The 279,258-nt window shown below is 38.2% G+C and overlaps 7 protein-coding genes across 7 annotated transcripts; all 7 read left to right on the forward strand.

Annotated features, from left to right (window-relative positions):
• Nucleotides 1–18,303: 18,303 nt before the first annotated feature.
• LOC139732466 (monocarboxylate transporter 7-like) lies at nt 18,304–25,654 on the forward strand. Its single transcript, XM_071643332.1, has 6 exons — nt 18,304–18,469; nt 19,635–19,931; nt 21,083–21,756; nt 22,481–22,709; nt 23,941–24,084; nt 25,215–25,654. The coding sequence occupies exons 1-6, from the start codon at nt 18,304–18,306 to the stop codon at nt 25,514–25,516; spliced, it is 1,812 nt and encodes a 603-aa protein (XP_071499433.1). The 3' UTR covers nt 25,517–25,654.
• Nucleotides 25,655–55,953: 30,299 nt separating this feature from the next.
• On the forward strand, nt 55,954–61,851 carry LOC139732477 (uncharacterized). Its single transcript, XM_071643343.1, has 6 exons — nt 55,954–56,119; nt 56,910–57,206; nt 57,750–58,423; nt 59,174–59,402; nt 60,659–60,802; nt 61,565–61,851. The coding sequence occupies exons 1-6, from the start codon at nt 55,954–55,956 to the stop codon at nt 61,849–61,851; spliced, it is 1,797 nt and encodes a 598-aa protein (XP_071499444.1).
• Nucleotides 61,852–77,087: 15,236 nt separating this feature from the next.
• LOC139732488 (ecotropic viral integration site 5 protein homolog) lies at nt 77,088–194,382 on the forward strand. Its single transcript, XM_071643354.1, has 18 exons — nt 77,088–77,568; nt 93,226–93,508; nt 94,862–95,086; nt 96,944–97,018; nt 99,355–99,480; nt 100,076–100,219; nt 101,574–101,663; nt 103,395–103,492; nt 105,736–105,796; nt 106,362–106,586; nt 127,459–127,512; nt 162,038–162,187; nt 163,981–164,127; nt 166,129–166,287; nt 166,926–167,072; nt 177,930–178,025; nt 178,571–178,666; nt 194,065–194,382. Exons 1-18 carry the CDS (start codon nt 77,108–77,110, stop codon nt 194,380–194,382), a joined length of 2,955 nt encoding a protein of 984 aa, XP_071499455.1. The 5' UTR covers nt 77,088–77,107.
• An 18,168-nt stretch (nt 194,383–212,550) lies between these two features.
• On the forward strand, nt 212,551–227,777 carry LOC139732987 (major yolk protein-like). The gene is made up of 22 exons (XM_071643828.1): nt 212,551–212,697; nt 213,566–213,733; nt 214,430–214,718; nt 215,168–215,288; nt 215,874–216,105; nt 216,461–216,643; nt 217,058–217,233; nt 217,598–217,891; nt 218,209–218,370; nt 219,068–219,226; nt 219,781–219,892; nt 220,328–220,493; nt 221,082–221,276; nt 221,854–222,003; nt 222,547–222,715; nt 223,211–223,357; nt 223,712–224,006; nt 224,720–224,920; nt 225,347–225,530; nt 225,856–226,082; nt 226,681–226,786; nt 227,491–227,777. The coding sequence occupies exons 1-22, from the start codon at nt 212,652–212,654 to the stop codon at nt 227,723–227,725; spliced, it is 4,017 nt and encodes a 1,338-aa protein (XP_071499929.1). The 5' UTR covers nt 212,551–212,651; the 3' UTR covers nt 227,726–227,777.
• Nucleotides 227,778–230,961: 3,184 nt separating this feature from the next.
• On the forward strand, nt 230,962–233,788 carry LOC139732499 (putative nuclease HARBI1). The gene is made up of 3 exons (XM_071643364.1): nt 230,962–231,471; nt 232,832–233,100; nt 233,566–233,788. The coding sequence occupies exons 1-3, from the start codon at nt 230,962–230,964 to the stop codon at nt 233,786–233,788; spliced, it is 1,002 nt and encodes a 333-aa protein (XP_071499465.1).
• A 9,568-nt stretch (nt 233,789–243,356) lies between these two features.
• LOC139732512 (uncharacterized) lies at nt 243,357–243,839 on the forward strand. The gene has a single exon (XM_071643372.1). The coding sequence runs from the start codon at nt 243,357–243,359 to the stop codon at nt 243,837–243,839; it is 483 nt and encodes a 160-aa protein (XP_071499473.1).
• Nucleotides 243,840–260,404: 16,565 nt separating this feature from the next.
• On the forward strand, nt 260,405–272,697 carry LOC139732997 (uncharacterized). The gene is made up of 4 exons (XM_071643838.1): nt 260,405–260,674; nt 268,947–269,164; nt 269,684–269,818; nt 271,203–272,697. Exons 1-4 carry the CDS (start codon nt 260,668–260,670, stop codon nt 271,431–271,433), a joined length of 591 nt encoding a protein of 196 aa, XP_071499939.1. The 5' UTR covers nt 260,405–260,667; the 3' UTR covers nt 271,434–272,697.
• Nucleotides 272,698–279,258: the final 6,561 nt, after the last annotated feature.

A 279,258-nucleotide genomic window follows, 5' to 3' on the forward strand; every position in this document is an offset into this window, starting at 1 on the left:
GTTTGTTTGTCACATTGTCATTTTATACTAGTCATACTATTGTCACATTTTATGTATGCATATTTTATTAAGTGAAAATAAATGAAATGATAAAATAAAATCATTTAGAGAGCAAAATCGCGGATATGATAAGGGTGCAAACTACGCGATATATTTTTAAGGGTTGATTTTTTTTCCTTTTTTTTTCATGGATTCATGCACGGTAAAGCCTAAGGGTAAAATGCATGCACATGAAAAATGTAAGCATATGTTTCCATGTGCTTGCAAACACCACATTTTAGAATGAATAAAGACTAGCTGTGATAGTGGAATTTCTCATGAATAAATGATAAAGCATTCACACCCTGGCCATTGTTCAACACCATTGTCAGGGTGTTAACCACATACTCCCATACACACCCATTGACCCCTGTGCAAAGTGAAAGTTTTGTACAGAGGGTTGGAAATAGAGCAAAATCTGTAACCTAACTGTGAAATTAATCATGGATTTCATGAAACTGATTTATGTTTTAAACCACCTCCAACAAAATTGTGCACTATACAACTATCACCCATATCAATGACAGTGTTATCTGATATATAGTTACTGAATTATTAAGAATCAAAAGTGGAAAATGTTTTTTTTTTTAAACGCCTATTAATCCATAGAATACATTCGATGCAAAATAATGACATGGATGTTTCCTTAAGTGTCAATTCACGGACCCAGTCGTTTGGTCACCTGTTGTGGGCATGTTCATTCTTTTCTTGAACATGATTTATGAATTCAATGAATTGTTGAGTCGTGCGAACTTATGTGCACATAAGTTGACTCCCAGATGGCTCATTGTACAGCTCGTGCATGCGTAGGTGAGCTGAGCATCTAGCTCAAATTCCATTTCCACAGCAGATCAGCTCTTCTGAGGCTTTTCGTAACGGCTTACTGCAACTCTGACTTCAACATTATTTTGTCCACTTCATAATATCAAGACCCCGTAGATTCTTACTACGTGGAAAATGGTGAGTTCAAACATCATCGTAAAGCATGATTTTAAATATCCACAATGTTCTCGACCAAGGCCTTACTCTCGATATTACCCTTCATCAAATATCTTGTATCTGTTATGTTTTTGGTTGAATAGCCATGTCTTATAATGTAGGCTTGTAGGCAGTAATATTGAAATGTTCATTTTAGAGTTCTGTTAAAATTGGCTAGTTTTATGCGTGCTGTTTCTGTTTTATTTTGTTTTTCGTAACCATTCTGTGGAATTATATCAGCTTTAACGATAAAATGTCTTGCTAAAGACGTCATGGCATTCCGATTTCCGATTTCAGATTTCAGATTCATTTATTGTTCATTTAGGAAATTCTTTTTGTTGGCATATGGGCGTGCACACAGGAATCTCTACGTACATGCATAAACTTACATATATTATTCATGTACATGAACACATTATAAATGATACAATTTTCACTGCATACACAATCATACAAGCATAATTTATACTCACAATACAGTGAACACATACATCATCACAAATTTCAAATAATTCTTTACATTTACCGATCAACAACAAAACAAAATAGTTAAGAAAACGTGGAATCGGATATTCCTATAGGAAGTGTATCCTTTACATAACCTTTACGCCCCCCCACACACACACACACACATCCCCAAGGATAATACATCGCGTCGTGCCATACCACATTTGATTAATAACGAATAAAAGGAACTGAAGTTGATGAGTAATTGTTGATATACTTATGGATAAATAGACCAGTGCACTAACTAACCTTATAATGGCAAACATTGCACGCTTATTTTAATGCTGGGATAATTCTCTATAGTCAGGTACAGTAGTGTTAGTGGTGGACTTAATTACACCCTGTATGCAGCAAGGCAGTGCATAAAAATTGAACTATACATTAAGCTGCCATGGAGAGAGTTATGTAGTCACATTTACATAAGTCAGCTCTTCTGCAAAATTATTACACACGCATGAAAAGTGGCCTTGAACTCATGACACTTGATTTTTTTTTTTTCCTTTTCAGGTATTCAAGCAAGATACAGTATGATGAAGTTGCGCGCATTCTCCTGATCACGTAAACTTATATGCAATTCTGAAGGACAGAGTGATTCCTCAAAAGAATATGTAAGTTTAATTAATGGATTAATCCGTAATATATGTATTTTCAGGTTATTGATTCATCTAGATTTTCAGCATGTGATATCCGTGAAGTATATTATATTAAAGCTTATTATTACACATGAACGCAGTTTTATCTGTTTATCAGTTACTATAACGTAGCCACCGTTTAGTGGGTTGTGGAAAATTTGATAAGAATATAGTGCAATTTTTGATACCATCTATAATTGAGAGTTATGTTACTCAAGTGGACCATTGCGATCATTTATTCTTGCCTTTTGCGTTCTATGTCTTCTCTGTTTTTTGGATTTTTTCCTGAAAACTCCATGATGGATTGTAACTCATATACAGGCAGCATCTCTCTCTCTCTCTCTTTTTTTTTTTTTTTTTTTTTTTTGGGTGGGGGGTAATCTTCTTTTCTGTTACCAGTATTATTAAAGTAAATCAAGTCAATGTTATGAATAAGTAGAGAGGGCTATATTTTCACTTTTTTGCGTGTGTGGTAACAGGATTAGAGGTGTCAACCATAATGGGCATCATTACATCCACTGCCATGGCCAGCACCCGGACCATCATCTGTGGCAAGCTCAGCAACGGCTGAATGGCTGAGTCTTACTCCTTTCCTAACTGTGTAAAATATACAGCAAACTGATGTTAAATTGGCATGTAATATGATGCTGTCTTACTTTGTTATTTTATGTTATGAAGACTTTGAGTTGGTTAGGAAAAATGTGGGATTATTTGAATATGCCCTATGTCATAAATGTATGCAGGCCTACATAAAAGGTGTGTGTTTTCATCTCAGTCCAAATTCGCCACATTTGTTTTCAACATGACTTTACTCAGGCTATTCCACATCTATTCTTTTTCTTTTTCAGCTCTAACTTAGTGATGTTTGCATGCTGTCTCCTAATTTCCCGTCTGCTTGGAGACGACATGCTGTATGTCTGTGACAAAGTAAGTGCTGCATTTTTTTTTTTTTTTTTGTGGGAGACGGGAATTCCATCTGCTTTGTGACTAGAACTATACGAGGGATATTTCTTTGCAACATTATCATGTTTTACTTATATGACAACGAGCTGAAATAAATCTATCCGACCGGATTTGTTTGTAACCAATATCAAAGCTTAGAGGGATGGTATAGTATTGGCGGAGGCGAGGATTTGGGCTTTTAACTTTTTGTGATATACCAAGAACCTACTTATGAAATAATAGAGAGTATGCCATTCTAAGAGGAATTCTATTTTTTATTTAATGAAAATTGGTTTTGAAATGGATGAGGCATCCAAAAACAAAGTAAAACGCAGCGATCGTGATAAAAAGTGGGTCCTACTTATTATTGCTCTGTTTTGGATATCGCAGCTATTTCAAAACCATTTCTCATTATCTCAGCAAAAAATGTTAGAAACCTGAAGTAGATCTCAACAAAAACTATACAATCAATTTAATTTTCCATTTTCTGGTCAATGGTCTTAGTTGCAACCTGTTAGTTTATGTAAGCAACAAAATTGCGTAGTGTAAACGACCTATTTCCTTCGAAATTTTATTCAGTCATTATTTATTCATGCCAAAATCTCTTTCAGAACCTGGCAGGACTAAATCCCACAATCTCCACTGTGAATGCTGCGCACTAGTGACATCACTATTTGGCTGGATGGTTGTGAAATCTGCCCGAATTCCTGTATACAATCGTGTCTTCCTTCGCTACAATGTTTGCGGCCTTCTGTGCTCTGTGGCTTTGAGTATCCCAAACAAGGAAGAAACACTCGATGCATTCTTCAGCAGTACATTGCAAGCCTTGATCTGAACAGGCAACTATCACGAAAAAAAAAAAAAAAAACCTACGGCATTTCATTAACAATATTGTTCAATAATTGTCTTGATATAGTTTACCAGCCTAAAGTTTTCATGGTGTAAACTTTTACAAGGAATTGTCACCAGAGAAATGATGTTGTTCAGGTTGTCCCTCCGTTCGTACATCTGTCTGTAATCGATTATGGCAACGTTGAATCACGAAGGAAAATGAAACGAAAAGTACAAGTGGACAAGTTAATGCAGGGAGATTACTTTAGCAGTTTAACACATCGTGACAAATTGAGGAATATCGGAAAATCCGTTGAAGAGCTATATATACATATATATTTAGAGTTTCAGTGCCGCCATTTCGAGATGAGAAAGCTACATCTTTGACGTCAACCATGGATAATTGTATAAAGAAATGTAAAGAAAATAGGCATAGTTTCACGTTTCTAGCATTACAAAAGGAGCACTTGATTTACTTCTTCCAGAAGGGGGGGGGGGGGGGTAATATTACCCATAACATTGTGGCAACGACAAATAAGTCGAGGCAATTTGTACTTTTCATACAGAATCAAATTTTATGGAATTCCCTTGATATTTTCTTCATGTACGTTTCCATACATGAAAGTGACACTGAAACGTTGAAAAATGCATAACTTCCACTGGATCATACGATTTTCCATGTTCACTTATGTGTTCTTATGATATTGCTCCAATCCACGGGTACATTTGGATTTCATTCCCCTTTTATACTATTTGAGGTATCCAAATTAAACTTTGCATATGTATGTACGATTGGACGAAGTTACTTCTACCACCTTGTGGGTGCCAGCGTTCAAGGTCAAATATTGTAGGTCATTGTCAAATTCTACAATGTCATTTCGTGCTCTTTCTTTGTATCTCACCTGGTAAGCACTGCCCACATAGTATTGTGGTGTTCTTTTAATAACTTTCAACACTTTAGAGCTATATGACCACCAAAGTCACTCCTCAGATCATCTAAAGATGGATGTCAAGTGTTTATATTGGGGAAGTCCGACTCCGTCAACAGTCAAAAAGTGAATGTCAATGAGCTTACATTTGAAAATCAGTGTAATCACAAATTCGATATGTGGGCAAGACATCACTTCGCTTTTACCATGTTAGATGGTGAATATTAACATTTTGTGAAGCTTCCGTTTCTAATTCATACAGCATCAGCATACCTCATGTCTGAGAATAGTGGTAAAGAAGATTAGAGACTTTGGCAACAGCGTGTAAAATTCGCAAAATTTTATTTTGTGCCTTATATTTGCTGAACAAACGTCGTAGGAGTACTACAATCTGTTAAGCAATAAAGCGGAACAATAACTCTATTATTAGCGTTATAGAATAAAAATGACAATGATGTAGTTCTGAAGCATACTTTTCATTAGATACTTTTGCAATGACTCCATGTATACTTTTAATCGAACTAGGTATATAATCACCAATGACTTGTACTTGAATAACGACAGAATGATTCGGTGAGGAAAGTTTTCTGTCACGTCATTAGGAAGAAGGGAACGTGTCAATATTATGCTATTTGTTCCGTAGTTATTTCTGAAGTGGTTAAATGTATTTTCCTAAAACATTTTTCATTTTATATATACCTACGTTGCATCCAGATGCCTATTCGTTGAAAAATGTGGGCAGTGTATTCAAAGGTCAAAGATCATACGTATGGGCCTAGGGTATACAACATTTCACTAGTTGTTGTTGTTGTTGTTGTTGTTTGGTGTTTTTTTTTTTGGGGGGGGGGGGGACACGGTTCAAAGTGTCCTGAAACCTTGTATAATACATGCATTTAGTTATGTATGATGCCAAACTGTTGCCGCTCATACAAATGCAGCCGTTTCAAGGAAATAACATAAGATTATTCTTATTCTCCATGATTTGGTAATGCTAATGTGGTTCATAAGAGTCCAGTGAAACTGTGTATAGAACAAAAAATGGATTTGACAATGGTATACGATATCCGCAATTTACTCTTTGACGGGGTCTATCATCCGATTAATATGTATAAGCACGGTAGTCCCCTATTCGGAAACTACAAGTTAAGATAAGCTGCATTCATTTTGCACGCGACCATGGCGTTATAGCCAAAGGTGATCTGCAAATCACTGTGTGCCTACAGAGGATTGGAAAATGTAACAAATTTCTGTGTATGGAACAAAAAAACAGAAACTGGTGCATGTATAATTGTCAGTCACTTTGTTAGTCGTTATGATGATTTGCTCATTGCAGTTCCGGAATCTCAGCTCGAGGGACTCGAATTGATCCCAAATCAGTCGGAATACGTGTATCACCCAAGACAAAATCTGAATACATAACTGCGATTCTGCCTAGTCTCCATTGGTAGCCCATAAGAGCTGGTATCAAGTTTGATTTTCATATTATAATCATACCTTGTATTTAGATGTTTTCATCGAAATGCCCGTATACCTGTATACGGTACACTATGCGGATGTCAATTAAGTATCTAAACGATGATAAATTGTAGTCGTAATCTAAGTGCCAAGAATCTCATGATTTAAATAAGTGTGAACCCCAAGACATGTCGTGATAAGGACTTTAAGACAATTGGCATCGTCATTATAAAACAAACTCCTAATTGTAAGACATGTAGATTCATATCTATGCTGGAAACATATCTTTTTGATGATTCATGATGACGTCACTGCTACATGAATACTGTACGCATGGAAATATGTAGGCCTATTCGTTTAAATGCATACAAACAACTTGTTAAATCCTCTTAACATCTTTTTTTTTTATAGATATGGTGCATACTTTAGAAATGTAAGTAGCATGCTCTTGTTTTTGAGGCTTTGTGTACTGGTAAGAAGCATATCTTATTCATATAGATTATGTGAATAAGTACGTATTCAAGTACGTTTTGAATAAAACGTATCCAGACAAATGTATATCATATTTTTACCTCTTCCTTCATGCAGATGTATACTCTTGCCTAGAGGGTTTGTTTGATAGATAGTGATAGTGCTCACCTTATTGGAAAGGTAATTGGGTAAATATTTGGTTTTAGTATGTCATTCAAACACAACTCTAAGTTAACTTCTATATTAACATTTCAGAACTCACAAATTCCACATACACATTTCATGATTCAAAGGATCCAAATTACACCAATCCTATTTACTGTGCAGAGTGCAACAACAGCATAAGTTTGATATACTGAGCAAACAGGCTTGCATTAGTTCGCACTATTCAAGGTTTAAAGTAGTTAAGTAACCAAATTGTACCCGGTTATGTGATGCTAAATATTTACCTTATAGGTATAATGTTGCAAATATGTGGTGCTTATTTCATCCATAACTGCTGCAAAATTGCTTCTTTAAAGGAGCCAATCAGTGTCACTGCCTGTTCCTCTAGAGACGCAATATTGCCCAGTAATCTCAAGGTGCACTTGAGGTTACTGGGCAACATTGCGCCTCTAAAGGCGTAGACAGTGACACTGACTGGCTCCTTTAAAGAAGCAATTTTGCAGCAGTCATGGATCAAATAAGCACCACAAAGGTGCAACATTATACCTATATATATGGCACAAAATCGCACCCTCAAGAGAGGCTACAATCTTGGAACTTTGGGTGCTTCTTTGCACCCTCACGAAAGGTATAAAGTTGCACCAAAAGTAGAGGCAAGAAAGGGTGCAAAGTTGCGCCGAAAATTAAAGGGGGAAAGATCACACCCTCAAGAAAGGTGCAACTCAGCACCAATTAGTGTGGGTGGAAAGATGCACCCTCAAGAAAAGGGTGAAACTTAGCAACACTTAGTGTGGGTGGAAGTATGCACCCAAGGGAAGAACTTCGCACCCTCAATAAAGGGTGCAATGTTGCAAAGGTGCGCCCACAGGGTGCACAATTATACCATTGCACCATGGTGCAACTTTTGCACCAATTTCTTGAGGGTGCAAGATAACACCCATAGGGAGCCACCAGTGTGACATCACTTTGCACCCTTAAAAGGTGCAAGAGTGAACCATTTTTTCTTAGTGTGTAGACATACATTTCCGAGATATGAAGAAAAGTGAAATTTGATCATTTTCACTCGACTTCGCACCCAAGAGCACATGGTCTAATTTTTCCTATACAGTGTATAGAGAATCCTTATCTGATAGAACGATTTACAGAAATACTCTAGATTCATCAGAATACCTTCAGGTATTGCAGAGGACGGGGGAGCGCGTGCGCCCCCAAGCTAGGCGCAGCTTCGTCCACTCAGTGGCGGATCCAGAGCTGGGGGGGGGGGGGGGTGGGGGCGCAACCGGCGCAAGCCCCCCTTTATTTTTCGTTAAAAACAAAAGAAATAAAAAGACAAAAAATGAAATGAAACCCGGAAGTGGTACCAGAAATATTAGTTGCGCCCCCCCCCCTCCTTTTACAGAATTCCTGGATCCGCCCCTGGTCCACTCATATACATTTCAAATATGCCAAGTTTCAGTTGGATTTACCTCAAATTGTTCTTAAGGTGTCCACAAAATTGATAACGGACCCATAGGGACGGACAGATGGACGGATAGACGGACAACCCGAAAACATAATATGCCTCCAGGACAGCAGGAACTAACCGAGGCGGAGGCATTTATAGAAAAAAGAAAAGCAGATTGTCAATGAAAATACCAACCCCGACGCGCAGTGTTATTCCACCATTTGAAAAAAGTCAAACTTATTTGTCAAAGGAAGTGACCCTTTATTACCAGATATTTCCCCTGAAACAATACGTTCCCCCTGGCAATGGGTTTGAACTGGTATATTGGATTATGCCTTACATTAAGACAACATAAAAAAATGCCTTACATTAAGACAACATAAAAAAAAATTAAGACAACATAAAAAAAACCCCGAAAGGCGCCTCTTTTTTTTTTGTTATGTTTTTTATCTCAGTCAGCCGATTGTAGTGGCACTAGAAAATTGCGCTGAAGCCTTTTTTTTTCTTATTTATTTGTTTATTTATTTTTATTTTACTTTTCTCTTTTATTCATTCATTTATTCATTTATTATTTTCATTTTACTTTTCTCTTTTATTCATTCATTTATCTATTTATTTATTTTTATTTCATTTTTCTTTTTTCTTTTTGCTAGTCACCCGCCGATGAAAACTAGAAGTGACACTAGAAACGAAAGAAATTGCACGGGAGCCTTTTTTTTTTGTCAGCTAATTAACCCCAGAAGTGGCACCAGAAATATCCCCCCCCCCCACGGAATTCCCGAATCCGCCTCTGTACAATGCACGCAATTGAAATGCTAATTATGAATAGTTGATCCTAAATTATTTTGAATAGGTACAGGGTCACTGCGGCATACATGACTCTGAGATGTGGACAAAGAAGGAAAACGTAATGTTTCCATAATAAAAATGGTTGGAATATACATGTGACATTGTGAACATATTTATCAAGAACATAATTTCACTAAAAAATTACAAAGACAATGGGAAGAAGCAAAATCTCCCCTCCCCCCCCCCCCAAAAAAAATGCATATGATTAAAAACAAACAAACTGTGATAAAGACTTTTAATTATCCTTACAGTGCACAATGCACACAGTGGGAATGGGGACATTTCCTTGAATCACGATTTATTCAAGTCTATATTGAATGAGTATTCGATGTGCCCAAAATGAGCAGGAAACAAAGATTCATTTCTTCGATAAATGTCCAAATTATACAATGTATGAAGAGTATACTATTAGCAGAAACCGATGACATTGATGTCCATCATACTTTACCGTTTGTGGGAGCTAGTTACCCAAACCATAAATTATCAAAGCCCTTTAGTTCAATGTGTTCAAAGGACAAATGTATTCATCTTGAGTGTTAAACTCATTAGTGAACACTGATATTGAATCAAGTAATCCGCACAATGCACATATTATAGCCTTGATGTCTGCTCAATCAGCTAAAATTGTTATTACCTAATGTAGTTTCATGGTATTAAAATACGCGATATGGCCTGTCATGTGTTTGTTTGTACGTGAACTCTCACAAGCTCACCACTGAGGGCGGTAATCATCAAAATAGGAAGAAATACATTGGAAATATGGTAAAAACCACAGGTTTTCCTTATAATTTCCCCATCCCAAGTATGTATGCCTCTTTTTACACCAATTACTTTCATATTCGCCACAAAAGAAAAGTTTGTCAAATTTCATCGTGTTACGGTTTAAAGACATCACATGTTATGGGGGCGCTATTCATTACAATATAAAAAAGTATATGACACCTACTGTATGATGTGTTGTTTCGGATAGGTACATATATCACATTTCATATCTGCATCAATTTGGATTTTTTTTTTTGCAGATTGGTTATATCATAAAAAACTATGATTAGGGACAAAACTTGTGTGAAAGATTCAGAGTGACATAAAATTAAAGGGTAATCTTTGAAAAAAATTTTTTAATAAGTTCGGATATTTGATTAATCATTTATCTCTTACTGTTAGATTCAAATAACATTGTACTCAGTCAGTTTGCTCAATCAATTTTGTATTACATCCATGTATGAAAAGAAATTCAGAAATAAATTCAGTCACTCACGATACTTTTTTCAAATTATCTGCCTATTACATTTATTGTTTGTTATCGCACGAAAAATAAGGTAAGTAATAAGAAGACAATCTCAGTGCCATTCAGAACTATGATTACTTCCTATTTTGGTCGTTCAGCATAGTATCATATTATCAACTGAAATTGGAACAGAAAAAAAAAACTCGTTTAGGGTTGCCATGGCAACCAGCAATATCGGACATAGCCAAAGTATTATCATCATCAAAATGTTGTCAATAAAATTTCAGGAAAAGTCACCAATAATGTGCACCCTCCCCGTCCCCTTACGTTTTATAGGGTTAAATATTGAGAAATGTTGTCAACTTTAAGAGTGCACTGATCGAGACTATGAAACGGGACCATGTGGGGATGGAGGGAGTTTACTGTAGGGGACTATTAAAATTGAACAAATTTTCTGTCAAAAAGTGCTATTCGATGAAAATCGACTTTCTTCACTTTTGTGAAAGCATATCTTTATAAATGCAAAGGATATTGTACAGATAGCCAACGATCTTCATTGACTGATCACTACTTTCGCGATAGTAAATGGTTATTTTGAAGCACTTTCAATATTTAAGGTACAAAGATTTTAAGAGGACAATGAACAGATGAGTAATACTTTCTATGCAGAAAAATATGTACCATTTTCTTAGTAAATATAATGTCCCGTTAGTGGCGTATCTAGGGAAAACGGCGCCCGGGGCAAGCGTGAAAATTGCGCCCCTAATTTCTGAAAAAGACGTTCAACCCCAACGCCATCCGTGTCGTCCACATAATATGCTTTTTCAAGCACTTAAAAGGGGTCTTTTGAGGGTGATTTAGATGTGATAAATTTTGATAAATTTTGGCGAGCGAGCGCAGCGAGCGAGCCGAAAATGTTTGTATTTCAGCTTACAAAACATGGAATTCTTGTCATTTTTTGCTTATTAAATCTTACAATTCTAATCAAGATATGACGGCCTTACAGATAACGATTTGTACCAACAAGCTGAGAACTTGAAAAAACACTCAAAATCAGTACGAGAGAGTGAGCCGCAAATTTGTATATTTCCGCGTCATCTTCACGTTTGCTTCTTATCTTGTTTGATTTGGGGGTTTTTTTGCGCCCCATCCCCCCCCCCCCCGTATGTTCGAAACCTTTGGCGTCCTCTTTTGATCCAATCGGCAATCGCTTCAGAACGAAAGAAATTGCAGCCGCTGCTCCGTGTATCATTTTACCTGCTAAATATAAAATGACATGTGTGAACACCATAGATATCGTCATTTGTCCGCGTCATCATCACGTTTTGTTTTTATTTTTTTTTTGTTGATAAATTTTGGCGAGAGAGGGCAGCGAGTGAGTGAGCCGAAAATTTGTGTACTATTTTTTTCAGCTTACAAAACATATAATTCTTGTCATTTTTTGCTTATTAAATCTTACAATTCTAATCAAGATATAACGACGGCCTTTTAGGTAACGATTTATACCAGAAACCTGAGGACTTGAAAAAATACTCGAAATAGGTTACGCGCGAGTGAGCCGAAATTTGTATATTTCCGCAGATCATTACGTTTTGTTCATACATTTTTTGGGGATAAATTTGGGGAGTTTTTTGATAAACTTTGACGAGTGAGCGCAACGAGCGAGCCGAAAATTGTTATATTAACTTCAACGTACAAAACATGGAATTCTTGTCATTTTTTACTTATTAGGTCTTACAATTCTAATCAAGATAGACTTTATAGTGACTGCCTTATAGATAACGATTTACACTAACAAACTGAGAACTTGAAAAAATACTCTAAATTAGTACGAGCGAGTGAGCCGAAATTTGTATATTTCAGCGCCATCATTACGTTTCGGTCTTATCTTGTTTGATTTGGTTTTTTTTTGCGCCCCCCCCCTCCCCATCTTCGAAATCGTTGGCCGTAATATATAAGTGGCTATTAGCAATGGAAGTGGAATATATAAAAATTAATGCTTACACACGCAGTTAAACGGAAGTACTGTTCAAATTACTGAGACCATTTATACAAAAACCATAATAACCGGGGGGCCAAAAGCTAAAAACAGAGGTCGAGTTCCACTCTCTCTCCAAACTAAGTAGACCATGCTTATATTCAAGTTTTTATTGTAACAAACAACATTCCACTGGTCTACCTCAAAAAATTGGTTGCAAAAGCCTCCAAATCCAAGATGGCGTCCAAGATGGCCGCCATATTTACTAAATTTGTTATTTGAAGGATAGACTTTGATAGAAACATCAGATTTCAAAAAATGTGATGTCATATGAAAGAGAATAATTTTTTTTACAAGTTGATACCATTTTTGTGGATTATTGTGATAACTGGATTGAGATTTTAAGGAAAATGCACTCATTTTTTGATATTTTTTCTCAAAAAAGGAAAAAATGAAAATGCTTGATTCAGCATAAATCAGAGAAAAACCAAAGTATTATCTTGAAACGTTTTAAGAATTTTATTTGACATATAGTTAACATTTGGAGAAAATTAGGGGTCAGTTTCATTTTCGGTTCAGGAGTTATAATGTCTCAAACTTGAAAGCTCACTATGCAAAAATGGCCACTTTAATTGTGACAAGACCTTGTTGGTCGTAAACAGAGTCTGCGCGCGCCCAGACTACTACACGCACAACTGGCACTGGCGCTTGTAGAGGCTGCAGTGCCAGTGGTGCGTGTAGTAGTCTTAGCAAACGCAGACTTTTCTTTGACAAACAAGGGTTTGTGCCTGCAAACTAACTTTTCATACCAAGTGGTAGCTCACAGGTGACGCTGATCGCTATTACTTCAAAGTAGATTGTTCTGAAGCAGATGAGATGAAGCAAAAATCATTTTTCAAACAGAGGTAGTAGCTTGAAACTTGGCACCAATCTTGTTATAGATAGTTTAACAGAATTTACATCAACCACTCAAAAAAAAAATCATCAAGATGACAGCCATCAAACTTGACATAGTGTATTGCGCCCAATTAAATGTATTATTTCGATTTTGATACAATTTGGTCTGTTGTGCTATCTATTCACATGTTTTTATATATTTTGAACATTGTAATGCTATTTTAAACCGTCTTAGGTTTTTATGGAGACATTTTTTTAAAACCAGTGATATTCTGCTCTGAAAAAGAAAAAATAAATCGAGTGGAAGTTTTCACTTTTGAAGGAGTGAATAACAGAAAACAGTGAATTTAGAGTGAAATTGGAGTGAATTTTGAGTGAAAATGTTCATTTTCACTCATTTTAAAGTGACCTTAGGGATCACTTGTCACTCTTCGAGTGATCCCTGAGGTCACTCTAAAAATGAATGAAAATGAACATTTTCACTCTCGAGTGATCCTGATATCTAACATGGGAAAGCATCTACCAATGGCATAAGTTCAGATCAATTGTGACACTATAACCCACATGAAATCAGCCTAACAATGTAAGAAAAATCTAATGACAGTAAATACAGTTTCAGCTTGCTGTTTTGTAAATGTGAATATACAGCACGAATAATCAATTTGGACAGTTTTATTCGAACAATATACTGAAAAGTAATTTCGCACAACACATTTAAGAGCAAATTTGAGAAATTGCCGCCATGTCGGATTTTTCGGGAGGGTTCTCGGATCAGAAGGGCTTTCAAGGACATCCACGGATCAGACATTATTACACATATACCATCATCATTCACGTTTCTACAACAGCACAGTAACATACAAGTAAAAAAAAAACACCATATCTTTGATACAGAAGCATTTTTTTTTTTTAAATCAAAGATCGGGCGTTACCCAAACACTGGAATGAGCTCCACCACCCCCCCCCCCAAAAAAAAAAAGAAAAGAAGAAAGACCCTCAATATGGTTTACACTAGTACAATATCGTTCGGATGTATAGAAATATATAATAGACAGCAATATAAGAAGATTAAAAAAATATATCAAATTATAAGTTGAGATTTAACTTTGACGCAACACACTAAAGGTATTGTCTACCATTGGGAGAGATGTCACATTCGATTTATATGTGCAGGTTAGTGCTATCACAAAACATTCTACTATGTAAAAAAATTATAATAAAGCCTAAAACTACGGAGATATCACCAATTCCTTTCAAAAAACTATAACCATGATAACTGTTGACTGCTTTTATAGTATAAAAAACATTCTTATCACATCTATTTGGTATATCTAACAATATTTAGCATCAAACATACTGATTCAAGTTTGTACATTAGTTGTTCTATCCCTAACTCACAGTTTAGAAATAGTTTGAGGAATTAACTAAAGCTGGGTTTTTGTTTTACGTGCACCAATGGTAAATAATGCCTTGAACGACAACCTCGATTAATAACCGCCATCTTGAATTTTGTGTGGATACTATTTTTGTCGCTAAATATGACATCTTGGCAAAATTTGTGCCAAATTCCAAGCTCCTATCTCTTTTTGGAAAATACTTTCTGTTCAATCTTATCTGCCTCAGAACAATCTACTATGAAGCGCTACAGCAATAGCGACCAGCGTCACCTACCACTCAAATACTAAATCATGCATTTTTACATTTCTTCCTTTTTTCAAAGCATTATAAAAATATGGATTTCCTCCCCTCCCCACCAAAAAAAAGAGAAGCAAACAACCCGCCCCCCCCCCCCCATTTATCACAATACTCAGCTAAAGTGTTATCAACTTGTAGGAAGTTTTACTCTCCTTCGTATGACATCAAATTTGTTGCAATCCAATATCTCTATCAAATTTTATATTTGAAATGTTAAATTCAATAAAAATAGCGTCCCTATTAGACCGCATTTGTACTTTGGGGGTTTTTGCAACAAATCTACTGAGGTGTACTTACCGAACATTGCTTAGTATGTTTGATATAATGTATGGTCTTGTTTATAGAGAGAGTGGAACTCGAAAAGTAAGCACGAGCTTGGATTTGACCCTCTGTGACATCTTTGGGAACAGATGCGTGTTAATATATGATAGTATGTAAAATGGGATTTCAAGTTTGAGACATTATATCTCCTGAACCAAATACAATACTGACCTCTAATTTTCTCCAAATATTGATTATATGGGAAAGATGTTAATTTCTACATGGTTTTCATAAACATTTTTGAATCTATTTTTTTTTAACCTTTTAGAGAAATATTCATGGTGCATTCTGAAAAATGTCTCCATAAAAACCTTAGATGGTTTGAAATAGCATTACAATGTTCAGAATACATAAAAACCATATAAATAGACAGCAAAACAGACAAAATTTTATCAAAATCGAAATACTAGTAATACATTTACTTTGGCGCAATACACTATGTCAGCTTTGATGGCCTGCAATCTTGAATTTTTTGAGTGATTGATCCAAATTTTTTGTTTTAAACTTTCTATAGCACGGTTGTTTCAAGCTTCTACCACTATTTGAAAAATATTTTTTGCTTCACCTCATCTGCTTCAGAACAATCTACTTTGAAATAATAGCGATCAGCGTCACCTGAGCAACCACTTATGAAAAGTTAGTTTGCAGGCACAAACCCTTGTTTGTCAAAGAAAAGTCTGCGTTTGCTAAGACTACTACACGCACCACTGGCACTGCAGCCTCTACAAGAGTTGTGCGTGTAGTAGTCTGGGCGCGCGCAGACTCTTACAACCAACAAGGTCTGGTCACAACTAAAGTGGCCATTTTTACATAGCGAGTTTTCAAGTTTGAGACATTATAACTCCTAAACCAAAAATGGTACTGACATCTAATTTTCTCCAAATATTAATTGTATGTCAAACGAAATTCTTGAAATGTTTCAAGATTATCCTTCATTCTTTCTTTTATTTATGCCGAATCAAACATTTTCATGATTTTCCTTTTTTGAGAAAAATATCAAAAAATGAGTATATTTTCATTAAAATCTCAATCCAGTTATTACAATAACCCACAAAAATGGTATCAACTTGTAGAAAATTTAATTTTCTTTCATATGACATCACATTTGTTGAAATCTGATGTTTCTATCAAATTCTATCTTTCAAATAACAAATTCAGTAAATATGGCGGCCATCTTGGACGCCATCTTGGATTTGGAGGCTTTCGCAACAAATTTTTTGAGGTAGACCAGTGGAATGTTGTTTGTTACAATAAAAACTTGAAAATAAGCATGGTCTACTTAGTTTGTAGAGAGAGTGGAACTCACTCGTTAAGTAAGCGAGTTTTTGGGGTTTGGCCCTCCGGTTTCAAAACAATATTATCATTTACCAACAATTTAGGTACATACCTATAGTTTATAGTATGTTTATAGATTAAGTTTAAAATTTTCCCCATGAGTTTTAACCCGTTGAGGACGAGTCCCGAGCAAACTCGGGCAAGCATCTATGGGAAATGCGTGTTGTAGCAAAATCAAACCGTCCTCAACGGGAAGATAAAACAGTGGAATTCGCTACACAGGTTTCAATTCGTTCCTGTGACAGTTATGATAGGTAATTCGAGGGGTCTGATATCGATTGCTGATAGTCGTCGTCTTTGGACCTTGGGAATCCCTAATAAAAGAGTCCTATTATTTAATATCCTTGGAATGGCGAATGTGTATCGGTAATGCATGCGCACATTTATTGCACAACGTAATCCTCGGACACGCTCGGGTTGCCGGTGAGAATGTTTAGCCATATCAAGTACCTCAACCGTATCGTCTGTCTGCACGTAACTGTACACAAGACTCACAAGATCATAACAAGGAGCTAGTAAACATACACAGTACAGTACACCAGAAGCTCATATACCGCATGAACTGGTATCTCCATAATACTCAGACCGTGATAACCCCAGCTAGCAGCGTGGCCAGTGATAGTCCGGGGAAGGTTGGCCCGTAAACAAATTGAAGGGAGCTGGCTGTGAGGTGAGCAGCATTGCGTTTTTATTTTTGGCTAGGTGTAATAACCCACTCGTATGTATGTATAGATAGTCAATTTCATCCCAAGTTGAAGTTGAACTTGCAACGGGTTCTTAACCCTTCAAAACTGGGAACAGTCCCGTTGTTGGTTTCAATAGGGAAAATGGTTTATTGGTCAAAAAAATACCAATAGAAAATGTCTTGTTCGGCCGATACAAATCCAACAGAAATCCAACAAACACCAATAGAAAGTCCTATAATAGGGTTAATAGAATACCAATTTTTTTTTGTTGGTCCAAAGGAATACTTTTTGTTGGACGAATAGAAAACCAACAGGCATCAATTGAAAGTTCTGCTAGGAATCTAGTGGGACCTATACAAATTATTTGAAAGTCTTGATAAGCATCTTCTTTTTTAATGCAGTTACATTAGCTAATTCTTTCCTTCACATAGACTTCTAAATTGCACATGACACATCCTCACTAGCTATAACTTATTGCTATACGGACTAATACAATACCTGATATCTAGTTCGTTATGATATTGCCGAGTATAGTTGTTGAGGTTTTAGGGTTGGTTACTAACTAGATCACACATTCGATATCATGAAAATACCACTTATTAACTAACATAAGTTAAAATTCTGAATATTATAACAATAACAATAATGTTTAGTTAGTGGCGGATGCAGATGGGGCGCACAGGGCGTGCCCTTCTTTAATTTTTTGTTAAAACAAAAGAACTAAAAAAGAAAAATTTGGGCGCGTCCGTCCCCCTTTAATTTTGTAAAAGCACCTCGATCCCCCTTTACGGAATTCCTGGATCCGCCCCTAAATATGCTTTACAAATACAATTAAATCTCTAATAAAGTTCAAAGTTAAATTTTGACTTCAAATACCGATAATAACCCAGTTGTCGTGCGGTATCTTGCAGACGGGACACCATGGTTTGCTTGGCCAGCTTGAGGACTGTTGTTCATGCCAAGTGGAGATGGGTGGTGGTCATTGCCTCTTCCACGCTCTGCGGCGTCGTCTACGGCTGTCTGTATTCCTTTGGTCTCCTCATGGTCGCCCTCATCGACGACTTCGACAGCGGAGTCAGTAAAACGGGTACATGACGTTTTATCTTGTACGTAACGATCACCATCGCTGATCGGCGAGCTCGTCTTTTTTTTCAGCTTTAGTAGAATAATAAATTGAAGATGGGAAGCTATAGGGCAAGGGTGCATCCCATTTTCATCAGCATTATACAGCATCTACTCTCTGGAGTGTGTCGTAAATATGACTCTTAATGAGATACGAAGAAGTTTGGTTGTGGTTTTTTTTTTCTTTTAAGATTCGATGCCTAAAAATTGCCAAACTCTTCCGAACAATTTGTAATAATTGGTATAGAACATTTTGAAAAGGATTTTGATCTAGGAATTTTGAAAAGCCAAAGCATTTGCAATCACTTATGTGTTTGTCATCGTTTTTCTTTTAATGTTAATGTGCTGTGCTTTGACGGACAGCACGATGGACATTATAAAATGATTGTTTAGGGATTGTATTGTTTTGTCGAGACCTAACTTCAAGTTTGTAACATCTTTTGGTGAGACAATAAGAAACCTCTTATGAAACGTGAAAGAGCATTTGATTCCAAGAGGAATTCATCGTTTATTTGATGAAAATTGGTTTTGAAATGGCTGAGATATCCAAAACAGAGTGATCTTCATAAAGATGGGATCCACCTTTTATTGCAGTCGCTTTGTTTTGCTTTGTTTTTGGATGCCTCAGCCATTCCCAAATATGTTTTCTTCAAATAAACTTTGAATTCCTCTTCAACCCGCTCTATTCTGTTTCATAAGTGGTTTGTTGGTATCTCGCAAAAAGTTCAAAACCCAATCAACATCTCCACCAATACTATACCATCCCTTTAAGTCAAAAAAGAGCTCGCAAAGGGAGCAAAACATAAAATTTCACCGTATATACAGACCGAACCTTCGACGTTCCCTTACAATCATCATAATGGATATGATCAAGGCGTCCTTTTAATTTCATCCGATTGCGTAGACTCTTTATACACTGTACTTTGTAATGTTCAGTGATGAAAAATAGATAATGTTGGTTTGTTTTATATTGAATGCATCGTCGTGAGGACATCAATATCTAACTGCCTGATGATGCTGACAAGTGGATTTCACGCAGCCGGCAAATAGCTGATAAGTACAAACATGATAAAAGTTGTAAGAGATCATGTTTATTGTTGCCAGTTGTATACGTTGTGATATCTTTCCAGGCTATATTGGAACATCTTCGTATGGGGTATCACTGGCGGCGTGTCTCCTCACATCACCGCTGACCACGAAACTGGGATACCGCCTTGCCGGCTGTCTGGGCGTCACCTTCTGTGTCGTTGCCTCGATTACGACTTCTTTCGCTCCCGGTATCTCCGTAATGTTCTTTTCCTACAGCTGTCTCTACGGAGTAGGATGCAGTTTCATTTTGTGCTGTGCGTTCAACTGTCCAATCGGCTACTTCCCCAATAAACATCGATCATTTGCACTGGGAACGGTGTCAGCTGGTGTTAATATCGGTAAAATCAAATGTAGACTGTAAGAAGAAAAAAAAAAGGTGTATGCATGCGTAATATATACATGTACATATATATATATATATATATATATATATGTAATATATACATGTATATATATATATATATATATATATCTACTATGTTTGCATTCTTTGTTTTGAATAATGAAACTCGTCAATATCAAAAGGAACTTATTGCATCAGTCAACTGACCCATTACACACGTTGCTCTGGTGTAAGAACTATTACAAATTTTCATGAGGGCTTGCTATAGGCTCTCCTTGGTACAGTTCGAGCTTAGGAGCCGCAGAAGTCACAACTCGTAGTGGTAACACGAGGCTTTCAAAAATTACGATTTAAGGGTTATTTGGGACTGGAGACAAAATTTCGTTTCCACTCTAATCTACATTAGTCTTTTATCTGTTTCTCTATTAAAGGACAAGTTCACCTTCATATACATAAGGATTGAGAGAATGAAACAATATTAGTAGAACACATCAGTGAAAGTTTGAGGAAAATTGGACAATCCGTTCAAAAGTTACGAATATTTTAAGTATCTGCGCAGTCACTGCTGGAAGAGAAGACTACTATAGTGTATGATGTCACATGCGTACAACTACATAAAGAAAATAAAAAGAGAATTTCACAAAACTTTACTTTTTGAATAAAGTGCACATTTTTTCGACTTGCTACTGACGTATGTTAAGGGTAATATTATTCCCCCTGCCTTCTGAAAGAGAGAAGTCGAGTGTTCTTTTGTTATGCGAGAAAAATGGAAATATGTTGAACTTTCTTTATTCTTTCTTTATATCGTTGTACTAATGTGACATCACAAGCTATAGTAGTCTTTTCATCCAGCCGTGACTGAGCAGAAACTTCAAAAATTAATAACTTTTTAACGGATTGTCCGATTTTGCTCAAACTCTCACTGATGTGTTCTACTAATATTGCTGCATTCACTCAACCCACATGTCTATGAAGGTGAACTTGTCCTTTAAGTAAACTATTTACACTCAGGGATTAGAACATGTATTCAATGCAGACGAAGAAATGAATAACTCATAATGTCGGCCTAATTTCGTATTTTACTCTCATAGTGAAAGTTTGTTTGTTGAGCTTAAAGCGATCTATTTTCGTTGGATTCTTTATTAGGTGTGTTGATATTCAATCCGGTCGTTTACGCCCTCATCAACCGGTTCGGTTGGCGTGGAATGATGAGGATCACGTCGGGAATCATTGCCATGGTCGGATGCTTCTGTATCCCAACGTTCACTTCTGCCCCAAGTGAGCCACGTCGGCGTTCTCCTCCGGAGGCAGATGGTCATGAAGATGGTCGCGTACTCAAGGACAAGGAATCTGAGCGAGAACAGTTCTTGGAGGACAGCGGTTGTGACCACGTAGTTCCTATTAGAACTAAGCCGAATGTGCAATCAGGTACCGTCAGTGATCATTGTGTTTCTAGAGACAAACTGGACAGCCGTAAAGCGAGGACGTTTATCGAAAATGATACAACGGCAGAGAAGTCGCTCCCGAAATTGCATCAAAACTGGAGCTCCAAAGATAGCCCTGAATATAGACTCCAGGGCAATGGTTCTGTCCACGAAGATGTTGATAAAACGCGTCATTTTGATCGTACCCCAGAAGGACTTCACGAAGCTAGAGAACCTTCGTCAGCAGACTCGCTGAAGGGTAAAGCTCACGGACAGACTGGCTCATCCTGCTCTTGGCTCCATGGACTCGAGATCCTGAAAATGCCAGAATTGTGGCTGATCCAGCTGGGCTTTGTAACGGCGGCTGTGGCTGTCTCATTTGCCTACTTCAGCACGGTACCAAATTTCGACCGATAGGCAGTTTTGCATCGTTTCAGTGAAGCAAACTATACCATGCATCGCTGCTTGTTCAAAGGTCTCTCTTTTTTTTTGTTCGTTCCAGTAGGGACACCGTGTTTTTGGTAAACTGACCTTCAGCGTGAAAGTGACGAAGAACTCCATTTGACACCATTTTCTGTTCAGGAATAGAATTTTGATCAATGAAAGAGTTAGAGGTTCAACCTGTTCGAAGAAACATATCGAAGTTAACGAAATTCAATACAGATTTACATGTTTTGAAATAATGGTAACTGGCGGCATACCTTTGATAAAGCAGTGTCATGTCAAAATAGGCTGCATCAATAATACTCTCCCGTAGGGCACATCAATATCAACACGGGAGTATCTTTACCACTTTCAGGAAATGAAATGTGAAGAATATGCCAGGTAATCAGTCCTTTGGTTGGGTTAAAGGCACATGAACAAACTTTGGAGACGTACACCACACGTGACGTCGTCGTCGCATTTACTAATAATATTCGTTTATTAAAGTGAGTGTCACGTTCATGAACAAGTGTGAACAGTTATACATTTAATTTACCGTTTTTCATGGGGGTCTCGGGTCTCCTATTCATAATCAATGCCACTCATGTTTATTTTTTTTTTCTAGCTCTATCTTTATCGTTAACATGAATACGTTGCGGAATTTTTCTTTAATGGTTTGAAACTGTTGACGTCACAGGTCAACATGACCATTTCGTCGGGATTCTCGAAGAAGACGGCAGCTCTGGTCATGGCGACGATGGGTGCTACGGAGGTCGTCGGAAAGATTGTCCTGGGCGTGATAACCGATCGTCTGCCGATCCCAAAGATCTTCATTGCCATGGTGGCCAATTGCACTGGCGCCCTGTTCATGTTCTTGATGACACAGATTACGCCATCGAAGCCGTACATTTTCTTTCAGGCAACAGGTACAGACTCCAGCAGACCGAAGCTACGTTCAGACGGTGATCCCTATCAAACCTCGAGGATAGCTCTCTTCGAGGATAGGCTCGTAGTTAGGCACCGTGTTGGTGCACTCATTGGTAGCTATCTAGAAGCTAATTCGAAGATAGCTATCAACGAGATCAGGGTTAGCGCTCTATCAACGAGCCGGGGTGGGGGGGGGGGGGGGAGGGGTTCCACTCGTAGTTCAGCTTCATGTGGACAGAACTTGATAGGGGTTTGTAGATAAGCGTGGTTACGGTGACAGTTAGCCTATCCTCCAGTATAGCTAATTTCAAGAATAAGCTTCGTCGTGTGAACGCCCGCCAGAGCTTATCCTCCAAGATAGCTGTTTTCGAGGTTAGGGATCACCGTCTGAACGTAACTTAATGTCATTTGCGAAATTAGCAAGTGCTGATGTAGTGGCTCTTATTTCGTCCTTTGTCTCGTTTGTGATGACTTTCTGTTAAAGGGCTGTTGATAGAAGATTCGCAGCCTACCGCGTAATCTTGTAATAGGGTTGTAAGTACTCGCAGTCCTGGGCCCTTTTGCATAAAAGTTATGATCAAACGCAAGTCAAGAAAATCATACGCAACTTGATATTCAACCAATCAGAATGGAGCATTTGGGACTTGCGTGTGATCGTAACTTTTATGCAACGGGGCCCAGATCATACGGGACTTGCGTAATCACAACTTGATTCATCCAGTTCCTTTTCAGGTCTGTGCTTGATACTCATATTAGGCGTATAATTATTGGAGTATTATTGGAGTCAGTATCTCCAAGTATCTTTTTGTAGCACCGAGACAATGACCATGTTCACTTGTATGTATGCCCTGCGTGTAATTCAAATGATGAATAAAGAGAGTCATGTTTTATTCAGCACTCAATTTCCAGCCAACACAACTTGTTTCTGAAATCGATGTTTCTGAAACCGTAGTAAGAGAGGACTTTTTTGTTGTTGTTGCTAAAATATCATGAGTTTTTGGGGCTGTCGCCATATCATAATTGTAGGAAGATGTTTTGATTATTGTGGCATTACATGCAAATCTGTGAAAGAGTTGTGCAATATTCTTTTTAATTCATTTTTACTGATTTAAATGAATGAATCTATCAATCTATCTATCTATAGTATCTGTCTACGTAGTATTTATCTATCTATCTACTTAGTACCTACCTGTTTGTCACTATCACAATCACTTTTTATTTGTTCAACAGTGCAGGGGTTATTCGTACTGGCTTCTCTCGACTCCCTACCACATTCCATTAGTGAGCAGATCTTCAGGCACGAGTACCGGCTCCAGATGTGGGCAGGAATGTCAATATCCTTCGGCTTGGGTGGAACACTTGGAGCGGTATTCGGTAAGCGGCGATTAGCGTGGTAGAAAAATAAACCCTTTTTTGTGTCAGAAATTTTTGGCAGAATTCTATGAGGTTTCCAGTGCCAATTTCACATGATTATTTCTTTGTACATTCTGTTGAAAAAAAAAGTGGAAATAAAGTTTGAATCGATTTATTGGCTCTCAAAGTACACTCAGAGATAATGGAAGCTGAAACATGTGACGAGAAGCTATAGGCGGCTTTTGAAACTCACGAATGTGCCTTTTTAGGACGGGAACACTAGAATGCAAGAAGGGGTCGCCAGAAATCAAGAAGGCAACTTGTTTAGACTCGCCTGTTAAAGGGACTATACAGTACTGGTTGAGGTGAGGATTCAGGTTTATAACATTCCTAAGTGAGATAATGAGAAACCTCTTATGAAATATGAAAGAGCATGTAATTTTAAGAAGAATTCAACATTTATATGATGAAAATTGGTTTTCAAATGGCTGACATATCCAAAAAAGTGATAACAATTAATAAAAGGCGACATGCCACGTCTTTTATTAGGATCTCTTTGTTTCACCTTGTTTCAGGATATCTCAGCCATTTCAAAACCGATTTTAATCGAATAAACTTTTGATTCCCCTTAGAATTGCATGCTCTTTGACATCTCATAGAGTGGTTTCTGAATATCTCGCATAACGTTAAAAGCTAAATCCTCACCTCAACCAGAACTGTACAGTCCCTTTATGTTCAGGAAGAGCAGAAGACAATCATAAGGTGCCTTGACGAATTACAAAGATTCCCTTTCTCTCCCCTGCTTATCCTAACCAACACGGCGTGGTAAGTTTCAGGAAGTCGCTTTCTCAACGCATGTTTAGCCACCTGAAACGGTCCAAGAAAAATTGTGCAATGCAATATTCTGAGCAGTTCTTGCCAGTCAAATTATGCTACATGTATTATGGTAGTCAAATATACAAAGAGTTACTTGAGGTTATATGGCTAAAATAATTATGGTCAAATCTTGTGAGGTGAACAGCCATGTATACGATAATTGTGTTTTATAATTTCATTACAGTTAAGATTTTATGTTCTATATTCAAGTCTTTTCATGGAAATTGATTTGTATACTCCTGTTCTTACTTTTGTCCGTTTTCTAAATATTTCAGGTGAGAGTGTTGATAAGACGGGCTCCTACCAAATGGCGTATTATGGGAATGTTGGAATCTTTCTTGCCTCCACGACACTCTTTGGTCTTGCCATTGTGTACCAGAGACTCTTTGCAAGGGACCGATTCATCTTGTTCCAAAGAGTTGGTCGCCGATATTCCGCGATTGATCAGAAGACTATTGAGAAATCTTCCAAGCCAGATCGTACCGATGGTCTTCATGATGACGTATCTTGGCGGAAAAGTGGCAACGAGTCTGGTGAATGGAATTACCTCGTAACAGAGAGAATCACCAGCGTGTAGAATATCAACTTTGAGTTTTCTGCTCGCGACGCCATACTACGAGCTTATATTCATAGAAGGCAAAATATAGAATTACTGAAACTGCATCTTCTCTATACACTTTACACTGATAATACGTATACTTAAAAAGACAAGCAAGCAAGATACAAAATATAGCATACAGTGGACCTTGACTTGAAAGTGTGTCTGCGTACGATATCTATACATAGGTACATGTGAAAGACTATACGCTCAATCAGATGTGAAATACATGTATGATGGAAAGGTAATAACCACGGGTTCCAGGAACAAATACCAATGTGAATACGTTTCGCAATGGAGATAGGACACAGAATACTGATGATGCATAGACATATGAAAGCTGAAATAGCAAGCTACAAAGGGCACAAGAAGTTATCAAAGGAAAAAAGAAAGAAGGAAAAAGAGAGACAGGAGAAAAAGAATTAGAACTGTAGAGTGAAATTGACATACAATAAATGTTGTATTATAAGCACATAATATTATACGAGCATATCCAACAAGTTCGTATACAAATTCAAGGTATAAGAACTATATAGTGTAATGATCATTATTTGATGGGAGCACATGTATAAACGTTGAAACCAGAAGTAAAGCAAGGGTACACTTCAAAATGACCCGCATGCATTAGGAAAGGATCACGTGAAATGAAGCAGGTTGAAAGATTCTAGTCGGGCAAATTGTAATCATCACGTAGCATTGATTTAAGTTTTTCTTTTAAAATAAACAGAGAAGATGTACAGTGTATGTCGTTCCGCCCCTTCGTGAAGCAGCTGATCACATTAGATCTCACAGTCAAAACGGTTCTGGATCATTTTACCTTTCGCCTTCAAGATCAAGTTCAGTTCATAGCATTAACGTCGTCAGCCGAAAACTCGCTTAATGTCCAGAGTTAGTACTACCAAGGTCTACTGGAGGTCCCGCGTTGTTATTTATACTGTCAAAAATACATTTTACATCATCATTTTATGTGGCTACAAAATGGCAGATACTGATACAATGTTGATTAGAGCATTAATGAGAAATGCACTGTATGTCGACATTTCTAAGCTCATATCAATCGAAAGGAAAACACGACGCAAACAGCAAATTTGTTGAAACACAGCATTCTAAAATTTTGATTTGATTTGATTTGATTTCTTAAGGACATAAATTTTATTTACAACAAAGTCAATTATGTTTATATATTACAAGTCACAATAATCTTATTACATGTATTATCATGTCGTATCACAGTATGCATAGGGTTATTTTTTTTCCTCAATTGACAAAATCAGTGCATGGCCTCAGAAATGTCAGATGAAGTAATTTGTTTCCCAACTCTGCTCACTCGTCAAAATCGAATTATTTGGCAAGGAATTGGAAAGAATTATTTGAAAAATGTCTAAATCTTAAGTCTTTGCAATGTCGCCCATTAGTGAGACTAGTTATCATGTAACAAGCTTGTCCTGTATGTGATGGTTGAAGGTTATGAACACTTTGATATCACTATATTATTTACCTTCTGTTCGAATTTCAAAGGAGATATTTGGGGATATATGCGACTAAATTTCCGGTGCTGATGTGTGTGTGTGTGTGTGTGTGTGTGTGTGTTAAATGTAATGTATTGCTATTCTGTTTCAGTGAGCATACCACGTATCACGCGAATGCGTGCAGTCCATACATGTTTGACTGCATTATTTGCTTAAAACTTATACACGATACTTTGCCACAATAGCGGATTGATGCAAACAAATAGTATCCCCTATACACTGACATGAAAGCATCGTATAATCAAGTCTTTGCCAGACCTTCCAGAACGGATTATTATCAGTGGTATTTTGCTATTGGTTGAAAACGTATCTTCTTTAAACTGGGACTCTGTCTCTCTATATATATCTATATTATAAACTTCCTTACGAAATATAGATATTTTTACCAATTAGCCTAACGTCCAGTTTTCTCGACCATAGTTATTATATCTTTATCTTCGATTCTCCATATATTTCAACCCTGCGTGTGGTTACTGAACCGATCCTATATATATATATATATATATATATATATATATATATATATATATCATATAAGTGTGTGTGTGTGTGCAAACGCAATTAGGACTGTTAACAAGGTGTGATTTTTTTTTCACACATTAATAGATAAAGCAGTTCAGTTACTGCAAAGTCGGTAGAAATCATTTATTTTTTATTAATCTCGGATGAGAATTCGATTTGATGACCAAGAGATCTAATATACCCCTATATTTTTGATATGCGTGCAGCCTAAATAGAGATGTAGGCGATAATTTGTAACATATAGGTAGAATCATTTAAAAAAAAAAAGTGCAAGTGCTTTTACTTTTGCTAACCTTATTAAATCAGGACAAAGTGAAGAGTGATATCAAAAATTAAAAACATGTTCTATTTGCTTTAAAAAAAATTATAATGGTGCCATTCCTAGACTTATTGGATAATTTAAAATGTAGGCCCTACACACACACACATAGGCCATATATATATATATATATATATATATATATATAACATTATGGTGAAAAATCAGATTTCATAAGTCAGATATATTGAAAGAAATCAGAAATTATAACATATTGCACTTATTACATCATGGCACATTATGTCATTGTTGCATCTTGTTGCGTGTTTTTGATACGCAATGTACATTATAATCATGGTCCTTCGCACTAATTTTTTCCGCATTCCCTAGAAATTTGCTTTTAGATGCTCTATAAACGCGATTTTTGTACTTTGTTTTTACAAAAAGTTTCAATCAACCGTGGTACCCCCTCTCGGTCGCTTCGCTCCCCCGCTGAGGATTTCACACCATCACATAATGTGCCCTCGTCGAGATCCCCCCCCCCCCCAACCAACCAAAAGTGTTCCAGCGCGCTTGATTGCACAACATACTCCTTGGACACGCTCGGGTTACCGGTGAGAATGTATATCTAGTAGGAGTACTTCCTTAACCACATTACCGTCTATCGTAATGTATAACTAGTACACAGCAATCGCATACCAAGGAGCTAGAGAGCATTATAAGCTCGACTGTACACAGAAACTCTTACCATGGATCTGGTAGCTCCATATTCATATCGTGATAATCCCAGCTAGCAGCGTGGCGATGATAGTCAGGGCAAGGTAGGAACCAATTGAAGGGAGGTGAGCTGCATTGCGTTTTTATCTTTGGCTCCTTACATGAACCCACAGAGTACTGTATGTTTGTATGTTTGTATATTATGTATGTGTACATCTAGGCGATTTCACCCCAGGTCGAACTTGCAACATGTTTAACCCTTCAAAACTAACAGTCCCGTTGTTGGTTTCAATAGGGGAAATAGTTTATTGGTCAAAAAGAATACCAACAGAAAATGTCTTGTCGGACTGACACAAATCAAACAGAAATCCAACAAACACCAATAAAGGTCCTATAGGGTCAATAGAAAACCAATAAACAATTTGTTGTTGGTCAGAAAGAATACGTTTTGTTGGTCCAATAGAAAACCAACAGGCTTCAACGATATTAAAAGTTCCGTTGGGGATTTATCGGGACCTATACAAGTTATTTTAAAGTCTTCGAGAAAGCTTCTTTTTGTGTGTGTGTGTGTTGTATTGATTTTCAAAAACAAATCATACATAAAATTAAAGCAATCAAAGCAAAAAACCAAAACAAAACAAAACAAACAAACCAAAATAAAACAAAACAAAACAAAACAAAAAAAAGCAGCCATACCAAGCATTTCACAAATAGGAGTTGTCACCCATTTTCACAAATCATCTTAAGCAAAATAATGTAGGATTACGAGAGATGTCCCAAGCAAACCGCCGACAAGCCCGCGAACATGCCAGCCGGACCACCGCTCACTCCACCAGCACCAATTCAGGCCGCTGGCAGACTCCATTCTTTATTCGAGTGTTACATTTTTAGTTAAACATGACAAATCATCCACCCACAGTTACGATACTCTTTACTCAACCCTTCTTTCTTCATACACTTACGCAAACATGCATACACACACACAATAATCAATATACAAAATGGAATCTGCCCACAGAGCCGATCGGGTTAGGCCGGAATAGAGAGAGCAGCAAACCCACCCAGCAGGCACACAAGGCCGCCAACGGAAAGCCGGAATCATTCCCGAAACCTGCTGGCAGTATAAACTGTATGTGACTCGCTGGAATGGATGACAACCTAAAAACAGTACATGTAAACAAATTTTGCATAATACTCATACAAAACCAAAATAAGTACATGTATGTACTATTGTACATAACATTCTTTCAGGTTTAACAAATAAAGCTTCTTCTTTTTTGATGAAGTCAATAACTTATTCTTTCCTTCACAGAAAGTTCTAAATTGCACATGACACATCCTTACTAGCTATAACTTCTTGCTGTACGGACTAATACCCGATATCTAAACGCATAAATCATTCAGTGACTTCCTAGGTGCGTCAAACCCCAATTCAATATTCTTTGTATGAACTCATAGAGAAGAAGTTTTCCAATTTATGGATCTTCATGATAAAAGTTCTGATTTTGATGGTATTAATAACCGTTTACGGAAAAATATTATTGTTTATGTCGTTGAACCCCTTGTCCCACATTCTTGATTCATCTGTCTCGACTGGTGTTGTACCCGACAATATGAAAATAGCTAAGGTTCTCCCAGTGTTTAAAAAGGGGGATGAAAGTGATGTTAATAATTACAGGCCTATCTGATTATCAAGTATGTCAAAGGTTTTAGAAAGAATTGTATATGTTAGAACATCTAGATTTTGCCAAGCAAATCATAATGTTCACAATTTGGTTTTCGGGAAGACCATTGCACATCACACGCTCTACTTTCATTTGTAGAAAAAGCGACACAAGCACTAGATATGTTTTGTCACATAATTATTTCTATGGTTAGTATTTTCCTGGACTTCTCCAAGGCCTTCGACACTATCAATCATGAAATACTACTCAGCAAATTATATCATTATGGAATTCGTGGGAAGGCCTTGGAGTGGTTCAGGAGCTACCTATCTAACAGAAAACAATTTGTGACTTTCAACAATATAAACTCTCAGATGTTGGATATAAATTGTGGTGTTCCACAAGGTAGTCTATTCTACCCACTCCTCTTTATAATTCATATTAATGATTTTCAAAAATCTTCGAAATTATTATCGTTTATACTGTTTGTAGATGATTTCATTTTTTTTTGCCCACCCTGATCCTCATACTCTTCTTCATACCCTGAATTCAGAATTGATAGAAGTTTCATATTGGATCAAGGCTAATAAACTTTCCCTCAATATTGCTCGATCTAAGTTTATGATTTTCAGTAATTCAATAGAAATATTGCCTGGGGACATATTAATCGACAATATTCTTCTTGAACAAGTCAATAGTATAAGAATTCTTGGTATTTGTGTTGACAAACTTGGAGAGATCATGTCAATTGATTTCTGTAAAACAATTTCACGAAATATAATAAAAAATATAAATATAATAAATAGACTGAAATATTTTCTATCAACTTCTTCATTAACTATGCTTCACTCCAGTTTTATTTTACTGTATTTGAATTGTGGGATTTAAGAGTGGGGCAACAGGCATCAATTCAGTTTGGGAAAAAAAATCATTAAAAAAAAAGGCGTTAAGAGTAATCTCACATCTAAATCCGTGTGCTCATACTGATGATTTGTTTTTGTGACAATAAATTATTAAGCATAAATGATTTATATTTATTTCAGTTGGGTCGATTTATGTTCAAATATAATAATAAAAGTTTACCACAAATATTTGATCAAATCTTTCGTCGCAAAGATGCTGTACACAACTACTCGACGTTCCAGTGAATATCATTTACCATTTACTACGTACAATCCTCGCCCAAAATACATTTGTTTTCACTGGCCCGAGGTTCTGGAACAGCCTTGATAATACTCTATATAGGACCCCGTTTACAGTAAGTAAAAAGACCGGGCTCGGCCGCGGCCGAGTCCAGCCTTCATTTCACTGTACATAAACGTGCAAAAGACCATTTAATGCGGTACCAAAATCGGCAGCGCATTTGGCCAAGTTTTGGAGGTAATCTCGGCCACGGCTTGGCCGCGACCGAGCCCGGCCTTTTCTCACTCTAAACGCAAACTGGGCCAATAATGTGGTAGCAAATTAAGTCTGGCTTCTAGACCCTTACCTCTGCCCGTGCTATTTCGCTATTCAGGATATTAACGCCCTCAGTGTCGAAAACTAGTGTAGTCTAAGGTGGTTTTGTCCTGCAGAGGTCTTTGCCTTCGGCAAAGGCGGCGAATACGTCACCGCGGAGTCCAGTTTGCAAAGAGTCTGGAAACCAGACTATACCACATTGCGACCAGCGGCGCCCTCCCAATAATAGTGTTTGTTTACAAGCAGAGCACCACTACGACAAAATATTGAAAGGTTTGAATCAAAAGCCGGGCCGCGCCTGGCACTGTAAACGGACAGAATTGTGGGGCTCGGCCCCGCAATTGAGGCTGGGCTCTGCCGCGGCTCAGCCCAGCCCCGCCTGTGGGGTCTAAAAGATGCTCAGACTTTTCCTTCTTTTAAATAAAAGCTAAAAAAAAAATCTTTTGTCATCCTCGCGTAATCAAACAAATAGATAATTTCTTTTTCATAAAATAAATGAATAAATTAATGATTAGTATTTTTTAGATAATTAAGAGTTTGTGTTTTAAGCCAAATTTGTATAGAATTTTAAGTTCTTCCTCATGCCTTGGTGACCTTTCGAGTTATTGAATGTAGACATGTCTTGGTTTGTTTCCCTCCCTTTCTTTTTCATGCCTATCTTTAGTTTTATTTTCTCTCTGTTCCGTCCCTGCTTTTGTTATTGTCCTTGTCATAGTCTTTTTTTATTTTCTAATTATTTCGCCTGACATCAGGATATCAAAATTTTAAACATGGAGTCGTTGACGGATCTTGAGATGCCATCACCTCCTAGAATAATTAACAAATTTTACAAGCTATGCTTTTCTTGTAAATTCCTCTTTTCCATGTAAAGTTTTTTCAATTAAGATTTTATTGCTTACTTGTTTATTCATCGAAACCAGAGTTGATATCATCAAAATAATATATTCATGGTTTGTTGAAAATTACGTGATTCAAAGTTCCTTTTGAGATTATGTACTCGTGTAAGAGTTATAATACTCTGTATTACTTTATATGGAAATAAAATAATATTGGATTGAATTGAATTGAATTTAGTTCGTTATAGTTTTGCCGAGTAGTTGTTGAGGTTTTAGGGGTGGTTACTAACTAGATCACACATTCATTATCAAAATATAAAAATACCACTTATTAACTAAAAACATAAGTTAAAAATGGGAATATCATAACAATGTTTAATTAGTGGCGGACCCAGAGGGGGCGCACAGGGTGCACCCCTCTTAGTTTTGTTTTGTTTTTTGTTAAAAGAAAAGGAATAAAAAGAGGCGCGCTCCTCTTTATGTTTTGTTAAAACAAAAGAAATTTGAAGAAAAATGGAGGCGCGTCCGTCCCCCTGTACGGAATTTCTGGCTCCGCCCTTAAATATGCATTGCAAATACAATTAGATTCCTAATAAAGTTCAAAGTTGAATTTTGACTTCAAATACCGGTAATAACCAAGTTGTGCGGGATCTGGCAGACGGAACACCATGGTGTGCTTGGCCAGCTTGAGGACTGTTGTTCAGGCCAAGTGGAGATGGGTGGTGGTCATTGCCTCTTCCACGCTCTGCGGCGTCGTATACGGCTGTCTGTATTCCTTTGGTCTCCTCATGGTCGCCCTCATCGACGACTTCGACAGCGGAGTCAGTAAAACGGGTACATGACGTTTTATCTTGTAGGTAACGATCACCATCGCTGATCGGCGAGCTTGTCATTTTTTTCCATCTTTAATAGAATAATAAATTGAAGATGGGGAAGCTAGGGCAAGGGTGAATTCGAGTCGGGTAAAAATTCCAGAGTTATAGCCTTTTATCATTTCTAACTTCTCACTGCCGCAGCATCCAGCAAACGTCTATCCCATTTTCATCAGGATTTTGAAAAGCCAAAACATTTGCAATCACTCATCATTGTGTTTGTCACAGTTTTTCTTTTGATTTTAATGTGCTGTGCTTTGAGGGATAGCGCGGTGGACATTGTAAAATAATTGTTTAAAGGGATTGTATAGCTCTGTCGAGACCTAATTTCAAGTTTGTAATATCTTTTTGTGAGATAATGAGAAACCCCTTATGAAATGTGAAGGAGCATGTAATATTCCAAAAGGAATTCATAGTTTATTTGTTTAAAATTGGTTTTTGAAATGGCTGAGATATCCAAAACAGAGTGATCTTAATGAAAGGTAGGACCCACCTTTTATTACAGTCGCTTTGTTTTACTTTGTTTTTTTGGATATCTCAGCCATTCCTTAACCGATTGTCATCAAATAAACTCTGAATTCCTCTTGGAATGGTAAATATGCTGTACTATTTCGTAAGTAGTTTCTTGGTGTCTCGCAAAAAAAGTTAAAAACCAAATCCTCATTTCTACCAATACTGTCAAAAAGAGCTCGCAAAGGGAGCAAAACATAAAGTTTCACCGTATATACAGACCGAACCTTCGACGTTCCCTTACAATCATCATAATGAATATGATCAAGGCATCCTTTTAATTTTATCCGATTGCGTAGACTCTTTATACTGTGCAATGTTCAATGATGAAATAAAGATAATGTTGGTTTGTTTTATATTGAATGCATCGTCGTGAGGTCATCAATATCTAATTGCCTGATGATGCTGACAAGTGGATTTCACGCAACCGCCAAATAGATGATAACTACAAACATGATAAAAGTTGTACTTGATCATGTTTATTGTTGCCAGTTGTATACGTTGTGATATCTTTTCAGGCTATATTGGAACATCTTCGTATGGGGTATCACTGGCGGCGTGTCTCCTCACATCACCGCTGACCACGAAACTGGGATACCGCCTTGCCGGCTGTCTGGGCGTCACCTTCTGTGTCGTTGCCTCGATTACGACTTCTTTCGCTCCCGGTATCTCCGTAATGTTCTTTTCCTACAGCTGTCTCTTCGGAGTAGGATGCAGTTTCATTTTGTGCTGTGCGTTCAACTGTCCAATCGGCTACTTCCCCAATAAACATCGATCATTTGCAGTGGGAACGGTGTCAGCTGGTGTTAATATCGGTAAAATCAAATGTAGACTGTAAGAAGAAAAAAAAAGGTGTATGCATGCGTAATATATACATGTACATATATATATATATATATATGTAATATATACATATATATATATATCTACTATGTTTGCATTCTTTGTTTTGAATAATGAAACTCGTCAATATCAAAAGGAACTTATTGCATCAGTCAACTGACCCATTACACACGTTGCTCTGGTGTAAGAACTATTACAAATTTTCATGAGGGCTTGCAATAAGCTCTCCTTGGTACAGTTCGAGCTTAGGAGCCGCAGAAGTCACAACTCGTAGTGGTAACACGAGGCTTTCAAAAATTACGATTTATGGGTTATTTGGGACTGGAGACAAAATTTCGTTTCCACTCTAATCTACATTAGTCTTTTATCTGTTTCTCTATTAAGTAAACTATTTACACTCAGGGATTAGAACATGTATTCAATGCAGACGAAGAAATGAATAACTCATAATGTCGGCCTAATTTCGTATTTTACTCTCATAGTGAAAGTTTATTTGTTGAGCTTAAAGCGATCTATTTTCGTTGGATTCTTTATTAGGTGTGTTGATATTCAATCCGGTCGTTTACGCCCTCATCAACCGGTTCGGTTGGCGTGGAATGATGAGGATCACGTCGGGAATCATTGCCATGGTCGGATGCTTCTGTATCCCAACGTTCACTTCTGCCCCAAGTGAGCCACGTCGGCGTTCTCCTCCGGAGGCAGATGGTCATGAAGATGGTCGCGTACTCAAGGACAAGGAATCTGAGCGAGAACAGTTCTTGGAGGACAGCAGTTGTGACCACGTAGTTCCTATTAGAACTTAGCCGAATGTGCAATCAGGTACCGTCAGTAATCATTGTGTTTCTAGAGACAAACTGGACAGCCGTAAAGCGAGGACCATCGAAAATGATACAACGGCAGAGAAGTCGCTCCCGAAATTGCATCAAAACTGGAGCTCCAAAGATAGCCCTGAATATAGACTCCAGGGCAATGGTTCTGTCCACGAAGATGTTGATAAAACGAGTCATTTTGATCGTACCCCAGAAGGACTTCACGAAGCTAGAGAACCTTCGTCAGCAGACTCTCTGAAGGGTAAAGCTCACGGACAGACTGGCTCATCCTGCTCTTGGCTCCATGGACTCGAGATCCTGAAAATGCCAAAAATGTGGCTGATCCAGCTGGGCTTTGTAACGGCGGCTGTGGCTGTCTCATTTGCCTACTTCAGCACGGTACCAAATGTCGACCGATAGGCAATTTTGCATCGTTTCATTGAAGCAAATTATACCATGTATCGCTGCTTGTTCAAAGGTCTCTCTTTTTTTTTTGTTCGTTCCAGTAGGGACACCGTGTTTTTGGTAAACTGACCTTCAGCGTGAAAGTGACGAAGAACTCCATTTGACGTCATTTTCTGTTCAGGAATAGAATTTTGATCAATGAAAGAGTTAGAGGTTCAACCAGATCGAAGAAACATATCGAAGTTAACGAAATTCAATATAGATTTACATGTTTTGAAATAATGGTAACTGGCGGCATACCTTTGATAAAGCAGTGTCATGTCAAAATAGGCTGCATCAATGATACTCTCCCGTAGGGCACATCAATATCAACACGGGAGTATCTTTACCACTTTAAGGAAATGAAATGTGAAGAATATGCCAGGTAATCAGTCCTTTGGTTGGGTTAAAGGCACATGAACAAACTTTGGAGACGTACACCACACGTGACATCGTCGTCGCATTTACTAATAATATTCGTTTATTAAAGTGAGTGTCACGTTCATGAACAAGTGTGAACCGTTATACATTTAATTTGCCGTTTTTCATGGGGGTCTCGGGTCTCCTATTCATAATTAATGCCACTCTCATGTTTATTTTTTTTTTCTAGCTCTATCTTTATCGTTAACATGAATACGTTGCGGAATTTTTCTTTAATGGTTTGAAACTGTTGACGTCACAGGTCAACATGACCATTTCGTCGGGATTCTCGAAGAAGACGGCAACTCTGGTCATGGCGACGATGGGTGCTACGGAGGTCGTCGGAAAGATTGTCCTGGGCGTGATAACCGATCGTCTGCCGATCCCAAAGATCTTCATTGCCATGGTGGCCAATTGCACTGGCGCCCTGTTCATGTTCTTGATGACACAGATTACGCCATCGAAGCCGTACATTTTCTTTCAGGCACCAGGTACAGACTCCAGCAGACCGAAGCTACGTTCAGACGGTGATCCCTAACCTCGAGGATAGCTCTCTTCGAGGATAGGCTCGTAGTTAGGCACCGTGTTGGTGCACTCATTGGTAGCTATCTAGAAGCTAATTCGAAGATAGCTATCAACGAGATCAGGGTTAGCGCTCTATCAACGAGCCGGGGGGGGGGGGGGTTCCACTCGTAGTTGAGCTTCATGTGGACAGAACTTGATAGGGGTTTGTAGATAAGCGTGGTTACGGGGACAGTTAGCCTATCCTCCAGTATAGCTAATTTCAAGAATAAGCTTCGTCGTGTGAACGCCCGCCAGAGCTTATCCTCCAAGATAGCTGTTTTCGAGGTTAGGGATCACCGTCTGAACGTAACTTAATGTCATTTGCGAAATTAGCAAGTGCTGATGTAGTGGCTCTTATTTCGTCCTTTGTCTCGTATGTGATGACTTTCTGTTAAAGGGCTGTTGATAGAAGATTCGCAGCCTACCGCGTAATCTGGTCATAGGGTTGTAAGTACTCGCAGTCCTGGGCCCTTTTGCATAAAAGTAATGATCAAACGCAAGTCAAGAAAATCATACGCAACTTGATATTCAACCAATCAGAATGGAGCATTTGGGACTTGCGTGTGATCGTAACTTTTATGCAACGGGGCCCAGATCATACGGGACTTGCGTAATCACAACTTGATTCATCCAGTTCCTTTTCAGGTCTGTGCTTGATACTCATATTAGGCGTATAATTATTGGAGTATTATTGGAGTCAGTATCTCCAAGTATCTTTTTGTAGCACCGAGACAATGACCATGTTCACTTGTATGTATGCCCTGCGTGTAATTCAAATGATGAATAAAGAGAGTCATGTTTTATTCAGCACTCAATTTCCAGCCAACACAACTTGTTTCTGAAATCGATGTTTCTGAAACCGTAGTAAGAGAGCACTTTTTTTTTTGTTGTTGCTAAAATATCATGAGTTTTTGGGGCTGTCGCCATATCATAATTGTAGGAAGATGTTTTGATTATTGTGGCATTACATGCAAATCTGTGAAAGAGTTGTGCAATATTCTTTTTAATTCATTTTTACTGATTTAAATGAATGAATCTATCAATCTATCTATCTATAGTATCTGTCTACGTAGTATTTATCTATCTATCTACTTAGTACCTACCTGTTTGTCACTATCACAATCACTTTTTATTTGTTCAACAGTGCAGGGGTTATTCGTACTGGCTTCTCTCGACTCCCTATCACATTTCCTTAGTGAGCAGATTTTCAGGCACGAGTACCGGCTCCAGATGTGGGCAGGAATGTCAATATCCTTCGGCTTGGGTGGAACACTTGGAGCGGTATTCGGTAAGCGGCGATTAGCGTGGTAGAAAAATAAACCCTTTTTTTGTGTCAGAAATTTTTGGCAGAATTCTATGAGGTTTCCAGTGCCAATTTCGCATGATTATTTCTTTGTACATTCTGTTGAAAAAAAAAGTGGAAATAAAGTTTGAATCGATTTATTGGCTCTCAAAGTACACTCAGAGATAATGGAAGCTGAAATATGTGACGAGAAGCTATAGGCGGCTTTTGAAACTCACGAATGTGCCTTTTTAGGACAGGAACACTAGAATGCAAGAAGGGGTCGCCAGAAATCAAGAAGGCAACTTGTTTAGACTCGCCTGTTAAAAGGACTATACAGTACTGGTTGAGGTGAGGATTCAGGTTTATAACATTCCTATAAGTGAGATAATGAGAAACCTCTTATGAAATATGAAAGAGCATTCTAAGAAGAATTCAACATTTTTATGATGAAAATTGGTTTTCAAATGGCTGACATATCCAAAAAAGTGATAACAATTAATAAAAGGCGACATGCCACGTCTTTTATTAGGATCTCTTTGTTTCACCTTGTTTTTGGATATCTCAGCCATTTCAAAACCAATTTTCATCGAATAAACTTTTGATTCCCCTTAGAATTGCATGCTCTTTGACATCTCATATAAAGTGGTTTCTGAATATCTCGCATAACGTTAAAAGCTAAATCCTCACCTCAACCAGAACTGTACAGTCCCTTTATGTTCAGGAAGAGCAGAAGACAATCATAAGGTGTCTTGACGAATTACAAAGATTCCCTTTCTCTCCCCCGCTTATCCTAACCAACACGGCGTGGTAAGTTTCAGGAAGTTGCTTTCTCAACGCATGTTTAGGCACCTGAAACGGTCCAAGAAAAATTGTGCAATGCCATATTCTGAGTAGTTCTTGCCAGTCAAATTATGCTACATGTAGTATGGTAGTCAAATATACAAAGAGTTACTTGAGGTTGTATGGCTAAAATAATTATGGTCAAATCTTGTGAGGTGAACAGCCATGTATACGATAATTGTGTTTTATAATTTCATTACAGTTAAGATTTTATGTTCTATATTCAAGTCTTTTCATGGAAATTGATTTGTATACTCCTGTTCTTACTTTTGTCCATTTTCTAAATATTTCAGGTGAGAGTGTTGATAATACGGGCTCCTACCAGATGGCGTATTATGGGAATGTTGGAATATTTCTTGCCTCCACGACACTCTTTGGTCTTGCCATTGTGTACCAGAGACTCTTTGCAAGGGACCGATTCATCTTGTTCCAAAGAGTTGGTCGCCGATATTCCGCGATTGATCAGAAGACTATTGAGAAATCTTCCAAGCCAGATCGTACCGATGGTCTTCATGATGACGTATCTTGGAGGAAAAGTGGCAACGAGTCTGGTGAATGGAATTACCTCGTAACAGAGAGAATCACCAGCGTGTAGAATATCAACTTTGAGTTTTCTGCTCGCGACGCCATACTACGAGCTTATATTCATAGAAGGCAAAACATAGAATTACTGAAACTGCATCTTCTCTACACACTTGACACTGATAATACGTATACTTAAAAAGACAAGCAAGCAAGATACAAAATATAGCATACAGTGGACCTTGACTCGAAAGTGTGTCTGCGTACGATATCTATACATAGGTACATGTGAAAGACTATACGCTCAATAAGATGTGAAATACATGTATGATGGAAAGGTAATAACCACGGGTTCCAGGAACAAATACCAATGTGAATACGTTTCGCAATGGAGATAGGACTCAGAATACTGATGATGCATAGACATTTGAAAGCTGAAATAGCAAGGTACAAAGGGCAAAAGAAGTTATTAAATGAAAAAAGAAAGAAGGAAAAAGAGAGACAGGAGAAAATGAATTAGAACTGTAGAGTGAAATTGACATATGTTGTATTATAAGCACATAATATTATACGAGCATATCCAACAAGTTCGTATACGAATTCAAGGTATAAGAACTATATAGTGTAATGATCATAATTTGATGGGAGCACATGTATAAACGTTGAAACCAGAGGTAAAGCAAGGGTACACTTCAAAATGACCCGCATGCATTAGGAAAGGACCATGTAAAATGAAGCAGGTTGAAAGATTCTAGTCGGGCAAATTGTAATCATCACGTAGCATTGATTTGAGTTTTTCTTTTAAAATAAACAGAGAAGAAGTATGTCGTTCCGCCCCTTCATGAAGCAGCTGATCACGATAGATCTCACAGTCAAAACGGTTCTGGATCATTTTACCTTTTGCCTTCAAGATCAAGTTCAGTTCATAGCATGAACGTCGTCGACCGAAAATTCGCTTAATGTCCAGAGTTAGTACTACCAAGGTCTACTGGAGGTCCCGCGTTGTTATTTATGCTGTCAAAAATACATTTTACATCATCATTTTATGTGGCTACAAAATGGCAGATACTGATACAATGTTGATTAGAACATTAATGAGAAATGCACTGTATGTCGACATTTCTAAGCTCATATCAATCGAAAGGAAAACACGACACAAACAACAGCAAATTTGTTGAAACACAGCATTCTAAAATTTTGATTTGATTTGATTTGATTTCTTAAGGACATATAAATTTTATTTACAACAAAGTCAATTATGTTTATATATTACTAGTCACAATAATCTTATTACATGTATTATCATGTCGTATCACAGTAGGGTTATTTTTTTTTCCTCAATTGACAAAATCAGTGCATGGCCTCAGAAATGTCAGATGAAGTAATTTGTTTCCCAACTCTGCTCACTCGTCAAAATCGAATTATTTGGCAAGGAATTGGAAAGAATTATTTAAAAAATGTCTAAATCTTAAGTCTTTGCAATGTCGCCCATTAGTGAGACTAGTTATCATGTAACAAGCTTGTCCTGTATTTGATGGTTGAAAGCAATCAACTAATGTTCAGGCGGCTTATTAACAGTGATATTGTGGGTACAGACTCACAATCGGTTTTCACATCAGTACAATAATGATCACTAGAAACAAATATAAGTCAGTAATGGAATCACGTACATGTATTGCAGGCACATAAATCATAAAATCCCTACAGTTCCCTGGTAGTGTCCAAATACGATGCTTGATGCACAGGTGAATGATCCGCGATGCACCGATGAATGATTCCTTCGACGTAAATCCAGAGGCAGAGGTTACAATAGTCCGCGTTATAAATCCAGGGTATATGTCCACAATAGATCCACGGTATAATGTTCACAGCGAAATGTGCAGAATCCAACGACCACGTCCAGTCGATGCGTTGAATGATGATTCGCTCAATAATGTTCAGCTAGGAATCCAGCCCGTCACAGCTTTTCCGTAGCAATGTCCATTGACACAAAAATGGAGTCTATCTCCAATGCAGGCAAATTAATTATCTGCAGGCAAAATGTCTCCCAGGCCTTATCTCCACAAACATAACAGGTCAGTAGGTAACACAGGACTGACTATAAAGTCGCTTCAGAGCCAGAAGTGACGTAACTCTCAGAGCAGAGGTGTTGGGTACTCTGCCTAATGCAGAATTTCTCTGGCTTATATACAATCCATTCACCCCCTTCTAGCACATTCTGTAACTCTCTCCAACCTGGGGCCACCCACCTGAACATACTAGCAAGTCCTAGTTCCAGGAATCCTGGATGACTCACTGCATAACATCATTGCCAAAATTAACTACCAATCACATTGGGCTACAGGGACAGTGCCTCACTCAGCCAAACATGTAAGCACTTCCTTGAACATTCTGGAAAGGGTGAAATCATTCTAGATTGAGTGAGCTATAATGTTTTCCTGTTGCATGCATGTACTGTATAGCTACATTGTATACCACCTAGAAATAGTCCGGGAGCCAGCGGGGGTCAGCCTAGCTGAAAAGGTTACCAATTTTTATGTGTATAGCAATTTAGTACATATGCCCCTGAGTATGGAAATGCACGTCTGGCTGGTCATCGGTGGTGGGTGTGGCCAGGAGGGCCACAAAAAGGACCCCCAAAATTAGGCTAGCCTAGCTGGAAAAGTAACCCCATGAAAACAACTGGAACTTGTTCGTTACACTTACAGGATAAATGAATGACCATTGCCAGACGTTTTAAGTGGTGGGGAGTAGCCGCCAGACGCTCTTAAAGGCCCAACTCCAGCTAGGCTAGCCTAGCTGAAAAAGTAACCTCATGAAAACCACTGGAACTTGTTCGTTACACTTACAGGATAAATGAATGACCATTGCCAGACGTTTTAAGTGGTGGGGGGTAGCCGCCAGACGCCCTTAAAGGCCCAAATTTTTCCAGCTAGGCTAGCCTAGCTGAAAAAGTAACCTCATGAAACCAACTGGAACTTGTTCGTTACACTTACAGGATAAATGAATGACCATTGCCAGACGTTTTAAGTGGTGGGGGGTAGCCGCCAGACGCCCTTAAAGACCCAAATTTTTCCAGCTAGGCTAGCCTAGCTGAAAAAGTAACCTAATGTAACCCACTGGAACTTGTTCGTTACACTTACAGGATAAATGAATGACCATTGCCAGACGTTTTAAGTGGTGGGGGGTGGCCGCCAGACGCCCTCAAAGACCCAACGTTTTCCAGCTAGGCTTGCCTAGCTGATCAAGTAACCTTGTGAAACCCACTGGAACGATACACTTACAGGATATATGCATGACCGTTGCCAGACGTTTTAAATGGTGGTGAGGGGGGGGGGGGGGGGTAGCCGCCAGACGCCCTCAAAGACCCAATTTTACCAGCTATAGACTAGCCTATATATAGCTGGAAAAATAACCTCCTGAAACCCACTGGAACTTGTTCTTGTGATACACTCAAAGGATAATTGAATGATTGTTGCCAGACAATAGCCGCCAGACGCCCCAAAGACCAAACTCTTACCAGCTAGGCTAGCCTAGCTGAAAATTAGGAAAGTAACCCCATGAAACCCACTGGAACTTGTTCTTACACTTACAGAATAAATGCATGACCGTTGCCAGACGCTTTAAGTGGTGGGGCGTAGCCCCCAGACGCTCTCAAATACACAATTTTACCAGCTATAAGGTTCACATATTTCAGAAATGATAGCAGTGTAATTCCATAACAATAGCGCTTGCTTGCGAGTTCACCTGTCTATAATCTGGTTCCATGACATTTGCTCCTGCGACAATTGCTCCCATGAAATATTTGTACACTAAGCCAAACATAAATTGTAGCCACAGACATAACCCTGTCCATAATCCTAATCCTCACGTCAAACTAAACTTAAAACCCTATCACAACTCTAACCCTAACCTATAAGTCTTTGGAGAATATAAGACCGGAGCAATTGTCGCAGGAGCAAATGTCGTGTCACCCTATAATCTATGCATGCCTTATTCTTTTGTTCTGCTTCCTTGAGCCCCCAACTCATGCATTCTTATGGTGACTCTCCCATGTCATCATCCTTTTTCATTGCAATTTGTTCTATTTTTTGAAAATATTCTTATTCTTCATCCCAATTATCACAAATTCTGAAACTCTGTCCTCAGTATAACTAATTCATAGTTGTACAAATGTAAAAATCTGAGAATCATCCGGAGGTCTCCTTTAATGGGGGAGTTTCTTGAGCGCACAGGGAAACATGCTTTGAAATATCAATAGGGCAAGTGTTGAGACGAAATACTGTAGAAATATGAGAATATACAGTGCTGTGGTTTGGGTAGAAGAAATAGGGTATCTGTATTTGTCCTCAGTGATAACCAAAAAACTTATTTGGAAAAAATGATAGACATCAAAAAAGAATTGCCCCAATCAAACATGTCGGGATTTTTCTCAAACATCAGTGTTCTCATTTTCTTTGCAGTGTAAAACAAAAAAAAAAAAAAAAAAAAAAAAAAAAAAAAAAAAAAAAAAAAGGGCCGGATACAGTATCCGGATGGAAATTGGTGGGATGGGCGTAAACCCGCGGCTATTATAACATACTGACGTGGAAAAAAAACAAGACCAAAAACTACTTTCTTTCTGTGCCCTGGGGAGAAATATTAATCAAATGCATTTTGGAAATGTTGAAAATCACAACTTTTGATGAAATTGTCAGTATCTCTTCTTATATGAAGGCTTTTTTTATAATTAAGTTTCTTTCCTCTATGACCATGATAAAACAAACCCCTGATGATTAAAACAAAAGACAATTAAAACTTGGCAAATGAACTCTTTGGACATTAGCAAAAGGGAATACATTAACAGTTTTTGCAAACACTTTATACAATTGTCTAGTACTCCATCAAGCTCATAAAAAATACAATTCTACTGCAACAAGAAATCCATTCAGTAAGACTCGTCCTCGGTGTACATAGCTTAAAATGCCAACCTTTTGAAAATAATTCCCCAGCTCTTACATTTACTTTAAAAAGGGGAAGTAAAGCTCAACACCTTTGGCCTATGACTTTTTAGGTACCGTATCACCTTACGGTTGAGGAGATTGGTAAAGAAAAATTATTAACGAAATAAAACGTATAGGAACATGCTTCACATGACCTCACCGTTTTCTTCTCTTAAGAAAGAAACGAAATCTGAAAATTGTTTAAGAGTGTTTTTGAACATAGTACATTGCAAAAGCAGAAAAAAAATCAGTGTTTTTAAGAAACATAACTCACAACAACAAGGAATTCCTGTCGTATCTAGTATTGCACGTTTTGGGTTTGGAGGGTTTTGGATGCTAATATTTCAAGACAAGTTTATGCTCCGGCACTTCAATTAACTTAAATGTAAAGTAATGATCAACCTCTCTTGCCAATAAACTCAACATTTGCTGTTCTTCAGTAAAGCATATGACAGAAACATATGAGAAACATGTCTAAAATTCATATGAATAAGCTCACAGCAACAACAAAAATATTATGTTATCTATAAACTAATACTGCATGTACTTAATTTCGAGGGATTAAGATGCAAAATGTTATGACAAAAGCCCCTACGTGGCTACCAGGAATTAAACATCCTTCAACTTCTTTAGCAAATGAGCTCATGTGTATCATCTTCTTGTTGAGAAGAAGAAGATGAGTATTGATAAAATAACCAAACTATCAACTTTCCTTAATATGTTTCACATGAAATCATTATTGCCTTCTCGCAACGAAATTAAAAAAAACAGAACATCTGAAATTGTTCAAAATCGCTTCTTGATAACGATGAAAGCAAAGGAAACTTAGTGTTTGTAACCACTATGACACGTGTCTATACAGACACCATGCTCATAAGAAACGTAACTCACAGGAATATAATCTTATACAGTAAGTACTTGGTTTGGAGGACATTTAGATGCCAACTTTTCAAGAATAATACACCAGCACTGACATTAACTGATGACAAAAAAAGGAATGCTCAGCTTCTTTATCCAATTAGCTCATAGGTAATTCCTTGTAGTTGAAAAAAACGAGTACACATAAAAATATAGACTTCCGGTAACATGTATCACAGGTCATGATCTCCACATTTGCTCCTCTTAACTTAAAAGAAATAAATATATATTTAAATTTGTTTTAAATGACCTTTAAATAATATGAAGAAAAAAATCTGTGTCTGCAAAGGCTTGACACGTGTCTAATGCTGGGTCACGCTCATATTAAACGTAGCTCACAGGAACAAGGAAATCACGTGTGCATAAAATAATACTGCAGAGAGGGTGCAAAGTTGAACCCTTTATTGAGGGTGCGAAAATGTTCCCTTGGGTACATCTTTCCACCCACACTAAGTGGTGCTAGATTGCACCTCTTCTTGAGGGTGCATCTTTCCACCCACACTAAGTGGTGCTAAGTTGCACCTTTCTTGAGGGTGCGATCTTGCACCCTTTACCTTTCGGCGCACCTTTGCACCCCGTGTAGCCTTTACATTTGTGCAACTTTACATCCTTTCGTGAGGGTGCAAGGAAACACCCAAAGTTCCAAGATTGTGCCTTGTTTTGAGGGTGCAATCTTGGAACTTTGGGTGCTACTTTGTGCCCGCAAGAAAGGGTGAATGTTACACCCTCGGGAGCAACTTTGCCCCCTTGAAAAAGGCGCAACCTCGTACCTTTAGGTGCAACTTTACGCCCGAAGGATGCAAGAATGTACCCTCTCTTGAGGGTGCATTCTTGTGCCTTATTGGTATGATGTTGCACCTATGTGGTGCTTATTTGCTCCATGACTGCTGCAAAATTGCTCCTTTAAAGGAGCAAGTCAGTGTCAATGCCTGCTCCTTTATAGGGACAATATTGCCCATCATCTCAAGGTGCAACTTAGCATCACATAATCGGGTACGATTTAGTTCCTTAACTACTCTAAACCTTGAATAGTGCGAACTGATGGAAGCCTATTTGCTCAGTATATAACTTATGTTGTTGTTGCACTCTGCAAAGTAAATAGGATTAGTGTGACTTGGATCTTGTGAATCATGAAATGTGTGTGCGTGTGGAATTTGTGAGTTGTGAAAATGTTAATGTAAAAGTTAACTTAGTTGTGTTTGAATATTATACTGAAACCAAAAATTTACCCAATTACCTTTTCAATAAGGTGAGCACTATATCTATCAAACAGTTAACCTTCTCGGCAAGAGTATACATCTGCATGAAGGAAGAGGTGTTATTATGATATGCAGTTGTCTGGATACGTTTTATTCAAAACGTTCTTGAATGCGTACTTATTCACATAGAATAACATATGCTTCTTACCAGTACTCAAAGCCTCTAAAACAAGAGCATGCTTCTTACACTTCTAAAGTATACACCATATCTTAAAAACAAAATGTAAGAGGATTTAAGAAGCTGTTTGTATGCATTCAAACGAATCCATATTTCTATCTAAAATCTAAAACGTGTCTTGTAAAATGGGAATTCGTTTTATAATGACGATGCCAATTGTCTTAAAGTCCTTATCACGACATGTCTTGGAGTTCACGCTTATTGAAAACATGAGATTCTTTGCACGTAGATTACAACTATGGTTTAAAGAGTTAACTGAGACACGCATACCGTATACGGGCATTTCGATGAAAACATTTAAATACAAGTTACTGTAAATAATATGAAAATCAAACTTGATACCAGCCCTTATCGGCAACCAATACAGACTATGGAGGACTGCAGTTACAATTGTGTTCAGATATTGTTTTGGGTGATACACGCATGCCGACTGATTTGGGATCAATTCGAGTCCCTCGAGCTGAGATTCCGGAACTGCAATGAGCAAACCATCATTGTGTATAACAGAGTGACTGAGAATAACGCATGCACCAGTTTCTGTTTCGTTGTTCTATACACAGAAAGTTGTTTCGTTTTCCAATCCTGTGCAGGCACACAGAGATTTACAGAATTCAATCATCTTTGGCTATAACGCCATGGTCGCGTGCAAAATGAATGCAGCTTATCTAACTTAACCTGTAGTTACTGAATAGGGGACTACTGTATATTCAATTTATACACTATTAATCGGATGATAGATTCTGTCAAAGAGTAAATTGCGGATATCATATACCATTGTCAAATTCACTTTCTGTTCTATACATAGTATCAATGGAATGTTATGAACCACTTCAGCATTACCAATCATCATAATTATTTCCCTGAAACGGCTGCATTTGTATGAGCGGGAAGAGTTTGGCATCATACATAGCAAGAGTCGTGACTACAAAACTAAATAGGGCCTACATGTATTATACAAGGTTTTAGGACACTTTGAATCATGCCCCCCCCCCAAAAAAAAAACAAAACAAACCCAACAACTTAGTGAAATGTTGTACAATGTATGCCCTACTTCCATTAACCTATGATCTTTGACCTTTGAATACATGGCCCGCATTTTTTCAATAGGCATTTGGATGCAACGTAGATATCATATAAAAGAAAAAAATGTTTTAGGAAAATACATTTAACCACTTCAGAAATAATTATGAAACAAATAGCAAAATATTGACACGTTTACTTCTTCCGTTAATGACATGACAGAAAACTTTCCTCACCGAATCGTTCTGCCGTAATTCATGAGCAAGTCATGGATATATACTTAGTTCGATTAAAAGTATACATTGAGTCATTGCAAAAGCATTTAATGAAAAGTATGCTTCAGAACTACATCATTGTCATTTATTCTATAACACTAATAATATAGAGCTATTGGTCCGCCATATTACCTAACAGGTCGTTGTCCTCCTACCACATTTGTTTAGCAAATAAGGCACAGAATTTAATTTTGCACTTGTTGCCAAAGACTCTAATCTTCTTTACCGCTATTCTCAGACATGACTGTATGCTGGTGCTGTATGAATTAGAAACGGAAGCTTACAAATATTCACCATCTAACAAGGCAAAAGCGAAGTGATGTCTCGTCCACGTATCGACTTTGTGATTACAGAGATTTTCAAATGGCATAGGCCTAGTTCATTGACTTTTTGACTGTTGTCGTTGTCGGACTTCACCAATATTAACACTTGACAGCAATTAAATCATTAGATGATCTGAGGAGTGAATTTGGTGGTCATATGGCTCAAAAGTGTGGAAAGTTATTGAAAGAACACCAGAATACTATGTCGACAGTGTTTATTAGGTGAGATACAAACATAGAACAAGTTCCAGTGGGTTTCAGGAGGTTACTTGTCCAGCCAGGGCTATAGTCCAGCTGGTAAAATTGGGTCTTTGAGGGCATCTGGCGGCTACCCCCCCCCCACTTCTTAAAACGTCTGGCAACGGCCATGCATTGCAATCCTGTAAGTGTAAATAACAAGTTCCAGTGGGTTTCATTAGGTTATATTTTCAGCTAGGCTAGCCTAGCTGGAAAAAGTTGGGTCTTTAAGGGCGTCTGGCGGCTACCCCCACCACTTAAAACGTCTGGCAATGGTCATTCATTTATCCTGTAAGTGTAACGAACAAGTTCCAGTGGGTTTCATTAGGTTACTTTTTCAGCTAGGCTAGCCTAGCTGGAAAAAGTTGGGTCTTTGAGGGCGTCTGGCGGCTACCCCCCACCACCTAAAACGTCTGGCAATGGTCATTCATTTATCCTGTAAGTGTAACGAACAAGTTCCAGTTGGTTTCATGAGGTTACTTTTTCAGCTAGGCTAGCCTAGCTGGAAAAATTTGGGTCTTTAAGGGCGTCTGGCGGCTACCCCCCACCACTTAAAACGTCTGGCAATGGTCATTCATTTATCCTGTAAGTGTAACGAACAAGTTCCAGTGGTTTTCATGAGGTTACTTTTTCAGCTAGGCTAGCCAAGCTGGAGTTGGGCCTTTAAGAGCGTCTGGCGGCTACCCCCCACCACTTAAAACGTCTGGCAATGGTCATTCATTTATCCTGTAAGTGTAACGAACAAGTTCCAATTGTTTTCATGGGGTTACTTTTCCAGCTAGGCTAGCCTAATTTTGAGGGGTCCTTTGTTTGGCCCTCCTGGCCACACCCACCACCGATGACCAGCCAGACGTGCATTTCCATACTTAGGGGCATATGTACTAAATTGCTGTATACATAAAAATTGGTAACCTTTTCAGCTAGGCTGACCCCCGCTGGCTCCCGGACTAAAAATTCTCCACTGATCTGGTCAGCCTGTATGTACTATATCTATACCACATAGAATGTTCTCCATTAATCTGGTCAACCTGTGTACATACACATTAAAATAGCCATGCATACAGTACATCATACATGTACATGACTACTAGTGTGTACATTTGTGACAATATATATATATATATATATATATATATATATATATATATATATATATATATATATATGTGTGTGTGTGTGTGTGTGTGCAAACGCAATTAGGACTGTTAACAAAGTGTGATTGTTTTCACACATTAATAGATAAAGCAGTTCAGTTACTGCAAAGTCGGTAGAAATCATTTATTTTTTATCAATCTCGGATGAGAATTCGATTTGATGACCAAGAGATTTAATATTCCCCTATATTTTTGATATACGTGCAGCCTAAATAGAGATATAGGCGATAATTTGTAACATATAGGTAGAATCATTAAAAAAAATAAAGTGCAAGTACTTTTACTTTTGCTAACCTTATTAAATCAGGACAAAGTGAAGAGTGCTATGAAAAATTAAAGACATGTTCTATTTGCTTTAAAAAGATTGTAATGGTGCCATTCCTAGACTTATTGGATAATTTAAAATGTAGGCCCTACACACACATAGGCCCTATATATATATATATATATATATATATATATATATATAACATTATGGTGAAAGAAATCAGATTTCATAAGTCAGATATATAATGAAAGAAATCAGAAATTATAACACATTGCACTTATTACATCATGGCACATTTTGTCATTGTTGCATCTTGTTGCGTGTTTTTGATACGCACTGTATATTATAATCATGGTCCTTCGCACTAATTTTTTTCCGCATTCCCTTGAAATTTGCTTTTAGATGCTCTATAAACGCGATTTTTGTACTTTGTTTTTACAAAAAGTTTCAATCAACCGTGATACCCCCTCTCGGTCGCTTCGCTCCCTCGCTGAGGATTTCACACCGTCACAATGTGCCCCCGTCGAGATCCCCCCCCCCCCCCCCAACCAACCAAAAGTGTTCCAGCGCGCTTGATTGCACAACATACTCCTTGGACATGCTCGGGTTACCGGTGAGAATGTATATCTAGTAGGAGTACTTCCATAACCACATTACCGTCTATCGTAATGCATAACTAGTACACAGCAATCGCATACCAAGGAGCTAGAAAGCATTATAGGCTCGGCTGTACACAGAAACTCTTACCATGGATCTGGTAGCTCCATATTCATATCGTGATAACCCCAGCTAGCAGCGTGGCGATGATAGTCAGGGCAAGGTAGGAACCGATTGAAGGGAGGTGAGCTGCATTGCGTTTTTATCTTTGGCTCCTTACATATACCCACAGAGTACTGTATGTTTGTATGTTTGTATATTATGTATGTGTACAGCTAGGCGATTTCATCCCAGGTCGAACTTGCAACATGTTTAACCCTTCAAAACTAACAGTCCCGTTGTTGGTTTCAATAGGGAAAACAGTTTATTGGTCAAAAAGAATACCAACAGAAAATGTCTTGTCGGACTGACAAAATCAAACAGAAATCCAACAAACACCAATAAAGGTCCTATAGGGTCAATAGAAAACCAATAAACAATTTGTTGTTGGTCAAAAAGAATACGTTTTGTTGGTCCAATAGAAAACCAACAGGCTTCAATTAAAAGTTCCGTTGGGGATTTATCGGGACCTATACAAGTTATCTTAAAGTCTTCGAGAAAGCTTCTTTGTGTGTGTGTGTGTGTGTGTGTGTGTGTGTGTGTGTGTGTGTGTGTTTTATTGATTTTCAAAAACAAATCATACATAGAATTAAAGCAATCAAAGCAAAAAACAAAACAAAACAAAACAAAACAAAAAGCAGCCATACCAAGTATTTCACAAATAGGAGTTGTCACCCATTTTCACAAATCATCTTAAGCAAAATAATGTAGGATTACGAGAGATGTCCCAAGCAAACCGCAGACAAGCCCGCGAACACGCCAGCCGGACCGCCGCTCACTCCACCAGCACCAGTTCAGGCCGCTGGCAGACTCCATTCTTTATTCGAGTGTTACATTTTTAGTTAAACATGACAAATCATCCACCCACAGTTACGATACTCTTTACTCAACCCTTCTTTCTTCATACACTTACGCAAACATGCATACACACACACACAATAATCAATATACAAAATGGAATCTGCCCACATAGCCGATCGGGTTAGGCCGGAATAGAGAGAGCAGCAAACCCACCCAGCAGGCACACAAGGCCGCCAACGGAAAGCCGGAATCATTCCCGAAACCTGCTGGCAGTATAAACTGTATGTGACTCGCTGGAATGGATGACAACCTAAAAACAGTACATGTAAACAAATTTTGCATAATACTCATACAAAACCAAAATAAGTACATGTATGTACTATTGTACATAACATTCTTTCAGGTTTAACAAATAATAAAGCTTCTTTTTTGATGAAGTCATATTAGCTTATTCTTTCCTGCACAGAAAGTTCTAAATTGCACATGACACATCCTTACTAGCTATAACTTCTTGCTGTACGGACTAATACCCGATATCTAAACGCATAAAACATTCAATGACTTCCTAGGTTCGTCTAACCCCAATTCAATATTCTTTGTATCAACTCATAGAGAAGAAGTTTTCCAAATTGTGGATCTTCATGATGAGAAAAGTTCTGATTTTGATGGTATTAATAACCGTTCACTGAAAAATATTATTGTTTATGTCGTTGAACCCCTTGTCCCACATTCTTGATTCATCTGTTTCGACTGGTGTTGTACCCGACAATATGAAAATAGCTAAGGTTCTCCCAGTGTTTAAAAAGGGGGATGAAAGTGATGTCAATAATTACAGGCCTATCTGATTATCAAGTATGTCAAAGGTTTTAGAAAGAATTGCATATGTTAGAACATCTAGATTTTGCCAAGCAAATCATAATGTTCACAATTTGGTTTTCGTGAAGACCATTGCACATCACATGCTCTACCTTCATTTGTAGAAAAAGCGACACAAGCACAAGATATGTTTTGTCACATAATTATTTCTATGGTTAGTATTTTCCTGGACTTCTCCAAGGCCTTCGACACTATCAATCATGAAATACTACTCAGCAAGTTATATCATTATGGAATTCGTGGGAAGGCCTTGGAGTGGTTTAGGAGCTACTAACAGAAAACAATTTGTGACTTTCAACAATATAAACTCTCAGATGTTAGATATAAATTGTGGTGTTCCACAAAGTAGTGTATTTTACCCACTCCTCTTTATAATTCATATTAATGATTTTCAAAAATCTTCGAAATTATTATCGTTTATACTGTTTGTAGATGATTTCATTTTTTTTTTTTGCCCACCCTGATCCTCATACTCTTCTTCATATACCCTGAATTCAGAATTGATAGAAGTTTCATATTGGATCAAGGCTGATAAGCTTTCCCTCAATATTGCTCGATCTAAGTTTATGATTTTCAGTAATTCAATAGAAATATTGCCTGGGGACATATCAATCGACAATATTCTTCTTGAACAAGTCAATAGTATAAGATTTCTTGGTATTTGTGATGACAAACTTGGAGAGATCATGTCAATGATTTCTGTAAAACAATTTCACGAAATAAAAATATAATAAATATACTGAAATATTTTCTATCAACTTCTTTATTAACTATGCTTCACTCCAGTTTTATTTTACCGTATTTGAATTGTGGGATTTAAGAGTAGGGCAACAGGCATCAATTCATAAAAAAAAATATCATTTACCATTTACTACGTACAATCTTCGCCCAAAATACATTTGTTTTCACTGGCCCGAGGTTCTGGAACAGCCTTGATAATACTCTATATAGGACCCCGTTTACAGTAAGTGAAAAGACCGGGCTCGGCCGCGGCCGAGTCCAGCCTTCATTTCACTGTACATAAACGCGCAAAAGACCATTTAAAGGGATAGTACAGTATTGGTGGAGATGAGAATTGGGCTTTTAAATTTTTGCGAGATATCAAGAAAACACTTATTATGTAGTACAGAGCATACCATTTTAAGATGAATTCAAAGTTTATTTGATGAAAATCGGGTTTGGAATGACTGAAACATCCAAAAACAAAGTAAAACAAAGCGATCGTGATAAAGTGTGGGTCCCACACTTTAGTAGAATCGCTCTTTTTTGACATCTCAGACATTTCAAAACCAATTTTCATCGAATAAACGTTGAATTCCTCATAGAATTACATGCTCTTTCATATTTCATAAGAGTTTTCTGATTATCTCACCAAAAAATGTTAGAAACCTGAAATTAGGTCTCAACCAAAAATATACGATCCCTTTAATGCGGTACTATATCGGCAGCGCATTTGGCCAAGTTCTGGAGGTAATCTCGGCCACGGCTTGGCCGCGACCGAGCCCGGCCTTTTCTCACTCTAAACGCAAACTGGGCCAATAATGTGGTAGCAAATTAAGTCTGGCATCTAGTCCCTTACCTCTGCCCGTATTATTTCGCTATTCAGGATATTAACGCCCTCAGTGTCGAAAACTAGTGTAGTCAAAGGTGGTTTTGTCCTGCAGAGGTCTTTGCCTTCGGCAAAGGCGGCGAATACGTCACCGCGGAGTCCAGTTTGCAAAGAGCCTGGAAACCAGACTATACCACATTGCGACCAGCGGCGCCCTTCCAATAATAGTGCTTATTTACAAGCAGAGCACCACTACGACAAAATATTGCAGGGCTGCCAACTCTCACGCATTGAGCGTGAGACTACGCATTTTGGTCCTTTCTCACTCTAAAACTTTATTTCATTTGCATGCATTTCTATTGATCTCACTCATTTTGACTCCTAAATATAGCATTGGCCTATGGGAGTCTCACCCTCAATTAGTTTCCAGTGTTGGCAGCCCTGATATTGAAAGGTTTGAATTAAAAGCCGGGCCGCGCCTGGCACTGTAAACGGACAGAATTGTGGGGCTCGGCCCCGCAATTGAGGCTGGGCTCTGCCGCGGCTCAGCCCAGCCCCGCCTGTGGGGTCTAAAAGATACTCTGACTTTTCCTTCTTTTAAATAAAAGCTAAAAAAAAATCTTTTGTCATCCTCGCGTAATCAAACAAATAGATGATTTCTTTTTCATAAGATAAATGAATAAATTGATGATTAGTATTTTGTAGATAATTAAGAGTTTGTGTTTTAAGCCAAATTTGTATAGAATTTTAAGTTCTTCCTCATGCCTTGGTGACCTTTCGAGTTATTGAATGTAGACATTGTCTTGGTTTGTTTCCCTCCCTTTCTTTTTCATGCCTATCTTTAGTTTTATTTTCTTTCTGTTCCGTCCCTGCTTTTGGTATTCATATTGTCCTTGTCATAGTCTTTTTTTATTTTCTAATTATTTCGCCTGACATCAGGATATCAAAATTTTAAACATGGAGTCGTTGACGGATCTTGAGATGCCATCACCTCCTAGAATAATTAACAAATTTTACAAGCTATGCTTTTCTTGTAAATTCCTCTTTTCCATGTAAAGTTTTCAATTAAGATTGTATTGTTTACTTGTTTATTCATCCAAACCAGAGTTGATATTATCAAAATAATATATTCATGGTTTGTTGAAAATTACGTGATTCAAAGTTCCTTCTGAGATTATGTACTCGTGTAAGAGTTATAACACTCTGTATTACTTTATATGGAAATAAAATAATATTGGATTGAATTGAATTGAATTTAGTTCGTTATAGTTTTGCCGAATAGTTGTTGAGATTTTAGGGGTGGTTACTAACTAGATCACACATTCAATATCAAAATATAAAAATACCACTTATTAACTAAAAACATAAGTTAAAAATGGGAATATCATAACAATAATGTTTAATTAGTGGCGGATCCAGGGGGGGGGGGGCGCACAGGGTGCACCCCTCTTAGTTTTGTTTTATTTTTGTTAAAAGAAAACAAATAAAAAGAGGCGCGCTCGTCTTTATGTTTTGTTAAAACAAAAGAAATAAGAAGAAAAATGGAGGCGCGTCCGTCCCCCTTTCATTTTGTAAAAGCACCTCGATCCCCCTGTACGGAATTCCTGGCTCCGCCCTTAAATATGCATTGCAAATACAATTAGATTCCTAATAAAGTTCGAAGTTGAATTTTGATTTCAAATACCGGTAATAACCAAGTTGTGCGGGATCTGGCAGACGGGACACCATGGTGTGCTTGGCCAGCTTGAGGACTGTTGTTCAGGCCAAGTGGAGATGGGTGGTGGTCATTGCCTCTTCCACGCTCTGCGGCGTCGTCTACGGCTGTCTGTATTCCTTTGGTCTCCTCATGGTCGCCCTCATCGACGACTTCGACAGCGGAGTCAGTAAAACGGGTACATGACGTTTTATCTTGTACGTAGCGATCACCATCGCTGATCGGCGAGCTTGTCTTTTTTTTTCCATCTTTAAAGGGATCATATAGTTTGGGTTGAGACGTAATTTCAGGTTTCTAACCCCTTATGAAATGTGAAGGAGCATGTAATATTCTAAAAGGAATTCATAGTTTATTTGTTTAAAATTGGTTTTTGAAATGGCTGAGATATCCAAAACAGAGTGATCTTAATGAAAGGTAGGACCCACCTTTTATTACAGTCGCTTTGTTTTACTTTGTTTTTTGGATATCTCAGCCATTCCTTAACCGAATTTCATCAAATAAACTCTGAATTCCTCTTGGAATGGTAAATATGCTGTACTATTTCATAAGTAGTTTCTTGGTGTCTCGCAAAAAAAAGTTAAAAACCCAATCCTCATTTCCACCAATACTGTCAAAAAGAGCTCGCAAAGGGAGCAAAACATAAAGTTTCACCGTATATACAGACCGAACCTTCGACGTTCCCTTACAATCATCATAATGAATATGATCAAGGCGTCCTTTTAATTTTATCCGATTGCGTAGACTCTTTATACTGTGTAATGTTCAATGATGAAATAAAGATAATGTTGGTTTGTTTTATATTGAATGCATCGTCGTGAGGACATCAATATCTAACTGCCTGATGATGCTGACAAGTGGATTTCACGCAGCCGCCAAATAGATGATAACTACAAACATGATATAATTGTACAAGTTGTACTTGATCATGTTTATTGTTGCCAGTTGTATACGTTGTGATATCTTTTCAGGCTATATTGGAACATCTTCGTACGGGGTGTCACTGGCGGCGTGTCTGCTCACATCACCGCTGACCACGAAACTGGGATACCGCCTTGCCGGCTGTCTGGGCGTCACCTTCTGTGTCGTTGCCTCGATTGCGACTTCTTTCGCTCCCGGTATCTCCGTTATGTTCTTTTCCTACAGCTGCCTCTACGGAGTAGGATGCAGTTTCATTTTGTGCTGTGCGTTCAACTGTCCAATCGGCTACTTCCCCAATAAACATCGATCATTTGCAGTGGGAACGGTGTCAGCTGGTTTTAATATCGGTAAGGTCAAATGTAGACTGTAAGAAGAAAAAAAGGTGTATGCATGCGTAATTATATACATGTATGTATGCATATATATATATGTATATACTCTGATTTTGTGTTCTTTGTTATGAATAATGAAACTCGTCAATATCAGTAGGAACTTATTGCATCAGTCAACTGACCCATTACACACGTTGCTCTGGTGTGAGAACTATTACAAATTTTCATGAGGGCTTGCTAGGCTCTCTTTGGTACAGTTCGAGCTTAGGAGCCGCAGAAGTCACAACTCGCAGTGGTAACACGAGGCTTTCAAAATTACGAATTAAGGGTTATTTTGGACTGGAGACAAAATTTCGTTTCCACTCTAATTTACATTAGTCTTTTATCTGTTTCTCTATTTGTAAACTATTTACACTCAGGGATTACAACATGATTGTATTCAATGCAGACGAAGAAATGAATAACTCATAATGTAGGCCTAATTTCGTATTTTACTTTTATGATGCAAGTTTGTTTGTTGAGCTTAAAGCGATCTATTTTTGTTGGATTCTTTGTTAGGTGTGTTGATCTTCAATCCGGTCGTTTACGCCCTCATCAACCGGTTCGGTTGGCGTGGAATGATGAGGATCACGTCGGGAATCATTGGCGTGGTCGGATGCTTCTGTGTCCCAACGTTCACTTCTGCCCCAAGTGAGCCATGTCGGCGTTCCCCTCCGGAGGCAGATGGTCTTGAAGATGGTCGCGTACTCAAGGACAAGGAATCTGAGCGAGAACAGTTCTTGGAGGACAGCGGTTGTGACCACGTAGTTCCTATTAGAACTAAGCCGAATGTGCAATCAGGTACCATCAAAGATCAAAGTGTTTCTAGAGACAAACTGGACAGCCGTAAAGCGAGGACCTTTATCGAAAATGATACAACGGCAGAGAAGTCGCTCCCGAAATTGCATCAAAACGGGAGCTCCAAAGATAGCCCTGAATATAGACTCCAGGGCAATGGTTCTGTCGACGAAGATGTTGATAAAACGCGTCATTTTGATCGTACCCCAGAAGGACTTCACGAAGCTAGAGAACCTTCGTCAGCAGACTCTCTGACGGGTAAAGCTCACGGACAGACTGGCTCATCCTGCTCTTGGCTCCATGGACTCGAGATCCTGAAAATGCCAGAAATGTGGCTGATCCAGCTGGGATTTGTAACGGCGGCTGTGGCTGTCTCATTTGCCTACTTCAGCACGGTACCAAATTTCGACCGATAGGCAGTTTTGTATCGTATTGTAAAGCAAACTATAATCATGTATCACTGCTTTTTCAAAGGTCTCATTTTTGTCTCTTGTTTATTTCAGTAGGGACACCGTCTTTTTGGTACTCTGAACTTCAGCATGAATTTGAAAACGAACTCCATTTGACGCCATTTTCTGTTCAGGAATAGAATTTTGATCAATGAAAGAGTTAGAGTTTCAACCAGTTCGAAGAAATATATCGAAGTTATCGAATTTCAATACAGATTAATGTTTTGAAATGATGGTAACTTGCGGCATACCTGTGATGATGCAATGTCATGTCACAATAGCTAGACTGCATCAATAATACTCATTAATAATAGGCCTACACATTAATATTAACACGGGGTATATTATACGTATATTTACCTCTTTAGGATAATGAAATGGGAAGAATATACCAGGTAATCAGTATTTGGTTAGATCAGGTTGAAAAGGGAAATGTGGCACATGAATAAACTTTGGAGACGTGCACCACACGAGGTGATATCGCCGTCGCATTTATTCATTTTAATAAAGTGAGCGTTGCAATTTCATATGTGCATGAACAAGTGTGAAGCGCTATATACATTTAACTTGTCGTTTTTCACGGAGATCTCGGGTCTTCTATTCATGATTACTGCCACTCTCTTTATTTTTTTTTCTAGCTCTATCTTTATCCTTGCGGAATTTTTCTTTCATGGTTTGCAACTGTTGACATTACAGGTCAACATGACGATTTCGTCGGGATTCTCGAAGAAGACGGCAGCTCTGGTCATGGCGACGATGGGCGCTACGGAGGTCGTCGGAAAGATCGTCCTGGGCGTGATCACCGATCGTCTGCCGATCCCAAAGATCTTCATTGTCATGGTGGCCAATTGCACTGGCGCCCTGTTCATGTTCGTAATGACACAGATTACGCCATCAAAGCCGTACATTTTCTTTCAGGCAACAGGTACAGACTCCAGCAGACCGAAGTTACGTTCAGACCGTGATCCCTATAAGCCTCGAGAATAGCTATCTTCTAGGAGAGGTTCGGTGTTAGACACCTTGTTACAGACACACTCGCTGATACCTATCTTGAAGTTAACTCGAAGATAGCTATCCACGAGATATCGCAGGGTTAGCGCTCTATCAACGAGCCGCGGGGGTTCCACTCGTAGTTACGCTTCATGTGGACAGAACTTGTTGATAGGAGCTATTGTAGATAAGCGTGGTTACGGGGGACAGTTAGCCTATCATCGAGGATAGCTACCTTCAAGGATAAGCTTCGTCGTGTGAACGCCCGTCGTATAGTTAGGGGGCCAGAGCTTATCCCCCAAGATAGCTATTCTCGAGGTTAGCTGGGATCACCGTCTGAACGTAACGTAATGACATTTGCGGAATTAGCGAGTGTTGATGCAGTGGCTCTTATTTTGTCCTTTGTCTCGTTTGTGATGACTTTCTGTAAAAGGGATGTTGATAGAAGATTCGCAGCCTACCGCATAATCTGGTCATAGGGTTGTAAGTACTCACAGTCCTGGGCCCTTTTGCATAAAAGTTATGATCAAACGCAAGTCAAGAAAATCATACACAACTTGATTTTCAACCAGTCAGAATGGAACATTTGGGACTTACGTTTGATCTTCTTGACCTGCGTTTGATCGTAACTCTTATGCAACGAGGTCCAGATCATACAGGACTTGGGTAATCCAAACTTGATTCATCCAGTTTCTTTCCAGGTCATGTGCTTGATACTCATATTAGGCTCATATTTGATAAGCACAGTCAGTAACTCCAGTATCTTTTGGTGTATAGCAACGAGACAATGGTCATGTTCACTTGTATGTATGCCCTGCGTGTAATTTAAATGATAACATGTTTTATTCAGCTCTCGATTTCCAGCCAACACAACTTGTTTCTGAAATCGATGCTTCTGAAACCTTAGTAAGAGGGGACTTTTTTTGTTGTTGCTAAAATAACATGAGTTTTTGGGGCTATCGCCATATCATAATCGTAGGAAGATGTTTTAATTATTGTGGCATTACATGCAAATCTGTGAAAGAGTTGTGCAATACTAGTATTCTTTTTAATTCATTTTTACTGATTTAAATGAATGAATCTATCAATTTATCTATCTATAGTATCTATCTATCTATAGTCTTTATCTATCTATCTAATTAGTACCTACCTGTTTGTCACTATCACAATCACCTTTTATTTCCTCAACAGTGCAGGGGTTATTCGTACTGGCTTCTCTCGACTCCCTATCACATTCCCTTAGTGAGCAGATCTTCAGGGTCGAGTACCGGCTCCAGATGTGGGCAGGAATGTCAATATCCTTCGGCTTGGGTGGAACACTTGGAGCGGTATTAGGTAAGCGGCGATTAGCGTGGTAGAGAAATAAACCCTTTTTTGTGTCAGAAATTTTTGGCAGAATTCTATGAGGTTTCCAGTGCCAATTTCACATGATTATTTCTTTGTACATTGTGTTAAAAAAAAAGGGAAAATAAAGTTTGAATCAATTTATTGGCTCTCAAAGTATACACTCAGAGATAATGGAAGCTGAAAAATGTGACGAGAAGCTATAGGCGGCTTTTGAAACTCACGCCGAATGTGCCTTTTTAGGACGGGAACATTAGAATTCAAGAAGGGGTCGCCAGAAATCAAGAAGGGAACTTGTTTAGACTCGCCCGTCAAGTGTACGTTCAGGAAGAGCAGAAGACAATCATAAGGTGCCTTGACGAATTACAACGATTCCCTTTCTCTCCCCTGCTTATCTTATATATAACCAACACGGCGTGGTAAATTTCAGCAAGTCGCTTTCTCAACGCATGTTTAGCCACCTGAAACGGTTTAAGAAAAATTGTGCAATGCAATATTCTGAGTAGTTCTTGCCAGTAAAATTATGCTACATGTAATATGGTAGTCAAATATACAAAGAGTTACTTGAGGTTATATGGCTTAAATAATTATGGTCAAATCAGTCCGAGTCGTGAGGCGAACAGCCATGTATGTACGATAATTGTGTTTTATAATTTCATTACAGTTAAGATTCTATGTTCTATATTCAAGTCTTTTTATGGTAACATTAGTGAATTCCCGTTCTTAATTTTGTCCATTTTCTAAATATTTCAGGTGAGAGTGTTGATAACACAGGCTCCTACCAGATGGCGTATTATGGGAATGTTGGAATCTTTCTTGCCTCCACGACACTCTTTGGTCTTGCCATTGTGTACCAGAGACTCTTTGCAAGGGACCGATTCATCTTGTTCCAAAGAGTTGGTCGCCGATATTCCGCGATTGATCAGAAGACTATTGAGAAATCTTCTAAGCCAGATCGTACCGATGGTCTTCATGATGACGTATCTTGGCGGAAAAGTGGATGGAATTACCTCGTAACAGAGAGAATCACCAGCGTGTAGAATAGATCAACTTTAAATTTTTATGCTCGCGACGCCATACTACGAGCTTATACTCATAGAAGGCAAAATATTGAATTACTGAAACTGCACCTTCTCTATACACTTGACGCTGATAATACGTATACTTAAAAAGTCAAGCAATCAAGATACAAAATATAGCATACAGTGGACCTTGACTCGAAAGTGTGTCTGCGTACGATATCTATACATAGGTACATGTGAAAGACTATACGCTCAATAAGATGTGAAATACATGTATGATGGAAAGGTAATAACCACGGGTTCCAGGAACAAATACCAATGTGAATACGTTTCGCAATGGAGATAGGACACAGAATACTGATGATGCATAGACATATGAAAGCTGAAATAGCAAGGTACAAAGGGCAAAAGAAGTTATTAAAGAAAAAAGAAAGAAGGAAAAAGAGAGACAGGAGAAAAAGAATTAGAACTGTAGAGTGAAATTGACATATTGTAAGCACATATTATACAAGCATAGCATATATCTACCAACAAGTTCGTATACAAATTCAAGGTATAAGAACTATAGTGTAATGATCATAAATGGGAGCACATGTATAAACGTTGAAACCAGAGGTAAAGCAAGGGTACACTTCAAAATGACCCGCATGCATTAGGAAAGGATCATGTAAAATGAAGCAGGTTGAAAGATTCTAGTCGGGCAAATTGTAATCATCACGTAGCATTGATTTAAGTTTTTCTTTTAAAATAAACAGAGAAGAAGTATGTCGTTCCGCCCCTTCATGAAGCAGCTGATCACATTAGATCTCACAGTCAAAACGGTTCTGGGTCATTTTATCTTTCGCCTTCAAGATCAAGTTCAGTTCATGGCATTATCGTCGTCGGCCGAAAACTCGCTTAATATATCCAAAGTTAGTACTACGTAAGGTCTACTGGAGGTCCCGCGTTGGTACTTATAATGCTCAAAATACTTTCTACCTCATTATTGCATGTGGCTACAAATTGTCAATGTCAATACAATTTTAATTACAACATTAATGAGATATGCACTGTATGTCGACATTTTCTAAGCTCATATTAATCGAAAGGAAAACACGACACAAACAACAGCAAATTTGTTGAAACACAGCATTCTAAAATTTTGATTTGATTTCTTAAAGACATATAGATTTTACTTGCAACTAAGTCAATGATGTTTATAATTACAAGTCGCAATAAACTTATTATCAACATGTTGTGTCACAGTGTTTCTGAACTGAGAAAATCTGTGAATGGTCTCAGATAATGTCAGATGAAGTAATTTGTTTCGCAACTCTGCTTACTTGTCAAAATCGAATTGTTTGGCAAGGTATTGGAAAGAATTATTTCAAAAATGTCTAAATCTTATGTCTTTACAATGTCGCCCATTATTGTGAGACTATAGTTATCACGTAACAAACATGTCCTGTATATATAATTGTGATGGTTGAAAATGATTAGTTTGATATCATATCATTTACATTCTCTAGGAATTTCAAAGGATATATTTTGGGATATACTAATGTGCGATTATATATTTCCGGTGCTGACGTGTGTCATGTGTGTGTGTGTGTGTGTGTGTGTGTGTGTGTGTTTTAAATGTATTGCTATTCTGTTTCAGTGAGCATACCGCGTGTCATGCGAGTGCGTGCAGTCCACTACATGTTTGACTGCATTATTATATGTTTTGCTTAAAACTTATACACTATACTTTGCCACAATAGCGGATTGATGCAAATAAATATTGTCCCCTAACACTGATATGAAAGCATCGTATATCATAGCAAGTCTTTGTCAGAGCTTCCAGACCGGATTGTGATCAGTTGTATTTTGCTATTGGTTGAAAACGTATCTTCTTTTTTTCGGACTGGGACTCGATCTCTCTAATTATATCTATGTTCAAAACTTCCTCACAAAATATAGACATTTTTATCAATTAACGCCTTGTTTTCTCAAGCATATAGTTATTATTTCCTTATCTTCGATTCTCCACATATTTCAACCTTGCGTGTGGTTACTGAACCGATGCTGTAATGAACACCATATTAATATATATATATATATATATATATATATATATATATATATATAAATGTTTATATATATATATATATATATATATATATATATATATAAATGTTTATATATATATATATATATACTCCTAGATGGGTCATTTGGAAGACATTTCCATTTGTTTTATATACAAATTTTAAAATACATGTTAAATGGCAATTTACGCAATGGAGACACGAAAATTGTCTCCTTAATGACCAGTTGTCTCCCTAATGAAGACACTTCCCCCAATATGTCTCCCTAAGGTGCCAACTAGGGTTATATATATATATATATATATATATATATATATGTACACTCAACCAAAAAAGTAAGTTCCCCCGAGCATTTTTGGATATATCTCAAAAAGTATTTTACCGATTTTCATAATTCAAACGGGAATGGATAGGTAATTTTATTACTCATAACTTGAATGGCATATCATTGCCACCAGATGTTATTTATGTGAAAAAATGCATTTTATGTCAAAATGCATGGGAAAAAAAGTGGCACTTAAGGGTATATGAAGCATACTGTGTACATTTCCCATTCAAGTTAGCAAATGGCCTTTTTGAATTGTTAAGTAATTCTCAGGTATTTCTAGTCTGGTACAATGTGCTTCTCTGTTAAACAGATGCTATGCATGGCCTTTTCAATATGAAAATGTTGCTTTTTAATTCCAATTGGGTTGATCACAATAATGTGCTTATGAATATTTTGCATCATGCTGCATCTGCAAAGTTTTGAAAGAGGGAGAGCTACAGCTTTCCTTGAAGACGGGGTTCCGTTTAAGGAGGTGGCCAGGAGATCCAGGAGTTTCTCCCAATGCCATAAGGAAACTTACAGCAAAGGTTCAGGAAACTGGAGTGGTTGTTTGATTATTTGTGTGAAAGTCAATGCAAATCACTAAACTGCAACTTTATGATTATATACATACAGTTGAACCTCTCTTATCCGGCCTCCCTTTGTCCGGATCTCTCTGTTATACGGACGCAATCTCGCCGTGATTTTTTTTTTAATAATTACGGGAGGAAAGGGGGATTCCCAACTCCTTGAGAACTCCTACACAAACACACATGAATTACACATTACTTCCAACATGATTAATATACATTACATCAAATTTTCTTCCAAATTGCTACCTTCAGACATTTTAACATCCCCAAAAATCCTCAAATCATCGCAAGAACATGGACAGATTATGGGCTCGAGTCCTCTCATGTCGCATTGCCACATAGGTCCATACACAGCCGTCGATATGATTAGATAGGCATGTATTGTTTCGAGTCATTGGCTGAGCAACGAATGATATTGAACACTCAAAAATTGTTCACACACAGTACACACACAAAGAGAGAGAGAGGGAGACCATCTAACAATGGCGACCTACAGTCGATTTTCCCGAGCCGTGATTATCGAATTTTGAAGCGTAGTTTCGTCGACTCGTACTGTTTATTTTCAAGATCTACTTGATGCATTTCTTAATAATTATTTAGGTAAATCATCCCAAGAATTTATTTAAAAAAATGATTTCATTCTTGCAAACACGAACCTCTATTTTGGGGTCTGTTACTGAGTGTAACAATGGAAAGGTTGCAGTATACACATTACTACATGTGGTACTACAATGGGCTACATCAGTACGTGTACATGTGTATGTATATTATGTACATGTATAAAGCATTGAGTCTCCCGTATCCGGCCAAATCCCTTACCCGGATGAGCCCCGGTCCCGACTTGTCTGGATAAGAGAGGTTCAACTATATATATATATATATATATATATATATATATATATATACATACATATATATACAATTATATATATATGTAATATATATATATATATATGTATAGTATTACATATATCCCGATATAGTTCGTTTCTGCTCACATAGAGAACAAAGAACAAAGAACTGGGGATAATAGGGGTTGGTAGGATATCATAACCTTATCGGTCAGGGGAATATTTGGGGCAAGATGATTTGTTACTTATTACTTCTTTGGCATCATCAATTAAAACAAGGCAAGTGCCATAATGTGTCTCGCTCATTCGCGTACAAGAAATTGTACGCGAATGGGATATAACAGATGAAAAGAGATTAAAAAGGGTAAAAGTTTATGGCAAAAAAAAACCGTGCCATAAAAACTTAACATTGGGCCCTTAAAGTTCGTTGACCCCTGCCTGTGACCATTGACCTTGCGGTGACCATCCACTCCCGAAGGGACATCTACCACCCAAGTTTGGTCACAAATGGAGTTATGGATCAAAAGTTATGACCCATGATAGAAATGCGCCATAAAAACTTAACATTGGGCTCTAAAAGTTCGTTGACCCCTGCTTGTGGCCTTTGACCTTGTGGTGATCATCCACTCCCCAAGAGACATCTACCAACCAAGTTTAGTCACAAACGGACCTATGGATCAAAAGTTATGACCCATAATAGAAACGCGCCATAAAAACGTAACATTGGGCTCTAAAAGTTCGTTGACCCATGCTTGTGACCATTGACCTTGCGGTGACCATCCACTCCCGAAGGGACATCTACCACCCAAGTTTGGTCACAAATGGAGTTATGGATCAAAAGTTATGACCAATAATAGAAATGCGCCATAAAAACTTAACATTGGGCTCTAAAGGTTTGTTGACCTCTGCTTGTGACCATTGACCTTGTGGTGACCATCCACTCCCCAAGGGACATCTACCATCCAAGTTTAGTCACAAACGGACCTATGGATCAAAAGTTATGACCCATAATAGAAACACGCCATAAAAACTTGGGCTCTAAAATGTCGTTGACCCATGCTTGTGACCATTGACCTTGAGGTGACCATCCACTCCCCAAGGGACATCTACCTTCCAAGTTTGGTCACAAATGGAGTTATGGATCAAAAGTTATGACCCATAATAAAAACACGCCATAAAAACTTAACATTGGGCCCTAAAGTTCATTGACCCCTGCCTGTGAGCTTTGACCTTGTGGTGACCTTCATAATGGCAAAATGTGGATCTTTGTATGACCCCTCTTCCCTCGAAGTTTGATTGCAATTGAAGCCCAGAGTAAAGAGTTACTGAAGTTTTTGTAGCGTTACGGACAGACGGCGGACGGACGGACGGACGACGGACGGACAGACGGAGAGACGCCGCAGGCGATCCCTTAGGGTGGGATTTCACGGAGCACGCGAACGATTTGCGAAGGACGCGAATGGCAAAATCCAGCATTCGTATTTTAGTCTGCAAAAGATCGCCAAACGAACGTGAGGGTTCGGAAGCGTCGTCAATTGTTCGCGAATGTCGTTTTTACTTCGGCGAGAATTTCAAAAAAGTTTGAAATTTTTTGCGAACCTTTTCCGCACACTTGGTCGTGATTTGCTCGTGAATTGTTCTCGAAAGTGTCTTTAAAGCCTCGTCATAATACATTCTTATGCGCAAGACCTTCGCAAGACACGCGCGATGTTCGCAAAATGTTCGTGAAACCCCAAACAGACTCCGAAACTTTTGAGAATGTCTCGCGTATGTTGCGCGAAATCTGCGAAGTTTTTCCGATCATTTTACGACGTAATCGCAAACTGTTCGCGTACCTTTTGAGACATTCTCGCGAACGTTTAGCGCACGTTTGGGGGATGTATGACTTATACGTTTTCTACAAATAAAAATCGTAGCATACATCTAAACATCAAACAATTATTAACAACTATAGTAACAAAAGAAATTAAAGACTAGCAAAGAGAAACTTTAGTTGGTCAAGACAAACATATCCGTTCTCCGAGTAGAATTATATGCCTATGAACTCGGGAACCTACAGTTTTACAAGCTTTAAAGCTTTTATGTAGGCCCCATCATATTTCTTATACTTACTAGTGACATTTTCACACGATATGACCATGCACATTGTGTCAAGTACATTTTCTTTTTCTTTTTCTCCTACAATCAAAAGACATGATTGTATATATTTTGTATTCTTGTTTTGTGGTCAATAATTTTGTAATTTCATCATTGAGAAAATGGAAATATGAAATAAATTTGAACTGAACTGAACTGAACAGAAACAAATGTTAGATACAAAAAAAAAATCGCAGAATACGCTTAAAATTTATCTAAAGTATGTAAAATTTCATTTGAATTATAGACATTATGTGTTGGAGGAACTGCAAAAAAAAAAAATCAAATGCTTTACTAGTGGAGATAGGTCCTAGGAAAAAATGTAGGCAAGCACACGATAGAGAAATGAGAGAAAAAGAAAGGAGAAATAGAGGAAAGAAAAAAATCAACTCAAGACAGCTTCCACCTCTCCTTGGGTACATTTTCTCTCATGATTATTCAAAAATTTTCGTTGTTCGCATTTCTGTCGCGTGTTCTTCGTGTACGTAACATGCTGTACTTTAGCAACGATACACACGACATTCGCACATACGTCGTGGAAACTTCGCACAAAGTGCGCAAGAATAGTTTTCGAACGGCTTCATTGTCGGAAAACATTCGGAGAAAAAACTTTTCCGAATGTTGGATTTTGTCATTCGCGTCCTTCGCAAATCGTTCGCGTGCTCGAGTACGCGAACGATTTGCGAAGGACGCGAATGGGTGGGATTTCACGGAGCACGCGAACGATTTGCGAAGGACGCGAATGGCAAAATCCAGCATTCGTATTTTAGTCTGCAAAAGATCGCCAAACGAACGTGAGGGTTCGGAAGCGTCGTCAATTGTTTGCGAATGTCGTTTTTACTTCGGCGAGAATTTCAAAAAAGTTTGAAATTTTTTGCGAACCTTTTCCGCACACTTGGCATTTCTTGGTCGTGATTTGCTCGTGAATTGTTCTCGAAAGCGTCTTTAAAGCCTCCTCATATGCGCCAGACCTTCGCAAGACACGCGCGATGTTCGCAAAATGTTCGTGAAACCCCAAACAGACTCAGAAACTTTGGAGAATGTCTCGCGTATGTTACGCGAAATCTGCAAAGTTTTTCCGATCATTTTACGACGTAATCGCAAACTGTTCGCGTACCTTTTGAGACATTCTCGCGAACGTTTAGCGCACGTTTGGGGGATGTATGACCTTTACGTTTTCTACAAATCAAATCGTAGCATACATCTGAACATCATTATTAAGAACTATATAGTAAGAAAGAAAGTAAAGACTCGCAAAAAGAAAGAGAAATGTTTGATGTAAAAAAAAAAAATCGCAGAATACAATCAAAATGAATCCAAAGTATGCCAAAATTACAATTGAAACGAAAGATCATTAAACGTTGGTGGAGAAACTGCCAAAAAAAAAAAAATCAAATTCTATACTAGTGAAGATAGGTCCTAAGAAAAAAAACTCTAGGCACGCACACAATGGAGAAATTAGAGAAAAAGAAATGAGAAATACAGGAAAAAAAAATCAACTCAAGACAGCTCCCACCTCTCCTCGTCTACATTTTCTCCTATGATTATTGGAAAATTTGTGTTCGCATTTCCGTTGCGTGTTCTTCGTGTACGTAACATGCTGTACTTTAGGATTGATACACACGACATTCGCACATACGTCGTGAGAACTTCACACAAACTGGGCAAGAATGGTACAGCTTCATGGTCGGAACACATTCGGAGAAAAACTTTTACGAATGTGAAGGCCGTGTCACACCATAACGCGGGCTTGTGGCGAGGAGGTAGTTTCCAGCACGTAGAAGATTTTCAGCGGGCGAACAAGAATGTTTGCAATTTTCATTCATGCCTTGTCATACCGTACGGGGGAACTTCTGCGGCTTGACTTGCGGGGAAACAAATTTACTCCAAGGAGCTCTCCGCAGTTGGTCCGCACCTGACAGTATCTAGCGCGTAGTTGCCCGGAGGTGCTCACGCAAGTCCGATTTAACCGCAGCCAAGTTTTGAGCATGACCAAATTTTTTTCCGGGTGAGTCGCGGGAATGCCCGTAGAGGTCCACGCAGAACGCCAGTAGGAGACCCTTAGCGGCAGTACTTCCCAGGCAGTTCCCACGCAGGTACTTCGCAGTCCCGTATGCAGCCAAGATAATGAAATTCTGCGAGATTTCAGCCATTCCATTAGAGGAATTCCTTCACTAAGTTGTCAGCCCCCACCCACGCGACTGGTACAAAGGTCACACAGTATACTCGCAAGTATAACGCGTCCAGCAAGTAAGACACATGCGCTGACTCGCACAAATCCTTTTCCACCCTCAGGAATGTCCGGTATGCTAGAAAATCCCTACACGTAACAAGCCCGAGTATAGCTTGCCCGGAAAGGTGTGACAGGGCCTAAACACGGTTGCGGGTAAAAAAATATGCGTGCGCACCTCCGGGCGACTAGTTTTGAGATACATGCTAGGTGCTGTCATGTGCGGATATCTACGGGGACCTCCGGGTAGTCAAAATTGTTCTTTGCAAGTCGCACGCAAGGCTGGTGTGACACGGCCTTTAGATTTTTCCATTCGTGTCTTTCGGCGCAAATCGTTCGCGTGCTTCGTGAAATCACACGGAACACGCGAACGATTTGCGAAGAACGCGAATGGCAAAATACACAGCATTCGTATTTTAGTCTGCAAAAGATCGCCAAACGAACGTGAGGGTTCGGAAGCATCGTCAATTGTTCGCGAATGTCGTTTTTACTTCGGCGACAATTTCAAAAAAAAAAAAAAAATTGAAAAAATTGATTTGTTCTCGAAAGTGTCTTTAAAGCCTCGTCATATGCGCAAGACCTTCGCAAGACACGCGCAATGTTCGCAAAGTATTCGTGAAACCCCAAACAGACTCCGAAACTTTGGAGAGTGTCTCGCGTGTTATTTTTCGCGAAATCTGCGAAGTTTTTCCGATCATTTTACGACGTAACCGCAAACTGTTCGCGTACCTTTTGAGACTTTCTGACGAACGTTTAGCGCATGTTTGTGGGATGTATGACCTACGTTTTCTCCAAATCAAACTCGTAACATACATCTAAACATCAAACAATTATTAACAACTATATAGTAAAAAAAGAAATTAAACACCAGCAAAGAGAAAGAAATGTTTGATGTAAGAAAATTGCAGAATCTAAAGTATGCCAAAATTACATTTGAAACTAGAGATTATGTGTTGGAGAAACTGAAAAAATGAAAAAAAAAAAATCAAATGCTACACTAGTGGAGTTAGGTCCTAAGAAAAAACTCTAAGCACGCACATAATAGAGAAATGAGAGAATTACAGGAAAGAAAAAAAAAAACCCGCTTAAACTCAAGACAGGTCCCATCCACCTCTCCTTGGGTATATTTTCTCCCATGATTATTAAAAAAAAAAATGAGTTGTTCGCATTTCTGTCGCATGTTCTTCGTTGTGTAAGATGATGTATTTTAGCAATGATACACGACATTCGCACATACGTCGTGAGAACTTCGCACAAATTGCGCAAGAATGGTTTTCAGCTTCATTGCTCGGAACACATTCGGAGAAAAAACTTTTCCGAATATTGGATTTTTCCATTCGCGTCCTTCGCAAATCGTTCGTGCTCCGTGAAATCACATCTTTTAGAATAGTCTCCCCTCACCTCCGGTGGGCTCGACAAAAAATTAGCATGTTTGACTGTAACAATACGTGGGTTTTTCCTTAAGTATCAAAATTTTCATTTAAAAAAAATATCGTGTTAAAAAATCTGGTTTAGTGAAACTTTTTTATACGCAATACTTGGATAAGAACATTTCCACACGGAGTATTTTCATGATATCTATAATGGGATGCATGAGAAGGCCTACATTTACACTCACTTTTCTCCTTCTAAAGATTTCTCCTTCTGAGGGTCATCTTGCTTTATGTTTTGTTTTCGTATATTGTAGACAAGGCCAAGACACGATATTCGGGCCTATATAGAGGCTTTATATGTACAATTCTCCTTTCTGCTGATTTAATGGGTCCCTGTACAACATCAGTACCAGGTAATTAAACTCAAATTATAATGTTCTTTCATCATGGCTATATTTTAAATATCGTTCATATTTTCGTTGACTCCGAGTATGTTTTTGTTGAATTCAGATTTGGAGTTATCCATTTGTAGCATCATTATTTTTACAACTTCCGTAACATGACCTTGGTCTCATTAGACTCGATAATGACAAAATAAACTTCATTTCTGGTCAGATCTATAAGGACAACTACTAGTATTGCAAATCTTGCCACAATTAAGGCGCCTGATAAAATTCATTGTTCATCGCTTCAATTTAGACAAGATATTTTGTGCTTACCACAATCAATCGAACATGCAGACTGATGGCAAATAGTGTGTGTGTGTGTGGGGGGGGGGGGGGGGTGCTATTCTTCATTCAGTATTGTGGAGATGGCTAGAGACACACTCAACAATGAATAAACCTGTACACAATGCTATAGTTTACAACCAAAAGCAAGGATTCAACATACCCACTTTTAAGCGTGTGGGACGACAAGGACGAAAAAAAAAAAAGTAATTGAATGGTAGTTGAAGGTTTGATGGAAGATCATAAACCTTACTGAACTTACACGAGCAATAATCACAGATGTTGATAGATATGTATTATCGTAAATTTTATGAGAGAGCCATATTTTAGCAGTATGCATTGACTATATTAGCCAGTAGCAGAAGTCAACAAAAAGGCGGAAGCTGTCCACAGCGCGTACACATTATTCCTGCACTAATGAATGGAGCGCATTCGTGGCACGTCTCGTACGTACTTGTGTACGTTTTGACGATTGGACCAGGGAGGTGGAAGAATGATTGGACTTCTATGGTACATATACGTGGAACGTTACTGTGTCCTGCCGGCAGAGCCGAATTCGTATTTTTACATGCGTTAAAAACTCGCATTTTGTCGCTGTTACATTCACCCGACTTACATGTAGTACCTATACTACGGGGGCATCAAGAGTCAACAAACGAGAAATCGGTAAGACACCATGACATGCGCTTAAGCATACAACATGAGGAAAGTTCAATGACTGGAATTGGAATAGTCTAGACCCGGTGTTATGGGTGCACCGCCGACGGTGAAGTCTTGCCGTACAGTTGTTCGATTAGACCCCTGCTGCATTTGCTTGCTAACTGCAGACGGGTGTGTATCTAGAGCCCCTACGCATAATACGGTACGTGTGTCGACGGTAGATCCTATACTATAGATATAACTGTTAGGCCCTAACATCCAGGTATTTTCAGTGTCTAAACACACATGCCTTTCATTGGCACGGTAGGGGCGTATCAAAACTCACATTAAATCTATGTGGCCATGCACCATCCATGATAAAGTTCTAGACCCTTCAATCATGCTACAACAACTCTTGTTTTTTTTATATATAGATTTAGCCTTTTTTTTTTTTTTTTTTTTTTTTTTTTTTTTTTTTTTTTACTAACCACGGGCACGGAGCCGAGTTGCAGTTGTAACTTGTTTCTAAGATCCATGACCAGTGATGATGACCTTTAAAGGGATGGTACAGTATTGGTGGAGATGAGAATTGGGCTTTTAACTTTTTGTGAGATACCAAGAAAACACTTATGAAATAGTACAGAGCATACCATTTCAAGAGGAATTCAAAGTTTATTTGATGAAAATCGGGTTTAGAGTGACTGAAACATTCAGAAACAAAGCGATCGTAATAAAATGTGGGTCCCACACTTTACTAATACTAAGTACTAGAATCGCTCTGTTTTTAATAGATATCTCAGCCATTTCAAAACCAATTTTCATCAAATAAACATTAATTCCGCATGGAATTACATGCTCTTAAATCATATTTCATAAGAGGTTTCTCATTATCTCACAAAAAAAATTTTAAAAACCTGAAATTAGGTCTCAACCAAACAAAACTATACAAACATTACAATCCCTTTAATTAGTCAGCCCGACCAGACGCAGTGCACTAAGCAATAGCACAACGACTATAATTTAATACACTTGTGTATAGTTACCATTTAGTAAATTATTACACAATACACTATTACTGTAGACTCAAGGGTGTATCCAGGTTTTTTTTCGGGGGGGGGGGGGGGGGGGGGGTCGTAACCACAATTTTTGGACCTTTACCTTTGCGAGGGAGCGGAGCGACCGAGGGGGGGGGGAGGGTGTGGGAAGGGGGGTGTCCCCCCCTGCGCGCGTCCCCCCCTCCCACGGTAGGGAGTTTTTGAATTTTAAAGTGGGGCCATTTGGTGCATACCAAAGTGACTTTTTTTCCTGTTGTATGTAGGGTAAAAAGCCCTCAAAAATGTCTTTTACAAGAAGTGGACCTTTTGAAAATTGGGGGGGGGGGGGGGGTCGTATGACCCTCCCGACCCCCCCCCCCCCTTGCATACACCCATGCGACTGTAATGTAGAAATCTACACTCTACTTCTACCCCTATGCCTAGCACTAGGCACTGCAACTGCAAGTGCTGTATAACGTTACACCTCTACAACAACTAAAGAAATGTTAATATTGGACTCTCGGCAAAGTAGGATCTAGAATCTAACGTTAGAAGTTTAGTCTCCAGGGGGTGTTTCAAGAAGAATTACGTCGAACTTTAGATTTAAGTCTTAAGATTGACTTAAGAGTAATGGTATGCTGTGTGTGTTTTCAATGTTTGTCAACTTTCTAATGAAAATGAAGATTTTGGAGACTTTTTTCATGTAGGCCTCTAGTCATTGATAATAAGCAAATAATCAATGCTGTTATTGTAACACAGAAATAATATATGTATTGATTTTTTTTATTGATTGATCACTGGTAATATTTGATATTTTATGTGTGATATGGGTTGCAATAATGTAAACTCTAATTTTGATGTTTTGTACCCCCCACGTACGTGTCTAAACCTGCCATTCGTTTTGAATGAAACGGTGGACCCGTTTTTTTTTTGTATTCTCACACTTTCTTGAACTCGAATAAAGTCATGATTAAACAAAACATAACTATAAGCTGATTATTTGCTTTATATTCCACATCTAGGGTCCTAGTAGCCCGATCAGACGCTGTTAGTACGTTGTGCGAATACAGCGTCTGACAAACGAGGCATGCTCCATAACACGACTACAAAGCAAAGCGTTTCTTATGAAAATGTATACGTTACTCACGTTAAGCGCATGCTTGTATTACAGAAGGTTCATAAGTCCATAGAGAGCCCTCCACGATAAGTCCATTGAACAAAAAATGGTACTTTCTATCACTGTAGAACAACACAGGAGTCCCCGACCGTCGGGTTCATCGTTGCAGAATTTAAAAATGGCGAGTTGACTTTGACTTACAATGTACGTACCTTGAGTATCTATAAGTATATACCGATTCGGATTTGTTGAGGGCAGCAAACAAGTTGTGGTTACGGGGCGCAGCCATTAGCTGTAGCTGCAGTGTCCCTGCCTATGTACTAAATTGCGCAATTAATCATATCAAAATGAAAAAGTTCTCTCCTGTGGCGTTGGAGGGAGAGACCCCCTCCTGCACCCCCCCCCCCCCCCCCAATCATTTCACATTCTTGCAGAGCTACAGTAGTTAATCCTACCCAGTTTGGAAACTTGGCATCCCTGCTGTGTGAGACATACAGATTCTTTGTTTTCAGTCAAAAATGGGGTATTTATTACCATACATGATGTACTACAATGTACTCCATTCAAGTGATATCCTACTAGTGTTGGTAAAATGTACATCTGAACTGGAGCTCTGTAATTCAAGCCTCATTTTCAAATAACCCCATGATAAAAGTTTCAATCGTGGCTCATGCATTGTGTTATTATTCGAGAATGGAGGCTTGAATTTAGAATTTGAACAATAGTACAACACGAGTACAGTGGTAGGTAATCTTACCGTCATCACAGTCTCGTGTACATTTTGTACATTGTGGTAGTCATAGTGGTAGTAAATACCACATTGCATAATGTAGATTGAAATCCCTACACAGCAATCAAATTTTGAGAAAATATTGCTAAGATTTGGATTGTACTTCAATGCCTCATGATAGATTTTTTTCCCTCTTTTTTTATTGGGGGGGGGGGGGGACATCATCTTGGAAGTAAAATTTGAAACTTCAAATGGAATGGGTCCAACTTATCTCATCGAATGGACATTTTTACAAATATGTCTGTGATATATTTAAAATGTTGCAAGCATACATGTGTGCCCATCTATCTTTATTTTCTCAACAGTGAATGGTCCATTCTCTTGTGCAAGGAAGCATGTGCCTTTGTAATTTATTACAATTCTCCCTGCCAATGAATACACTTGAACTTCATCTGTGATGTGGTATTGTCAATTGCTGCACTTTAATATCAAAGCAGTATGATGTTAACCCTAACTAGGCTGGGGGGGGGGGGGGGGGGGGGGGGCTCCAAGGCCCCCCCTCAACGTTTTGCGCGATGTATCGCAATTGCAAAAAGCTATTGCTGCGACGTTTCATGACTTTTTTCTTTCGAGTCTCCCGCATCTTTTGACACCAAATTTGCGACGCCCGAGCGCACGGTTCTGAAGTTACGCAAAAATATGTACATGCATGTCAGACCAAAAATTGCTCAAAAACGTGAATTCATGTACAATTTCAATGCAAACTTTGCTTACAGGCAAATTTCATAAAAGCATGAGTATTTGGGGGTTTTATTGATTAAAATCGATGAATAACATATTTTCTTGTTCAGAGCGATGTCCCGGACAAATTTCATCGAAAAAACAATGAAAAAAAAATTAAGTCGAAAAAACAAAGAAATACATAAGAAATTAAAAAAAAAACAATAAAATACTGAATTTTTTTCTGATATCACAATTTTTTTTATTACGCTTGCTAAGGACACTAAAAATAATATTCACACAAAAAAATGTGCCTGTTTTGAGCTTTATTTTGTGATTTATACCAAATAGTCTGATTTCATGCATCATTATGCAAGAATTAGCATAGTTTAGCATAAATGATAATTTTTTGAAAAATTAACTTCAAGGTATTTTAGATTACATCATAGGCAATGTGTGTGCCAATTTTCGTCGTGATTGCGCGGTTGACGGCCAAGATCTGAGGGGGGGGGGGGCCTGGGAGGCCCCCCCCCCCCTACTACAGTGTACCTAAATAGCCCGTGGTTAAAAGTCATAGTCATGTAATGATTTGCATTGAATTTGTCCTATTGACAAATTAATTTCTTTCTTTCTGTAGATCTGTGTGCTGACCCAGAAGCTGACATTTGATTCAAGGTAGATGTAGCAGTGAGCTGACAAATCTTTGAGACAGAGAGAGAGAGATAGAGGAGTGGTTGGAGGAAGACCATGGCATCCAGTGATGTCGACAGGACCTCGCCTCCCGATATCTCGGTGACAGTTCCCAGTCCTGAAGAGCCAGCTCCAGGAACCAGAGACCTACAGAGAGCAGTCTCGAGTGATGGCGGGCCCAACGGGAATGCGTCCGTTTCCAGCTCCCATGGTAGGCAGGATTCGACCCACTCGGTGGAGTCTGGCATCCATGGCTTGGACTCTGATGGCGGTGGAGGCGACACGGCCAGTTTGGAGGACGGGAGTGGTACCCTCAAGGCTAACCCCAAGCAGAGGGGCCGCCAGAGCATGGACTCTCTTGGGGCAACCAGCCAGGGCAGCGGTGATTGGGACACAAGTAGCCTGGCCAGCGAGGGCAGTAGCCCGGGAGGGGTCGCTCTGGGCAAGAGTGGAAAGATAGAGGTCATGAGGGCAAGCACAGAAGAGGAGCTTTTAGCGTTAATGGAAGAACAGAACAGGTATGTATGTAATGTAGTGTAACTGGCGAGCTACACGTGTATAGGGCTTACACTCGAGGTCTTATAAATTACGACCTCCTCTCATAAACAGATTTATCTTTTGCCTGTAAATAAGACTTTAGAATAAAGAGAAAGATAATTACAAACAAAACGACTGCTTTTCTCCACCTTCTAACACTAGTTATAATTTGATAACTATACTTATAGTTTGCTAATTTATTATACTAAATTTGAAACAACTTTCATAGAACTATTTTGGTGTTGTAGGTGCCCACTGATATCATGCCCGGGTGATTTTATCAAATGAGCGTGCCAAGATGGCTGCTTCAGAATTGAGTGCATGCAAATACATCCCAAGTGGTTGGCTCAAGTTCTCAGGTTTGCCTCTCCAACATGCATGTACATGTACATGTATCCCATGTATATTAAAGTGTAAGTATCGAATCATGATATTGGAGCACTATTGTTTTTGCCATAGTTCATTGTACATTTTTGATTGACAGGCATGAAATATGTGTCTGTTCCCAAGTCCTTGTGATGGGTTGCATTCAATCTTTGTAATTGTAGGGTTGCATCTCGGACACTTGAGGCTGAATTAGCACTTGAATAAGTGAATAAAGATACTTGTAAGTCGTAGAGAATATAAACAGGATTATCTCAAATGGATCTTTGAGACAAACCTGAAAAATAATTGGAGAACTTCATCTCAGTAAGGAGAAAACTTACTTGGGTACATTTACCTGTTTTACTTCTGAGAGATTTCCTTGGGTTGTCTACATGTAGTCTTTTATTTGTGTCAGATTCTAGTACTAGCAACCAATGTGTCACTGCTTAAAGGTATTGTTTACCATTGGGAACAGTGATTTCAAAAATATTGATTTTAATTTCTCATTTGATGTATGTTATATTAACAAAAACAATACATTAAAAGGGTAACTTAACTGGCCAACAACATTACCGCAAGAGGCTAAAATTTGTAATACTGCGAGCTTACAAAAAAAAAAAATAAATAAAAACACCCATAACTGCTAAAATATCATTCAGTGCATTGAACAGCCTGTAAATATCTCGTGAGGTAAAAAGATGCACTCTGTAGCAACAAGTATTAAAACCTGTGACTTCCTCTTTCTGCAGTTTTAATTTACTGGAATATGAATCACATAGATTTAACATAAGTACATTTACATGTAGATAGTTATAAATAATACACTTTTTACTTTAATATACATGTAGGTACTTTAATAGATAATTGCTTTTCAAAAAACAAGGATATAGTAAAAAAAAAGAATGTAGGTAACCGAAAATAAGATAAAATAAGTAATACGACTTCAACATGGAGCACAGTATTTCATTTAACCCTAAAGCCAACAGTAAACTGACAACCATGTTAGTCAGATTTTGCATGATTTTCTGTTCCAATTTCAGTTAACAATATAATAATGGACGAAATGGGGTTTTCTTGGTTGTAATTTGCTGAAGGACCAAAATGTGAAGTAATTATGGTTGTGAATTACCCTAAAATGGTGTTCTCATTATTTCCTTTATTTTTCATATGACACAGGCATCAAACAATCTAGATATAATAGAAATAATCGAAAATACAGCATTTTTCAAAGACTACCCTTTTATTTTGTGTTATCAGCATGCACCAGAACTTATTTGCCCCAACCGTATAACAGCAGACACATAGCGCGCATAAAAATAATTGTAAAAAGTTATGTTTTATTAATTATATGTAAAATAATCATATTTGAATGACGCTCCTCAAATACAAAAACAACAAAAACAACAACAACGTTATCTTCACACAAGCTTTGCCTGTACATGTAATATAATTTTTTATCATATTATCAATCTGCAAAATCAAAAGTTCAATATTTTGGAAATATGAAATGTGACACCAATTAGTACCCATTCCAAGCAATACATCATAGGTTTCATATATTTCTTTAGTGTAATGAATAGTGCCCCCACATGTTGACCTTGAGAAATTTCAACCGTAACAAATAGTGATGGTTGACTTGCTTTTCCTTTGTAGTAAATATGAAAATGATCGATATAAAATAAGAACATGGGATACTGGGGATAAAGTAATAAAAAGAAAAAACATGATTTTAGCGTATTTCCTGTGTATTCCTTTATATTTTGGTAAATAGCGCCCTCAGTGGATGACCTTGAGAAATTTCAAATATTGGGTCATGTAGAGCATGAGTTGCTCTACCCATGTGCCAAATATGACGGTCATACAACATATAATAAAGAAGTTATATGGGGGGGGGGGGCAATCCCCCCCCCCTCCCCCCTTGGGCCTGGAAGGGGTCAAAATAGCTTGGGCTTTATAGGGTTAAACCTGCTCAGTACCATCATGGTAAAATGCTGACATTTAAGATGTACTGTAGCCATCACTGGTGATAGAGTTGATCTACCATGAGTTGATCTACCATGTAGACTGAATATATACTGTGTGAATATCATTGGGTACCTTCACTAGAATGTGGCAAATTAAGTCAACACATGCCTGATCAGGAAATGCAATATGAGGAAGACAGTGTTGTAGCTGTGCATTCTTTTAACACCAGATGTGACATACTACCTTAGTGTCTGAAATATATTGTACTCTTATTGTACCCTTAAAATAACAAGAGACCTTTGATTATGTGATGGAAATACCAGATTTCAGCTGATCCCCCTTCACATATACTGTAGTCCACAGCTTAGAGTTCAGGCTCTTTCACACACCCACACACACTTGAAATTAAAGTTTTTTCAAACATTGATTTTATACATGAAGCAGGGCTCGACGCTAACTTTTATTTTTGGTGGCCTGATCGGGCCACCAAAATCATGGATTTGTATTTTTTGGTGGCCCGAAAGTAATATCTGGTGGCCCGAAAAAAAAATCAAGAAAACTAAATCGGTCCTACTAAACATAGAAACATAAATAATAAGCATTAATGAAGTAATACAGGTACCCATGTCCAAAACAAATGAATAGAAAATTCAATCATCTTACCGTTATTCTGAGTTCTAAGATTTAGCAAAGAGGCTTTAGACCCATATATTTAGATTTTATGCTATTTTCGTGGTCAAAACTTCCGTTTGAAATGAGAAAGTGGGAGCATTTACAGACATTTGTAAACATCCGACATTTGTCTTAGCATTGCAAAGAGCCGAAAGTTACCGTTATTCGTTTCTGATTGTAAAAGCAATCATCCAACACTTACTAGTATTTTAGCACCTTACGGAGCCGATTGTTACCGTTAATCATTTTTAAATGTAAAAGAAAACAACCAACATTCATTTTAGCATCTTACGGAGCTGAATGTTATCCCTATTCATTTCCGAACGTGAAAGCAAACATGCGCTATTCATTTTTAGCATCTAACTGAACTGATTGAAGCCGTTAATCATTTCCAAATGTAAAAGCAACAATCTATATATCCAAATTTAAAAGCAAACATCCGGCATTTTATCATCGTACGGAGCCGAATGTTACTGCTGTCCACTTCCGAAAGTGAAATGAATCATCTGACAATTATTTTAGCATCATACGGAGCTGAATGTTACTGTTTTTCATTTTTGAACGTCAAGGCAGACATCAGACATTTATTTTACCATCAAACGCAGCTGAATGTTACTGCTATTCATTTCGAAATGTAAAAGCAAATATCCGACATTTATTTTAGCATCGTATGGAGCAGAGCATTACTGGTATTCACTTCCAAACGTAAAAGCAACAATCTGACATTTATTTTGCTATATTCTGGAGCCGAATGTTATTCCTATTTACTTTCAAAAGTAAGAGCAAACATCCGACATTATTTTATTTAATCATCATACGGAGTTGAATATTATTGTTATTCATTTCCGAATGTCAAAGGGATCATTCGACGTTTATTTTACAGAAGCGGATCTAGAGGGGGGGTTGGGGGGGTTGCAACCCCCCACCAAAAAAAAATCCGGGGACCATTTTTTTTTTATCTTATCTTTTTTTTTAACTTGTAATTTTATTTTTTTCTATTTATGTATTTATTTTATTTGTTATTATTATTATTATTATTTCTTTTTTTTTGGTAAAAATAGCGTTTTAGATGCAAGAAAACGCCATTTTCACACACAGATTTTCAAAAACTCTCCCTACTGTGGGAGGGGGGACACCCCCCTCCCACACCCTACCCCGCCCCCTCGCTCGCTCCGCTCGCTCGGGCTTGGTCGCTACGCTCCCTCGCATACCGCCCCCAACCACCCCCTTTATAAAAAACTAGATCCGCCCCTGTTTTAGCATCTTATGCAGATGAATATTATTATTCACTTCCGAATGTCAAAGCAAACATTCGACATTCATTCCAGCCGCGGAGCCGAATGTTATTCCTATTCATTTCCGAAAGCAAAATCAAATATCTGACATTAATTTTAGCACCGTATAGAGCTGACTGTTACCGTTATTCATTTCCAAAAGTATAAGCAAACATCCGACATTTATTTTAGTATCATACGGAGTCGAATATTACCGTTATTCATTTCTAAAATAAAAAGCAAACATTGACATTGATTTTAGCATCTTACGGAGCCAATTGTTACCGCCGTTCTTCCAAAATCAAAGGCAAACATCCGACTTTTTATTGGTGGCCCAGTCGGGCCACCAAAATCTTCATTTCTGATATTTTGGTGGCCCGATGTGCGTTTTTGGTGGCCCTGGGCCACCGGGCCACCGTTAGTGTCGAGCCCTGTGAAGTATCTACGAAAACCGATAATTCGCATTATATGTATGGACACACATAAAGCAATAACTTTCATTGCATTTGCAAAAATCATTTCTTCTTTTTTTTTTCTTTTTGAAGGAAACCTTCGTAATGTTTTGCTGCACCCTGTGAGTGGGAACAGCACACTAAAATACCCTTGTTTTTTATGGATGCAACTTGTCACACTACTCTACAGATGTAGAGTGTACATTGTTTGTATTTCTTGTATTAACCCGTTGAGGACGAGTCCCGAGTATACTCGGGCAGGTGTCTATGGGAAATGCGTGTTCAACATACAAGTAGCAAAATCAGTCCGTCCTCAACGGGTTAAGGTGCCCAGGTTTTAACTGGGTCATTGTTTGGGGATTTTAAGTGCAGGTATTTCAACTGCTTCACTTGCTGCTGAATGAGTTTTGTTGGCTATGTGTGAATAAAATCATGTATTTATTTATTTATTTATTTATTCATTTATTTGATATTTATTTATTCATTTATTTATCTATTTTTTTTCTTTTGCTTTGTGAACTAAAAACTGAGAACTCTTGTGTATGAACGGGCCTTGAGAAAAGGTATCTAGGATAGCGAGTGGATACATGTTTGCACTGTGGCTCATAGGGTTTTTGATGTTTTTGCTGTACAGTTCTTAAAGTTGGCAAAATGACATTAGGTTGATCAATAAGTATGATGATTAAACCTAGTGATTTGATCCCATTGGCATTGTACACTGTACAGCCCTGCTTACCAGTCAACATTACATGTACTACCAACTGAACTGAAGCCAGTTCAGTGACACAACAGTGACATGAGGAGTGTAGAAGTAGTATAAAAATATCTGTTATCTTTTTTTCAGATTTTCTTATTTTGGTCTAATTGAAAATATGAAATCATTCCAGGAGTGCATGTTATTTGGCATCATTTGATCGGAGGCAATGTAGGTACATTGTAAACAAACATTTGTATGAATACATGATGTAGACTTTTTTGTTCGGTTTTGTATTGTTTTGTTTTGTGTTTTGTTGTGTGTTTTGTTTTCTGCTGCAGCCCTACATTGTAGCTTTCATGCAGTAAAGTCATACACAGACCATGGAGCTACAGTTGTTCACGCTGGTGTGTTGCAGCTCCTTGTCGACTGTTAACCCGTTGAGGATGCGTCCTGAGTATACTCGGGCAGGTGTCTATGGGAAATGCGTGTTGTAGCAAAATCAAAACGTCCTCAACGGGTTAAACCATGGAGCTACATGCGTTGTACAACACAGATTAGCTCCATAATTTTACACTCTGCAGTAGGTACACTGTACACTTTTGTACATATATATTCACTTACAAGTTTTCATCGAATTTCAACAATCACATGAAGCTGTACACGTAAAGCCTGGCTTTCAATTGTGCTTTCAAGTGTAAAGTACTCACCCAATTTCTTTTGCAAGCTTTCAATGGTGCATTAAACGGCAGTGCATTCAATCTTGCTTGTTTATGTACATGTACGTGTCTTTTGTAGCATGCCACATGTACAGTACATTATAATGTTACTGATCTCATACTAATCCACTTCAAGATTGAGCACAGATTTGATAGTGTTTGCTTAAAAGCCAGAGACCTATTGGAGGGACTTCCGTTAAGAAATAAAAGAAAAAGAAAAAAAAAAGTGGGCAAGCTACAATGTCTCATACTGCGTGACTCACAATACAGCCTTCTTTGAATACAGGTACTCATCATATCAAGTGATCGTGGTATGTACACTTACACTGTGTACACTACAAATGTATGTACTAGGCAGTCTCCATTGAGACATACCCATGGTATTATGTACATGTATTCTACAGTGTTGTACAAATAATTTGTACATTATAACATCTAGGTATGAAATGTACTGTATTCTCTCATCGACAAAGTTGGGCAAGTCCAAGATAATGCGCACGTTACGTATGGGACATTCAGAGACTTTTATGACCTGAAAAATAGTGTTAATGGCCTTTGATCATATTGAACTTCATCATGGTGATTGATATCTAGAAGAAGTATAATCATGTAAAAAATTGAGAAAAATGACCTTGACAATTATATTCTAGAAGAGAAAATATGTGCCGTTACATATGGGACCAGAAAAATTTTGTTTTTTTGAACATTTTTTTCAACCTCAAAACTCTCTGAAAGTATATCATTCTACAACTTGTAACTCACTGTGATGAAAGTCACAACACTCAAGATTATCACAGGTAAGTTTCATGTCATTAGGCAAAAAGCTCTAATTACAGCTTCTAATTAAAGACAGACATGACGTGTTACGTATGGGACAGTTTGTCCCCCATTCATTTAGTGTGTGAAGAACCATGTTTATGGGTATTTTGCACAATTATTGAAGTAAAATCAGTTGAAACTACTCAAATACTGATCCAGATTGTCAAGGAAACAATATTCCCCAAATATTCACTATCATAATCATATTCAATCATATTTTTATATTTTTATGACCAACCTGGGTATGCATGCCCTTTGTCCCCCATTCGTTTTGTGTGTGGAGAACCATGTTTATAGGTATTTTGCAAAATAATTTGCAAAATACCCATTTAAACACATTTTTGCATAATTATTGAGGTGGAATCAGTTGAAATTACTCAAATACTGATCCAGATTGACAAGAGAACAATATTCCCCAGATACAATGTATTTACCATCATAATCATATTCAATCATATTCTATATTTTTTATGACCAACCGGAGTATAATGCCCTATTTTTATCAGGATAGTTACTACTGAAACACTGAATAGTTTAAAGTGTTTACTTGCATTGATGAAGGGCAGTTTGCCATTTAGTTTCAATAAAAAACAACTTGACACAAGAAATATTAAGTTTAATAAGTAAGCAATACCTGCTGCGTGAAACCCCAGTGATCGAGTAGATATATGATGTCTGTCTGGCAGTCAGCAACGTCATTGAATCGAGTCACACCTCAGTATGCATACCCATGAATTTTTTGTTGTGGCTACTACTGAAAACTGAATAAGGACAATTTGTGTATCACTTGCAATGAAAAAAAAAAATCATTTTACTTTTTATTTTTTCCTATATATATCACAACCATTTCAAATTGGATCTCCATCACATAAACTTTGAATTCCTCTAGTCTTAGGATTTTATGCTCTTAAGTAATTCATATAAATTGGTTTCCAATCATCTCTTTAAATGTTGAAAACTGAATCCCCATTTTTACAAAGAACTAGACCATCCCTTTAATGCTGATTTTTCATTGTGTATTTTGCCATTTTCCCCTCCCCCTTTCTGAAAATTGTTCAGTCAAGTTCATAATGTATTGTTTCAAGTGTCCTAACTCAAAAAGTAGCTACAATGTTGGGATGCTTTCTGCAGGATGATTGACCATTTGTGTACTGAGAGACCTTCCTAGCTAGCTACATGCATTCACATGCAATATGTATGAGGATGTCCCATACGTAACGCATTTGTCCCATACGTAACATTATTTCAATGCCTAATAAAAAATATTTCTTTTATTTCTTTTTTCTTTTTTCTCTGGTATTTAATTTCTCTAAACAATAAATTAGAACTTTCCAAAAGGGCATTAAAATAACCTTAGCAATTTCAGAAAAAACCTCAAAAAATGACCTCATTTTGTTACGTATGGGACATCTCTTGATAGGACACGAGCTAATTTGCATAATCATTTGCATAATCCCTAAATTTTCATACCAAGTTAAACTATGTGATGAACTTCTCATGTCCACATATTAATCACATATTATTTGCTTTCCTTTGAATTAATATGAATTTTTATAAATGTCCCATACGTAACGCTGTGTTTCACATTTATGCCAATGAAGCCCTTGAAATTTGCATAAATTTACATAATATCATTTTTTCCTCCACGGAAATCAAAACTTCAACTCATATGCTTCAAAATGATACCAAACATGTCAATATTGAGCAAAGATGAAATTTTGCCTTCTGAGGGGACCTTATCTTGGACTTGCCCAGTTGTATCTTTTATGTACAGTTAACGAGGTATGCGATTCAGTGTGTTTGAACCCTCTCATTGAAAAAAAGAATATCTTAGTGAAAAGACTGGTTCTTTTGTAGTCATGTCAATGTCTTGATGCTATCAACAGTTGGGTTACCTGGGAAAGTGTCCCTATTCAAACTCTCAAAATCATTGGAGAAAGGCCAATTTCTGTGCAGATCTTTTTTTTTTCCCCCAATGCTCTATTCAGAGTGAATGTGTAAGGAATACAGTCTCTGTACAGACCCCCCCTTTTTTTTTCAATGCTTTATTCAGAGTTAATGTGTAGGAAACACAGTTTTCTTGTATAGTGATAGATGCTATGGGAAGCAAGTTGCAAATGAAAGTATCTTGATTGCTCTCAAGTATGGGTACTTTGCACATGTATGAGTAATGTTTGCCATGCAAATAATGACAGATGTAGGACACGTTTGTCTACATGTATTGCTTGTGATGTGATATGAAGGATGGGTCTTTATACTTGGAGGCATTGATCATGCACTTGAAATGAAGGACGAAGAAGCTTCAGTGTACATGATGTAAAACTATGTCAGAACTTTTGTACTTAAGTATCATCGATATTGATATGGTGTACACGATTGTGTATGAACACAAAGTTTTCAGTTTCATGCAGTGTGTGCAACATACATTTTCTTCAATGAGACTGGTTAGGAACTCATTGGCCCTGTGATTCTTTTTTTTTTTTTTTTTGCCTGTACATTATTCTCTATAGAGTGAGAGAGAATGTAGTTCTATCTATCAATACTCAAATCATTCAAAGAATCATCTTTTTCAATTACAACTTTTTTTTTTTAGTACCAACTGAGGGTAGGAGAATAGGGATTTTAGTTGTGTTTTTCTTTATTTCTGTTTTTAGGTACAGTATAGTGGTATGAGCAGATGTCATCACACAACTCATAATGTGTACATTGTACATGGTTGTATGTTCGCTGTAAATTGTGAATGTTTGTACTCTGTATCTGGCAGTGTTTAGACAAGGGGATATTCAATCAATTGGTCTTTCGCATTGATTAGTAATGAATAGTTATAGCAGTGGTACTGCACCCCCCCCCCCACATTTAAAAAAAAAAATACCAACTGAGGGTAGGAGAATAGGGATTTCAGTTTTGTTTTTCTTTATTTCTGTTTTTAGGTACAGTGTAATGGTATGAGCAGATGTCACTGCACAACTCAATGTCTACATTGTACAATCAAATGTACATGTACATTATGTACACTGTAAATTGTGAATGTTTGTACTCTATATCAGGCAGTGTTGAGACAAGGGGATATTCAATCAGTTGGTCTTTCACACTGATTAGTAAATGTTAGTTATAACAGTGGTACTGTACACCCCCCCCCCCCCCCCCCCCCCCCCCCGGACCTTTTTTTTTAAAATACCAACTGAGGGTAGGAGAATAGGGATTTCAGTTTTGTTTTTCTTTATTTCTATTTTTAAGTACAGTGTAATGGTATGAGCAGATGTCATCACACAACTCATAATGTGTACATTGTACATGGTTGTATGTTCGCTGTAAATTGTGAATGTTTGTACTCTGTATCTGGCAGTGTTTAGACAAGGGGATATTCAATCAGTTGGTCTTTCGCATTGATTAGTAATGAATAGTTATAGCAGTGGAACTGTACACCCCCCCCCCCCCCTCCCCGACCTTTTTTTTAAAAATACCAACTGAGGGTAGGAGAATAGGGATTTCAGTTTTGTTTTTCCTTATTTCTGTTGAATTGCACTAGGTACTGTGTAATGGTATGAGCAGATGTCATCGCACAACTCATAATGTGTATGTACATTGTACATGTACATGTATGTACACTGTAAAATTGTGAATGTTTGTACTCTGTATCTGGCAGTGTTGAGACAAGGGGATATTCAATCAGTTGGTCTTTCGCATTCATTAGTAATGAATAGTTATAACAGTGGTACTGTACACCCCCCCCCCCCCCTCCCCGACCTTTTTTTTTTAAATACCAACTGAGGGTAGGAGAATAGGGATTTCAGTTTTGTTTTTCCTTATTTCTGTTGAATTACACTAGGTACTGTGTAATGGTATGAGCAGATGTCATCGCACAACTCATAATGTGTATGTACATTGTACACATGTACAGTATGTACACTGTAAAATTGTGAATGTTTGTACTCTGTATCTGGCAGTGTTGAGACAAGGGGATATTCAATCAGTTGGTCTTTCGCATTGATTAGTAATGTTAGTTATAACAGTAAAACTGTAAAATTGTGAATGTTTGTACTCTGTATCTGGCAGTGTTGAGACAAGGGGATATTCAATCAGTTGGTCTTTCGCATTGATTAGTAATGTTAGTTATAACAGTGGTACTCTGTAAATTGTGAATGTTTGTACTCTATATCAGGCAGTGTTGAGACAAGGGGATATTCAATCAGTTGGTCTTTCACACTGATTAGTAAATGTTAGTTATAACAGTGGTACTGTACACCCCCCCCCCCCCCCCCCCCCGGACCTTTTTTTTTAAAATACCAACTGAGGGTAGGAGAATAGGGATTTCAGTTTTGTTTTTCTTTATTTCTATTTTTAAGTACAGTGTAATGGTATGAGCAGATGTCATCACACAACTCATAATGTGTACATTGTACATGGTTGTATGTTCGCTGTAAATTGTGAATGTTTGTACTCTGTATCTGGCAGTGTTTAGACAAGGGGATATTCAATCAGTTGGTCTTTCGCATTGATTAGTAATGAATAGTTATAGCAGTGGAACTGTACACCCCCCCCCCCTCCCCGACCTTTTTTTTAAAAATACCAACTGAGGGTAGGAGAATAGGGATTTCAGTTTTGTTTTTCCTTATTTCTGTTGAATTGCACTAGGTACTCTGTAATGGTATGAGCAGATGTCATCGCACAACTCATAATGTGTATGTACATTGTACATGTATGTACACTGTAAAATTGTGAATGTTTGTACTCTGTATCTGGCAGTGTTGAGACAAGGGGATATTCAATCAGTTGGTCTTTCGCATTCATTAGTAATGAATAGTTATAACAGTGGTACTGTACACCCCCCCCCCCCCTCCCCGACCTTTTTTTTTTAAATACCAACTGAGGGTAGGAGAATAGGGATTTCAGTTTTGTTTTTTCCTTATTTCTGTTGAATTACACTAGGTACTGTGTATGGTATGAGCAGATGTCATCGCACAACTCATAATGTGTATGTACATTGTACACATGTACAGTATGTACACTGTAAAATTGTGAATGTTTGTACTCTGTATCTGGCAGTGTTGAGACAAGGGGATATTCAATCAGTTGGTCTTTCGCATTGATTAGTAATGTTAGTTATAACAGTGGTACTGTACATCCCCCCCCCCCCCCCCCCCCCCCCCCCCCCCCCCCCCCCCCCCCCGGACCTCACAGCATAGTTAAAAGCCGTTTTCACACGGCGGTATGTAATATGAATCCTGATTCAAATGATGCCAGATGTGTGTAGGTACACATGTATGCAGACTGGGGATTGCAGAAGGTGATTTGAATCACAATTCAAATCGTAATTAAACTGGTGGTTCAAAGGTGTTTTCCAGATCACGATTCTTTGAAATTATATTGAACAAAATAGTTGTGTGTACAGATTGACCTCCAAATCATGTTTTTTTTTGTGTGTGGGGCAGAGCTATATTGTGTGGTCACCTTTCAATCAACACTTTCAGCAGAAAAACTGCACTCCTAATAAATGCTTTTAATACACTGTAGCACTCAAAAGCGCAAATTACTTGCCTGCTCAAGAGTGACTGATGGGAATTCAGAAAGAAGCCACACCTCTTCTCCTGGTACTGAAATTAAAATCGCAGAATCCGCGAAACCTTTCTTGGTTGTTCGTACGGACAATAATTTTAATCGTAATTGTAATCCTAATTGTAATTCAGCATGGCAAAACATTTTTTTTTTCAACCCGTGTGAAAACAGCTGTAGATTCAGAGGAGACGATTATTGTCCGATTAATACACGTAGTGCGAATGCTTAGTCTGCCTCAATCCATAATCTAAAAAAAGACTGCCAAGTATGAATGCATGTTGTTTTACCTTCAGACAGATTTGCCTGTCACAATCAATTAGTCATATCATTATTTTTTGCAAAATGTAATATTGTGTGCTCTATCTAACGTAGGAAGGATGCAAAAGTATGCAGCATAGCGCTAGTTTTTCTTTCAGGCTCATTGACTTCTCGGGCTTTTCAGTAGAGATGCATTGGGGCCATTCATACACGTATTGATTCGCTGCTGATGTACAATGTACGAGCAGAGGAGGTTTATTTGTACATAGATCGTGTATCAAGAGTATGACTTTCGCTTTCAGGCAGTTTATCTCAGCGAGGCACCGTAGAACCATGATTATAGAATGCATTATGCAGTGTACAATCATACATGCATGATGCAGGTAGTCAGAGTACTTGTACACATTATGTCCTATAACAAGACGACTACATACGTGTGGAGCGAACCTCAGAGCCGGGCTGTGGTTATGCTAAATACACTGTACAAATCAGTGATTTCCTGATTGGAGGCTGGGAATCACCCTGATACTCAGAACCCGAAGGCTGCATACAATCTCCAGCTTTTTCTCCTTCTCCTTATTTTTTTTTTCTAGCACCTCTGGAAATGACAAAATTACCAGTCAGTTTATCTGTCAGCTTATTACTCTTCATAATGCACATTTTGATGATCATTCAAAGAATCACATTCTGTTATGAGGAGAATCAATGTGTGTGTTGTATAATAGTCCTTGAAGTTAGCAGAACACTCGTCAGTTGAGAATGAGAAGGGCATTAAGTTGTCTTGAACACTATGGGTTTAGTGGCAACTTAACACCCTTCTCATTTTCACTTCAGACATGACCAAATGCATGCATGCACGGAAATGTATATGGTACATGTGTACAGTTTTGTGTTTGAATACACCACCATCATTGGGAAATAACATAGTTAAGTATCCTACTTTGCTGCTTTCAGCATTTAATTCTGGACAAGTGAGTCAGAAGGACTTTTAGGAAAAAAAAAATTAGAGTGCTACACACCCCTTTGCTATAAAGTGTACTTGCCTAGTGCAAATAGAGTAAAACCCACTTTCTGTTTCAGGCAAACAACATGAACCATTTCTGTGTCAAACACTTTGGACAGATACAAGTACGATCAAGGAGTTTCATGGTACAATGGGCTGATACAATAGAGTTTTGTGTGCTAATTGACACTTGAAAGAACACAGTGGGTTGATATTTTAGGCACTTTCCTAATGTGGTCCTTGCCCGAACACTTGTAGAAAGGAAGTGAGAGAAGCAGTCTGTTTTGATTTTCAATTCATAGCATAACCTCTAATGCATGATTAATTGATTGATTGCAATCAAATGACTAATGAGTTAATTAATTCATTATGATTAAATATGTGAGGAATCCTGCTTATGTACACTTGTATGTAAACAGTCTTGATGTAAATGCAGCTGCCTATTGTAAGGAAGGAAAAAAAAGTCTGCATAACAGCTTAAAATACACTGTGGCCAGTGCTGTTTACATTGAATGGGAATTTGGTGAAAGAATAGAGTGGTAAAATGAAAACATCATTATACCCGAAGGACAAGTTAACAATAGAAACCCCAAACAAAGTCTTTTCAGGCAATTTGATTTCTTTCATCCATTTCTCGCGAGTACCAAAGTTTCACTTAAATGCTTTCAGGATTTGCATTTTGTCGTGGCCTTCTCTCCCTGTTCTCAGGGTGGTGTACAATACCTCCGGTAATTGTGATATGATGCAGTGGAGGTTTGCGCCATCTCTGCCATTTACATACCTTCAGATTTATGATCAAGATTAGCAGGCTGCCTCCATGGAGTACACAACACGCCCCCATTTATGTACAGACTTGAACTGTTGTAGCAAATTTAATCACAATTATGTCAGTAAATAAACAATTGTTGCTGTGTCATTGGAGGATATGATACAGTAGGGTTGTATGCCATCTGAAAAAAAAAAGTGGAAAAAAAAATGATAAGGTGATATTGGAAACCTCCTCCCCATAAGAAAGGCAATATATTGGATTGTAAGAAAGCAAATTCCTTAGACAATTGTCTGTGTCTATCAGCAGAAAAGACAAGTTTTAAATGAAAACTATACTTCCAAGTTTTGAATGAATAGCTTACAACTTCTGCTTTTGAACTGTAATAGCTTTTGCATAATTGCCTTGTTTGGCAGCTACAATAGTAATTCAAGGTATTGGGAAACATGCAATGGCTGGCAGATGAACAAGTAATGACATCCTTTTTCTCTTTGTATTGCTTTGTATATTTCACTCAATCTTCTGATTTCCTTACACTACAGTAAACATGTGCAGTGTAAAGCATTCTAATTACTTGTTAATGTTTAATAATTCAGATAATTAGTCATCCACTCTATTTATTTGCGTGCAGATTTTCTATAAGAATCATTAAAGAGTGATGTATACAGCATACATTAAAATCATGTTTTACAATCTACATGTATTCACATCAGTTTTGTACACTTTTAGCTATAATCCTCTTTCATAATCCTGTTGAAATGACGTAATGAAGGATTGCAATTGATGCAACAAGTCAGATCAAATCAGGGTAAATGTGACTGAAATTTGAAAATCTAAAAAATAGTTGTCACAGTGTTCATTGTGCTTACACAACAGTGCACAGTGTTTTTATCTGTCAAACAACAATTTTTTTTTTTGCAAAAGTTTTTTTTTTTCAAGTGTTTTTTTTTTTCCAAAAGTTTTTTTGTTTCCAGTACTCAGTCACCACTACTCATTTTGTGTTAGTGTTTGTGTTCCTAGCATTGACTTCAAGTGACATTTTTCTTTAAATAATGCTGATTCTTGTTTCAATTTCCTTGCAAATCTTTGCCCAGGTTGCTGGAGTCAGACTCCAAGTCACTGAAGTCCATCTCAGAATCCGTCAAGTCCTCCCGTCGTGGCTCTAACGCCAGCCAGCAGTCCACCAGTTCCTCTACCAGTAACCTTAGCAACCAGGCCCTGGCAAACAGTGGCGGCAGCGGAGGTACAGGAGGAGGAGGAGGAGGAGCAGGAGGAGAGGGGGCAGAGGGGATGAGCTGCCAGGACCAGTGGCTGGTATGGGGGAAGATTGTCAATGACTGGGAAGAGTACTCCAGGAAAAAGTCAAAACAACTCAAGGTGAACAAAAATATGAAGGCAGAGAACCTTATGCCACCTGTTACAGCAATGCTGATGTTGATATTACTATTTTGAAAATAAAAAACAATTTTTTTTTTCATTTTGTTTGGTTGTTTATTTATCAAAAGTACTTTGTACTACCTGTGTCCTAGGTTTGAGATTGTGGAATATCCAAGTGCTTTAAAAAAAAAAAAAAAAAAGAGTGAATATATACATATATATATATGAATATATACTCATTTCAGATAATAGAAGCAACATAATATGGCAAACTGTTGACAGTTAATTCAATGTTTGGTATTTTCTCACTTATTCTTTGGTGAATATTTCTTTCTGGATTTTGTTCACAGTGCATTCTGCTTTCCAAAAACTTTATATCTGATTGAAATTGATACTGAGATGTGTCTACATGTATATGTGACCGTGCACCTCAAAACGAACATAAAGTCGCACACACTGATTTTGCGTGAGGACTGAAAATAAGTGAAATAGGTAAACCTAGCCGAACTTGACTTTTTCATATTTTCTGAAAGAGCGGGTCTTCTTTTACATTACGCTAAAATTTGGGATCATAAAACGGGCAGGAAAGTGTGTTTTTAGCAGTTTATCTCGAATATTTTTTTGTAGAATAGTGTCATTAGGTGTGTCTTTAGAATCCCTTTTCATTTCTGAAAAAACCTTGTCCACACTCTTCACCTTCGACTCTAATAACTTTTGAAAGGATAGTGCTAATGCTTTGAAAGTTGGCATTAATTATGGACAGAATGTGTTAATGAGGCATGCTTAATTTCAGTTTAATCTGGTAATCCTTTCATTGTTGTTACTCTGGTGGTTTACTTCCTGTTTTTTGTCCCATTCATTGCACAGCCAGCACGGTTTGGTAAAGATTAAGCGCTTGAATAGACACTGTACTTCAGAGCCTCTTTTCTCGGTTCACACTTTTCCTGAGTTTGTGCTTTCTTTCCAATATTTAGATAGGTTAGGAGAGTCCATTTGATTTGAGTTATGCATCATTTTAAAGCTTAAGGTCTGCTCTTTCAGAATATGATCTTAACTTAAAATTCATGTCTGGCGACTTTTTGTTTGTTTTGAGGTGCACTGTCACATATTGTCACCACTTACTGGCAATCATGAATCTGTGAAGTTTGTCACTCCTATAGATACAGAGGAAAGTTACTCCAGTTGTGCAGTTTTAAGTTAGGATTAGTTTTTCAACTCATGAATGTCAAGTTTAAAGCTATGCCAGTAACTTTCCTGCATACATTAGGATAGCCACAAGATAGGAAAGTGGATCTTTTGACTCCTTTTTTAACCTTCGTCAATCCCTTTCCCTTCCCCTGCACTCTTTCCCAGGATCTTGTTAGGTTGGGCATCCCCCACCACTTCCGGGGTATCGCATGGCAGCTATTGTGTGGTGCCTACAATTCGCCGCTCAAGGAGCAGTACGCCCAGTACCTCAAGATGCAGTCCTCCTATGAGCGCGTCATTCGCAGGGACATCGCCAGGACGTACCCCGAGCACGAGTTCTTCAAGGAGAAGGACGGCCTCGGACAAGAGACGCTCTTCAATGTTATGAAGGTGGGTGATGTGGTTGACCAATTTTGAATTTTCATTGTAATGACTTATGTTGTTGGTGGTTTACCATCATAGTTCAATATGCATATTAAACAGATAACTTATAAAAATACTGCTAGGATTAGGTTAGATGTGAGAAAGTTTTGCAAAGTTGAAGTTAGTTTTCGGCGACCTTAGTCCTGACGTGCCATGGTCGCCGATCGGCGACTTAAAACAGCGAGAAAAGCATTGATCATTTAAGTTCTTGTGGTACTGTAATGTGTTACACCAAGCAACTGCCAATGATATGTACTGGCAGCTGATTAGCATAGCCATCGTTTCCACTTAAAATATAAGCATGCTTACATAGGAAAATTTTGAGTAAATACACGATTTTTCAGCTAGATGTATTTTTGTTCACATCGCGAAAATCCGCAGCGGGCGCACCCTCTGCGAGATGTGTATGGATCAAAAGTCTCATAGGTAAACCACGCGTGTGTATGCTACTGACTCTGCGTGTATTGTCTATGCGGTTCCATTCGCATTGTTCCGCTTGGACGCTGTCCTGCGGGAAGCTGCTTTGATTTTGTCCCTCAAAAAGGGTCAGCTTTCGTTCGTCGGTCAAGTCTTTCATCCTTTTGTTTTGGTGAACGTCACTAATCGTCCCCACGCTAGCATAGGAATTGCGTGTGGACAAAGGCCTGCCGATTTCAATAGAGTACGTCTGCCCGCGGTCCGCGTAGACAAAAGGAGGATTAGCAGGTTCTTCCTTCTCAGGTGGACAAAAGACACTATTCCAGGGCCCGGGACAATTACTTTAGTTTCAAATACAGGATCTGGGACTAAAGGACTCAGATTTGGGAATGAATATTATTGAGGCAGAAAGAGAAATTGCTAAGACAAAATAAACTGCTAGTATCTTTGGAATCATACAATTCTAGGAGGCAATTTTGTTATCATTTGAAAGAGGAAATGTTGCTCTAAAACTTTCTCACAGAGTCAAGGGAGCGTTCCATTGAAGAAAAAACAAGACTGACTCTTTTTCCATACTACACAAAAATTTCTAATAATTTTTTTGATGTATCAAATATTTCTGCAATATTATAGATTCAGATAGATATTGTGGCAAACTGACTGCATGACACGAAAGAGCAAACATTTCTTGATACATGTTGTGTAGAACTCAATTCAAAACAGTCAATAGTTTCAGAGATATGGCGGTTTTAAATTTCATTGTCAGTCCAGTTTCGAAATGTTCTGGTGTTAGGTAAAAACCTCTGGCACGTTAGGGGTTTTGGGCCTGGCACATTAAGAGTTAAGTGTCATGTGATCAGTGATACATTGTATCCTGCAGAATCGTAAATAGAGTAATGTCCTACAAACAGTGATCCACAGTATGATGCTTTAGAATTTCGAATAACGACTTGGGCCCTTGCTATCTTTGATTTTTATAGTTCCAGTTGTATTTTGCACGACATAGTAGAAACTATCACTGTAGCAGAGGCATTATTGTTTAGTGTTTAATACTTTTTGCGGAAATGTGATGTGGGAAGTCATAAGTTCAACCGTATTACAGTGAAAGTTAGTATTGTGAGACTGCCAAGTCTCTCTGATTCTATGTGAGGGTCCCTGAAATCGTAAATGTCTCTTCATGTCTTCAAATGAGATTATGAATGCCTCCCTGATTTGGAATTGCATTTGACAAGTGAGCTGCATGCCACACACAAGTACACGTTGTATGTATCTCCCTAATTGCTCACTGGAAGCTTTCTGATTTTGACGTGTGAATATTGGCAACCCTGATGTAATGTAATTAGTCTGTGGTCTAACTACCAATGTAGAATAGCTGAATTTTTACATGGTGTACTGTATATCCTACAGGCTTACTCATTACATGACCGGGAAGTCGGCTACTGCCAGGGAAGTGCCTTTATCGTGGGCCTCCTGCTCATGCAAGTAAGTATTGAAACCTTCAGATACAAAGCCTGCCAGTATCATGATATACAGTCATGCTGTGTAGTGTGTTAAGATATATAACAGTTGTGTAAAGTGTATCTTATGCAGTAACACCAGAATTGTAATGGCAAAACCTGTGGGTTCAATTCAATTCAATTCAATTCAATAGAACATTTATTTCCAGATCAATTCGTGTATAAACAGCAGTAACAATTCAGTAATGACAAACTGGAGGTGACAACTCAGTAAGCACAGCTTGAAGTGAGTGCACCTTTAACATTTGAAAATGTAGTTGAATCTGATTGAAACATAGCTAAAAAGACATTTTTGTTTAAAATACACATATTTACAAGACAAAGTACAGATACACAAGAGACTAAAGCTAGGGATGCAGGAGGGAAAACAGATAGGAAGAAGGAAAAAAAGAAAGAAAAGAAAAGAGAAGAAAGAAAAAAAAATACATTAAGGAGAGGTAAAGAGAACCTAAAACACACACTTGTAATACTATAACAAACAAGGCAACATTGTACATACATGTACATGTATTTCATTTTAGTATAATCAAGAGAAATTTAGCAGCCCTCACTATAGACTACCTTATATGGATGAATACAACTTTCTCTTGAGTCTTATCTTAAAACAATTTTGAGATGGTGCATTTCTTATGTCTTTAGATAAATTGTTCCATTTCTTGGGGCCCACAAAACGAATATTATGTTGGTAAGACATGGTTCTGGGTCTGGGCAAATGCATTAATGACGAGGAGCGTGTATTGTAATTATGCACATTCTGATTGATATCAAACAATTGAACAAAATGGTCAGGCATAAGTTTGTTGACACACTGATATACAAAAATACATTGCTGATAGGTGGTGATATTTTTCAAAGTAAGCAATTTTAGTTTTGAGTATAACGGGCCTGCTTTAGATTTCGGGTTCGCTCCATGTATAACTCTTACTATTTTATTTTGCTTTGAAGTCAATTTCTTTAGACTGGACTGAAAAGTACTTCCCCACACCATGTTGCAATAAGACAAATAGGGCAGAACAAGAGTGGAGTATAACATCCGTAATACATCAGTAGGTAACATGTAGCTTAGTCTGGATATAATACCAATGCTCTTTGATATTTTTTTCTCTGTCTCTTGTATATGAGGCTTCCATGTTAATTTGGAATCTAAGATAACACCAAGAAATTTAGTTTTCTCTACCCTGGGAATTTGAACATCATTCAATTCCACTTTAACAAAATCAGTGTCGTATGATTTGTTACGATTACTAAAAACAATAAAGTTACATTTGCGGGGGTTAACAGATAATCGATTTGCCTGAAACCATGTACACAATTTTTAAAGGCTACTATTTACTTGATCTTGCAAAGAAGGAAGATCCTTACCACTGAACAATATATTAGTGTCATCAGCATATAATATGTACGATGAGGTATCGGAATTAGAAACATTTCCAATGTCATTTATGTATAATATAAACAACAGTGGTCCTAATAAAGACCCTTGTGGAACTCCACATAATATTTTCTTTAAGTCTGATATACAACTGTTATATTTTGTACATTGGTATCGATTGGAGAGGTAGCTTTTAAACCAATTGTATGCTACACCTCTAAAACCATAGTGCTTAAGTTTAGCTAACATAATATTATGATTAATTGTGTCAAAGGCCTTTGACAAGTCAACAAAAACACCAATAAGAAAGAACAAGAATACTTACTTTTATGAGGCTACCCTGTGTGAAAAGACCATAAAATTGTACAATTTTACACAATTTGTGCCATGCACATTACTCCTTACTTTGGATATTTGGTATTTATGCCAAATCAAATGAACAGGAAATCAGTGATATAAATCAACCACATGTGAAAGCTTATGTTGATTCGTGAGCAGTGGCACTTGATATGAAGTGCAATGACATTATAGTGATTGATTGAGTGTACTTCAAAATGTAGCCCTAACTTGTGATGTGATTGAAGCTCCCACTTGAGTGTGGGCCTAGGGGTTTGCAGGTATATTACAGTGTGATTATTTTTATGTTTCAGAAATGTTTCCATCAGCATACAGTGCCAAATTTTGGCTTCAACATTGTTTAGAAACCGTGCATTTTCTCATATTCTGTGTTGTTTGTGGATGGATCGACCATTAACCCGTTGAGGACGAGTCCCGAGTATACTCGGGCAGGTGTCTATGGGAAATGCGTGTTGTAGCAAAATCGAACCATCCTCAACGGGTGAATCCAAAATTTAGCTGTAATTTGTCTTGTGCTTTCTGCAAATCATGCCAAGGTTCTAGATTTAAATTTTATTTTCTCCCTGTTCTAGATGCCTGAGGAGGAAGCATTCTGTGTTCTGGTCAAGTTGATGCAAGATTACGGGATGCGAGAGCTGTTCAAGCCAAACATGGCCCACCTGGGCTTGTGCATGTTTCAGTTTGAGTGTATGATTCAGGTGAGACCACCAGTTTACAGACTGCTGGACTCCCCCTTGATTGTCTGGGAGATGGCCTTTAAGTCATCATTTTTTGGTTCTTGCCAATGTGAACCTCACCCTTCAACTGAGGTTATAGCGGAATATGTAAACAAAAATTAATTACCCATTTTCTTCCCAAGTAGTAGAAGATCAAGCATAAAAAAAGATTGATTGTGTTGATTTCAGTAATGAATGATTTTGAGTTGATGTTCATGGGGATGCTTTGATATGAGAGGTCTTGCAGGTTGATAAGCAAGATCATTACTTTGATGACGCGTCTAAAATCCTATAGGTGTATTAGTGTGTATTGATCCCTTTGTGTTCATATACATGAATCTCTTTGTGTTAATCTCTTTGTGTTCAGGGCACAAGTATCACAAGGATTTTTCATGGGCAGTTGATTTTATTTAGGAAAATTGGTTTGTTCTTGCATGGCGTACACTGGTTGATATACACCATGTATCGTATGTTAAAACTTGTAACATTAATCTTTTGTGCTGTTTTCTTCTTGATGAAATGAGCAAGTTGTAATGTGGCTTTCTAAAGGTGCATCTTGTTCTTGTCTTTCCCATAGGATATCCTGCCAGAACTCTACAAACACTTTATAGCTCAGGGCTTCCACACATCCATGTATGCATCATCCTGGTTCCTTACACTCTTTGCCGTCTGCTTGCCAATATCTCTCTCCATGAGAATTATGGACCTCTTCATCTCAGAAGTGAGTATCTTTGTTCACATTTGCCAAGTTCTCTCTCTTCTTCTTCTACCTACTCTTCTTCCTTTTCCTCTTCCTCCTCCTCCTCCTCCTCATCATCATCATCATCATCATCACCATCATCATCACTGTCATCACTAAATCTTTATTTCTATCATTATCTGCATAACTAACATCACCGTCATCATCATTACCATTAATAGATTCTTCTCTTTCATCCATATCATCTTCTTTTTCATCATTAGCAAGGTTTAGATAGATCTGCGATACGAACACGAAGACAACCAGCTTCCCGGGTTAGGCAATGGAAACAGCTGTCACGTGAATGTGCAGAGCACCAGTTTTTGCCTAATTAGCATTGTCTCAGCATTTGTGCCGCAGATCCAAAGCTCACTATCATCATCATCATCACCATCATCATCACCATCATCATCAATTATCACTATCACCAAATTGTTTGTTTTGTCCCTATCATCTTTTTTTTTTTCTACTTCATTTTAGTAAGCAAGCATGTTCTAACCATCTTCATGAGAGTGGTAAGAAGAGTATGAACATGCTCACCGGAACATTGAGATTGATAAGGTCCTTTCAGGACCACACTGATATATAGTAAAGAAAGGATACTTGGTCTACCATGAAATCACTCACCACTATTAAAACGTTCTACCAGCATGGAAACATGCATTCCATTTTGTGTTGGTTTCACCTGACCACAAAGAACACATTGAATGCAACCTTGGAGTGATGGCTTAAAGTCCCCTCAGAAGGTAATGTGTCCTGCCTATCCAGGGGCTCAAGTATACACTGCTACAGCCAGGGAAGTTTATCCAGGGACATATGATGGTGATTGATCATTTTGTGGTTGTATCCCTCAAAGATTAACAGCTCGTTCCTTATTTTCCCTCCTTTCTTCCTCCTCCATCTCTTCTATCATGTCTTCATCCTCTGTCCCATATTAAAATCTATGTCATTTTATGATAATGATAATAGTAAAAATAACCAGTAATGTTGATAGTAACCAGTATTTATATAGCCTGTTTTTTAATACATTCAAAACGTTCACACGATTACAACAGAACACACAAAAAAGTCAACAATTTATTTACAGAGCTAAACAACAACAGAGAAAAAAGAAAAACAAAACAAAACAAAGCAAAATGTGATTACCGTTGATGATAATGCCCTTTCTTAATCCACATCATACCTGATGGTAAGATATTACAGGAGAAACTCCCAATACAAAAACAAACAACAACAAAAAACCTAGATACTGGAGGAATGACTCCATGCAACATTGGTTGCATTTATAGATGTGATCTGCTTTTCATGCTTTCTTGTTCTTCTTTCTTCACCAAAGGGAATGGAAGCCATCTTCAGGATAGGTGTAGCCATTCTGCAGTTGAACTGTGAAGACCTTCTCATGCTGGACATGGAAGAAATGCTGAGGGTGAGTTTAGATGGCTAGAAATGAGCAGGGCAACTCCAAGGCATCCACCCCAGGTCATGTTCATTTTAACCCATAAAGACCCAGTGTAGCTTTATGCTGTATTGTTCTATTCTAATTTTTGTGATTCATTGGTAGTAGATTTCTTAAGATAGATTTGGTTGATTTTGGTCAAAGACCATTTTCTGTTTCATTTTCAGAATTCCAGTAAGCCAGTCCAGCTACAATTTGAGCATGTGCAGATAAAGGTCATTGCAGACCTTCTCTTGAAATTGACATCTATTTTGAGGCATTTGAAAACTGGACAGGTCTTCATGAATGTAAAAAGTAATGTATGAACCAAGTACATACATGTATGTGACCGTGCATCACAAAATGAACAAAAAGTCGCACACACTGATTTTGCGTGAGGACTGAAAATAAGTGCAATGGGTCAACCTAGCCGATCTTGACTTTTTCATACCTTCTGAAAAAGCAAGTCTTCTTTTGCATTATGCTAAAATTTTGGATCATAAAACAGGCAGGAAAGTGTGTTTTTTAGCAGTTTATCTCGAACATTTTTTTTTTTTAATAGTGTGAATAGGTGTGTCTTTGGAGTCTCCTTTTCATTTCTGAGAAACCTTGTACACACTCGTCACTTTCAACTCTAGTAACTTTTGAAAGGATCATGCTACTGCTTTGAAAGTTGGCATTAATTATGGACAGAATGTGTTAATGAGGCATGCTCAATTTCAGTGTAATCTGATAATCCCTTCATTGTTGTTAGTCCGGTGGTTTACTTCCTGTTTTTTGTCCCATTCATTGCACAGTCAGCACGGCTTGGTAAAGATTAAGCGCTTTTAACCCATTCCATGCTGAATTCCGAAATCCCCATAGAGTTAACACACAGGCCACCAGGTTCCCGTATGGAACGGGTTAACTAATAGACACTGTACTTCAGAGCCTCTTTTCTCAGTTCACACTTTTCCTGAGTTTGTGCTTTCTTTCCAATATTTAGATAGGTTAAGAGAGTCCATTTGATTTGATTTATACATCATTTTAAAGCTTAAAGTCTGCTCTTTCAGAATATGGTCTTAACTCAAAATTCATGTCTGGCGACTTTTTGTTTGTTTTGTGGTGCAGGGTCACATATATCAGAATATACACGTGAATTTGTATTCTTTCCAACCAATTGAACAACAGCCATTCATGCAGCACTTACCAGCACATGCAAATCACCACCTTCTGCTTGTTTTCAACTAGTCTTCTTAACCCATTGAGGATTGGCTGATTTTGCTACAACAAGCTTTTCCCATAGGCACTTGCCCGAGTATAATCCGGACTCGTCCTCAACGGGTTAGAGGTTCCATATCTTATAAGATCAGTGGTTCCCAAGGTCATCGCTTGATAGTGCTATTAAACAGTGAACTGGCTTATCAAAAACCTCAAGGAACTTGATTTATAAGTCATCCGTAAAATGGGGCACACATTATGGAATTTTTTTTTTTTTTTTTTTGCGTTTGTGCAGTTCATAAATTTAATCTATCCCATCTAATCTTTCTCAAAATAAGATATGCTTTCAAATTCAGAGTTGCCAGTTTTGATGAGGATGGGGTGATAATTTCTGCAGCATAATTCCTCTAATACTTGAAGGAGTTCAATGATTGCTCTCTGCATTATGCTTTATAATCTTCTGAATCTGTATAATAGTACTTTGACATATGATGATTTTTGTTTACCCTCCTTACACTGCAGTTTATTCAGAAGTTGGCTCCAAAGATCCATGAAGATGAACCTGAGCACCTGTTACAAACATCCTACCTAGTGAAGTACAATGCCAAGAAGATGAAGAGGTAGGCTATTCAACGCTTCGTATGCCCAGGCACCTAGCTTATAAAACTTGCTACGTCTAGCTCTTTTACTAGCGTTCATTAATCCATTCAAACTAGACTTGGTTTTTGAAGTAAGCTTGCCGTGTTGGTTGTAGCAATGATCCTTACAGTAGCTTAACAGGAAGGCCATGGTGGCGCAATATCTTGTAATCTGTATTCATTGATGTTTAGTTTCCAGACGCTTCAAGCAAATTGGGGAACAAAGCACAACTGGGTCAAATGTAGAAACGTGAGAATAGAGCATGATTTAATGTGATTTGCTGAGTGAAATCACTTGTGGTAAATATTTGAATCCCACATTTTTATGCCTCCGCCACGAAGTGGTGCCGGAGGCATTATGTTTTCGGGTTGTCCGTCCGTCCGTCCGTACGTCTGTACGTCCGTACGTACGTCTGTACGTACGTCCGTCCGCTTTCGTTTACGCGATAACTTGAGTAATATTTACTGGAATTTTACCAAACTTGGTCCAAGTATGAAGTATGATGGGGCAATGATTTGATTAGATTTTGGGTGAAATCGGCTGACGGTCAAAGGTCAAAGGTCAAGGTCAAATCATGAAATTGCATCCGTTTACGCGATAACTCAAGACTGGATGGAGCAAATTTCACCAAACTGTGTTGGAGGATCATGTATGATGGGACAATTACTTGATTAGTTTTTCAGTGAAATCGGACAGAGGTCAAAGGTCAAAGATCAAGGTCAAATCCTAAAATTTATCTGTTTACATGATAACTCAAAACTGGATGAAGCAGCTTTCACCAAACTTGGTCCAAGGATGATGTATGATGGGACAATTAGTTAAGTAGATTTTAGTGACACTGGCAAGAGGTGAAAGGTCAAAAGGTCAAGGTCAAATGCTAAAAATGTTGCTATTTCCCCCATATCTATGCAATGCCCGCAGTTATTTTCTTGAAACTTAGTGTAGACATGTACTACTGCGTAAAGATTCTCCAGAGAGAGTTTCATGTCATAATGTCAAAGGTCAAAAGGTCAAAGGTTAGGTGAAAATGTTGCAATATCACTTTTCTCGCAAATGGTTCAATGTATCTTCATGGAACTTGGTACATATGCATGTACTGACTGGCAGGGATTATCTAGGGAATTTAGGGGTCATGGGTCAATAGTCAGGGGTCAAAGGTCAAGGTCAACTCCTCAAAATGTTGCTATTTCCCTCATATACTAGTTTATGCAATGATTGCATTATTAGTTTTAAAATTAAATATATGTACATGTATTACTTAATGGAGATTCTCTTGGAAATTTCCAGCCAGAAGGTCAAAGGTCAGGTTTAAATGAAAAAAAAAAATTTGTACTGTAATTACACTCTTTCTTCATACCTTGAAAATTATACTCAATGCATAAACTTATAATAAGGTCGGTCAGAAGTCAAGTAAAAACTTTAAATTCCCCAAATATGTGTACCTGCACTCTTTAATAGACAATTATAGCAAACCCAGATCTTTGAAAGTGAACATTCAAGATATTTCTGACAAACCTGTCATTTCGATATTTTGCCAGTTATGTGAAACTGTCATCACACATTGTGAAGACATTGTACTATACACTTATTGGGAGAATCATGCATTATGGCGGAGGCATCAGTCGCCATAGCGACATTTCTAGTTATCAATGTCACAGATGTAAATCACACTACTGTAAAACCAGAAATGTTCGCATGCAGTTTAATCTAGTGAATTTCATGAAAGCAAATCAGCAAAATCAAAATGCACATGAAAGTTCTTGTCCACGCTATGCATTGAATGCCAGTGGCAATTCGCAAAACTTCCATGCTGCGAAGAAGGCCGCTGGCTCCAGTTCGTGAAAATTTGATGTCGCAATAATATCTTGCTTTTGATACATAGTTGAAGATCTCTTGCACTGGGATCACATTCACCATGTGTGAGCCAAGAACATAAAAAACTTCTTCTGTAGCATATTGCGTACAAATTCAAATGATATCAGAAGTGATATTCAGAGCATTCAGTCAATTGACAATATTTCTGTGAATGTAGACAACTTTAAAAAAGCGAGTCAAATCCGCACGTTTAAATCCTGTGAGTTCCCTGAGACTCAGTCCCGTTAAGGCCACAAGAGGTATTAAATGTGATGTCATCAATTGTTTGTATCGCTACATGGAAGGTTAAGAGATTTAATTCATTGTTGAATCATTCTTCCTGCGATTGTTCCCATCTTTTGATGTACAGATTAGAAAAGGATTACTTTGCCTTCAAGGAGAAGGAGACTGAGGAACAGATTGAGATGAGGGTAAGATTGTATTTCTGTCTGTCTGTCTGTCTGCTTGTCTTTTTGACTGGCTAACTGTCTGTGTGTACATCTGTCTGTCTCCTTCTGAAAATCAGTCTGTCTATACGAGTTTGTGTGAGTGTTTACTTTGTCAGTCTTTCTTTGTTCTCTTTGTGCTTCTGTCTGTCTGTGTCTATATCTCTGCCAGCATGTTTGTGTGCTTCTGTTTTAGTATCTGTATGTCTGTCGCTTTGTCTGTCTATATGGGATTTTGTGCGATGTGAATGACTATTATAAACAGAGTTACGTCTATCTTATGTTCCTTCCTGTAATTGCCTGCCACCTGCATCACTTCATCGTAATTCTTTTCAAGAGAAATCCCAGAATGACTTTCATTTTTTGGAAAGGGCTTCTCGCTTTGGAGGATTCCTATCATGCAATTACCAAACAAAACAACAAAACAAAAAACAAACCAAAAACAACAAGAAATCATTTGTTGTCGGAATGAAATTAAGGTATATTTGCGGGGGGTAGTCTTTCGTCCAGACTCCCTATCTCATCCTCCGTCGTCTATCCTCCCCTCCAGCGACTGCGGACAGAAAACAGGCTGCTCCATCAGCGCATCCAGTCTCTGGAGAAGGAGAACGAACTCCTGGCCGACAAACTCATCCAGGGTCAGCTGACCCGCGCCATGGAGGCCGAGGAGAACTACGCCATCCGGCGGGAGCTGGAGCACACCCGCAATGACCGGCTGGCCATGTCCAAGGAGCTGGAGGGAGCGCAGACTGTCATCAACGACCTCCGGGAAAAGGTAAGATGCGGGGCGAATTTGCGGACTCTGAAATATCTGCTACACTCTTGTGTTTTTATTCATTTATCTGTTCATTTGCGTCTCGCTCTAATCTTGACTAATACGAGCATGTCTGGTCATTTTATCCAATGTGTTTTCCTGTGTCTGTAATCTCTATATTGTTCTTACATTTTATGGGACTAAATCAACACTATTTAAGACTTACAACCACCATATTACACTGTATGTACTTTCTACCTTCTGACATATTTACATGTATGTTTAAACATGCGTGCATACACGTACTTACATGTACATGTGTACATTCATACATCACTATACATACATACGTACATACCCCCTGTACATACATTGTACATACATACACATACAAGGTTTTGTACATTTTCATGTCTGTACATGCCAAGATTTTACAATGTATAGATTATACATTTTTACATACACATATTCATACAGTCATATGGGTACATACTTTTGCTCAGCTATACTGTAGCAATCTTGCAGGATGCATTCTCTCAGGCAGACCAGTGTATAAAGAGTGATGTTTTTTAAAAAAAGATTTGAAAAAATATTGCAGTGGTAGATTCCAATGTTGAATGGGTGTGTCAGTGAATCCTTCTTATTCTGTTTAATCATGATTGTTTTATGTTTTGTCACACATTAACATGCAAGCAATAACACTGCATGGCATATATTGAAATACTAATTACACCAGAACACAATTTTCACCATGTCCAGAATTCTTCTTTTCAGCTATTTCCTGTGATAATTTTGTGTGTATTTGCGATTCTTGTGTTTCACATTACGTTTGTATTCTGTCACAACTTTGTTTTATTTTGTTATGTCCTTTTTATATCAGTATTTTGTTTGTCCCTTTCACATATTGTGATCATTTTGTGTTCTGCACTTTATACCTGTGGTACTTTTTGACTTGATTTCTCCTTCTCTTGAAACATAAATGCAGTGTGTACAACAACAGTCAAAGTTTGGCCATTTCTCTTTTTTCACTACATACAGAAAATTTAGAAAGGCACTTTGGCTTCATAGGGAAAGGAATATTCAATATGTGCCTTTCTCTTTGCATCAACTCATGCAATATAGTTTTTGCATATCTGTACCTGCACATCATACCTGTTGTATGGATATGTGGTCTCTGTTGTAATACAACCCTCACAATGTAACCATTTTCCAAGTTGGCTTCTGACACACAAATTGAAATACAAAGTACTGTAGTTTGTCTTGTAAACAACATTATTGACCATGATGCCTAGGAATATATCTCTTTTGAACTATCATAAATTTTCCTAATTTTCCTAGTTCTATTTCGGAATCCATATATGGGTTCTGTTAAATGTCCTCCTTATATGAAGTCCAACAAATTAGCACACCAAAGTAATGTAGAAGACGAATATTGTCGGTTTCATCGACAATAGTGCAAAACTCACAATTAATAGACTTAGACTGTTATTTTGCTTAGAGAATATTTATGTGAATGTTCAAGTGTGGACAAAATGGGAAAATAAGGTTGTCATGAATAGAAAGCAGGTTTCATATATTTTTGCAGTGCCAGCATTGTGAATTGCTTCTTTTCTTTTTGTTTCATATAGCAGCATGTGTAACAATGCATATGGGCTAAATGTGCAATGTATGGACACCGATAATCATCAGTGTTTTATCAGGGAGGCGGAAGAGACTTTCTTCCACTTCCCAGGTTTTACCACTTGTGAGAGGCACAGCTGACAGAAGTCAGCCCCCCAACTTATTCTCTCTTATTTTAGATTAGAGGGATAGTATAGTTTTGGCGGAGATGAGGATTAGGCTTTTAACTTTTTGCAAGATACCAAGAAACCACTTATGAAATACTACATACAGGTTGTAGCATACTATTCTAAGAGGAATTCAAAGTTTATTTGAAGAAAATCGGTTTTGGAACGGCCAACACATTTAAAAACAAAGTTTAACAAAGCAATCATCATAAAAGGTGGGTCCCATCTTTTATTAGGATATCTCTGTTTTGGGTATCGTGGCCATTTCAAAATCAATTTTAATCTAATAAACTTTGCTACATTCCTCTTGGAATTACATGCTCTTTCATATTCAATGAGAGATTTCTCAATACCCAAAGATGTTAGAAACCTGAGCTTAGATCTCAACCACACCTATACGATCCCTTTATGCCCTGCCCTTTATGATCCTGTATGCCCAGATGCTAAGCCTAACTTGCCAAGTTTTTTTTTTTCTCCCCATCAGCCTTCAGTAATTCCTCCAAACTTGTAACCGGGGGGCCAAAAGCTAAAAACAGAGGTCGAGTTGCACTCTCTCAACAAACTAAGTAGACCATGCTTATTTTCAAGTTTTTATTGTAACAAACAACATTCCACTGGTCTACCTCAAAAAATTTGTTGCGAAAGCCTCCAAATCCAAGATGGCGTCCAAGATGGCCGCCATATTTACTGAATTTGTTATTTGAATGATAGAATTCGATAGAAACATTAGATTTCAACAAATGTGATGTCATATGAAAGAGAATAAAATTACCTACAAGTTGATACCATTTTTGTGGGTTATTGTGATAACTGGATTGAGATTTTAAGGAAAAAACACTCATTTTTTGATATTTTTCTGAAAAAAGGAAAATTATGAAAATGCTTGATTCAGCATAAATCAAAGAAAGACTGAAGGATTATCTTGAAACGTTTCAAGAATTTTGTTTGACATATAATTAATATTTGGAGAAAATTAGGGGACAGTACCATTTTCTGTTCAGGAGTTAAAATGTCTCAAACTTGAAAACTCACTACGTAAAAATGGCCACTTTAGTTGTGACAAGACCTTGTTGGTCGTGAAAAAGCCTGCGCGCGCCAAGACTACTACACGCACCACTGACACTGGCGCGTGTAGCAGTGCCAGTGGTACGTGTAGTAGTCTTGGCAAATGCAGACTTTTTCTTTGACAAACAAGGGTTTGTGCCTGCAAACTAACTTTTCATACCAAGTGGTAGCTCAGGTGATACTGATCGCTATTATTTCAAAGTAGATTGTTCTGAAGCAGATGAGATGAAGCCAAAAAAAAAAAAAATTCAAATAGAGGTAATAGCTTGAAACTTGGCACCAATCTTGTTGATAGTTTAAGACAGAATTGAGATCAACCGCTAAAAAAAAAAAAAAAAAATCAAGATGACAGCCATCAAAGTTGACATAGTGTATTGCGCCAAATTAAATGCATTATTTCGATTTTGATACAATTTTGTCTGTTGCGCTATCTTAAACCGTCTTAGGTTTTTATGGACATATTTTTAAAACCAGTGATATTCTACTCTCCGAAAAAGAAAAAACAAATCGAGTGGAAGTTTTTACTTTTGATGTGAGGAGTGAATAACAGAAAACGGTGAATTTAGAGTGAAATTGGAGTGACTTTTGAGTGAAAATATTCATTTTCACTCATTTTAGAGTGACCTTAGGCAGGGCTTCACACTAACTTTTATTTTTGGTGGCCCAAAGGCAAACATCCAACCTTTTTCGTTGGCTCGATCAGGCCACCAAATTCTTCATTTCTGACATTTTGGTGGCCCGACGTGCATCTTTGGTGGCCCTGGGCCACCGGACCACCGTTAGTGTCGAGCTCTGCCTTAGGGATCACTCGTCACTCTTCGAGTGATCCACGAGGTCACTCTAAAATGAATGAAAATGAACATTTTCACTCTCGAGAGATCCTTATATCTAATATGGGAAAGCATCTAGACATACCAATGGCATAAGTTCAGATCAATTGTGACACTATAACCCACATGAAATCAGCCTAAAAACAATGTAAGAAAATCTGATAACAGTAAATACAGTTTCAGCATGCTTATTTGTAAATGTGAATATACAGCACGAATAATAAATTTGGACAATTTTATTCGAACAATACTGAAAAGTAATTTCGCACAACACATTTAAGAGCAAAGTTGAGAAATTGCCGCCATGTCGGATTTTTTTTTCGGGGGGGGGGGGTTCGGATCAGAAGGGCTTTCAAGGACATCTGCGGATCAGACATTATTACACATATACCATCGTCATTCACGTTTCTACAACAGCAGAGTAACATACAAGTAAAAAAGCATATCTTTGATACAGAAGCATTTCTTTTTTATCAAAGATTGGGCCTTACCCTAACACTGGAATGAGCTCCACCCCCCCCCCCCCAAAAAAAAAAAAAGACCCTCAATATGGTTTACACTAGTACAATATCGTTCGGATGTATAGAAACATGTAATAGACAGCAATATAAGAAGATTAAAAAATATATCAAATTATAAGTTACAGTGAATAAATTGAGATTTAACTTTCACGCAACACACTAAAGATATTGTTTACCATTGGGAGAAATATCACATTCGATTTATGTGCAGGTTAGTTGTATCACAAAACATTCTACCATGTAAAAAAATATATAATAAAGCCTAAACCATACGGAGATAACACCATTTCTTTTCAAGAAACCATAACCATGATAACTGTTAACAATTTAGTATATTAAAAAAAAACATTCTTATCAGATCTATTTAGTATATCTAACAATATTTAGCATTAATTATACTGATTTAAGTTTGTACATTAGTTGTTCTATCCCTAAGTCACAGTTTAGAACTAGTTTGAGGCATTATAAGTAAACCTAGGTTTTTGTTTTACGTGCACTACTGGTAAATAATGCCTTGAACGACAACCTCGATTAATTACCGTCATCTTGAATTTTGTTTGGATACTATTTTTATCGCTAAATATTACACATTGGCAAAATTTGTGCCAAATTCCAAGCTCCTATCTCTTTTTGGAAAATACTTTCTGTTCAATCTTATCTGCCTCAGAACAATCTACTATGATGAAATGCTACAGTATAGCGACACCTATGTACCACTTGGCATGAAAAGTTAGTTTGCAGGTACTTGCAAGTCACTAAATCATAACAATATTGCATGTGACCATGTAAACACATTGTATGCAAAATTTATAATGCATAAATATAATTTTTTTTTTTCAAGTTTTAGATGTTAAGTTGTCAACAGTGTATGATATTGCCTATAATTCCAGAAATATGAATTATGTCTCAATCTCAATCGCAGGTTTCAAAACAATTCTTCAGTTCTTCTTTGATAAATATTAAATCATGCATTTTTACATTTCTTCCTTTTTTCAAAACAATATAAAAATATGCATTCCCTCCCCCCCCCCCCAAAAAAGAGAAGCAAACAACCCCCCCCCCCAATTTATCAAAATACATAGCTAAAGTGGTATCAACTTTTATGAAGTTTTGCTCTCCTTCATATGACATCAAATTTGTTGCAATCCAATGTCTCTATCAAATTTTATGTTTGAAATGTTACATTCAATAAAATGGCGGCCCTATTGGACCGCATCTGTACTTTGGAGGTTTTTGCAACAAATCTACTGAGGTGTACTTGCGGAACATTGCTTAGTATACTTAATATCATGTATGGTCTTGTTTATAGAGAGAGTGGAACTCGAAAAGTAAGCACGATCTTGGATTTGACCCTCTGTGACGTCTTTGGGAACAGATGCGTGAAAATATATATTATGTAAAATTGGATTTCAAGTTTGAGACATTATAACTCCTGAACCAAATACAATACTGACCCCTAATTTTCTTCAAATATTGATTATATTATGGGAAAGATGTTAATTTCTGCATGGTTTTCATAAACATTTTTAATTTTATTTGTTTTTTTACTTTTTAGAGAAATATTCATGGTGCCTTCTGAAAAATGTCTCCATAAAAGCCTAAGATTGTTTGAAATACCATTAAAATGTTCAGAATATATAAAAACCATATAAATAGACAGCAAAACAGACAAAATTGAATCAAAATCAAAATTATACATTTACTTTGGCGCAATACACTATGTCAGCTCTGATGGCCTGCAATCTTGAATTTTTTGAGTGATTGATCCAAATTTTGTTTTAAACTTTCTATAGCAAGGTTAGTGTTTCAAGCTTCTACCTCTATTTGAAAGATATTTTTGCTTCATCTCATCTGCTTCTGAACAATCTACTTTGAAATAATAGCAATCAGCGTCACCTGAGCTACCACTTGGTATGAAAAGTTAGTTTGCAGGCACAAACCCTTGTTTGTCAAAGAAAAAGTCTGCATTTGCCAAGACTACTACACGCACCACTGGCACTGCTACACGCGCCAGTGTCAGTGGTGCGTGTAGTAGTCTTAGCGCGCGCAGGCTTTTTTCACGACCAACAAGGTCTTGTCACAACTAAAGTGGCCATTTTTACGTAGTGAGTTTTCAAGTTTGAGACATTATAACACCTGAACAGAAAATGGTACTGTCCCCTAATTTTCTCAGAATATTAATTATATGTCAAACAAAATTCTTGAAACGTTTCAAGATAATCCTTCAGTCTTTCTTTGATTTATGCTGAATCAAGCATTTTCATGATTTTCCTTTTTTCAGAAAAATATCAAAAAATGAGTGTTTTGTCCTTAAAATCTCAATCCAGTTATCACAATAACCCACAAAAATGGTATCAACTTGTAGAAAATTTTATTCTCTTTCATATGGCATCACATTTGTTGAAATCTAATGTTTTTATCGAATTCTATCATTTAAATAACAAATTCAGTAAATATGGCGGCCATCTTGGACGCCATCTTGGATTTGGAGGCTTTCGCAACAAATTTTTTGAGGTAGACCAGTGGAATGTTGTTTGTTACAATAAAAACTTGAAAATAAGCATGGTCTACTTAGTTTGTAGAGAGAGTGCAACTCACTCGTTAAGTAAGCGACTTTTTGGGGTTTGGCCCTCCGGTTATTGACCTAGATGTAAATATAACAAGTCCACTCAGGTGTAGCATCTTGCCTTTTGAGTCCACAGGAAGGCCGTAGTGACACAGTAAATGTCATAGGGGGATTTGATGATCTCCATTCATTGACAATTAGTTTTGAGACATCTATGCCAATTGATGAAGAAAACACTGCAAACAAAGCACAGATCTCCCAACTGTTCGCAATTTTGAGGGAAAAAAAACAACAATTTTATTTCGACCATTCCCACTTCTTGTTTTCAAAAGGAGTTTCTTATTTTGCATTATGATTTTACTATACACTCCTACGGGATCTGCTCTTTATCTCCTACTTTTGAGCTAAATCCTCCCTATTTCTCAGATACAATGTAGACAGGTTGGGAGGTGGGGTTAATGCAATGGAGGCAAAAATTAAGATATTGATGGGAATCAATATGGTGATGAGATGATGAGAATTTGTGTTTGTGGAGTACCGCATTGAACGGAGAAATGTATGCGTGCACTTCACATTCATTTTAAGACTAGAGTTCATACTTTTGTGTGTTTTTTAATTCGCAAATAGCACCTGAATTGCAACATTTGTGAAAATAAGAACCTCATGAAATAATTGGCGTATACAGTACTTAGTCCTACTGTAGTTGTAGAAAGTCTTGTGACATTTGCGGCAATGTGTAGGTGCAATAATTCAGCAGGTGTGGACAGAATTTAGTCACTCTTGATGTGAGGATGGAACTAAAAGCATGGCAGTGTGCTGCTTGGATTTAATACAGTACTTGTACATTTGAAACCACTTTCAGACTACATCCATATTGCACCATGCTGATTGACAAATGCCTTGTGTCTTCTACTAAGTCTCAGTAGATCTATCCACCAAAGAAAGCAAGATTTTTTTTTTTTCAACATGATTAGTGGGAGGTATCTTTGATATGCCAGTGTACGTGTCAAAACAGGATGGTGACATTTAGTGCTGTGAATTCAGATTTTTTAATTTCTTTTTTTTTATGTGTGTCAATGTTATGTCTCTTTCAGAGAATATTCTTGTTGGTTTTTGTCAACCATGACAATTTTGTGTCTTTTTCTAAAATGTAGTTGCTTTTTGCAATAATGTAGTAATTACTTTGATCAGTCCAAATAAGTCATATATTAATGATTTCAGTAATCTTGAAAACTTTGTAAGGATTCTCATCATATTAATCACGAACCTCTCCTTCTTGATACTAGCTGTAGAGACGTGTTATGCCTTTATTCCTTTAATACATCCTTGATGTGTTGCCTCTGGTGTTTTGTCGTACTAATCATTTCTCACTCTCACTTTTCTCACTTTCCCTTCTTATAATAGATATTTCAATTACAAAACAGTGCCAAATGATATTTTGTAAGTATCAGTCCATGTGTGCATATTTTGTGTGTGTGCTTGACAGGGGAAAACCAAAACAACAAAGCCCTTTCCCGCTTCTTGCCATTTGCATTATAAAGAGTCAAGTCTTCCTCTGAAACGGGTTCATAATGTTATCATTCTCATGACACGTGTGTGTATCATGCACCAAAATGAAAGCAAATGTGCATACAGATAGCATGGATCCAAAGAGACTTCAAATGGACAGGCTGATGTGTGTGAGCATGCAGACTTTCTGTTTTTTATCTGCAGGCGTGGGTACATCTAGGTACATGTTAGTATTAATCTCTACCTGATGATATGTTCTGCAACCAGCGTCAAGTTTGTTGATACAAACAAAATTTATTCGACACAGACAGAAAGCAAAAGCCGCAAAGTTGAGTTCATGACATTTCTGTGAAAAACAGACATTTCGTCAGTAGGTCAAAAGGAGGTTTATGACAGTCTGTTCATATCCCAGTTTTTCAGCTATCGTATGATGAGAGTCGTAGATTTGCTGTTTGTGATGACTTGAAAGTGATTGTAATCAAAAGTCTTCCAGTATGTTTCGCTGTGTGTAGCCTTACTCGTTTCTGGTATGTTGTTCCCTTTGTATAATTGTGACAGCATGATGTCACACTTTAGACTGATAGCCTGTATAACACAATGCAACATGGTTGGAATTACTGGCAGACAAAAGCCGCTAGCCCCTGTGGTTACAAGCAATATTGTCTTATCATTGCAGAATGCTTGTACAAACAATGAGATGAAATCGTGAATTAGGAAAATAATAACTCTCTGTGCAGAATCTGAATCCTTTCACATTTTGGAGGGAAAGACCGCAAAATTCTCCATAAGATGAGTATGACTTGTAGGTTATCAATGACTTTTGAAGGATGTTCACGTATCAGTCCATGGCATACTGAGTAGTGGGTATTTAACCCATTCCCTCTGAGATTGTAAAATCCTTATAGATTTTGAACAGGGACCACCAGGTAAACATTCAAAATGGGTTAAAGGACAATGCAGGACCAGAAATGATTTATTTAGCCACTCCCCCCCCCCCCCCCCCCCCCCAAAAAAAAAAAAAAAAAAAAAAAAAAAAGGAAAAATGAAACCATTTGCAAGTGCAAGAATGACAGTGATATCAAAATCGGATTAAGAATAGAAAGAGAGTTGTGTCATAAGTGACACTTTAAAGATTCGGATCACTTATTTTTGCAAAACAGTTCTGAAACAGTTAATGTGAATGTGCAAATGAGTGAGCTGATTATGTCATTACAGTGTACCTCTCAATTTTTTTCTATTGATTCTGTACCAATAAAACTGACAAAAGTTCAATCTTCTGCTTGAAAAGTGTAAAACAGTTTTGTTTTTCCTAGCTAGATAAGTTCAGTGCCTAATCTCTCACTTACATACAACCCATTTTCTTACTTTGTCTTGTTTTACTCTGAGGCATGACATTGTGCTTTGCCCTTGGACTTTTCTTCTTATACAATGTGTAAATTCAAATCATGAATTCTTCGTGGTCAATCATAATTTTAAACCAAAGTGCATTGTGAATACAATTCAGAATTATTAGGCATGAGATAATGTAATCATTTGTAGAAAATTTTATTATCATCGGCGTAGATGACAGTGTTTTTCTGTTAAATGTAAAAATGTTGTGAATGTCTGGTGTGCGTGTATGTTTCTAGGTGCAATGTCATCTGCTATCAATATAAAGATTGTCCGAACCGACTTCGTGCATCGTAATAAAACAGTAACTCCAATATCTGGAAACATATTGCTACTACAATATTTTGATTTCACTTTTTATAGTTTATAATTTGTATTATCATAATGGAAGTCATTGAGTATAACACCCTGGTTCATATTGTACCCTTTTGACTCATATTTATTTGATTTATTTATAAAGGATGTAGAATATGGATAAATGCTTGAAATATGACATATTTATAGTAAATGAAGGTGTCCCAGTTGTCAGTTGAATTTGTTTATTTTTCTTTCAATTTTGTTTGTTTGTTTCTGTTATTTGAATGCAGCCCACCGTTCAATAGAGATTTGTGTGCTAGATTATTTTGTTTATAATATTAACACTTTTATTTCATAACATGACATGTGACTGCCACTGTCTTTGGATCTAATGCATATAATTTCTATGTATGGATATCGACACATACAGTAGGAACATGTATTAAAACAATAAAGATATTACCCAATGACTTCAGCCATGATAGCATGTTATTGTACGATGGCTGAATCAGAATGTTTCAACGTTTGATCCATTTTATATTGCATACAAACTACTAAGCTCTACACTGTATGCTCATCTCAGTTGATTAAAAAGCAGTAACCCTGTTCAAAAATGCGCCATGCTCAGTATGACAGATTATCATGATGTTTTTAAAAAGAAAATAATGATAATACTCAACAGAGACTGGAACGTGATCCTGAGCATCCGAGTGTGAGAACCTGCTGTGGCAAGTTGCATTATGGGATTAAAACACCTGGATTTCTCTTTGCTTGACCCTTTACTCTCACAGCTCAGGGCAAATCATCATGATGATTAAAGATATCTATTAAAATATCATATCAAAAGTCGTGGATTTTTTTTAGTGATACTTACAATCTCAATGATTAACAATTTGCTTGTGTCCCCACACAGGAATGGACAGTTTTCACATACATGTAGCATTGCAAAAGTCAGGTTTAATTTGTTAATTCAACTTCAATTTTCAATTTCCATTTATTTTCATACTTCTCAATGAAGGAATGTACAGCAAATATAATAAAAACATAGTGAATCATAATATCCGGCTTGGATGTACAGTAAATTAATGTAAGAATATAAAACATATAGTGGTCAATCATCGTACGTTTGGTTCTATGTATAATGCTAAAGAAATATGACGGAACCAACTTAAAAGCGAGCTTGTCAAGCGTAGGTCCCAAATTCTGAACAGAGTGTAAAGATGAGGAGCACGGATGCAACGTAGGACCAAAATAAAGAGAAACAAAAATGAAAGGCAAAAATACCTGGTGCACTAACAGAATCTTCTCAATACATTAATAGTGATATACAGACAACCACATTCTGCAGATGTAAGAACAGTTGATTTAACAATGTTGACAATAGTGTAGTAGTATGATTTGAATAACGGTGAAAAGAGAACAACTCGACATGCGAGTCCTCGGAGGAGATACGGGAAACCTAAACGGGAAAAAATTCAGGGATGGGGGATGTGAGCAGCACTAGTGTGTGAGACATTCTAGTATACCATGCAGGGTTTCTCACTCCCCTCCATCTACTAGGCTAACTAGTGATATGCACTGTACATGTGTACAGGTACCCGTACAGTCTTCTACTGGCTTGAATTTTTAATAGGTCTATACGATAGTTTACGGTGATGAATTGAGTGTTTTGGACTTTCTGTTTTTGTAGCCATTTTCAGTATGTCATATCCGTTCAGTATTCATGGTACTGTCTGTCTTTGGCATATCTACTTTTGTACTTTTGTATGCAAAATATGAATATTCATGAATTCATCATAATTCAATGGATCAACACGTGTGATATATGTGAATCAGCTTTTTTTTCTTTCTTTCTTTCTTTCTTTCTTTTTTGGGTAATACTACCTGGAAATCTTGCCCTTTTGATACACCTTGAAAAATTTAATCTGTCAAGCCAATTCACTCCTATTATGTATCACATGTCATGCAAGAAATAAAACGTGCATGTTAGCCAGAGGAGAAAAAAAAAATGTCAAGCAATATATACTTTTTCTTGGGGAGAATTTGATTCTCAAGAGGCATGCACATTTGATGTATGCATTATGATCTGAGAGACTCCAAGCACTCAATGATGGTGACTAATCATACTATAAATTTTCCAGTAATGAAGCAGCAATGACTTAATTGAATTCAAATTCCTGTGGATATACTTGTTTAATCCTGTACTCAATAGTCATCTTGGCTTCGTCTTGGCTGTTCTTTGCATAGTACTGATTTTTTACTATGTACAACAAACAAATGCGATATCACTGTCCTCCCTTTAGTACAAAGACTATGACCTGTTTTTGTTTTGCTTCATTTTGTTTTGTTTTTCGTCTAGATAAAAATACATGTGATGTCACATGCTGGACATACATTAATGTACCTTTATGATAGTCTACTGTAGAAGGAATTGTGTATAAATTCCTCTCTCATTCATTATTCGAATATATACTGACATTTTGCGTACAAAACAAGGGAAGCAGTACTTTTCTGATATTGTCATGGTCACATGACAAATCACATGACAAAGATGGATCTTAGTAGATTGTCACCTGATCTTAGATTGTCACCTGATATGTTTTGGGCCTTTTATATAAATTAGTCATCATGCACAACGAATATATCCACAATGACCTGATATTCTCATAAATGGCATGTAACTCTTGGTATAGTTGCATATTATGATATCCATTTTAGCTTTCTATAACAAAGTAAAGTTCGATGATATGTATGTGCATATGTGACAGTGCACCTCAAAACAAACAAAAAGTCGCCAGACATGAATTTTTAGTTAAGTCCATATTCTGAAAGAGCAGACTTTAAGCTTTAAAATGATGTATAACTCAAATCAAATGGACTCTCCTAACCTATCTAAATATTGGAAAGAAAGCACAAACTCAGGAAAAGTGTGAACTGAGAAAAGCGGCTCTGAAGTACAGTGTCTATTCAAGCGCTTAATCTTTACTAAACCGTGCTGGCTGTGCAATGAATGGGACAAAAACAGGAAGTAAACCATCAGAGTAACAACAATGAAGAGATTATCAGATTGAATTGAAATTGAGCATGCCTCATTAACACATTCTGTCCATAATCAATGCCAACTTTCAAAGCAGTAGCACTATTCTTTCAAAAGTTACTAGAGTTGAAAGTGAAGAGTGTGGACGAGGTTTTTCAGAAATGAAAACAGGGTTCTAAAGACACACATAATCACACTATTCTACCAAAAATGTTCGAGATAAACTGCTAAAAAACACACTTTCCTGCCCGTTTTATGATACCAAATTTCAGCATAATGTAAAAGAAGACCCGCCCTTTCAGAAAATATTAAAAAGTCAAGTTCGGCTAGGTTGACCCATTTCACTTATTTTCAGTCCTCACGCAAAATCAGTGTGTGCGACTTTATGTTCGTTTTGAGGTGCACGGTCACATATGTAGACTCAGTGAAGGACCGTTGTATAGCTGTTTTCGTAAATGAGCACATTTTCACGAGATGTTGTTTTCATGAACTGACACTGACACTATCGGTAATGCGCTATTACCTTAGTGCATGTTGTTAAATTTGCGATCCAACAGTGATTTGCAAAGATAGCAAATATTAACCCTCGTGAAAATAACAGCGTATACAGTACACTGTTCCTGTGTTTGTAGGAGCTCATGATTTATGCCAAAATAATTTGCTGGCTTTGACCAATTTAGGTTTATTTCATCACAGTATTATATTAACAAAGACAGAGAGAGAAAGAGAAAAAAAATAGACAAAGACCACAGGCAGAGACAAGCGAGAGAAAGATAGATGGAGAGAGAGAGAGAGAGAGAGAGATGTGGCAATTTTTAAGCAGCTATATCATGAGAAAATTAAGTATATTATGTAACATGCAAACTTCTTTTTGTGTGCACTTTTTGTATACATCTATTGTAATAAACATGTACCGTATGTATAATATACGATATTATGACAAATTATATGTAATAAATCAATTTCTATTTTTCCATTCATATGTTGGAAACTCAGCAGTACTGATTTTTAAGGGGTCATTTATGTGTATAAAAAATGATCAAGAACAACAAACAAATGTGCTGGAATGAATGAAAATGTATGATAACATATATGCAATAACTCGAACGTTGTATCAACTGGGGGAAAGTGCGTTTCATGTGTGTTTGTGTTTTGTGTTTTCAGAAGTTTAAAAGACAGGAATTCAAAACAGTAATTCATATGTAGATATTTTTATTCCATGGGTATTCCAAGTTCAGTTAAAGAGGAAATGGGAAGTGGACTGTTAGAGGATTGGTAAAGGAAAATCAACTTAAGTAGGCACATGAAAATTGTGCTGTATTTAGGAGTCAAGGTAAAGATTGATTGATGGTTTTTGAACAACAATGTGCTTCCATGCTTCCAACTTCAAATGGTATGAATATGAGGACAGGACTTTAAAAAAAGAATACCTCAAACTGTTTACAATAAAAACTATACAAATCTTAAAGTTTCAATTTTGAGTGAGGTACAAATGGTATATAAATTTACTCTCTACGAAGAGCAAGAGTGTAGTGGGAGTATTCATTTGTGCTGTTTGTAAGTGCTTAGCATTAGACATTTTTCAAAAGTTGATTTATTCTGTGAGCACAAACAACATGAAGTGCTAGTATACATTACACTGACCATAATGTGCTATGTGTGTACACATGAATTTGATGTATCATGCCCACTCAAAAGTGAGTTTGTAATAACAAATGTTCTAAGTCTTCAATCTGATATATGCAGTGAATTTAGATACTCACCAGTTTATCAGGTGTTCATACTTTTCTCAATGGATTTGCAAACATGGACAAGTGCTTCTGTGTGAATTGCTGTCCAGTAGCTGTTGGAGTACTGACTGTGTTTTTTCTATGGTATCTTGACAGCCATTTTGTATTGATATATATATATACACTGATGTGGAAAAAATTATAACAGATAACAGATATTTCATCTTTGCAGTAAGGAAGTGAGTTTCAGTTAAATTTTTTTAATGTAAAAAGGCAAAATGGAAGTGGAAAATTTGTAAGTTTGGTTTGAGTTTATCAGAAGTCTTTGTGTACTAGCTTCATATCTGAAGCAGATAGAAGGCAGCCATTTTAAGATTTCTCAGTAGTTTACCAAAAGTACAACAAAAAAGTTTTATTTATTTGTTTATCTATTTATTTTTATTTTTTTGGGGGGGGCAGAATTTTTCTGAACACAACTGAAATATCACGTGTGTGCGTGTTTGTTTGTGTGTGTGTGTGTGTGTGTGAAATAATAGTATTTTCTCATGGGAAATATTAGGATGTTGCATAAACCATCTTTTTTACTTGAATAAGCTGAGTTATGTTTGGGTCTGTGAGTATGACATGGTGTGATATAGGAAGTGGGAAAAAAAAGATTTTTGGAGATTTCAACCTGGACATTCACAAATATTGGACAGTTATCGAATGGTCTATGTCTTCAATGTTGAAATATCTTACATTTGTAAGTAAGTACTGATCATGAGGTTGTTAGCCAGGATCCAAACAGAGGCATAAAAACACAACACAAAGTTTATCCTTGGATCTATTTTTGTTTTTTCGAGAATTACTAGCAGTCTTTAAATAGCCAGTACTTGCCGCAGATACACACCATACAGTGTATAATGCACACTGACTTATTTTTGGAGAACTATTTTAATGAGTTGGATTTGCTATAAGTGGAGACTGATTTACTGCAGCGCACACACCGTAATAGCCGACAACAGCCGACATGTAATCTCTGCAATACCAGTCAATGGTCACAATGAACCTGATGTCATTTTTCTCTCAGTTTTGAAATTTTCTGGTGCGAAAGATTTGCTTCAGCGAGCAAACCTACCACAATGCGACAGATGTCTACTAACATTAAGTCGCCATTGTGAGGGTAACATCGGAATGCCAACGCGCTGTGCTTCGAGTTCAGAGCTGTGATTTCCTCTCTCTCTGTCTGTCTCTCCCTCTCCCCTCTGTCATTCAATAGCCCCCCCCCCCCCCCCCCCCCCCCCCCCACACACACACATTCCATATCTGGGACATTGCAAGCTCACAAGGTTTTTATGTCTGTCTGTCTGTCTGTCTGCACTTCTCCCTCCTTTGTTCTGTATTTATCTGCCACATCTCTTCTCTGTGCTGGGGAATATATTTCAAAGGTTTCTCTTTCTCTTCCTCTTTATCTCCTTCTCTCTCTATTTATCTCTCTTTCTCTCTCTCTGTTTCATTCTATTTCTATCTCTCACATTATCTCTTCTCTGTATCTAGTAGTATATTGCAAACTCATAAGGATTCTCTTCCTCTTAATTTCTCTCCCCCCCCCCCCCTCTCTCTCTCTCTCTCTCTGTATCTCTTACCCCTTTTCTCTATCTGGGACACTTGACTAGCTTCAAAGCATTGTGTACCCATAGAGACACATACGTGTACATCATGTACTCTGATTAGCCTGGCGGTGACACATGTGGCTCAGTCTGTGTGTACTGTGTCCCAGCAAGTGTTTGAGTGCCGTCTTCCCTGCAGCAGGTTGAGATCGGAAGAGACGGGAGGAGATATATAGAGAGACCGGCAGAGAGACTGTGAGAGAAGGAGAGAAGGGGGAGATAAAGGAGGGAGAGAAAGAGAGCGCAGGGAAGCGTAATTATATGCGGCAACACCGACTAATGATGGGCGAGCAGAGGAGTGGATAAAAACCGTGGCGAGAGCCGACTGTGACTATCAGCTGGCTGTCCGTGCTCCGTGCGCCGTCGTCTGCCGGAGATGGAAATATTGACTCGCCGGCAAGAATTTCCATTTTGAATAATTCCAGCGGTGTATTATGTATGGCTATTGTTTGTGTCCTGTATATGTGTACGTGTGGTCCTGCACGCCTTCATCACTGTCCACCGTGTCTCTTACATAATCAGCTTGCCCGAGGAATTTGAGCGGTGCGTTTCTCCGTTTGAGATCTCGAGGAAAACTGCTGTTTTGTAATTTGCTCATTAATCTTGTGCTGAAGTTTGGATCTGCTTGCAGCTGACCTTGTTTGGACTGCACTCATCACATCACATTTGGGCTTAAGCCATGGTCACCTCAGGACAACACTGAATTGTTGTTCTTCACCTCCAAACAGTTTCAAGTGGTAAATGCAATTCATTTTGACACATGGACCTTGCATGCTGTTTCAGATTGAGGTAGTAATAGGGTTACTTTACACACTCAAGTTTGATTTAAAACTGCAAATAAAAGCAGTAGCATATAAAGGTCTTTTTTGGCCTTTTTCAGTTTGTGATGATATGCAGTGAGTGTATTTTTGTGGTATCACCCTTTTTCTATATCAAGTTGACATGATTCAGTGGTGTTCAAGTTGTAGTACATATTACTAATATCTGTATTCTATATCATGTGCCCCATATGTAGACATTGCATAGCTTTATGTACAGTAATGTTTTCCTTGTCTTTTGAATCCTGAATTTTGCTGTACATCGGATTGAATGATTTGATCTCAATGTTAGCATGGGTGATAAATATCATGCTTTTGCTTTTAATTTCAGACTCTCAGAGATACTGCTTTCATGGAGGAATAAATTCCAAAAATGTAAATTTTAATGTCAATTTCTGTACTATGACATAATTTAACTGCTATTGCTAACACAGTCGGCATGAAAATTTTATTTTGGATTTGTATTTAAAGTTGATTTCACGGGCTGATGTGCACTGTGATGAGATGAGGGCTGGTTAAGTCGTCATCAAAATGTGACGTTGCAGCCGCCTGTTAATGAAGCATAATAATACACACTGATGAGCAGCATTGTGGTACAAATGACCTGTTTACATTCAGCTCATAATTGCATCTACTGCTAGAAACGTGAGCACCCATGTGAAATGCTCACCCAAGGTTGTTATGTGTTTCAAATTCATGTGTGCGCCACATTCAATTATTGCAATTTTGCAAATGAACATGCCCACTCAGAGATGGCCAAACTGTAATTTGCTTTTTAAATGAAATTGGCAGGGCCTACGTTGTATGTACTATAATAGAGCAAACTTGATGATTCTTTCGTGAGTAATAACCTTCAAAACATGGTTGCTGTCTTTAGTCTAGCATTTTTAAGAGAATGAAGCAAATATAACCTAATATAGTGTAATATTGCAATTCGTACAAATGGTGTATCACAATAATGCTGCTCATGATAACAGTGAAATGTTTTCATGGTAAAATATAAGTCTGTCTCAAAAGGAATCAAAACATGACTCAGTCACAGTGTATTCAGAGGATTTTATACAAAGGAGATCCATGATTGGCATGCTACAGTTCATATTCTGTTTAGAGGGGTTGGGAATACCAAAAACTGTTAATGAAATGGGGTGAAAATTTCAAGGGATCCCAAAGGAGTGTTAGCACAGTTAACCCTTTTTACTTTAAGTGCAGATTTGCACAGAAATTCCTTTGGCATTTTACATATTGTCCAAAGTCCCTAGCACAGAAAGGGTTAATCTTTATTCTGTGTATTGGAATCAAGTTGTTGCATGCTTGTATTAGTGCTCAGCATGTACTGTAAGACATGACTCACACCAAACGGAGCCAGAAACGAGTGGTATTTTGATGTCATCCCTCTCTCCCCTGAGTGGTCCTCTCTGGTTACTTCTGGATTGTTTGTAGAGCTTGCCTCATTAGTCACTTAGTGTCCCCAGATGACTCCACTCCCATCATTCTTCCCTCCTCCCTTCCTCCATCCCTCCCTCCCTCCCCCCCCCCCCCAGTCACCCCATACATTTATTGATCTCTAGTTTCATATCAAGTTAAAGGGAAATGCTCCCCCAAACAAATTTTGTGGATTCGGTGGGTGAAAACATAATATAGCATGTCAGTTTAGTTTGAGGAAAGTCAAATGATCTTTTACTAAAATAGATACATTCTTAAAGTTAATGTTATCACTGGATGGGAAGACTACAGCAGTTCTCTATATCTCAATAGTAGGAACCTATTACATCATAAAGAGAATTTAAAAACAATAGTACACATTCACTGTGACATCTTTTAATAGCATAATGAAGAAATATGTTATTTCCCACTTTCAAAAGTTAGAGGCAAAAAGTATTACCCTTGGCACATGTTGGTATCAAGTCGAGGGTAAAGCTTTGTGCTGTCCACAGAAGATTTTTTTTTTTAATTCTCCATATATTTGCTTTATGTTATTCTGCTTCTTTATTAAACATTTTAGCACTACATATATTTGATTTTCCTCAAAATTCACTGATGAGCTGTAGTAGTATTTCAGCACCTACTGAATCTACAAATTCATGTGTCTGGATCAACTTCCCCTAGACCCTCGAAGCAGAAGTTGCATCAGTATGCTATCAAAAGATACTTGCACACTTCTATTTGAATACAACCAATTTAGTTTGTTTCTCCCAACCCCCCTCCCCAACCCACCTCCTTCCAAAAACAACAACAACAACATAAAAATCCACTCCTACCATCTTCCACATAGAGTGTCCTTAGAATGAGTGTCATAAATTTGTAAAAGAAAACCTTAATTTTGGCATGCATACTTGAAGAATAATGTAAACTTAACTGAGTTGGTATAGGCTGATGTGTGACATTTCAATGTTGCATCCCATAGATGTGGAATGCCATCTTATACTAACAATAGATTTGCCAATTGTGTATGAAGAATAGTGCTTCTCGTCTCAGCAGTTAACTAATCACCTCCTGTAGGTTTTCCTTTTATTCTCCCCTCCCCCATGCCCTCATATAACTTTTCTTGTTCACAGATTAGGGACAAACACAAAAAAAGATATGCAAAAAAGGCTTTCACACTTGCGAATAACTTGGTTGTGTGTTAATTTCTGCACATTTTATCAAGTTTTCCCATCAAAAGAGGTTTCTCATTATCTTTAAAAAAAAATCATCAAAAATGTTTGAAATCTGAAGCCCAATCTCCACTGAAATTGTACCGTCCCTTTAGATGCAAATGATTTCATCAAAAATGGTACAAACAATGTATGCTCACGTGGACAGGTATAAAATGTGTCTGCAAAAACCATTGCAAAAGAAAATACGTGGTTGAACCATTTACTCCTCATGTCTGAAATTTACCCTAAAATGTCAATCTGTTCAGGTTACAGTCACAAAACTTCAGGACTATAGTTGGCTGTAGATACATGATTTTAGAAATGTATTTAGGAGAATTTTGATTCAAGTTTGTGTTTAGATTACTCTTCATGAAAAAAATACTTGATTCACAACAAACATGTTCACAATATTAAGTTAAGTGCCAGTGTGAAGACCTCAGAGAAAGACAGAAAGACACCAAGTTTACGAATCCTTCTTCAACTCCCCCCCCCCCCCCCAGCTTAATTTCCCCCATTCCATTTTCATCCCACTTGTAACCTATTTTAATGACAATTAGTTAATGCTAAGTGTTTCATTGGAAATTGTACAAAAATGTTTGGATGGAATTTGATTTTGGTCAATGTTGATATGTTGACAAGTAGCTAGTCATATATATGATGGCTTATGAATTGATAAATCTGACAACTTTTTTTTTTTCGAAACAAGGCAATTTGTGCTTTTAATACAATGCATTGATACAATGATTGCAAATGTCTAGACAACTTTATCTGTTTGATTTGAAATGTATGAAGTATTGATGAAATTCAAGCTGGTCCTATTAAAGCAGACTGTATACATACAGTATGCATGTATGTAATACCTGTTCATATTTGAATACTTAGAGCATGACACTTTCATGTGTGAACACACACCTCTCATTAATCAGTCACTCGGATGCATTCCGTCTGGAATGTGGCTGACCAATGGCAGTGTTATTCATCCCCGTCCCCTTTCACATTTCACTCGTCGCCAAGCATCCATAGTAACCATCGTCTCCTGCTCATCTATACCTAACACAGACAATGGAACGCATCTCGCAAGCGTCCGCTCGCTTCAAAGAACTCTTGCGAAGGGTAAGATTGCCCATGTCCGCATTAACCAATTCACTTGGGCTCGCCCTTTCTATGCTGTGAAAAGTGTTTGTGCTTCTCCTTGATCTCAGATTTTTTTTTTTATGTGAACTGGTGGTCGTCATGTGATATTCCGATGTCTTCTAACTTTTCCTCCGTGTCCTGCTGCTGTCTTCTTGCACTTTCATGCGGTGGTAGCCATATTTAAAACAAACTCGCCATTTGCTGACGTGTAGCTTTGTCTTGCTGGTTAAAATTACCTCCTTCGCTAGAGGTACGCAAAGGGAGTGAGCAAAGCAGAGTTACTGGAAGATGCCAGCTTAAACATTTATAGAGCCTGATATATACTTATTCCTTTCAAAAGAATAATAGTATTGTAGACTTTACTGTTACGACACACTCAGTGCATATATTATGGTTCACCTATTATGAATTATTACAGTTTACTTTTGTGGTATATATGCAAAAATTGTGTTGCTAAAAATATCTTAAGCATATTTTTGCGCATTATCAATTCTATATCAAGCTAACTTGATGGCATCCTTGATTTTCTATATGCTTGCCAAACTGTTTTACAGAGCTTCTCTGCACACTCTTCAACTGCGTTTGGTGCACAAGTGAATGTCTGTTGTTCTTAATAGAGTATTACATGATAAGTTTTGTTGTACACTATTTTATTGTCTCACACTTGTAAACTCTGGTATCAGTTTGTGATTGTGTACCTCTTTCTCATTCTGCAGCATTCAACAGATATTTCTTTAGAAATGAATATATATAATTTCCTCACAATCTAGCCTTACTGTTGAAGGTCATATATCTTAATTGAAAAGCATCAAACAAGGTAGGACAGGATCTTTCCTGGAGATTAGTGTCATTAATACCTGAAACAAATCTCTGTGAAGAGCATTATTCTTGATTTACCCCCCTTTTTTTCAGGACATGAGATCTTTATCAAAGATGTTACAGAACCTTTCATTTAAGAAATTAATTTAAGCATACACAATATAATCACTATTAGACTTTAGAAGAAATGTAGAAGGGATTTTCAATAGCTGTTCATGAGAAAATTTTGGAAAAAAAAAAATCAGAAATATTCAGTTTCTAATACCCAGTTGCAGAAGTTGTCAAATTTAGAATTGAAACCTCCTGCTGTTCTAATTCCTTGTTGCTGTCAGGAAGCGTAATGTGAGAAGACAGCAAAACGAACTTTTGCATTGTATGGCATATCAGTTACGGCTAGGTGACACCTCCTTAGTTTAATATAGTGTGTACGTGCCAGGTATATTGGGGCACTCTCTTTGAAGAACTTCCTACAAGATGAGGCTTGAATAATGAATTGGAAACACCATAGCAACAGGCAATCAGTGTTTTTAACGTTTTTGCAATGGGGCACAATAGCTGTATTCATTGTGCCCAGGAATTTACTGTTGTGGAAAGTCTTCTTTTGCATTGGAGTCTGACCTGGGTGTTTATTGTGAAACGCTTAGAGCTCGTTAGGGAATATGATAATGGATCAAGAGAAAAAAAAAATGTCAAGCACCATTATGCCTGAGACCTGACCTTTCAAGCTTTGCAATGATGCAATTTGGAAAAATGATTAGATTTCCATTCTCCTTTGTACAGCCATTGCACTTCTGATTGTTGGCACACACACTGGGTTATCTGACATTCTGAATACAGCACCACACTAAGAACCTTCACTGTGATATTTTGTTCTTCAGCATTAAGAATTTGGAATATTACTGAAATATGCTTCTTTCTTCTGTGTTGTACAGTCTTGAGGAAAATGTACCATTTCTCTCTGTGAGTTTTCCTTACGAAGCCCATTGTACCCCTGAAGGTGCCTCGGAAAGTGGCCAAATTTACCCGTTTGTGGTTACAGCTGCTGTCACTTTGTATTCTAAATCTGTGAAAATGATACACTCATACTTCTCAAAATTTTGTGTTTGTGATGTAGTGGGTAAACAGTGCATGTACTATCAAAAGGAAAATGAACCAAAGTATGTGGACTCCATAAATTCAGTTTAATATTAATAGAACTTATCAGCAAAGGTTGAGGAAAATCAGATTATCCGTTAAAAAGTTATGAATTTTTTAATGTCTTCAGTACAGCCATGGCTAGAATAAAAAACAACTCTGATTCATGTCACACATGTGCAATGATGTAATGAAAATATAAAGAGAATTCCACAAAATTTGTTTTATTCCTTTCTTTAAGTTTTATACACACATTTTTTTTTCACTTGTCCCTTATCCCTTCTACTTTCTGAAAAAGATAAGTCAGGTGTTCTTTTATCATGCTAGAAAAGTGAATGAAATAATGTTGAATTTTCTTGAGGGTTTTCTCCATACATTCTTCCTATTTTTCAAACATGAAGTCACATTGTGTCATAGTCTTCTCTTTCAGTGGTGTCAGCATCAAAACTTAAAAAAAATAAAATATCTAGTTAACAGATTGTCTGATTTTCCTCAAACTTTCATTGATGTGTTCTATATTGTAGATGTTGTAGATAGAGAGTCATTTGTATCATTCTGTTATTTCTAAAAGCCTGTGAACGTTAAGTTCTTCCACTATTTACTATTGTTTAATTATCAAGTGTGCTGAATGTATTTTTACTATCAATTAAATTCATGGTGGCCAGTGATATACTGCAACAAGTACCACAGACATTTTCTTGTATAGAATTGGAAAGTGCTTGGCTGTTCATTTCTTCTGGCTTTGTCTGCTTACTGTTGCTATGGCATCATCTGCTTTGTTTGTCTGACGAGTTGTTGCTTGGTCAGGCAAACCTGGAGCAAACTTTGGTTTGTGGGTTTTTGGTTTAATGTGGAAGACAGCTTCAGTGCAGAAAATGTAGCCTGTACACATTTAAAACATCTTTGAAGTATATAATCTAAAGCATAGAGTCCTTTTCTGTTAAAAGGGATGGTCTAGTTTTGGTTGAGATGAGATGGGGCTTCAGGTTTATCAAAGCTTCTTTTTTTTTGTGAGATAACGAGAAACCACTTCAGATAATAAGAAACATCTTATGAAATATGAAAGAACATTCAATTCTGAGAGGATTTCAAACTTTATTTTATGGAAATTGGTTTTGAAATGACTGAGATATCCAAAAACAAAGTGGTCCTGATAAAAGGTGGGTTCTACCTTTTATTAGGACTACTTTGTTTTATTCTTTTTTAATATCTCAGCCATTTGAATAGCAATGTTCATCAAATGAACTTTGACTTCCTTGTATATGCTCTTTAATATTTCATACACAATGTAAGTAGTTTCTTGTTATCTTGCAAAAAGTTAAAATCTTAATCCCCATCACAATCAAAACTTCACCATCCCTTTAAGACTCCTACACTTGTACTCTTCCACCTCCCTAGTTCCATGCATCCCTCCCCTGCATCCCTTCTTGCTCTACACCTCACCCCCACCCCTTCTCCTTTTATTCTTCTCCAGTTTCCCCCTTGCAAACCCCTACATATAGCCCCCCCCCCCCCTGCTCCTAGTAAACTAAAGCACCTATATTTATACCATCGCAGTGTGAGATCCATCGGTATTAATGCGCTTGATAATTTGTGAAATGAATTACGACTAGAACAATCCTGCCAGCTTCGGTTTCATTGAAACACTTAGTGAGGCATGTTTGTTAATACACAGCGCTGAGATCATATGGCTCGTTAATGTTTCAATACGAGCGATAGAAATTAATGTGTGCCATGATTACTAGATAATTACCTGTTTACTGTGGTAGGTGCCAGAAAATTGCTTGTGGAGGAGAAGTGATTTAGGCAGTTGATATCATAGCCATGTGTATTAAAATGTACATCTATGTTAATTAGTTTTTGAAATATATTATATGGCAACACATGTATGATTCTTGTTTGATAGTCACTTTACTTTAAAAAAACAAAAACAAATGATAATTCTGCAGATGCACAACTTTTTGAACTAGTGCTATGTACTATCCTTCAATTTCATTATATGCACTGAAATAATTTCAAGTCAAGTATTGTTGATCAGTACAGGAGAGCAGGGAGGCAATCAAAGGCTATGTCCGATGATTTTGAGGCTGGATGTACAAAAATGATGTCGGGTTTAATTCACAATCTTCCCAATCAATACAAGTTCTCTCTGATGTGTGCCACATGCAGAAGGCATAAAGTCTTTAGCTGTGAGAAATTAGGCTTGACAGCACTTACAGAAGGATAAAGGGAGAATATCTACACAAATAAAGGCAATTGAAAGGCATTTTGCTCTTTGAGACCACAATAGCAGCACTTGGAGGATAATGATGATATTAAAAACATTAACAACAAAAATGCACCCATGGCTGTTGATGTACATATTGCTGATATTTCACTCTCAGTTTTCAATCACAGATTTGAAAAGAAAAGTTATAAAGGATTATACGGCCAATATATTAGCTGTGACAGCTTACTGATGTAGTGAAACCAACTTTAGAGGGAAGAAACGAAGGGAACCTTTAATAGTCAAACTTATGTTATTTATATATATTTTCGTGGTGTTTACTTTTGTTTTGTTGACTATATCTTCCACCTACATTGTACCTTTCTGTCAAAGGGAACTCATGTGTCAAGTTCAGTGATACATCATAACATATATAGTGATGACCTGAATTAGATTCTATTTCAAGCTATATCGAAACATTTAGATAAGGACAAGTTACATGAGAAATAAGGTGTGAAATGTTTTGAGACCCTGGCCTTGCCTTTGTTATGCTCAGAAGTACTTTCTGTAAATTGAACTGATCTGGGTTAAAACAGCATCTACACAATGACTGCAATGGTGCACTTGATGTGACTTCAGATCATATAATTGAATTTTATGATTGCTGCCAATGTTAGCGCCATGTTTTTGATTAGTGTTGCAAACAAATCTTGCTGCTGAATGGCCTTGACCAGGCCTTGCCCAAACTACATTAACCCTGTGATAACCATTCACAGATAAACTGTGTTCAGTGTCAAAGCCATTTTGAGAAGTTGACACTGAGGGGTTAAGTTTGTTAAAAAGTCTTAAACCAAACTTAAATTTTCCTAACTTATGATGTCAGTATTAGGGAAAACTGCAATAATGTCATATCTGATGATGTTGGCAAATCTCTCTTTTTAATGGTAAGGGGTAAAAAAAAATGGTATAAATTTCCAAGTAAGCACTACTAGAATAACAGAACTGTCCACAAACAAGTGGCAAATATAGGTCTGTTTGATCTAGACTAGCAGGCTGGATGGTGGACCCATTGACAGGCTATAAATAGACTATGATGTCGCACATACAGTACATGCTGGTACCAGCTGAGAGATGCTGCGTCAGGTTTCGCTCTTGAAGATGATCATGGCTGGGCAGAGATCCTCTTGAGATTCTGTTGGTTTTGATCTGTTTGCCCCCAAGGCTTCTCTTATTTCTCCATCTCTGTCTCCTCCTCAGACTGTGTTTTTAGCTGTTGCCGTTCATACCAACACTTAGTTTCAATTTTGAAGGGAGTTTGGAATGACATTCATAGGATGTCATCCAACTTTCTGATTTTGACACTGACTGAATTCGATTTCAGTGAGATGACACAAAATTTTCTGGCCCCGAAAGTGCTTGCCCTGAGGCAGTGAAATTTTTTGTTTGATAGTGTGAGTGCCTAATGATACTTGACTTCATTTATTTTGTACCTCTGTTACTCACTTCATCTATCTATCTCTGCCTGTCTGTCTGTCTGTCTGTCTGACTGTCTGTCTGTATCTGTATATGCATCGAATATCTATCCACATATCCTACCTATGTACTTTAGTGTATACTCCTAGCTATTCTTCTTACTTATCTACACACTTCTCTATCTATCTGCTTGTCTGTGTGTCTATCTTTCTATCTGTCTGTTGATATATCTATCTAGGTTGTATCTATCCACCTATCCACCTATCTTCCCACCTACCTATTATACCTACCTATTCTTCTACTTATATGCACATCTATCCATCTATCTGTCTATCTACCTGTCTGTCTGTCTATCTATCTATCCATCCATCTATCTATCTATCTGCCTATCAACGTGTCCTATCAACCTACCTTTATTATACCTACCTATTCATCTACGTAAATCTATATACCTATCCATCTATCTGTCTATGTACAATGTATCAACCTGTCTTTCTGTCTTTTCCATCTTTCTATCTTTTTGTGTAATTTTCTGTTTGTCACAGTAGTCACCTTTAAATAGTAGTTATCCATTTTATTATACATGACTGCTTGTGAGCACCTTTGCAAAATTGGTGGAAGTGGCTTTTTGTTTGCCTTCCCAAATCTTCTTGAAAATGTGGCCCACGATCTTTGGGACTTTCTGCGCCTTTACAGTCGACTGTATTTTAGTTTGTTGCTTTCCTCTTATGATGTATCCTTTATTCACTGGGATGGTTTCTCTCAACATCACCACAACCATCAGTGGTGATGTTCAGAATTACTTCCTTCATATCTTTCCCTCATCTCTGTTCTCCTGTTTTGTTTTGCTTTGTTTGTTTGTTTGTTTGTTTTTTTGTTGGTTGAATTCATTCACTTTACCTTGATGATGATTATCCTCTTTCATCCAATCTGCATGAAAATTGTGTATTTTTGTAGGGGTGCTTTGACTTCATTCAAAGAAGCAGCAGCATGTTTAGTTCGAGAGAAAGAACTAGTGAGTTATGCTGCTGAACACCCACCCCCAAAAAACAACAACAACAACAACAACAACAAAAAACAAACAAACAAACAAACAAACAAACAAACAAACAAATACACATCTCTCCCTTTTTCTGGTCTTCATAGTTATTGCATATATGCCATAATAACTAATAATTCCCATTTGATGAAGCTCAACAACCAATAATGATAATACCACACCACTTGGCCACTCCCATCTCTGGGGTTCAAGGGGGAGGGTTTACAGCAGCAATGACTTTTGACATCCCCTTGATTGTCAACCTCATATTAGTCTGTAGGTACAGACCCTTTGAATTTTCAAACATTGTTACAAATGAAGCTTCTATACATGCTCACTGTTGAAAAATTCTTTTGTCACTTACGGTCACAAATCAAGCGGATTCATATGGAAACGTCGGCTCACAACACAATTTCAAGGACCCATGATGTTTCAGCGTTGCATCTTTTATCGCTTTGAGAGAGTATTTATATCTATTTATGTTGGCAGTTTCTAGAATAGAACCCTATTTTCTCTTTGTATATTGAGCATTCCCAGATCTCTTAATGGGTCTGAGTCATCTTGTAGATGATGCCTCCCATCATGTAAGGAGGAGTGAACAGCCATTAAGCAATGAATGACAGAGAAAAGAATGAATGGCTTTGGGGGACAAAAAAATTGTGGCACCTACATTTTCACCAAGATTTTTCTACTGGATGTGGTAGAGTCAGGAATGAAAATAAGAACCAATTTGGTTTGCTGATGCGATCTCTAGTGCTGCAGAGCCATCTAGGTGACGTTGCTCATGCCACAGGAGAATCCTCCTCATGTCAGAGTGTGGTAGAGGGTAGAGCATTCGTCCTAATAAGCAAGTAATAGATTGCCCAGCCGGAGACACGGGGGGCAGCGCACCAGTGTCATTAGCCAAGGGGATGACAAGGAAAAGGTAGCCAGCTAGGCTCTAGCGCCCGGCTTTGTGCACGACGAGAGATGGTTGGACCTAGATATCTTCACCTCAGTGCCTTTAGTACAGGGGGCGACATCATGTATTGTGTTGTGCTGTGAAAAGCGGGACTTGAGTGGTATTGTTGTTTCTGCGGGGCTGCTTCAAATCTGTAAGGCAAAGATTGGCTGGCAATAAATCTGTGTAAGTATCCTGCAAGCCTCTCCCTCAGAGGGTTTACTCTTTTTTTTTTCCTCCCCTCGCTATGACTTCTCAGTTGGGATAGCTGTAGCAGTGATAAAGCAGTAGAATGCCCAGAGGTGTACAGGCTTATGCCATAAAAAACATCCACTGTATATACACAGCCTCCCTTCCCGGGCTGGTATGCCCTGCTTGGTTTAGGCGAAAACTGTAGGTCAGTGCAGTTTGGATTCCCTTCACTTTGTCGACACTACCATGAGATGGACTGGTTCCTTTACAAGTATAACCTCTTTGGATCCAGTCTTTGGGATTCATATTTGCAGTAGCTTACAAGCAGAATAAGGTAGGGTATGATCATGTGTATCACAAATTGCTTATACTAGTGGAAATGGTACCTGTATTATCTTCATGTTTTGAGTCTAGGCACAAAGTATAAAACAAAAATTAATGTTTTTGTTGTAAAGTGAAGTAAAGGCAAGTTTATACCTACATGTACATGTACAATAGGATATTCCAAGTATGAAATTCATTTATGTTTATCAAGTCAAATCATATGTTTTAATACTACTTAATTTAGTGGAAGTGAATGTTACAACTGAATATTTTCTGAGTATTTCTAATTCCTATCCCAAAATATGTAAATTGGTATCTTTTAGAGACTATAAACATGATAAATCATTACATTAGAACATTGTTAAAGTTGAAGAGCATGCAGAGGTAGTGATGCATGTTTATACAAGGGCCAATCCATCCACCTTTATTATTAATGCATTCTGCGTATTTTACATTTGTATGCATATTTTAGTGAGATTTGAATGTTTATCGCTTTTCATACACCCTTCAGATAATTATATAAAATAAGAGATGAATTAAGTTTGTAAGATATGGTAGATGAATACAGTGATCACATAAAATGTTTTTATTCAGGGATTATTATCAAGTGAGAAATAGCTTGTTAAGGCTTATACAGCAAAGCATGAAATTGCTATGTTGTTTCAAAGTGCTTTATTTTTTTTCTTTAAAGTAGAAATTTCCAAATTTGAATGTGATACAACTTGTTTTCATTCATAATCATCTCTAAAGAGGAACATACTAATGCTATAAATGGATGAGATACCACCGGTACATCTGTGTAGGTGTATCATGACCTCCAAGTAATGAGATCTTGATAGCTTTCTTGAGGTGCCCAGAGGAATTCCATTTTAGAGATGACTAGCTCACAACTCAGTCACTAGGCCTGTCTTCATCAGACCGAAGCTTCAAAATAGTGCATTATTTTGTGGCTATGGAAATTAGCACAATGTCAAATTAAACCGCTATTTGTGCAATGAAGACGGGAATAGCGCACTTTTTGATTTGGAAAATTCCACCAAAGCTTTGTCTAGTTTGTGAAATAGCATGCTAATTTCTATTAGCACGCTTATTTGTGAATCATTGCACTATTTGGGTTGCGTCTCCATCACTGCAAAATTTTCTTGAACCCGTGCACTGCACGGAGTTCTGTGGCTAAGCCAAGTAATGATGGAAAGTGCTAATGCTTCAATTTTGGGCTAATTTCGCAAGTGTTTTGTTTTCAAGCTAATGAAGATGCACATTCGTAATATCGGGCTATTTTCCCAAACCGCAAAATAGCCTGCTAGTGTGATCTTCAGTCTGATGAAGACACATAACTACTGTAAATATTTTCTGATTAATTTTGTGTGTAGACTATGTCCAGTCATTCAAAATAACCTTCTCTTTATAGGAGCAAATGTAATAGATGTCTTTAGTCCCATGCATATATTCAGTATGAAGGAAAGAAAATGTCTCCCTGATTATGACCTGAATTGTTTTTGATATGAACCCAGCTGTGACTCGCCTGATTTTTGCCTTTGACCCCACCCACCCACCTCCAGCCATAGCTCAACTCGGTTGTCATGGGCAACACACAGAGTGGCGATCCTGAGTATGAGCTCATATATCAGATCCTTAAAGTTCGAGAGCAGGTACAAGAAATCACATTATCAGTGTATCCGTCATTTCCCAAGCTGCATCTAATCCCACACATATACTAATGGGTCGTATCAAAACAAGAAGATGCAATCTAGTGGATTACAGGAAGTTGAAACATTATAGAAACAAAACAAGTCTCAAAATGCTTTTCTCTTTCAATCATTTCAAATAAGACATTCATGAATATTTATGGCCAGTTAAATGATCAGTGTAAATTATCATTTTTGTGTGTTTGTGTAGTTGGTTATGATTTGTTTGGAATGAATAGAATTTTGATAAATGTCTACTTAAGTTACATGAAATCTTAGAGCTACTCCAAGCTTCCAAATCAAAGTTTTCATTCATTGCTGTGTCCATGATCAAACACACCTGTCATAAGTTAAAACAATAAAAAAAGAAAGAAAAAGAAAACCAACACACTAAAAATTCCGAGTTGAATACTGCCATTTACGGCCATAGTTTACAGGTTCATTGATGATTTGGAAGATTCCGCTCCACATAATGTAGTTGCCACTGCAAAGCAACTGTTGGCGAAATCCTCCTGCATCTTCTTGTTCAGATTTGGACCATGAGCAAAATTTACATGTTGGATATACTACCATCCACTGTAACAGTAATGGCAGTGTTATGTGATTGTTTTGTGAACGAGTAGAGGAATGAAGTATGGAATGCTGACTGTGAATGATGAATTTTATTCCCAATGGTTTTGTCCTTGTCTTCCGTCTCCTGTAGTCTGTCTCGTTCATGGGAAAGAAGGAAAGCAAAGAGCCGCAGTATAGCGTGTTTTATCAGGTATAACGAAAGAAGTTGCAGTAGTTTAGAAGCAGACATGTCTTGGTACCCTTTGGGTGGAATGGTAACCTCCCTCCTTTCGCCAGTGAAAGTCATTACTCTGTGAAGAATTATACATAAAGTGGAAATTGGTTTGTCATGATGATGCAGGATGCTATAAAGTTAGTTTGAAATGCTGGTGGTAAAGGTGTATAGCTCAAGCTGTAGATGTTGTATCTTTGGGGTTTGTGTGTGTGTGTAGGGATTGAGCTTTGCTATACCTTCTTTCTTTGTAATTGGTAGAGAATTATTAAAGTTATTGCTTATGAGATCTTCGTGTGCCATATATTGATCCTACAATGTATGTGGAATTAATGTTTGAATGTTTGGGAAGCAGTGGGGTAATTACATGTACGTGATGCATATGTAGCTTAAGTTTCAGATAAGCTCTGAAAAGATTTGAGAAAGTGTTGCTGCATTAGTCCTGCACTTTGTCTTTCTCTTACCATCCCTCTCTCAACCTTTCTATCTGTCTCTTACTTTTTCATTTGTAAATTTTTCTTTCTGCTCAAAAGGAATTTTGAGAGATGACCATCAAATTTCTAATAAGCCTCGTTTTAGTTGCCTACTACTACATGTATATCAGCACTCACTATAAGTATGAAACAAATCAATCCAAAAAAAAAAAAAGTTATATGATAACAGAAGGAGGGGGAGGGGGTTAAGCTTTGTGCTGCTTGTGAGTTCAAAGGTCAAAGAAGAAAGCATTAACACAGGAGGAAGACAGCTGCTAGTAGGTTATGCTGGGTAATGATTTCAATTTATCTTTTTAGAGTGCCTCTTTCCTTTTCCATCATACTGACATTAACAAGCTTTGGAGATAGAAAATTGGACACTGCTTTCCATCACAAGAGAGCAGTAAAGCTGCCTTGTTTAACCACAGTCAATCAAGTGGTGAATATTTATGGGGATTAACAATTCCCTGTGCAAGGGAACAAATGTGTTGGCCATTCAACCTATGGTAGAGGGAGAATTAGCTCTTGATTAAAAGGCATTGAGCCATGTCTCCCTTTAAAACAAAATCACTCATGTATGCATCAGGTTTGAAGAGGTAGAAAGTTAGTAGACAAAGAAATTTGGGAAATGTATATCAGCAAAATAAAAACATTCAGTGTCTACAGTGTGAGTTATTTCATGAGTGTATGAATTTTGTCTTCATACCAGGTCACTTTAAGCTTCTTCTTTCTAGTAATTGATAAAGGCCTAAATTGATGCAAAGATAGCAAATTTGATGGTACATGTACACTTGCAGATATTGTGTAGTTGCATGGAAGAGGAAAACATATAATTCACTGTCTTCAGGTACAGGCCTTTAGTATTTTTTATGGATGGGAGAGGATTAGTAGAAGAAGATCAAGGTGACCAGCAGGGAAGAAAAATAAGATTTGTTCATAAGAGAGGGTTTTGAACCACTTCTAGGTTTGATGTCATTATAATGTAGCATTGTAAGCCACAGGAGACTCCCCTCCCCCCCCCCCCCCCAAAAAAAAAAGAAGAAAAAAAAGAATGAAGAAAGAAAGAAAACCCATGTTTTTGAGAAGGGGGAGATCAAAGGGGGCATTACCTGACACACAATCTGAAGCAATACTGTGCTATTTCAAGTGTTGCAGTATAATTGCATGGCCATTGAAAAGTGAAATGCACCTTTAATTCAAGTATCAGCTATGCAGGCACCTGTACCTTAAGGACAAGGTGACCTCTTATGTGTCATAAAGGTACATATTATGTACACTAACATTTCCTCCTTGAAAGGTAGTCTAAGTTTCAGAGTTTATAGTCAGACTGAATTTACTTTAACATATAAGATTGAAAGGGAGCCAGAAGGACTGCATATATGCATGGGAATCTGTCTTCTTCTTCTTCTTCTTCTCCTTCTCGTTCTTTTTCTTCTTTTTTTTAGGAATATACGAGGAAAAAGTAGAATTTAAGGATTTTTCTGCATGATAAGTTTACCCTCTTGCAAGTTTCATGAGCATGCACAGGTGATGTTTTCATGGTTCTACAGTAGTTTCCATGAAATGAAGGGGACTTTACAGCAACTTTTTGTGATGGAAAATGGCTGAAATTGTGCATGTACATGTAAGTGTGATCAGTATGGTTGATAGTGAAGATACAGTAGTTTTATATTATAAGCTGTGGTTTATTCAAATTAGTTTGGTTTGATGCGCTGCATGCTTGAGGCTGAAAGAATGGCATGGCGTGCGAGGGGACGCTTGGAGGACGTGTGGTGTTTGGCTTTTGGTTTACATGAAGCTGGGATTACTGGATTCATGCTTGATATTCAAAAGAAAAACAACTGCAAAAGTTGTTTTTGTTATAAGATATAAGATCGGGTGCAACTTTGCATATCGGCTGTTAGCTACCTCGATCATAACTTCTTCATGGTAGATGGTCTCATCATGGCATGTATCCTGATATACTGTAGGGCGGAGAACCATGCTCACTATGAAAATGTGGTTTTAGCACAACTTTGACATTAGTTTAATATTAGTCGTCATGGTTTCTGGTGCTCAATCTGGTTGTGATTCTTTCTTGTACTGTATTGATGTAGGAATCTGCTCGATGAATTTCCTTTCAATGCAGCGGGCAACAGCCGTGTCTGTTGCGACCAGCATGTTGGTTTGCTGTGGATTGCATGAAGTCAGGGTTCAATAAACATCGTCTGAAAACCGTCAGCTGAATATTGGCAAACATTCTCACTCCTTGTTTTCTCTCCTGTCTGTGTAGCTGTGTCTGTCAAGGACATGTCTTTGTGTGTTTTTTCATCCATTCTCTGTCATTTTTTCATCATTTTTCTTAATGCGTTCTATACTCAATTCTGAAATCCCCTTTCGACGTAATACACAGACCACCAGGTTCCCACATTGGGAACAGTTTAATCTTACTTTTGCCCAAGGGAATGAAATTTGAGATTCATTCATTTCCTTTTATGTCACGTCAGTTATATTAAAATTGATTTTCCCCATATTCATGCAGGACACATGATTAAGAGATATCATAGAACAAATATTTATCGGTCATTTTCTACCACATTCTTTGTCTTTCTCCATTTCTCTCATGGTCAAACTACGTTGAGTCAATGGGGTGATACTGACTATATATTCACAATGGATTTCCACACAGGTCAGTTTCACTGATGGCTTTAAGTCATTAGACATTACAGATTTTTTTTTTTTTTTGGCTTTTTTTGCCTTACCAGTTCTCCACTAGTGATCAGTTAGCTATCTCAGTTTAATTGACCACTTTGTTTTACTTTTGTGGAACACTTTTGATTTTTCCTGTCATTGCACAGTCTTGCTGCTCAAGTCACTGTTTTCTTGAACTACCTTTTTGATACATAGCAAGCCTTATACCCCTTTCAGGTAATCGTGGATGCGGATAATAGGAGCACTAAGTCGTAAAATTTTGATTACATGAACGGGAGAGGAGTAAAAAAGTGCGCATTATTTTGATGCTGCTATTATCCGCATTATTGCAGCATGAGGAGTTGATCGAGAATACATGAACGCGTTTTACGACTTATGCGGACTAACATTCCACAGTTCAGTCAAAGGTCACTTGATTTCCCGCACAACCGCTGATTGACGTGAGTATATATCACCGGAAACATTACGTTATTATAGAGGCGTGCGCAGTAACTATGACAAATACTCCCGTCTTTCGCACTGTTTTATGAACGGGCGCTCGTAAAAGTAGTGCGCACTTCATGGGATATATGAACGCGATTTTGATTACTTCATCCGCATTATTTGGATGCGGATAATTGAACCGCGATTACCTGAAAGGGGTATAAGATCTGCAACGCAAACGCTGTAGATGACGTAGCCTCCCGGGTTGAACAATGGAAACAACTGTCTTGCACATGTTCAGAACACTATTATTAGCCTAACAATATTGTCTATAGCATTTGCGTTGCATATATAAAATTTGCCAATAACTTGTAGTTATTTCATTTTTACACATTTTTTTTTTTTTTGGGGGGGGGGAGGATGCAACTTCTGCATTGTCACAAGCATAAAAATGGAATAATGTAGATTTTTTTTTTTTTTTTTTTTTTTTTTGCTAGATGTGCTTACCATACAATAGATCCATCTGCACTGTATCTAGTAAGCAATAGCTATGTGATAGGTTGGTGATATTTTTTGGTTACTACGATTTTTTATGTGTTCTGTTTGTTTTTGTTTGTATCGTGTTTGTTTGCCTTTTGCTCTTCTCAGTCCCTAGTCCTGTATGAAATGTGATAATGACAGCTACATGTATGTGAGCTTCCTGTTTTGAGCATCTTACAATGCTCATGCACTCCTGCCTTTTCATTTTCTCTCTAGTGCATTGTAGCGAAAGGGTTGACCTGGTAACGAGACTTTTCTAAGGTTGTTTCTTTTTGGTTGTCTGTTTATTTGGCTGTCCATCTGTCTGTTCCGTGTAGTTGATTAGCTTGATAGGGATCAGCTTCAGGTATCATTATGAAACTTAATGAATGCATATTTTTCTAATTATGGGCAAACGTGCTGAAGATACATTCTTGGAGAACCCAGAAGCATGTCGAAATGAAGAAGAACAAGAAGAAGAAGAAAAAAAGATACCTGTCTGGGTGTCAAGTCTACTCAGAAACAAGAAATATTTGTATTTAAGAACATTTATTGTCAAGAGACCAGATGGAATGTCTGGAGGGTTGAAGATGAAAGGTCAAAGATGAAATGTCAAAGATGAAAGGTCACTGTGAAATTCACCTGCTACGTGAAGAATATTAAGCAGAGATCAGAAATATTTGTGTGAGAGTGTGTGAGGAACATGTAAAAGGATGGATGTCCATTGTGCAATATCAAATTTCTCAAGTTGTAGCATGTAGGGCTGCCCATTAACCCATTATTTTGGGCCAGAGAGTCGTATGTGCAGGATCTTGTCTTTCATGTTTTGGGATGATACTGAACATACTCTGTATTCAGAAGTCATTGAGCATTTGTTTCATGGATTGACCTGATGAATGGCAGTGAAATCATCGATTTATTTCTCACAGCTGAATGTGAGATTTAATGTGATGAAGATTTTGATATGTTCCGTTGATATTGCCTCTTTACTCTACACCTGACAAGGAGACATTTGAAGCCAGGGTCATACCTGAAGCATGATCTTTTTTTTTTTTTTTTTTTTTTTTCTCACAGCTCATTTGGCAGTTTTCAAACCTGAAGCTACAGTGCCGACCGCGGGAAACGTCACGCTTTTCCGAGATCTGGACGAGGCCACTGACGCGTATCCCCGCGGGTACCCGCGGGTATACGCGTTCAGTGGACGAGTCCATCCGCCCGCACGGATAATCCATCCTCGGGAATTTGCGTCTCGATTGACGCGGGTTGGACGAGGGTGGACGAGGGTGGACGAGGGTATTCAAGGGCACATTCCCGTTAAGCTTTATTTTGACCGCTCAATCAAAATACATTTCATGGAGTTCCGACTTTGCCCATTTTCATCAAATTCCGATTTCAGGGGCTTCTTTTCGATTTAATCACACTCTGATGTCCACTGCCTTGATTGTTCGCTACTTTCTAAAGAAGTACACCTGCGGAAGTTGTGCACATGCGTTCATCACTCAAGTATCAATAATTATTAGAACATATCGACATCGGTTACGATCATCTCGCTATTCACGACTTTTAACGACCTGCGCCACCAAAATTTCATTGCTGAAAATTCGGTGGCCCAATCGGGCTACAAAAAAAGTCGGATGTTTGCCTTTACTTTTGAAAATGAACAGCGGTAACAGTCGGCTCCGTAAGACGCAAAAATGAATGTCGCATGTTTACTTTTGATTTTAGAAATGAATCACGGTGACATTTGACTCCGTATGATACTGGAATAAATACCGAATGTTTGCTTTGGCGTTCGGAAGTGAATGATAATATTCAACTCCGTAAGACGATAAGATAAATGCCGGATGTTTGCTCTTACGTTCGAAAGTAAATAGCAATAACATTCAGCTCCGGAAGATGCTTGAGTAGGCTATCAATGATCCCTTTGACGTTCGGAAATGAATAACAAAAATATTCAACTCCGTACGATGATAAAATAAAAGACGGATATTTGCTTTTACTTTCGAAAATAAATAGCAATAACATTCGGCTTCGGAAAATGCTAACATAAATGTCAGATGATTGCTTTTACGTTCGGAAGTGAATAGCAGTAATATTCTGCTCCATACGATGCTAAAATAACTGTTGGATGTTTGCTTTTAGATTTCGAAATGAATAACAGTAACATGTGCATTCAGGTGCGTTCGGTGGTAAAATTAATGTTCGATGATTGCTTTGATGTTCGGAAATGAATAACAATGACATTCAACTCCGTATATACGTTTATAAAATATACAATGTATATCTGATGTTTGCTTTTACGTTCGGAAGTAAATAGCAATAACATTCAGCTCCCGAAGATGCTAAAGTAAATGTCGAATGATCCCTTTGACGTTCGGAAATAAATAACAAAAATATTCAACTTCTTACGATAATAAAATGAATGACGGATGATTGCCTGTACTTTCGAAAGTAAATAGCAATAGCATTCGGCTCCGGAAGATGACAAAATAGATGTCAGATGATTGCTTTTACGTTCGGAAGTGAATAGCAGTAATATTCTGCTCCATACGATGCTAAAATAACTGTCGGATGTTCGCTTTTAAATTTCGAAATGAATAACAGTAACATTCACCTGCGTTCGATGGTTCGGAAATGAACACAATAATATTCAACTCCGTGTATACGATGATAACATAAATGTCTGATGTTTGCCTTTATGTTCAAGAGTAAATGGCAATAACATTCAGCTCCGGAAGATGCTAAAATAAATGTCGAATGTTTGCTGTGACGTTCGGAAATTAATAACAAAAATATTCAACTCCGTATATACGATTTTGCGTTCGGAAGTGAATAGCAGTAATGTTCTGCTCCATGCGATGCTAAAATAACTGTCGGATGTTCGCTTTTAAATTTCGAAATGAATAACAGTATACATTCAGCTGCGTTCGATGGTTCGGAAATGAACACAATGATATTCAACTCCGTGTATATGATAACATAAATGTCTGATGTTTGCTTTTATGTTCAAGAGTAAATAGCAATAACATTCAGCTCCGGAAGATGCTAAAATAAATAACGCATGTTTGTTGTGACGTTCGGAAATGAATAACCAAAATAACTCCGTATATACGATGATAAAATAAATGTCTGATATTCGGTTTTACGTTCGAAATATAACAATAACAATCAGCTCCCTTCGACTTTCGGAAATGAATGATAATAATATTCAACTCCGTACGATGTTTAAATAAATGTCGGATGCTTGCTTATAATTTATATTGCTATGTACTTTCGCAAATAAATAGCAATAACATTCGGCTCCGGAAGATGATAAAATGATTAATGTCACATGATTGCTTTTACGTTTGGAAGTGAATAGCAGTTACATTCTGTTCCGTACTATGCTAAAATAAATGTCGGATATTTGCTACATGTGTAGTACATTTCGAAATGAATAGTAACATTTGGCTGCGTTTGATGGTAAAAAACAAAACAAAAACAAAACAAAACACACACACACACACAAAACTGTCTGATGTCTGCCTTGACGTTCAAAATTCGGCCCCGTACGATATGATGAAATAATTGTCAGATGACTCATTTCACTTTCGCAAGTGGACAACAGTGACATTCGGCTCCGTACGATGATAAAATAGATGTCGGATGTTTGCTTTTATATTTGGAAATGACTAACTGTTAAATTCTGCTCCGTATACGACAGAGCTGCCAACCTTTCGAAGCACAAATTAGTACTCAGCAGCTCCAAAATTCGTATTTTCCACCAGAATTCGTATTTTTTTCAATCTCCCTCTTTTTGCTATGAGGCCTACAGGCTCTAAACATAACGTTATGACACATGCCGAAGCATCCAGCTGGTCACCAGCACGATAAAGATTCTAAACTACGCAATGTTCAGCGTTGATTGATTGCTTTCTCGCAATGTGTACAAGTGCAAGTTTGTACCTCCAAAATCTTTCTGGGCTGATTATGGAAGCTTCCATTTTCTAGCAGGGGACGGGGAATGCTTGATCTTCTCAAGAGAGCTTCTGTGTGAGCGGATGCAAAACTCTGTTCTGTGTTTCCAATTATGTACTATCAAAACATAATCATGCGTTGTTTTCAGGCTTTTTTCATTTTATTGGATTTTAAACATCAGTATTTTTCGAAGTATTCCAATTCCTTTTTCCCCTGACTGGAATCGGAAAGTCTGCTATAACGATGATCGCAAAATGCCGCGCTGTGTGTGGAAGCGCCGATGTGGTGCAAACACGTGGCTTCATTTTCAAGTTTAAATGAAAGCGCCATGTGCTCCTGCCTATAAGAGGTTACTGCAAGTTCGATGGATCGAATGCGCCATAGCTGAGCTGAGCTGAATGGCTTGTTTACGGTAAACATGCAATTTACGTTCGATATGAAGAAATCATTACGTCTTTCACGAGGGAAAAACACACAAAACAAACAAACAAACAAACAAAATACACCCACGAACGAATGTTGATAGCCAAAACTTTGAAAAGTAATAAGCAGTTTTGATGCGCGTGAACTGAAATTAATTGTCATTACACGTTGTATTTTGCTGTCTAACCAGGTGATGACTGCATCTCATTGGACCTTCTCGTAGTGAATTTGTCTGGGCATACGAGACCTTTCATGTATTTCTGTGATTGCATTTTTAATTGACTAAATAATCAATCTTTTGTTATTGTTCAGGGAACATTAGATATTCGATCAAGTACACTATAATCGACTCTTCGATGTTCCCTACTATGCGCCAAAAGAAAGGCTATAGACATAGAACCATGATATCTTTGGAATTTTTCCTTTAATTCAACTAATGAGCTGGTTCTTCGATCGATATTTCCAGGATACTTACACGCTGTTTATTCCAATGCGCGCATTCTTTCGTCTGGCACGCACCTGGGTGTGGCACCTGCTTTTGTGGAAATTTCCACAAGGGAGAGGGGTGGGGTGTCAAGTTTCTTCGAGCCGAAGAGACTGCATACACAATCTCTTCGCTTTTATTTATTGTCATTCGTGTTTTCGCCTTATTCTTTGCTGATATTGAACATTTAGATTTAACTTTACGAAAGTTGCTATAGCACATGGTTCGTTTTGTTGTGAGGTGTACGTAATTTCTTTTTTTTTAATCATTCTTGAGAGGGGAAAGAAGAGTAAGGGGGAAAGAAGACTAGAGGGAAAGGGAAATAAAACAAACGTCACGTACGCTGAGCATTCACAGGAAGCCGTCTTTTTACACCAGTCACCAGCATAGTTATCATCACTATCAGACATCACTCAAGATCATTTTAGCCTTTTCCTATGATCAACATTAAGAAACACGCATAATCCCTCGAGATAAATACCTAGGAAACTCAATAATAAATACAAAGTATCAACACCTCCCAACAACACAAACATTTAGAAAAGACAGCAAATAGCACATCGAAGCGACTGGGATCAAACTCCGTCGCTTCGATTGCAGCGAAGCGGAGAAATCGCCGTTACGAAAATAACAGTGCGAGACACTAAGAGAATTACGTTTAAATACTTCAAAGTATAAAGGGAACAGATAAAGTGATATAAAATGTAAGAAATCGTACTAAACGAGGTGTGAGAAACGACGGAAATAAAACGAAGTTTAGTAGTAAGCTTAGGCCCTAGCAAAAGTTTTGCAGCACCGAAAGCTACGCGAAAATAAACACACATATAAAACTCGGTATTGCGACGAGATCCTATGGGATCAAGTCAATAAACGATACAAAACAAAGGAAATTGATTCATTTTGACGGGAAAATAGTTTGTTATAAGTATTCTGTTATATGAGATCTCCTTTAATAGGCCTAGAAATAATCGAGTTTCCACGATACTCTGGAAAGAAAGTTCGAACGCTTTTCACCTGCACATATACTGCAGAGGGCAGTGCACATCAGTCATCAATACACGAACAGAAACTCACCTCTACAACTTCCTCGCAGAAAATGATGCAATAGCGTTATAAAAAAAAAAAAAACAGACAACACTCTAAAAATCATTTCGTACTTGGGAGGCAAGGGACAAGAGGATGAAAAGAAGAGAAAAAGAAGCAGACATTGCACAACGGGACGCTTTCACCCCGCCTCATACGGTACTGTAGTGGCAGCTGGCTAATTGGGATACCACGGCGATCCATGTAAACATCCAGGGTCCGTAGGCGACAGGGATTCACGCGCGCGAAGTTCTGTTCGGTGTACACAGTACGCAAGCAGCGATATGCGTGTGCGCACATTTTTCTATTCAGCGCTTTCCACATACGGTGCGTACGCGTTGCATCGATATCCCAGCTGAATACAGATAACATGGCACATGCGACGTGCGTTTGCTATATTTTTACCCATTATTTTGCCCCACTGTGAATTCGTACTTTCTAAGGACGTTTTCATATTGTCGTATTCCCTTCGATTTTTCGTATACGAATTTTTCGGAACGGTTGGCAGCTCTGGTACAATGCTAACATAAATAACAGATTATTGCTTTCACATTTGAAAATGATTAATGGTATACATAGGCTCAGTATGATGCTTAAATAAATAGAGGATGTTTGCTTCACATTCGGAAATCAATAAGGGTAACATTCAGCTCCATAAGATGCTAAAATGAATGTCGGTTGTTTGCTTTTATACAGTGTATTTGAAAATGATTAACGGTAATATTCGGCTCCGTAAGGTTCTAACATACTATAGTAAATGTTGGATGATTGCTTTTACAATCAGAAATGAATAGCGGTAACTTTCGGCTCTTTACAATGCTAAAACAAACAATCTGGAAATGCTCCCACTTTCTCATCCCAAAAGTAAGCTATGACCACCTAATAGCATAGGCATCAACTTTTATAATTATCTATAAGCCTATTTGCTAAATCTTAGAATTCAGAATAATGGTGATTGAGATGATCTACTTTTGTATTCATTTATTTTAGACATGGGTACCTGTCACGTCAGTAATGCTTAATAATTGTTTTTAGTAGGACCGATTTAGTTTTTCCTATGTTTTTCTTGATTTTTTTGGCCACCAAAAAAAAAAAATAGAAATCAATGATTTTGGTGGTCAAAAATAAAAATTAGTTTGGAGCCCTGCGATATCATTGGGCTCATCATTACTTAATCTTTCCCATGATACGCTAATATTTATATCATCAATCTGCCGACGTCATCCGACAATTCATGATTCAAACCTTTTTTTTTTTCATCGTCCGTAACCCAACTTTGAACACAGACAGGGTATTCTTTCTCATTCTAGAGTAATGAAGGAGCGCACTTTCGGCTGTGATCTAAGTCCTATTATCATCATGAGTTCATGTCGCCGTTTAGTGATCTAAACTTCAGCTTTGCTGAACTGTTCAATGTCTTGAGCAGGAAGCGAAAACAATGGCTGGACTAAGGAACCTTCGTTTTTAAAAGGGGGAAATAAACAACACTGAAACCGAACAAGCCGGCCGAGCATTGTTTAGGTTAACCACGCGTGGTGATAATCGCGCCCATTGATCGCTCTGTCCAGCTGGCTTAACCCTATTCTAACTGGGAGGAGTTTTTACTGGGGGTGACCCCCCCCCCCCCCCCCCCCCCCCCCCCCCCCCCTTCAGATCTCGGCCACCGATCGCGCGATCGCTGCGAAATTTTTCCTGAAGATAGAGCTGGATGTCAACTACAAGATTACATGGTCATACAATAGAAAAATATTGCCTTTCTATTTTTAATAAATTGATTATGCAAAGTTGTGCATGAAATCATATTTTCACCTATAACTCCATAAAAAAGACTGAAGTATTGCTAAATTTTTGTGTCAAAATTCCTCAAGACATATAAACCAATTTTCATTTAAAAATAAAGCACAGTCAAAACCAATTTCTTTTGTTTTTTATTGTTTTGTTAATTTCTTATGTATTTTATTGATTGTTCGACCTTGTGTTTTCTGTTGTTTTTCAAAATTTGTTGCAGGCACTTTTTCAGGCTTATCTACACTATATAGAATTGATTAATTTCAATGGTTCAAAGATGAAATACTATAATTTATATCAATTTAACCCCAAAAACACAATTTACATTCAATTTGCACACGATATCATGAATTTGAGCTGTTTTCCGGTTGACATGCATTTGCATAACATTACGTAACTTCAGAACGGTGTACTCAGACGTCGCAAATTTGGTCTCAAAATATGCGGAAGACTTCAATGAAAAAAGTTGTGAAACGACGCGGCAAAATCTTTGCGCGTTGCAGAATCGTGACGCGAAACGTGGGGGGGGGGGGTCAATTTGACCCATTTGACCCCCCCCCCCCCCCCCACCCAGTTAGAATAGGGTTAAGAGTATGCATATTGACCAAAAATAGTCAGAGGGATGCTAATTTACTCTTACAAGCTATCGCTACTATTTAAGTTGAAAACTGGAACTTTCTGAAAGGTTAAAGATGATCGTAAAATCAGTTCTGGCTACAGGATTTTATAATAATTATAATAGCATACAACATGTACCAAGTTTTCATCGTTTACCTGTCTTATCACTCCAAAGCAGTTCAGCTTAACTGTTGGCTTATAGAAGTGATCATCAATCGGTAAGGATTAGTCAGATGAATTCATGAATTCACTTTATGCATCACGGCTAATCGAACTATTCAACATCGTTGAAGTAACCATACTTTTTTATTTTCATAGTTCAAACTATTTCTTAACATTTATATGCAAAACGAAAGTACTCTACACGTTTTTCAAAATGCTCAGATGTAATGAGTCAATTCCACAAAGATTGCATTACAGCAACCTTTACTGACCTAAACAAGTTTTCTATAGAGCTATCAGTTCTATTATAATGGCATTCTGATAACTTCGACTGCGTTTTGAACTCGTACCGAGCACAGCATTCAAAACAACGGGTTCCTCAGGTCCTCTTTAGGTACTGGTATACTTGCTAAAAGCATTCTCTTTAGCTTCCATTGACAACAACATGCCATGGGAGGAGAATGGAAGCGATCAACTTTCTCGGTAAATGAGGCTTTTCGTATATAGCACACATTGCGTGCCTCTTTCTTTTTTTCTGTTTCTGTTGTTTCAAACTACACTGCAGCCGACACACAACACAAACACACCAAAGTTTACATTCAGGCAACCGTATTTTGGTATTGGTTAGAATCGAATTATATCTGTCTTGTGATTGGCTAATTATCTGTAGCAAAAACAAAACAAAACAAAACAAAACAAAAACAAAACAAACAAACACAAAAATGCTGAAAACTGCTTATCGAATATCAGTGGCGTGCCAAAGGAGTAAAATGGAGTCTATACTCTAAAGGGGCCTGAGCTTTTGATTCCAGAAGAATCTTCGTCAGAGGCAAAATGATAATCAGGCAGGGAAAGCAATCACATTATAAAGAAGTTCACACAACACGAACAGTCAGGGACAGGCTAGGGACACGGAACAAAGAAAACAAAAGGAGAGGATGGGAGGTCATGGGCAAGGAGGCCAACAGGTGAAGGGAGGGGGATTAAAGCAGGAGGGTGGATAGACAAAAGGCATAGGAGGGTCAGTGATAATCCTGAGTGCCATGGGGGTGCATCCATTTAAGAATGAATTTTCTCACACACCCAAGCTGTCGCCATTTATGTGTGTGCGATGAAGCGTTAACGCCGTCGCTAAGCAGGACTGTTGCATCATGGGGGGGGGGGGGGGGGGGGGAACGGGTTGTGAGCTTGAACATAACCTGAACTTTAAGGGCGATTTTCTTTTTTTTTTTTCTTTTATGACTTCTAGGGATGCGGAAAGGGGTTGTTTTATATATTATTGTAAAGATAAAACTATACAATGTATGTAGAATTCAAGTATTTATATATACATGTGTAGACATGCCTAAAATTTCGTTTACTGCGACATACGCATTTCGACCGAGCGCATCACGACCTGTATGGACTACGCACATGTATTCTTTTATCTTGCGCTCTGCTTTTGTGGGAATTTCTTCAAGCATAGGTGTCAGGTTTTCCTACGTTACGTCTGCGGTCATTAATTCCATATTTGTTAGTTTGTCTGCTTTCTTATTCTGTGTTTTATGCATTTTACTTGAACTTAAAGGTCTAGACATTTCGTTTGCTAAATGCACGCGAGTCACGTTGCATTGTATGATGTATTTTGTTTCGTTGACCATTCATGAGAAGCGTTTCTTTGAGCAAACTCTCTTTTCACACCAAAATCACTTATAGAAGGTAGTCATCCACATTGGTTATCAAAATAATAATTCCGTCATTTTCCTTTCGTTCAGAAACAGGAATCAGAATTCTCAACACGTCATCCACATTGGTTATCAAAACAATTCCGTCATTTTCCTTTCGTTCAGAAACAAAAATCTGTTATTCTCAACACGTTATTACAAAAATTACATCTCACAGCGATAATAGGGCCTACTAGAACCAACTCATCGCAGCAAAATGACACATTACGGTTACGAGGACATACACAATGCTTGAACAAATTACTTTGCTTCAAAATGTAGAAACAGATGAAGTGACATAACAAGAGAAAGGGCGCACCGAAAGAGGTACACTGTATCAAGATCAACTAAGATAAACTCTAACAAAAAAGAAGAAGAAGGAGGAAACTATTCCCCCCCCCCCCACACACACACACACGCACACACATACACACAAACGAGTAGATACACAAAGGTCATATGTTTACCTTTGGGAGCAGTGATTTAAAAGATGTTTTAGATATCACATGTGATGCATAATAGGTCCGTTGTGCAAAGCATCCTACATAATTTTTTGTAATAAAGCCTAGAATATAAGGAGATATCAGTATTTCTCTTATAGATTGTAAAGAACCTTCGGAATTAGGACCTTTGTTTCATTTTCGGATTAACGAACCTTCGGCATAACGAACCTTATTTCATTTTTTGATAAATGAACCTTTGGAATAACAAGTTACAAACCTCATATTTTCGGATTAACGAACCTTCGGAATAGCAAACTGTAACCGTTCACATAGTGTACTGTATTTTCGATCATACGGATTCAATTTTTTTTTTCCAGCGGTTGTTTCTATCCCTATAACTCACATTTCAGAACTATGGGGGTTTTGTTTCATGTACGTGGTGAATTAATACGCCTTTAACGCAAGAGCAAAAACATGGGAAAGTTTGAATGCTTTTCACGTGCACATCGTCACATAAAGAGAATCAGGTGCTGACGGACCATAGAAGTGTCTCAAAATCAATACTGCCATGCAGCTTGCACCAAAATCACAATTCTGATAGGTATTATCCCGTAACAGGGGCGGATCCAGGAATTCCGTAAAGTGGGGGCGCGTTTACAAAATTAAAGGGGGGCGCACGCACCCCTCCCCCATTTTTTTTTTTTTTTACATTTCTTTTGTTTCAACAACAAAAAAAAAAAAATAAAGGGGGGGGGGGGGGCGGGCGCCGGTTGCGGTCCTCCCTGGATCCGCCCCTGCGTAACCAAGTAAGTTTGAGAGAGAAAAGTTTGAGCCAAAAACACAGCGTTGACAAGTACTACCACAAATTGCATTTTAAATATGGTATATAGTACACAGTACGAGAAAGTATACAGCACGAGATCTCTAGTTTGATTTTCATTTCGCTTCGAATAGTAGACGAGCAGTGACAATCCGTCAAAGTGCAAACTACAGCTAGGGCCTAGCGGCACAGTTTACAGGTCTACCTTCTGTTCACTGCATGGTACACATAAACAAGAACAAAAGCGTTTTCTTCTTTTGCATGTTAGCATGGGGACGATAGTGAATTAAGTTCACCAAGATTCAATGTTTGTAAACAAGAAAGCAGCGCGTAGCAAAGACCTCAGATCGTTGTTATAGCACACGTGCATCTATTGTGGTAACATTTTAATCAACGCACTAACACCATCTGAACATACTGAACGATCATGCCACACAATCACTGTGAAGGGGAAATGTTCAGCAACAACAAGAGCACGAGTATGTAGCCTACCATATACTGTACGCGCATTCATTCCGTGAGTGCCAAATACAAGCTAGAAACACACGCAATAAAGAAACATTGCAAGTTCATGAACTGAGGGACCTTTTTTTTTTTTTTTGTCTTATATCTTAACAAGATAAAGACGTTGTGATTTCGGGTGCTGTTCGTTATTCCGAAGGTTCGTTATTCCGAAGGTTCGTTTATCCGAAACACATAAATTCCCTAAACCATAGAGGTTCGTTAATCCGAAAACGAAAAAAGGTTCGTTAATTCGAACATTTGCGGCGTTATTTCGAAGGTTCGTTAATCCAAAAATGACATAGGGTTCGTCATTCCGAAGGTTCGTTAATCCGAAAATGAAATAGGGTTCGTTATCTCGAAGGTTCGTTGATCCGAAATGATATAGGATCCGAAATGATATAGGGTCCGTAACGAACCTTCGAAGTAAGTCGAGCTTTGTTTCATTTTCGGATTAACGAACCTTCGGAATAACGAACCTTATTTCATTTTCGGATTAACAAACCTTCGGACTAAAGAACCTTACTAACGAACCTTCGGAATAACGAGCTGTAACCGTGATTTCATATCCAATTTGTTTAATTGGACCTTTTAAAAGCTATGATTGTATCGAATCGTTGAAATGAAATTTAACGGCCTTCTGTCCGCCATATCAAAAGTGTGATGATAAAGGGGATGTGCGCATTGTCATTCGAAATACATGTAACTACATGTAACTCTACATTTAAGTAATTAGTCTGATTATTATATAGCAACTGATTTTGGGATTGATAGTCACTACTGACAGTTTTTATTCTCGTAAACGGCACCTGTCAATCTCACAGGCGTCAAGTCGAAGCACTCACACGTCATGAATTGACCATAACGTAAAAACGACAGAACTCTACACACAAGAGTTCTGTGATAAAAACACGCTGGGCACACAAGATGAGTATGTTGGAACCACATGGCGCACTCACTGCTGGCAGGGCAAGCACGTGCTTTGCTCATCGAACTGATCGTTTTTATAGCGATCATAATATCGCTGCACAGCAGAGATTCGTATTCCAATGCACAGTAGGCCTACTCTCTCTCTCTCTCTCTTTCTCTCTAAAAAAAAAAATGAAAACATTCACACTTGAAGGGGTGGATACATTTAAAACGGAGTCAATTTAGAGTGAAATTGGAGTGAATTTTGAGTGAAAATGTTCATTTTCACTCGGAGTGACCTCCGGGATCACTCGAAGATTTTGGAGTGCTATTGATGTAGCGCGATTCCGCTGCTTAAATGCATTCAGTTTTGCTCATAATCATTAATTTCATCCTCCTTTGTTTTTTCTTGGAAAGCAAGCACTCCTTAAAGAGGGAAAACCCCGATTGGACAAATTGCGACGTAAACATGCATTGACATAGTTATGTGATACGTATAAACAATTTATCATGAAAGGAGAGAAGGGTACCTACAGTACATGTATCCAAGATAAACATTATGCATGCACGTGTAGTACCACTTCTCGGGGACTCGAGTGAAGTTAAACGCAGCTTTGTTGATTACATAATGCCACTCTGGTGGTTTCGCCATACCCTTCTCTCTCTCCTACGTTTTCTTTGTTTTCTCCCTCTCTTTGTCTTTTTTTTCCCCTACAAATCGTGTACTTTAAGAATAGACAGACGGTGTTAAACTTCAACTCAAGTGGCTTCTTAAGATCTGCGCCTCTTTCATCCATCTTAGGGACCGTGACACTATTGTGAATGACACAATTAAAAGCATCACACAAGGACTTTCACGCCTCGTTAGACCTTTAAGACTCAGATCTTTTTCTTTCTTTTTATGTGCGTGTGTGTAGACGTGGACGCCATTGGGAAATATCAAGCTCGAGACAATAAGTGGCCACTTACAATATAATGACCGACCGATGTTGAAGGTAGATTAAATCAGTAACTAAGTCAGAAATTGGGGAACCAGTAAATAAATAGGCAGCGATCGACACTTCGACGGTTTGCCAATCTAATGTGCAGCGATCGACGTCGAAAGTGTCAATCAAATACGTTATTTACGGTCGACGTCGAAGGTTGATAAAATCAGTAAGCAGCGATCGATGTCGAAGGTTGATAATCGGATGGGTGCTGTTCGTAATATTCCGAAGGTTCGTAATTCCGAAGGGTCGTTAAATTCGAAACACACAAATTCCCTAAACCTACAGGTTCGTTAATTCGAACGTTTGTGGCGTTATTCCGAAGGTTCGTTATTCTGAAGATTCATGAATCCGAAAATGAAATTAACGGAACAATATACCTTCTGAATAACGAATCTTCGGACTAGAGAGCCTTCGGAATAACGAACATCGGAATAATAGCTACCGATGTGTAAGGTTGATGAAATTATTAAATAGCGACCAATGTCCAAAGTTGATTAGGTCATACCGTCGGACGTTAGTGATCGAGAAAACTATAAAGTAGCGGCTGATGTCGAAAGTTGATAAAATAAGGACAATTAAATCAAATAGGTATAGCGTCCATAATGTCGAGATCAAATAAAATTGAGCAGCAACGAAGTGTCGAAGGTTTATGCAATCAACTTGGTATCGCACGACGTCGAATGTTAAGCAAAATTATCTGATTTATCCGACATTTGTTTTAGCATTGTAAAGAGGCTAAAGTTACCGTTATTCATTTCTGATCGCAAAAGCAATCATCCAACATTTACTAGTATTTTGACACCTTACGGAGCCGAATGTTACCGTTAATCATTTTCAAATGTTAAAGCAAACAACCGACATTCATTTTAGCATCTTACGGAGCTGAATGTTATCCTTTTTCATTTCCAAACGTGAAAGCAAACATCCGCTATTTATTTTAGCATCTAACTGAGCCGATTGATACCGTTAATCAGTTCCAAATGTAAAAGCAACAATCTGTTATTTATTTTAGCATCGTTTGGAGCAGAACATTACCGTTATTCATTTCCAAATTTAAAAGCAAACATCCGACAATCATTTTAGCATCGTACGGAGCCGAATGTTACTGTTTTTTCATTTTGAACGTCAAGGCAGACATCAGACATTTACTTTACCATCAAACGCAGCTGAATGTTACTGTTCTTCATTTCGAAATGTAATAGCAAATATCCGACATTTATTTTATTATATGGAGCAGACTGTTACTGCTATTCACCTCCAAACGTAAAAAGCAATCATCTGCCATTTTCTGGGCATCTTCCGGAGCCAAATGTTATTGCTATTTACTTTCGAAAGTAAAAGCAAACACCCGACATCTGTTTAATCATCATACGGAGTTGAATATTAGTGTTATTAATTTCCGAACATCAAAGGGATCATTCGACATTTATTTTAGCATCTTCCGGAGCTGAATGTTATTGTTATTTACTTTTGAACGTAAAAGCAAACATCCGGCATTTATTTTTATCATCGTACAGAGTTGAATATTATTGTTATTCATTTCCGAACGTCAAAGCAAAGATCCGACATTTATTTTAGCATCTTCCGGAGCTGAATGTTATTGTTATTTACTTTTGAACGTAAAAGCAAACATCCGGCATTTATTTTTATCATCGTACAGAGTTGAATATTATTGTTATTCATTTCCGAACGTCAAAGCAAAGATCCGACATTTATTTTAGCATCTTCCGGAGCTGAATGTTATTGTTATTTACTTTTGAACGTAAAAGCAAACATCCGGCATTTATTTTTATCATCGTACAGAGTTGAATATTATTGTTATTCATTTCCGAACGTCAAAGCAAAGATCCGACATTTATTTTAGCATCTTCCGGAGCTGAATGTTATTGTTATTTACTTTTGAACGTAAAAGCAAACATCCGGCATTTATTTTTATCATCGTACAGAGTTGAATATTATTGTTATTCATTTCCGAACGTCAAAGCAAAGATCCGACATTTATTTTAGCATCTTCCGGAGCTGAGTGTTATTGTTATTTACTTTTGAACGTAAAAGCAAACATCCGGCATTTATTTTTATCATCGTACAGAGTTGAATATTATTGTTATTCATTTCCGAACGTCAAAGCAAAGATCCGACATTTATTTTAGCATCTTCCGGAGCTGAATGTTATTGTTATTTACTTTTGATCGTAAAAGCAAACATCCGGCATTTATTTTTATCATCGTACAGAGTTGAATATTATTGTTATTCATTTCCGAACGTCAAAGCAAAGATCCGACATTTATTTTAGCATCTTCCGGAGATGAATGTTATTGTTATTTACTTCCGAAAGTAAAAGCAAACATCCGACATTTATTTAATCATCGTACGGAGTATTATTGTTATTCATTTCCAAACGTCAAAGGGATCATTCGACATTTGCTTTAGCATATTCGGGAGCTGAATGTTATGGTTATTATTTTACTTTCGAACGTAAAAGCAAACATCCGGCAAATTACTGATACTTTTCAAAAGATTTTCGCGGATCGATTTCAACTAATTTCCTTCATGTAGCCGATGGTTGACGGGAGAGTTTGATTTTCATATCATTAATTCCGCGCTGGAGCGCTCGGGCAAATGCGGGTGTTTAGACGAGCGTGAAAGTGCGGGCGACTTCCCTCGTCTGTACGCGTCCAAACGCCCGCGTATTACCTAGTACGCCCGGACGAAAGGGCTTCCCGCATTTGCCCTAGGGGTTTTCGTGACGTTTCCCGCGGTCGGCACTGTAATGTACAGTATTCATCTCAAGAAGACATACAAAATTGTGGATTATATTGACTGGTCAGCTGCTGTCTCCACGAACTTTGGATGCTAATGGTTGCCAGGCTCATGTTTATTCCAGTCCTCAGTGTCTGTTTGTTTTGTTTTGTCTTGTTTTTGTAGTACACAATTTATGTGATTTTTCTGCTTGCTAGTTCTTAGCATTTCCCATTTTCTCATCTATAGCTATTTTTACATCTGTAAGATGTGCCCTTAGGGGCATTTTACTACAAAGTTTGTGAAAGTATTTCTAGGCAAACTGACTTGAATTTGTAGAGCAAGTTTGTCATGGTAACTTCAATGCATCTTCTATTGATCTTTTTTTTTATACAATTGTATATTCCACTGCCTACATGTACCTACATGTGCATCATTGTTGTTATTATAGTCATAACTTCATTGCATGAAATCCTAGACATTTCATAATTGGTGATTGTGCATGAAATATTTAACCCCAATTTGCTAGTATGCTTAACTGCTAATATTGTGTTTATGCACACATATGTATTAAAATGCTGCATGATTCTTTTCGTATTACGTTTTCATTGTCAAATGTTTCATTTTCCCTTTATTTACTAATGTATTTCAAGTCTGTCATTAGTTTAGCATTGGAAATCATCTCTGTCATTATATGTTCATGCTGGAGTATTGTATTATTTCCATCTGTGCTTTCAGTTTGCTTCTTATGTTGGTTTTCACAAATATTTTCAGTATTCTATGTTATTCCCTTTGTATATAAAGCATATACTCTGCAAATACATATAAAAATGAATGTGACTACATATTTCGAAGAATTTTATAGTTAATTTTGCATAAAGGCCAAATATATTGACTATGCAGCCTTAATGTATCCAACCAGGGTATTTAATGTCATACTCATATATTTATCATTCACCTTATCTCTTTATGAAGTTTATCGAATCATCGTCACGGCATAGAATTATAGTCACTTATTCATGCTCAGAACCTACTTCCAGATATATACATTAATCTCAATTAATTCATGCAGTCACCCAATTTCATTTATGTTAATGATTTCATCCAGAGCCTCAGGAAGAAAAAGAAACTGATTCTGATATTCCCATTCAAATGAGCTGCATATACTCTGCTATATTCTCACACAAAGGACGGATCCATCTGCCCACAAAGTCTTCCAAGCTTAGTACTGTACCGAGGGGTAGAGAAAGATTCATCCATCATGCTAAATTGAGCTTAGCAGCAGGGGAAAAAAAAAAACAGAACCAAGCACAGAAAGTGGAAAACAGAAAACCAGAAACCGAACCTTGAATATAATGCCGTATAGTCTCTCATCTAACAGTTCGTGCTGATCGCTTTAATATACCATACTCAGTAATCTTTATACTGATGAAATGAGAGATTATGGCACCAATGGACATTATAAAGGATAGTGATAATTGTAGACATTGCAGGTGCAGACTTGAATCCAGACTAGTTTATGGCTGTCACAGCAAATGATGTTGACAGTGTTAGCCTACCTTACAAGCCGTGGAGCATTTTATTTTCCCTCATTCCACACAGCTTTCCCTTGTGTTCTGTAAACAATGATTCAGATGTTGATATGGCAATAATGCCCTGTGTCATTATTTGGGTCAAACAACCAAGACTGCAAAACTAGACAAATTAGGTAGAATAAACTTGACTTGAGACTTCAGGAAAAGGAGGCCTACAGCCTGTAAACCAGGCTGGCTCTATCCTGTGTGTAACAGAGCAAAACACATGCACGGTTTGAATGGGAATATCAGTGCAGGGGTGTTTGTTTGTGTGTGTCTGTTTGTCAAGGCCAAATATGCTCATACAAACTGATGTGGACACATTTTGTTTATCTGCCTTTGATCGAACCGAGACCATGGAATGTGTGAGGCTCTGGCAGTTAAGAGAAAATTCATTCCTTCCCCACCTCCCCCCCCCCCCCCTCCTTCCCCACTCCCCCTTGAACCAATTATTCTGATGCTCCAATTTTAACCACACAAGGTGTATTGCCCTTTGGGAAGAAGATTAAACTTGAACAAGATGACCTTTCATTCTCCCAGCCATCACTTATGACAAATTCTGGGTACAAGAAAGAACATGGTAGTCTGTTCATTGCGTATGTTAAAGGAATGCTGTATTTTTGGTTGAGACCTAGCTTCAGGTTTCTAACATTGTTGGTACTGAAACAATGAGAAACATGGTATGAAATATGAAGGAGCATATAATTCTATGAGGAAATCAAAGTTTATTTGATAAAAATTGGTTTTGAAATGGCTGAGATATGTCCAAATCCAAATGATTCTAATAAAAGGTGGGACCCACCTTTTGCTAGGATTGCTTACATTGTTTTACTTTGTTTTTGGATATATCTCAGCCATTTCAAAACCAATTTTCCTCAAATAAACTTTGAAATCCTCTTAGAATGGTATGCTTTGTAACATTTCATAAGTGGTCTCTTAGTATCTCACAAAAAAAAGAGTTTAAAGTTCAGTCCTCATCTCCACCAATAGATACCATCCCTTTTTTAATGCAAGAATTTTGCATGATTGTAAACATACAACTTCAGTTTTTATTTTTTCCCTGAAAGTGAAAATCTGTTCCTTTGATAGAGAATTCAAATTTGATAAAGCCCCCATGTTTGTCAACAAGTTTGAAAAGTTCCCAACCCACAAACACAATTTTATATGGCTTCTAAAAAAGCAGTTTACTTCATATCTCTTGTCTGTGTATTGTCAAAAGGATAGTATTCAAATGACACCTAAAGAAAATTTAAAAATGGTTTGAATTGTTTTGATACTTTAATAAATAAGTGAATTATGAATTTCCTTCCATTTACAATACAGTTTTATTAAATAACATAAACCTATTTTCCCCTTAAAAACTAGATTTTAAAAAATGCTTCGTCCGTTTGTCATTAGATTATTATGACCTTGAAAATTTCTCATGAAGAATGTAAATGGTACGAAGGAAAGAAAGAACATAGACTTGAAATGTGCGTGTGTGTGTGTGTGTGTGTGTGTGTGTGTTAATCCCCCATCATTTATTCATTGGGCCTTATCTCTATTTCATCCTTTTTTGTTACTCATGTATTTGTTTGTTCATGTGTTTGTGTGCGGGCATCATCAGGCTAAGAACGAGCATACTTCGGTGTTGGACAAAGAGGTTGAGTCCGTCGTCATGGAGCTGCAGGATGAGCTGATCTCTGTCCGGTTAAAAGAGGCGGAGTCAGCCGAAACGCTTAAGGTTCTAAACAGCAAGATAGATGGGCTCGAAAAGGTACACACATCGATGAAAGAGAACATGAAGTATATGGAGGAACTACAATTGACCAATATCAGATCTATAAAGACGTTTGAGTCTGAGTGATATTACAACAGCAATAACATGTTCTCTAATGCCACTGTATTTGCACCAATCTGTATTTGGAAAAAAAGAAGAAGTTACATTTACATTAAAGTATGCGATGATTGTAATGTGCACTGCTTTTTAAGTTTGATTTTTGTCACCATTGATCCTCTTTCCCCCCTCAGAATGTAATCATCATTATTTATATGTTTCATTCTCTCTTATTCCAATGCCTCTCAATCACAATAAGCACAAGTTTGCTTCATTACATGCCATTGATTTTCACTTCAGGGTTCTTTATGAGAGATGATGATTATTTTATAACCCTTTTTCTAATATTTTCGTTTGCATGTATCATACATTAACATAATCTTAATTTTTTGCTTTAAAAAGATAGCTTGAGAGAAACTAATCAATGACTCTTTAACAATGCTGATGCTGCAAAAATCTATATTTTTGACAGCTAACATGTACAGGTTTTTTTTTTTCAGTTCAAATGTGTACAAGAAATGTACAATTATGTAATTGTGATGAGGGAAAGTCAGGTCATTAAATTCATTTGAAAATTTATATTGTGTAAGTTATAACTTGCAATGCCTTGAATTGTTTATGGAGTGTTGGCACATATGACAATATTTCATTAAGTTCATTCACTGGGAGTTTGATATTGTCCATCTGTTGAATTTCCTTCCAAACCATCAGTCCCAGAGAAAATAAAACAGTCAATGATGTTAAGTAAGATATATGTTTTATGGAATTTCTGAGAAAAAGAAATATATGTATATTTCATTCCAAGCACCAACCCATATGCCAGCTACATTGCTACATGATATGTATATTCAACATGATTGTTGTGTGGCTAAAGGTACCAGGGTTCAACATTCATCGAGCAAACATATATTGTAGCCCCTTTATGTTTCTTGCCATTTTTAAATTCACATATTGCACCTTAATTGACTTATGAACAAAATTGTTACATGTGTCTAATGACTGAAACACTACCATTAAACCAGCAAAGCAGACTATTACATTGAAAACTACTGTGTGATGGCATAGATACTGTATGCACATAAAACTTGTCCAGTATCATTTTTGTTATATAACCACTTTTTCAAAGACATGTATTGCACTCTCACAAAAATCCTGCTTGTGCCACTGACCAGGATGAAATATGAGCTTATAAAATTTTTACAGAGATTTATTTGGCATTGCTACTTTCAGAGCACTATAAAAGTACATTTGTATGTAAACATACAGTATGTATGTATTCCAAAGAAACCAATATTTTTTTTTTTCACAGCATTTCTGTCTATTTAATTCTAAATTTTTGTTGAAATATATGAATGAAAAAGGATAATCTTGTTTTAGTAGACCCATTATCTGATGAAAATCTGATCTAAACAAGACATAAAGGGAATTATGGAAATACTTTACATACTGGCAACCCAAACCGATGACTGATGATAACACAATTAAATTTTGTAGATGTTGTGAATCCAGCTTAAATTATGTACATGTAGTCTTACTACTCTGCCATGAGTTGTAGAATGCCAAAGTCAATGCAGTTGCAAGGTGTATGATAATCATGATGTTTGTAAAACAACATTTCAGTTTAATAGAAGTACATCAATTTGATAGAATGTTTACTGTTTTTCCTGTGTTGTTTGATATTCTATGGATGTTTGTCTCTTATTAACTATCCCATCATCCATCTGGTGCTCCAGATCAACAAGAAGCTACGGAAGGAGCCGGGGCATTCCGTCGCGGCGCTACAGGATGAGTTGATTGCCGTCAAGCTGCGGGAGGCGGAGGCCAACCTCTCACTGAAAGAACTCAGGGAAAAGGTCAATGATCTTGAGACTCACTGGCAGGTGAGAGGGCTTGTTAACATGTCAAACGTTACTTTGGAATTTTTAGCTCATATGACTTTAAGACCCCGTTTACAGTGCAGGGCTGGGCCGAGCCCGGGCTGAGCCCAGGCTGAGCCCGGCCTCAATTGCGGTACTCGGCCCCGCAATTCTGTCCGTTTACAGTGGAGCGCTTAGCCCGGGCGTTTAATTCAAACCTTTCAAGATTTTGTCATAGTGGCGCTCTGCTTTTAAACAAACTATTATTACTGGGAGCACGCAGGTCGCAATTTGGTTCTACATTTGGCCCAGTTTGCGTTAACAGTGAGAAAAGGCCAGGCTGAGCCCGGGTCGAGCCTGGGCCGAGACTACCTCCAGAACTTTGACAAATGCGCAGCCGTTTTCGGTACTGCATTTGACCTTTTGCGCGTTTACAGTGAAAGGAAGGCCGGGCTCGGCCTGGGCCGAGCCCGGCCTTTTCACTCACTGTAAACGGGGTCTTAGACCTTTGGTTTATGGCCTTCAGTTTATTCATTAGAGTCAGGTGAGGTACACTTTGTATTTTGTGATTGTCTATTGTCCATTATTGGACATGACTTAATATCTTTTCTTCGTTTAAATGTTTTCCATAGAAGTACAGCTGAAATGCATCATCCAATTGTTGTGGTTCAAGGGGGGAGGGAATGAGGGTTGTTGCTAGTTCTGAGGATCATGGCCATGAAGATGGAGGGCAAACAATAGGCCCGAATTGCAAAAAAAAAAAACAACGTCCTTTCTGCAACCAGAGTTGAGCTGATAGAGCGAACTTTTAGCTGTATGAAAGTATGTTGTTTATGGGTGACGAATTTCGTTTAAGAGTTGATTGCGGATAATCCAAGGTTCTTCCTAGATGGTCTGATGAAGGGGTTAGATACTTTTAGACTGGTGCAAAAAACAAAGCACCACTTTTTCTTCCCTTCTTTAATGTACATGTAACTTATTAAAGTACGTCGTAGATGCAAGAGGATAAAGAGTTGCTAATGTTGAATTCAAAAGCAGACTCTACACCGATGCATTCCACATTCATTTTGTTTTAAGAAAATTTGAAATAAAAATGAAACAAACACAGATTCAGCCTGTGGGCATCAACAGGAATGTATTTTGACCAGCATGCACCAAATGGCATCCAGGAACCATGCTGGGATTTCTTTGTGTTACTAATCTGCATCAATTCAAGTGCCAGGCAGCTGTTAGGATGGAAAGAGGTCACTTTGCTCGGACAAGTTGATATATTTCACATTCTACTTTTAGCTTTGGTTAAAGAGCTATGGGTGCAGGGCATCTCAAGCATCACATAGTGCTGTTTGTGTATTAATGTACTGGGAATGTATAAATTGAATTTCACATACAATTGTATTTCAGTTTATGATCATCTGGTGTTTCTTAAATAGCATGAGTAATTGTGTTGTTCACTCACCCAGCCAGGCAACTGTGCATGCAGAAGTCAGAGAAAATAAAGAAATTCGAAGGAAATAGTAATCTTGGAGATTTGGATGCATACGAAAGTCATACTATTTGTAATTACATGTGTACTGATATTATTTCTCCTGAGATGAAATACTTTATTGCTTCATTGTAAAGGTGTACACTAGATTGTACTAATAAAAATAATACTATTTGTATTACTGTTACCAGTGTTTCTTGCTGCCTCTGTTTCTTCTTTATAATAATGATAAGAATAAAAATAATAATGAATCAAAGTTATTTCATGATGTTATGGATATAATCAACAGCCACCATTATACAAGTGTATCTACAATGTCAATGATAGCAATAAAAGTGAAAAGTATTTGCAATGTAATAGTGATATTCTTAAATGTATTTCATCATTATCATTATACACATTTGTATGTGTAGTTACTGTTGTTGATGTTATCAGTACTATCTTTATAATCATTACTGAATTTGATCATGTTGATCTCCAACTTCCGCTATAAGTTTAGTTGTCATTGTGGTGTATGTGTATCGCTCATACCGAAATGACAGAGGCACTTGGAGAAGACACTGGGCAAACAGAAAGGGACCAACAACCGACCAACCGTTCAGCAAATCACTGAGGAGCTCATGTCGGTGCGGCTGCGAGAGGCGGACACAGCGGCCGACCTCAAGGAGACGCAGCAGCGGGTGATGGAGCTCCAGACACAGGTATGGCCCAGGTCACTGGGGAGATGGCAGTGGGGCATTGACACAAAATTTGTCTGGGCTCTTCATGTGCGGTATTCGAGTTTGCCAGTCTTTCCTAACGATGTAGTGAAGATCATTCACAAAGACAGGATGATGGCATCTTTAGAACAGGCTGAAAAAGTTTTTCTTTGTATCAAAATGCAACCACCTACAGCCATGCGATAAAATCGTCTTCCTCTAACAAAGTCTTTTCTAACACTATTCTCTATTCACATTCAGTGCAGCAGAGAAAGTCATTTTCTTCACATGGAATGAAAAGAAAAAAGAAGAAGAAAGAACACATTTATTTATTCATTTGATTTGTCTTAACTACAAATGTAAACATTGTGGTGTTTGACTATCTGCAGTAATGTTCAGATACCTACAGTTTGCACTACCACACAATTAAATCATGCTCAAACTGTTGTAATGATTTCCTGACATTTGTCATATATGTTTTTCTAGATCTAGTGCTTTTCATTGCAAAACAACATTTTTTTTTTTTTTTGTAATGGGGTCTATTCTCTTTAAAACTCTAGACTTCTTGCTCATTATGTGTGAGCTAATACATGTTCTATGAAATTGGGCCGTAACGTGTACATCAATATCCGCCACTCCAGAATCAAATGACTAGCAACCAGATGCGGAGGATAGAGGAAGAGCGGCTGGAGCTCAAACATGACCTGGAGGTCAGTGAGAAGAAAGAGCAGGAGTTGCAGAGCGCCCTCTATGAGGCCCAGAAGGAACTATGCAAGCTGGAGGCCAGAGTGAGTATACAAATGTGACCTGCCACAAGAAAAGGGTCCAAAAGTCGCTGGAGGCTGATCCGAGGAAATCGAGGTTGAATTCAAATCATCATAATCAGTCAAAACCATAAAATTTCTGTGTTGGGCATAATTTTGTAGTCTAATGGTTTGTCTACCATCTGCCGAAATTTTGAAGCTAAATGACCAAAGGAAAGGCAAGAAATTTGCATTTTTATGGGCCATGATTTTCAGCCTTTCAACGGAACAAAAATGTATCCGAAGATTTGGATATAGCGCCGCAGATAGACTCCGCCCCGAGCAAGGAGGGAGCAATCTTATTAGTCAGTGCTTGGCATCCTAGTTACTGATGGGTTGTGCAGAGACCGCTGGCGCTAAGCTTGAATGAACATCACGGAGGTTGCTAGGAGCATACCTTTTATTGTCAAACAGGTGAAAACTGCCTTACCTCCCCTTGATCATGATTGCGTCAGAAGGAAAACTTTGAAGGTGGTTTTCTCAAAACACTGATTTCTTAGACCACTCAACATGACCTCATAAAATCATTGATATCTCCGCAACTGAGTCCTTGTATGAGTTGTGAAAAGTATGAAATTAGAGCGAAAGAGTAAGGGAATAATGTCATGTCATTTTCAGAAAATCAACCTCCCCCGACTTTCGGATCCATTTGTTGAAGTGGGTCACTACTGATGCACAGGTGTGAGTGCACCAGTGGAGACACACTCAAGGGTATGTTCATACTGTTGTGTAACATGCACGAGGTGCAGCTGAGTGCATGCTACACGACATTATGAATACCAAAGAGTGAGCTGCATCTCCACTAACGCCATGAACATAAACCTGTGCATTATTTGGTTTATAAAATGGGTCTATGAACGATATTTCCTTTACAATCTGGACTTTTGTGGGTAAATGCCAATCAGCTACAGGAACATGTGAAACTTGCTCAAAAGCCAAGATGTCCAAAGGAATGTTCCAAACACATTGAACACAAACTTTGAAATTGTGTACAGTATTCAATACAAAGTGATTGAGAGTGCACTCATAAGTGATTGAGTGCACGCTGCTAAAGGGTGCACTTGTGACATCAATGAGCATGATTATGGCAAGCGCAACTGAGTTGAGCAAAGTTTCGTATTTGAGAAATCACTCTCTGAGCGGTCGTTGGTGCTGGTCATAAGCGCCAGTCATATAAAATTATATTGTCGGGTGAGAATGAGGAGGGCGTTAAGTTGCCACTAAAGCCATAGTGTTTGAGACAACTTAATGCCCTTCTCATTCTCAACGGATGAATTGTCACATAAAGGCAAAATGACAGACTGGACATGTGATTGCTCTTGGCCAATCATTTGATTAGGATCCATATTGTAACAGCTCATAGGGACCTCACTGATTGGCGATGTTAGATTGTGGAGCTGACTGAAGTCCAGTCAAGTCCCACAAATTACATTTACGTAATTCAATGCTGTAGTAATTGGTTAAAGTCCTTACTAACCGGATTTTGGTCATATAACATAATTTCTTTGAGTTGCAATTTCCCAAAGTTAGAACTGGTCCTCTCAACCATTTCTGTTTGGTTTTTCCTCCATTATTTATGCTTGTGGCGCATGATAGTAGTATACATTTAAACCCTACAGAAGCTACAAAGCAGCATCAAAATTGATACCATATTTCATGTGAAGCAAAAAAAAAAAAAATTGCAGTTTCAATTAGGTGAGTAAATTACATCCTTTTCTTTTCTTTGGCCACACATTTGAAAGACTCAGCAATTGACTTTTACATGGGTATATGTACATTGCTTCATTTTTTGTCCTTTTACATCTTTTTTTTTTTTTGAACATTTGACTCATTGTGGCAAATTGTAGTCACAAATCCATATTTATCACTCGACTTATTCCATTCATGTAACATGCCAATACAATACATGTTTCAAGAATCTATTCATGCACATTCAGGCATTCAGATGAAGGTTGATTGGTGTTTGTTAGTTTTTGTTTTTAATCCAGTAAGAGCATATTGTGTATGGCAAAACAAAACAAAAAAACACACAAAAAAACAACAGCAACGAATGGCCATGATGATTTCTATGAGGAGCACTTTCTGGGTGCTCATTTTTCCCTAGCCCGCGCCACTTGGTCTCGTGTTTACCCATTTCTCGCAGTGCTCGGTGTGGTGAGTTAGTCTCAATCTTCAGCCACGAGGCCTTGTCAAAAGGCTAATTTTTCTCCTGCTCTGTTACAGCAAGAGCACCCTCTAGTGGTGATGGGGTGCCAATCATTGTGACCTTTTGAAATTGTGCTCAAATATTGGACTTTGGAACATTTTGCCAGTAGAGTTGTGTTAATGTTCCATGTGACTTTCATGGGTATGAGATTTGTGCTTTGTTTCTGCAATACACTGAACATGTACATGTGTATGATCTGGGAGCTCAGTGGATAAGAACGTGATCTCTGAAGCTTGAGGTCCCTGATTCAAGTTCCCAACTTGTCTAAAATGATCATGCAAGTATAAATCTCAAGGTATTGCAACTCATAATTCTACACCTTTACCCATAGTTTTGAACTTTGCAATAGAACATGTACTTGAAGAAGTGTATCTAGTTTTCTTAACATCAGTCCATTGATTTATCGGTGAACTTGAAACACATCTTTAATATTATTCTCACTGACTTAAGTTATCTTTCCCAGCAGTGTGCTTGGTAATGCATTGCTTATCCAGTAGTGTTTCATTCCTACCAAACTAGATATGAACAGGTGGCAGACTTTTCTGTTGGTGCACAGTCTTTCAGTGAACAATGCCCTCTAGTGTTGAGAAAGTGATAATCAATTGGCTTGTAGCCAGTGGATGCCTTGGGGTAGCCAGTGTTACCCTTGTTCCACTTCTGTAATATCTCTGTTAAGTAAGTATCAGTGATTGTCATAAATTGACTCAGTACTAGTCAAAGGTGATTTGATAGTTACGCTATATCATAAATGATTTTTATGGCATTCTCACCCGTTTGTCAACATCCTTTTCCATGATTCAGTGACTGTGATTCAGGGATAGTCATGTCATCAATTTGTGTATATTTTGATAACAAGTCTATTTCTTGGTGAATTGGGACGTCCCAACAATTTCGCAAGAGGTAAAATTTGTGATCGTGGAGTCTGATAATGAACAGAGAAATGTACACGTGCATGGCATGTCACATTTATGTTGGGCTAAGAGGTAATATTTTCGCATGTTGTTGAATTTGAGACTAGCACCTGACTCCTGAAACTTGCAAAAATGAGAACCCCACAAGATCTACTGTATGTGGGATGCAGTATTACCCATAAAAATATATGTACAAAAGCATCTCTACAGGAGATAAACAGTTGACTGTATATCCAGCCTTACAGGTGGAATTTCCCATTTGCGCATATCATTGGGAAGGGCAAGAATAAAGAATTGTTGCGTAGAAAGTTTACCAAGTGTACAAAATAGCTGGAAATAATGCCACATGTAAACGGGATACAGCACAGTGAAAGCAATTGCAAATGAAAGAATTGATGTTCTTGTTTTATGGCTTCAAGAAAATGTTGTCCCCATTCAAAGAAAACAACAAAATTGTGAGTTAGTGTCATCATTGCATCACTGTCAGTATCACTAAGTGACACATTTGAAGGGGAAAATGAAAAGCAATAGGCATGTGTTGGAGGAATGACTGCTCTCTATTATTTTGATGACGTTGACGACCAACCTCTAAGCCCATTTTTAGCTCACCCAAGCCAAAGGCACATTAAGTGAGTTTATTCAATAGCTCACCCTGCGATGTGTGTCTTGCATAAACCTTTACATTTCCATCTTCTTTTTGAAAGCACCATGATGGAGTTTCACCCAAGTTAGCAGGTAGCGTCCCTACGAGGATTTGATCTCAACTTGTTCAAACGGGCACCATGCCCCCCCCCCCCCTTTACGGGGGGGCCCCGTACGTGCATTTCTCTTTCTTTACTCATGTTGAATCACAGAGAAGAAATCTCACCTCATTGCAGTCAAGACTTGCAATTGTTTGTATTGCGGCAAAGTCTTTTCAAGCCATTATGAAATGATATCGGATGTCCTGAAAACACTTCAATTAATCATAAGTGCACCCATGATCCTAATGTGCTATGCCGACAAAGTGAGCAATTGTTTTCTTTTTGTGACCGTTATCAGAAAATACATATTGATCATTATTTTGCCACATGTGCTGCTGACGAGCCCTCTTGTTTTGTTGGTAAAACAAGGTGCTGATTTCGTTGACTACTTGAGGTACTCAACTGTAAGAGTTTAATCAGCTTGTTCTTCAATATCAGATTTTATGGATCTGCAATGTTTGCTGTGGGAAGTGCACACAAAAGTTTGGTTAGTTTTGTGGGAACTTCAAGGAGTTATGACACTTTTTATGATCCATTGTGTGAATGTTAGCAGCATTGACACACTATCTTTGATATTCATTGCACAAGTACTGATGACAAGAATGATTCCACCGTAAGATTTGTACTAATCCAAATTCATGACAGAGATTTTGTGTTTCTTTTATATTTTGCATGTATCTACTGTATAGTATTAAAGAATTACCATCATGGCTAGTTTAGATGTCTTTGGCATGAGGCATTTTTAGTTTGATGGGACAGGACTTAAAAAGATGTCTGGGAGAGTGTGTGTGAGCAGGAGGATTTCTTTTTTTTTTCATTTCCATGCCTAAAAAGAAAAAAAGAACCAGCAAAGAAAACTGAAATTTGTTGACAACACCACAAAAGGGCCCCCTGAACCCCCCCCCCCCCAAAAAAAAAAGGGTTCTGTGATTTTGTTCTGTGATAGATTACATCTACATGTAGATTTGTTGTGAAGACAGAAATCTGGAACAAGAAAATTATAACTGTAGACTCTATATGACTTTTTTAAATAGTTTGAACATGTTCACATTCTGTTTGCTCTCATTTGACTAGTTTTCCCATGGTCGTTCTAACTTCATAACGGAGTGAAATTTTGCTACTCATGTGCTACTCCATATTGTCAAATGATTACCGAGATGACAGGTGACAGAACAAAGGAAGTGAATGGGGACACATCAAGATATATATCATTTGTGAGAGCACCTTTTCAAACACCTGGTCAGCATTACCTCCTCAAACACTTGTGAAAATAGTACATAACAGCAGATGGTAATACTCTTGATTTATTTGTTGTTGTTTTTTTCTACAATCTTCCCAGATCTGTTGGTCCATTCTAAATTAGTCGATAGAGCTTGGTGTATAACTGCAGGCCAGGGGTGTATTATATGCATAAAACCAACAAGAGTTGTTGTTGTCAAAAGTGACATGATGTGGTTTTATGTAACATGTTGTGTTATATAAGAAAGGGAGTTTATTGTCCATATTATGTGCACACACGCCAAACTACCCATCTTATTTTACCAGGGTCTTTGAAAGACGCCCCAAGCCTGCTAGAGAACAGACCAAACAAAACCAACTTATCATTGTTTTATTTGCCAAGCACTGAACCCTAGATCATACTCAATGAGTGGATTATGTCTACATCTCACGTTTTTTTTAAACAAAGAAGGGGGAGGGATGATAGAAAGAGTACTATCAGAGTGAGCTGACTCTGTAAGACTTCATTAATGTCGTAACCAAAGGTTAAGAGATTGGCAAATAAGATAGTGCTAATGACTGTAAGACCCTCTGACTCTGCGTAAGGCCTGTTGAACGCCATAAGCTGTCATTTCCACCTTTTTTTTTTCCTTCTTTTTTTAACCTGTTGAGGACAAGTCCAGAGTATACTCGGGCAGGTGTCTGTGGGAAATTCTAGGTGTAGCAAAATCACACCGTCCTCAACGGGTTAATGACTGATCACAAGCCGACAAATTAATCCCTTGCAGATGGCTCAAATGGTCGGCATTATTGATCAGAGAATATGATTTTTTTTTTTGGATTAATTTTTACAAAATTGATTAGAGAAGGGGATTTTTTTATTTACTTGCTTTTTATATTACATGTACTTATATAGTTCTTGGAAAGTTTGGGGTATCTGGAAAGTAATCGTTTGAACTTCTCAGCAAAAAATGCCGGTATTTGGAAATTTGGGCAAAACATGCTTTGCAGAATAGGTCTCAATGCCTTCTTGAGTTATGACCTCTCTGATGATAGGGATTTTGCCATTTGCCATTTTGCCATTCTTCTTCTTCTTCTTCTTCTTCTTCTTCTTCTTCTTCTTCTTCTTCTTCTTCTTCTTCTTCTTCTTCTTCTTCTTCTTCTTCTTCTTCTTCTTCTTCTTCTCCATTCTCTTGTAATGAACTGGTGATTGATTACAGCACAGATTTATTTTCCTGAACACATGATCAAAGAAGACTCATTTCTAGATACAGTCATCACACGCCTCATTAGCAATATCTGAGGCAGGTGTCAAATAAATGTGCATTGCTCTATAATCTTCTTACAAGGTGATACATAAAGTAGTATAACTCTGAAAATATTTTGACTTTCAACTAAAATGTATGAAATAATTGGTTGATCACTTTTTTTTAATGTCTTAATTCTTCAGGCTTACACAGATGTGTCAGTTGGGAAAGTTAATCAGAACTTGAGTAATGCATTTGACCATTCTGATTTTATTTAGTATTTTTTTTCTCCATTTAAGGCTAATATCAAATTTCCCATTCCAGTCAGTTTTACTTCTAAACATGTTCTAAAGTCATGTGATAGATATCATTGTAAATTTGCTAGGCATAATAATGCTTTACTACCATACAAATGAAAGAACCTTTGCTCTGAAATGTTTCCTCATATGCTTATCATGTTTAGTTTTCTTTTGTTACCCACTTTTAAAAGCCTATCTCAACTGTACCAAAGTGAAATTGCTTAAATGATTATTTCTTTTTGAAGCATTGGTGATTTGATGATATATTTGTTCTCCCTTTTTATTATTATTATTATCTTTATTACATATTGAGTCACATCATCGTAGTTTGCAATGCAGTTAGCAGACGACACAGAATTTTCATCCTTGAATCAGGCTTGAAAAAAAGAAAAAAAGAGGAACAGCACGAGATTGATATGCGTGCTGCTTGTGGACTTAAAAAACAAATGCAAAACAGAACACAGTCATTAACCCTACAAGAACAACTTTCCACAATCTTTCAAGTACTTGTACAGAGAAAGGGTTAGGGTTTAAAATGTCATCAAAATTAGCAGTGATAGATTTATTTTATTATGATTTTTTTTTTTTTTTGGGGGGGGGGGAGGAGGGGGGGGGGGGGGGGAGGGGGGGGGGGTTGTTGTTAATTTAGATGTCCTGAAGCAGTTCGTTCTGAATTCATACTGTTTCTGACGATTGAATGTTTGTTTGTTTGTTTTTTAATGCATTGAATCACAGTGTTGTACCTTAAATTTTGCATTTCAGTAGTCAAGAGTTTCTTGCTTTGGTAGATACTGTATAACAAAATATTTTCGCGGCATGAAATTTTCGCGAGTTGCCCATAACATTCAATGCGTATAGTGTAGACAAGAACTTTCACTTGCATTTTGATTTTGCGAATCTTTGCTCTAGCGAAATTCGCGAAATTAAAATGCATGCGAACATTTCTCGTTTTACAGTGTGCTGACGAGAATGTAAACCTTGATACATGTAGATCTTGAAACTTCCATGCTTTAGCAACGAACTTTATGGCTCCTTGGGTAAATTGAAACCAGCCTATTTACTTGTATAGTGTTTTTCTTCTTTTATCTTTTTCTCCTTTTTTATTCTATCTTTTGGTCTTTTTTTGGTCACATTTCCTATCTCTGGAATGGATGCCAAGGCCAACATTGTGTGGCTTGAGATACCTGTATCTATGCAGAAGAGAAAAACCCTAAGAATGATGCTATTGGCTCTGTCTGTGTGCAGAGTTGCGTGATCGTTCTCTGGTCTTGAATAGTCTCAGCTTCAGGCTGGGAGAAAATTAAGTTTGAGCTCTGCTCTTCCGCTCTTTTTAAGCTGTTGAAGAGTAGTCCCGAGTATGCTCGGACTGGTCTCTGTGGGAAATATGTGTTATAGCAAAATCAGCTCGTCCTCCCCGGGTTGATAACTAGCTTGGTTAGATTTAAAAACGGTCATGTTCATATCCAAGTTGATGGCCGAAGACCAACAATTACACAGAACTTGGTATTTAGCATAAGACACAAAACATGCTTTGTATAAAAGTTGTTGAACTTTGCAGGAAAGTCTGGTACCAATCCTACCAAATTTGTTTAAGATTATCCCTATCTTCTCTCCTTTAGTCTGTCTTCATAGTTTTAATGCTTTAAGGAATACTTTGAAATTGGTTTTGACTTTGAAGAGAGCCAATCAAGGTTTTGAAAGAAAATTAATTTCCCAAATTTTACAATGACGTGAAAATAAAATTGAGTTACATAAGATATGAACATCTGAATGTGTTCAACGAATATTTTGTTATGCACATGTTTGGACAAAATGAAATCAGGTGTAAATGAATAAAGATATGGAGAGAGAGAGAGAGAGAGAGAGAGATACAACTACTACAACCTTATGCCAGATATCTAGTGTTTGATGTACATGTCTACATCCATAGGCCTAAGAGTCTTTGAACAAACTGGGTTGCACTTAGCATTATTAAGATGACACTTAAAATCCTGTACAGCAAAGTGACAAGGGACAGCATATTAAGCCTCCTATTTTCATATCTTGTCTAGGTCAATTTTGGATTATGATTTGATAGCAGATGTCAATCAAAAAGAAAAAATGGACAATTGACTTGCAATGACCCAACAGCTTAAGCTCAAAATAGTTTTAAGTTTGCTCCTGATGGCACCAAGATAATTGTGATGGCTTGTAGATGGTTGCTTAGAGAAATCGTTCATCACTTTTAATGTGTATGCCAGTAATCTCCTCCAAATTGGATAATTGAATGTTTATAAATGGGAAGATAAGATACTTGAGTTCAAGGGGGACTTATCAAATGATGCTGATATGTGCACTTGCTCGCTTTGTCATTACATCGCCAGCAGTTTGCTTAGTTCTATCTCGGTCAAGAATTGTTTGTTTGATGTTAATTGATAGTATGATTGGTGTAATGACTACCAAGGTTAATATACATTCATTTCAAGTAAGGTACAATCTGTACATCTCCACATGGTCCTTGTGCATTTGGAGCCTTGCAAGTGATTTAATAGTTACTGGAATAGTTAACTGGAATAGATTAAATCTGGAATACAGGTACACTCTGTAATATACAATTCATACTATGCCAGTTTCCTGCATAGATGTCGAAATGCATAATGTCGTACATACAGTAAGACTGGCCTTCACTGATAATTTGAAATTCAAACATGAAGAGGAAAGATCAACCCATGCCCCCCCCCCCCCCCCCCATCCTGCCATAACAGGTCGTAGAAATCCTGATGAATTAAACTAATGTATGGGTGTCATAATGTATAGCACAAACTGATAATCCCAAACCTGAATAGGTCCAATTAGACCGTGACTTGTCCCAGGTCCTGTTTCGTAATACACAGTGACATTCATAGACTGAATGTAGTCCATTGTACTGAACATACAAGTTACAAGCATTAACCCACTGATGGTTGATTTTACTATTACACACATTTCCAATATACGCCTGCCCAAGTATACTTTTTGCAAGTCTTCAGCGGGATAATACAATAACAGTCGGATTGCTCGTAATATGATTTGCTGTTGCTTTTCTGCAATGTAGGAGACTGAAGTAGTTTCTAGGGTGCCATTGTAGATTGCTTTAAATATTGAGACCTGTTTCTGTACGTTGTACCATAAAATACCCAGAGATTGCAACTTTACGAGAGTGGGATTTCAGCCCATCATGCTATCCACTATAGATTCACCCATTAACATTGCCTGTGACCAATCCAGGGGGTCAGACTTGAGGTCATTACATGTGGCCAATCCAGGAGTCAAACTGAGGAAAATTGCATGTGACCAATCCAGGAGTCAAACTGAAGAGCTTTACATGTGACTAATGCCGTAGTCATACAGTTTGTATTAAGAACATTGCATGAGAGCAATCCATAAGTCATTACTCAAGGTCATTGCATGTGACCAATCCAAGTTTTATTACTCAAGGTCATTGCATGTGACCAATCCAAGAGACGAAGTTCACTGTATGCAACCAATCCAGAAGTCATAACTCAAGAACATTACAAGTGACTATTAAAGTCTGTAGTCAAACTCCAGAACTTACCAATCTGGAGATCAGACTCACAGGGATTATGTATTGCTAAGTCCCTGGCAGACTGAAGGGCATTTGCATTTTACCATCTCTGGGAATCAAACTCAGGAATGTTGCATATGACCAATTGAAAAGTCAACCTCCATGACATTAAACTAAGCAAGGAAGCTCAAATGATGGATATGGTTTGACACTAAGGGAAAGGTCAAGTCCAAGAACATGGTATATTGATGAATCAGCATCGAACTCAAGGATGTTGCTTGCCACCAGCTGAGGAATCTATTTCGATAACATTACGCAGCACACACAATGTACATTATGTAACTCAGATCAGAATCAGACTCAAGGGCATTGCATATGACCATGTGTGGTGTCATACATGACCAGTCTGTGGTCAGACTCAAGAACTCAGGGTAGCCAGACAATGCAGCTTAATTTCAAATTATTGAAATAATGATATGAACAAACAGAAGTTACTCTTTAATATCTTTGGCATCCTGTACCACTGCTTCAAACTCCTTATTCATTGATATTTCAACTTCTTTGGAATTCAACTGTTGTGTGATCTACACAGGAGGAAAAAAAGCTGTACATAATGATATAATCAATAACCACTTTTCCTTTTTCTTTTTTCTCTCTTTTTTTTGTTACTCCAGAGTAAAGAAGAGATGATAAATGTCCGGTTACGAGAAGCAGAAGCAAACGCGGAGCTGATTGAACTGAGACAGAGGGTGGCCGACCTTGGCATCAAGGTGAGGTTTGATGGCAAGATTCATTTCCTTCCTTCCCTGGTTCTTCTCATCCTCTCGCCTTTCTTGATCAGGTTCACTGTCCTGCATTTTAATGACTTGCTGTAATCTGAGGATGTCATACCCTGTCAGAACCTGTCAGAACCTGTGACAGCAATTATGAGATGCTCAGTTATGAATGGTATCTGCCAATTTAACTGGCTGATACAAATGCAGGAATCATCAATTCAAGTTATTATTAAAGATTACCTGTTCATTGAGAAAAATATAAGTCCTTTTTATGCTGTTGCATTTCCATCCTACAGAAACTTCTGCCCAAAGATTGTTCATTGAGATCAAGGCATGACGACTATATAACTGGCTTTTAGATTTTGGAAGATTTTATTTCTAAAGGTAATTTCTGTGATTTCTCAATTTACCATGTAGAATTGGTGTTGCTGTTCTTTATGCCTATGTGTTTGTTGTTTGTTTTTTTAAGATATGGAGAAGCGCAATGAATTATTACAGTTTCTTCATTGAATGTGTTTTCTCCCCTGTGACTCTGACAGAATGAAGAGCTAATGACCAAAAACACCCTGATTGAAGCCGAGGGTACCCACAAGTTTGAGGAGCTGAAGGATAGAATAGTGGAGCTCAAGAGAGAGGTGAGTCCAAAATTAAACAGTTTCCTCAGTAGTACACCCTGCATGAAGCAGGCAAATTACACTGTATCTGTATTTTGACTCATTGCCACAATAGCCGGGTAATGCCTCCAATCAATGGTTTTATTATTTTGGTATCTAATTAAATTCTTCAGACTCTATGCTTGCTCAAGACAGTCCCACCCACTGTATCTCCAAGCACATACTGCCAGAAGTTTTAACAAAGCCAGTTGTGAAGTTCACACATCAAACCAGCGTGATTAGATGCCATACACAGCATGGTGTCTGACAAGCACCCGTATATTCTCATCAATTCTCATCATGACACCTCCACCCCCCCCCCCCCCCAGCTACAAAACTGTGGAATATTTCTATATTTAAACACAAAGTTTAGATGTTTTTCTCGCATGAAATCGACTGCTTGAATTTTAGTGTGCTGTAATAATCCATAGCAAGCCACGGAGCAAAATCTAAATCTCTACCAGTCAAGCCTGACTATTGCTGCACAAATTAAAAATAACGATTTTGACGTGACTGGAAGTGTTCCGTAACAAGCGTGGGTTGATTGTTGAAAGTGTCACACAAACCTTGCACCGCAGCACAGCCGATTGTGTGACCTTTTGAAGTGCAGTGATACCCCTTCTAGGTCACTTCAGCCATGGAGCTACAAACGAACTTCGTTTGTAGCTCCATGCTTCAGCCTTTACTTAGTGGTTATTGTGCGGAGAAAATAATCTTCAGTGTGCAGACAAAGCAATAAATCTTCATTTTTGGGAAGTTGTAAATTGTGTTTGTCAATATCGGTAACACCAATGTGTTCAAGTTAAAAGGATCAAGTTTATTAAAATTTATGTACAGCTGTAGGTCTAAGGTATGTACCATACATGATGTAATTGATTCAATATCTGTGCCATTGTACTGAGTGGGCAGGTGTTATGACCATGAGTGGTACAGCCCTGTCGCTACTTGCTGTGCAGCGACAGGGTTGTGTATAATTACTGTCGAGCATATATCATTTGCTATTTAAAGCATTAATCGGTCTCTTCCAAATAACATTGCAACACTATGCTTCTTAAAAGACCACAAATTTGTAAATCTGTAAGTGTAACTAGACATTTTATTTAGGCAGTAGGTCATTAAGTTATCAAGCTTTAAGTTGAGTAGTGAACAAATACATATACACGTATCAAATTTCTCAATTTTCAGCAAGCTAGTCTCAGCTTGCAGTCTTTTCAGCTGTAATTGTTTGTCACTATAGCCAGGGAAACAAGAAAAGTCATATTTGAGCTTGGTTAGAGTTCCTTGACTTCAAACATTTTGCGGTTAATTTGCATGATTATGCCACCTTGAAATATTGAGCACAGACAAGGAAATAAATCCTCAATTGTCCCTTCCAACAATCAAATGTGAATGTGAGTTATTTCTGCCACTGTTTAGCTTACAGTTTAAAATCTGGATGCACCTTGTATTGCTGTACTGCCATTAGTTCCCTGACCTGTGCGGAGATGCCAGCTGGCAGTTCAGGAAAAAATGGTTTAGCCAAGACAATGGTCACTGGAGGTCAATATTGACCTCAGCTGATTAGAATGTCTGGGGAGGTCAACTGTCTCAGACCACTTCTTGGACGTCGGCTAACTTCACTCGATATAGACGCTCAGTCACATACTCATCATGTACTTTTCAGGTGGCCTGTCGATAAAAGTGTGCAAACTTGTGCCTTGCGTCAGAGCAAAACGTGATTTTGCAAAATTTGTAGTGTTTTTTAGCAATTGTTTTGGCATGTGGCAGTAGGCTACTCAATACGTACCATTGAAACTTGAGATTAGGTCCAGTCTTCGACATTGTCCTGTACCAAGAAACACCACGAAATCTCGACTGCTCATATCCCACTTAATATTGACATATTCTCAAAACTGCTTGCCAAGTGGTTTCAAAGCAGGGGTATAATTCAGTGCAGTCAGTGGACTGTAATATCTCAAGACAAATAAACAGTAATTCGGTCATTTGATTCATGTCAAGTCCACTCATTTTGACTGTGTACCATTTAGGCGGGGAGGGAGGTGTTTGCTGTTTGTCATCTAAGAAGTTTGTCGACAAATTCATGCCCTCTTACGAGTAGTTCACCATTTTAGCTTCGAAAAAGTTTGGCATTAACATATAAGGGATTCATTGCCCTGCCAAACCGCATTAGCGGCCAGTGTATGAAAGTCTGCAGAAAGTTCTATATTACTTTTATTGATTTCAACAAGATAATCGATCCATGCGGCTTTGCTGGTATTTAGCCCTAAAACTTTATCGAACAAGCTGACATTGACAGAATTAAAGGACAAGTTCACCTTCATAGACATGTGGGTTGAGTAAATACAGCAATATTAGTAGAACACATCAGTGAGAGTTTGAGGAAAATCGGACAGTCCGTTCAAAAGTGATGAATTTGTGAAGTTTCTGCTCAGTCACTTCTGGAAGAGAAGACTACCATAGCTTGTGATGTCACATGTGTAGAACAATTTAAAGAAAGAATAAAGAAAATTCAACTTATTTTCACTTTTCTCGCATAACAAAACAACACTCAACTTCTCTCTTTCAGAAGGCAGGGGGAATAATATTACCCTTAACATACATCAGTAACAAGTCAAAGAAATGTGCACTTTATTCAAAAAGTACAAGTTTTGTGAAATTCTCTTTTTATTTTCCGTATATCGTTGTACGCATGTGACATCATACACTGTAGTAGTCTTATCATCCAGCAGTGACTGCGCAGATACATTAAGAATTCATTACTTTGGAACGGATTGTCGGATTTTCCCCAAACTTTCACTGATGTGTTCTACTAATATTGTTGCATTCACTCAATCCATATGTATATGAAGGTGGACTTGTCCTTCAATGTGCCCGATGTTATCCATGTTCATAAAACAGTAATTCTTTTATCATGTAGTGATAGTTTGTGTTTGTTTGGTAAGCTTTAAATACGTTCAATTGGAAGTTAGTTGTACATCTTCATTGTTTATGTCCACACTAAAAGGACATTTTTTTTTTTTCATTCTAGAATTTGTTGATGATTTTTTTTTTTTGGGTGAAAGAAATTTGTATTTATGTGGGGAAAAAATGTAATGAATAAAACATGTCTACATGCTTCAGTAGTTGTTTTTATTTGGGTAAAATTTCTTCAAAAAGCAGCAATTGTGCATCATAAGCTGGCTGTGGTACTTCATCGTCACTATTTGATTTGCATGTGCAGTCATGACTGATGTCATTTTATGTTGAAATCGTATGAAATTTCACAAGTCAATAACTTTCTCTTGATTTGATGGATTTCATGGAAAATAACTTTTTTGGTTGACAGTACTCTTAGTGTGAGCATTGATTTGAACATAAAATGGAATTCCCCTTTTAGATGTTTGTTCATTTGCCAACTTGCCTTTTTTGGCAAGCAAGAAAACATTTTAAGAATTCCCAGGTCATTTCGCTCAGCGTTTTAACAACCATCAGGTTCATTCATAATTATGCACATAAGGTTACTTGCACTTTTAATCATAGGCTGTGTTATGACCAAATTTGATTTGGTACGACCTGTGATGATTGTGGTTGAACTTGTTGATGGAATTGTTATAATAACCTTGGTGTGGGCATGCATGTGTTTAAGCCGTCATTTAGCTGATGGGTGAAAGTCATTGCAGAGTATGCTCCAACTTTTTCTAGACTTGATATCAATGTAGTGTTCATGTTTGGAAAAGCACTGTCAAGAAGATTCCAAATGTTTCATTTTTCTCAATGACTTTACAATATGTTGCTTTGATAAGCACCTGCCCAGAAGTGTTTTCACAGCATGTTACGTATCCGTGTTCAGGCAAAAAGGCTTTTACCTTGTCCAGAGACATTTCAGATGTCGCCGTGGGTTCACCTCATGGTGAGAGCAGAATTAGCCTTTACCGAGAGCTGCATATTTTATTGACAGACCATGGAGTTTTTGACACGGCTGTTGTATAAATCACATTAATTTGCAGTTGGTGGTTGACAAGGAGATGTGTTCGGTATTTGATGTGTAGAAACATATCAGGCTTCCAGGCTTCCATAACGTGATTACAAACACAAGTTCTTCCCAAGTGTGAAACCTTTATAGAAGGCTGGATAACCTTCCAGCTTGTGTTGTGTGTGTCACAGTACATGTAGGTAGGTAATGAAATTAACAAGAGAATGCAAATTGCATGAATTCCGGGATGCTGTATGTTTCTTCCACAAGGATACTTGTACGTGTAGATTGAATCATTCAACTTCCTGACAAGGCTCTTGAAAGAATTAAGTTTGATTCATGTACCAGCATTTTCTCCTTTTTTTTAGCCATGCTAGACAAGTATCATTTTTGCATATGTACATTTATGGAGTGGTGTTTACTGGGAACTAGTGATGAGAAGCGAATACTCTGAAATCACAGGATGTGTTGAACAGTGTGTCACAGCAGCTAGTCGTGATCGTAAAACTCTGATCAGCTGTAAACACTTGTAAAGTTAATCGCCTTACTCTGCTGAACCCGAATCTGAGTCCACTGAGTGTGTGTCAGCATTCACGTGGACTCGTAGAGTGCCCGTATCTTATCACTGTTTGTCTTGCAGCGATAACGAGTTCCCTGAAGATGTTGCTCACTGGCAGTATCTGGTGTTTACTTCATGATTTGTTGCCAAATTTCTTTGTTTTTGCAAGTTTCAGTGATTGCAGTGGCCTTGAACAGAAGGGGGGGGGGGGTGGGGGGAGAATGGTCTAATACATTTGTGGTGAAATCAGCCATGTACCGCTGTAGGAGAATTAAAGCTCCAAGCTCCATTTCAAATGCTCACTACATACAATTGTACTTATTTGAAAACTTTGACGTGACATGATTTTATGAATATATTTCTGCATGATTTTCTGGTTTCTTTTGTGGTGGAAAAGTTCTGGAAAGTGGGAATTTTTATGAATGATAATGTCTTTGAAGTAGACTTCTTCAGAAACTTTACAAATTATCCTATTATACTGTACACGTAGGTGTCATACCAATGATGTGATCATTAATGCTTTTGATGCAAGCTAAGATTTTTTTATAATTTGTTGATTTTGAATGCATTGTTTTGTTGAAATAAGTTGACAGGGTGTGATTTGGGAGATTCCACTATAACTTTATATCAACTGTCATAACATCTTCATATAGGCAGGTAAGCTGAGATAAATGAGGCTTGTGAATTAAAGGTCTGAAAAGTCATACTTACTGTTGAACTGTCTTGTAAACATAATTGCCTCTTCATGATCAGTTTCGTAGCCAAGTGGTCAAACACTCCAGAGATAGTGTAATCAAAAAGCTGGCATGAACGCAAGAGGAGTACTCTTAATTGATTTCTGTCATGTTTGCCTGTGTCGTCATCGGCCATCGGTCATCAAAATTCATTGTTGTTGTTGTCCAAAGTTTGCTGACCACTGCTCTGGGGGCAGTCATGCCATGTCCTTAACATGCACACAGTGGCTGACCAGCGGACGATTGATTGTGTAGTCTGAATCATACAGACTTTTTTACAGGAGCGATCTTATTTCATTGTTGCATTCATTTGCATGTACCTTCCTGTTGTGTTGCTTACATCACCATGCTTAGTACATTTGTACTTAATAGCAACTAATTTAAGTCTAACATATGCATTTTTTGTGTGTTTGTTCATTTTTGTTTGTATGTTTGTTAATTTCCACGCACAAATAAAAATGTATAGCTTTAGATAGCAAAGTTTGCTGGCTCATAAGATGATGTTAGATACAACACCAGATGCTTGAAATGAAAAATGTCTATCTCTATGATGTACCTATTTATTGCTTGAAATTCCACTGTAGAGACTTCTTTCTCTTTCTCTCTCTCTCTCTCTCTCTCTCTCTCTCTCTGTCTCACTGAAATGGAGCATGGGGAAAAGTGACAGTAAATTTGCATAAGATTTCCCACCACCAACACTGCATGGAAGTTTTAATCTGAAATCTAACTTCTGCATTGCAGATATATCCCTCACCTTCACTACCCTAAATCCAACTGAAGAAAGAGAAATACTACCCATAGAAGGATAAAAAATAGACAGAACAGATTGTAAGAAGACTAACCCTTTCCCATTTTACACCTGTGAGATCATTCACTTTTACAATGTACCTTCACTGGCTTCTACCCTTGGAAAAATGGCACTAAATAAACAAGGATATTTAGGCCATGAAATTGTCTACATTTCTCTCCATTTCTTGTTTTTGTCAGTTGCCAAGGTTGTAGGAAAATGATTGTTGGCACATAATGTACAACCTCACCCAGAACAATGACTCAGGATCTTCTGCAAGTTCATGATTATTGATATTGCATTTTATAGTATTCAGGATTAGATTCGGTAAAACAGTCAAATCTTCTTCAGCAACCATCTGTTTATAAAGATGACAACACATATAATGATAATGATAATGAATAACATTTATATAGCGCTTAATACTGATGTTTCTAAGCGCATCAAATTGGGGAAAAATAATATATATAACGTAAAAACAAAATACAGCATTATGTACATATTATGATAACGACAGCAACAACAACAACAGCAAAATTAAGGTTGTGTAAACAGATGAGTTTTCAACAATGACTTAAACCTATCAACATTTTCAGCGTTACGAATATAAAAAGGGAGTTCATTCCAAAGAAGTGGGGAAATAACTGAAAAGGCCCTATCACCATAACGTGTACAGGTGCGGGGACCACGTGATAATTGGAGAGCGGAGGAAGAACGAAGAGAACGGGTTGAAGTGGAGGAGCGGAAGGAAATTAAATCTTTAAGATAAGATGGGGCAAGATTATTACATATCTTGTAAACAATAAGGAGGATTTTAAAAGTGATACGTTGATGGATGGGGAGCCAGTGGAGGGATTGGAAAACTGGAGTAATGTGGTCAGATCTTTTTGTAAGGGTCACAAGCCTAGCAGCTGTATTTTGAATTCTTTGAAGTGGTGCAGTACTTGAAGCAGGGAGACCAACAAGAAGGGAATTGCAGTAGTCAAGATGAGAGGAAACAAATGCGTGAATGAGACGTTCCGTGGAAGACTGATCCAATAATTTACGTATTTTACCAATTTTACAAATACCCCAAGCAGCAGAACGACATGAATTCTTAATATGTTGTTGAAAGTTCAGATGCTTATCTACAATAACTCCGAGATCTCTGACGGACTGAGAGATGGGGATAGTACTATCTTCAAAGGAAAATTCTGTTAGAGAGCTACCCCGCCTGAACTGAGAATGAACATATAAAAATTCCGATTTAACACAATTCAATTTCAAATAATTATCGTGAGACCATTGCTTGATATCATCAACGCATCTACTAAGCTTGCAGAGTGCTTCGACTTGGGTATTTGGTTGTATGATTATGTAGATTTGAGTATCGTCGGCATACATAACATGTAAAATATCGTTATGAGAGTTGATTACTGAAGACAGAGGGGCTGTGTATAGAAGAAATAGTAAAGGACCAACCACAGACCCCTGGGGGACACCATGTCTAAGAGGGAACGACTGAGAAAATGCACCGTTCACAGTAACCATCTGGTGGCGGTCGTGTAAGTAAGATGCAATCCATCTCAAGACTGTTCCCGTTAGACCAAAATTAGTCTCCAATCTGTTAAGGAGAATTTCATGATTGATAGTATCAAACGCAGCAGAATAATCTAAAAGCAGAAGAGCAACTTCATGGCCTTTGTCTACTGCTAAGAGGAGGTCATTGAGTACCTTCAATAAGGCGGTTTCGGTGGAGTGGAAGTGCCTGTAGGCAGACTGATTACTAGGAAACAACTGGTGTTCATCAAGATGATCTCTGAGTTGGCGAGCAACCACTTTCTCAAGAACTTTACCAAGAAAAGACAGATTAGCAATGGGGCGAAAATTATTCAAATCATTACGGTCTAAGCTGGGTTTCTTTAGAAAGGGCAATATGAGCGACCTTTTGAAGTGCTTAGGAACTACGCCTGATGACAACGAGAGATTCAGAATGTGAGTTATTGCAGGAAGAAATTCATCCAGACACTCTTTTAGTAGCCATGTGGGGAGAGGATCAAGAGAACAAGACTTGGACGGAAGAGAATTGATGAGACGTTTCATTTGTGACTCAGTGATTAAACCAAACTCAGAAAATACACACTCAGTGTTTATATTTATGCGAGAGGAATTAGAGAGAGAGATTTCAGGAGACACCGGGAATGAAGATGCAATGGTACTGCTCTGACTCTATTGATGTCTCTCCCATCAGGGCCCCGTTGCTAGAAACTTTGCGTTTAAACGCAACTTGCAACTGATTGTCACTGGCCAATCAAAATCATTTTTGCATGCATGTCTTCTTAATAGGGCAGACCCTGAGCCAATCAGAATGGTTGTTTCAAAACTAGCAATTATTTGCAATTGATTGCAACTTTCTTGCAACGGGGCCAGGTACAGTAATCCAGAAATAGCAATGCACCACATCCAACAGCAACATACATTTGTACTTCCTTCTGTTTTGCTCTGTCAAAAAGCCATGATAATTATGCAGTTGTTTTTTTGTTGGAAAACCCAGTAAAGTTTTGGTTACCCCCCAAATTGCCTTTTACAACTTTTAGAATATACATTTCATTTATAGTCCCCCTCCCATAAAAGAAAAAAAAAATTAGATAAATAGTTTTAAGACTTACCAAAGAAAATTGGTGTTGGATGGTTTAGATTTACACAAGTATGAAGCCATTGGTCAGGAATTGATGGTTCAGCCACTGTAAATGTACAGACAACAGAGTGTATTGAAGACTTTCAGCCCTGAAATAAACTTAAACATGGTTGCGGGTGCAGCGTACAATAGTGGAATGAGTAATATCTACTTTGTATTCCAACATGTTTTTGTTTTTGTTTTTTTTTTCCTGTAAGAAACCTAAGATTTGGTCCGCCAGAGATAAATGTCAAATTCTTTCTGAGTGAAATCTGTGTGTCTGCAATACCTTGGGGATTATTTCTGTTACAATCTGTACATGAAGACTCAGAACCTTTCTGTTTTTTTCTGTGTCTCTTTTATAAAGATTTTGTGTATTCCAAGGTTAAAGGTATACCGGTACCCAAAACCTCCACTAACTAACACCACCACCACCTCCACCACCACCACCACACAACTACAGTATAGCAACAATCACAGGAAGTAGAGAATAACCACAAGATATTGTATATGCCTTACACACTGTGGATGGAGTCATCCTTTTTCTTTTCTCTTTGTGATGTTCATTATTCTCCAAAGGTTTGTTAATCCAAAAATGAAATTAGGTTTGTTGTTCCAAAGGTTCGCTATTTCTGAATCACGCAAATTCTGTAAACCATAAAAGTTCCTTAATCCGAAAATGATTTGGGGTGAGTTGGTGTTATTTTCTTTTCTTTGACTAATAGACCCTACAGTATACATGGATAGTGATAAGATTTTATGCAAAGTGCAATGGTTTGCTGATATGAAGTTCAGAAGTCGAGTGTAATGGGAGGGGAGGGGGGAGGGGGAGGGGATGGGTGGTGCATGACACACCTGTAGCATAGTGTCTAGTGTAGTGGTGGTCACATGGCTATCTGTAGTGCCTCAAATGTTTCACCTCCAGTGAATGGATGTGGGGGGGGGGGGGGGGGGGGGGGTCAATGATCAAGAGTAGTGACCTGACAAGATCCTCTGAGGGGATATCAAAATCATAATCAAGCTTTCCAGCAAGAAGTTGTTGAACTCATTCAATGGATCATGATATTTGCTGCCCCCCCCCCCCCCCCCCCATCACAAGTAAGATCAACTTAACTTGTTGATTGCCACCAAAGTTATCTTAGGCCTGTGGCCTATTGAAGCTACAGGTTTCATCAAAAACAAGCAATATTCATTTGTTGTCTGTTATGTACTACTACACCTGTCTATGCTAGGAAAGGTAAAAATGTTGTTTTTCCACCAAAAATATGCTTTTTTTTACCCTCAGAATAATGCAGTGCTGTGTAAAAGTTTGCATTCCTGTTCTAAAACTTTGTTTTGATATCTCACCTTTTTGTGTGTATAACAGTCAAACAGACATTTTGAGGAATGATGATATTGTAAGCATTAATTGTTAGCATTAATTGTTAGCATTAACTCATTTAGGACGAACTGATTTTGCCATAACACGCATTTCCCATGGACACCTGCCAGAGTATTCTCAGGATTTGTCTTCAGTGGGTTTTGTTAACAATAATTGTTAGCATGAATTGTTATCCCTATGTGAGTTCTTGGTGGCAAAATGTACCAAAGCACCCTCAAAAGTGCTTTTATTTTGATATAACATGACTAAAGGACTTTGTTTCGTGTGTAATTTCAGTCATGTTATGCATTTCAGTCTGTGTGCAGTACAGAATCTTGTGGGAGCTGGGTGCCTTTAAATGTTTCTACAGATAAATGACACTCTATAAATGCTGTTCCCTCTTCGTCTTCTTCCTGTCAATGCCCATTCTCCTGGATTGGTAAAGTAAAAACCAAGGGTCTGCGATTGAAGACTAGTGTCTGTAGGGCTACCCTGGATTACACCTATTTTCCTCCTGAGCTCACCAGCCAGTGCCAAGGGTCGCTCGAGGTCATACATGGCAGCTTCCAGGGGTTACTTAATATGGGCCGCTGGGTTCCCTTGACTGGGGATTGCGCAATCCAATGAGAATGAGCCACCAAGTCAACATCTATCCTCGTTGATGACCACATCTTGTTTGCTCTGGCATGGTGCGAGACCAAACCGCTTTGGGTTCGTCAGGAATCATACGATCCCAATGTTGCCAAAAGGGGTCACATGACTCGGGAAGCCTCACCCCCACCCTGCCCCCCCCCCCCCCACCCTAATTTCCTCTGGTAATTGCATTGTGCTGATTGTTCTCCCTGCCCCCCCCCCCTTATTATTCTAACATAACATGAAGTGGTTGATGCTCAGAGAGCAATAAACTTGTTTCTGCTTATCCCTAGGGCTGCACATTGATCTCGATGCATCAGTGTCATGCTTCTGAAAAGTGTGCAGAAAAGGGGATTTGAAATAATAGTTTAGACCTATATACATGTACGGTTCCGATCATATGTATTAGCAGATAGTCGTGATAAAAAAAAACACCAAAAAACTTTGCAGGCTTCTTTCAACACATTATCAGTAAAGACCAGACCACACACACACACACACAAAACAGGTGTTAATTTTGTCAATTTTATGTTTTTGAAAATGGAAATTTTGTACAATTTTGTGTGCAGGTCAAAATTTGAAAAACTTCTGAAATTAGGGAATCATCACTTCATCTCATGCAGATTTGTGGTTGCTAGTTCATTGTATATATCACTGTTTTTCATGAAAACATACATTGTATCAAACTAGAAAAGCTTTAGTGCACACATAGGCAAACCTCAAATGTGCACAGCTTGAGCTCATCAGAAGTTCATTGACCCTCTTTGCCAAAAGATAACAAATCTTTCAACATTTCATAGATATTCCCAAATCACTACCAAATTTAATCATCTGTTTCTTCTATCATCAATTTTTCCTATAAGTTTCATCCAAATCCATGCACAGCTTTTTGAGTTATTTTGCAAACAAATAAACAAATCGACGTAGACAAAAACATAGCCACCTTGGTGGAGGTAATTATAAACTTCCATCACTTTTGGATAGTAGGATCAAATATGAATAATCTCCCACCACTCTCTTTTTTTTTTCAAATTTTATTTTCTGTATGTTAACCCATTGAGGACAAGTCCCGAGTATGTTGTATACTCGGGCATGTGTCTTTGGGAAATGCACGTTGTAGCAAAATCAGTCCGTCCTCAACGGGTTAAGGCCAACTTGAATGCAGTGTGGAACTTTTCCTTGAAAGAAGTTAAAGATCGTTTCCTCCAACCGTCCATCTATGTTTAACATCAAGCTGGTATGCCTCCTCCTCCTCCTTGCATTATGCAACAGCTTGTAGTTCTAACCTTGCATACTTGCGGTGCTATTCTATTCAGATTGTATTCTGAGTTTGCTTGCTTGTTTTGTTTTGTTTTATTTTGGGTTTTTTTTCTGTGTGTGTGTGTGTGTGTGTGTGTGTGTGTGTGTGTGTGCGTGTGTGTGTTTTGCGCTCATTACTAGCTACATGTACAAACAAAGCAAGTGAAAACCCTTCCAAGGATGTAAAGTTGAGATCAACAAACTTTCTGGTCAGTTTAAATGGCCAATGTGGTCAGTCCGGTCCAGGTGTCCAGGATGAACACAGGCTATAATGAAATCTTGCAGATGTTCTTACGATATTCCTTTCTTTTGTTTTTCTTTCATCAGCATATCAAATCACAGTGTAATTGTGTTGTATGCCCAAATTTCCATCCATAATTATTCATATGCGCCAAAATTCAGCTATAGCAGACATCAGTCAGTTTTTAGTCAAACCTGGCATATAGATGCAAGAAGACAGAACACCTTCACTACAGGTATTTTAGACATTGAGAAAAATTGATGGATATTTCTTAGGTCAGCAGGCAAAGTCAATTATTCAAAGTTTGCTCTGTCCGATGATAAGAGGAACATCGGACAAATATGTGGACTGACAGAACAATTCACAATATTTAATTTCTGGGCAAACTTTCAAAAAGGTGTAGGAATCCACAGGTTGGAGCCATCTTCAGTACTTTATCACGTTTGACCACTCATGTATCAGTAAAATTTGTTGATGTTCAGAACAGGGTTTCAGTGCGCAACCTCTCGAGCAAAGAATTCAATTGCACTGTGTTATCAGTGTTTGGCATATTGAGACAGTGTTGGGGTCATTACTGCATGCAATGAACATAGATTAGTGGTACAGCAGTTTATTTTATGGTGGTAGACTTGAGTGAAATTATCTGAGCGGTGGCAAATCTGTATTTTCATTGACAATTGTACAAGGGCCTGGCTAGTTGGGAATTTTTTAGTCAAGACACATATGGGAGAAACAGGTCTTAATAGGGTATTGGTCATTGTCCATTTTGGGTTTGTTTCTGAAGGAATTAGGAAGTGTGGAAGAGACTGTGATTTAAGGGAGGCTTGTAATCACAAGAGAGAATTATAGCTAGATCAATATTATCGTTTGTTCTATCTGGGCAAGTAAGGTAGAGCAGATCAAGGTACATGTACACTTGGGTTACACAGCAGGACGACAATTTTGCGGACTAGGTTGGTGCAAACCTAAACAATGCCCTTCTTGCTCCAAACTGGTGATGTCATCAGAGGCACATGTATCTCTCCTCACTTGTGACCTCCCCCTCCACCCACGACATCCAAGGCGTAATGTTGCACCTCATTCATCCACCATCCCATCACGTGTCGCATGCAGAACTTTGTATCTCTGGGAAACGGGCCAAGCGAGGTCGATGGAACCTGCCACTCACTTGATTAACCAACAACCCACCTCTTGTTTTACCCGGAGATGTAGTGGGGTCGACCCTCACTGTGTAATATTGATCTCCCGTGAGTCGTTTGTCAACTGTGTAATCTTGCAAAATGATAACTTCATGACCCCCGCAGAGTAAATGTATGACGTATTCTTTCATATCTGATGAGTTTATTTTTTTAAAAGACACGGTGTATTGTGTGCCTGTTCATTGACATGCTAGCTTTTCACAGTAAACAAGGATTCCTTCGCCTATCATAGTAAACAACAATTTCTTACAGTTACAATTGTGTCATCACGTATGTATTTTACATGTGAGCATTTGCAGTGTGTAATGAATTTATTTTGAAGGGATGGCAAAGTATTGCAGGAGATGAGGATTGAGCTTTTAAGTTTTGTGATATACAAAGAAATCACTCATGAAATGTTACAGAGCATACCATTCTCTAAAGAGGAATTCAGAGTTTATATGGTGAAAATCAGTTTTAAAATGGCTGAGATATTCCAAACACAGTCTGAAACGAAAGCAGTCCTAATAAAAGGTGGGTCCCACCTTTTATTAGGATCACTTTGTTGTGGATATCTCTGCCATTTCATATAACCAATTTTATCAAATGTTCAATTCCTCTTGGAATTACCTGCTCTTTCATATTTCATAAAAGAGGTTTCTTGTTATCTCATTAAAATAGTTAGAAACCTGAAACCAGGTCTCAAGCAAAACTTTACCATCCCTTTAAACTTTTAGAAGGTATGCCCTGGAAGAAAAAACAAAGGAAACACCATCCCCACATAAAGAAACAAAAAAAAAAAACCACCATAACAAAATGAACAAAATAAGTTCATCCTAGAGTATGATATGGTATTCAGTAAAAGACAAAAGAAAAGAAAAATGTCTCACAAACAGCTGGAAGTGAGCTTTGGTTTATATAACAGCTCTGAAATGATGCAATTACAAGGTTCAATGACCAGACCCCACACTTTCACTTTGTTCTACAGCTAAGATAATAAAGCATGCTGAACATGTGTTTTCCTGTAGCTAATGCATTTTTTCTTCTTCTGCATGTATCTCCGGGTTGAGTAATAAAAGTCCCATTTACACAGTTAAACAATAACAGTTTTCAAAAATTGTCTTTTGCAATGGGATGTGATGCTAATTCTATCCACATTGCTATGCAAAAAATCAGTTCATCTTGATTTTTTTTAAAATCCTTGTGATAATTTGCCTAGTACAATGGGTGTGAAGAACACATGTACAGTCATAAACACACACACACACACACACACACACACACACACACACACACACACACACACACACACACACACACACACACAAATTGAGGTCTTTGTTGTAAATCCTATGATGTCTTTTGAGACAGTATGTCTGCACACTACAATGGCCAGCGTCACACTCTGGCATCATTTAGGCATATTTTACACAGTTTGCAGATTTAAAGTGTTTTAGGTGCATTCCAGATTATTGTTTTTTTCTTGATTTTGCCATGTTTGAATTGTGAAAAGTGAAATTCCCATCAAACTTGGAGCTTCAGGATGGGAAGTTATCACATATTCCAGTGTGTAGGTCTCCTCATAACATGTGCTCAATGTACGGTATAACTGTCATTCCTTTATTTTCCCCTATAGTGGCGTGAAGACTCATTAGATACTTGAAGGAAACAAAAGGAACTTCAAAAGAGTATAAAATTGGTGAGATGCCAGGTGGCACCTTGAGATAAAGCTCAAAGTAACTTTGCAGGAGTTGCAGTAGAGAATGATTGTTCACAATGTGATCAATCACATTGTGAAGAAGCCAAAAGGAAGCAGAAAATTTCTCTGCTTCTTCACATGAAGTTCTCTTTTCATGTTCTCAGAAGAATAGCTCATAGTTTCATGCAAGCCAAGGGGGAGGCAGATTTTAGATGCTGCCTATTGCCTGTATCCTGGTTGAGATTGTTCAATGTTTGGTGTCTTTGTACCTTCAATACCCAGATCGCTGAAATGCGAAAGAGGGAGCGCCTGCGTTCGGGCGAGAGCCGCGCCGCCATCGAGGAAGAGATTGAGAAGGATCCAGAGCTGCTCCAGCGAGAACGTCGCGTCCTGGAAGACGAGGCCAACCAGGAGGAGGTGATGGGCATCGACATCTCTGTCATCGAGTCTGACGGCGACGACGACGACGCGATACCGGAGATAGTTGATGAAGAAGTGGACATTGCCACAAGTAACACAAGGAAGAAGAAAACATCGAAGGAAAGTGACGATGCCGGCAGCCCCCACGCCAACCTTGAGAGGAAAGAAAGCACAGTATGATGAGAAAGCACCTAAGCCCATTCCATGGCATGTTTTCAGCTATGGGAGATTTGTAGGAATGTGAACAAGGTGGCTTCCAAATGGACATTTTTATTCAGACTCCCCTGAAGTGGACTGACTTTTCTCAGAAGGGAACTTTTTCAAGGAGGGACAACTTTTCACTTGAACTGGGTTTTTTTATGCCATCAGTTTTTATTTACTTCATGTCTTGAAAAATCCTGTTCTTAAAGTTGTTTACCATTTGGTATAAAGTGAGAGGTACATACACATCTGCACTGACAAAGTTGATGATGTCTCCATGGTGTGTGCGATTGCGTATTTAGTTTGAATAATAAACATTGTCGGTTTCTATCATGGCCGTATGAGGGCATTTTCATGAGTGTTAGTTGAATTATTATTTTTAAAGATGGAAAATTTTGCCAGTGGTCCAAGGGTGCTAAGTTCATACATTGTATACCAATAGGATGGCGTTTTCCAGGTGTGGTTTTGAATATGAAGAAGCTTAAGTTGCAGTGTTGAATTGTACGTGTGATTCCATATTTGAATACAATCATGCTTTGGGAATCATAGTTGGAAATATTCACGATATGAACTTGCCTTTGCTACTTCTGAGAGCAGGAAATGCACTTCAATGACACTGCAGTAAATGAGAGAATCTGTGTTAGCAGGAAGAGGAGGTAGAAGTTCCTGGTTTGTGAGAGAATGTGCTCTGCTTCTGTGTACACATGTTGATTTTATCTACCAAATATACTCCAGACTACATTGCTTCCTTTGAATGCTAGATTTTTTTTTCTGCGATGAAATCCTGGACTTGGATGTGGGAATGTGACTGACCCATTCAGTTTGAAGGTACAAACATTGTATGGTTAGATAAACGAAAAAAAAAAAAAAAAATCAGTCTTACAGTGATTACGTACTGGTGGCATGATATGTGAACCTGTTTGTGACTCATGGACTCTACGATTTAATTTAGATGGTAATTACAGCGGCCACACAAGGTGAATTAATTTTGAATGACATTTCAAATAACCAGGTGCTTAGAAGGAAACTCCTTGACAGGTGATGAATAGACTTGAATGTTAGTGGCTGGCTGAACATACAGGAAGATTTGGTGTCAAGTTCAACTCTCCAAGACAGTTCAGAATCTAATAGTCAACCAGATTCATCTGCACGTTGCATAATATCACAAAAATGTTTCATTGTAACATTTGTCCCGATTTATGATGACTTACGTGTACAGACTGGTGAACTGAATAAGGGTAGATGAGTTAAATGCCAGTGGAATTACGAAAAGAAAAGTGTGAATATATTCTTAACTTAATTTTAAATTCAATGTATCTCTCATGCTTCATGACATGATACAATTTGTATCAACTGGACTAAAAAATTTAAAAAACATAAAAAAGTTGAAATCATTGAAGTACAATTTCCATTCTTAGAAACTAATCACAAAGGGTTAAATTCCAGTAGAATTATGAATGGCAAAGTCTGCATTCTGCAAATATGCGTAATTGCATTTTTAAATAAACATATTTCTTGTAAGTCACAACAAAAACAGTACATATCACCGGACAAAATTATTTGAATATTTTGGTTCTTATTTTGTCCGGTGAGTATGTACTGTTTAACCAATATATTCAAATCATCAAAATACAATTCGAAACATAGAAAGTAATCCAAAAGCAGATTAGATGAACAAGCAAAAAGAAGGGAAAAGGGGCTTATTAGCAACTATTCTAATAGCTCGTTTCTGGTGGAGAAGAATCTTATTAAAAAGAAATGAAAAGAAATTTGTCCCATGATAGAATGCCATGATACATGATACAATGTTTTTGTAGTTCATTGTAAATGTATAACCTTGCTAGAATACCAAGCTCTTTGTCTAGGCTGTTATCTGACATTGTGGAATACAAACAAACACACTAGTAATAATATTATATAGTTGATTGGACAGTATGCCAAAAGCATGTTTCTATTTAATTGCTTTGTCCTGGGAAATAAGATTCAGAGGTATTGCAAGTCAAAAAAAAAAAAGTGTATATATTGCATCCCATTATGGGAGGCAAAAATACTCAAAGATACAGTCAAGCAGATAAGACATGGAAAACAACAACAACAGCAGCAACAATAACAGCAGCAGCAACAACAGCAACAGCAGCAGCAGCAACAACAGCAACAGCAGCAGCAGCAGCAGCAACAACAACAACAACAACAACAACCATGGCAAGTGTGTCCAAGTCTATCAATACAATGATTAATGGGTTTTTTTTCTATTTCTTTTCATATTGTTACTACTACCATGAGCTGAACATCAAATAGGATAAACAAAACAAGACAAAACAAGAATATTTGTCTTACATAGAAGAGTTTGATTCAAGAAATGTTACCATGATTGAATATGGCTGAGAATTGCAATGGATTGGGAAGAGCATTTCACTCATTGTGAACGATTCATGCATTTCACACAAATGCTGGACGGAGCTTTATTTTGTAGCTATGTCAGCCATGTCTGTAGACATTGCAGTTTGATGCAAGTGTTTACATACTGTATCTAAAGTATCTAAAGGCCATTTGATTTGTTTTACCACCAGTATTTAGGTTTGAGTGATTAACGGTTGCCTTCGTATACATTTTGTTGCATCGTATCCCATGTATGTGTACGTGTGTCGGGAAGTTTTGTATTGAAGAAAAGCTTTTTTATTTGTAAGAAACACATTTTGTTATGAATATGTTATAATTTATGCATTTTCTACATGTATTTTAGTTTGTTTTATAAAAGAAGAGAGCAGTTTTTGTCTTTCACAGGGTTAATTCATGCTGTACCGTGCATTCATGTAGGCATAGACTTGACAGGTAAGGACGTCTTTTAAAGCCATTGCATATTGGATCCTGATGTCTCTCTCTGCAGAGTCTGTAGCCACGGGCACACTTGCAAAAGAACGTGAAGTGTAAGATCACGATCCTTATAAGATCTTGAAGTTTTACCAGTGTGACCACAAACTTCCAAAAAACGTCTTGCGAAACGTCCCAGTCAAACCAGGGATATTTCCTGGACCCTAGTCAATCTTCTTGATCATTAGGCGGTGTGAACACTAGCAAACGAAATTTTATGAAGTTTGTCACATGACCTGTCCACCACCTGTTTGCGGGCAGTGCCTCAGAAGCGTGCGGCCACTGTGATGTACAGGTGTTCATTGTTACGTTACGTCACAATCACTAGCCATCAGACGAGCGTACTCTTTCTTCCTTGCACTCACGCACTTGTGACCCAAACTTCAAGAGCTTAAAGATTGAGAAGTCTGACTGCCAGTGTGGACAGACGACCAGAGATCACAAAGACTTTGCGAACGTTAACTTCGCAAACTTTTGCCAGTGTGATTGTGGCTTGTGAAGATGTAAAGACTCTTAGAGAGAATGGCTTAAAATCAGATGAAGTAGGAGAGAATCTTTGCAAGATGAATGTTTAAAATTGTCTGTGACTCTGTTCATTAACATATGGATGTCTTCCATCTCTCTGTCTTCATTGCCATACTGTTTTCTTTTCCTTTTAATCCACCCCCTCTTAAGTTTGACAGTAAGGTATCTAGTTCTTGCTCCTCAATGTAAATGTTTATTATGTGGCACATTGTTTAGAGTGGAGCAGCTGTTTGACGAGCCCCCTCGTGTTGTATTACATCACTGTGTGACGTGCTTAAAGGTGATGTGTCACGGACATATTATGATACCTCTCCTCCTGTTGATACCAAACATTGTCACTAGTTCAGAATTTTCCCACAGTTGTGGGAAGGTGATGGATGTACCACATTGTTTTCAGGATGTAAACCTTTCGTTTACTTGTTATGCACAGTCAAGACCCATATTTCAGTTGTTTTCTTTGCTAGAAAAGGTGACATAATCTTATAATGTTTTAAAGAGCTTTATGTCTGTTTTTTCCTCCTGTGGAACAACTAGAAGGTTTGAGTCGCTCGTTCTTCCTATGCATCGTATGTTATTTGTACTCATTGACACTCGTTTTATAACTTCTTAGCACAAATATTTTTATCGTCTGTGTAGAGCCATATGTCAATATTGTACATGTCTTCGTTATCTTTGTCAGATCGAATGTTACATCTTTTTACTGAACATGGATGATTGCATTCTACAAAGAAAGTTAAACCAGACACGAGGTCTCAGCTAATAATGACTGAGGTAAGATTGTGTATTGAGTACTACTCACAAACAATAGATTATGCTATGAAAATAATAATGAAATTGTGATGAGTTATCATGACACATGTTACAAGAGAGTTCCAGTGCAAGCAAGACTGATAACTGATAGCATGATTAACTAATTTGTCCTGAGTTTCAAAAATGCTTAATGAGTAATTAGATTTTACTCTAACTAGTACACCACATTCCATACTCAAACTGTGCTTAAGACTCTGCATCATGTCCAAACTGTGTATTAACAAGCAGTTCATTTGATTTTGTTTGCCAAACACTATTTAATTTGCTCACTTTTGAAAGTTTATGAATTCATCAATACTCCTCTCTTGTCATGTGACTGACACTGGTGTCCTTCCAGAAGAAGAGTACATGAGTTGGAAATTTCATCAAGACAGTGGAATCTCATTATAAAGAGGTCAGATGTAACAAAAGCCCTCATACAACAACATGATTTTCAGGTCCCAGAGAGTATCCGTGTTGGAGATAGCATCAATGCAGTGGAACCTCATTATACAGAGCTCAGATATATAACAAAACCCTCTTACAACAAGATGATTTTCAGGTCCCAGAGAGTATCTGTGTTGGAGATAGCATCAATACAGTGGAACCTCATTATAAAGAGTTGAGATATATAACAAAACCCTCTTACAACAAGGTGATTTTCAGGTCCCAGAGAGTAACCGTGTTGGAAGTATCATCAAACCTTTGTTATGAGGATGTCAGATATAGCAAAACCCTCTTATAACAAGGTGATTTTGCAGGTCCCAACTCTTAATATATCTTTGTTTTTGAACACTGATATAGTGAGAAACCTGGTATAACAGGTAGATTGTTGTGGTTCTTACACTGTAGGTCCTTATTATAACGAGGTTCCCCCGTTTATTCAAAGATCTTGGAGAGAATGAGAAGGCGACTCCTTTCCTTCAGTTGACACCAGGTCAAAGGTCAAAGGTTACATGCAGCCAAGAGAGTTAAGTTCTGTGCCTCAGCTTCCCTCCCCTTGGCCTCTCTCTAGAATTACCTTTCTCATCATCTCTACAGAGATACTTACATGTAGATGATAAGTGGGATAGATGCCACTTTCTATTTATGAGAATTTCTGATGAAAAGAAAACTTAATGGTGTATGTAAATCAGTTGTAGTTCGGGTCTGCCTGTACTGCAGACTTGGTAGATACTGATCATGATTCATCTTGATTCTTTCTTGATCTTGTAGTATTTATTTACATGTAATTGACATTTTTTTTTTTAAACAGAGATAGAAATGTGCAATTACATGAGAGATGTTTATAGTTTGCAAATAGTGAAGAGCCGAATCAGTTTGTAAGAATATTCATAACTTGTAAGAGGAAAGAAGTAGAATTTGAACTTATTTTCGAACAAGAATATTTGTACATATTAATAACGTTTAAAGTCGCACTTGCCATATACCAAACTATATCTATACTCATGTTAGACAGAAAGATCATGTAAAGTAGACACATATTTTTTATCACTGATGTATTTTTATAATTCATGTTTGCTGGAGGCTGTATTTCCAAAGTGGTAATGGTCTCTTGCACATTTTGATTGCAACATACCGATAATTTCGAGGAAGCCGTTTCCATATTCCTGCTGGTTATCATGATGGAAAGTGGTGTTTTTACATTTGCCAACTAACACATAGAACATTGTTTACCGTAATGAAGTATATGCCCAGCTATCAGACAAGTTTATACACCAGATTGTATATTTGTTTTCTTTTCTTTTTGGTCCCCATTGCAAAGATATGTAATTTGAAGTAGTCAGTGTATGTGTCCACATGTTAGCCTTTTGACTGGATATGTACCAGGTTTACTCCTCCTGGGAATAAAATTTAAAATGTTGTAATCTTATTGAGATGCTGTAGAAACTTTGAAGAGACTTTAACCATGGGGTGAGGGTTCCTTTCATAAAAGGTGCAGGTGTTAACCATCAGACCCCACCCAGGGTCCAAAAAGGCAGGCCCATGGACCACACCCTCCTGTCATCTTTATTTTCAGTCGGGGATCTTCACGGTTTGCTAAAATGTAGTCCAGAACATAGGCAGATCTCTGCGTGTCGAAGAAGTTCTACTAGAAGAATTACTCCCCGCTCTCCGTGTGCACGTGGTACACACGGTACTTAGAAAGGGGAAAACGCTTTAACCATGCTTCTGAACCCATGTTTTTGAAAGGCACACATGTGCGTGTGCATACGTGTATTCATGACACTTTAATTATCACGAGAATAAATGAAATAAATTTCACGATGTTCTGTCAAAGTACTTTGACCTTCCTGTCTGTTTTTGTTGTGGTTGGTCATGTTTGGTTCATGCCATTATTAGTCAAACGAGATTATGTTCATGAAAATGTATGTGTGCGTGCGTGTGTGTGTGTGTGTGTGTGTGTGTGTGTGTGTGAGTGAGTGAGTGTTTCTATGTGTATATAGGTGGTGTTTGTGTTTATTACGTCTCTGTTCTGAATGGTGCCAGAGAGAAATTGTTTTCGGGTTGTCCGTCCCATCCCACATTTCACTACCGCAATTAAGAAAAAAATGCGTTAAATATTTGGGGTTTGGGATTTGTTTTTTTTTTCTTTTTCTTCTTCTTCTTTTAAGGCACTTGGCCCACGTATCCTACGCTAGGTGAAAATGCACTGATGAAATTTGGACAAAATCCCCAAGCTAATGATCTAAGGGAAGTCACAGGAATCATGTTCACAGCAAAGTTTTCATGGGCTACACATTCTTCTTCCCCAGCATGATGATGATAATTCTGATAGTAGAGGTCTTATTGGTAGGGGTATGATAACGACAGTAATGAAAATTTATGTTAATGATTGCAAGCTTGTACTGATGAAAAGACAATCAATTTCAATTCAATTTCAATTCATTTTATTTCCATACTTCTCATTTATGGGCATTATAACAGAAATCAAACAAGTTCTTTCACCTTGTAAACAATGTGCAAAACACAACAATATACATGGTGATAACACAGTAATTATACGTAATAACTGGTCAAATTCGAAATCGAGATGGGGTTGATCAAAGAAAAGTATGGCGGGACCTACATGAAAGCAAGCTTGTTTGGCTGTAAGCCCCGAGTAATCAGTGTTTGTGAAAAAGAAACGGAGAACGGATAGTAGATAAGACCAGATGATGTAAGGGTGCCAAATAAGAAGAAAAAAAAAAACTAAAATGTGAACTATTACTGTGACCGAGCTATCATTGGTTTCAGGAGTACAACATGATTTGCATAATCATAAAGCCTACTTTGGTATATACAATGCTTCTCCATTCAATAAAAGACATAGAAATACGGTTGATAATTAAGTTCTTAATTCGGATGGTTCGTTAATCCAAAAATTATACAAGGTTTGTAGTTCCGAAGGTTCGTTAATTCGCAAATGAAACAAGGTATGTAATTCCGAAGGTTCGTTAATCCGAAAATGAAATAAGGTTTGTAATTCCGAAGGTTCGTTAATTCGCAAATGAAATAAGGTTTGAAATTTCATAGGTTCATTAATACGAAAATGAAATACGGTTTGTAATTCCGAAGGTTCGTTTATCCGAAACACACAAATTCCGTGTACATAGAGATTCGTTAATCCGAAAAAAAGGGTTCTTTAATCCGAACATTTGTGGCGTTATTCCGAAGGTTCGTTACGTTCGCAATTCCGAAATGAAATAAGGTTGTCGTTATTCCGAAGGCTCGTTAATCCGAAAATGAAACATTGTTCTTTAATCCGAAAAATGTAAAGATAGCGCGTACTAACGATCAAGACCTCCGGAAGTACTAACCTTCTTTTATTTTCGGATTTAACCTTCGGGTTAACGGACCTCATTTCATTTTCAGATCAACGACCCTTCGGAATTATGAACGGTAACCAAAAATACAAACTATGAGATATTTTGGCATTTTCATGGCATTGATGTGGATGGTGATTGTCGGCATATTTATGTATAAATTTTCTGCCAAGGAGTTACCGGATGTTTTCACTCGCATGTTCAGGAAAAACTATTTGATTCATAATTATCCTACCCGCCAAAGTGACGCATTTCACCTTCCGCGTACTCGAACAGTTTTCGCTAAAAAAAACGATAATGTATACGGGCCCTAGATATTGGAATGACCTCTCCCCCGAAATAACAAGCTGTTTGTCTTTATATTCCTTTAAACGCAAATTAAATAATTGTAATGTCTTATGTAATATTGTGGTATGTTATTGTCCGATCTAACATTCTTGTCAACACGCTGCAGACTCCATTTTGGGTCTTGCTGTCAGGCTCTCCGAATTCATCATTATCAATTCCACACTCTACTTCGCTTCCCTCTCTTCCTCTTTCCCTCTTTCTCTCTCTAACTTTCTATACAGAGCTTGACGGCGGACACCAAATGGCTTGCAAATATAACAAAAATGTTCAGCGAATCATCAGGTCTTGCCTGCTTACCGATATGATTATTAAATTTTGGAATCCGAAAAGGAAATAATATTGGTTGTTCCGGAACAAACAAATCCCGTATCATGCCTAGAGGTTGGTTAATCCGAAAATGAGAAAGGTCGTTAAATACGAACATTTTGTGGCATTATTCCAAAGGTTCGTTATTGCGAAAGGTCGAAATTAAGAACCATACTTCATTTTCGGTTTAACCATGACAGGAAGGTGATCCCTGGTTTTAAATAACGAACCTTCTTAAGAACGAACCTCATTTCATTTTCAGATTAACGAACCTTGAGAATGACGAATTTTATTTCATTTTCGGATGAATGAATCATTGGAATGAACGAACTGTATCCATATGCACTTCTAGCGTGATGGAACTGGAATTCCCCTGCATCAAAGTCACATCCCATTCCCTGTCCAAGTTGACCACAATACACAGAGCAAAATCAGGCCGAGCGGAACGGCACTAATCTCATTAAAATTGATATTAGCATCTAAACATTTCAGAAAATGGAGATGAAAGTCGTAACTGTAACTCTCATCACAAGTGGCCCATTTTAACCTTCATAGAAATGTTCACGACCTACCGGTATCCTTTTTTTTTTCTTCTTTTTTTTTTTTTACATAAAACCAAATGAAGAGAGTTCTTTCCTTTGCATCAACTTGTTGCGTTTGAAAAACATATCAGTGACAATTCTTTTTAGGAGGAAAGGGTCGCAGCTGCTGAGTTTTCAGCCAACATGGCCAAAAAGCATGGTTTTCCTGATATTTGTAGTGCAACAACAAATGGGTTGGTTGTGTAGTGATGATATCATTACCTCACCCAACCGCAGATGGGCACGCGGCCAATACCATCAATATTCCATGAAAATAGTAAGAAAAAAAAAGTCCCTGCCGTTTTTTCTTTTTATATCTGCAATCTTTACGGAACTGCTATACTACCAGATTAATTTCACTGTATTTTACTGAATCAAAGAGGTTTCCCTGTGAACATGCAGGAATCAAAATTGAAAAAAAGAAAGAAAAAATCGGGTCGCACTGAGTCGCCTTAGCAATCAATAATCAATGTTGGATAGGGGAGGTGGAGCTAGAGTACAAAGATACAAAGACTCATACACATAATATAGGCCTACACACTTTTTTATGACGTTCTTTATTTGAATTTCATGCAATACAGCCATCATGTTCACAATGAAACCAATATAAACAAAACTAAGCAGTTATGTTCTTCTAACTTGTGCTGCTAAATCACAGTGTTTTTAAACATATAATGAAATATTTTATGCAAAACCATATCATACTCTCTAAAAAAAATCGAGTGAAAATTTTCACTCTAAAAAGAGTGAATACAAAAAAGAGTGAATTTCGAGTGAAATTGGAGTGAATTTTGAGTGAAAATGCTCATTTTCACTCATTTTGGAGTGACGTCAGGGATCACTCGAAGATTTTGGAGTGATCCCTGACGTCACTCCAAAATGAGTGAAAATGAACATTTTTCACTCAAAATTCACTCAAATTTCACTCGAAATTCACTCTTTTTTGTATTCACTCTTTTTAGAGTGAATATTTTCACTCGATTTTTTTTAGAGAGTACATATTATGATACAAGATTCAACATCAATATCACAATAGAAATATCCATCTTGATCAACTTGATCAAACTCATCAATACTGTGCTTGGTTGCAAAGAATGTCTCGAAAATCTAACATTTCACAAAAGCCTGCAGCACACTAAAATGCCATTAACCATAATCTAACTAAGCGAAGGAAATTCATATATATATATATATATATATATATATATATATATATATATATATTGTTCACTCCCACAGACACACCCTATAAGATTCTATGTATAGTCATGTGCACACAATACGTAGGCTACATACTGAACATTGCTGAAAATTTGCCTGTGGTGGTTTTAGTTTCAGTTTGACATTATAATTATTATTGACGATATTTTTTTTCAAAACAATTTGTTTTTGGTCGTTTGTTCCTTCGTTGGTTCGTTAACAAAAATGTTAATATAGCTATAGTGCCACAATAGATCTATTTATTTCAGAGTTGACGAACATCATGTTTTGACACTTTAAGCCCATAATCATGTTTTCTATTGATTACAAAGCAATATAATTTGATCGAAGTTCATGAACATTTTCTCATGTGATGTGCTAGAATCTATGTCGATGTTCAGGGTCACAAAGTGTAAGGAATTCCAAGCAGACAAAATATTTTGTCTATCTGTATTTTCCTTCACATTATATATGTGACAATGATATCTTTTAGACCCTTTCGTGAACTATCAAACCACCAAAACAAAACAAAAACCTGAATGAAAAGTACACATTCCCTTAACTGATTAATGGAATATGATAATAGAAGTATTCCTCTCCATGACTCTTAGAGGAGCATGGTCGATATCTCTGAGAATCACGTTTTGTGATTTTTTTTTGTGTGTTTCTTTTTATTTTTCTACTATACTACAACATCATACATTTTCTTCACTTCCAAGCTATAGAGGGCAACACGCGGAACTACCCAAAATCTCCAACATCAACAGCGGCAGCAGCAGCAACAACAACAACAACAACCACAAAAACAACTCACCCACGTCATTTTTATAATTTTTAGAGAATGATTCATTTATTTTACTGCTTCATCGATTTTGCATAATATTTCAAATTTGTATTAGTTACACTTTTCCTTAAGTCATGACTGATACACCTTAATTGGGCTTCCGTGTTGGTAATTTGGATTTATTTCTACTGTAGCAGTTTCCGTAGGAAAATCATATATCTGTATCTAATAAAGAAAACGTACCAAGAGCTTAAGGAGGAATGAGACCTGATTATAGATATGCATGTGGGTTGACTGAATGCAACTATCTAAGTATGACACAACAGTGAAAGTTTGATGAAAATCAGACAATCCGTTCAAAGTTATGAATTTTTAAAGTTTCGATACAGCCATTGCTGGATGGGAAGACTACTGCAGTAAAGATATAACGATATAGAAAAAATGAGAATAATCCACAAAATTTTATTTTTAACGAAAATTACACGTTCCCTTGATGTTATGTGTAATATATTTCCCAGCTTTCTGTAAGAGGTAAATCAAGTGCTCTTTCATTATGCTAGAAAAGTGAAAAAATGTTGAATCTAATTTCTACTTCCCGAAAACTAATGGAAGATTGCTCAGTGAGAGTCAATTTGATGATGATTGATTGATTGATTGATGATTGATTGATTGATTGATTGATTGATTGATTGATTGATTGATTGATTGATTGATTGATTGATTGATTGGTTGGTTGACTTTATTTCATCACGGATAAAAGCCAGCTTTCAGCTGATAGCTGGTTTTCAGCAAGGCTGTGAACATTAATTTAACAAAGCTTGTGTTTACAAACAAAGTAACAATGAATAAAATAATTATAATCAGAACGTGTAACATACTGCGCTATATGACTAGATGGAGACGTTGCCATGAGAGTGTAACGATATCCGCTGCTCTTGATGATTGTCGATGATGGTCATTAACACCATTATTGACATGATCGAGAAAAGGGATAATGTAAATAAAACTTACCAAAAAGTTATGATGACCACCAGTCGGTTATAGATTGCCACCAGCCAGACATGGCGGAATATAAAGGGAAAGAAATGTAAAGATGCTGTGATTATAATCAGATCAATGTGGATGTTGACTACCACTCTTAATGATGACGAGAAAACAGAAGATAGGAGACGAAGAAAAAAGATGCAGAAACTGATGTCATCATTGTAATCTCATGTGAAGCAGATTATGATTAGTGTTGGGTAATGAGGACAGGATGATTAAAATCACATTGGTGATGTTATGATGACAACCACGAGATGAAAAGCGTGATACCTTATATTACAAAATAGAAGGCTATTAAAGCTACTGTTTACCTTAGGGGGTAGTGATTTAAGAAAAGGTTTGAGTTATCACATTAATTTTGATACATGTACATGTAGGTCAGTCGTACTACGGGAACATCCTACCATGTAAAAATATTGCAATAAAGCCTAAAATAAACAGGGATATCACTATTTTTCTCACTAAGTCGTAACTGTAGACAATTTCATCAGAACTATTGTTCACATTTTGTATAATTATTTTACAATACTTCACATTGTTACACTAAGTAACTTTTTTTTTTTTTTACACTGCTTGTTTCTATCCCTAACTCACATTTCAGGACTGTTTTGAAGCACTAAAGCTGAGTTTTTGTTTCATCTGCAAAATGGTAAACGATGAAAGCAAAAAAGGTGAACAGAAATAACATATGATTGACGTCCATTTCGAGATAATGAAGGCAGAATGATTGAAAAGATCATGAAACTGATGTAGTTTCTGTCTGCAAAAATATTCAGAGTTGGGAAGTTAAATAGATCAAAACTGATTGATTGAAGAAAACGATGCGCTCCTAATCTGTGTTATGACTGATTTCTGAGACAAGTTGTATGCATGGCATAAGAGGGACTTATTTTGCATTATTTGTGCCGTATCTATAGAACATCCTCACAATCAAAACAAGCAAATAAACAAGCCTGCTAAAAAGATTTTAAAAATGTTTAAATACTGTTTGGTCTGTGGTAGGGTTACAGATCGGGCGAAGAGTGCTGATGAGAGGAGATATAGCTACATTTTTTCTTTTTTGTTTTGTTTACGGGAGGATAAAGGAACGATGGGTATTAAATCTTATGACAACATTAAAGCGTAATGATGACAATGATGATACAGATGTAATAATAATGACAATAATGACAATATTAATAATAAAAATAAAAATAAAATGATAATGATAATAATAATAATGATAATAATGGTAATAATAATAATAATAATGACAATAATGACAATATTAATAATGGAAATAAAAATAAAATAAAATAATAATGATAATAATAAGAATGATAATGATACTACTACTACTACTAATAATAATAATAATAACGACAATAACAATAACAAAACAATATTACATGTATTGTCATTGTTACTATCATCATTATCATCATTATTGTTGTTGTGTTTATCTAAATCGCTTCTTGTAAATGATGACGTCCATTTTGGAGCTCTGTCAGTTACTCGCACACATATCATAGGCCCTATCTAAGAACAAATGTTGCAGATTTATGGTTGTATCGCATATGCGTATCCGGGCAATTACCCCCAGAGGGCAATTACCCCCCGGCTAAATACTGGTTAGTGGTAAGGTTAGAGTTAAGATTAGGGTTAGGGTTAGGTTTAGTGTTAGGAGTTTGGGTTAGGGTTAGGATTAGGTTTAGGATTAGGATTAGGATTAGGGCCAGGGGAAGGGCCCGGGGTAATTGCCCAGGGGGGTAATTGCCCTAGACCCTCGCATATGATACCATGATGAGTTGCACGGATGTAAAACTCCCAAACTATCACGTATGAACAATATAGCTCTTTCTACAGGGATGACCATGCAACACGCAGATCATTATCACTTCAGTGTATTTCCACTGCAGCAGGAACAGAAAAAGAAAAAGGATATCACCTATGGAGCAAGAATAGGGACAAAAATTCCCGGTATAAAATGAGGTCACACTTTTCCTCACTTGGGGAGTGGTGATTGGATTATCAATATATTTTGTCGTATTGTGTATTATATTTCCGAGGCCATTATCATCGTCAAGTGTCTGCCTATTATAATGTGCACCTGCATTCTATTACTCTAATATATGCTTGAGATGTATCTCTTGAACCACAGGTACAAGTTGTTGTACATACATGATTCTTTTTTTTTTTAGAATGCACAAAATGGTACCTGTTCTTCACTTCGTGTTAATATGAAGCGATGATGTACATTTACTCAGTCATTTTACTCTTTCCAACTATTTCTAGTATTAGGATTAAATATTATACTCAAACTTTGTTCAATTGACTTTATGTAACATTTCTATATGAAAAAGGAAAGCAGAAATCTAATCAAATCTAATTAAATCATATACCTACTATACGGTCACGAGTTGATGTTGCTTGCCTCCTTGGGTGTTATTTCTACCTAAAGATTATAACAATACTAAGCATATATTTACTTGTATTGCGATTGTTTTACGCGTATGGCAATTAAATAACATTTAGATAATTATGTAACTACTGGTCTATTCACTTGATTTACTTGTCATACTTATAATACATGTAGGCCTATGATGTGTTCATGTATCATGTATGTAATACTATGTGTGAGACTGTGCGTGTTTTTGTGCGGATTGACGTGCACTTTTTGTTTTGTCTTGTCTTTTTTGTGGGGGCGGGGGGAGGGAGGCAAGTATACTCTATTGTACTGTCCCACTGTGCCGTATAAGGACAAAACAGTGTTTTCTGCAGAACCCTTATTTCCTTATATAGAGTAAGCAAACTTCGCTGTATCGTATAGGCATTATAGTTCATCCATTTCTACCCACTCGCAATTTCATGCTATATAGACTTATACGCTATGTCTTTTAAAACCTAAAAAAATCAAACTCTTGCATCTTCGTAATGTCATGATATTTATAAAATGAGTAATCAGCCACTTACTAGCATGCATGATAAACAACATCATGTCTTTATTGTTCTACATTGTTCTGGACATAGTTATGATACACAAGTGCATAATGTAATCGATAATTCTGTTTCAGATTTGTTCGCAATCTACCTTGAATAATATTTGCTCAGTGTCCGTCTTTCAAAGATCCCTTTAAAAATCAAAGTCCACAAAAACGTTCTTTTTGACATATCTAGAGGGTATATTGACATCTACGTAATTGATATCAGCTTTATAAATCTGGCCAAATTGTTGTTTGTCAATCGTTATGATAGTGTTTGATGTGAGTGTGAGTCACGCATTGTAAAAGGATATTGTTCAGTTGTCATCTCTTTTGTACGTTAAAACACAAAATGATGTTGTATAAAAACTAATAGAGTAGAAACTTTGAGCTTTTGTTTGATCTATTGCGCATTAAATCCAGGGTTTTAATAACAAGGGAAGGGCCGAACCGCTGCGCTGGTGTTGGTTCAGGAAAACAGCAGCAAGTACAGTGTACAGATTTCTTGGTGTACCGACACGGTGCCCCCTACGACGTGAAGTTGGGAACCGTGTCACAGAAGAACGGCAAAATGTCCGTGCTTTAGTGACGACTGTCTCTTTCACTGCAATTTCTTCATGTGATACTCTATTTTGCATTTCAGAAGGGTATTGCTAGCACCATTGTGACCGCAATTGGAGTGATTACAGGAGTTAACTTGCTGGAATAGTTTGATTTCGTCTGCATACGAGTTCATTGTATACTTCTATTCAACGAAAAACACATCTCCGTGAGACTATAAAACATATCAGACCTCTGTAATGCAATTTCGATCGACATCATTTGTAGAAACCTGCTGCAAATTAAGGCTACATCTTTCATTCCAGTATTTATACGGATTATCGTCACGAGATTTCTCTTGTTCAAGTCAACTTTCAATTCAAATCAATTCTAATTTTCAATATCACATTTCTGTTGTTGATACAAGTTCAAGGAAAACAAAACGTACAAAGTATTACAACAATATCAAATTGTTAGCTATCAATAATTCATCTCCCCGCATAATCTTGAATTTATCATCGCTTTCAATTTGATGAATATTTTGATCTCACTTTTTTTTTTAATGTTACCTTTCGCTTTGATAAAAGCTGTGCAGGTAATTAATACAGTAAAAAAAGCCCCCCCCCCCTTCCGACAGCCAATGCTTGGCCCTACTTGTATAAAGTCCCTCGTGTTTTACAGTCTGCTCTGGCAATTATTCGCTGAGAAATTCTGTCTCATAAAACATGCAGTGCAGAGTGGCTGTGTGTCAAAAGAAATGTATAAGGCCACTGCGCTTGAGGTCACAGATTCGAATCTGCTGTGAGCATGCAGCAGTGCTCTGTACTTCACCCTCATTACCAAGTCTTTCGGAAGGGACTCAAAGCCGCTACTCGAGTGGTTGCATGCTTGCTTGTAAGCCTTTCATCAATTAGCTTATACTTATATCAGGCTAAGTACGAAACGCCGATAAGCGTTCCTGCTGATTTGTCCTCCTTCACGAAAAAAAAAAAAAATATGTAAAGACACAATAATGTAGATAGAACATATTTTTACGCCGATGACGTTGTCTACACACATTAAAAGGAACCGATATGTTATCAGCATAATCATGACACTATATCCATACAAAGTAACTGTTCTGCAGTTCCGAAGTTTGCATGGCACAACGTAATTGAGAGGAGTGTAGAAGAGGGGAAGAAGGAATCATTACGCTGGGTGCATAGTGACAATATTGATCAATAGAAGAGTATTGGTACAGATTGGATAGAGCCAGATTGATTTGATTCTGTCAAACGAATAATAACTGTTTTGTCACGTTCTACCCTGAAACTTGCTTGAGATGAACACGGCAGACGCTATAGCAAATCTTTCAACGCTAGCTTTTTACTTTTGTAGCGATGAAGTTGAATATGCAGTGCATCGTTCAGATATTGAGTAGACGTACACGTATTTTCTATACTGTATTACCGAATGCTATTTTAGCGAAGAGCGACGATACAGATAGAAGGCGAATATTTGCCAGAAGATGTTGGTCCGTTATAGCAACATGTAACTGCAGACAGGTATAGCATTGAAAAAAAAATACAGTCACATTAAGACAAAGGAGTGAACACAGTGTTGGGAGAAGGGAAGAAACAGAAAGAAAAATGAACCGACGGAGGAGAAAGAAATAGAGAAAGAGAGGAGAGAGAGAGAGATAGAGAGAGAGAGAGAGGGGGGGGGGGGAAGATAACACCTGAATAGATCCACAACATCACATCACGCCATATGAATTAGAACCAATCACTTTACATGTATTTGTCTGAGCGAAGGTCGACCAATGGTTTGCAGCGGAGTAGTTATTTCCTTTTAACAGCGCCTAACAATTCTGGACTTTTCTCATTCTTAATAAACAAAGAAGCGGAGACTCCACCCACTGATCCGTCCTATCGGCTTTGTGATTGGATAGCAGTTACATTGTATGCAAATATCTTTGTTGCTACCTCAACATGTTCCACAGTAATCCAACTATTCGCAGTAAACTCACTACTCTAAAAGTTGTGAATAAGACAAACAAATATGAACACAAAACGATAAATTCATCCTTACATCGTTTGCTTGCCTTCCAATAACGTCAATGCTATTATCTCGTTGAATTGTAAAGTGCATAAAATAAAATAAGACTAGAAAATGAGCTTGTATTTTCCCCAGGGTCAAAGATCCTATTTTGCAAGTTATTGTCTCATGCATATGCAATAGTTTCTTGGAATGATCGAACAGCATTCGACCAATGACAAGCGAGCGGCGGCGAACTTTTCGACATGCGCGTGTAGTGTGACGAGCTTTTGCACTTCTCTCGCAAGCAACCCCATATCTTTCCAGCGGCTGGCAAAACGTATAAAAGGACCAGCCCAGACGGAGGATGGGTTACCCAGCAGACAGGCTACCAGCAGGTCTGACTGAAAGAAAGATCCAGAAAAGCTCTTCTCCTTTATTTTCTCCAGGACTCGTGAGAGTTTGGAACTTCAGCATCATGAGGGTCGCCCTTCTTCTCTGCCTTGTGGCTGCTGCCCATGCAGGTAAGCGTCAGTCGGTGTTCCGTGTTCTCGCTTGTCTTCATAAGACTTAAGATCACCGCACACTATACGATTTTTGGTCGCACGACTGACAGACTTTGGATCCAAAGAAATCACAATAGCCTCAGAATAAACGCGCTTGTTTATTTCAGATCCAAACTCGCCTATTCGTGCGATCGAAAGTCGGATAGTGTGCGATGGCTTTTACTCTCTGTGGCTCTTCCCGGAGGAGGAAGAGAAAAGGGCGTTTGTAGCGTTTACTGATAGTTAGTCATCTCCACCGCAACTTCTTGTAGATCGATTACCAGACTGCTCTTCTTTGGATATGTTGACTATCATCCCATATAGTGACTTCGTTCATCCTTTCATTTGCGGATCTAAAATTGTGTTCAATACATTGCAGAATATTTCTCATGATATAGATTATGATACCATCTTCACGAGATGTTTCTTTATCAAAATAGACAGCAATGTCATAGAAGCAGTTCTGCCATCAAAAGGTCTTCAGACGTTACGCCTATATACATTCTTATTCATTATATATTTGGATTTCAATTCCAGAGATAATGTGTTTTGCCTTATCATACAAAATAGAATCCAGGTCCGTGAAAGTATGCGGATTGGTCTAATCATGGCTAACTCTTACTTTTAAAAGACTTAACCTTATTCAGTCGACACTCTGAAATTCCAGAAAACTTTGTACAAAATGATTATAGTTCACATAGTCTGTGTTTTGATAAACTTTACGATTGTATTATCGCTATAATGGTGACATCAGAGTTGAAGTCATAGAGTCTTTTTTGTTTTGTCTGTTGTGCAATGAGGGGTGGTGAATACGAGTTTTTCTTTGTGGTACGTTCTCCTCGCCCAGTGCCACCCCTGTACGCCAGGGATGGGCTCTGCCCAACAGAGGCTGAGGTCCAGGACCCCGAGAGGCTCCTCAGGTGTACCGGCTACGACTGGGGATGCCCAGGCGTCAAGAAGTGCTGCCAGGTCGGCGAGCTGCAGGTGTGCGTTGACCCCGTCCCAGTCCAGCACGGTATGAGATCCTGACTTTGATTTGACTTGATTTGATTTGATTTGACCTAGTTGACTTCCTGCTTGCTCGATTTATTTCATTTCAATTTTACCATCCTAATCATGAAGACTAACCTACCATTTCATTACAATACGCAGAGTAAAAAAAAAAAACAAAAACAAATTGTGCAGGTGTTGCGGGAAAGGAACATGCAAAGTAAACTAGATTAACCCATAGTTTAATGAAAAAAAAAATGATATTGTTGGACTTGGGGTGTCTCACAATAATTTTTGAAAGGGCATATTGATCCTTAACTTTAACCTAATTTGACACGTATGGTTTTCCAGGTCACAAGTCTCTGTTGACCGAACAATTCTCACTATTCCTATGTTAGTCCATATATGATGTCAATACGTACTTCGTGTCTACATTCAGACGATTGTAACTTTTTATAATCATCAGTGATTTGCTTCATTCTTGATAAACGTATCTTTAACCATGTTGACCCTGCGATTTTGAGTGAGTGTGAATAATTTAAAATCACTACATTTTCTGCTCTGTTATCCGCTATGTAATTTTATATCTTGTCAAAAATCGTGCGTATTCTGACTAGTGTGACCTCTCCCTGCTAAATTCCCTATAGTTCTTGAAAGACGAAACAAGTCAATACGGAAATAACGTGTTTTTTATTTCTATTCACTCTCTTTTCTCCCTTAGCTGTCCAACGGCCAATGCACCTGGTCAAGAATCTGACCGAGGAGGAGTTCATCACTATGCGCCTGCGCGAGACCCGTGATTTCCTGCAGAAGCTGGAGCGCTACTCCACCCCACCCCTCGAGAAGATCACCGTGGTCGAGCCCGACACCATCAGGTGGTGCGTCTCCAGCCCCTGCCAGATGAAGAAGTGCCAGCGCATGGTCAACGAGTTCACCTACAAGTCTCAGCTGACTCCCAAGAAGATCTGGAGCTGCGTCAAGGCTGAGTCTCAGGAGCAGTGCATGTTCTGGTAGGTGTTGGCAGAGGGCGCTCTAACGAGGGGGCTATCTGAAACGACGGGAAGTAAGCTTAAACGGCATCGGCCCTATCAATGGATTTAAGTTTTATATTTTATATCTATACTCATGTCTTCTTTCGTCTCAGTTCGTGAATTATCGAGGTGTTCAAGGAGAAATTTGCGACTAATCAACAAACAGACTGAAAGCGTATCGCTGTCGAAAGTTTCTGTGCAATCACCCTTGAACTAATAACGATGAATAATATGGTACTAGCAATGCCCCTTACCACTCTGAGTGGTCAAAAGGCGGGCGAGATTACGCAGAGAAGGCTACAGATGATACCTAAGACTCACAACACAATCGTGATAGATTTTTGCGGAGATTGCGATTGATATGATATTTGTCTTGATATTATCTTTGTCACATATTGCCTGCAATTTCTATAACCAACCCTTTCCAGGATCGAGCGTGGCTGGGCTGACATCATGACCACCCGCGGGGAAGAGGTCTACGTGGCCAACACCACCTTCAAGCTGGAGCCCATCGCTTACGAGAAGACCATCAAGCCACAGGAGCAAGAGGTGAGAGGTCACCACTTAACACTATACTCTCTTCCTTGCCACTAATCAGACCCCGCATCGACACTTTGTCCATTATCTTTGGGGAAATGATGATAGTCATAAAAGAAATCAAACTTCAATGTCAGCATTAGTGAATGTAATTGACTAGCTCTTAAAATACTCTTGTGCATTCACAAGAAACCTGAAATCAGTTGTTAGGCACGAGAACTTTAACGCGCAGCATTCTTTTTTCTTTTAGAAGATTAGAGTGTTCTTTTTGCTTTTGTCTATTACTTTGGTTATCAATACAATGATTATCTCCCGTCGCTCTTAAAAAGGACCCCCCCCCCCCAACATAAAAACAAGCAAACAAACAAACAAACAAACAAACGAATAAACTTCAAAAGAAAGAGAAAAATATTCCTCACAGATTGATACAAAATGACAAAAATCCGATAAAAAATGAGGAACATTTTGAAATTTCACATTTTTCTAAAAAACAAACCAAACCAAAACAATTCTTGACCAGTCAAAAGTTAGCCCCAGGCTGATCATCTTCTCCTTTGACCATCTGTCATTCTTCCCCTGCCCTTCACATTATCGCAGGTCCTGCCCCTCAAGCACTACCAGAACGTGACCTTCGCCCTGAAGATGAGCCACCAGATCGCCCCCATGACCTGGAGCGAGATCCGCGACAAGACCACCTGCCATGCTGGAGCCGACTTCCCAGCCAGCTTCAAGGCCCCCGTCTGCCGCCTCATCGCCGAGGAGGTCATCAACAAGACCGGTGACTACGCCGAGAGCGTTGCCGACTTCGTCGAGGAGAGCTGCGTTCCAGGTACCCTTACAGATGCCAATGGGGGGGGGGGGGGGTATCTAAATTTGACCAATCTGGGGGGGGGGGGGGGGGAGAGTATCTAAATTTGACCAATTTATATGTCTGTGATCAACGATCTAACTAACTTCGATCAATATAAGCAAATCTAACAACTATTGGCCATAACTAGTTGATGACTAGCTAGTTTGTAGAATGGTTTATCATAAAGTAGTTAAAGATGTAATTTCACAATGAATGAGTGACGTTTTCAAGACAAGACATGCAACTGACATAAGTGGATTGAAAATGTAAAGCGTGCTCCTGTGGCAGTCAACATACTTACATTCTTACCTTCTCTCGCTCCATCTTCCCAAAGGCATTCTCAACAAGACCTACAACAAGAACATGACCTACCCCATGAATCTGGTTTCCCTCTGCGAGAAGGATCAGCTCAAATACTCTGGTGTGGAGGGCTCCCTCAAGTGTTTGAGGTCCGGCAAGGGACAGGTCACCTTTGTCGACCACAAGATCGTCAAGAAGCTCATGATGGACGAGAACGGTAAGCATGCGAGAGACTCCTTCTGTAAACACCACTTTTGATGATAAGCTTTGAGAAACAGGACAACTATACTTCAACTACAAATAAATCCTTTTTTTACGATTCACAAATTGATTAATTTTACGCCCATTCTAACAGCTAATTTCACTTTCGCAGTGTGCACTGTCTAAAATAAAGAGTAATGGTGACAGTGATTAAGTTTAAAAAAAGTTCAACTGGTTGTTCATCTGTGGCGAAAAAAAAAATGATTACCGATATGAAGATTAATATGGATTAACTAAAGCTGACATTGAATTCCTTCTGATGATTGCGTATGAGTATATTATTGAAACAAATATGAAATAGGCATGAAATAGATATTACAGACGAACATAAAGTTAAAGAGGGACTTCTTTGAACGTTCTTCAAAAACAGAGAGGGACAACTACATGGTTGTCTGCCAGGGCGAGAGCAAGCCACTTGACCAGACCATCTTTGAGGATACCACTTGCCACGTCGGACACGTTGCCAACCCAACCGTCTTCATTGCCAGGAACAACACGGAGGTGAAGAAGGTTGAGATCAAGGACCTCCTCAGGAAGATCCTCTCTGTAAGTACATATGCTCTTTTTTTTGGAATCGGTAAAAACAAAAGACGCCTCTCAAGTAGCTTTGTATTGAAACACTCATAAGAGCTACAGGAGCTGTGAAATATAAGTGCTGTTTAGAAAATTGTATTCTCTTTTTATCCGTGAATATCCTTTATCCGTAAATATTGATATGAGATCATATCAGTGACATAAACACTAAGACTTATCTCCCTATATCCAGTGATATTTAACGAATGAATAATATCGAACCAATCAAACAGGCCAAACGTAATATCTAAGCTCGATGAATTTATTTTGTGATTATCACTAGTTTTCTCCTTTCATATTCACTTCTGTAACGGCATTGGTCCCCCTTTCCTTGCAGCTGTACAGCACCACGAACCCTGAGATCGAGCTCAACATCTTCGACTCCTCCGTCTACGAGTGCGAGCCCTGCTCCTGGACCGGCAAGAGGACCAACAAGGACCTGATCTTCCTCGAGGAATCCACCACCCTGAAGATCATCGATCCTTCCAAGGTCTATGCCGAGAAGTTCTTCCAGTCCTTCAACACTTGCGTCCAGCTGCAGCCCAAGCCCCGCGCCAAGATCTGCGTCACCACTGTGGAGAAGTACAACTCTTGCCTGGCTTTCAAGGATATCGCTGAGAAGTTCATGAAGGTAAGCCGCCTCCTCAAGGCCTTTCTCTCACTTCTGTCTGGTTTCAAATTAACAATGTTTCTTCTATGTGTGTGTGTGTGTGTGTGTGTGTTTGTGTGTAAAAACGTATTGTGTACAACAGACCTCGCCCTCGCCGATATTGCTCGACTTTTCCATCCACGTACGGTCTTGGACCGAATAATGCATGCATTAATTTGCATGCATATATATTCATTACGATAGCCTGGTAGGTGTCAAGACAATCTCAAGTCTTACGTCATGTGATGAGCGAAGAGAACACGTCGTGACCATGGTTTCCTTCTTCCCTTCCATTCTAGGTGAAGGATGTCGCCTGGGGCTGTGTCCTGGCCAACTCCTCCCTGGAGTGCATGCAGGCTGTCCACAACAACACCGCCGACCTCTTCCAGGCCGACCCAGTTGAGACCTTCATCGCCGGCAAGGAGATGCTCCTTGAGCCCCTCATGTCAGTCCACAAAAACGTGAGTTTGTCGACCACAAATCACGTTCGCGGAAGTTTGTTAACCCTTTCTGTGCTAGGATCTTTTTTCTTTCACGTGCCTACAACGCTATGAGATTATCTGTGCAAGTCGGTACTCAAAGCACACAAAGGATTAAGGAACCAGCAATGTCTTACTATACTGAAAGAATGAGAACTTTGGCGAGTTCGTGTTTTTTTGTTTGTTTTTTGTTTTTTGTTTCTGTTTTTTTTTAATACAAATCAGCGCACGCCTTCTGCCGTCATAAGGTACTAGGGAAATGATACATGCATAAAATGACACATACCTACATAGCAGATGAAGAGTATGACACATCGTCAATATACGAAAAAGAATAGAATTTAGCATTAGTCAAAGACAACGTATGGAGGTTTGTGGTATACAAGTTAGCCCATTCCCGAGATGTTCGTGTGAAATATAGCTATCAACAAAGCGAAGATTCCACACCAATAACATACAGAGTATATTCATCGACTTCTTACGGTTCATGACCAGTGAGGACTGCAATCCAATCCCGGATTCAATCTGAATTTTGTCGCTCAATCATCATTGAAGCGATGATGAGTTTCTGTTAGTTCTTCTATTAACATCGTATAATTCTGCCCAGAGACTTAATAGCTCATTAAATTAAGACTACTGGCTGAGATCATCCGTTTCTTTTCTTTTTGCCACATTACAGTTCAGCATCTCCCCCAACCACACCTTCACCCGCACCCTGGCCGTCATCAAGGCCTCCTCCCTCAGCCAGTTTGAGGAGATCATGAGGACACCCGAGGATCAGCCCAAGTACATCAAGGATCTCTGGAAGCTCAAGACCTGCCATGCTGGACTCAAGAACGTAAGATTCAAGAGGTTTTTTTTTTTTTTTTTTATTCATTCGGCCGATTCAGTCACCATGGTCACACTCTGTGCTCACGCAGTTGTCACAAGCATCATGGTGATCGCGTAGAGGTTACAAGTATAGCAGTGTAATTACCATAAAAATGATAAGTGCAGTGCAGTTACCACAAGATGGCGATAATAACATCTCAATAAAGACTGTGGTTGTATCACTCTCAAGATGCAAAGATACTTCAAGTCATAGATTAAAGATTCGGAGTGAGTATATAGTAAAATCAATATTGAATATTCTACTCCTATCCTATTGATGTGCACATCACACCTAAACAGAAATTAGCTAAAATTGAGTCTTTATGATCAATATGTCACTGCTTTATTTGGATTCGCTATATTGGTAGCTGCAATTTAATATTGGAAGTCCTGGTTTTGAAGTCATGATTGGTATGAAATAGTCTCTACATGCTAACATTGTTACTTCAGATAAGTACCTGTGAGTAAGCCCCGCCCAACTAACCCATCTCCCTTATCATGCCACGCCCCCTTTGCCTCTAGGTCTCTTCCTTCCACAACCCTATTGGCTGGCTCCTGTCCAATGGCACCATCCCACGCATTGGATCCGTCTTCGAGTCCATCAACCGCTACTTCAAGTCATCTTGCCTCCCAGGTCAGTGGCGCAAATTCTTTAGTGCTTTTTTTAAAAAGCCTATTTCGTGTGGTTGCTGATGGGAATTTCAACATGCATATCGTAATCTAATTCACGACGAAGTACACCTTGCAAAGCAGTAGACTAGAGAAACATCAGCAATATGTGAATATGCCCAATTAGTAAACAGAATATTAATGAACTGCAAACACTATTAAAAGCTTCACTGCGGGCTAGCTTCTAAGTCTCAATGGACTTTACATGGTTTGGTGCAGGGAAAAACAAAAGCAATTGCCAACTTAATGAGCTAGCAGCTGGACGAGCATCCAACATCGTCCGCAATTGACGGGTAAACGTGATAATGTAGTAGCTACATGCGAATGATTCAGAAGTATATGAGTATACTAGTAACGGTATCGTTTCTATAAATGCCCTCCCTCTCTTTCCCTTCTGTAGACGTGTCTGACCAGGATATCTGGATGAAGGACCTGCTCCTCGGACACGAGCACAACTGGGGATACCCCACCCTCAACATGTACAACTTCACCGGACAGGACTGGCTCCTGTGGAACACACCCGCCACCTGGAACTACCTCACCTACAACAGGAAGGCCGCTAGGAGGTGAGTGCAGTAGACCTATGCATGGGGAAGAATCAGGGCGGGACAGGGAGGGGAGGGGGATGAGAAGGAGCAGTGATGAAATACATTTGAACGACTGTAATGATGATGAGGATGAGGTAAAGTTCAGGAGTAGCAGGTGGAGGGAGAGACTGAAAAAAGAAGAAGAAGAATAGGACATGTAAGACACTATTGACCACAACATAGAAGCATGGCACTAGCTAGACCTAAATAGGAAGGGCTAGTGGAGACTGGAACTTGGAGGAATCGTCTAACACATGTGACTGAGAACTTTGCTGTAAGGCAAAGCTATACCATAAGTGAAAAGTAATCATATTCTCCTTGTGTTATCAAATATGTTCTATACAGAAAAGACGTGCACAATGTACAACGATAAGGTAAACATGTAGTTATTTCATTAACTCGGACGTCCGTTAACACAGTATAAGGTAAACATGTAGCTAGTTCAGTAACTCGGACGTCCGTTAACACAGTATTGGACTGATGCTCTTTCATATAGATCTCCAACATACATAGGTCTTACAATGCATTATTCTGATGAAGCTATACGTCTGTAATATTTCCCCATAGCCTTAACCTTGCCAAGCTTGTTGAGCTGCAGAAGCTGAACCTGACCAACCCACTCCTCGAGACCGTGCCCGAAGACATCAGCAGCCTCCACATGATCGACGACATCATGGGCGTTGAGGGTCTCACCGACGTCCTCCAAGAAATGAAGACCGTCTCCGGCAAGAGGGAAACCAAGATGTCCATCTTCCGTGATCGGTGAGGGCTCACTTTAGGGTCTGTTTCTTGGGTGAAGTGCAGAGTGCTCATCTCTGGGAACACGAACAACATCTTCTTTACTAATGGGCAGCTGATAATGCAAATACTAATTAAAGTCTTTCAAAAAGTTCACTTGATTCAGTCACTGTCTCTACAAATAGACAATACAGATTTATTAACGTCCATTCAGAGCAATTGTGATTGACAGGAAATTACTTAACTTTACTTTACTTTACTTTACTTTACTTTACTTTAACATAAAGGCTTGTTTGTTATTGTCCGATAAACATCTAGCAAATCGCACGTTATACAGTATCACTATAAGTTTCCCGAAAGTTTCCAGATTGCTTTTTTGAAAGATCTTATGTGGAAAAAATCCCTTAGAATATAAAAGAAACCGACTGACGAGATTAATATATTTGACAATGAAATAAAAGAATAATAAAAACGACCAGGAATTCTAAGACAAGAAAAGGAATAGAGACAACAGCAGTACTGTGACAATGAAGGCAGAGCCCTACGGTATTCAAAAAGTTGATTTCATCATTTTCTTTGTTTGTTTCTTTGGGGGACACAGCATGAGCACCTCTTACCCCAACATCCAGGGCCTGATGGACCAGACTCTGAACAGCAAGGTCGAGCGCCTTGATGCAATCCGCGAGGCCAGCCGATACAGGAGCGAGATGCGCGAGGGAACCGACCTCGAGTTCCTGAACCTGATCAAGGAGTGAGTGACATTAAGTCTTCCATTGCTCCTGACCAATACATGGCATGGAATTGTCAGATTCGTGTTCATGATGTGGTGCCGCGAAGGTTAAGTACTGGGTGATTAGAGATATCATTATATCTAAGCTCATGAACACATGGACACAATGCATATTAACATTCTATGATAAAAGATTGACAGAAATGCCGGAAACAAAAAGATGTATAAATGCAAGCATTAGAGAAACTAGAGGACGGTACATCTCTCTAGCTGGCTTTCAGTATATTAATATTACTCTTTTAATCTACTCTACGTCATCTTGATTGTACCACTGACTCTTTTGTCCACTGGGCTTTCCCTTTTTTGGCTGTAGATTTATCTTTGTGTCTGGTTGTCTTGAAGCCCTTGTTCCTGCTTGTGTGCACGTTTCTATATATTGACTGCATTTGTCCTTAGTGATTAACAGTCCGTCTGCATGTCTTTCTGGATGACTATGTACGACTGACTGCCTGTATCCCGGTAGTGATTATCTTTCCGTCTGTCTGTCTTGTCTGAATGTTGTAGACAAATGAGGGTTCCCCTCCTCACCACCATGTTCAGCCGCCTCCTGGAGATCCGCAATGAGAAGATCGCCACCCTCGAGGAGCTCGTCGCCCACGTCAAGATGATCCCCAGCATGAGCGATTTCCAGGACAAGGAGATCACCACCATCCTCAGCCACCCCGCCATCATGGTAAGCCAAGCCGAACCATCTTCGTTTGTCGTGGGTTCGAGAGGAGAGGGGGCTACAGAATAAGAAAGAATGTGTCTACAGCTCATCTAAGGCGTAATAAGTGATTCAAGATCAAACATGTCACGGCTGAACCAAAAGATTAATAACAAGATATAAAAAAGCATGTAGACAAGCAATCACAACAGTTGTACCCGCCTCTGCGGGGCATTTTTACTTTCAAAACACAGATACAGGTCCTACTATTCTCTGTCGCTGTTATCATCGAGAAAAGCAAGAAAAAACACATCCAAGTTTTCACCTAATCATTCAAGGCTTTAACAACGAGTCGGGCCAAATCAATGTGTGCTACTTTTCTAAGGCGAAAGACGTCTACGTGTACCCCGACAATACCCTGCTAGTGTTCTTGATGTTGATTCTCTTTGGCCTTAAGCTTTCTATTCGTCGCTATTCATCTTTCTCTAACCTACATTCCTTCTCATTTTCTGTCTGTTGTAGAGCTATGTCCAGATCTACTTCCCACGCCTCTCACGCACCTTCGTTGAGATGTTCGACAACGCCGAGCTCCGCGAGCGTGAGTTCAACCGCTACACCAACCCACTCTGGCTGTCCCCTGACTACAGGAAGTTCATCGAGGTCATCCAGGTAATGCGAAAAGTCTCTTCCTTTCATAACTGTTCACCTGCGCTGAGCTGTGAGATATTATTCGGATGTAATGCTTATGATCGACAACGACGCAAAAACCATCTGCCTAGAAGGAGATAGTGAGGGCGATTGTTGGGTTCTACTTCTGTTTCACATAAATGTACAAAAACTAAATTTGAAAGGCGTATACGGTAGGAGTTGGAGATGTGCTTTCATTCGAGGTATTGCAACATCTGAGCTCATCTACTGCCTATTTAGAAGACAAGTATACAACTATGAATTTTGTAAGATGACTGAAAGACCTTGAGATATCAGACTTTAACAGCGTATGTGCCCCAAATTTTTCGTCAACAGAAGCAGCAGAATGACATCAACAAGACCTGCCACTCCAACCTGCCCCTCGAGTTCTCCGGCTACGAGGGAAGCATGCGCTGCCTCAAGAGCGGCGTTGCAGACATCGCCTTCTTCGACGAGCAGGCCCTCCGCAACGAGACCCTCCTCGCCCGCGTTGGCTTCACCCTCAACGACCTCCGCCTGCTCTGCCCCAACGGACAGGTGGTCGAGATCGACCCCGAGATGAACATCACCAAGGTCTGCAACTTCGGCGAGGTCATGAACCCCGCACTCCTCACCTCCTACAACGTCTCAGGTAAGACGCGCCTCGACCCTGCAGTCCTGATGGATACTGTCAACATACTTCTTTCCCCAAAATTGATTTTGCTGACATGGCACATTAATGAAAATAATCCGACAGTCAGTAACGTTTGTTACCCTTGAGCAGCCTTCATATGATTCATCTTCCAGTCTTCACAAAGAATTTTCTGCCCCTCTGCGACATAACTTACGACTTTTGCGTCGCATTCATCTTGGCCTTAAAGTTATCCGATGGCACAGTTTGTGCATTTCCCTCTCGTATGGAACAGATTCTTCATGGATAAAGTGCAGTGACCACATTTAGTGGATACCTCCCTCTCTGACTGTCAAATTCCTTTCCGAAAAGAAGAAAACATCGATTTCCGAAATGCAGTCAAACATTTTGACAGAACTCACCTCTTGACCTTACAATCTAGGTAGAAATTCTAACGTTACCACTGTCCTCTTAACATCTTCCTTTGTTCAAGATTCTTCAATAGCACTTGTATCATATTGTATAATATCATTCCCTCGTTTCCCGACGGATGGGGCGAACTTTAACCTGGGATCACAACTCTCGACTTGTTTAATATCGTAGAATGTTGTCTTGATAAAGACGCTGGGTTAGCAGGAGTTTGTTGCAAATATGCCAGTATCTTTGTCAAGCTATAAGAACACAGTGAACACAACACGAAAATTTTGATCTGTTCTCTGTTTAAACCCGAACAGGAAGCCACCGATGGAACATCACCAAGGCCCTCATGCACGCCCACCAGAGCCCAGCTGTTTTCAAGATGTTCGGCAAGAAGTCCCTCTTCGGCGTCGAGTTCGACAAGCTTCTGCCCATCGACCTGCTGAACCAGACCCACCAGACCTACCTCGGCCCCATGGTCCTCCGCTCCTTCGAGGCCATCATCAAGCCTTCCTCATGTAAGATTCCCTTCTTTTAATCTACCTCGTTTGATAATCTCACTAAAGACTCTTGAGAACTGATCTTGGTTGGTCTACTGTATGTATTACAAGTATTCTGCGGATGAATCCTTTGACAGATCCCCAACGCTTACTCATGCGTCGTTCCAGACTATGTATGAAAATACATGGAGTCAGAAGGAAATTTTCTTTTTAAGTCTTTCATAACCACCTGAGAACAAACTCAAAATAGTTTTTAAAAAATCTTGTCAATATAGCATTTTCCTAAGTATACATCTCGAAACAGATAACATATTTCAATCATCTTGATGAGTTATGCCTACGAGGGTAATTACTAAGAACACAAGGAGGAAAGACAGTTTTTGGCTTGTTATTATACTGAGGTGGGTGAATGATTAACAATGCTTTTCTCTTCGCTATAACCAGATGACTGGTTCAAGGATCAGGGTGGTGTCTGCTATGGCGAGACCTTCACCAACGTGATCAAGCAGCGCAACGACTCTTGCCAGGCCATCATCAAGGACGTGACCTGCGTGGGAACACCAAGGCCCAAGAAGATCAGCGTTGGCCGCTTCGGCGAGAAGAAGTACATGATCGTCAAGATGTGCAGGTCGGTTTGAATGATCTCCCTATTGTTTTAGTTTTTTTTATCCTAAGCTTTTCGGTTTGTCTTTGCGTCTTCGAAAACTATGTGCATCTGATTAGCACTTTGTGATTGCAAAAAAAAACAAAAAACCCGTCGTATTAAAACAAGGAACAGAACGACTCGTGTTCACGAATGCTCACTCTAAACCAGTCAGTATGAAAGAATGATTACCAGGAGTACCAAATAGTTGTAATGCTTGATTACATGATAAATTATACACATCTTAGGAGTTTTGCTCTTATTATTTCGCCCTTTCACGTCTGCTTCTACCCCGGTCTATCGCATGCAGCCGCCCATCCAAGTTCGTGCGTAAGATGGCCGAGTTCACCTGCGACAACGGCTATGGCTACCTGGCCCCCGTCACCACCGCCGTCGGCTGCGAGTGCGTGCCGTGCGAGGAGATGATCGAGTTCAACGCCACCTTCACCGAGGACGAGATGTGGAAGCAGGAGACCACCAAGTTCACCCCTCTGTACCCCACCTTCGACAAGATCTACCACAACATCTCCATCTGGGGTAAGGACTAGCATATAGAATGTCGCGGATTTTTTTTTATTTTTTTTTTTGTTGTTGTATTGGTTGCATCATGCCCGGCTCAAACGGACGCCACTCATATTGCAAATGAATAAACGGACTTTTTGTAAGAGAGCCACTCAAGACCACTCTCTCGAACTTCTGTTGATGTAGCACGTGATAATCTTGGCTCTAGCTCTGACAGGGAAAATGATAAGATTGACTTGACTGTATATTCACCTTTGGATCCCCACTACAAGCACTACTGCATTATAATTATAATCATATGTTTAACAAACAACAACGAAAGACATTTTTTTTTACTATAAAGTGCAAACGAGCACCGGTGAAAAGAAAAATTTCCAGGGCGATTTAGGAAATTTCACCTCTTTTGATAAAAAGAAAAACATTATATTATTAAGTTTAAGTCATCATGTTTGGATGGTAACATTGAAAAAAAAAATAGTATGCACTGGTGTGTCATTCTGAAGAAACTTACCCCAACACACATGCCCAGTGGATTCCCCAACTGCACCCAATGCGAGTGAGTTTTTCGTGCATTCGTGTAAAGCTTTGAGAATTATCACCTTTTCGCCGACAGGAAACAACACCTTCTGGTACAACCATCAGCTGAACCGCAACTTTGAGCTCGGAAAGGCGGCCGTAGTCATTGAGCATATCAGGGAAGTCATCCAGGAGAGGCCAACGTAAGCTTGACCTTAAGCTTTCCTTGACCCTAATGTTTGATTTTTTTTTATTTTGTTAGACCAATAAGAAAAAGGAAACAAAAACAGATTAGAATTGTTGATATTCAACCAGTTAAGATCACCTATTTCAAGGTTTGCTGAAACTCAAATGAGATTGCAAGTATATTTTTGTCTTAATTTTACATAGTTCTATTCTTGTCTATATTATCGATCATTCGTGGAATAGTAGCTCGTATGACACGACCTCAAAACACCGTCATTCTTCCATGGTAACTGAAATTCAGATGTTCGATTATTGCAGTCTACTTGTCCCAAATTGCAGCAGCTACATGTACTAAGTTCATGAATTTTGTTTTCTTAACCTCCAGTACATTTTATGTGTTAAAAAATAACTTCTGCCTGGTAGCAGCAGCCATTGTTGAACAAGTTTCCTTCATATATCATAATGTCGAAAATATATGAACTATATCATAGATTCTTGAAGTAAGAGATGACCAGCCATGTCGAGGTGCATTGAACAGGTTATCTATTAATTGGCTCTTGCCCCTTACCCCCACCTTCTCCCAATTTGTCGATTTGAGAAAGTCTGCCATTATATTTACAACATGCTTGTGTGTAATGACGATGGTATGATATTTGTACGACGGTTAATAGAGATTTAATTTAATTTTTTAAGTCTTTGATTTGCCATCTGTTCTTTGCAGAGTTGGAATCCTCCGCCAGATCGACCAGCGTATTGACGAGGAACAGGCCCGCCTCATGGACGTCCGCAACGTGACGAAGGTGTGCGAGCCCGTGTGGAAGGGTCTCTCCTGGAACAAGGAGTGGTTCCCTACCAAGAACGTTGGCACCTGCGTGGCCCCAGTCACCGGCGAGAGGTTCCAGACCCGCATGGAGCGCGTCCGTGAGAACTTCCTCCGCCGCTCCCGCGAGCAGTAAACCTGCCGAATGCCATTTTCCCCCCTGACACCACTTTCCGCTTAGGCTTTTTTCCTCTTTCACTTGATTCTATGCCATTACCAATAACAATATGCAGCCTTTTTTCACTACAAATAACGAATTCCTTTCCGCATATTTTTCAAATTGCGAATGACTACCATTTTTGTCGTCTGTAAGCACTCGTTGCCAAGATGTAGAGAAATTATGTACGGAAAGGAATCCATCAGAGTATGAAGTATCATTTATTGAAGTACTTACTTGTACTTTGAATTCCCAGATTAGCGATCGCCATTTGAATGCCATTTGAATGCCATTTGAAGGCCATTAAATGGGAAATTGAAAGCCTTACAACTCCATTGGCATCTTCTCTCAAATCGTACAGGGTGACAGGAATTTTGCAATCAAAACATTGTTTAAGAATCCTATTTTTGTACCATGTATAGTACTAGCCTAATTCAGCCTAAGAATGAAAAGAATGTATATCTGTGATTTATGAATCAAACGGTGACGTTAGATTGAAAATTAAACTTTTTTTGAAGCACTTCAGATCTACTCTGTCAAATGTGTTATGAATTTAGACTGGCTCTACACTGCGTCCGATTGTACCTTAGACCTGATTGAGTACATGATTTCTGGAGTGATGTGATATGTCGTTTTGACTGATGTTGAGTGCACAAAGAAGTATTCGAGATAAAGAGATGGATAGATAGACAAACAGAGACAAGGAAAGAGAGAGATGGAGAGAGAGAGAAAAAAGGAGAGATGAGGAAAAAGTAGAGAAGAGTTTGAGAAACTCGACAAACAGACAAAGCAGATGTCAAAACGTTTTGATTATGCAAAACTTGATTTTTGTTCACCGTAATACAGCGACAATTATGAACATTTAAACGGAGGAGAGAGAGGGAGAGAGAGAGGGTTAGAGTAGAGAGAGAGTTTGATAATCTCAACAAGGGTACAAAGAAGACATTGATATCAAGTCTCAGAATTTGATTGGTTTGTGCTTAATGCAACATTGTACACACACACACACACACACACACACACACACACACACACAAATAGTTTCAATAACTGCTGGAAGTTGTTAGATCGAATCCTATTAGGTGTACATACTCGGACAAGACTGGTTATATTATCAGCAATATTAACTTTTCTTACTGCGGGAACCCGCCGTGAATAAGGATAGTGTTAACGGAATGCATAGAGTTAACTCGTAATCGAGGTCATAGATTCCATTGGTTCTGGTGTTAGACTATGGCACTTTAAATCTAGTCATCTCAATCTTGACCTCCTATTCTTCTTGACATTTGGAGAAAAAAGAATCACGTTTACAAGCACTGAGCCTTACCACTGCATGCTTAGCGGCTGTATTTTTATTCCTCAGTGGTACATTGCGGAGAGTAATAGAATCATATCAGAATATTATTCTTCTCCATACGACCTCGACTAAATACACTATAACTCACTGTATTGCTATCGCTACCACGACCACTAGCTTTATACAAAACCACAGATCGACAATGAAACATGTTTTCCAAATTTATATCATTACTGTATATATTCTTGTCTAACTTTACAAAAATGAATTGAGAGGAACGCAATGGTCACAAAGCAGTCTGTTCTGGAGTACATTCCGCAGAGCAGACTGTGAGGATAAATCACTACACATTCGGCCCGTCCAGCTGTGATGGTCACCACTTATTAAAACAAACAAACAGAAATCTTCTCACGACTGTACCGGTGTCTGTGTGGTCATTTTTCATAGCCTTCTTAAAAAAGATGCTTGAATGAATGAAAATAAATGACCTTCTATTCTGACTGTCTGTATTCCTTCATTGGTAATGTGATTTCTTAACGAAAATGATGTGTCAAAGAGTTCATGGAAGAATGACCAGTGTTGAATATTTTAAGAAAAGGGAAATTATGTCTTCAAGAGGATATTCACGCATTGAACAGTATACATTCTAATAATGAACTTGTGTGAGCGCATCTTGTTTACAGTTTTTGTGTGAGGTACGTGTACGCTGAATCTCACACTTCAAGTGTTAAAATTAAGAGAGCCTCAGAGAGTCCCTATAAAATCTGGATCTCCCGTAGAACCGAAAAAGATAGAACTAAGTTAGTGCTATGAAAGCATTAATGACTGAAATCTCATGTTTGATTATGGTGGGTGCAGAGCTGCCCTGATTGGGGATGGGTCGGGTGAGGGTGAGGGGGAGATTTTCCTAATTTTTTTATTAATGTTTTTATAACACTAACTTAACCCTATCTTCTTCTTTTTTTCGACAGAAAAAGATAACATTCCACAGTTTAGGGACTCTGAGGCTTACCCCCCCCCCTCCTTCAGCGGTGTATGTGTGTGTGTGTGTGTGTGTGTGTGTGTGTGTGTGTGTGTGTGTGTGGAGGGGGAGGCTCATTTTCTCAAATTAAGATCATATCACCATAAAATGCAATCTGCCAAGTTTTGTGAAAATCCGTTGTAGATTTACCAAGAAGATGCTGAAAATGTGGAAAAACCCTCTCCTCTCCCTCCCCCCCCCCCCCCCCCAATCTTGGCACCCCTGGGTTCGCCATAATCAAACGTGAAAATTCAGTCATTAGTGTCTTCATTAGCACTAACTTACCTTATCTTTTCCGGTTTGACAGAAGGACAAAAAAAAAATCCAGAGTGTAGGGACTCTGAGGCTTCAACCCCCTCCGGGGAAGGAGGGGGGGGGGGCTCATTTTATCAATTAAGATCATACTACCATTAACGTGCTATTTGCCAAGTTTGATGAAGATTCGTGGTAGATTTTTAAAAAAGATGCTGAAAATGTGGAAAATCCCCCTCCTCCCTCCCCCCCCCCCCCCATCCCCCGATATGGGCACCCCTTGATCCGCCATAATCAAATATGAAATTTCAGTCATTAAAGTCTTCATATCACTAACTTACCTCTATCTGTTCTGGTTTGACGGAAGAAGATTGAAAATTTCCAGAGATTAAGGATGGGCCGTATTCTCGAAAGGTCTTAAATTAGTTAAGAGTCTTAAATATCGAGATTCTGACTCAAGTCTTGTCTTAACTGCAAGCACCCCACTTAAGTGGTATTCTCAAAAGTCCTAACTTCAAGCACCCCGCTTAAGTTTCGTCTTAACTCTAAGACACCTATTTGAGAGTCTTAAGTCAGATAAGAGTCTTAAATGTCGTAGTTGTATAAATTGAAGGTACATGTAGCGTTTTATTCATTTTTCCTGAAATGGCGGTCATAGGAAGACCTCGAGGTAGACAAGAATTGTTTAACCGGCGCATAAATCCATTTGACGAGTACAACGACAACGAACTGATTGAAAGATACCGGTTCAATAGAGCCGGTATCTTGCGTATTACCGACGACATTCTACCAGCAATAACACCCGTTACAAACAGAGGATTCCCCCTACCACCCGTCACGAAAGTGTGCGCGGCGCTTCAATTTTTCGCCAGTGGGAATTTTCAGCTCACGGATGGAGATACAATTCGTATCTCACAACCATCCGTGAGCAGGTGCATCGCAGCAGTGAGTGATGCACTCACGGCGAGAGTGGGAAATTACGTAAGACTGCCGCCACAAGATGACCTAAACCAGAATAAAGATCGTTTCTACCGGAAGGCCGGCTTCCCGGGTGTTGTGGGTCTCATCGATGGGACCCACATAAAAATTCAAGCCCCACACGAAAACGAAGACCAGTTTGTCAACAGGAAAAACTATCATTCCATCAATGTTCAGGTAAGATAAATAATGTCAATTTTTTGTACAATATATCCACCCATCAATTTGTCAGTGGATTTATCAATCCATCTACGTAATCATATTGCGTTTTACTATCCAATCATTCCACCCAGTAAAAGTTTGGGAAATGAATAAAAATTAGCCTGGTTCACTGTGCTTGGAAATTTACTTTCGTGGGAATTTTTTGGAGAGTCTGAAATTATATATTTTTGGAAACCTTATTTTGTAAACAATAAGAAAGAGCAATGTTTCCATTTGTATCGAATGTGTGAAAAACTGCGTTGCCATGGCAACGACATACTACGGCAATAAAGTTGGATGAAAATCTTGCGGATCAAACGACGGTAATACCTCGGTTTTTGACCAATGCTTGTGTGAAATTTGGCGCACGCATTGGTCTTGGGATGAACATGAGCAAGGCATGGTATTTGATTGTATCGGAAAATGCGTTGCCATGGAAACTGCATATTATGGGAATAAATCTGGTAAAAGTATTGCAGATTAACCACTTCCACAGTTTTTGACTAATGCTCATATGATCTGGCACAAACATTGGTCTTGTAGTGAAGATGTGCAATATACATTTGTCTTTGATGTGTCAGGAACTGCGTTGTCATGGAAACAATGTTCGCCGATCGACAAACAAAAAGCGAATGCAATAGCTCACTTGAGGTGAGCAAGAAACCAAGACATGAATTAGTGAAATAATGCTAGACTCCTCACCAAAAGATGATTAATGCAGCCGTGATTCATTGTCATAATTTACAGTTACCATGGCAACGCTTTTTTTTGGCATGTTTGAAAAAAAAGTGTCTTGCACCTCTTCACCGAAAGACAAATGTGAGTACCTAATATCATAAGCATTGCTCGAAAACTAGATGTTAGTTTAATCCACATGATTTTCACCAGATTTATTGCCATAGTATGCCGTTTCCATGCCAACACAGTTTCCGACACATTCAACAAAGGTGTCCTGCACATCTTCTCCCCAAGACCAATATGTGTGACAAATTATATGACCACTGGTTAAAACATGAAGACGTAGTTGGCTCCACAATATTTCCACCCGACTTATTGCCATAGTATGTCGTTACCATGGCAACGCAGTTTTTAACACATTCAGTGAAAATGGAAATATTGTTTTTCTGATTGCTTACACAATGAGGTTTCCAGAAATATATAATTTTCAAACTCTCCAAAACATTCACACGAAATTACATAGTGAACCTCATTAAATGGTGAAATTGTGACATTTTAACTTATCTGAGTAGTTTTTGAACATGGATGGAAAGAAGGAAAACAGAAAAGTTACATGTATCATGTGTATTGTGGGGTGTTTTTTTTTTCCCCATACTAGATTGTTTGTGATCCGGACTCCAAAATCCTCCATCTGAATGCGGCATGGCCTGGCAGTACTCATGACGCAAGAATTTTAAGAGAGAGTTTGCTGGGGGAAAGGATGCGACACATAGACGGATATCTTCTTGGAGACAGCGGCTATCCAGTGAAGCGGTGGCTCATGACACCGTTTCTGAGACCAGCCGACGATGGTCAGGAAAGATACAACACAGCACACAAGACAACACGCAGTGCAGTAGAGAGATGTATTGGGCAGCTGAAACGAAGGTACTGGTATACAAAAATGCACTTTTTGGTACAAACACTAACCATCAAACACATTCACTCTCACACACAAACACTCACCATCAGACACATTCACAATCAGAAACACACTCAAATACACACAAAAATAAACAAGTACTCAAACACACACAAACTTCTAACCAACACAAACCTTGAACAATACACACCAAACTAACACACATACACACACAAAGGTCACAAAAACGTCACACAACACAAACCTTGCACATACACGTACCCACAGAACATTTATCGGTTATTTTCCTATTATATCGTAAATTATTGTACACTACCCCTTCATTTACCAATTGAATCACCTCCAAAAGTATTCCCTTTTGTTTTCAGAGCGACAAAATAAACCAAGTGTCATCACTTCTACATTCTTTCCATTTCTTATGGTCGAAAAATTACATTATGTAATATCCATTAATACTATGACAACTGCAGATTCCACTGTCTTCATGATGAGTTACGGGTGACACCAAGGAGAGCATGCAGGATCATCACAGCATGTGCTATCCTCCACAATTTAGCCAAGGATATGGGAATGCCACTACCCCAAAGACGGCAAGAGGAGGGCCCACCACAACCCAACCAAATTGATGTTGATAATGAAAGAGGAGAAGGTGCAGTTCACCGCTTACAGATCGTGCAAGCATATTTCAACTGAGGTAAGTTCTAGCCTTTTATTTCAAAGTACATGTACTGTTAAATGTGAGTGGGTCGATGACTTAATGGGATCGAAGGAAATCCCCGATGGAGAACAGTGGACGTTTCCAGGACATGGGCTGATTTTCACTATAGTGTGTGTGTGTTTGTGTTTGGGGCATGTAAATTGCACATCAACTGTACTCAAGGATTGCATTTTCAACCTATCCATAACACAACTTAATTCATACTACAAGATGAATGGAAAACTAGTGTGTGACTCACAAGTTATATATAGGTTAGAAGCTCTTTTATTACTTTTGAATGTTTTCACACTGCTTCTTTTTCCACTTTCTCCAATGCACATATACATGTAATGACAGATACAGCAATTCGACAGCCCTGCAGTCAATGGATATGCCTCCGCACTCCTTGTCCAATTAGTTCAAGTGAAATGCCTCATTCATGTATTTACCAAATCTAACCAAAAAATATGTGAGTTACCATGGCAATGAATTGCTGTTGGGTCTATAAAAAAAATCCTGTGACCTGTGACCTTTCAACTTTAAAATCTAATGAGTATATTGTTGTCTCATGGTATATACTTGGTCCTAGTTACATCACAATCTGATCACCTCTTCTTAATTTATTGCAATAAAGAGACACCGTAACAGATAACGAGACAACGGACAGATATCCCGGAAACTTCGTTGCGGAGGCAAAAAGAAATAAATATATTTCAATTTCAAGTATATATTATCTAAACTACAAATGTCGCTATAGCAACTGGTATGCCTCCGCCATAATGCATGGTTCTCCTAATAGATCTATAGTACAATGTCTTGACAATGTGTGATGACAGTTTCACACAATTGGCAAAATATTAAAATGACAGGTTTGCCACAAATGTGCTGAATGTTCACTTTCCTAGAACTAGGTTCAATTGGATGAATGATTAAAACGTCATAGTGCAGGTATTTGGGGAACTGATGATTTTTACTTGACTTTTGACCCTTTTATAAGTTTATGCATAGAGTAATTTTCAAGGTATTGAGAAAAAGTATAATTTCAGTATCAAATGGTAAAATAGTATCTAAACCTGGCCTTTGACCTTTGACCTCACAGTTCCAAAGAGAATCACTGTTATGTAGAACATGCATAAATATGTAAGTTTCATGATGATACCTTGAGTTACTTTCGAGATGTGGAGGAAAAAGTGCAATTTAGCACTTTCACTTGACCTTCGACCTTTTGACCTTTGACCTTTTGTCAAGAAACTTCCCACAGAATATATATTGGGTAATACATGAACGATGTTGACCTGAACGATGTTGACCAACAGTTATTGGAGATCATCGGGTTAACTTCCCCAACGATCGCTGGCATTGATGGAGGTGTTGATTCTCTAGGAAAAATACTCATTATTCGGGAACATGTACCAAACGTTCCACCCTCAGGGTTTGAAATGCTATTGAAGGAGGTTATAAGTCCCGAGACAAAGTCTGTCACTGTTGATATTTACAAATCGATCAATAGTTCATCCTTTGCATTTCCACACCCCTCCATTTGTGCGATTTCCAGTTTCATTTTTTTGATTTTCAATGTCAACAGTTCATTTCTCAACTTTAAATTCTCAACTTCCAATTTTTCTTTTGTACTTGTAGGTTCTCGACACACCCAACCATGGTATTCCATTGACTGGATTCTGCTGCTGGATGCTCGTTCTTGATGGTGCTCTTCCGCTTCCAGCTCCACTTCTGTTGGCTGGACAGTGCTGTGGAAAATAACAATGAGAAAACGCCATATTTCAATTCCAGAAATATATCATACATGTATGGCATTTATAACCCCCCTTTTTTTGGTTAATGTGAATATGCCAGATACACTCATTAAAAATAAGAATTGAATGTGAATCTCTGAGTTTCTTGTTTCTTCATTTCAATAGAACTATTCTTTATATCTACGTCCTTTGATAGTGTTGAATGTGTGTTTTATGTCATATTTTGGGACTGACTTGAGTGTTCTCTAATTACTGTATATGTTGAATATTTTGCGATGGTTTAATTTTCTCGAATTTCGCGACTTAACAAACGTGAACATTTTCACTTCCTAATACTTCTATACACGTTGAATGAAAATGAAATAAAATAAACTCTCACAAATTCCCCGTCTCGAAGCAAAATCGCGAAATATTACTTACGCGAAATATATGGCGTATACAGTAACAGCATGGTTCCCACCCAATTGTGAAACTGAATGAATGTTTTGTGATTATTGCCTCTAGTTAGTTTGTGGTACTAGTGATTTGTGCCTTCATTTAATTCATCTAATTGTTTTTTTTTTTTTTGGTATGAGAAAGAGAGAGGTTTTATGTGGTTGGATGTCAGCATTTGTCACAGTGATAAGAGTCAAGGGCCATGGGAACGGATATGGGTACAGATATGGGTACACATACAGAATCAGATAGAAGCATGGGTACATGTACAGGTGCAGGTTCAGCATTTCACAAAGTCACAGGTATGGGTATGAGGTACGGCATGAGATAATGGATGGAAGTATGGGGTACGGACACAGAATTTCGTACCTGGATGCAGGAATGGGTACATGACATGTTGATCCATGCTTCAATTGGGGGGGGGGGGGGGGGGAGGATGAAGAAAAATGTCAACATTGTTGGCACACAAAATTGCAATTGTTAATTTTGTGGCCAAAGCAGGCCGAAATATTGAAAATTTGTGAAGTTTTGAAATGATTGGGGGAGGGGCAACAAATTTATTTCTTTGTCCGTCCCCCCCCCCCCCCAATGTACTGGGTAAATTACAATGCCTATAATCATGCAAACTAATAATATTTTAGTTTACCATATTCCTAGAGAATCAACACCTCCATCAATGCCAGCAATCGTTGGGGAAGTTAACCCGATGATCTCCAATAACTGTTGGTCAACATCGTTCAGGTCTTGGGGAGGGGGACCGCCACCTAGGTATGGGTTACAGAGAAAAAAAAAAAAATCTGTTACATTGTTAATTTCGTGCAAGGCTTCAATCACCACAAATTTCAGAGCAATCATCACATCATCTTAGGAAATACTAAATTAAGTAGAATGCATGCTTGATTGCATGTTGTGTTGTAAAGGACTAAATCAGAGTTGGTATTCTCAAAGAAGATATTACAATATTGGTAAATGTAGCCTAGGATGTTGTCAATATCTGTCAGTGGGCAAGGAGGATCAGCCACAATAAAAAAGTGCAACAATATATCTAACAAGAAATATACGGGGAAAGTGATTTTCCACGAGAGTGGAAGAAAAAATGGACAGAATTCATAGAAATAACCTTTTGAAACGGAAAGCGAGTTTCAGGCAGGTTGAAATGGAATTCCAGATTTGTTGAACATGGACAAAGTCATTGTTTACAATGGAAAATCACTGTGAACTAGGTCTAATATTAGGAAATAAAACTGTTTGAAATCAAATGCTGAAAACTAATGAATTCAATTTGACAGTACAATTAAACCAATCATTAGATTGACATCTATACTGAAATACACACTATGGTCTGTATTGTGAGGGAGTGACATCATCAACTACCTTATGTACCGACCAATTGTTAGACCTACCCCCTGACCCCCAGGAGATGTGCTTTGAGGATGTGTCGTTGTCACAGGAGGAACCACTTCTTGCCATTGGCATTGACGCACCCTCCGTCGCAAATTTGGACTCACTGGCCACCGCCCCATGAAAATACACACCTCTGTCAGTTTTGGACTTTACCTCATTTACGCACCTACGACCCACCCAGTAAAGAGACCGACATTAACCATCAAATTCCCCCCCCCCCCCAGCTCCCCGAGTCCCCAATTTTATACCGACGCACATCTCCCGGCACTGGGGTAAGGGGGTGGGACTTACAATTGACAGGTGCATTTCGAAATGTTCATACCAGTTTGTACCTCACAGTCTCACTTTATAACGTAACTCTGACACTGTCTGTAGTTTGTCAGTATAGAACACAGTGTTCTTATCTGCAATACACTTTTTGTTTGAAAAAGCAATGCTACAGTTAAACTGGATGTATTAAACAGTATTAGAACCTATTGCTTTTCATCAAGCATTGTTTTGTAATTTAAACGCTACTGACTTGTGAGTTGTGTCGTAATACATGCTGCTAGAATCTATACCAGTACTACCCAGCCCTTACACCAGTGTAGTTCCAGAATGCAGAAATAACAAAACTTTCCGTTTCAGTGTTTAGCACCGCCGGCAAACTGTGGTGTGGGGTCTATCCAGTTACCGGCTTATGCCTATCGCATTACTAGTATACTACTTGCCATGCCATGGCAATTCATTGGCATTTGTACGTCCATGCCAACATAACAAGGACAGGTTGAATTTGAACGGGAAAAATATCATGTAGGGTCTAGATTAAACTAAAGCTGAAATTATATCTGTTAAGATGTTCATGCAATTATTTGGCATTATAATCGAATCATTCGCAGAGTGTATTTCCATCGTCAGTGCCGTCACCAGGCAATGGTTGACAACATCTGTCTTGCCTGTTCCGATGTGTGCATTGTCATTGCAGCCGGTCAGGCAGGCGTGCAACTGGTGCATGACACATGAGCAGACGATCTATCGGTACACTCGTAAAATCACCAAACAAGTCGAACAAGGTTGTTGTAGATCTCTACAAAATTTAGCTAAACTCCGACTTTAACGGTAAAGCACCAATACAGAACCAATGAAATAATCCAAAGTATGAACTTAATGACACTTAGCTTAATTTTGCTGGTTTCTTCGTATAATACCAGACGTCGGCGCCCATCATCTCTAGCCTGACTTACTAGCCTTGCCAAACTAAAAACACAGTGGTGACAGTAGCGCTAGCTATAGCGCACATCTCACACAGTGCAGCATCACTAGTAGCTGCGCACCTGAGGTCACTCGGGTCAAATAAAGGGCGAGACTACGGTAGCTTATTCTTTGCAAACCCAAATAAAAAAAAAAGAGAGAAATATATCGTTCGGGGTTTCAAAAAAAATAATATCAACAAAGTAAGCAAACAAACAATTCGATATATTCATATTCTTACCCGTCTTTCTCATCTCCTTCCTCCGTTTGCCCGCTGCCGCCTTGGCTGAACTGTTGAGGTTTTGCCACTTCTTCTGTATTTCCGGCACAGTTCTCTTCACCGAAGGATTCCTGCAGTTTAACTCGTTTGCTATTTCCTCCCACGCGGAATGTTTTTGCCTCGAAGTTATTTTTTGTGAGAATGACCCCTTGAGAATATCCTCCCTCTTTCTGAATTCTTCAATGAGAAGTATCTTCTCAGTTTCACTGAAGTTGGGCTTTCGCCTTTTTTCGTTTAGCTCCATCTTTCAAACTTTCCGCGATAAGTAATTAACACGTAAAATCCCATAGGAAATCTATCGCACAAAATTAATTTTTCTGTGGTCGTCAAGGCCATTGTTAATTGGTATACGCGCCTACGTCATCAGATTGACTTAAGACAATTGGGATGAAGTCAGCTCAGTTAAGCGGGGTGCTTAGTTCCTTCGAGAATACCAATCTAAGCACCCCGCTTAAATTAGCAGGGTACTTAGACACATTTTTCATATTTAAGTGCCCCACTTAAGACCTTTCGAGAATACGGCTAGGGTCATTTGCACTCATTTTAACAAATAAAGATCATATCACCGTAAAGATGCTGTCTGCCAAGTTTTGTGATAATCTGTCGTGAGATTTATCGAGAAAATGCTGAAAATGTGGACAATCCCCCTCCTCTGCGTCACCCCCCCCCCCCTTTCCCCCATCAGGGCCCCCTGGATCCGTTATAATAAAAAATGAAATTTCAGTCATTAATGTCTTCAAAGCACTAACTTAGCTCTATCTTTTTTAGGTTCGGCAGAAGAAGAGAGAAAAAAAAATCCATAGTTCAGGGACTTTGAGGGTTCAACCACCCCCCTCCTTTGGTGGTGGTGGTGGGGGAGGGGGGACTCATGTCAAAAAATTACAACCACATCATTATTAAGATGCTATCAGCAAATCTGGTGAAAATTCGTTGTGGGGTTTACAAGAAAATGTTGAAAATGTTTAAAAAAGACAAGTGGTCACTACATAGACAAGTGGTGGCTAAGACATGTGGTAAAGGTAGTAATGATTCATCCGCAGGTTTGATTGAGAGTTTCTCTTCCATCCATACATAATATAGGTGAAATGAACGGTTTGCACATATCCCGGCGGCTTTTGCACTTTCCCCGGCAAAATTGAACATTTGCACATTTCCCGGCGTCACGTTTGCACATTTCCCGTTGATGAAATTTAGAGATTTGCACATTTCCCGGCAAGACGTTTGCACATTTCCCGGCGTTTGCACATTTCCCGGCGAGACGTTTGCACATTTCCTGGCGTTTGCACATTTCCCGTTGTTTGCACATTTCCCGGCTTCACAAGGGGCAGCTTGAGCAGTGCTTTGTATGTACAGTGTATGCATCGGGGGCGTGACTCTTGTGTCCTTGCATTTCGCGCCTCTGCCTGCCTTGTCTTATCTAATATGGGTAGAAATTCAGCCTCGACACTATTAGAACCGTTGTATTCTTGCGTATTCCGTTTAGAAAACCCGGCAAATTATCCACTTTAGTCCTTTGAGCTTCAATCCTCGACCATGCCGTAAGAATACGATTTGGCGTCAAAGTTCCTTTTCAGCGACAGATAAGGTCTACCAATTACAGGTGTATTGAAACTGCCATCACTAATTACTATTCACAACCTGTTGTACACAGAATCCCTGGAACTCGATCCGTGGGATTGTGGTTTGGAGGGGGTTAATTCTCTTTTGTGTAGCTACATTGTGGGCACTTGATCTGGACAATAAAGGATTTAGTCTTCACATGCAAGCCATTTTCACATCTCCCTGCATAGGCCTAATGTGGTTGTGTCGTCTTGGACACTGTCCTTTCCAGATTTTAGAGAAAGCGACTGACAAGAAAGACTAGGCTACTCAGAAATCATTCATGCAGAACAACCAGAGTCAATAAAAGAGATGCACACCCCGGATGGTTGGGCGTGAATTATATAAAATATAAACCCAAATATAAATCAGTATATTTTTATTTAATATAAACGCATATATATATATATATATATAATTAAGAATTTATATAATAAGCATAATGATATATAGATATGTACTTATATTACTGCGTCATTATACAAGCCCATATTTTTTATACGATATGAAACCAATATAATATATCGTTATTCATACAATATAAGCTCAATATATATTTATATTGTTTTGAATTTATGTAACGTGAACCCATATATACATTGTTATGAATAACATTACATAAGTATCAATATATAAATGAACCAATCTATACAGCTATGAACCCAACACATCGCTACATCCCCCATTTCATCTAACAATCCACCCATCCTCATTAACAACACATAATTTCATATAAAGAACATGTACATTGTGGGGAAAATTGTCCATGGATAGATCCCCATTTAAATAGAACAATAGAATAGAATAAATGGTTGGGCGGAATTCTCCCTGGTGGTCGCCATGAGTGGACGTGCAGCACAAGCTCCCAACGCAACCGGCGACACACACCCATGGTAGACAGAGACACACCCATCACCACCATCACCATCCAGCACATCACCTAGACCATCCAACAACAAATTATCTGTAGCCCAAACAAGGACAGCAGACACCCAACATTTCACATTTTTTACAGTTGTACATAATGTTACGCTTTGAGATATTCATGATGACCAAGACGACAAGCATGAATATATACGTCTTGGGAGTCACCATGGTGGTCATCTTCTTGAATATTCTTTGTCATTTTGTTATAGTCATCTCACCAATATAATGCTATAGGGATCACCGAAGTGATGCAGCTTTTTGAGTATGTAACAAACGCAAACAGAAGAAAACTGACCAGAAATGAATATAACCTTCATATTAAACTAGTCTAAGTTACACTAGCTAGATAAGCTAGTGAAAGTTCGCTAATTTCTGCAGAACAGTTCTCGTACAGTTGATACACACAATAATCAAAACATCTTAAATGACACCAAGGAAGTGTTACTGACAACGGCTGACGAAGTGCTGGGGAAGCAGCAAAGGAGATCCAAACCTTGGGTCATGACGGAAGTGCTTGACCTCTGTGACAAGAGGCGAGGGCTGAGGCATGCAGAACACACCATTGATGAGGCAAGAATACAGTGCCGAGAGATGAATAGGGAAGTCAGGAAGAAAATGAAAGCTGCCAAGGAGAACTGGATTGAAGCCCAGTGCAAAGTCATAGACAAAGGACTGACTGCAGGAAACATCAAGGAGGCTTACAACACTCTTAAAACCCTGACCAAAACCAGCCAGCCAAAGTCTCCTGCCATAGATGATAAAGATGGTAACCTCCTAACAGCGAAGAAATTTTGAAAAGATGGACTGAGTATCCTGTAGTGACCTCTACAACTATCAGCTTCACCTAGACACCAGTATTCAGGCAGACACACAGGTTAAAGATGATGAGGAAGATGAGCCCTCTGTAATAAAGGAAGAGGTAGAAAAGGCAACCCTCAGTTTGAAACCAGGGAAGTCACCGGGAGTGGATAACGTCCACACTAAGCTCTTAAAGTGCGGAGGAGAAGCCACAGTTCAGGCCCTCACAACACTATGTGAGAAGATATGGGAGGATGAAAGATGGCCAAGAGAATGGACCCAGTCCCTGATCATTCCACTTCCAAAGAAGGGTAACCCAAGGCAGTGTCAAAATCACAGGACCATAAGCATCATTAGCCATCCCAGCAAGGTAATGCTCAGAGTTATCCTCAACCGACTGACTACAAAAGCGGATGAGCTGTTGGCAGAAGAACAGGCAGGATTCAGAGCTGGCCGGAGCACAGTGGAACAGATCTTTAACTGCAGAGTGCTGATCGAAAAGCATCTACAGCACAAGCGAGACCTCTTCCACAATTTCATCAACTTAAAAAAGACTTTCGATAGAGTGTGGCACGATGGCCTATATGGAAGATCATGAGAGATTTTGGTACAGACGAACAATTGGTGCAGGTTATTCAGGCTCTCTATATGCCAACTCAAGCAGTGCAGTGCTTTTGAACGGCCAGTTGGGAGAGTTCTTCAAGACAACGGTTGGAGTGAGGCAGGGTTGCTTACTCTCTCCTGTCTTATTCAATCTGTTCCTGGAGAAGATCATGCAGGAAACTCTACAGAACCACCGTACTTCAATCTCAATTGGCGGTAGACCCGTCAGTAATCTTCGAGTCGCAGATGATATCGACCTCATGGGGGCACCAACAGAGCATTACAGGACCTCATCAACAGACTGGTGGACAGAGCAGAGGTATATGGCATGGAAGAGAGCACAGTAAAGTCCAAAGTGATGGTCAATAGCCCAAACAATATTAGTGCAAACATCACTATGAATGGAGAGACCTTAGACGAGGTAACAAGCTTCAAATACCTGGGATCAACTATCTACAAGGACGGCACCTGTACGGGGGAAATTGGAACCAGGATAGCCACAGCAACAGCAGCGATGGCTAGACTCAACAGAATATGGAAGAGCAACATGTGCTTCAACACAAAGTACAAGTGTACATGCTATTCAGGTCTCTCGTCATCTCCATTCTCCTCTATGGCTGCGAGACGTGGACAATACTGGCCGAATCAGAAAAGCGAATCCAAGCTTTTGAGAGCAAATGCCTGATGAGACTGCTTGGCATCCACTACTGGGAACGCAAAACCAACGGGCCTCAAGTGACTCTCCTACAAATGGTCAAGAGACGCAAGCTGGCCTGGTTTGGTCATGTTACTAGGCATGACTGCCTCTCAAAGACTGTGATGCAGGGCACTGTAGAAGGTGGACGCTGCCGCGGCCAACAGAGAAAGAGCTGGTTGGACAATGCGAAGGAATGGACAGCTCTACCCTTGGCAGACCTCCTCATAGCAGCCCAAGATAGAGCCGGATGGAAACGGTCGACCGCTTACTATTCCTCGTGCCTCCCTAACGATCACAGAGGTCGAGGGATAAGTAAGTAAGTAAATGAAAGAGATATTGTTCCGAGGGGTGAAGGTGAATGTGTGAGTCTCTTCAATTTGTCTCCCTCTACAAAAGGCTGTTGTTTCTAACAATCTGTTAATACCACACCGTCTCGATCCTTTATTCAGTACCGTCGTTATAAGTTATCAAGTTTCTAAAAATCTCCTCTACTTTTTCTTACTCAAGTTGCAAGTTATCATAATTATCTGATATAACAAACTATATGAAATACAATCAACGGAATAGAATAGATTATGTCGAAACTAATGGTCAAGTATTTTTGGCATTCCTTCCCAATGACATAAAAAATATTTGTTATTTTTTCTTGAGTTTTCCGATTAGAAATATCCCTGAATTTTAAATTGAAGGAGCAACATTGTCTTGTATATCGAAAGATTCCGTAGTAAGTTATCATTTATGTTAAATTTTCTTTGCTGAATACCTGTAGCTTAAAATTTGTGGATCCATTTTGAAACACAGTGCCAAACGAGTACCAAAAACAATGCTTTTGATATTAGTCCATGGGCCAAGACCCGGAAAATGGGTTATTGGAATGGTACCACCTGAGGTGGCAAAACCTTTTTGGTGTCATTTTGTTTGTCGGACATAGATATGCTTATCAAGCTATGATAGCATTTCCAAATGAGTAGCTTAGTCATAATATATGAATTTCTAACCAATTTGATCCCGTTTTTATATCCCTATACTTCTGAATCGAAACTAACCGCTATACAAAGAAGAGCACTGCCTTCTGTCACTGAACTCTATAGAGTTCAGTGCCTTCTGTATGTCCACAGGTGTTCTGTTGTAAACGCTGTGCGCTTAGTCTTTATTCAAGGCATCGAAGGGAATATCCAAAGGGTTATGATGTCCACAGCTGTCACGCGGTGCGCTTTAATAGTCTTTATCTAGAACAATGTACCGTTATCATACAATCTAACGTTCCTAGTAAAAGGGATTATCTATACTGTTTTATACTACCCTCTCAACAAATACATCAGTTTTAAACAAAACTCACTCTGTTCATTTACAATTTTATTTATTATGATGTATTGTAGGTGTACCGGTACATTGTTTTTGCATTATCCTTCATTGTTGGATGGAGATAAAGCGACATTGGCGTAGTATTAGTGTTTCACCGTAGCAATTTCACCGGAAAATGATAAATAATGTAAAAATACGGTAAAATTCACGAGGAATAGCTTTTGTTGTTGTTGCTGTTTTTAGATAAAGGGATATACACTGTATTATAAGCTTTGGATATTCCCTTCGCTGCCTTGAATAAGCGCACCGCGTTTACAACAGAACACCTGTGAACATACAGAAGACAGTGATCTTCTTTGTTTAGCGGTTGGTCTCGATTCAGAAGTAAAGGGATAAAACAACGAGACCAAATTGGTTAAAAATTCATTTATTATGACTAAGCTACTCATTTGGAAATGCTATCATAGCTTGATAAGCATATCTACAAAAATGTTGTATGCCCGACAAACAAAATGACACCAAAGAGGTTTTGCCACCTCAGGTGGTACCAATATCTCAAATCTGGCCTGGCCCATGGACTATATATCATAGTAGTTGCTATATCCACGACGACCTTACTTTGAGAAAAAAAAAAGGTAATGCATGGAAAAGACCACTTCTTCATGAAATTGATAGTTGTTTATCTTGTTGTTTTTAACATGTTATCTAATTTTCGCTTGGTACAGAAATTCTGCATAAAGCTGAAATTGAATTGTATGAGGCATTATCTTTCACGTTTTCTAAAATGGTGGCCAAATATTACACAATATACATTACTTCGAATGCCAAATACATTTGATATACATGATAATATTCGATCGTGATTCAAGTGAGTTCTATTTTCGTATATCAGCAGAGGTTTCTTGCGTGTTTTTTTATTCTGCCAATCAAAAAAGAAAAAGAAAAAGAGAGAGACAAAAAAAAAATCACCAAACTATATCTGCACTACTCTACATTGGGCGATACCTGCACATCCTGCACTTGTACACTACACCGGCCCACTCCTGCACACTCTGCATGACTTCTGTCTATACTTGTCTACGCGAAACCATGCCCGCACACTGTGCGCTATACCACACCCACTCACCCTGCACTTCTCTACACGATTATCAAGGCTATAGGCCTACGCCCACACACTCTGCACTACATTTACTTTCTTTTGAGATACAGAGAAAAGATATCATACCAGAGAAAAGATATCATAAATGCAATCAGCTCGGAAAGTCGTTCACCGATTTGTTAACTTGCGTAGGTTAATGACGCTATCTTCATTCATTTCGCACTTCTACATTTTTGTTTCGTCATGTTTGTTTTGTTTACGTTTTTTGGGTGTTTTTTTTTTACAGGAGGTTGGCAGTGTACGATTTGAACTCTCGAGCAAGGACTATCCGATACACATTGTATACGAAGGAAGCTATGATAATCCATGCCCTAAACATAACTGCTTTCATCATGTCCATTCCCTTGATTATGTTTCTCATGTCGTTTGCGTAATGTTGTTGCAATTATTTCATCAAGAACACGAGAAAAAGAATCTGATGTAAAAGCAAAAATGAATCTGATGTAAAAGCAAAAAAAAAAAAAAGCTCTCAAACGTTTCATTATGATGGAATTGATGTGGCAATTACAGTCTTTGTTTAAATTTCATTAAAACACGTGTTTGAAAGAGTATGCTATGCAGCTCTAGTTGTTTCAAAATAGATATTATGATAGACTCCCTGATTGTGGAAGTAACCAACACGTTTCATAAGCCCAACTGCGTGCATGATTTTTGTTTTTGTTGTTGTTGTTGTTCTTGGTCACACACAGTGTGTGGCTCCATCGACTAAAAAAAACTTTTTTTTTTCTATTTGTCTTTTTTTAACGTGAAATTAAAGTGGCCCATGTAGCGTTAAAGAAGGGATGTAAAAAGAATTTCAGTTCAAGACAGTCATTGATTTTATTTTTCAAAATGTTCGTAATGCGAGCAGGGAGAAAGAGCACGTATAATTACCCAACACTAACTCGTTGCCTATACGATAAGCAGAGATCCAACAAGACTGCAGTTGGTAAGAGGCTACATTCCATTCCACTGCTACTATAACAATCATACTCTGTCCCCAACGCGTTGCAACGACTCCTTCTCCTATACCCTATATCGAGATGTCAAAAACCTCACAATGGTGGCGATGGATTTCCCTCCTCCTTACCTCCCTCCATCGCTGGCAGCAAACATTAAACAGTTTGGCGGGTATCTTTTCAGAGTTCCACCTCCTCCTCACCAAATGGTGCGTTTAGCTCCACCTCTTCCCGCCTATGCGGACAGACTCTGATGAGGTACCGTCTCACCCCTGCTCACCAGTGGTTCCTCCTCCCCTTCTTCATCCACCGGGCGAGATTCCACACCTTGAGCTTATTAGTCAACTCACACCTTCGGCATATCAATCAACAGGTAACGTATGATTTTTCGTGGCTGAGCAACAGGACAAGACGCTTAGTCGAGATGTTATATATTTCTGGCTGTTTGTTCAAATAAGATAAAACTCTCATCATCGATATTTCTTCTGATAAGGCAATATCCCCGTGTCTATGGCATGTCTCTTGAAATGAATGAGTACCTTTCTATTATAAATGAAATGATATGAAATTGAATGATATGAAATTTAATCATCATCAAATCCAATTTACTACATTTTCGTGGTCCATTGTTCGTCCTTTTGTCTATTGGTTTTCTTTGTGAATTCCTGTGAGTCGCTCGTTGCTAAACAACAGAATTAGCTCTACGACATTTCTGTCTATTTGAATAAACAGACGTATTTCTGATTAATGAATATCGAATTCAATCGGATTCCATCCACTGATCTCTTATACAAACGGCGTGTATAATAGAGATCAGTGCATGGTTCTACCTCTACTTAAAACAGGCTGCTGAAGCTTATCGTTGGGGGCGTCCTCCTCCAAATCAATTCAATTCAATCATAGTTTATTTCCAATCATCGAAAATCAAAAAAACATAGTACAAAGTATACATGTGATGAAATATTGTTCAAACGTTTGCATAAGATTCATGTAATATATATACGAGACATATTATAGAACAACATATAACATGTACAGTATTTAGGAAAACACTGTATAAATACTTCGTGGGCGAGCGGAAAATAAATTCGATTATGGAAAATAGTGATCCACTAAAAAGCATAGCTTGTCGGACGTGGATCGCTAGACAAATAATGAGTAAATTATATACTATTCTATAACAATATACATGTAATTATTTTGAGATACACCGGTTGGGAAAAAATATAGAATACCAATGCTAGTGCCCGGACACTGCTCACTGTACCACGTGTACCGGGAAAATATGACAAGGACAACACGTTCGTACACACATTCAATTACCCACACGTATACACTGTAAGACGCGAGACAGTACCGAGAGGAGAGAAGACGGTAACAATACAAGTCTACGAAGAACAAGAGACAGGAAAGGAAGAGGAGAGAAGAAAGAAGAGAAGTCTGCACACAGAACACGCCAAGTGCTGCGACATCAGGACAAGTGAAGGCTCAAGCATAAATCAAAACAATTTAAATTATCTAAGATTATAAGTAGAAAGTAAATATTTTCTGAGTTTGTGTTTAAATGTAACAAATTTGGGGGAATCTTTTAAACTATTATCTAAATTATTCCAAAGTCTGGGTCCGGTATAAAGAAATGTATTTTGGGCATGTGCGGTTCTCATTAATGGAAGATGAAATTCGTCGGATCGTCGCGTGGGATAGTTATGAACATGACTATTTCGATGAAATGAATCATGGAATATTTTAGGTAAAAAGTTACTGTTGTAATTAAACATAAACTGGCCAAGTTGAAACACATACAAATCATTTACTTTTAATATTTTATGGTCAGAAAACAAAGCATCTGTATGTTCTCGGGTATGTAAATTAAAAACAATTCTAAGCGCTTTCTTTTGCAGTAAAAGAAGTTTATCAAGTAACATCTGACATGTATTACCCCAAGCAAGAATCCCGTAGTTTAAATAAGGTAGTATCAAACTAGAATAAAGAGTTAATAATGCAGATGAAGGAAGATAATATTTTAATCTATTCATTACACCAATGTTACGTGATATAATTTTACATATGTTATCAATATGATTCCTCCATGAAAGCTTGTTATCGACACAAACACCAAGAAATTTAAAGGAAGAAACTTCTTCTAAAGGAGTAGTATCAAATGTTACATTGCCTGGGAGGCTATTTAAAGAATTACTAAAAAACATAACTTTTGTTTTTTTTAATATTTAATGACAATTTATTTGCGTATATCCATTGTATAACCTTTTTCAGTTCTTCATTGACTGTTCTTATTAAAATGTTTGGGTCAGGGTGAGAAAAAAAAAGGTTAGAGTCATCCGCGAATAATATGAAAGATAGTTTCTCCGAGGATCTATGAAAATCATTAATATAAATAATGAATAACAATAGGCCTAATAAACTCCCTTGTGGAACACCAGATGCAATTGTTTTACTTTGAGAGTCAAAGCCGTTGACATGTACAAATTGGGATCTTTCTGATAGGTAACTCGTGAACCACTCCAAGGCCTTTCCACGTATTCCATAATGAGACAGTTTGGCGAGAAGTATTCCGTGGTTAATCGTGTCAAAGGCCTTGGAGAAGTCCAAGAAGATACCTATTGTGTGTGAAAGTGTGTCGAGTGCGTGTGTGACTTTGTCGATGAGGGCAAGTAGTGCGTGTGTTGTGCTGTGATTTTCCCTGAATCCAAATTGAAAGTTTGAGAATATGTCGCAGGTTTTAAGAAAACGTACTGTCCTGATATAAACTATTCTTTCAAGAATCTTTAATAGAGATATGGGTCTATAGTTATTGACATCATCCTTCTCCCCTTTCTTGTAAATAGGAATTACTTTCGCAATTTTCATGCTATTTGGCACATGGCCAGTTGTAAGCGATGAATTGATAATGTGTACTAAGGGATCCACTATTTGAGGAATTATGTTTTTTATCAAATAGTTGTCAATTCCGTCATGGCCAGGACTTTTTCCTTCTTTCAAATTAGCAACAATCTTTATTATTTCTTCTTTATATGTTGGGTCAAAAAATATAGTTTTGGAGTTAGGTGTATCTAAAAAATCATTAAAAGATTAACTAGAAAGAGGAATATTTTGAGAAAAATTTTTCCCAATTGAAGAGAAAAAGTCATTGAAAATTTCCGCCATGCCAGCGGGAGTGTTGCTGGAGGCATTGCCCCACCGAATTTCAGAAATATTAGATGAATTGTTAGATGTATTCATAGCATTCTTTAATGTTTTCCATGTGTTTTTAATATCATTTTTGTATTTGCTTATCTGATTCACATAAAACATTTTCTTCTGCGTACGTAATAATTTGGTGAGTGTGTTTTTGTATGAAACATATTTTTTCTTATTTTTTTCAGTGGGATTACATCTATATTTATAAAACAAATTGTTTTTCCTGTTTATAGATCGTAATATAGACTGGGTTATCCACGGGAGTCTTGGAATTTGCTTATATCTATTTTTTATGTTACGCAGGGGAATATGGTTATCGATTTCGGAGGTAAGAGTAGATATGAAATAGTCATAAGACAAGTTGACATCGGTAGTGTTGTATATAGAAGACCAGTCGATTTCTTTTAAACTGTTTTGAAGACTAGATTATCTGCAGTAATCTTACGACGCTTATAATAATTATTTTGTTTAATCAGTTTAATTGGTACATGAGTAAATATAGGAAAATGGTCAGTGATGTCTGAGAGGACGATACCAGACTCAGGAAGTGGAAAAACATTACAAAAAATGTTGTCTATGAGGGTAGCCGATTGGCTGGCGACACGGGTAGGCTTGGAGATTAATGGTAAAAACGAAGCAGACATTAATGTTTCTATAAATTCTTTTGAACTGTTTTGGGAGTTACATTTCATGAGGTCGATATTAAAATCGCCCATCAAAAATGTATCTTTATTAAGTATCATGGGATTTTGTACTAAATCCTGCAAAACAGTCAAAAAATCATTTAAATTCGAACGAGGGGGCCTGTAAATTACGCCAATCATAATGTTTTTTCCATGTGGATTTATCAATTCAATAAAAAGGGATTCAAGTACATCGCTCATAACACTAATCTCCTCATGTATAATATATTTAAATTTTTTTGAGATGTATAAACCAACTCCACCACCAACTCTCTCGCTTCTATTTCTAAATACAAATTCGAATCCGGGTAAAGAAAATAAATGACTGATATTAGAGTTCAGCCATGTTTCTGTTAACCCTATGATGGAGCAAGATTTATGATCTGGGTTTTCTAAGAGTAAGCGCAACTTATCAAAATTTTTGTTAATACTGCGTATGTTAAAGTGAGCTAACAAAAATTTTTCACCAACTGTATTCATGATCCGATTTTTATACTGATTTTCGGTCAAATAAACACACGATGGACTCTGGACTGGATCATTTGAGTCAAAGTTATATTCAAATTCTTGTGTTGAGGTATTGTATTTATCGGATATGTAATCTTCATATACACTGGAAATAATATTTACATGATCAGATTCAGAGTGCCTTACTGTGTTATAGAATTCATCACTATTCAAAGAATTAAAAGCAAATTTGTTGCGTTAGCCATGGGTTAAAATATAAAACATTCGGGAATTAATAGCTGGCTTCCCGTCTGGTCCTAGCTCAGTAGCTACGTGGGGGTATGCAGACCTAAAAGAAGAAAGGAAACCGAAATTCGTACAGAGAAACATGAAACACACACAGAACAGGGAAACGAACATGAACACGAACACAGATGACACAGAATCAACATCGTTGCGGATGGTACACAAGGCCATGGCCTCGTGTACAATGCCTAACATGAACTTATTTAACAAGCAAGGACGTGTGCTACACGTACTAGGCAGTGGAGAGTGGAAGTGGACAGAGCTCCCACTGACAAGAAAAAAATGTAAACAATCAGCTATTTACCGATATACATTTGCTTGGCAGGAAAAGAAATCATCCATATCACTGAATTATTCTTCAAACATATCAAACATTTACATGTATATGCATATATAATTATCTCGGAATCAATAATCACTAGACACCTCCGGTCTCCTACGTCACAGAAATCCCAAGGGGGGGGGGGCGGCAGTAGCCCATAGTCATTTCATACGTTTCGGAAAGTACAACAATCTCTGCTTTGTAATTTCCCTCATGGAAAACAAGAGCAAAGAGACAAACTAAGATACAGCTAACTGAGACGCGACTTGGTATATTAAAATTAACCTAGGGATAAATACCAGTCGAACACCTCATAAGAGGTGAGCACCCTCTGAAAAGGTGAAACTTTGCAGCCCCATGTGCAAAAGATTGAACTGAGCAGCTTTGAATAGTAAGGCAACGACCAGCCAACCATAAATGAATAACAATGATGTGTTTTACGTAAGACTTCGTTGCCAAAATATATACCGTATGAAATATGTTGGGCACGTTGACTCTCACTTTTCGAATAGATTTGTAAATGGCGAGAGTCATTGATTTGAGCTTTTCTATCGAATCCAGGATGTTACGTACATAAAGCCCCAAACGAAAACTGGCCTGTTACACGTGATATGACAAAGATGAAAAATGTTTCGTGTCGACGACCGTGTGTTCGGAGTAGCAAAAGAATAATAAAACAGCTAAAAACCAGGGAGCTGGCCAAACAACTTGTTAGCTATCAAACAACAATGCTTTGTTACGTAATATTACGATGACACGTGTCCCCATTTGAGCACACAATAGTAATGTTACAATAAACAAAATTCACGTTTGAATCGCAAACGTTTCGCTCTTGGAGCCGGGGTAGCAAAGCTCAAAAGATTATTACGTAAAAGACTCTTCGTGGTGTTCAAGCCAGTTTTTACACATTTTAGAACGAATAAACAGCATTGAAATTAACTAGGGAAGTGGAGCATCGGCATTGATCCAAGAAGAGCTCTGTCTATAGTTGCTCTCTGCAGACGAACTCATCGTTTGAATGTACCACTAGACCCATATAATTGTACAGCCACTTGTGATACCGGAAACCGGCAGAAAACGCCCCCCCCCCCCCTCCACCCACAGCACAAAAGACGCTCCAAGAGTGAAACGCAGAGAGTGGAAATAAATAGTTTAAAAAATAATCTGGAAATAAGCAAATCTGGACTGACATGTTAATATAGTGATCGTTGAATCGTGGAAGCCTTGTATTTTTCCATCATAAGCTACATGTACTTCTTGTTCTAAGTGTCGACTTGCTTTTGAAGGTCATCCCTGGTATAATATTCCATTTTCTGCTCTCACTGTTGTTGACCACTTAAGTTTACAGCATCAGTGCCAGCGAATTGTTCAGATTTTATTCAAATGGATGAAGTGAGATACTCAAATATAAAGAGAGAAAATAATGAATTAATGTGCGTATTACCGGTGAAGCTGGCTTCATCATGCAGACTGTGAACATAGACACCATACGACCATTATCACTAATACGAAAAAAAAAAAAAATATGAAGCAGGTATTCTAAAAAAAAAAACAACCAACAACAACCCACAATGACAACAACATGCATAATCTCATGGTACAATCAAATGTGATATGGTGTCTGCTACTACTCAAAAGGAGGAATACCTTGACGTTGACCTTGAGGAAAATTACTGGTTTAATTATCCGCTGCACAGGGATATGTGAACGAGCTGTGAAGAGTCAGGCGTTAAAAAAAATAATGCACACACGATTAGGGAAGCAGTTGACCTGCAACTTCCAGTAACTAGACGGCACTTCTATCTAATGAAAGCAGTAGTGGGAAGAGTCCATAGATCCTAACAGCGGAAGGAAGAAACTACCACTGAATCCCTTTGTCTATCTATTTTGTTCTATGTACATATGTAGAATGCCTTTAGTTCTGGCTTCTCTCTCTTTTTTTTTTTTTTTTGAAGAAAATTAAAAGACATGTTGTGCATATACTATGCACTCTCATGAACGAAGCTCACTCACACCTCTTAATACGATACATGATTGTAAACTAGACCATAATTATTTACAGGTGTACCCCCATGTACACTATTGGACTTATATTGTCTGTTTGTTTGTTTGTCTGTGTGCGTGTGTCAGTATTATCTGTGTTTGAGTGCTTCTATCTCTTCCCATGCATACCATAATACCGTGCATTTCTCTTCATATAACATACTAAAACTGAGTGGTCCACATCTCTACAAGCTGTCTGATACGTGGGCCTCTCTTTTACGATGATACAATGATTTTGTTCTATCAACAGTTTAAATCCATACAGTTTTGTATAACATTGCATTCTTGTAATGATTGTCTTTGAAAGAATTTATTATATTGAAAATAAAATCTGAATTAAATCAAGTTTGAAAGAATTGATTATTCATGTGTTATAAATGTGTTTGTCATTTGTGCATATATATCTGGTGTGTCCCTGGAAAACTCACGTTACTCGTTCATTACTCTTAGGTAGTAACTTCATTGTCTTTTATATGTGAGCCGGAGATGAATTCCCCGTTTAATTATCAACTAATGCGATACACTGAGAGTAAATTATGTACTCACGTATTCAAACACACATAAGAAGGAAACACTTTTTTCCCTTTTGCTTTAACCTTTCTCCTAGTTTCGGTTGAGGTGTTTATGTCTAATTGTCCGGTAATATAAATTAATACGCTGAAGTGTCATACATGCATGCAATATGTACATGCAAACGCGAAAAGCTGATAAGCGAAAGTTGGCATGTTCACCGTATTTTATCATTCGATTGCTGTACTTTTTTTTTTGCCGCAATGCCTGGTATTTCCTGAGGACTTCCGGTATAGAACTGATGTTTTCAGGAGCGTGAAGATCCGGTTTGAACGGTCAGAGAATGGATATCTGACCAAGGGAACTTCCCCCACGGGCAGGGAAACAAGATTATCAAAATCTGAAAATATTGTAAGCAAGGGAACCTCTATTTTCCAGAGCCTTTTCCACTCCAATTTACGAACGTGTATTCAAATTCACATGCACTGTGATAATATCCGGGCTTTCAAATTAAGAATCCAATCGATCAAAATTATTTGTAGAAGCTTTTGTTTCCTTTCTTTAAAGCCAAAATAACTCGTATTTGTATTCAGTTTCCAAATGCGAGCACTATATATTTCTTAATACGGAAGTGTGCATTCAAATTCACATCATAACCACGATGTGCAGGTCTGGGGCGTTCGTTTTCATTTATTTTCAGGTGATCATTTTTTTTTTTTCACGTGGGTTGAGAAGATAATAATTTGGAAGAAGGGGGAGAACAGGGGACGAGCGTTGGGTGCTTTAACTTCTATACAAGCTCATTTATGCGATCCCCTCATTCCATCCACACGCAAACACACACACACACACACACACACACACACACACACACACACACTCACATACACCCTTCTGTTAGTAGGCTGTTTTATACAAGCTAGTATGTTTATTTCAGTTTTACATTATTCCGAAGTTAGGGGATCCCATTACAATAATAATAATATCACTGTAATGAGAATCTCTTACTTCTGAATAATGTGATATTTGAAGAATACTGGATCATAAATATGGACATGATATACCATGTCCATAATGTTCCTGTGTTCTTCCTGTCCAAATATAAGTTAATAGTCTGACTGGTAAATCTTACGAGTTCAAAGATTAAAAAAATTGACTGAAATATGATGAAAAATAAGGAAGTTATGACATTTATGACAGTTTTTGTACAGTGGAAATGAATATGCAAAATGAGTGAGCTAATCATGTCATAACCTCACAACTTTTCATTGATCGTGCACCAAAAAAATGACCAAAATTCAATGTTTCTATCATTGAAGTCTGAAACATGATGTTACTCCTGGTTGAATAACTTCAGAATAGTGATCATTGAGATATACCAGGATTTAACCTTCGGGCATATTGCGCTTGAATGAAAAAACCACAAATCTCAAAATTTTTATCTACGAACTAAACATTGCAAGTTGTGAGGGGATGACACGCTCACTTTTCCATTTGCATATTCATATCAGCATTGCCCGTTCAAGAACTGTTTTTCATATAATCAGCAAAAACTTCAAAATGTCATTACTTCCGTATTTTCATCCAATTTCAAAATTTCACCGGTTTTGAACTCGTTACATTTTACTCTTTCTTATCAAACTAACTTATATTTGGACTGGATTTCCCCTTTAAAAAGAGACAAGACAACCAACACCGTGAACACCAAACACGCTAACCACACAATAGCGTCAATTCAAAGGACTAACTGACAAACAGCATGATCTAGTGTCGCTGTTGGAAGCCAAGATATATCATTAAACAACAAATAAGATGTACCTAATGTTCACGTTATCAGTATATTTAAACGATAACATTAATATGGCATAATCCTTTCAATTATTCGACCAAACATGAAATCAGAACATTAAGTACACACTGCTCAACGTGCTCTATAAACACTTCATAAGCTCTTCGACCTCCAAAGATACACTCCTATCAATACAATTTGTATATTCAAGCAGGACACTTAAAAAAACAACTCCTTGTATCATATAGTGACCATGAAAGCATGTCTCACATGAAACTCTGTTGTTCTGGTTTACCCCAGTATACACTGTATACTTGTAAGTGCTAAGCAAGCATCATTTCACATCAATTGTCTGTAAAGAGCTCAGGCCTCAGTTCCCCATTTGACAGGAGGTGTACGATATGATGATTTTATCACCCTGCCGAGTCGCATTAGGGAAGAAATCTACCCCCCCCCCCCAAAAAAAAATAGGTTTCTGAAGAAAAAGAAAATATTCTTTACAGAATGATACAGAAATGTCAAAAATCGGATAGGAAATAAGAAAGATATGACATTTTGAAATTTCACATTTTTTTTTCGAAAAACATTTTTTGACCAGTCCTTATGAATATTCACATGAGCGATTTGATGCTGTCATACCCTCACAATTTCCATGTTTGTTATTTATGAAATTCGGGGGGGGGGGGGATTTATTTTCAGCTAATACAAGTAAAAGCATGTTTCCATTCCAAGATTTATCAGAATTAGCATTATTTTGTTCTTTTTAATTCTGGGTGGCTTTAAGACAAGTTTCATGTCAAGTTTACACAGCTGGAATATAAGATTTTTGTATTTTTCTGTATTTTCTGTATATGAAATGAATAAGAAATTGTGAGAGCATGGCATCGTCAACTGGTTGATTTGAATATTCATAAGGACTGGTCAAGAAATGTTATCCGAAAAAAAAAAATGTGATATTTCAAAATGTCATATCTTCCTTATTTCTTATCCGATTTTTATCATTTTTGTATCGCTCTGTATAGGGAACATTTTTTTTTTAATCTTTCTTTCAAGGTTTATATATTTTGGGAGTGGATTTCCTCTTTAAGTTAGTTCCCCAGAGATGGAAGCAGCTGTCAATTGGGTCAACTACCAATGATCGCGATGACTCGGATAGTCAGTGCCACATTTCCATAAAGCAATTTTGTAGCTTTTTAACAGGAAGCCCACATGGGATGGTGATTGGTCAAAAGTATTTCCCTTATACGATAGTTTATATTGAAAGTCAGCCAAACAGAGTAGAATACAAGTTATGCATTTCTGGCCACCCACTATGATTAGGTATAAGTGCAATACGAACCCTCTTTTTGTCACCCTTTGTCTTTGACCACAGACAATACATATATTAACTTATATCCCGATTGGCTTGAAGTATGTTCTCTTTTATAGACCTTTATGTTATCCTGCTTATTGGAGGAGAAAAGAATAATAGATATATATATTACAATGTATAATGATGTGCTTAGCCCAAGTCCTAGAATGACGTGTAACTTAGAAGTCACTGACGGCACATTTTTACTGTAACTTTGTATCGGCAATCCACTTTGGGAAATGTACCAAACCATATGAAATTAGTTTCGTGTTTGTTTTACGTGTGTGTGTCTCTATACATAGAACTGGTATGCTTTCACAGTTCAAAACTGAGTCACATTTATAGCCTCGAAAATGATCGAAGGAATTGATCACCGACTGTAAGATTGGTGAAAAGAACAGATACTACGCATGATCTTAGCCAAAAGGCTGTTCAAAAAGCAGATTACATTCAGTTCTGACTCTTTTTTCAAGCTCTCAAATACATAATATGGATTTATGTCTATTCACGTCTAATTATGCGTTTATCACTGAATTTATACCTTATCACTATCATGAACGACTCAAAGACGAAAACTTGCACCAGCACTCAACTCACTCTCCTTATTACTCTCTACTACGTTGTATCTATTCAATTCTGGCTGCATATCGCAATGTGATGCCAGAATTACACTATTTTTTTTTCTCGCTCTCTCTCTCTCTCTCTTCTTTTCTTTTGTTTGCGATAATTATAGTTTACATGATGAATGTTTTGCCTGTTTTTTTCTCTCTTTTAAGGCTGTCCTATCTTCAAGCCATATGCTTATTTGACGACAGTCTTCTGCATTTACACTCCCAATACATGCGCCGTAATTCAGTCAGATCACTAGTTATCCCGAATAGTTCCCAATCGTCTGTTTTCTTATTCTTTTCTTCAATCTTTATACCTAAATTTCAATCATGTTCGGATGTACACACTGTATGTTTTATTGTGTCGGGAAAAAATGACTGTATTTCACTTGTGAAACATATTTAATGCAGAAATTTCCAATAAATTCATTTGAATCAAAAAGCATTCAGAAAAGGGGCTATGGACTAAGAAGTATATGGCAAGAAATACAATTGCCAATTGTCAATGGTTAGCTATACTAAGAATACAGGCAATAACTTACTGTATAACTTACATAATATTATGTAACTGTACTTAAATGCATACATGTACATCAAATCAATTGGTTGCAGAAACACAAGGTGACGTATAGTTTTTTGTGGTTCTTTTTGATATCCTTAATCCTTTTTAATTTGGCCACTTTCATTGACAGATCTCATCCATTAAGTCAGATATTTACTGTTCCTTCACGATAACACTCAAACTTGCAAAAAGTACAGTTTGCCATTGTTGTTTTTACAGTTAAAGGACAAGTCCACCTTCATCTACATGTGGATTGAGTGAATGTAGCAATATTAATAGAACACATCAGTGGAAGTTGGGGGAAAATCGGACAATCTGTTCAATTTTTAAAGTATCTGCGTAGTCACTCCTGGATGAGAAGACTACTACAGTGTATGATGTCATATGCGTACAACCATTTAAAAGAAAATAAAAAGAGAATTTCACAAAAAATATACTTTTTGAATAAAGTGCAAATTTCTTTGACTTGTAACTGACATATGTTCAGGGTAATATTATTCCCCCTACCTTCTGAAAGAGAGAAGTCAAATGTTCTTTTGTTATGCGAGAAAAGTGAAAATATGTTGAATTTTCTTTATTCTTTCTTTATATCGTTGTACTCATGTGACATCACAAGCTGTAGTAGTCTTCTCATCCAGCCTTGAGTGAGCAGAAACTTCAAAAATTCATAACTTTTGAACGGAATGTCCGATCTTCCTCAAACTCTCAATGTTGTGTTCTCCTAATATTGCTGAATTTACTCATGTCCATGAAGGTGAACTTGCCCTTTAATGTGCTCATTCATGCATGACAGTTGTCAACATAATTAGACATCAGTGGAAAGAGGAAGAGTTTCCCTTTCCTCAGGACCAATACTGTGCTCTCCATAGCTGACAATCGTGATATAGCTGCCCTCCAAAGTTGGATGATTTTTTACTACACTGTATATCATTGTCTTAGCTCTCTAAAAAAAAAAATCGAGTGAAAATTTTCACTCTTGAAGGAGTGAATACAAAAAAGAGTGAATTTAGAGTGAAATTGGAGTGAATTTCGAGTGAAAATGATCATTTTCACACATTTTGGAGTGACGTCAGGTTGATCACTCGAAGATTTTGGAGTGATCCCTGACGTCACTCTAAAACGAGTGAAAATGAACATTTTCACTCGAAATTCACTCCAATTTCACTCTAAATTCACTCTTTTTTGTTTTCACTCCTTCAAGAGTGAAAATTTTCACTCGATTTTTTAAAGAGAGGTTTATGAGAGTTGGAGCTCCATACTGTGATGGCGGTGAGGACTGCATAGAGAAAGTGGTCGGCTTCAAATAGGGAACGTGACGTCATATCTTCTCAATCCTTTCCCTGCATGTCGTTGCTTGCACCAGGGAGGTGACCTCTCTTCACCTCCCTGCTTGCACCATGCTTACACATCTTCTCGCGTCGCATGCAAAGTCAACTGACGTCACGGGCATGTTGGGCTTCATCCGAATCCGTTTCCGCTGTTTTCTATCTCAGCATAGAGCACGGCGCAAGATTCTTGCGCACAAGTTGATGCTGGTACTAATATGGATAGCGCAAGCTCCACAAACCCGTTCGCGCGCGTAAGCTGTTAGAATAATTCATCGATCTGCTGAAATTGTATTGTTTACACACACACCAACATTCGCCATTTTCGTTTGGATGAAAGGCTGCATCGTGTTCGTTTGTTTCCATCTGATTGCTCCCACTACCACCCACACTACAGTATACCCGGGTTCGACCTTCAGCTCGTTCACGTCAGTGAATTTTGCCTACAAGCCCAGTGTGTGGAGATAGAGTGCAAGGTGCAGACTTTAAACAGTCGTTCCAATCGACCACAGCTCTCTCTCTCTCTCTCTCTCAGCCTCTCAGTTGACGTTTGCACGTCTGAAACTCCTACACTTCTACTGACGTACAATACAGCACCCAAAATGACAGGTAAGTTTGAAGATTATTGCTGCTGCATGCGTTTTCCCATGTTTGTAGTGTGTCGGTATATGTAGACCGAGGCAATCATTGATCATCAGCAGATTTGCCAGACAAAAATACCGAAAAAATGCAACGCGCAGAGTTTCTCTTCTGTGCTGTGGGTATAGCACAGTACTTAAATACAAAGTGCCAGGAGGTGCATGGAAAGGAACCTCTACTATCTCCCTGCATAGCCTGCACAGAGCAGCTGATATAGAAACGGATACCGACATACTATGGAGGTGGGAATTTAGGACAAAAGGGGAAAAATTCCCACCTTCCTGGACATACCAATAACGATTGTACACCTCGTGAATTCTGACATTTCTAACAAGATGCATATTTCTGCGATAGATAAGGAGTCTCCTTTTGGTTAAAGGAGACCTCCGCATGATTTTCAGATTTTTACATATGAAAAGCCATAAATTAGTTATATACTGAGGACAAGGTTTTAGAATTTACGAAAATTGGGATGAAGAATAGGGATATTTTTTAAACCTATAGCAAAGTGCAATGAACAAGGATGATGACATGGCAGAGTCACCATTAGAATGCATGCATGAGTTTGGGCTCAAGGAAGCAGCACAAAAGAAGAAGGCATGCATAGATTTATATACAGGTGAACTCGCAAGCAAGTGGCATTGTAATGGAATTACACAGCTACATTTCTGAAATATGTGAGCCTCCTATGTCATCATCCTTGTTCAGTGTAATTTGTTAAAAAGGTTTTTCAAAGTATTGTTTCTCTGCTCAAGAACCACAATAAATTCCACAAATCTGTACAAGGTGTTGTTGATTTATGTACTACATGATGTGAAATTATGAAAATCGTCTGGAATTCCCCTTTTACCTTCTTCTAGCTTCTGGACCTTGCCTTGGTTGGGAGATATATCACAAACACACAGAGACTTGGTTTTACCTTTAATTATTTTGTTTCAGGACTACAAAATGGCTATCTGTATTAACAAAGAAAAAATGGGTGCGGCGCTGGATACTTGAATCGGAGAGGGTTTTGATATTGTTGTACATGTATTTCTCTTATAGTTATTATAGGCCTACATGTATTTCTTATATACACTGACATGTTCTTCCTAAAATATCACTCTACATTTTAAACTCGATCCCCATTAAAATGTCGCTATCTTGGGTAGAACGGAACTCTTTCTTGTGAGCACTTCCCCTATAAGTCATCCAATGTATTAAATGGCCCTGTGTTGATATATTTGACCAGAAGAAGAAGAAGAAGAAGAATCTTATTCTGTTTCACATTCCCTCTTTTTTAGATCACTTTCATACGGAAGTTTCGTATTATATAGTTTCCCGAGAAGATTTGATTTCAAAATTTTGCTCTGGTTGCGAACATTTTCAGTCACCCTTCCAAGGTGTAGACGTTGGGTGATTTCAAGTTCGGTGCTGGTGTTAATGCTAGTGCTAGTGCTAGTGCTATCTCCCCAAAGAGCGTTTGAGAGTAGAAAAATGTATTTGTATCTCCCAAACAACAGAGCTCCAACTCCGACGGTCAGATTACCCAATACCGATCACGATTATCAATCCCCAATACTGAGGTGCGATGTTGGCATCAAACCACGAAGAAAAATGGGATGCCAGATAAAAGTCAAATATTATTAAAAAGACGCATTCATGACCACTTGGTTTTAGACACATAATTAAGAAGACGGATTGAAATGCCGTAAATTTCATCTCTTCTCCAAAATACAGCGATCTTTATTTTGCACCCAGGCTCAGATATCAATAGGTAAGTAGTCATGTCTAGAGTGTTCGTGTACGATAAGTGGTTGCTGGATTGTAGGCGACAATAATTGCATCAGCTGCTAGCATAGACATTGCACGGACAACGTGCATCTACACGTGTACTTGTAGTATGCAGTGAGTGAATGTGGGTATCGCACAGCAACGCTAACACCAGCACCGAACTCGAAATGACAAAGATGATCGGTCTAGCAGACTACATTCAACACCGGGCCCAACACCGCCTACAGGAAATACGCCATGATTTTGAGGTCAACTTCCGTACACCGACTGATTTCACGTTCGGTTTTATTGCCGATGCTAGGGCTGAGATAACACTGACACTAGCACCTAGCTACCACCATCAACTTGAAATCACCCATTGTCATCCTTGACTTTCAGCCAGACATATTCTGTATCACCTTAATTTGCCAGTTTGGAGTTTAATGACCGAATAGCTCATCATGCGTCAACGTACAATAATCACCTTTCTTTTTCTGTTGGTTTGGCCACAGTTATAATAGGCACTTTGAAGCTTTTCAAAGTGGCAAAATGGAACAGCTTGCCATCAGACATAGCAATTTATCGAATTGTTTAAACAAAGGATGAATCTACTTTGACTGTGCACGTTGACCAGTGAACCTGACTGGTCCGTTTGTCAACACTTGGGAAGGCATCCATTTTAATATCTTGTATTAATTGAACGCATTATAGCAAACATTCTCTATTGATGCTGCCGAATACCAGGCTTGCTTTCAGGCGAATGCGCTATAACAAGCACCATTTACCCGGTAAAACGCGAGTAATCACCCTATCACAGATGTTAATCTTCAAAACCATGTTTGTTAGTACAAATTACCTTTCTCTATTTTCGTGGGCAAGCTGGAACCCTGAGTTGGCTTCTTCTATAGTGCAGTTTCGCTCTGAATCCTGGTTGTCCTAGAAATAGGACAATCATAAAATTGTCATGCAAATGACTTCAGCTGCATACATGTCGCTATGCCCGTTCAGTGACCCTTTGACACCCCGAGGAAACTTGTATCGGTCAAAAGGCATCCGAGGATTATGTTTGTTTGTTCATTTTCATATGAGAAGATGTTTGGATCACCCATATTAAGCTGCAATAGCTGGTCTTCCATGGGGTCCATTTGAATCTTAGGCGGGACCACTTCACCGGCCGATGAATAAATGAAATGGGATCTTTTGCGTGCATGAGTTGTGACTCTCTCACACCCGAGACCTCCATTTAATGTCCTTACCGAGGAACAGAGTTTGTAGTCTCACTAGAGAAACGGTAGGATTACACACTACATTGTATATGGAATCGGGAATCGAACCCGGATCCTTTGAATCATAAGGCAGAACCCGGGTCCTTTGGATCATAAGGCATAATTAACCCTTTTTTTTTTTTTTTTTTTTTGCGGGGACCGTTTTAACATGCTCGGTGTAATTAGATTGCCTTGACGTTGTCAGCAAAACTCTGGTTCCGAAAGGATGGAAAGGCTCGCCTGTGTCATACTTAATTCTGAAATGCTCATAGACTTGATGCGCAGGTCACCAAGTTCCCCTACTGAGTGGGTTAAAACGGGGCTCCACTGAAGTCGGCTATGTAGCAAAGCATGTCAATATGTATGGGCCTACCGATAGACCAATTCGATTTGAGGTATGCCTAACAAAAGATAATTCATGCACTGTCATACCGACGCACCTAGCTTTTTTTTTTTTTTTTTGGTATCTTCTTTGGAAGTCCCCCAGTTATGGCCGCCAATTATATAAAGTTACATTAGTTCCGTGAAGTCGGATTCGTCTAGGCACCGATCACCCACCAGATGTACGGGCTCACACGCTAAGGCTGCATTCACATAGAAGTATACTATTCGGGTATTCGGGCTCGTTTTTCGAGGGCACGCGAATAGCTTGAATCGAACGATAGGATTTCCTCACACCGGTTCACATAGGAGGGCACTATTCGAAAGTACCGAATAGCTGCGAATAGTATAGCAAAGTGGGAATCGAGCTTGTTCGATTTTCTTGCAACGTATACCGTCTCTCGTTTATGAAATAATTACACTTTTTGTCTGGATTTGCCCTTTAGCAAAAATAAGCATGTTGACTGACATTCTGATGCAGTTTAAAAATTGTTAATAAGATTTGCTGGGATGTAGGAGGAAGAAATCCTCACTGCATGGGATGGCGAGTTGACGGTGCGGGTGATGGTGTACTCGGTGCCCGAATAGCGAATACCGAATACTTCTATGTGAACGCAGCCTTATAGCAATGACTATTATAATCAGAAATAATGTTCAATGCTGTATTCTGTGAGACTCGCAAAATTAATTGCTCTTGTGAATTTGAGCAGGCATTAGTCAAGGTAAGGTGCATGACAATTTGGCCTTGTGATACTCCCTTCAGCTGACTTTACCTGTTTACTGTTGTACTGTGCACTGTAAATTTCTGCAGCAGAGCCCACAGGGTGCGGACAAATAAAAACAAGATAAAGGGAGAAAATCCACAATTTCATTCATACATCATAATAGAGCAAACTGTTCCAGAATTATTTTGTAGGCCTTTGCATGATATGTCGGCAGATTTCAACAAACATTTTAGAAGTCGGAAATCCTTCGTCATCGTCCACTTTCGTCATTAAATTTCGCGTGCAGAACGTGGACTTCGACGTGATGACGTCATTTCATGATACATGTACTGGGCATGCTCCATATTCTCTGGCACGTCCACCGCCAGAATCGAGAACGCGTCCTCAAAGTTCTTCACGTCCTCCCAGACTGCGGACGGGCAGCGTGCGCAGCGTGTGCTGATTATGACGTCACCACATCCGTGGACTCGTACTCTCCGTCGACTAAATTAAAGGACAAGTCCAACGTCATAGACATGTGGATTGAGTGAATGCAGCGATACTAGTATTAGTAGAGCACATCAGTGAGGGTTTGAGGACAATTGGACAACCCGTTAAAAAGTTATGAACTTCTGAAGTTTCTGCTTAGTCACTGCTGAATGAGAAGACTACCACATTCTGTGATCATACTGATGGCACATGTGTAAAACGATATAAATATTTAAAAACATAAAGAAAGTTCAACATTTTCACTTTTCTCGCATAATAAAGAAAAGCTTGACTTGCCTCTTTCAGAAGGCTGGGGAATAATATTACCCTTTACATACGTCAGCGACAAGTCGCGGAAATGTGCACCTTTTAAAAAAAAAAAAATAAATCATGGGGGTATTTGTGCATGTGCTTGGTTTTACGCCTGAAATGTTCCATTTTTCTAATAAAGTAATTAGCTAATGCTTCTTCCCACGTGTGGTATAGTATTTTACAGGTTCTGAAGTACATGTACTTTAGTTTTCAGTGATTTGTCTTCCCATGGCCTGTTCTTTGCGCACTCAATGCAATGTTTGCTGCAATCAGCATGGAAAGGAAAAACGAACAGCTGCATAGTTTTGTTTTGGGGTTTTTTTTTTTAATTTAAGAAAGTGCGCTCGGTTGTGTATTGTATTGAAAGCCTGATCATTAGGTTTACATACAATTTACAAAGAAGGGATTCTGGTTTCTTCTCCCTCTTGGCTGAAAACGAATGAAGATTATAGTCGTCGCCATGTCGTGATTCGAATTTTGTCGCTGTTATGTTGTTGTCGTTTTATGTTTGTCTTTTCACCCAGCACAAATGTATCACTTGTCGTGAAGGAGGGAATATAGGGCCTATACAGTTATAATGGGGATTACCTTGCCTTGTACAGAGCACTATAGGAAATGGAGGACATTGTGCTGGATTTTTAAGAAACGCATTTCCGTATTGTCTGTATGAAAAAAAAAAAAGAAGAAGATTTTTTGGCGAACTCTGACCTGTACGCAGCATGAAACAAGAAAGAAAGTCTCAAAGGGTATTATTGTCATGCTATTCCGTGCAACGTCACGTTTATAGGCACACAGTTGAACCTGACGTACAAACCTGTAAACATTTTCGATACAGAGTAGTGTACTATAGTACACACTGTGTCGTAAATGTTTACAGGTTTGTACCTTCATAATATCAGGCAACAAAAGGGCGTACGCTTGTACTTAAACATTTTGATTATCTAATGTCTATATACTTTGATGTGTTCTGTGTGGTCTATGATTGTGAGTTTCATGGATAATGATGTCAAAATCGGGGCCGGAAAAAAGAAAAGTTTCGCAACACGGTCACGACAAAGCAAGCGTTCCTGTTGAACTGTATGAACCTTTGTGAAATTGTTCCGCAGGAAGGAAGGTTACACGCTGATGTACATAATAGTGCAAGTTTGCGGCAAACCTGTAACTTCCTCCTGTAAGGGTAATCATTTTCTTATGCTTGTGTGTGTGTGTGTGTGTGTGTGTGTGTGGAAAAAATCTTGCATCTACAATCAGAAGAGGTCAGGTTGAGTCTTAAGACAGTTTTTAATCAATGCATAATATATGAAACTATCTGTGTCGGAAAATTAACATCATACCCATGATCACCGAGACACATTAATCCCATTGTCTAAATGACTACGTGCAACCTGTAGACGTTCATGAAGCATTGATCAACGTAAATGCGCTGTGCTTCAGTTCAGGTGAATAAAGGAATATGACAATTACCAGAATTGCCAGAACTGCCAGGACATTAATAAAACAGCGCAGGCTGATATACTTACAGTGTATCGTGGTAAAGAATGTCATATTTATGAAATAAAGGGAATAATTTCCCTTCTCGAAATCCAGTAGCAGTTTTATCGATAGGATGGAACACATATTTTGAACAAAAATGGCATACAATTATTCTGTGTACTAAAGTTGCCACACAAATGATGTTTTGTAGAGCAGTTGTGTCCAAAGTTCATCGGAAATTGCTACACAGCCATCCGCAGGAAGATTATTCGCTGACATCATATTCTGTATAAGCCAATACGTAGGTTTACAGGTAATACAAATAACGGTTTATATTGCACCCGTCGATCCCTGAACCTTGGGCCTTTTAAAGGGGTAGTCTAGTTTTGGTTGAGGCCTAACTCCAGGTTTCTAAAAAAATAATTTATTTATTTATTTATTTATTTGTTTTTTTGGTGAGATGATGAGAAACCTCTAGTACAATGTGAAAAGGCATGTTATTCCAAGAAGAATTCAGCATTCTATTTGATGAAACTTGCTTTGGAAATTACTCAGATATCCAAAAGAGAGCAATCCTAATAAAAGATGGGACCTACCTTTTGTTACGATCGCTTTGTTTCATTTTATTATTGGATGAATCGGCAATTTCAAAACCGATTTCCGTTAGATAAACTTTGAATTCCTCTTAGAAAATAAGTTTAAATTCTTCTTAGAATAGTATGCTCTGTACTATTTCATAAGTGGTTTCTCGGTATCTCGCAAAAAGTTTTTTAAAGCCCAATTCTCATCTCCACCAATAGCGTACGTGAATTGACACCCGACCCAATATATGCAGCCGATGTTGAATACTGTGTGCAGTTTATGATTATACTTCCATCTCTACGCTATTTACTCTTCCTTTCTGTTCCACTGCGTGAGAAATACAGTGTCTGTTCCTTTTGCTGACGTCACATCTCAAACCTAGTGGGAAAAATGCAAACACAGATATACGATTGTTTCCAATGTTGACTTTCATGAGAACGAACGAGAGAGAGAGAGAGAAGGGGGGGGGGGCATAGAAGTGTATGCACATGTGCAAAAGCAAGGGTGGAAGAAGAAATGTAGACCAATGGAAAGTAATGCAGTATTACGCATAAGTAGACCAAATTGACAAAGAGGTTGTACAGGTCAAGAGCATTGGATGTTGAATCATTGGATGTTGAATCAATGATGACTGTATGATAATGAAAGTCTGTTGTCGTGAAAAGTTGTACGCATATTGGGGGCGGGAAGTTCAAGTTTCTGAATAATCCTCATATAACCCAGTCGCTCATCGTGAGTGCTCTGTTGATATTTAAAGGCAGTTCGTATATAGTTCCACATTGTGTACAGATAAAGGTTATTTGCCAGAATGGGCATGTTGCTTGTAAAGTAATGAAATCACTTTTCTCGTTGTCCTGTTGAATACTGCTGCCAGCACGTTCACCAGACAGAAACAGTGTTCGTTAAATCCTATAGCTGACAGTGATAATTGGAAGAAAAAAAATGTTATTTCCTTCAACGCAAAACAAGGGAAATGGATGTTTCCCCCAGATGTTAATTGATGCGCCCTTTCGTGTGTCACCATGTCTACACAATTCGTTCTTATTTTCAAAATGAATTACATGAATCGTTACGTCGGGCAAACTAATTATGCATTAAATCGCTCAGAAAAGTGTGTAGTGCCTAATGCAAACTAAGGGGAAAAGCTAATTTCCGAAATAATTTATGCGCATGCTGGCTTAGTAGGGCCTGTGTCCTTTCAGAATTGTTCTCAATATGACCCAAAACACAGAATGCCATGGTAAAAGGTGTTATCGTGTCTTCCCCGTTTCCACACGTCTGCAGACTACACACGCTTTCAAGAGCCCCTGCCGGAAGTGAAGGTGCCTGGCGAAGCTCCGCCCTCAATGGTTCCACCACCCACTTACGAGGGTCAGCAGCCCCCAGCTGGCTACGAACAGCCGGCTCCAGCAGCTGCTTACCCACCACAGCCCCCAGCTGGCTACGGGCAGCCGCAGGCGTTTGGCATGCAGCCTCAGCCCCAGCCTCACGTTTATGTGCAGGTAATGGTGTAGAACAAGGAGCCTATCGTGTTCCAATTGATCATTTAGAATAACAGAAGTTCAAGTAAATTACTCGTAAAACTGAACACCAAACAGGGAGAAGAATACCAGGAATGATAATGATAATGGTAATGTTTTGAATGCGCAAGTAAACTCGCCTTCTCTTGTGACTCTTGTGACTTCATCTGAAGTTTTGCATTGTATTCAAAGATTCCGCATTGTTGTAACATGGAGCAGAATAGACAGATTTATTCATGTAGTCTAATCAGTAAACAGAGTATGTCGTTTATTCTATGAGGAACAGATCTATTTTTGACAAATAACATGTGATGCTTAACTATTAAATTTGAGTTTGGACTATTTTGTAGAAACTCCCATAAATACATTCAAGAAAAAAAAAGTGGCTTCAAAACGCAAAACTTAGTAGAAGGCCCCTGCCAGGTGAGTCAAGTTTGAAAGCAAGCTATAAAGAAAGAGATTCCACGTCTAAAGTGCCATTGGCTGTTCTTTCTCACGAAGGCGCCGGGCCAACAGATGATAACCCACGTGACCACGACTGTCATCCCTCCCAGCGACTACTTCGGACTGGCCCTATTCGTGACGATTTGCTGCTGCCTCCCGCTCGGCATTGTGGGATTGGTGAAGTCCAGTGAGGTAATTAGAATTCACCACCAAGATCCATCAACTCGCAGACAATTGGCTATAGCCATTCAGTATTTGCTTGTGAGGTTAAAACTACAGTTTAATGGTCTGTTGTACGAGTCTCCCCTCTCTTCCCGTGTCTTCTAGCGCGGGATACAATTTAGAATGTAAAACAATGCAACGAACCATGCTCATGAGAAATGAACAGGCGATTTGAAGGAACCTATATACCCATTCACTAGATCAGATTGAATTCACAATCAGTTTGAATTTTTAATCATCAATCAGTGCTGGTAATAATCTAACCAAGAGATGATAAACTCCACGGTTCATTGTGCATACCTTTTCATTGTAAGGAAAAAACAAACAAATTTACAGCAAAACGGTCACAGATCGAGGGCGAAAAGGAAAGCCTGAAAAAAATACATTAACTGAAAATAGGAATCGAATGACAGTATATCTGTCAAAATATCTTCTACATATCGGGACAACGAGATTCACTTGTATTATGCATTTTATACAGCGAAATCCCGCTATAATGAAACAGACGGGACCGGATAAGAATTCTCTCGTTTTAACGAAATCTCTGATGGTTCAAACACTGTCAAACGGACGAAGTAAATACGTTAGAGGACACAATGACAGTTTTCCTGGATAAAAATCTCGTTCTAACAAAAGCTCATTGTATCCGTGCTTGTTGTAGCGGTGTATCATGAAGTAAATGCTTATTTTGCCTGTGATCCCTCTGAACAACAGATCGGGTCCCAACACCTAGATTTGTATCGACGTTGCGTCGGTACTTGACCAAAGAAGACTATAGCCTCGAGTAAAACAGGAATAAAAAATCACTAAAATACAATTGCTTAAAGATTCCATAACGAATTTCCCGCAGGATAAACAAAAAATAGAAACCGAGGCGATTGAGGAGACGTCTATGGAAGATTTTGTTTACAGTGTCACACGCAAGACACTACACATGATCATACCCCAAAAAGCCAAGCTCTGATAAGCAAAGGCCGAAATTCAGATTGTAGTCTGTATTTCTAAGTCCACCCATATTATTCTTGTTGACGCGTGAACTAACATAATGCCATTTGTTTTGTTTTGTGTCTTTTCTTTTCGTTTTCAGTTCTGTTGATGATCACAGCGATAAATCGCTTTACTTACCATAATTAATTTTTAATGCATACCTGATGTTCGACGATCAGGTTGTTTGTGACAATTAGAAGATCATTGCCCACCCGAGCTGATCTGATCCTATCCGATTTGGCAACAACTAATTTTGGCAAGCTGAATTCCAGGTGTTGAAATGTTTTGAATATGAACATGTGGATTTCTCTCGATAAAACATACATAACATTTAATGTATTTGGGATATTTTCGCTGCCTTCTGCAGGTGAAAAACCGCGCTGCCATGGGCGATGCTGCGGGCGCCCAGCGTGCCTCCCACGAAGCCCATCGATACTCCATGATCGGTCTGGGGATCGGTATCGGGAGCTGGGTGATTGGCATTATCCTCATCATCGTCTACGTGGTGGTCATCGCCAGCGCCGTGGCCAGCGCGGGGAGTGAAATTTCCGACCAGGTTGATACCTGGAACGACTTTAACAGCTTCAATAATAATTGAGCTCAGTCGATGAATACTTTCTTTCGACTGGTCGTATGAGTTGCGTCCTTTCGATGATGCATTTATTCATCAGCGTGGCTAGGACCAAGACCATGCAGTAATGATATGAAATACCTTAACTTTATATAACATTAATGTGTCTTTTCTATTTGGTTCTTTTTTGAGGAGCAACTGGGAGTTGACATTTCTTTTTGTTTGCTTGTTTATTTGTGTAACGGAGGAGGACCACAGAAACACAATTTGGTCGTTTTCTGTGTATTCTCGTTAATCTTACTGATCTATGAGGGTCAGTGAACAAAAGACAACAAAAACAATACTGAGATGGTAGGTTTGTAAGATTTGGTCCTTTTCCCTAATAATGATCACGTGACACACCTCCCCCAGCCTCTCAAAAAGACAGTAGAATTCAAAAAAGATTAAATCTTCCACTATACGTTCCCTGTTCATCGCTGAAATATCCAGTCAAATCCTCAGTGACTCAACCCGTCTCAGTCCCTTTTTTTGTCATTCTAGCCTTCTTTTTAACCAATTTGAATAATTATCTCACAAAAGGATAAAAATCTGAAGCGCCCTCTCAACCAAATGTATGCCATGCCTGTACAGTCGTTATGCTTCTAGTGCTGCAGTTCTTTCGATAGGAAACGAGGCATAAAAATAGTTTGATTTTTATTTTGTTGTTGTTGTTGTTATACTCTTCAGTTTTGCATGTGTTAATGTTTGTGTAGTAGTTTCTATGAATTATTATAAGTTTGTGACCATTGTGTAAGCATTTATCTGCATTCTTTTCTCGAGTGCGAAAAACACTATAAAGATACTGTAATCTGTGATCATGGTACTTATTTCTGTTTGCGTAGTCATGCATACATTGTGTGTTGTAAGAAATAACTTATAATCACGTCAGTACTCGCCTGATATTTTGCTGGTAATCACAGCCTTTGTTAGTCGTAGTCGCGATTTGCACAGCAGTGTACTTCTGTGATATGAGTAATTGTTTTGGATTCAATGTCATAGTTTCCGAAATGTTTCGAGGCTTATTTTTGTTTTGCTTTTGTGTGTGTGTGTGTGTGTGTCGAATGTTTTCTAACCTTTAAATTGAAGAGATATTGTAAGTAGTGCTATTCCTGACAATAACCAAAGTGTATAGTCACATAGTGGCGACTTCGTTATACTAGTACAGTGTATTCGTTTATGTTCAAGTTTCTTTAATAAATACACACACGAAGTCGGGTTGTTTCCCCGTCACGTTCTCGTGCACCTTTGTAAATGATGTTGGTCCTTGTACCGAGAATTATTTTGTGGTGGAAGTTGTCAGCGGTTAATCCTACAACATGATGTTTTTCTGACTTCACAGTTATCTTTACATGCGTTTTGCAAAGATCTGCGCAGATACAATGTATCTGGTATAGCAGCAGTTAAGTCTTTACATGTACTTTGAAATCACGGAAACACAAGTATACACCCATAGTAGACACATCATTCTGTTCAAGAGCCAATTTCAGTACATGATCATAGATCATAATAGCAGTGCGTGTGTGTGTGTGTGTGTGTGTTACCTTACTCACGGACTTGAGTTCAAATTGCAGCAAATTGTCTTTTACTAAGCTCCCCCCCCCCCCTCTCTCTCTCTCTCTCTCTCTGTACATATACAGTACAATGTGTTTGTTTCTGCGTGTGCGCGTGTTTTTAACCGGGATGGAATGTTATACATTGCACCTTTACGTGTCACACCTATGAATAAAATGGATTTGCCCTGGCCCCTTCTCAAATTCGTTCTGTAGATACTCAAGAAATCAAGGAAAAAAATGATGAAAAATCGGTTGCTTGAGTAAGGTTTGTTGTTTTTGCAGTTGAAAGGAATACATGTACATGTATTTGCTCTTAAAAGATGCACTAAACATTAATGTCTGAAGTCTTCATGCTGATTGTAGATGATTGAGATGGACTATACATGTATTTTGTTTATGTCGGGCCCTATAAGTTAACTAAATGCGTGTATGATGCTGTTGAAAACTTCTGAGTGAAAAAAAACCCCAAAACACGTAGTCAGCTTGAGCAGGAAAAGAAACAAGCAACATCAAAAATCCCCTTTACAGATATGATGACTAATTTGAAATAAGTTGATTTAGCCTACTTGGAGACGGACCAGGAAAGACCGTGAATGTTTTGTGTATTTTCTGTTTTGTTGTTTGTTTGTTTGCATTTTGTTTTTGTGGTGTTTTCCTCTGGATGTAGGCCCTGTACAGGTGTGAGACCTTCAGAGCAGACTGTACAACGGACGATCGATAGAGGGCGGGCGTAACAGGCAGAGAAAAGTCAGTTTGATGATGCTCAGCTGCGTCAGGTACACCAACCAGTCCGCAGGAAAACACACACACACACACACACACACACACACACACACACAAAAGCAAGCAAGCAGACAAACAAACAAACCAAAACAACCCCAGGTATACTTTCTTTCATTTTTATATCAATATTGTTACATGTATTCACTGCCATTTAACTCATCGCATTGTCATGATTATGTACATACATTATGAAGGTTACAATATTGTGATTGAAGAATAACATCTATCTGATTCATCAAATAACGTTGTTAACCCTTTAACCCTCTGGTTTTAATCTTAACTGGCCAAGATGTTTCATCAGCATTCAATAATCCATTAAAACTTGTTTTGTTTTATTGCAAAAATATTTCGTCGCAAAATGATCTAAGCGCCATTTTTAAACATTTCAAAGTAAGTTCATCATCAGATAGATCAGATACAATTAAACCTTTCCAGTAATACCTCACTTAATTGTGACATAACAAGGAATATTCTAGAAATTATGATTAAAGATATCCTGTATTTTCTTGTTATTTACTTTGTTTTTAGCAGCTTTAATCACAAATATCTCAACTTAACAGGAATGGAGGTAGCTCGTTTTGCGATAAAACTCTTCACTTGCAGATTTAATAACCAGCCCACTCGGACTTAGCATTGGCCCTCAATCTACCACAATCATGATGGTGCACAGAGGTGGAGATTAGGGAAATTAGGTAACCTCTGTTCATAAACAAAAGTAGCTTCATTATATCTGTGCCAATTGTCGTAGAAAACACTCCCGTGTATACTTGCTATTAAAGCGAACAAAGCACAGTATGGGTTAAGCAAAAAAAGGTAACAGATACATGACATTGTATTCTCATTTATGACGCTATTTCAACAAACATTGTGGAAGCTCAAGAGCATCATAATATTTGGTGATGAAGAGGTAACGTGGGGATTTTGAGTGAATAGAAATATATGAAATGAAAAGCACACTGAAGATATTTAGTTCAAACATAAGAATTGACCCTAATCCATTAAGGTAAGTTAAATATAATTAGATTAAGTCTGAGGAATGAAATAAGAAATAGGCGGACCATACACATACCCGTGTCAGTGTGCGTTTAGTATCGAATGTCAGTTGACTACGTAATAATTTACGTCATACGTTCTCACCCAGTTGAAACTTGCACATCCCGAATCGATTGGCTGCTGTTTAAAACTACTTTCGCGAATTCAAACCATTGTGCCCATCAGTTAAAAAGACACGAAATCCGTCCCTTCTGCCAATGCTTAGTCACTTACACATGGACTTAGCTCGAGCAAACAATCTTATATCTAAGTCATAGAATGACTTGCAATTGCTCGATCAGGATATTGGCATCAAGGGGCGTGGTGAAATCGTCATAAAATATTAGTATACAGGTTGCAGGTTGTCTAAACAATAATGAAATGACTCAGATGTAACTTGCATTAATCATAATCCCCATTTGCAACACGTGAAAAATGACGGTAATCACTGATTAAACCATGGACCTACAGATTAAACAAACATATTATCTATCATATTTGCTCAAAATATTGGATAATGGTAATGATCTCTTGCTGTGTTCAAGGGGCTTTACGTTTTGATGCCTTCAGGATAATACCCGGCCTGTTTCAGAAAAAAAGAGAAGACTATGATATTACATATGATTATATATGTTAAAGGATAAAGCGGTCACTATGTTCTTTGGTAAAAGCTTATTACAACTTGTTTTCTTTGTGTTCTTTGTTTTCTTGTATTTCTAATCATTTCAGTTTCTTTGACAACATCACAGAAAGATTAACAGCAATTCTTTTGTTATTCAAAATGTTTGTGAGTGTTCAGAAAATAATGTCACACGATTTGTGTGGTTTGTATAGGAAATACGGAAAGCGACGTACTGGTCAAACATCTCGATATAGGCCTACATAGCGTAATAGCATCCAAGTGCTTATCCAGTGGCGGATCCAGAGCGCTTTTAATCATTTGTATTCATGAAGCACAGCTTCAGATCCAGTTTTCTGATACATAAGAATTTGGAGGTTACGCTTCGACTGAATGAGTAATAATCTGCATGACAATATGCCACAGTATGACAGTTATGTAATACATATAAAACACACCGTTATATATCAGGGGTGCAGTAAGAACAACGATGACCTGCAATTATTGTTACGAATATATATATTTTTTTTTACTATAGTAGACACTGTGCCTATCTAAACATGACTTGCACAGTGCAATTCAGATTGTTTTGGACATCAGCCGTGTTACAAAGGAGGATCACAGCCTCTATAGGTATCACGAACATATTTCAGAAGCACACACACACACACACACACACACACACACACAGTCACACACACATTCATTCCAGGCTCTGCAAACATCTTCTACCATCATATAACGATGTCGCAATAATATTCACAGCAAGTGAATTGCATTTTACCATGGGCGTCACCAGGGGGGGTGCGTTGGGTGCGAACGCACCCCCCTTCAGATCCTTAAAAAAAAAAAAAAAAAAAAAATCAGTCTGCGAGCGACCTCAACGCCGGACACTAAATAATTACTCTTTTCTATTTTTTTTTTATATTTTGCACCAGGGACACACACACACACACACACAAATCAATTCGCACCCCTGGTTCTGGCAGCACTGATTTTATCTATTAATATTCTACAGTGTTTACTATTTATCGACCGTACTGTACATCCGTACGATACGGAGCACTTATACACGTTTGCATGTAGGCCTACGTGTGCTACTTACAAGTATGTAGGGTCTATGTACGTTACTTCTGACCAATCCATATTGCCAACCCAAGAGCGAGCCTTAGCCTCATTAGCAAAAGATTTTAAAAAATGGAGGGGCAAGCATATCATTTTGCCCACCTCCCCTCCCCCCCCCCCTCCATAATTCCAGAGACGAGAAGATTTTCGTATCTTTTTTTTTGACAGAAAAACAAAAAGTTACCCCCATAAAAATATTGGAGGGGCAAGCATATTTTAATTTTGCCCCCCCCCCCATAATTAATAATTCCCGAAATGAGAAGATTTTCTTGCTTTTGAAAGAAAACAAAAATGTTGCCCCCATAAAAATATTGGAAGGCAAGCGCACCATTTGCCCCACCCCACATAATCATAATTCCCGCAATGAAAAGATTTTCTTGCTTTTTTGTTAGAATTCAAGAAATTTGTCCAATTATTTCACCCAAAAGCAGTGGAGTAACTACGGAGGGGGGGGGGGGGGGGGTGCGCCCCCCTCCCAATCCGCTGGTAAAAGATAGTATACCGAAATAGTAATTCAGGTGTTAGTAAACTGCTTTTGAATGAAAAGGTGATCAAGAAATAAGATATTTTTCTATGATTTCTTTTAACCATAATTAGATAGGTATATAGTGTGAAACATTGTTCAAAATGCCCGGATCCGACAAGAGATTGTGATTCAGCGTGATTCCTGGTTGGCATTCTGCATATAAGCAGGATGTGCGCAGTGTACTCAGTACATCCGAACGAAGAGTGGCTACAATGTTGCGCAATGTGATGTAGAATGTCAAAGCTAGATCATTGATTTTGCAGTGTTGCTTTACATGCTAGTCTATGTAAAAATGTCTTGCATTGCCAATAAAAAGACTTGACCTGGGCTAATTCCTAACTTTTCCATGTACATATAATACACACACACAAACAAACACGCACAATTAGTTTAGGGGATGCTCTAAAGTGCAGATTTTGGACATCCTTTCCCCGCTTGGTCACTTCGACGCCACCTCGCTGGTCAAACCTCCCACAGTATAAGAACAATGAACATAAACCCACACCCTTGACTACCAATGGGGGATCCAGGGAGAGGGGCGCACCAGGCGCACCAGGCGCACCGGGCGTCCCCCCCCCCTCCCCCTTTAATTTCCAAAGCGAAAAAAAAAATATAGCTTCAAACGGCAGTTTTTGGACAGTAAAATGTCAAAACTTTCAAGCTCGCTCGCTCCTCTCGCTCGCATTTAATCGTAATGCCATTCTCCTGAAGTTGCTGCTAGTAATTGCCGGCAGTTGCGCCTGGTACGCCCCCCCCCCCTTAATTTCCAGAGCAAAAAAATATGGCTACAAACGGCAATTTGGGGACTGTAAAATGTCAAAATTTTCAAGCTCGCTCGCTCCGTTCGCTCGCATTTAATCTTTATGCCATTCTTCTGATGTTGCTGCCAGTATACCATTGCCTGCAGTTGCGCCCGTTGCGTTCCCCCCCCCTTAATTTCCAAAGCGAAAAAATATGGCTAAGAACGGCAGTTCTTGGACTGTAAAATGTAAAATTTTCAAGCTCGCTCTCTTCGCTCGCTCGCATTTAATCGTTATGCAATTCATCTGATGTTGCTGCCAGTAATTGCCAGCAGTTCCGCCCGGTGCCCCTCCCCCTTAATTTCCAAAGCGACAAAATATGGCTAAGAAAAGAGCGGCAGTTTTTGGACGGTAAAATGTAATATTTTCAAGCTCGCTCGTTCCGCTCGCTCGAATGTAATCATTATGCTCTCCTGATAGTGCTGCCAGTATTGCTGCCACCTCCTTTATTTCCAAAACGAAAAAATATGGCTCCAAATGGCAGTTTTGGGTCTGTAAAATGTCAAAATTTTCAAGCTCGCTCTCTTCGCTCGCTCGCATCTAATTGTTATGCCATTCACCTGATGTTGCTGCCAGTAATTGCAAACAGTAAGATGCGCCCGATGTGCCCCCTAAATTTCCAAAGCAAAAAAAAAATACGGCTACAAACGGCAGTTTTTGGACTGTAAAATGTCAAAATTTTCAAGCTCGCTCGCATTTAATTGTTATGCAATTCTCCTGATGTTGCTGCCAGTTATTACCGGCAGTTGCGCCCGTTGCGCCCCCACCCCTCCTTTATTTCGAAAGCGAAAAAATATGGCTCCAAATGGCAGTGTTTGGACTGTAAAATGTCAACATTTTCAAGCTCGCTCTCTTCGCTCGCTCGCATTTAATTGTTATGCCATTCACCTGATGTTGCTGCCAGTAATTGCCAGCAGTTGCGCCCGGTGCGCCCTACCCCCCTTAATTTCCAAAGCAAAAAAAAAAAAAAATATGGCTACAAACGGCAGTTTTTGGACTGTAAGATGTCAAAATTTTCAAGCTCGCTCGCTCGCTCGCTCGCATTTAATTGTTATGCAATTCTCCTGATGTTGCTGCCAGTAATTACCGGCAGTTGCGCCCGTTGCGCCCCCACCCCTCCTTTATTTCGAAAGCGAAAAAAGATGGCTCCAAATGGCAGCGTTTGGACTAGGACTTGGACTGTAAAATGTCAAAATTTTCAAGCTCGCTCTCTTCGCTCGCTCGCATTTAATTGTTATGCCACTCCTGATGTTGCTGCCAGTAATTGCCAGCAGTTGCGCCCGGTGCGCCCCCCTTAATTTACAAAGCAAAAAAATATGGCTACAAACGGCAGTTTTTGGACTGTAAAATGTCAAAATTTTCAAGCTCGCTCGAT

This window comes from Diadema antillarum, unplaced genomic scaffold (assembly GCF_040938485.1).
Source record: "Diadema antillarum isolate AM-2024a unplaced genomic scaffold, OU_Dant_1.0 scf00000024, whole genome shotgun sequence".
NCBI classification, from domain to species: Eukaryota; Metazoa; Echinodermata; class Echinoidea; order Diadematoida; family Diadematidae; genus Diadema; species Diadema antillarum.

Bases quoted from the DNA above. Each gene is read 5' to 3' on its own strand.
- LOC139732512 (XM_071643372.1), top strand. From the start codon at position 243,357: ATGGAAGAGCAACATGTGCTTCAACACAAAGTACAAGTGTACATGCTA.
- LOC139732987 (XM_071643828.1), top strand. From the start codon at position 212,652: ATGAGGGTCGCCCTTCTTCTCTGCCTTGTGGCTGCTGCCCATGCAG. The intron at 213,734-214,429 runs GTATGAGATCCT...TTTCTCCCTTAG, and splicing joins CCCCGTCCCAGTCCAGCACG to CTGTCCAACGGCCAATGCAC. The intron at 225,531-225,855 runs GTCGGTTTGAAT...TATCGCATGCAG, and splicing joins ATGATCGTCAAGATGTGCAG to CCGCCCATCCAAGTTCGTGC.
- LOC139732488 (XM_071643354.1), top strand. From the start codon at position 77,108: ATGGCATCCAGTGATGTCGACAGGACCTCGCCTCCCGATATCTCGGTG. The intron at 106,587-127,458 runs GTAAGATGCGGG...TACCTAACACAG, and splicing joins TCAACGACCTCCGGGAAAAG to ACAATGGAACGCATCTCGCA. The intron at 178,026-178,570 runs GTGAGGTTTGAT...TGACTCTGACAG, and splicing joins TGGCCGACCTTGGCATCAAG to AATGAAGAGCTAATGACCAA.
- LOC139732466 (XM_071643332.1), top strand. From the start codon at position 18,304: ATGGTTTGCTTGGCCAGCTTGAGGACTGTTGTTCATGCCAAGTGGAGA. The intron at 21,757-22,480 runs GTACCAAATTTC...TTGACGTCACAG, and splicing joins CATTTGCCTACTTCAGCACG to GTCAACATGACCATTTCGTC. The intron at 22,710-23,940 runs GTACAGACTCCA...TTTGTTCAACAG, and splicing joins CATTTTCTTTCAGGCAACAG to TGCAGGGGTTATTCGTACTG.
- LOC139732997 (XM_071643838.1), top strand. The intron at 269,165-269,683 runs GTAATGGTGTAG...TTTCTCACGAAG, and splicing joins AGCCTCACGTTTATGTGCAG to GCGCCGGGCCAACAGATGAT. The intron at 269,819-271,202 runs GTAATTAGAATT...TGCCTTCTGCAG, and splicing joins GATTGGTGAAGTCCAGTGAG to GTGAAAAACCGCGCTGCCAT.
- LOC139732477 (XM_071643343.1), top strand. From the start codon at position 55,954: ATGGTGTGCTTGGCCAGCTTGAGGACTGTTGTTCAGGCCAAGTGGAGA. The intron at 56,120-56,909 runs GTACATGACGTT...ATATCTTTTCAG, and splicing joins CAGCGGAGTCAGTAAAACGG to GCTATATTGGAACATCTTCG. The intron at 57,207-57,749 runs GTAAGGTCAAAT...ATTCTTTGTTAG, and splicing joins GTCAGCTGGTTTTAATATCG to GTGTGTTGATCTTCAATCCG.
- LOC139732499 (XM_071643364.1), top strand. From the start codon at position 230,962: ATGGCGGTCATAGGAAGACCTCGAGGTAGACAAGAATTGTTTAACCGG. The intron at 231,472-232,831 runs GTAAGATAAATA...TCCCCATACTAG, and splicing joins ATCATTCCATCAATGTTCAG to ATTGTTTGTGATCCGGACTC. The intron at 233,101-233,565 runs GTACTGGTATAC...TGACAACTGCAG, and splicing joins ATTGGGCAGCTGAAACGAAG to ATTCCACTGTCTTCATGATG.